This window comes from Lissotriton helveticus (genome assembly GCF_964261635.1).
Source record: "Lissotriton helveticus chromosome 1_1 unlocalized genomic scaffold, aLisHel1.1 SUPER_1_unloc_51, whole genome shotgun sequence".
Lineage (NCBI taxonomy): Eukaryota > Metazoa > Chordata > Amphibia > Caudata > Salamandridae > Lissotriton > Lissotriton helveticus.
Window position 1 is genome coordinate 20,233 of NW_027611694.1, and position 268,490 is coordinate 288,722.

The 268,490-nt window shown below is 50.7% G+C and overlaps 1 protein-coding gene across 1 annotated transcript; it reads left to right on the forward strand.

Annotated features, from left to right (window-relative positions):
* Positions 1-31,607: 31,607 nt before the first annotated feature.
* On the forward strand, positions 31,608-192,943 carry LOC144806177 (uncharacterized). The gene is made up of 3 exons (XM_078672599.1): positions 31,608-31,664; positions 40,415-41,836; positions 192,935-192,943. The coding sequence occupies exons 1-3, from the start codon at positions 31,608-31,610 to the stop codon at positions 192,941-192,943; spliced, it is 1,488 nt and encodes a 495-aa protein (XP_078528725.1).
* The last annotated feature ends 75,547 nt before the right edge of the window (positions 192,944-268,490 follow it).

A 268,490-nucleotide genomic window follows, 5' to 3' on the forward strand; every position in this document is an offset into this window, starting at 1 on the left:
CGACGTCTACTTAGTTGCAGTTCCCGCCGGAACTCGAGCGACTGAGATCGACGAGATCAAGCCTGCCCAGCTTCTAACAGCCCGATCCACAGTCCATGCAAAGCTGAGACCCGTGGAGGCGACCGGAAGCGTGGGGCACGCCATCTTGAAGTGACCACGAGACGCTGACCGTGCAGCCCACGAGTGACCCTCGAAGCTGTACACCGGGGTTTGAGAAGCCCCCACCCTGAGCTACTCCTGAGCCGAAGTTCAGCCCTCCACACTCGACGAGTGCTGCGTGGGGCCCTTTGGCACGATTTGGCTCAACGCGTTGGCCCGGTCACTTGCCAGCTGGCTTGTGGTCCCTGTGCCGACGAACTACAAAAGAAGACTCGTGATTCTGGTTGCTCCAGATCCACACCAGCTCCCCTGAAAGGGAGCCCCGACTCTGACCTTCCTGGTCCGAGTGAGACGCCATCTTCCAATCCCGCGTGGATTGCTCTTACCAAGGCTTGTTTGCTCCAAACCGGAAGCCGACTGCACCGACGGTGAGAGCCTGCGTGGGACAGATCGTGACCTGCTCCTGGACGTCGCAGATGCCCCAGAGCCCACGTGACAGCGAAGAGAAGCGCCTCGACGACCACCTGATTGCGCCCGACATTGCCTGGTTCCGTCCTGGTTCCACCCTGGTCACTGCTGAGTGACCCAGACTCTGTCCCCTCTGCTTTCAGGTACTCTACAACTTGAGTCCACCCTTGGACTCCACCGGACACTTCGTCTTCACCCTGCCTGCAGCCCTTTCAGCTTCAAGCACCAAGAGCCTGCGTGTCAAAACCCGACGCCACTTCGACCCTGTGCACCCACTTCCTGTGGGTGAGGTAACTTTGCTCCGCCGGTGTTCCCACACTGGTGCACACCTCTAGGGTCTGTGTGTTAAGTTTTGTTCCTCTAGGTTCAGCGGAAGTGTCCTTAAACTTTAACTATTCGACTTTTACGCACCATTGGTTAACATTGGTGCATGCGTGCGCTTTCCGCACATCTCCCGAATCCCGAGGGCCATTCCCGACTTCAGCATTGCTTGTCCTGACTGCTCCCAGCGATTCCCTAGGCCCTAGGCCTAACCACTGTTCGAGTGGCCTCTCTTATACCACTTGTTTAGTATATGGTTTGAGTGGCCCCCTGCCCTCATCCATAATTGTGCAACTTTGTATGTTTAAACAGTGCTTTTGATTTAACGCTTGTGCCCCTTTATTCATAAAGAATACTGGGGATTGTTTTTAGTAATAAACACATATATTTTTATAATATATACTTGTGTGGTGTCCTTTCATTTGGTATTACAGGATTGTATGTGGTAAAACAGCTCGCTTAACACGACCTCTTAAGTTAAGCCTTTAGGCTGCTTAGTCCATGCTACCCCTAGGATAGCTTGTCTAATAAGGTTGACTTACAACCAGACACCATAAGGGGATTGTTTGGTCAGGTAGTAGGTGGTTCCAGAATTGGAAACATCCCCTACCAGGCCAACTTCTCACAGTGTGGATCTGGAGCAACCAGATTCACGAGTCTTCTTTGTAGTTTCGTCGGCACAGGGACCACTAGCCAGCTGGCAAGTGACCGGGCCAACGTGTTGAGCCAAATAGAGCCAAAGGGCCCCACGCAGCACTCGTCGAGTGTGGAGGGCTGAACTTCGGCTCAGGAGCTGCTCAGGGTGGGGGCTTCTCAAACCCCGGTGCACAGCTTCGAGGGTCACTCGTGGGCTGCACGGTCAGCGTCTCGTGGTCAATTCAAGATGGCGTGCCACACGCTTCCGGTCGCCTCCACGGGTCTCAGCTCTGCAGGGACTGTGGATCGGGCTGTTGGAAGGCAGGCAAGCTTGATCTCGTCGATCTCAGTCGCTCGAGTTCCGGCAGGAACTGCAACTAAGTAGACGTCGAGGGCTGGATGGTGCCTGGTGCTGCAGGGTGGTCACTCCTTGACCACAAGGGAGATTCTTCGGGCTTCCACGTTGAGATGGAGGTCCAAGGGTCCAGAGTTTCGTTTCAAATGTTTCTTCCAGGAAATCTGATGTGCATTGGCACTGCTCCCACTCTTATTCCAATCTGGGGGGCGTGATTACCTGCTAGGTCCCCTCCTATGGGTGGGACCCAGGAAGGGGGTGGATACACCCCTTTCCTTTGATCCAGGCCGCCCTGGCACGAGGGCTGGAGTGCCCCAGAACCGGTTTGGCCGGATTATGCAAGGGGCAGCCTTGTGCGCCCCAGGCAGTGTCTGGTTTCTTTCAAACCTCCCTGCTACAATCCACTATCTCCTGTCTGGAGGGTGGTGACACCCTCCTGTGACAGGAAACCCTTTGTCCAGGCCCCATCTGCTGAGTTTCGGTCAACTGCAGGGGTCCAGACATTTGTCTGTGGCAGAGGCATCCATTTTGTGGATCTTAAGGTCTTTGGAGAAATTAACCGCATTTAGTAAAGGAACATGTCTTACCCCTCTAGAGGGGTGGAATGCTATCCCCGTCGCCAGAACTGGCGAGGGGATAGTATTCCAAATCGTATGACACCTTACACGACATGTTTTGATAAAGCCAAACCAAAGTTGCTATATAACCGCGAGGATTATAAGGCACTTAAGAGTATATGGTATGGCATTATCCTGAAACAGCTTAGGGAGTTGTTCCCGACAGCTGCAGACAGGCTCAGCTCATGCTAGAGCTCCATCTCACATGAAACCACGCACTCTGCCTCCAGGATTGATGAGGCCTTCCATAGGAGTGGCTCACAGGTTAATATGTGTCCAGATATAGGTTTAGATATAGGTATACTATATCTAAGCAAGGGGTGATTACACCACCTTACCCCAGCTGAGTGATCAGCCAGTTGTGTCAATTTAAGAACCAGCCAGGGGTGGCAAAAGATATGCTGCAGCCCCTGGTAGGCCTTGGTGGCCCCTATGCCCTGGGCACCTATAGTGCATTATACAGGGGCTGACAAGGAGTCCATTTCCAATTGTGGTATGTACCTAGGGTACATGGAATCCATTTTACAGAGAGAGCAGATGGCCTGGGACCCTGATTAGCAGGGAACCAGGTCAACTAAGTCAAAAAACCAGCTAAACACAGGCAAAAAATCTGGGGTAACCATAGTCAGGTAGCCACCTTCCTACATAACCCCCCCCCCCCCAAACGAAAGGAGATAAGGCTATCCTTGGCCAGGTAAGCCTATATTGCCTGAGTGGCCATATAAGGAAGTACCTGCACTAGCATGGGTACCCCCTGTCTCATGGTCCACTAAGCAGTCCCTCACCCTTTGGGTATTAGAGGGTCTCCACCATAGGGAATCACTACCTTGGGTGTGTTTATGCAAAGTTAAAGGCTGGTTTGGATATGGAGTTTTGAAGTGAGGCTCTACTAAGTTAGGGCTTGGCTTCCTCCAATTATCTTCCACCATGTGTGCCTTTCTCTCTTTAACTGAGTTGCACTGTGCTCTCAGGGTCAACCTCTGGCTACCTAAAGCTGGAGGCTGGGTCCCTCTGTTTGGCTTGCTGGAGGGACAGTTCAGGTTTGGGCCCTTTGGGTCCCAGGTTTGGCTGTGCCCAACAGAATCCATCTGTGGGAGGTCCCTAACTGTTTTTAAGGGGGCTCCCTCAGGAGTTTTTAAAGTTTTCACCTTACTAGGGCTACTAGTTTTGGTGCACCTAATCTTTTGATGGGGGTGCTTTATTTGACAGGGGGCCCTCTGGGTCTCACTGTCCTTCTTGTCCTCTGCAGCCCTGGGCTGGCTAAGGCAAGGGAGAGAGGGGCAGGTTACCTGCTCCAGACTGGGTTCCACCTGAGAAGGGTCCCCCGCCATCAGAGGCTCTGTCAGGCCAGGCCTAACAACCTCTGGGGCAGTTCCTTCATCAGGGGTAAGATCAGTTCCCTGAGGAGGCTGATCCTGTCCTAAAGTCTGGTGAGGGGGAGATTTCTCTTCCTCCTCCATGCTCTCAGTTTGTGTGGAGTTATCCATCATTTCAGGTTTCACAACACACATATCAGTTTGAGTTTGGGCTGTGGCCATCACAGCCCCACCAACCTTTTCAGGAGGAGACTCAGTTTGGGTTTCTGCTGTTACCATAACAGCTTTGCTATTCTGTTCAGGAAGAGCTTTTGCTAAAGATGGGGCAGGGAGTTTCTCAGCCCTACCAACCTTTTCAGGAAGGACATCTTGCATTGGGGCTGTAGCCATTACAGCCCCACTAACCTTTCCATTGGAATTTATCATTCTAGAATGGGTTTCCTGTTCAACCTCAGCCCAGGCTGAGATCTCCAAATCATTACCAAGTAGGCAGTCTACAGGCAAGTTTGGTGACACTGCCACTCTCTTTGGGCCAATGACACCTCCCCAGCTGAGACTTACTACTGCCATGGGATGATTTGTTTGGATTCCATCAATGTTTGTAACCCGGTATGTGGCACCAGGTAAAAGTTGCTTAGAGGGGACTATGCCATCAGCCACCATGGTGATGCTAGCCCCTGTGTCTCTAAAAGCTTCAACTTTCAAACCATTTGTAGGAGAGTAGGGTCTGCTATCCTATGGTCACCCCAAATTTGTGCTTTTTGCTTCACTGGTTTTCGACTACTGAGGCTGTGGGCCTGCTGATCAGACCCCCAGCCTGCTGTTCTCTCACTAAATTAATGACACATGTGCTATAGGCACATACTAATTGGAAATGGACTCCTTGTCAGCCCCTGTAGAATGCACTATAGGTGCACAGGGCACAGGAGCCACTAAGGCCTACCAGGGGCTGCAGCATATCTTTTGCCACCCCTGGCTGGTTCTTAAATTGACACAACTGGCTGATCACTCAGCTGGGGTAAGGTGGTGTACACACCCCTTGCTTAGATATAGTATACCTATGTCTAAACCTATATCTGGACACATGTAAACCTGTGAGCCACTCCTATAGTCAGGCCTCACCAATCCTGGAGGCTGGGTGCATGGTTTTATGTGAGATGAAGCTCTAGCATGAGCTGAGCCTGTCTGCAGCCGTCGGGAACAAATCCCTAAGCTGTTTCAGGATAATGCCATACCATATACTATTAAGTGCCTTATAATCCTCGCGGTTATTTAGCAACTTTGGTTTGGCTTTATCAAAACATGTCGTGTAAGGTGTCATACGCTTTGGAATACCATCCCCTCGCCAGTTCTGGCGACGGGGATGGCATTCCACCCCTCTAGAGGGGTAAGACATGTTACTTCACTTTAATGCGGTTGATTTCTCCAAAGGCCTTAAGATCCACAAAATGGATGCCTCTGCCACAGACAAATGTCTGGACACCTGGAGCTGACCGAAACTCAGTCAAGGGGGTCCTGGACAAAGGGTTTCCTGTCACAGGAGGGTGTCACCGCCCTCCAGACAGGAGATAGTGTATTGTAGCAGGGAGGTTTGAAAGAAACCAGACACTGCCTGGGGCGCACAAGGCTGCCCCTTGCATAATCCGGCCAAACCGGTTCTGGGGCACTCCAGCCCTCGTGCCAGGGCGGCCTGGATCAAAGGAAGGGGGTGTATCCACCCACTTCCTGGGTCCCACCCATAGGAGGGGACCTAGCAGGTAATCACGCCCACCAGATTCGAATAAGAGTGGGAGCAGTGCCAATGCACATCAGATTTCCTGGAAGAAACATTTGAAATGATATTCTGGACCCTTCGCCCTCCATTTCAACTTGGAAGCCCGAAGAATCTCCCTTGTGGTCAAGGAGTGACCACCCTGCAGCAGCAGGCACCATCCAGCCCTCGACGTCTACTTAGTTGCAGTTCCCGCCGGAACTCGAGCGACTGAGATCAACGAGATCAAGCCTGCCCAGCTTCTAACAGCCCGATCCACAGTCCCTGCAAAGCTGAGACCCGTGGAGGCGACCGGAAGCGTGGGGCACGCCATCTTGAAGTGACCACGAGATGCTGACCGTGCAGCCCACGAGTGACCCTCGAAGCTGTGCACCGGGGTTTGAGAAGCCCCCACCCTGAGCTACTCCTGAGCCGAAGTTCAGCCCTCCACACTCGACGAGTGCTGCGTGGGGCCCTTTGGCACGATTTGGCTCAACGCGTTGGCCCGGTCACTTGCCAGCTGGCTTGTGGTCCCTGTGCCGACGAACTACCTAAGAAGACTCGTGAATCTGGTTGCTCCAGATCCACACCAGCTCCCCTGAAAAGGAGCCCCGACTCTGACCTTCCTGGTCCGAGTGAGAAGCAATCTTCCGATCCTGCGTGGATTGCTCTTACCAAGGCTTGTTTGCTCCAAACTTGAAGCCGACTGCACCGACGGTGAGAGCCTGCGTGGGACAGATCGTGACCTGCTCCTGGACGTCGCAGATGCCCCAGAGCCCACGTGACAGCAGAGAGAAGCTCCTCGACGACCACCTGATTGCGCCCGACATTGCCTGGTTCCGTCCTGGTTCCACCCTGGTCACTGCTGAGTGACCCAGACTCTGTCCCCTCTGCTTTCAGGTACTCTACAACTTGAGTCCACCCTTGGACTCCACCGGACACTTCATCTTTAACCCGCCTGCAGCCCTTTCAGCTCCAAGCACCAAGAGCCTGCGTGTCAAAACCCGACGCCACTTCGACCCTGTGCACCCACTTCCTGTGGGTGAGGTAACTTTGCTCCGCCGGTGTTCCCACACTGGTGCACACCTCTAGGGTCTGTGTGTTAAGTTTTGTTCCTCTAGGTTCAGCGGAAGTGTCCTTAAACTTTAACTCTTTGACTTTTACGCACCATTGGTTAACATTGGTGCATGCGTGCGCTTTCCGCACATCTCCCGAATCCCGAGGGCCATTCCCGACTTCAGCATTGCTTGTCCTGACTGCTCCCAGCGATTCCCTAGGCCCTAGGCCTAACCACTGCTCGAGTGGCCTTTCTTATACCACTTGTTTAGTATATGGTTTGAGTGGCCACCCGCCCTCATCCATAATTGTGCAACTTGTATGTTTAAACAGTGCTTTTGATTTAACGCTTGTGCCCCTTTATTCATAAAGAATACTGGGGATTGTTTTTAGTAATAAACACATATATTTTTATAATATATACTTGTGTGGTGTCCTTTCATTTGGTATTACAGGATTGTATGTGGTAAAACAGCTCGCTTAACACGACCTCTTAAGTTAAGCCTTTAGGCTGCTTAGTCCATGCTATCTAGGATAGCTTGTCTAATAAGGTTGACTTACAACCAGACACCATAAGGGGATTGTTTGGTCAGGTAGTAGGTGGTTCCAGAATTGGAAACATCCCCTACCAGGCCAACTTCTCACATTGGTGAGCAGCGGTGCGGATTTGAGCTTGCTGTTGTTTTACCATTGCAATCTTTATATCAAATTGAAAGATCACATCAAGTACCTCTAGGTACATATAAAATCAAAAGCTTAGCATATTAAGTTCTACTGAACTTAGTAGTTGTAGGTGGAAGGGAGTAGCACACCCCTGACTACAACTCACTAGCAAGGTCCAGTAGGAAAACACTTAGTGTAGGTAAGTTCACCACTTACACCTCACTAGTAACCATGTCTGACACAGGAAAGGCCTCAGGGTCTAGTCCTGTGACAGTTGACCCTACCCAGGCAACTTTTGGATATGACAAACTAACCCGCAGAGACTTGATTGCCTTGTGCAAAGCAAGAGGGTTAAAAAGGGGCAGAAGCCCCACCTGCCTAATCCTGGTAGAAATCCTAGAACAGGATGACTTAGAGAAGGCAAAAGCAGCTTCCCTAGACACAGGAACTGGAGGGAACCCCCCTGCAGTTGATCCCCCTGAAGAGGAGGATGATGATGACTTGGATGAGGACTCAGAGGTTGAGGACTTAGAAGTACAGGATCAGGGTAGCCAGGTTCCAGTTGGTAGGCTTAGCCAGGCCAACTTGGACCTACTGGGGAATGGAGAGGGCCAGCACCTCCCCAGAACCCAACATATGATTCTCCCAGGCAACAGAAGAGTGAGATCTCCCTCAGGGGACTCTCATCTTTCTAGTGCCTCCAGGGAATCAGAGAGAGGCATGAGTGCTTCTCAAAAAGCTGAGCATAGGGCTAGAATGAGGGCTGTCAGACTCCAGATAGAGAGAGAGGAGGTAGCCCTGAGTCAAGCTAAGCTTACCTTAGCTCAAGCTAAACTTGCCTTGGCAAGAGAGCAGAAATTAAGTGGCTTAGATGTCACTGGTGGCAGCAATTTTCCAAGAGAAAAAGACAGGGCCTATGATAATAGAAACCTGACCAAAATTGTGCCCCCCTTTAAAGAAGGGGATGACATCCACAAATGGATGACTGCTCTTGAGAGAGCCTGCATGGTACAGCAGGTTCCTGAGAATCAGTGGGCTGCAATTTTGTGGTACTCCTTTTCTGAGAAAGGGAGGGACAGGCTCCTCACAGTTAGACCTGAGGATGCCAAAAACTACTCTGTTTTGAAGAGTGCTCTCATTGAAGGGTATGGCCTAACCACTGAGCAATACAGGTTGTTGTTCAGAGACACCCAGAAAGCACAGACTCAAGACTGGACTGATTTTGTGGAGTGTGCCACTAAGGCTTTGGAGGGTTGGTTGCAGGGAAGTAAAGTTTCAGACTATACAGGATTGTACAATCTTATGATGAGAGAACAGATCCTTAATAACTGTACAAACCAGCTGTTGCATCAATACCTTATTGACTCTGATCTGACCTCTCCCCAAGAATTGGGAAAGAAGGCAGACAAATGGGTCAGAACAAGGATTAAGCAGAAACCCCAGAACCAAGGTGGTGACCAGAAGAAAACAGACCAGAAGGGTGGTAATCAGAATCAGAAAGATAAAGAAAAAGACCAGAAGTCTTCAGGCCCCCAAACTAATAGTAAGGAGGGTGGTTCCCAAACTGGTAACAAGAAGAAGAAGAACAAAGGTCCGAAGACACCTTGGTGTAATACCTGCAAATCAGTTTCACACTGGGGCAGTGAGTGCACCAAGGCAAATCCAGTTCCCACCACTACAGCTCCTAAAGCAACTGCAACCCCAAGTACAGTAAGCAGTGGTGGAACACAGTCCAAGGGTGTAGCTGGGTTGACCCTGGGTATTGAAGTAGGATCTGGCCTAGTCAGAGTCCCTACACAGGCAGTTCTCCTGTATGATGTGGACATTGAGTTGCCCACTGCAGTAAGCCCCACTAACCTGGGCAAATACAGGCAGACTCCCTTAATAAATGAGAAACTGGCTCAAGCTTACAGGGACACATGTGCTAGTGTCACCATGGTGACCCCTGGCTTTGTGGACCCTGGACAGATTGTACTAGGAGAGAGCTACCTAGTAACCAATGCAAGCAACTCCACTACCTCCCATAGTGTGGCAGTTGTGAACTTCTCCTGGGGAGGGGTTGATGGCCTAAAGAAAGTTGTGGTGAGTGCAGACCTACCAGTAGACTGTCTGTTAGGCAATGACCTTGAAAGCTCAGCATGGTCAGAAGTGGAGTACAGGACTCATGCAGAAATGCTAGGGATTTCAGAGCATGTCCTTGCCATGACAAGGGCTCAGGCTAAGAAGTGCCTTCCTGAACCAGTGGTGGATCTTGAGACAATAGACCAGCCACAACCCAAGAGAAGGAGCAAGAGAGGAAAGGCCTCGCCTTCCACCTTGCCCCAGGTTGAGGATCAGGTTTCAGAGGAAACTGATTCTGCAGTCCAAGAGGAGACTGTCTCTGAGGAACTTGAACCTGACCAGGTTGAGTTTCTGGGGACAGGGGGACCCTCAAGGGCAGACCTGAGGCAGGCTCAATTAGATTGCCCTTCCCTTGAACCCCTCAGACAGCAGGCTGCTGCTGAGGCTGCTGGGGATGCCCAAGGTACCCATACTGTGTATTGGGATGAGGGACTCCTTTACTCAGAGGCTAGAGGCCCCAAGCCTGGCATGACCAGGAGGTTGGTGATACCTCTGCAGTTTAGGGGATTCCTCCTTACCTTGGCCCATGATATTCCCCTTGCTGGACACTTAGGCCAGAACAAGACGTGGGACAGGCTTGTTCCACACTTTCACTGGCCTCACATGTCAGAGGATGTCAAGGAGTTTTGTCGCTCCTGTGTCACTTGCCAAGCCAGTGGTAAGTCAGGTGGCACAACAAAGGCCCCCCTAATACCACTACCTGTGGTGGGGGTCCCCTTTGAGAGAGTTGGAATTGATATTGTGGGTCCAATGGACCCCCAAACAGCATCTGGGAACAGATTCATACTGGTGGTAGTGGATCATGCCACCAGGTACCCAGAGGCTATTCCCCTAAGGACCACCACAGCACCTGTGGTGGCAAAAGCCCTCATTGCAGTTTTCTCAAGAGTGGGCTTTCCTAAGGAGGTACTATCAGATAGAGGGACGAATTTTATGTCCAGCTATCTAAAAGCAATGTGGAAGGAATGTGGAGTAAACTATAAGTTTACCACCCCATATCATCCACAATGCAATGGGCTTGTGGAGAGATTTAACAAGACCCTTAAAGGCATGATAAAAGGATTACCAGAGAAGCTCAGGCGGAAATGGGACATTCTTTTACCCTGCCTGCTCTTTGCTTACAGAGAGGTCCCACAGAAGGGGGTTGGCTACAGCCCTTTTGAACTTTTGTTTGGCCACCCTGTGAGAGGTCCATTGTGTTTGGTGAAGGAAGGATGGGAGTTACCTCTCAAAAAGCCCAAACTAGACATAGTGGACTATGTACTTGGTCTCCGCTCCAGGATGGCTGAGTACATGGAAAGAGCATCCAAAAACCTGGAGGCCAGCCAAGAATTGCAGAAAGCTTGGCATGACCAAAAGGCTGTGCTGGTAGAGTTCCAACCAGGACAGAAGGTATGGGTACTGGAGCCAGTGGCTCCAGCAGCACTCCAAGACAAATGGAGTGGACCCTATCCTATTATTGAGAAGAAAGGGGAAGTCACCTACTTGGTAGACTTTGGAACACCCAGGAGCCCTCACAGGGTAATCCATGTGAATCGCTTGAAAGCATTTGTAGACAGGGAGGACATGAGCTTGCTCATGGCCACAGATGGGGAACAGGAGGAAGAGAGTGACCCTCTCCCAGACCTGCTTTCTCAGAACCCTGATGATGGTTCAGTTGATGGAGTAGCCTTGGCAGGCAGCCTCACTGACCAGCAACAGCGGGACTGCAGACAAGTTTTGCAGGCTCACAGGCAAATGTTTTCACTCACACCCAGCCAAACTGACTGGTGTACCCATGTTGTGGACACTGGTGACAGTCTGCCTGTCAAGAATAAGATCTACAGGCAACCTGATCATGTCAGGGATTGCATCAAGGCTGAGGTGCAAAAGATGTTGGAGCTTGGAGTGATTGAGCCATCAGAGAGCCCATGGGCCAGCCCAGTAGTCCTGGTGCCAAAACCTCATACCCAAGATGGTAAGAGAGAAATGAGGTTTTGCGTGGATTACAGGGGTCTCAATGCTGTCACTAGGACAGATGCTCACCCCATTCCAAGAGCAGATGAGCTCATTGACAGATTGGCTTCTGCCAAGTTTCTGAGCACATTTGATCTGACAGCTGGCTACTGGCAAATCAGACTAGCTGAGGAGTCAAAAGCCAAAACAGCATTCTCTACCCCTAGTGGACATTATCAGTTTGTGGTAATGCCCTTTGGTTTGAAGAATGCACCTGCCACTTTCCAAAGGTTGGTGAACCAAGTCCTTACTGGGTTGGATGACTTGTGTGCAGCTTATCTAGATGATATTGCTGTCTTTAGCTCCACCTGGGAGGATCACCTGATCCACCTGAAGAAAGTTTTGGAGGCCCTGCAAAAGGCAGGCCTAACTATCAAGGCCACAAAGTGCCAGATAGGGCAGAGTAAGGTTGTATACCTGGGCCACCTAGTAGGTGGAGGCCAGGTTCAGCCACTGGAAAGCAAAATCCAGGCCATACAGGACTGGGCTCCTCCAGTTACCCAGACACAAGTCAGAGCCTTCTTGGGCCTGACTGGGTATTACAGAAAGTTTGTGAAAAACTATGGGTCTATAGTGACACCATTAAATGACTTGACATCCAAGAAGATGCCAAAAAAGGTTCAGTGGACAGTTAGCTGTCAGAAGGCATTTGAAGACCTGAAGAAGGCCATGTGCTCTGCACCTATCCTAAAGAGTCCTGACTACTCCAAACAGTTCATTGTTCAGACAGATGCTTCTGAGTTGGGGGTGGGAGCTGTACTCTCACAACTTAATCAAGATGGTCAAGACCAGCCAATTGCTTTCATTAGCAGGAGGCTACCCCAAGAGAAAAACGTTGGTCAGCCATTGAGAGGGAGGCCTTTGCTGTGGTTTGGGCATTAAAGAAGTTGAGGTCCTACTTGTTTGGAACTCACTTCCTGGTGCAAACAGACCATAAGCCCCTCTTATGGCTTAATCAGATGAAGGGTGAAAATCCCAAACTGCTCAGGTGGTCCATTTCCCTACAGGGGATGGACTTTACAGTGGAGCACCGCCCAGGGACTGACCATGGTAATGCAGATGGTCTCTCCAGGTACTTCCACTTAGAACATGAAGACTTATCTGGTCAAGGTTAGTTTAATGTCCCTGCGTTTGGGGGGGGGTTGTGTAGGAGAGTAGGGTCTGCTATCCTATGGTCACCCCAAATTTTTGCTTTTTGCTTCACTGGTTTTCGACTACTGAGGCTGTGGGCCTGCTGATCAGACCTCCAGCCTGCTGTTCTCTCACTAAATTAATGACACATGTGCTATAGGCACATACTAATTGGAAATGGACTCCTTGTCAGCCCCTGTAGAATGCACTATAGGTGCACAGGGCACAGGAGCCACTAAGGCCTACCAGGGGCTGCAGCATATCTTTTGCCACCCCTGGCTGGTTCTTAAATTGACACAACTGGCTGATCACTCAGCTGGGGTAAGGTGGTGTACACACCCCTTGCTTAGATATAGTATACCTATGTCTAAACCTATATCTGGACACATGTAAACCTGTGAGCCACTCCTATAGTCAGGCCTCACCAATCCTGGAGGCTGGGTGCATGGTTTTATGTGAGATGAAGCTCTAGCATGAGCTGAGCCTGTCTGCAGCCGTCGGGAACAAATCCCTAAGCTGTTTCAGGATAATGCCATACCATATACTATTAAGTGCCTTATAATCCTCGCGGTTATTTAGCAACTTTGGTTTGGCTTTATCAAAACATGTCGTGTAAGGTGTCATACGCTTTGGAATACCATCCCCTCGCCAGTTCTGGCGACGGGGATGGCATTCCACCCCTCTAGAGGGGTAAGACATGTTACTTCACTTTAATGCGGTTGATTTCTCCAAAGGCCTTAAGATCCACAAAATGGATGCCTCTGCCACAGACAAATGTCTGGACCCCTGGAGCTGACCGAAACTCAGTCAAGGGGGTCCTGGACAAAGGGTTTCCTGTCACAGGAGGGTGTCACCGCCCTCCAGACAGGAGATAGTGTATTGTAGCAGGGAGGTTTGAAAGAAACCAGACACTGCCTGGGGCGCACAAGGCTGCCCCTTGCATAATCCGGCCAAACCGGTTCTGGGGCACTCCAGCCCTCGTGCCAGGGCGGCCTGGATCAAAGGAAGGGGGTGTATCCACCCACTTCCTGGGTCCCACCCATAGGAGGGGACCTAGCAGGTAATCACGCCCACCAGATTCGAATAAGAGTGGGAGCAGTGCCAATGCACATCAGATTTCCTGGAAGAAACATTTGAAACGATATTCTGGACCCTTCGCCCTCCATTTCAACTTGGAAGCCCGAAGAATCTCCCTTGTGGTCAAGGAGTGACCACCCTGCAGCAGCAGGCACCATCCAGCCCTCGACGTCTACTTAGTTGCAGATCCCGCCGGAACTCGAGCGACTGAGATCGACGAGATCAAGCCTGCCCAGCTTCTAATAGCCCGATCCACAGTCCCTGCAAAGCTGAGACCCGTGGAGGCGACCGGAAGCGTGGGGCACGCCATCTTGAAGTGACCACGAGACGCTGACCGTGCAGCCCACGAGTGACCCTCGAAGCTGTGCACTGGGGTTTGAGAAGCCCCCACCCTGAGCTACTCCTGAGCCGAAGTTCAGCCCTCCACACTCGACGAGTGCTGCGTGGGGCCCTTTGGCACGATTTGGCTCAACGCGTTGGCCCGGTCACTTGCCAGCTGGCTTGTGGTCCCTCTGCCGACGAACTACCTAGGAAGACTCGTGAATCTGGTTGCTCCACATCCACACCAGCTCCCCTGAAAAGGAGCCCCGACTCTGACCTTCCTGGTCCGAGTGAGAAGCAATCTTCCGATCCTGCGTGGATTGCTCTTACCAAGGCTTGTTTGCTCCAAACTTGAAGCCGACTGCACCGACGGTGAGAGCCTGCGTGGGACAGATCGTGATCTGCTCCTGGACGTCGCAGATGCCCCAGAGCCCACGTGACAGTGGAGAGAAGCTCCTCGACGACCACCTGATTGCGCCCGACATTGCCTGATTCCGTCCTGGTTCCACCCTGGTCACTGCTGAGTGACCCAGACTCTGTCCCCTCTGCTTTCAGGTACTCTACAACTTGAGTCCACCCTTGGACTCCACCGGACACTTCATCTTTAACCCGCCTGCAGCCCTTTCAGCTCCAAGCACCAAGAGCCTGCGTGTCAAAACCCGACGCCACTTCGACCCTGTGCACCCACTTCCTGTGGGTGAGGTAACTTTGCTCCGCCGGTGTTCCCACACTGGTGCACACCTCTAGGGTCTGTGTGTTAAGTTTTGTTCCTCTAGGTTCAGCGGAAGTGTCCTTAAACTTTAACTCTTTGACTTTTACGCACCATTGGTTAACATTGGTGCATGTGTGCGCTTTCCGCACATCTCCCGAATCCCGAGGGCCATTCCCGACTTCAGCATTGCTTGTCCTGACTGCTCCCAGCGATTCCCTAGGCCCTAGGCCTAACCACTGCTCGAGTGGCCTTTCTTATACCACTTGTTTAGTATATGGTTTGAGTGGCCACCCGCCCTCATCCATAATTGTGCAACTTGTATGTTTAAACAGTGCTTTTGATTTAACGCTTGTGCCCCTTTATTCATAAAGAATACTGGGGATTGTTTTTAGTAATAAACACATATATTTTTATAATATATACTTGTGTGGTGTCCTTTCATTTGGTATTACAGGATTGTATGTGGTAAAACAGCTCGCTTAACACGACCTCTTAAGTTAAGCCTTTAGGCTGCTTAGTCCATGCTACCCCTAGGATAGCTTGTCTAATAAGGTTGACTTACAACCAGACACCATAAGGGGATTGTTTGGTCAGGTAGTAGGTGGTTCCAGAATTGGAAACATCCCCTACCAGGCCAACTTCTCACACCATTGATGATGGGTTCTTGTCTATACTTGCTCAAAGTATTTGGGCAAGCAGAGAAGTTGGCAAACCCCATGCCAGTCTCATAAACAAGATCATTGGGTGATGGGGACCTGGATAGGCCAGGGTCCACCTGAGCTCCAACAGTAAACCCACCCAGATTCCTGGGTGTGCTTCCACTTCCTGGGGGATTACTGCTGACAGTAACAGGAGGTGTTGAAGCTGGCTTTGGAGGTATATTTTCTTTATTGTTATTCTTGGGACAACAGTTGTCTGTTTTGTAATGCCCCACCTGTTTACAGGCATAACAATAAGGCTTTTTCTCAGTTGAAGAAGTGTCTTGGGACCCACCCCCATCCTTGGAGTTTTGGGGCCCTGGGGAAGTCTTTTCTTTATTTTTATCCCCACCCTTATCTTGAGGCTTGGTAGACTCCTTCTTCTGGTTACTGTCCTGATTCTTAGGCCTAATCCTGGTTCTGACCCATTTGTCTGCCTTCTTTCCCAATTCTTGGGGAGAGGTCAGATCAGAGTCCACCAGGTGCTGGTGTAAGAGCTGGTTCTGACAATTACTTAGGATCTGCTCCCTCATAATCAAATTATACAATCCTGTAAAGTCATGTACTTTGCTGCCATGTAGCCAACCCTCCAGAGCCTTAGTTGCACAATCAACAAAATCAGTCCAGTCCTGAGTCTGTGTCTTCTGGGTGTCTCTGAACTTCAACCTGTACTGTTCAGTGGTTAAGCCAAACCCATCTATCAGAACACTCTTCAGGACTTTGTAATTGTTTGCATCCTCATGTCTGACAGTGAGGAGCTTATCTCTCCCTTTCTCTGAAAAGGAGTACCATAAGATTGCTGCCCACTGTTCCTCAGGAACCTGCTGTACCATGCAGGCTCTCTCAAGAGCAGTTATCCACTTGTGGATGTCATCCCCTTCCTTGTAGGGGGGCACAATCTTTGTCAGGTTTCTACTATCATAGGACCTGGGTTTCTCTTTAGGAATATTGCTGCCACCAGTGGCATCTAAGCCACACAATTTTTGCTCTCTTGCCAAGGCAAGTTTAGCTTGAGCCAAGGCTACCTCCTCCCTCTCTATCTGGAGTTTGACAGCCCTCATTCTGGCCCTATGCTCTAGCTTTTGAGAAGCACTCATGCCTCTCTGTGATTCTCTGGAGGCACTAGAAACATGAGAGTCCCCTGAGGGAGATCTCACTCTTCTGTTGCCTGGGAGAATAACACGTTGGGTTCTGGGGAGGTGCTGGCCCTCTCCATTCCCCAGTAGGTCCAAGTTGGCCTGGCTAAGCCTGGCAACTGGAACCTGGCTACCCTGATCCTGAACTTCTAAGTCCTCAACATCTGAGTCCTCATCTAAGTCATCATCATCCTCCTCCTCCTGAGGGGGATCAGTTTCAGGGGGGTTCCCTCCACTTCCTGTGTCTAGGGAAGCTGCCTTTGCCTTCTCTAAGTCATCCTGTTCTAGGATTTCTACCAGGATTAGGCAGGTGGGGCTTCTGCCCCTTTTTAACCCTCTTGCTTTGCACAAGGCAATCAAGTCTCTGCGGGTTAGTTTGTCATATCCAAAAGTTGCCTGGGTAGGGTCAACTGTCACAGGAGCAGACCCTGAGGCTTTTCCTGTGTCAGACATGGTTACTAGTGAGGTGTAAGTGGTGCACTTACCTACACTAAGTGTTTTCCTACTGTACCTTGCTAGTGAGTTGTAGTCAGGGTGTGCTAATCCCTTTAATCTACAACTACTAAGTTCAGTAGAACTTAATATGCTAAGCTTTTGATTTATATGTACCTAGAGGTACTTGATGTGATCTTTCAATTTGATACAAAGATTGCAATGGTAAAACAACAGCAAGCTCAAATCCCCACCGCTGCTCACCAATGTGAGAAGTTGGCCTGGTAGGGGATGTTTCCAATTCTGGAACCACCTACTACCTGACCAAACAATCCCTTATGGTGTCTGGTTGTAAGTCAACCTTATTAGACAAGCTATCCTAGGGGTAGCATGGACTAAGCAGCCTAAAGGCTTAACTTAAGAGGTCGTGTTAAGCGAGCTGTTTTACCACATACAATCCTGTAATACCAAATGAAAGGACACCACACAAGTATATATTATAAAAATATATGTGTTTATTACTAAAAACAATCCCCAGTATTCTTTATGAATAAAGGGGCACAAGCGTTAAATCAAAAGCACTGTTTAAACATACAAGTTGCACAATTATGGATGAGGGCGGGTGGCCACTCAAACCATATACTAAACAAGTGGTATAAGAAAGGCCACTCGAACAGTGGTTAGGCCTAGGGCCTAGGGAATCGCTGGGAGCAGTCAGTACAAGCAATGCTGAAGTCGGGAATGGCCCTCGGGATTCGGGAGATGTGCGGAAAGCGCACGCATGCACCAATGTTAACCAATGGTGCGTAAAAGTTGCAAAGTTAAAGTTTAAGGACACTTCCGCTGACCCTAGAGGAACAAAACTTAACACACAGACCCTAGAGGTGTGCACCAGTGTGGGAACACCGGCGGAGCAAAGTTACCTCACCCACAGGAAGTGGGTGCACAGGGTCGAAGAGGCGTCGGGTTTTGACACGCAGGTTCTTGGCGCTTGAAGCTGAAGACGCTGCAGGCGATGTGAAGGAGAAGTGTCCGGTGGATCCAAGGGTGGATATGAAGGGGTGAAGACCTGAAAGCAGAGGGGACAGTGTTCAAAGTCACTGGCCAGTGACCACCGTGGAACCAGATTGGAACCAGGCAAAGTCGGGTGCAAACAGGTGATGAGGGGTTGCTTCTCTCTGCAGCCACGTGGACACGAAGAGGTCAAGGACGTCCAGGAGTCGATCACGAGCTGTCCCTCAAAGGCTCTAGCTGATGGCGGTGTCGGCAACTCGATTGAAGCAAACAAGCCTTGGCTAATGCAAGCCACGGGGAAAGTGAAAAAGGCTTATTACTCGGACCAGCAAGGTCAGAGCGGGTACTCCTTTCTACAGGAGCGAGGGCAGGTCTGGAGCAACTAGACCCACAGTGTAAATCATAGGTTCTGTCACCAAGATGGCCGCTGACCACGTGACAAGCGGCCGGGATGGCGAGTCGAGTGGCACAAAGCAAAAGGGCCCCACGCAGATCATGGAGATGCTGGAGGGCTGATCTTTGGTGCAAATGCTGCTCGTTTGTGGGGATTCTTAAACCCCAAAGCACAGAGTCGAGGGTGACTCGGGTGCTGCACAGTCAGCGTCTCGGGGGTCTTTTAAGATGTCCGCTCCCACGTCTCTCGGTGCCTCCACGGGTCCCTTCTTTGCAGGGACTGTGGATCGGGCTGGGAGAAGTCTGGGAAGCTGGGTCTTGTCAGGCTCTGCACTCGGGCTCCGGCGGGAGGCGGCGGCAAAGCAGACGTCGAGGTGCTGGGTGGTGCCTGTGTTCACAGGGTGGCCCCTCCTAGGCCACAAGGGAGATTCTCTTCAGTCTTCTATCATCAGAATGTCGAAGTCTAGTCGTCTTCTTAGTTTAAAGGTGATTTCAGGATGATCTGATGTGCATTGGCACTGCTCCCACTCTTATTCCAATCTGGGGGGTGTGATTACCTGCTAGGTCCCTCCCTATGGGTGGGACCCAGGAAGGGGGTGGATACACCCCTTTCCTTTGATCCAGGCCGCCCTGGCACGAGGGCTGGAGTGCCCCAGAACCAGTTTGGCCGGATTATGCAAGGGGCAGCCTTGTGCGCCCCAGGCAGTGTCTGGTTTCTTTCAAACCTCCCTGCTACAATCCACTATCTCCTGTCTGGAGGGCGGTGACACCCTCCTGTGACAGGAAACCCTTTGTCCAGGACCCCTTTGGCTGAGTTTCGGTCAGCTGCAGGGGTCCAGACATTTGTCTGTGGCAGAGGCATCCATTTTGTGGATCTAAGGTCTTTGGAGAAATCAACCGCATTAAAGCAAAGTAACATGTCTTACTCCTCTAGAGGGGTGGAATGCTATCCCCGTCGCCAGAACTGGCGAGGGGATAGTATTCCAAATCGTATGACACCTTACACGACATGTTTTGATAAAGCCAAACCAAAGTTGCTATATAACCGCGAGGATTATAAGGCACTTAAGAGTATATGGTATGGCATTATCCTGAAACAGCTTAGGGAGTTGTTCCCGACAGCTGCAGACAGGCTCAGCTCATGCTAGAGCTCCATCTCACATTAAACCACGCACTCTGCCTCCAGGATTGATGAGGCCTTCCATAGGAGTGGCTCACAGGTTAATATGTGTCCAGATATAGGTTTAGATATAGGTATACTATATCTAAGCAAGGGGTGATTACACCACCTTACCCCAGCTGAGTGATCAGCCAGTTGTGTCAATTTAAGAACCAGCCAGGGGTGGCAAAAGATATGCTGCAGCCCCTGGTAGGCCTTGGTGGCCCCTATGCCCTGGGCACCTATAGTGCATTATACAGGGGCTGACAAGGGGTCCATTTCCAATTGGGGTATGTACCTAGGGTACATGGAATCCATTTTACAGAGAGAGCAGATGGCCTGGGGCCCTGATTAGCAGGGAACCAGGTCAACTAAGTCAAAAAACCAGCTAAACACAGGCGAAAAAATCCGGGGTAACCATAGTCAGGTAGCCACCTTCCTACAGTCATGTACTTTGCTGCCATGTAGCCAACCCTCCAGAGCCTTAGTAGCACAATCTACAAAATCAGTCCAGTCCTGTGTCTGTGTCTTCTGGGTGTCTCTGAACTTCAACCTGTACTGTTCAGTGGTTAAGCCAAACCCATCTATTAGGACACTCTTCAGGACTTTGTAATTGTTTGCATCCTCATGTCTGACAGTGAGGAGCTTATCTCTCCCTTTCTCTGAAAAGGAGTACCATAAGATTGCTGCCCACTGTTCCTCAGGAACCTGCTGTACCATGCAGGCTCTCTCAAGAGCAGTTATCCACTTGTGGATGTCATCCCCTTCCTTGTAGGGGGGCACAATCTTTGTCAGGTTTCTACTATCATAGGACCTGGGTTTCTCTTTAGGAATATTGCTGCCACCAGTGGCATCTAAGCCACACAATTTTTGCTCTCTTGCCAAGGTAAGTCTAGCTTGAGCCAAGGTAAGTTTAGCTTGAGCCAGGGCTACCTCCTCCCTCTCTATTTGGAGTTTGACAGCCCTCATTCTGGCCCTATGCTCAGTCTTCTGAGAGGCAGTCATACCTCTCTCAGATACTCTTGAGGCACTAGAAATATGAGAGTCCCCTGAGGGAGATCTCACTCTTCTGTTGCCTGTGAGAATGCTATAGGGTCTGGGGAGGTGCTGGCCCTCTCCATTCCCCAGTAGGTTTAAGTTGGCCTGGCTAAGCCTGGCAACTCCAACCTGGCTACCCTCCTGATCCTGGTCTTCTGTGTCCTCAACCTCTGAGTCCTCATCCCCCTCTTCTCCTTCTTCTCCTTCTTCCTCCTGAGGGGTACCAGTTACAGGTGGGTTCTCTCCATTTCCTGACCCTAGGGGAATTCCCTTCGCCCTTTCTAAGTCATCCTGTTCTAGAATGGCTATCAGGATTGGACAGGTGGGGCTTCTGCCCCTTTTTAACCCTCTTGATTTGCACAAGGCAATCAAGTCCTTTCGGGTTAGTTTGTCATAGCTGGAAGTTGCCTGGGTAAGGTCAACTGTCACAGGAGTAGACCCTGAGGCTTTTCCTGTGTCAGACATGACTCTAGTGTGGTGTAAGTGATGCACCTACCTACACTAAGTGTTTTCCTACTGTACCTTACTAGTGAGTTGTAGCCAGGGTGTGCTAATCCCTTTAATCTACAACTACTAAGTTCAGTAGAACTTAATATGCTAAGCTTTTTATTTATATGTACCTAGAGGTACTTGATGTGATCTTTCAATTTGATAAAAGATTGCAATGGTAAAACAACAGCAAGCTCAAATCCGCACCGCTGCCACCAATGTGAGAAGTTGGCCTGATAGGTGATGTTTCCAATTCTGGAACCACCTATTATCAGACCAAACAATCCCTTATGGTGTCTGGTTGTAAGTCAACCTTATTAGACAAGCTATCCTAGGGGTAGCATGGACTAAGCAGCCTAAAGGCTTAACTTAAGAGGTCGCCAGTGGCATCTAAGCCACACAATTTTTTCTCTCTTGCCAAGGCAAGTTTAGCTTGAGCTAAGGTAAGTCTAGCTTGACTCAGGGCTACCTCCTCTCTCTCTATTTGGAGTTTGACAGCCCTCATTCTAGCCCTATGCTCAGCTTTCTGAGAAGCAGTCATGCCTCTCTCTGATTCTCTGGAGGCACTAGAAATATGAGAGTCCCCTGAGGGAGATCTCACTCTTCTGTTGCCTTGGAGAATCCCATGGTGGGTTCTGGGGAGGTGCTGGCCCTCTCCATTCCCCAGTAGGTCCAAGTTGGCCTGGCTAAGCCTGGCAACTGGAACCTGGCTACCCCTCTGATCCTGATCTTCTAAGTCCTCAACTTCTGAGTCCTCCTCCTCCTCTTCTTCTTCCTCATCTTCCTCCTGAGGGGGGTCAGTTACAGGGGGGTTCCCTCCATTTCCTGTTTCTAGGGAAGCTTCCTTTGCCCTTTCTAAGTCATCCTGCTCTAGGATTTCTACCAGGATTTGGCAGGTGGGGCTTCTGCCCCTTTTTAACCCTCTTGCTTTGCACAAGGCAATCAAGTCTCTGCGGGTTAGTTTGTCATATCCAAAAGTTGCCTGGGTAAGGTCAACTGTCACAGGAGTAGACCCTGAGGCTTTTCCTGTGTCAGACATGGCTGCTAGTGAGGTGTAAGTGGTGCACTTACCTACACTAAGTGTTTTCCTACTGTACCTTGCTAGTGAGTTGTAGTCAGGGTGTGCTAATCCCTTTAATCTACAACTACTAAGTTCAGTAGAACTTAATATGCTAAGCTTTTGATTTATATGTACCTAAAGGTACTTGATGTGATCTTTCAATTTGATACAATGATTGCAATGGTAAAACAACAGCAAGCTCAAATCCGCACCGCTGCTCACCAATGTGAGAAGTTGGCCTGATAGGTGATGTTTCCAATTCTGGAACCACCTGTTATCAGACCAAACAATCCCTTATGGTGTCTGGTTGTAAGTCAACCTTATTAGACAAGCTATCCTAGGGGTAGCATGGACTAAGCAGCCTAAAGGCTTAACTTAAGAGGTCGTGTTAAGCGAGCTGTTTTACCACATACAGTCCTGTAGTACCAAATGAAAGGACATCACACAAGTATATATTATAAAAATATATGTATTTATTACTAAAAACAATCCCCAGCATTCTTTATGAATAAAGGGGCACAAGCGTTAAATCAAAAGCACTGTTTAAACATACAAAGTTGCACAATTATGGATGAGGGCGGGTGGCCACTCAAACCATATACTAAACAAGTGGTATAAGAGATGCCACTCGAGCAGTGGTTAGGCCTAGGGCCTAGAGAATCGCTGGGAGCAGTCTGGACAAGCAATGCTGAAGTCGGGAATGGCCCTCGGGATTCGGGAGATGTGCGGAAAGCGCACGCATGCACCAATGTTAACCAATGGTGCGTAAAAGTTGTAAAGTTAAAGTTAAAGGACACTTCCGCTGAACCTAGAGGAACAAAACTTAACACACAGACCCTAGAGGTGTGCACCAGTGTGGGAACACCGGCGGAGCAAAGTTACCTCACCCACAGGAAGTGGGTGCACAGGGTCGAAGTGGCGTCGGGTTCTGACACGCAGGCTCTTGGTGCTTGAAGCTGAAAGGGCTGCAGGCGGGTTAAAGATGAAGTGTCCGGTGGAGTCCAAGGGTGGACTCAAGTCGAAGGGTACCTGAAAGCAGAGGGGACAGAGTCTGGGTCACTCAGCAGTGACCAGGGTGGAACCAGGACGGAACCAGGCAATGTCGGGCGCAATCAGGTGGTCGTCGAGGAGCTTCTCTCCGCTGTCACGTGGGCTCTGGGGCATCTGCGACGTCCAGGAGCAGGTCACGATCTGTCCCACGCAGGCTCTCACCGTCGGTGCAGTCGGCTTCAAGTTTGGAGCAAACAAGCCTTGGCAAGAGCAATCCACGCGGGATCGGAAGATTGCTTCTCACTCGGACCAGGAAGGTCAGAGTCGGGGCTCCTTTTCAGGGGAGCTGGTGTGGATCTGGAGCAACCAGATTCACGAGACTTCTTAGTAGTTTCGTCGGCACAGGGACCACTAGCCAGCTGGCAAGTGACCGGGCCAACGCGTTGAGCCAAATAGAGCAGAAGGGCCCCACGCAGCACTCGTCGAGTGTGGAGGGCTGAACTTCGGCTCAGGAGTAGCGCAGGGTGGGGGCTTCTCAAACCCCGGTGCACAGCTTCGAGGGTCACTCGTGGGCTGCACGGTCAGCGTCTCTTGGTCAATTCAAGATGGCGTGCCCCACGCTTCCGGTCGCCTCCACGGGTCTCAGCTCTGCAGGGACTGTGGATCGGACTGTAAGAAGGCAGGCAGGCTTAATCTCGTCGATCTCAGTTGCTCGAGTTCCGGCGGGAACTGCAACTAAGTAGACGTCGAGGGCTGGATGGTGCCTGCTGCTGCAGGGTGGTCACTCCTTGACCACAAGGGAGATTCTTCGGGCTTCCACGTTGAGATGGAGGGCGAAGGGTCCAGAATTTCGTTTCAAATGTTTCTTCCAGGAAATCTGATGTGCATTGGCACTGCTCCCACTCTTATTCGAATCTGGGGGGCGTGATTACCTGCTAGGTCCCCCCCTATGGGTGGGACCCAGGAAGTGGGTGGATACACCCCCTTCCTTTGATCCAGGCCGCCCTGGCACGAGGGCTGGAGTGCCCCAGAACCGGTTTGGCCGGATTATGCAAGGGGCAGCCTTGTGCGCCCCCAGCAGTGTCTGGTTTCTTTCAAACCTCCCTGCTACAATCCACTATCTCCTGTCTGGAGGGCGGTGACACCCTCCTGTGACAGGAAACCCTTTGTCCAGGACCCATTTGGTTGAGTTTCGGTCAACTGCAGGGGTCCAGACATTTGTCTGTGGCAGAGGCATCCATTTTGTGGATCTAAGGTCTTTGGAGAAATTAACCGCATTTAGTTAAAGCAACATGTCTTACCCCTCTAGAGGGGTGGAATGCCATCCCCGTCGCCAGACCTGGCGAGGGGATGGTATTCCAAATCGTATGACACCTTACACGACATGTTTTGATAAAGCCAAACCAAAGTTGCTATTTAACCGCGAGGATTATAAGGCACTTAAGAGTATATGGTATGGCATTATCCTGAAACAGCTTAGGGAGTTGTTCCCGACAGCTGCAGACAGGCTCAGCTCATGCTAGAGCTCCATCTCACATAAAACCACGCACTCTGCCTCCAGGATTGATGAGGCCTTCCATAGGAGTGACTCACAGGTTTACATGTGTCCAGATATAGGTTTAGATATAGGTATACTATATCTAAGCAAGGGGTGTTTACACCACCTTACCCCAGCTGAGTGATCAGCCAGTTGTGTCAATTTAAGAACCAGCCAGGGGTGGCAAAAGATATGCTGCAGCCCCTGGTAGGCCTTGGTGGCCCCTATGCCCTGGGCACCTATGGTGCATTATACAGGGGCTGACAAGGAGTCCATTTCCAATTGTGGTATGTACCTAGGGTACATGGAATCCATTTTACAGAGAGAGCAGATGGCCTGGGGCCCTGATTAGCAGGGAACCAGGTCAACTAAGTCAAAAAACCAGCTAAACACAGGCAAAAAATCTGGGGTAACCATAGTCAGGTAGCCACCTTCCTACAGTCCCCCAGGCTGAGCTTGGACCCCCTGGTTGCTCTTGGTCCCCCAGGCTGTGCTTGGTCCCCCAGGCTGTGCTTGGTCCCCCTGGTTGTTCTTGGTCCCCCTGGCTGTGCTTGGTACCCCTGGCTGTGCTTGGTCCCCCTGGTTGCTGTTGGTCCCCCAGGCTGTGCTTGGTCCCCCAGGCTGTGCTTGGTCCTCCTGATTGCTCTTGGTCCCCCAGGCTGTGCTTGGTCCCCCAGGCTGTGCTTGGTCCCCCTGGTTGCTCTTGGTCCCCCAGGCTGTGCTTGGTCCCCCTGGTTGCTCTTGGTCCCCCAGGCTGTGCTTGGTCCCCCAGGCTGTGCTTGGTCCCCCAGCTGTGCTTGGTCCCCCTGGTTGCTCTTGGTCCCCCAGGCTGTGCTTGGTCCCCCAGGCTGTGCTTGGTCCCCCTGGTTGCTCTTGGTCCCCCAGGCTTGTGCTTGGTCCCCCAGGCTGTGCTTGGTCCCCCTGGTTGCTCTTGGTCCCCCAGGCTTGTGCTTTGTCCCCCAGGCTGTGCTTGGTCCCCCAGGCTGTGCTTGGTCCCCCTGGTTGCTCTTGGTCCCCCAGGCTTGTGCTTGGTCCCCCAGGCTGTGCTTGGTCCCCCAGGCTGTGCTTGGTCCCCCTGGTTGCTCTTGGTCCCCCAGGCTGTGCTTTGTCCCCCAGGCTGTGCTTGGTCCCCCAGGCTGTGCTTGGTCCCCCTGGCTGTGCTTGGTCCCCCTGGTTGCTCTTGGTCCCCCAGGCTGTGCTTGGTCCCCCAGGCTGTGCTTGGTCCCCCAGGCTGTGCTTGGCCCCCCTGGTTGCTCTTGATCCCCCAGGCTGTGCTTGGTCCCCCAGGCTGTGCTTGGTCCCCCTGGTTGCTCTTGGTCCCCCAGGCTGTGCTTGGTCCCCAGGCTGTGCTTGGTCCCCCTGGTTGCTCTTGGTCCCACTGGCTGTGCTTGGTACCCCTGGCTGTGCTTGGTCCCCCTGTGTGAGAAGTTGGCCTGATAGGTGATGTTTCCTGTGAGAAGTTGGCCTGGTAGGGGATGTTTCCAATTCTGGAACCACCTACTACCTGACCAAACAATCCCCTTATGGTGTCTGGTTGTAAGTCAACCTTATTAGACAAGCTATCCTAGGGGTAGCATGGACTAAGCAGCCTAAAGGCTTAACTTAAGAGGTCGTGTTAAGCGAGCTGTTTTACCACATACAATCCTGTAATACCAAATGAAAGGACACCACACAAGTATATATTATAAAAATATATGTGTTTATTACTAAAAACAATCCCCAGTATTCTTTATGAATAAAGGGGCACAAGCGTTAAATCAAAAGCACTGTTTAAACATACAAGTTGCACAATTATGGATGAGGGCGGGTGGCCACTCAAACCATATACTAAACAAGTGGTATAAGAGAGGCCACTCGAACAGTGGTTAGGCCTAGGGCCTAGGGAATCGCTGGGAGCAGTCGGGACAAGCAATGCTGAAGTCGGGAATGGCCCTCGGGATTCGGGAGATGTGCGGAAAGCGCACGCATGCACCAATGTTAACCAATGGTGCGTAAAAGTCAAAGAGTTAAAGTTTAAGGACACTTCCGCTGAACCTAGAGGAACAAAACTTAACACACAGACCCTAGAGGTGTGCACCAGTGTGGGAACACCGGCGGAGCAAAGTTACCTCACCCACAGGAAGTGGGTGCACAGGGTCGAAGTGGTGTCGGGTTTTGACACGCAGGCTCTTGGTGCTTGGAGCTGAAAGGGCTGCAGGCAGGGTGAAGACGAAGTGTCCGGTGGAGTCCAAGGGTGGACTCAAGTTGTAGAGTATCTGAAAGCAGAGGGGACAGAGTCTGGGTCACTCAGCAGTGACCAGGGTGGAACCAGGACGGAACCAGGCAATGTCGGGCACAATCAGGTGGTCGTCGAGGAGCTTCTCTCCGCTGTCACGTGGGCTCTGGGGCATCTGCGACGTCCAGGAGCAGGTCACAATCTGTCCCACGCAGGCTCTCACCGTCGGTGCAGTCGGCTTCAAGTTTGGAGCAAACAAGCCTTGGTAAGAGCAATCCACGCAGGATCGGAAGATTGCTTCTCACTCGGACCAGGAAGGTCAGAGTCGGGGCTCCTTTTCAGGGGAGCTGGTGTGGATCTGGAGCAACCAGATTCACGAGTCTTCTTAGGTAGTTCGTCGGCACAGGGACCACAAGCCAGCTGGCAAGTGACCGGGCCAACACGTTGAGCCAAATCGTGCCAAAGGGCCCCACGCAGCACTCGTCGAGTGTGGAGGGCTGAACTTCGGCTCAGGAGTAGCTCAGGGTGGGGGCTTCTCAAACCCCGGTGCACAGCTTCGAGGGTCACTCGTGGGCTGCACGGTCAGCGTCTCGTGGTCACTTCAAGATGGCGTGCCCCACGCTTCCGGTCGCCTCCACGGGTCTCAGCTTTGCAGGGACTGTGGATCGGGCCGTTAGAAGCTGGGCAGGCTTGATCTCGTCGATCTCAGTCGCTCGAGTTCCGGCGGGAACTGCAACTAAGTAGACGTCGAGGGCTGGATGGTGCCTGCAGCTGCAGGGTGGTCACTCCTTGACCACAAGGGAGATTCTTCGGGCTTCCACGTTGAGATGGAGGGCGAAGGGTCCAGAATATCGTTTCAAATGTTTCTTCCAGGAAATCTGATGTGCATTGATACTGCTCCCACTCTTATTCGAATCTGGTGGGCGTGATTACCTGCTAGGTCCCCTCCTATGGGTGGGACCCAGGAAGTGGGTGGATACACCCCCTTCCTTTGATCCAGGCCGCCCTGGCACGAGGGCTGGAGTGCCCCAGAACCGGTTTGGCCGGATTATGCAAGGGGCAGCCTTGTGCGCCCCAGGCAGTGTCTGGTTTCTTTCAAACCTCCCTGCTACAATACACTATCTCCTGTCTGGAGGGCGGTGACACCCTCCTGTGACAGGAAACCCTTTGTCCAGGCCCCATTTGGGCGAGTTTCGGTCAGCTGCAGGGGTCCAGACATCCATTTTGTGGATCTAAGGTCTTTGGAGAAATTAACCGCATTTAAGTAAAGCAACATGTCCTACCCCTCTAGAGGGGTGGAATGCTATCCCCGTCGCCAGAACTGGCGAGGGGATAGTATTCCAAATCGTATGACACCTTACACGACATGTTTTGATAAAGCCAAACCAGAGTTGCTATTTAACCGCGAGGATTATAAGGCACTTAAGAGTATATGGTATGGCATTATCCTGAAACAGCTTAGGGAGTTGTTCCCGACAGCTGCAGACAGGCTCAGCTCATGCTAGAGCTCCATCTCACATTAAACCACGCACTCTGCCTCCAGGATTGATGAGGCCTTCCATAGGAGTGGCTCACAGGTTTATATGTGTCCAGATATAGGTTTAGATATAGGTATACTATATCTAAGTAAGGGGTGATTACACCACCTTACCCCAGCTGAGTGATCAGCCAGTTGTGTCAATTTAAGAACCAGCCAGGGGTGGCAAAAGATATGCTGCAGCCCCTGGTAGGCCTTGGTGGCCCCTATGCCCTGGACACCTATAGTGCATTATACAGGGGCTGACAAGGAGTCCATTTCCAATTGTGGTATGTACCTAGTGTAGGAGAGTAGGGTCTGCTATCCTATGGTCACCCCAAATTTTTGCTTTTTGCTTCACTGGTTTTCGACTACTGAGGCTGTGGGCCTGCTGATCAGACCCCCAGCCTGCTGTTCTCTCACTAAATTAATGACACATGTGCTATAGGCACATACCAATTGGAAATGGACTCCTTGTCAGCCCCTGTAGAATGCACTATAGGTGCACAGGGCACAGGAGCCACTAAGGCCTACCAGGGGCTGCAGCATACCTTTTGCCACCCCTGGCTGGTTCTTAAATTGACACAACTGGCTGATCACTCAGCTGGGGTAAGGTGGTGTACACACCCCTTGCTTAGATATAGTATACCTATGTCTAAACCTATATCTGGACACATGTAAACCTGTGAGCCACTCCTATAGACAGGCCTCACCAATCCTGGAGGCTGGGTGCATGGTTTTTATGTGAGATGGAGCTCTAGCATGAGCTGAGCCTGTCTACAGCCGTCGGGAACAAATCCCTAAGCTGTTTCAGGATAATGCCATACCATATACTATTAAGTGCCTTATAATCCTCGCGGTTATTTAGCAACTCTGGTTTGGCTTTATCAAAACATGTCGTGTAAGGTGTCATACGCTTTGGAATACCATCCCCTCGCCAGTTCTGGCGACGGGGATGGCATTCCACCCCTCTAGAGGGGTAAGACATGTTACTTCACTTTAATGCGGTTGATTTCTCCAAAGGCCTTAAGATCCACAAAATGGATGCCTCTGCCACAGACAAATGTCTGGACCCCTGGAGCTGACCGAAACCCAGTCAAGGGGGTCCTGGACAAAGGGTTTCCTGTCACAGGAGGGTGTCACCGCCCTCCAGACAGGAGATAGTGTATTGTAGCAGGGAGGTTTGAAAGAAACCAGACACTGCCTGGGGCGCACAAGGCTGCCCCTTGCATAATCCGGCCAAACCGGTTCTGGGGCACTCCAGCCCTCGTGCCAGGGCGGCCTGGATCAAAGGAAGGGGGTGTATCCACCCACTTCCTGGGTCCCACCCATAGGAGGGGACCTAGCAGGTAATCACGCCCCCCAGATTGGAATAAGAGTGGGAGCAGTGCCAATGCACATCAGATTTCCTGGAAGAAACATTTGAAACGATATTCTGGACCCTTCGCCCTCCATCTCAACGTGGAAGCCCGAAGAATCTCCCTTGTGGTCAAGGAGTGACCACCCTGCAGCAGCAGGCACCATCCAGCCCTCGACGTCTACTTAGTTGCAGTTCCCGCCGGAACTCGAGCGACTGAGATCGACAAGATCAAGCCTGCCCAGCTTCTAACAGCCCGATCCACAGTCCATGCAAAGCTGAGACCCGTGGAGGCGACCGGAAGCGTGGGGCACGCCATCTTGAAGTGACCACGAGACGCTGACCGTGCAGCCCACGAGTGACCCTCGAAGCTGTACACCGGGGTTTGAGAAGCCCCCACCCTGAGCTACTCCTGAGCCGAAGTTCAGCCCTCCACACTCGACGAGTGCTGCGTGGGGCCCTTTGGCACGATTTGGCTCAACGCGTTGGCCCGGTCACTTGCCAGCTGGCTTGTGGTCCCTGTGCCGACGAACTACCAAAGAAGACTCGTGAATCTGGTTGCTCCGGATCCACACCAGCTCCCCTGAAAAGGAGCCCCGACTCTGACCTTCCTGGTCCGAGTGAGAAGCAATCTTCCGATCCTGCGTGGATTGCTCTTACCAAGGCTTGTTTGCTCCAAACCTGAAGCCGACTGCACCGACGGTGAGAGCCTGCGTGGGACAGATCGTGACCTGCTCCTGGACGTCGCAGATGCCCCAGAGCCCACGTGACAGCGGAGAGAAGCTCCTCGACGACCACCTGATTGCGCCCGACATTGCCTGGTTCCGTCCTGGTTCCACACTGGTCACTGCTGAGTGACCCAGACTCTGTCCCCTCTGCTTTCAGGTACTCTACACCTTGAGTCCACCCTTGGACTCCACCGGACACTTCGTCTTCACCCTGCCTGCAGCCCTTTCAGCTTCAAGCACCAAGAGCCTGCGTGTCAAAACCCGACGCCACTTCGACCCTGTGCACCCACTTCCTGTGGGTGAGGTAACTTTGCTCCGCCGGTGTTCCCACACTGGTGCACACCTCTAGGGTCTGTGTGTTAAGTTTTGTTCCTCTAGGTTCAGCGGAAGTGTCCTTAAACTTTAACTCTTTGACTTTTACGCACCATTGGTTAACATTGGTGCATGCGTGCGCTTTCCGCACACCTCCCGAATCCCGAGGGCCATTCCCGACTTCAGCATTGCTTGTCCTGACTGCTCCCAGCGATTCCCTAGGCCCTAGGCCTAACCACTGTTCGAGTGGCCTCTCTTATACCACTTGTTTAGTATATGGTTTGAGTGGCCCCCCGCCCTCATCCATAATTGTGCAACTTGTATGTTTAAACAGTGCTTTTTGATTTAACGCTTGTGCCCCTTTATTCATAAAGAATACTGGGGATTGTTTTTAGTAATAAACACATATATTTTTATAATATATACTTGTGTGGTGTCCTTTCATTTGGTATTACAGGATTGTATGTGGTAAAACAGCTCGCTTAACACGACCTCTTAAGTTAAGCCTTTAGGCTGCTTAGTCCATGCTACCCCTAGGATAGCTTGTCTAATAAGGTTGACTTACAACCAGACACCATAAGGGATTGTTTGGTCAGGTAGTAGGTGGTTCCAGAATTGGAAACATCCCCTACCAGGCCAACTTCTCACATTGGTGGCAGCGGTGGGATTTGAGCTTGCTGTTGTTTTACCATTGCAATCTTTATATCAAATTGAAAGATCACATCAAGTACCTCTAGGTACATATAAAATCAAAAGCTTAGCATATTAAGTTCTACTGAACTTAGTAGTTGTAGGTTGAAGGGAGTAGCACACCCCTGACTACAACTCACTAGCAAGGTCCAGTAGGAAAACACTTAGTGTAGGTAAGTGCACCACTTACACCTCACTAGTAACCATGTCTGACACAGGAAAGGCCTCAGGGTCTAGTCCTGTGACAGTTGACCCTACCCAGGTGTGAGAAGTTGGCCTGGTAGGGGATGTTTCCAATTCTGGAACCACCTACTACCTGACCAAACAATCCCCTTATGGTGTCTGGTTGTAAGTCAACCTTATTAGACAAGCTATCCTAGTGGTAGCATGGACTAAGCAGCCTAAAGGCTTAACTTAAGAGGTCGTGTTAAGCGAGCTGTTTTACCACATACAATCCTGTAATACCAAATGAAAGGACACCACACAAGTATATATTATAAAAATATATGTGTTTATTACTAAAAACAATCCCCAGTATTCTTTATGAATAAAGGGGCACAAGCGTTAAATCAAAAGCACTGTTTAAACATACAAAGTTGCACAATTATGGATGAGGGCAGGGGGCCACTCAAACCATATACTAAACAAGTGGTATAAGAGAGGCCACTCGAACAGTGGTTAGGCCTAGGGCCTAGGGAATCGCTGGGAGCAGTCAGGACAAGCAATGCTGAAGTCGGGAATGGCCCTCGGGATTCGGGAGATGTGCGGAAAGCGCACGCATGCACCAATGTTAACCAATGGTGCGTAAAAGTCAAATAGTTAAAGTTTAAGGACACTTCCGCTGAACCTAGAGGAACAAAACTTAACACACAGACCCTAGAGGTGTGCACCAGTGTGGGAACACCGGCGGAGCAAAGTTACCTCACCCACAGGAAGTGGGTGCACAGGGTCGAAGTGGCGTCGGGTTTTGACACGCAGGCTCTTGGTGCTTGAAGCTGAAAGGGCTGCAGGCAGGGTGAAGACGAAGTGTCCGGTGGAGTCCAAGGGTGGACTCAAGTTGTAGAGTACCTGAAAGCAGAGGGGACAGAGTCTGGGTCACTCAGCAGTGACCAGGGTGGAACCAGGACGGAACCAGGCAATGTCGGGCGCAATCAGGTGGTCGTCGAGGCGCTTCTCTTCGCTGTCACGTGGGCTCTGGGGCATCTGCGACGTCCAGGAGCAGGTCACGATCTGTCCCACGCAGGCTCTCACCGTCGGTGCAGTCGGCTTCCGGTTTGGAGCAAACAAGCCTTGGTAAGAGCAATCCACGCGGGATTGGAAGATGGCGTCTCACTCGGACCAGGAAGGTCAGAGTCGGGGCTCCCTTTCAGGGGAGCTGGTGTGGATCTGGAGCAACCAGAATCACGAGTCTTCTTTTGTAGTTCGTCGGCACAGGGACCACAAGCCAGCTGGCAAGTGACCGGGCCAACGCGTTGAGCCAAATCGTGCCAAAGGGCCCCACGCAGCACTCGTCGAGTGTGGAGGGCTGAACTTCGGCTCAGGAGTAGCTCAGGGTGGGGGCTTCTCAAACCCCGGTGTACAGCTTCGAGGGTCACTCGTGGGCTGCACGGTCAGCGTCTCGTGGTCACTTCAAGATGGCGTGCCCCACGCTTCCGGTCGCCTCCACGGGTCTCAGCTTTGCAGGGACTGTGGATCGGGCTGTTAGAAGCTGGGCAGGCTTGATCTCGTCGATCTCAGTCGCTCGAGTTCCGGCGGGAACTGCAACTAAGTAGACGTCGAGGGCTGGATGGTGCCTGCTGCTGCAGGGTGGTCACTCCTTGACCACAAGGGAGATTCTTCGGGCTTCCACGTTGAGATGGAGGGCGAAGGGTCCAGAATATCGTTTCAAATGTTTCTTCCAGGAAATCTGATGTGCATTGGCACTGCTCCCACTCTTATTCGAATCTGGTGGGCGTGATTACCTGCTAGGTCCCCTCCTATGGGTGGGACCCAGGAAGTGGGTGGATACACCCCCTTCCTTTGATCCAGGCCGCCCTGGCACGAGGGCTGGAGTGCCCCAGAACCGGTTTGGCCGGATTATGCAAGGGGCAGCCTTGTGCGCCCCAGGCAGTGTCTGGTTTCTTTCAAACCTCCCTGCTACAATACACTATCTCCTGTCTGGAGGGCGGTGACACCCTCCTGTGACAGGAAACCCTTTGTCCAGGACCCCCTTGACTGGGTTTCGGTCAGCTCCAGGGGTCCAGACATTTGTCTGTGGCAGAGGCATCCATTTTGTGGATCTTAAGGCCTTTGGAGAAATCAACCGCATTAAAGCGAAGTAACATGTCTTACCCCTCTAGAGGGGTGGAATGCCATCCCCGTCGCCAGAACTGGCGAGGGGATGGTATTCCAAAGCGTATGACACCTTACACGACATGTTTTGATAAAGCCAAACCAGAGTTGCTAAATAACCACGAGGATTATAAGGCACTTAATAGTATATGGTATGGCATTATCCTGAAACAGCTTAGGGATTTGTTCCCGACGGCTGCAGACAGGCTCAGCTCATGCTAGAGCTCCATCTCACATAAAAACCATGCACCCAGCCTCCAGGATTGGTGAGGCCTGTCTATAGGAGTGGCTCACAGGTTTACATGTGTCCAGATATAGGTTTAGACATAGGTATACTATATCTAAGCAAGGGGTGTGTACACCACCTTACCCCAGCTGAGTGATCAGCCAGTTGTGTCAATTTAAGAACCAGCCAGGGGTGGCAAAAGATATGCTGCAGCCCCTGGTAGGCCTTAGTGGCTCCTGTGCCCTGTGCACCTATAGTGCATTCTACAGGGGCTGACAAGGAGTCCATTTCCAATTGGTATGTACCTAGGGTACATGGAATCCATTTTACAGAGAGAGCAGATGGCCTGGGGCCCTGATTAGCAGGGAACCAGGTCAACTAAGTCAAAAAACCAGCTAAACACAGGCAAAAAATCTGGGGTAACTATAGTCAGGTAGCCACCTTCCTACATAACCCCCCCCCAAACGAAAGGAGATAAGGCTATCCTTGGCCAGGTAAGCCTATATTGCCTGAGTGGCCATATAAGGAAGTACCTGCACTAGCATGGGTACCCCCTGTCTCATGGTCCACTAAGCAGTCCCTCACCCTTTGGGTATTAGAGGGTCTCCACCATAGGGAATCACTACCTTGGGTGTGTTTATGCAAAGTTAAAGGCTGGTTTGGATATGGAGTATTGAAGTGAGGCTCTACTAATTTAGGGCTTAGCTTCCTCCAATTATCTTCCACCATGTGTGCCTTTCTTTCTTTAACTGAGTTGCACTGTGCTCTCAGGGTCAACCTCTGGCTACCTAAAGCTGGAGGCTGGGCCCCTCTGTTTGGCTTGCTGGAGGGACAGTTCAGGTTTGGGCCCTTTGGGTCCCAGGTTTGGCTGTGCCCAACAGAATCCATCTGGGGGAGGTCCCTAACTGTTTTTAAGGGGGCTCCCTCAGGAGTTTTTAAAGTTTTCACCTTACTAGGGCTACTAGTTTTGGTGCACCTAATCTTTTGATGGGGGTGCTTTATTTGACAGGGGGCCCTCTGGGTCTCACTGTCCTTCTTGTCCTCTGCAGCCCTGGGCTGGCTAAGGCAAGGGAGAGAGGGGCAGGTTACCTGCTCCAGACTGGGTCCCACCTGAGAAGGGTCCACTGACATCAGAGGTTCTGTCAGGCTAGGCCCAACCACCTCTGGGGCAGTTCCTTCATCAGGGGTAAGATCAGTTCCCTGAGGAGGCTGATCCTGTCCTAAAGTCTGGTGAGGGGGAGATTTCTCTTCCTCCTCCATGCTCTCAGTTTGTGTGGAGTTATCCATCATTTCAGGTTTCACAACACACGTGTCAGTTTGAGTTTGGGCTGTGGCCATCACAGCCCCACCAACCTTTTCAGGAGGAGACTCAGTTTGGGTTTCTGCTGTTATCATAACAGCTTTGCTATTCTGTTCAGGAAGAGCTTTTGCTAAAGATGGGGCAGGGAGTATCTCCGCCCTACCAACCTTTTCAGGAGGGACATCTTGAATTGGGGCTGTAGCCATTACAGCCCCACTAACCTTTCCATTGGAATTTACCATTCTAGAATGGATTTCCTGTTCAACCCCAGCCCAGGCTGAGATTTCTAAATCATTACCCAGTAGACAGTCTACAGGCAAGTTTGGGGACACTGCCACTCTCTTTGGGCCAGTGACACCTCCCCAGCTGAGACTTACTACTGCCATGGGATGATTTGTTTGGATGCCATCAATGTTTATTACCTGGTATGTGGCACCAGGTAAAAGTTGCTTAGAGGGGACTATGCCATCAGCCACCATGGTGATGCTAGCCCCTGTGTCTCTAAAAGCTTCAACTCTTAAACCATTGATGATGGGTTCTTGTCTATACTTGCTCAAAGTATTTGGGCAAGCAGAGAAGTTGGCAAACCCCATGCCAGCCTCATAAACAAGATCATTGGGTGATGGGGACCTGGATAGGCCAGGGTCCACCTGATTTCCAAAAGTAAACCCACCCAGATTCCTGGGTGTGCTTCCACTTCCTGGGGGATTACTGCTGACAGTAACAGGAGGTGTTGAAGCTGGCTTTGGAGGTATATTTTCTTTATTGTTATTCTTGGGACAACAGCTGTCTGTTTTGTAATGCCCCACCTGTTTACAGGGATAACAATAGGGTTTTTTCTCAGTTGAAGAAGTGTCTTGGGACCCACCCCCATCCTTGGAGTTTTGGGGCCCTGGGGAAGTCTTTTCTTTACTTTTATCCCCACCCTTATCTTGAGGCTTGGTAGACTCCTTCTTCTGGTTACTGTCCTGATTCTTAGGCCTAATCCTGGTTCTGACCCATTTGTCTGCCTTCTTTCCCAATTCTTGGGGAGAGGTCAGATCAGAGTCTACCAGGTGCTGGTGTAAGAGCTGGTTCTGACAATTACTTAGGATCTGCTCCCTCATAATCAAATTATACAATCCTGTAAAGTCATGTACTTTGCTGCCATGTAGCCAACCCTCCAGAGCCTTAGTAGCACAATCTACAAAATCAGTCCAGTCCTGAGTCTGTGTCTTCTGGGTGTCTCTGAACTTGAACCTGTACTGTTCAGTGGTTAAGCCAAACCCATCTATCAGAACACTCTTCAGGACTTTGTAATTGTTTGCATCCTCATGTCTGACAGTGAGGAGCTTGTCCCTCCCTTTCTCTGAAAAGGAGTACCATAAGATTGCTGCCCACTGTTCCTCAGGAACCTGCTGTACCATGCAGGCTCTCTCAAGAGCAGTCATCCATTTGTGGATGTCATCCCCTTCTTTGAAGGGGGGCACAATCTTTGTCAGGTTTCTACTATCATAGGACCTGGGTTTCTCTTTAGGAATATTGCTGCCACCAGTGGCATCTAAGCCACACAATTTCTGCTCTCTTGCCAAGGCAAGTTTAGCTTGAGCCAAGGCTACCTCCTCCCTCTCTATCTGGAGTTTGACAGCCCTCATTCTGGCCCTATGTTCTAGCTTTTGAGAAGCACCCATGCTTCTCTGTGATTCTCTGGAGGCACTAGAAAGATGAGAGTCTCCTGAGGGAGATCTCACTCTTCTGTTGCCTGGGGGAATCATATGTTGGGTTCTGGGGAGGTGCTGGCCCTCTCCATTCCCCAGTAGGTCCAAGTTGGCCTGGCTAAGCCTACCAACTGGAACCTGGCTACCCTGATCCTGTACTTCTAAGTCCCCAGCATCTGAGTCCTCATCCAAGTCATCATCATCCTCCTCTTCAGGGGGATCAACTGCAGGGGGGTTCCCTCCAGTTCCTGTATCTAGGGAAGCTGCTTTTGCCCTCTCTAAGTCATCCTGTTCTAGGAGTTCTATCAGGGTCAGGCAGGTGGGGCTTCTGCCCCTTTTTAACCCTCTTGCTTTGCACAAGACAATCAAGTCTCTGCGGGTTAGTTTGTCATATCCAGAAGTTGCCTGGGTAGGGTCAACTGTCACAGGACTAGACCCTGAGGCCTTTCCTGTGTCGGACATGGTTACTAGTGAGGTGTAAGTGGTGCACTTACCTACACTAAGTGTTTTCCTACTGGACCTTGCTAGTGAGTTGTAGTCAGGGGTGTGCTACTCCCTTCAACCTACAACTACTAAGTTCAGTAGAACTTAATATGCTAAGCTTTTGATTTTATATGTACCTAGAGGTACTTGATGTGATCTTTCAATTTGATATAAAGATTGCAATGGTAAAACAACAGCAAGCTCAAATCCGCACCGCTGCTCACCAATGTGAGAAGTTGGCCTGGTAGGGGATGTTTCCAATTCTGGAACCACCTACTACCTGACCAAACAATCCCCTTATGGTGTCTGGTTGTAAGTCAACCTTATTAGACAAGCTATCCTAGTGGTAGCATGGACTAAGCAGCCTAAAGGCTTAACTTAAGAGGTCGTGTTAAGCGAGCTGTTTTACCACATACAATCCTGTAATACCAAATGAAAGGACACCACACAAGTATATATTATAAAAATATATGTGTTTATTACTAAAAACAATCCCCAGTATTCTTTATGAATAAAGGGGCACAAGCGTTAAATCAAAAGCACTGTTTAAACATACAAAGTTGCACAATTATGGATGAGGGCAGGGGGCCACTCAAACCATATACTAAACAAGTGGTATAAGAGAGGCCACTCGAACAGTGGTTAGGCCTAGGGCCTAGGGAATCGCTGGGAGCAGTCAGGACAAGCAATGCTGAAGTCGGGAATGGCCCTCGGGATTCGGGAGATGTGCGGAAAGCGCACGCATGCACCAATGTTAACCAATGGTGCGTAAAAGTCAAATAGTTAAAGTTTAAGGACACTTCCGCTGAACCTAGAGGAACAAAACTTAACACACAGACCCTAGAGGTGTGCACCAGTGTGGGAACACCGGCGGAGCAAAGTTACCTCACCCACAGGAAGTGGGTGCACAGGGTCGAAGTGGCGTCGGGTTTTGACACGCAGGCTCTTGGTGCTTGAAGCTGAAAGGGCTGCAGGCAGGGTGAAGACGAAGTGTCCGGTGGAGTCCAAGGGTGGACTCAAGTTGTAGAGTACCTGAAAGCAGAGGGGACAGAGTCTGGGTCACTCAGCAGTGACCAGGGTGGAACCAGGACGGAACCAGGCAATGTCGGGCGCAATCAGGTGGTCATCGAGGCGCTTCTCTTCGCTGTCACGTGGGCTCTGGGGCATCTGCGACGTCCAGGAGCAGGTCACGATCTGTCCCACGCAGGCTCTCACCGTCGGTGCAGTCGGCTTCCGGTTTGGAGCAAACAAGCCTTGGTAAGAGCAATCCACGCGGGATTGGAAGATGGCGTCTCACTCGGACCAGGAAGGTCAGAGTCGGGGCTCCCTTTCAGGGGAGCTGGTGTGGATCTGGAGCAACCAGAATCACGAGTCTTCTTTTGTAGTTCGTCGGCACAGGGACCACAAGCCAGCTGGCAAGTGACCGGGCCAACGCGTTGAGCCAAATCGTGCCAAAGGGCCCCACGCAGCACTCGTCGAGTGTGGAGGGCTGAACTTCGGCTCAGGAGTAGCTCAGGGTGGGGGCTTCTCAAACCCCGGTGTACAGCTTCGAGGGTCACTCGTGGGCTGCACGGTCAGCGTCTCGTGGTCACTTCAAGATGGCGTGCCCCACGCTTCCGGTCGCCTCCACGGGTCTCAGCTTTGCAGGGACTGTGGATCGGGCTGTTAGAAGCTGGGCAGGCTTGATCTCGTCGATCTCAGTCGCTCGAGTTCCGGCGGGAACTGCAACTAAGTAGACGTCGAGGGCTGGATGGTGCCTGCTGCTGCAGGGTGGTCACTCCTTGACCACAAGGGAGATTCTTCGGGCTTCCACGTTGAGATGGAGGGCGAAGGGTCCAGAATATCGTTTCAAATGTTTCTTCCAGGAAATCTGATGTGCATTGGCACTGCTCCCACTCTTATTCGAATCTGGTGGGCGTGATTACCTGCTAGGTCCCCTCCTATGGGTGGGACCCAGGAAGTGGGTGGATACACCCCCTTCCTTTGATCCAGGCCGCCCTGGCACGAGGGCTGGAGTGCCCCAGAACCGGTTTGGCCGGATTATGCAAGGGGCAGCCTTGTGCGCCCCAGGCAGTGTCTGGTTTCTTTCAAACCTCCCTGCTACAATACACTATCTCCTGTCTGGAGGGCGGTGACACCCTCCTGTGACAGGAAACCCTTTGTCCAGGACCCCCTTGACTGGGTTTCGGTCAGCTCCAGGGGTCCAGACATTTGTCTGTGGCAGAGGCATCCATTTTGTGGATCTTAAGGCCTTTGGAGAAATCAACCGCATTAAAGCGAAGTAACATGTCTTACCCCTCTAGAGGGGTGGAATGCCATCCCCGTCGCCAGAACTGGCGAGGGGATGGTATTCCAAAGCGTATGACACCTTACACGACATGTTTTGATAAAGCCAAACCAGAGTTGCTAAATAACCACGAGGATTATAAGGCACTTAATAGTATATGGTATGGCATTATCCTGAAACAGCTTAGGGATTTGTTCCCGACGGCTGCAGACAGGCTCAGCTCATGCTAGAGCTCCATCTCACATAAAAACCATGCACCCAGCCTCCAGGATTGGTGAGGCCTGTCTATAGGAGTGGCTCACAGGTTTACATGTGTCCAGATATAGGTTTAGACATAGGTATACTATATCTAAGCAAGGGGTGTGTACACCACCTTACCCCAGCTGAGTGATCAGCCAGTTGTGTCAATTTAAGAACCAGCCAGGGGTGGCAAAAGATATGCTGCAGCCCCTGGTAGGCCTTAGTGGCTCCTGTGCCCTGTGCACCTATAGTGCATTCTACAGGGGCTGACAAGGAGTCCATTTCCAATTGGTATGTACCTAGGGTACATGGAATCCATTTTACAGAGAGAGCAGATGGCCTGGGGCCCTGATTAGCAGGGAACCAGGTCAACTAAGTCAAAAAACCAGCTAAACACAGGCAAAAAATCTGGGGTAACTATAGTCAGGTAGCCACCTTCCTACACCAGGCAACTTTTGGATATGACAAACTAACCCGCAGAGACTTGATTGCCTTGTGCAAAGCAAGAGGGTTAAAAAGGGGCAGAAGCCCCACCTGCCTAATCCTGGTAGAAATCCTAGAACAGGATGACTTAGAGAAGGCAAAAGCAGCTTCCCTAGATACAGGAACTGGAGGGAACCCCCCTGCAGTTGATCCCCTTGAAGAGGAGGATGATGATGACTTGGATGAGGACTCAGATGTTGAGGACTTAGGAGTACAGGATCAGGGTAGCCAGGTTCCAGTTGGTAGGCTTAGCCAGGCCAACTTGGACCTACTGGGGAATGGAGAGGGCCAGCACCTCCCCAGAACCCAACATATGATTCCCCCAGGCAACAGAAGAGTGAGATCTCCCTCAGGGGACTCTCATCTTTCTAGTGCCTCCAGAGAATCAGAGAGAGGCATGAGTGCTTCTCAGAAAGCTGAGCATAGGGCTAGAATGAGGGCTGTCAGACTCCAGATAGAGAGAGAGGAGGTAGCCCTGAGTCAAGCTAAGCTTACCTTAGCTCAAGCTAAACTTGCCTTGGCAAGAGAGCAGAAATTAAGTGGCTTAGATGTCACTGGTGGCAGCAATTTTCCAAGAGAAAAAGACAGGGCCTATGATAATAGAAACCTGACCAAAATTGTGCCCCCCTTTAAAGAAGGGGATGACATCCACAAATGGATGACTGCTCTTGAGAGAGCCTGCATGGTACAGCAGGTTCCTGAGAATCAGTGGGCTGCAATTTTGTGGTACTCCTTTTCTGAGAAAGGGAGGGACAGGCTCCTCACAGTTAGACCTGAGGATGCCAAAAACTACTCTGTTTTGAAGAGTGCTCTCATTGAAGGGTATGGCCTAACCACTGAGCAATACAGGTTGTTGTTCAGAGACACCCAGAAAGCACAGACTCAAGACTGGACTGATTTTGTGGAGTGTGCCACTAAGGCTTTGGAGGGTTGGTTACAGGGAAGTAAAGTTTCAGACTATACAGGATTGTACAATCTTATGATGAGAGAACAGATCCTTAATAACTGTACAAACCAGCTGTTGCATCAATACCTTATTGACTCTGATCTGACCTCTCCCCAAGAATTGGGAAAGAAGGCAGACAAATGGGTCAGAACAAGGATTAAGCAGAAACCCCAGAACCAAGGTGGTGACCAGAAGAAAACAGACCAGAAGGGTGGTAATCAGAATCAGAAAGATAAAGAAAAAGACCAGAAGTCTTCAGGCCCCCAAACTAATAGTAAGGAGGGTGGTTCCCAAACTGGTAACAAGAAGAAGAAGAACAAAGGTCCAAAGACACCTTGGTGCAATACCTGCAAATCAGTTTCACACTGGGGCAGTGAGTGCACCAAGGCAAATCCAGTTCCCACCACTACAGCTCCTAAAGCAACTGCAACCCCAAGTACAGTAAGCAGTGGTGGAACACAGTCCAAGGGTGTAGCTGGGTTGACCCTGGGTATTGAAGTAGGATCTGGCCTAGTCAGAGTCCCTACACAGGCAGTTCTCCTGTATGATGTGGACATTGAGTTGCCCACTGCAGTAAGCCCCACTAACCTGGGCAAATACAGGCAGACTCCCTTAATAAATGAGAAACTGGCTCAAGCTTACAGGGACACATGTGCTAGTGTCACCATGGTGACCCCTGGCTTTGTGGACCCTGGACAGATTGTACTAGGAGAGAGCTACCTAGTAACCAATGCAAGCAACTCCACTACCTCCCATAGTGTGGCAGTTGTGAACTTCTCCTGGGGAGGGGTTGATGGCCTAAAGAAAGTTGTGGTGAGTGCAGACCTACCAGTAGACTGTCTGTTAGGCAATGACCTTGAAAGCTCAGCATGGTCAGAAGTGGAGTACAGGACTCATGCAGAAATGCTAGGGATTTCAGAGCATGTCCTTGCCATGACAAGGGCTCAGGCTAAGAAGTGCCTTCCTGAACCAGTGGTGGATCTTGAGACAATAGACCAGCCACAACCCAAGAGAAGGAGCAAGAGAGGAAAGGCCTCGCCTTCCACCTTGCCCCAGGTTGAGGATCAGCTTTCAGAGGAAACTGATTCTGCAGCCCAAGAGGAGACTGTCTCTGAGGAGCTTGAACCTGACCAGGTTGAGTTTCTGGGGACAGGGGGACCCTCAAGGGCAGACCTGAGGCAGGCTCAATTAGATTGCCCTTCCCTTGAACCCCTCAGACAGCAGGCTGCTGCTGAGGCTGCTGGGGATGCCCAAGGTACCCATACTGTGTATTGGGATGAGGGACTCCTTTACTCAGAGGCTAGAACCCCCAAGCCTGGCATGACCAGGAGGTTGGTGATACCTCTGCAGTTTAGGGGATTCCTCCTTACCTTGGCCCATGATATTCCCCTTGCAGGACACTTAGGCCAGAACAAGACGTGGGACAGGCTTGTTCCACACTTTCACTGGCCTCACATGTCAGAGGATGTCAAGGAGTTTTGTCGCTCCTGTGTCACTTGCCAAGCCAGTGGTAAGTCAGGTGGCACAACAAAGGCCCCCCTAATACCACTACCTGTGGTGGGGGTCCCCTTTGAGAGAGTTGGAATTGATATTGTGGGTCCAATGGACCCCCAAACAGCATCTGGGAACAGATTCATACTGGTGGTAGTGGATCATGCCACCAGGTACCCAGAGGCTATTCCCCTAAGGACCACCACAGCACCTGTGGTGGCAAAAGCCCTCATTGCAGTTTTCTCCAGAGTGGGCTTTCCTAAGGAGGTACTATCAGATAGAGGGACAAATTTTATGTCCAGCTATCTAAAAGCAATGTGGAAGGAATGTGGAGTAAACTATAAGTTTACCACCTGTAGGAGAGTAGGGTCTGCTATCCTATGGTCACCCCAAATTTTTGCTTTTTGCTTCACTGGTTTTCGACTACTGAGGCTGTGGGCCTGCTGATCAGACCCCCAGCCTGCTGTTCTCTCACTAAATTAATGACACATGTGCTATAGGCACATACCAATTGGAAATGGACTCCTTGTCAGCCCCTGTAGAATGCACTATAGGTGCACAGGGCACAGGAGCCACTAAGGCCTACCAGGGGCTGCAGCATATCTTTTGCCACCCCTGGCTGGTTCTTAAATTGACACAACTGGCTGATCACTCAGCTGGGGTAAGGTGGTGTACACACCCCTTGCTTAGATATAGTATACCTATGTCTAAAACTATATCTGGACACATGTAAACCTGTGAGCCACTCCTATAGACAGGCCTCACCAATCCTGGAGGCTGGGTGCATGGTTTTTATGTGAGATGGAGCTCTAGCATGAGCTGAGCCTGTCTGCAGCCGTCGGGAACAAATCCCTAAGCTGTTTCAGGATAATGCCATACCATATACTATTAAGTGCCTTATAATCCTCGCGGTTATTTAGCAACTCTGGTTTGGCTTTATCAAAACATGTCGTGTAAGGTGTCATACGCTTTGGAATACCATCCCCTCGCCAGTTCTGGCGACGGGGATGGCATTCCACCCCTCTAGAGGGGTAAGACATGTTACTTCACTTTAATGCGGTTGATTTCTCCAAAGGCCTTAAGATCCACAAAATGGATGCCTCTGCCACAGACAAATGTCTGGACCCCTGGAGCTGACCGAAACCCAGTCAAGGGGGTCCTGGACAAAGGGTTTCCTGTCACAGGAGGGTGTCACCGCCCTCCAGACAGGAGATAGTGTATTGTAGCAGGGAGGTTTGAAAGAAACCAGACACTGCCTGGGGCGCACAAGGCTGCCCCTTGCATAATCCGGCCAAACCGGTTCTGGGGCACTCCAGCCCTCGTGCCAGGGCGGCCTGGATCAAAGGAAGGGGGTGTATCCACCCACTTCCTGGGTCCCACCCATAGGAGGGGACCTAGCAGGTAATCACGCCCACCAGATTCGAATAAGAGTGGGAGCAGTGCCAATGCACATCAGATTTCCTGGAAGAAACATTTGAAACGATATTCTGGACCCTTCGCCCTCCATCTCAACGTGGAAGCCCGAAGAATCTCCCTTGTGGTCAAGGAGTGACCACCCTGCAGCAGCAGGCACCATCCAGCCCTCGACGTCTACTTAGTTGCAGTTCCCGCCGGAACTCGAGCGACTGAGATCGACGAGATCAAGCCTGCCCAGCTTCTAACAGCCCGATCCACAGTCCCTGCAAAGCTGAGACCCGTGGAGGCGACCGGAAGCGTGGGGCACGCCATCTTGAAGTGACCACGAGACGCTGACCGTGCAGCCCACGAGTGACCCTCGAAGCTGTACACCGGGGTTTGAGAAGCCCCCACCCTGAGCTACTCCTGAGCCGAAGTTCAGCCCTCCACACTCGACGAGTGCTGCGTGGGGCCCTTTGGCACGATTTGGCTCAACGCGTTGGCCCGGTCACTTGCCAGCTGGCTTGTGGTCCCTGTGCCGACGAACTACAAAAGAAGACTCGTGATTCTGGTTGCTCCAGATCCACACCAGCTCCCCTGAAAGGGAGCCCCGACTCTGACCTTCCTGGTCCGAGTGAGACGCCATCTTCCAATCCCGCGTGGATTGCTCTTACCAAGGCTTGTTTGCTCCAAACCGGAAGCCGACTGCACCGACGGTGAGAGCCTGCGTGGGACAGATCGTGACCTGCTCCTGGACGTCGCAGATGCCCCAGAGCCCACGTGACAGCGAAGAGAAGCGCCTCGACGACCACCTGATTGCGCCCGACATTGCCTGGTTCCGTCCTGGTTCCACCCTGGTCACTGCTGAGTGACCCAGACTCTGTCCCCTCTGCTTTCAGGTACTCTACAACTTGAGTCCACCCTTGGACTCCACCGGACACTTCGTCTTCACCCTGCCTGCAGCCCTTTCAGCTTCAAGCACCAAGAGCCTGCGTGTCAAAACCCGACGCCACTTCGACCCTGTGCACCCACTTCCTGTGGGTGAGGTAACTTTGCTCCGCCGGTGTTCCCACACTGGTGCACACCTCTAGGGTCTGTGTGTTAAGTTTTGTTCCTCTAGGTTCAGCGGAAGTGTCCTTAAACTTTAACTATTCGACTTTTACGCACCATTGGTTAACATTGGTGCATGCGTGCGCTTTCCGCACATCTCCCGAATCCCGAGGGCCATTCCCGACTTCAGCATTGCTTGTCCTGACTGCTCCCAGCGATTCCCTAGGCCCTAGGCCTAACCACTGTTCGAGTGGCCTCTCTTATACCACTTGTTTAGTATATGGTTTGAGTGGCCCCCTGCCCTCATCCATAATTGTGCAACTTTGTATGTTTAAACAGTGCTTTTGATTTAACGCTTGTGCCCCTTTATTCATAAAGAATACTGGGGATTGTTTTTAGTAATAAACACATATATTTTTATAATATATACTTGTGTGGTGTCCTTTCATTTGGTATTACAGGATTGTATGTGGTAAAACAGCTCGCTTAACACGACCTCTTAAGTTAAGCCTTTAGGCTGCTTAGTCCATGCTACCCCTAGGATAGCTTGTCTAATAAGGTTGACTTACAACCAGACACCATAAGGGGATTGTTTGGTCAGGTAGTAGGTGGTTCCAGAATTGGAAACATCCCCTACCAGGCCAACTTCTCACATTGGTGAGCAGCGGTGCGGATTTGAGCTTGCTGTTGTTTTACCATTGCAATCTTTATATCAAATTGAAAGATCACATCAAGTACCTCTAGGTACATATAAAATCAAAAGCTTAGCATATTAAGTTCTACTGAACTTAGTAGTTGTAGGTTGAAGGGAGTAGCACACCCCTGACTACAACTCACTAACAAGGTCCAGTAGGAAAACACTTAGTGTAGGTAAGTGCACCACTTACACCTCACTAGTAACCATGTCTGACACAGGAAAGGCCTCAGGGTCTAGTCCTGTGACAGTTGACCCTACCCAGGCAACTTTTGGATATGACAAACTAACCCGCAGAGACTTGATTGCCTTGTGCAAAGCAAGAGGGTTAAAAAGGGGCAGAAGCCCCACCTGCCTAATCCTGGTAGAAATCCTAGAACAGGATGACTTAGAGAAGGCAAAAGCAGCTTCCCTAGATACAGGAACTGGAGGGAACCCCCCTGTAGTTGATCCCCCTGAAGTGGAGGATGATGATGACTTGGATGAGGACTCAGATGGTGGGGACTCACAAGTACAGGATCAGGGTAGCCAGGTTCCAGTTGGTAGGCTTAGCCAGGCCAACTTGGACCTACTGGGGAATGGAGAGGGCCAGCACCTCCCCAGAACCCAACATGTGATTCTCCCAGGCAACAGAAGAGTGAGATCTCCCTCAGGAGACTCTCATCTTTCTAGTGCCTCCAGAGAATCAGAGAGAGGCATGAGTGCTTCTCAGAAAGCTGAGCATAGGGCTAGAATGAGGGCTGTCAGACTCCAGATAGAGAGAGAGGAGGTAGCCCTGAGTCAAGCTAAGCTTACCTTAGCTCAGGCTAAACTTGCCTTGGCAAGAGAGCAGAAATTAAGTGGCTTAGATGTCACTGGTGGCAGCAATTTTCCAAGAGAAAAAGACAGGGCCTATGACAATAGAAACCTGACCAAGATTGTGCCCCCCTTTAAAGAAGGGGATGACATCCACAAATGGATGACTGCTCTTGAGAGAGCCTGCATGGTACAGCAGGTTCCTGAGAACCAGTGGGCTGCAATTTTGTGGTACTCCTTTTCTGAGAAAGGGAGAGACAGGCTCCTCACAGTTAGACCTGAGGATGCCAAAAACTACTCTGTTTTGAAGAGTGCTCTCATTGAAGGGTATGGCCTAACCACTGAGCAATACAGGTTGTTGTTCAGAGACACCCAGAAAGCACAGACTCAAGACTGGACTGATTTTGTGGAGTGTGCCACTAAGGCTTTGGAGGGTTGGTTACAGGGAAGTAAAGTTTCAGACTATACAGGATTGTACAATCTTATGATGAGAGAACAGATCCTTAATAACTGTACAAACCAGCTGTTGCATCAATACCTTATTGACTCTGATCTGACCTCTCCCCAAGAATTGGGAAAGAAGGCAGACAAATGGGTCAGAACAAGGATTAAGCAGAAACCCCAGAACCAAGGTGGTGACCAGAAGAAAACAGACCAGAAGGGTGGTAATCAGAATCAGAAAGATAAAGAAAAAGACCAGAAGTCTTCAGGCCCCCAAACTAATAGTAAGGAGGGTGGTTCCCAAAATGGTAACAAGAAGAAGAAGAACAAAGGTCCAAAGACACCTTGGTGTAATACCTGCAAATCAGTTTCACACTGGGGCAGTGAGTGCACCAAGGCAAATCCAGTTCCCACCACTACAGCTCCTAAAGCAACTGCAACCCCAAGTACAGTAAGCAGTGGTGGAACACAGTCCAAGGGTGTAGCTGGGTTGACCCTGGGTATTGAAGTAGGATCTGGCCTAGTCAGAGTCCCTACACAGGCAGTTCTCCTGTATGATGTGGACATTGAGTTGCCCACTGCAGTAAGCCCCACTAACCTGGGCAAATACAGGCAGACTCCCTTAATAAATGAGAAACTGGCTCAAGCTTACAGGGACACATGTGCTAGTGTCACCATGGTGACCCCTGGCTTTGTGGACCCTGGACAGATTGTACTAGGAGAGAGCTACCTAGTAACCAATGCAAGCAACTCCACTACCTCCCATAGTGTGGCAGTTGTGAACTTCTCCTGGGGAGGGGTTGATGGCCTAAAGAAAGTTGTGGTGAGTGCAGACCTACCAGTAGACTGTCTGTTAGGCAATGACCTTGAAAGCTCAGCATGGTCAGAAGTGGAGTACAGGACTCATGCAGAAATGCTACGGATTTCAGAGCATGTCCTTGCCATGACAAGGGCTCAGGCTAAGAAGTGCCTTCCTGAACCAGTGGTGGATCTTGAAACAATAGACCAGCCACAACCCAAGAGAAGGAGCAAGAGAGGAAAGGCCTCGCCTTCCACCTTGCCCCAGGTTGAGGATCAGGTTTCAGAGGAAACTGATTCTGCAGTCCAAGAGGAGACTGTCTCTGAGGAGCTTGAACCTGACCAGGTTGAGTTTCTGGGGACAGGGGGACCCTCAAGGGCAGACCTGAGGCAGGCTCAATTAGATTGCCCTTCCCTTGAACCCCTCAGACAGCAGGCTGCTGCTGAGGCTGCTGGGGATGCCCAAGGTACCCATACTGTGTATTGGGATGAGGGACTCCTTTACTCAGAGGCTAGAGCCCCCAAGCCTGGCATGACCAGGAGGTTGGTGATACCTCTGCAGTTTAGGGGATTCCTCCTTACCTTGGCCCATGATATTCCCCTTGCAGGACACTTAGGCCAGAACAAGACGTGGGACAGGCTTGTTCCACACTTTCACTGGCCTCACATGTCAGAGGATGTCAAGGAGTTTTGTCGCTCCTGTGTCACTTGCCAAGCCAGTGGTAAGTCAGGTGGCACAACAAAGGCCCCCCTAATACCACTACCTGTGGTGGGGGTCCCCTTTGAGAGAGTTGGAATTGATATTGTGGGTCCAATGGACCCCCAAACAGCATCTGGGAACAGATTCATACTGGTGGTAGTGGATCATGCCACCAGGTACCCAGAGGCTATTCCCCTAAGGACCACCACAGCACCTGTGGTGGCAAAAGCCCTCATTGCAGTTTTCTCAAGAGTGGGCTTTCCTAAGGAGGTACTATCAGATAGAGGGACAAATTTTATGTCCAGCTATCTAAAAGCAATGTGGAAGGAATGTGGAGTAAACTATAAGTTTACCACCCCATATCATCCACAATGCAATGGGCTTGTGGAGAGATTTAACAAGACCCTTAAAGGCATGATAAAAGGATTACCAGAGAAGCTCAGGCGGAAATGGGACATTCTTTTACCCTGCCTGCTCTTTGCTTACAGAGAGGTCCCACAGAAGGGGGTTGGCTACAGCCCTTTTGAACTTTTGTTTGGCCACCCTGTGAGAGGTCCATTGTGTTTGGTGAAGGAAGGATGGGAGTTACCTCTCAAAAAGCCCAAACTAGACATAGTGGACTATGTACTTGGTCTCCGCTCCAGGATGGCTGAGTACATGGAAAGAGCATCCAAAAACCTGGAGGCCAGCCAAGAATTGCAGAAAGCTTGGCATGACCAAAAGGCTGTACTGGTAGAGTTCCAACCAGGACAGAAGGTATGGGTACTGGAGCCAGTGGCTCCAGCAGCACTCCAAGACAAATGGAGTGGACCCTATCCTATTATTGAGAAGAAAGGGGAAGTCACCTACTTGGTAGACTTTGGAACACCCAGGAGCCCTCACAGGGTAATCCATGTGAATCGCTTGAAAGCATTTGTAGACAGGGAGGACATGAGCTTGCTCATGGCCACAGATGGGGAACAGGAGGAAGAGAGTGACCCTCTCCCAGACCTGCTTTCCCAGAACCCTGATGATGGTTCAGTTGATGGAGTAGCCTTGGCAGGCAGCCTCACTGACCAGCAACAGAGGGACTGCAGACAAGTTTTGCAGGCTCACAGGCAAATGTTTTCACTCACACCCAGCCAAACTGACTGGTGTACCCATGTTGTGGACACTGGTGACAGTCTGCCTGTCAAGAATAAGATCTACAGGCAACCTGATCATGTCAGGGATTGCATCAAGGCTGAGGTGCAAAAGATGTTGGAGCTTGGAGTGATTGAGCCATCAGAGAGCCCATGGGCCAGCCCAGTAGTCCTGGTGCCAAAACCTCATACCCAAGATGGTAAGAGAGAAATGAGGTTTTGCGTGGATTACAGGGGTCTCAATGCTGGCACTAGGACAGATGCTCACCCCATTCCAAGAGCAGATGAGCTCATTGACAGATTGGCTTCTGCCAAGTTTCTGAGCACATTTGATCTGACAGCTGGCTACTGGCAAATCAGACTAGCTGAGGAGTCAAAGGCCAAGACAGCATTCTCTACCCCTAGTGGGCATTATCAGTTTGTGGTAATGCCCTTTGGTTTGAAGAATGCACCTGCCACTTTTCAAAGGTTGGTGAACCAAGTCCTTACTGGGTTGGATGACTTTTGTGCAGCTTATCTGGATGATATTGCTGTCTTTAGCTCCACCTGGGAGGATCACCTGATCCACCTGAAGAAAGTTTTGGAGGCCCTGCAAAAGGCAGGCCTAACTATCAAGGCCACCAAGTGCCAGATAGGGCAGAGTAAGGTTGTATACCTGGGCCACCTAGTAGGTGGAGGCCAGGTTCAGCCACTGGAAAGCAAAATCCAGGCCATACAGGACTGGGCTCCTCCAGTTACCCAGACACAAGTCAGAGCCTTCTTGGGCCTGACTGGGTATTACAGAAAGTTTGTGAAAAACTATGGGTCTATAGTGACACCATTAAATGACTTGACATCCAAGAAGATGCCAAAAAAGGTTCAGTGGACAGTTAGCTGTCAGAAGGCATTTGAAGACCTGAAGAAGGCCATGTGCTCTGCACCTATCCTAAAGAGTCCTGACTACTCCAAACAGTTCATTGTTCAGACAGATGCTTCTGAGTTGGGGGTGGGAGCTGTACTCTCACAACTTAATCAAGATGGTCAAGACCAGCCAATTGCTTTCATTAGCAGGAGGCTAACCCCAAGAGAAAAACGTTGGTCAGCCATTGAGAGGGAGGCCTTTGCTGTGGTTTGGGCATTAAAGAAGTTGAGGTCCTACTTGTTTGGAACTCACTTCCTGGTGCAAACAGACCATAAGCCCCTCTTATGGCTTAATCAGATGAAGGGTGAAAATCCCAAACTGCTCAGGTGGTCCATTTCCCTACAGGGGATGGACTTTACAGTGGAGCACCGCCCAGGGACTGACCATGGTAATGCAGATGGTCTCTCCAGGTACTTCCACTTAGAACATGAAGACTTATCTGGTCAAGGTTAGTTTAATGTCCCTGCGTTTGGGGGGGGGTTGTGTAGGAGAGTAGGGTCTGCTATCCTATGGTCACCCCAAATTTTTGCTTTTTGCTTCACTGGTTTTCGACTACTGAGGCTGTGGGCCTGCTGATCAGACCCCCAGCCTGCTGTTCTCTCACTAAATTAATGACACATGTGCTATAGGCACATACCAATTGGAAATGGACTCCTTGTCAGCCCCTGTAGAATGCACTATAGGTGCACAGGGCACAGGAGCCACTAAGGCCTACCAGGGGCTGCAGCATATCTTTTGCCACCCCTGGCTGGTTCTTAAATTGACACAACTGGCTGATCACTCAGCTGGGGTAAGGTGGTGTACACACCCCTTGCTTAGATATAGTATACCTATGTCTAAAACTATATCTGGACACATGTAAACCTGTGAGCCACTCCTATAGACAGGCCTCACCAATCCTGGAGGCTGGGTGCATGGTTTTTATGTGAGATGGAGCTCTAGCATGAGCTGAGCCTGTCTGCAGCCGTCGGGAACAAATCCCTAAGCTGTTTCAGGATAATGCCATACCATATACTATTAAGTGCCTTATAATCCTCGCGGTTATTTAGCAACTCTGGTTTGGCTTTATCAAAACATGTCGTGTAAGGTGTCATACGCTTTGGAATACCATCCCCTCGCCAGTTCTGGCGACGGGGATGGCATTCCACCCCTCTAGAGGGGTAAGACATGTTACTTAACTTTAATGCGGTTGATTTCTCCAAAGGCCTTAAGATCCACAAAATGGATGCCTCTGCCACAGACAAATGTCTGGACCCCTGGAGCTGACCGAAACCCAGTCAAGGGGGTCCTGGACAAAGGGTTTCCTGTCACAGGAGGGTGTCACCGCCCTCCAGACAGGAGATAGTGTATTGTAGCAGGGAGGTTTGAAAGAAACCAGACACTGCCTGGGGCGCACAAGGCTGCCCCTTGCATAATCCGGCCAAACCGGTTCTGGGGCACTCCAGCCCTCGTGCCAGGGCGGCCTGGATCAAAGGAAGGGGGTGTATCCACCCACTTCCTGGGTCCCACCCATAGGAGGGGACCTAGCAGGTAATCACGCCCACCAGATTCGAATAAGAGTGGGAGCAGTGCCAATGCACATCAGATTTCCTGGAAGAAACATTTGAAACGATATTCTGGACCCTTCGCCCTCCATCTCAACGTGGAAGCCCGAAGAATCTCCCTTGTGGTCAAGGAGTGACCACCCTGCAGCAGCAGGCACCATCCAGCCCTCGACGTCTACTTAGTTGCAGTTCCCGCCGGAACTCGAGCGACTGAGATCGACGAGATCAAGCCTGCCCAGCTTCTAACAGCCCGATCCACAGTCCCTGCAAAGCTGAGACCCGTGGAGGCGACCGGAAGCGTGGGGCACGCCATCTTGAAGTGACCACGAGACGCTGACCGTGCAGCCCACGAGTGACCCTCGAAGCTGTACACCGGGGTTTGAGAAGCCCCCACCCTGAGCTACTCCTGAGCCGAAGTTCAGCCCTCCACACTCGACGAGTGCTGCGTGGGGCCCTTTGGCACGATTTGGCTCAACGCGTTGGCCCGGTCACTTGCCAGCTGGCTTGTGGTCCCTGTGCCGACGAACTACAAAAGAAGACTCGTGATTCTGGTTGCTCCAGATCCACACCAGCTCCCCTGAAAGGGAGCCCCGACTCTGACCTTCCTGGTCCGAGTGAGACGCCATCTTCCAATCCCGCGTGGATTGCTCTTACCAAGGCTTGTTTGCTCCAAACCGGAAGCCGACTGCACCGACGGTGAGAGCCTGCGTGGGACAGATCGTGACCTGCTCCTGGACGTCGCAGATGCCCCAGAGCCCACGTGACAGCGAAGAGAAGCGCCTCGACGACCACCTGATTGCGCCCGACATTGCCTGGTTCCGTCCTGGTTCCACCCTGGTCACTGCTGAGTGACCCAGACTCTGTCCCCTCTGCTTTCAGGTACTCTACAACTTGAGTCCACCCTTGGACTCCACCGGACACTTCGTCTTCACCCTGCCTGCAGCCCTTTCAGCTTCAAGCACCAAGAGCCTGCGTGTCAAAACCCGACGCCACTTCGACCCTGTGCACCCACTTCCTGTGGGTGAGGTAACTTTGCTCCGCCGGTGTTCCCACACTGGTGCACACCTCTAGGGTCTGTGTGTTAAGTTTTGTTCCTCTAGGTTCAGCGGAAGTGTCCTTAAACTTTAACTATTCGACTTTTACGCACCATTGGTTAACATTGGTGCATGCGTGCGCTTTCCGCACATCTCCCGAATCCCGAGGGCCATTCCCGACTTCAGCATTGCTTGTCCTGACTGCTCCCAGCGATTCCCTAGGCCCTAGGCCTAACCACTGTTCGAGTGGCCTCTCTTATACCACTTGTTTAGTATATGGTTTGAGTGGCCCCCTGCCCTCATCCATAATTGTGCAACTTTGTATGTTTAAACAGTGCTTTTGATTTAACGCTTGTGCCCCTTTATTCATAAAGAATACTGGGGATTGTTTTTAGTAATAAACACATATATTTTTATAATATATACTTGTGTGGTGTCCTTTCATTTGGTATTACAGGATTGTATGTGGTAAAACAGCTCGCTTAACACGACCTCTTAAGTTAAGCCTTTAGGCTGCTTAGTCCATGCTACCCCTAGGATAGCTTGTCTAATAAGGTTGACTTACAACCAGACACCATAAGGGGATTGTTTGGTCAGGTAGTAGGTGGTTCCAGAATTGGAAACATCCCCTACCAGGCCAACTTCTCACACCACCCCATATCATCCACAATGCAATGGGCTTGTGGAGAGATTTAACAAGACCCTTAAAGGCATGATAAAAGGATTACCAGAGAAGCTCAGGCGGAAATGGGACATTCTTTTACCCTGCCTGCTCTTTGCTTACAGAGAGGTCCCACAGAAGGGGGTTGGCTACAGCCCTTTTGAACTTTTGTTTGGCCACCCTGTGAGAGGTCCATTGTGTTTAGTGAAGGAAGGATGGGAGTTACCTCTCAAAAAGCCCAAACTAGACATAGTGGACTATGTACTTGGTCTCCGCTCCAGGATGGCTGAGTACATGGAAAGAGCATCCAAAAACCTGGAGGCCAGCCAAGAATTGCAGAAAGCTTGGCATGACCAAAAGGCTGTGCTGGTAGAGTTCCAACCAGGACAGAAGGTATGGGTACTGGAGCCAGTGGCTCCAGCAGCACTCCAAGACAAATGGAGTGGACCCTATCCTATTATTGAGAAGAAAGGGGAAGTCACCTACTTGGTAGACTTTGGAACACCCAGGAGCCCTCACAGGGTAATCCATGTGAATCGCTTGAAAGCATTTGTAGACAGGGAGGACATGAGCTTGCTCATGGCCACAGATGGGGAACAGGAGGAAGAGAGTGACCCTCTCCCAGACCTGCTTTCCCAGAACCCTGATGATGGTTCAGTTGATGGAGTAGCCTTGGCAGGCAGCCTCACTGACCAGCAACAGAGGGACTGCAGACAAGTTTTGCAGGCTCACAGGCAAATGTTTTCACTCACACCCAGCCAAACTGACTGGTGTACCCATGTTGTGGACACTGGTGACAGTCTGCCTGTCAAGAATAAGATCTACAGGCAACCTGATCATGTCAGGGATTGCATCAAGGCTGAGGTGCAAAAGATGTTGGAGCTTGGAGTGATTGAGCCATCAGAGAGCCCATGGGCCAGCCCAGTAGTCCTGGTGCCAAAACCTCATACCCAAGATGGTAAGAGAGAAATGAGGTTTTGCGTGGATTACAGGGGCCTCAATGCTGTCACTAGGACAGATGCTCACCCCATTCCAAGAGCAGATGAGCTCATTGACAGATTGGCTTCTGCCAAGTTTCTGAGCACATTTGATCTGACAGCTGGCTACTGGCAAATCAGACTAGCTGAGGAGTCAAAAGCCAAAACAGCATTCTCTACCCCTAGTGGACATTATCAGTTTGTGGTAATGCCCTTTGGTTTGAAGAATGCACCTGCCACTTTCCAAAGGTTGGTGAACCAAGTCCTTACTGGGTTGGATGACTTTTGTGCAGCTTATCTGGATGATATTGCTGTCTTTAGCTCCACCTGGGAGGATCACCTGATCCACCTGAAGAAAGTTTTGGAGGCCCTGCAAAAGGCAGGCCTAACTATCAAGGCCACAAAGTGCCAGATAGGGCAGAGTAAGGTTGTATACCTGGGCCACCTAGTAGGTGGAGGCCAGGTTCAGCCACTGGAAAGCAAAATCCAGGCCATACAGGACTGGGCTCCTCCAGTTACCCAGACACAAGTCAGAGCCTTCTTGGGCCTGACTGGGTATTACAGAAAGTTTGTGAAAAACTATGGGTCTATAGTGACACCATTAAATGACTTGACATCCAAGAAGATGCCAAAAAAGGTTCAGTGGACAGTTAGCTGTCAGAAGGCATTTGAAGACCTGAAGAAGGCCATGTGCTCTGCACCTATCCTAAAGAGTCCTGACTACTCCAAACAGTTCATTGTTCAGACAGATGCTTCTGAGTTGGGGGTGGGAGCTGTACTCTCACAACTTAATCAAGATGGTCAAGACCAGCCAATTGCTTTCATTAGCAGGAGGCTAACCCCAAGAGAAAAACGTTGGTCAGCCATTGAGAGGGAGGCCTTTGCTGTGGTTTGGGCATTAAAGAAGTTGAGGTCCTACTTGTTTGGAACTCACTTCCTGGTGCAAACAGACCATAAGCCCCTCTTATGGCTTAATCAGATGAAGGGTGAAAATCCCAAACTGCTCAGGTGGTCCATTTCCCTACAGGGGATGGACTTTACAGTGGAGCACCGCCCAGGGACTGACCATGGTAATGCAGATGGTCTCTCCAGGTACTTCCACTTAGAACATGAAGACTTATCTGGTCAAGGTTAGTTTAATGTCCCTGCGTTTGGGGGGGGGGGTTGTGTAGGAGAGTAGGGTCTGCTATCCTATGGTCACCCCAAATTTTTGCTTTTTGCTTCACTGGTTTTCGACTACTGAGGCTGTGGGCCTGCTGATCAGACCCCCAGCCTGCTGTTCTCTCACTAAATTAATGACACATGTGCTATAGGCACATACCAATTGGAAATGGACTCCTTGTCAGCCCCTGTAGAATGCACTATAGGTGCACAGGGCACAGGAGCCACTAAGGCCTACCAGGGGCTGCAGCATACCTTTTGCCACCCCTGGCTGGTTCTTAAATTGACACAACTGGCTGATCACTCAGCTGGGGTAAGGTGGTGTACACACCCCTTGCTTAGATATAGTATACCTATGTCTAAACCTATATCTGGACACATGTAAACCTGTGAGCCACTCCTATAGACAGGCCTCACCAATCCTGGAGGCTGGGTGCATGGTTTTTATGTGAGATGGAGCTCTAGCATGAGCTGAGCCTGTCTACAGCCGTCGGGAACAAATCCCTAAGCTGTTTCAGGATAATGCCATACCATATACTATTAAGTGCCTTATAATCCTCGCGGTTATTTAGCAACTCTGGTTTGGCTTTATCAAAACATGTCGTGTAAGGTGTCATACGCTTTGGAATACCATCCCCTCGCCAGTTCTGGCGACGGGGATGGCATTCCACCCCTCTAGAGGGGTAAGACATGTTACTTCACTTTAATGCGGTTGATTTCTCCAAAGGCCTTAAGATCCACAAAATGGATGCCTCTGCCACAGACAAATGTCTGGACCCCTGGAGCTGACCGAAACCCAGTCAAGGGGGTCCTGGACAAAGGGTTTCCTGTCACAGGAGGGTGTCACCGCCCTCCAGACAGGAGATAGTGTATTGTAGCAGGGAGGTTTGAAAGAAACCAGACACTGCCTGGGGCGCACAAGGCTGCCCCTTGCATAATCCGGCCAAACCGGTTCTGGGGCACTCCAGCCCTCGTGCCAGGGCGGCCTGGATCAAAGGAAGGGGGTGTATCCACCCACTTCCTGGGTCCCACCCATAGGAGGGGACCTAGCAGGTAATCACGCCCCCCAGATTGGAATAAGAGTGGGAGCAGTGCCAATGCACATCAGATTTCCTGGAAGAAACATTTGAAACGATATTCTGGACCCTTCGCCCTCCATCTCAACGTGGAAGCCCGAAGAATCTCCCTTGTGGTCAAGGAGTGACCACCCTGCAGCAGCAGGCACCATCCAGCCCTCGACGTCTACTTAGTTGCAGTTCCCGCTGGAACTCGAGCGACTGAGATCGACGAGATCAAGCCTGCCCAGCTTCTAACAGCCCGATCCACAGTCCATGCAAAGCTGAGACCCGTGGAGGTGACCGGAAGCGTGGGGCACGCCATCTTGAAGTGACCACGAGACGCTGACCGTGCAGCCCACGAGTGACCCTCGAAGCTGTACACCGGGGTTTGAGAAGCCCCCACCCTGAGCTACTCCTGAGCCGAAGTTCAGCCCTCCACACTCGACGAGTGCTGCGTGGGGCCCTTTGGCACGATTTGGCTCAACGCGTTGGCCCGGTCACTTGCCAGCTGGCTTGTGGTCCCTGTGCCGACGAACTACCGAAGAAGACTCGTGAATCTGGTTGCTCCAGATCCACACCAGCTCCCCTGAAAAGGAGCCCCGACTCTGACCTTCCTGGTCCGAGTGAGAAGCAATCTTCCGATCCTGCGTGGATTGCTCTTACCAAGGCTTGTTTGCTCCAAACCTGAAGCCGACTGCACCGACGGTGAGAGCCTGCGTGGGACAGATCGTGACCTGCTCCTGGACGTCGCAGATGCCCCAGAGCCCACGTGACAGCGGAGAGAAGCTCCTCGACGACCACCTGATTGCGCCCGACATTGCCTGGTTCCGTCCTGGTTCCACACTGGTCACTGCTGAGTGACCCAGACTCTGTCCCCTCTGCTTTCAGGTACTCTACACCTTGAGTCCACCCTTGGACTCCACCGGACACTTCGTCTTCACCCTGCCTGCAGCCCTTTCAGCTTCAAGCACCAAGAGCCTGCGTGTCAAAACCCGACGCCACTTCGACCCTGTGCACCCACTTCCTGTGGGTGAGGTAACTTTGCTCCGCCGGTGTTCCCACACTGGTGCACACCTCTAGGGTCTGTGTGTTAAGTTTTGTTCCTCTAGGTTCAGCGGAAGTGTCCTTAAACTTTAACTCTTTGACTTTTACGCACCATTGGTTAACATTGGTGCATGCGTGCGCTTTCCGCACACCTCCCGAATCCCGAGGGCCATTCCCGACTTCAGCATTGCTTGTCCTGACTGCTCCCAGCGATTCCCTAGGCCCTAGGCCTAACCACTGTTCGAGTGGCCTCTCTTATACCACTTGTTTAGTATATGGTTTGAGTGGCCCCCCGCCCTCATCCATAATTGTGCAACTTGTATGTTTAAACAGTGCTTTTTGATTTAACGCTTGTGCCCCTTTATTCATAAAGAATACTGGGGATTGTTTTTAGTAATAAACACATATATTTTTATAATATATACTTGTGTGGTGTCCTTTCATTTGGTATTACAGGATTGTATGTGGTAAAACAGCTCGCTTAACACGACCTCTTAAGTTAAGCCTTTAGGCTGCTTAGTCCATGCTACCCCTAGGATAGCTTGTCTAATAAGGTTGACTTACAACCAGACACCATAAGGGATTGTTTGGTCAGGTAGTAGGTGGTTCCAGAATTGGAAACATCCCCTACCAGGCCAACTTCTCACACCTAGGGTACATGGAATCCATTTTACAGAGAGAGCAGATGGCCTGGGGCCCTGATTAGCAGGGAACCAGGTCAACTAAGTCAAAAAACCAGCTAAACACAGGCAGAAAATCTGGGGTAACCATAGTCAGGTAGCCACCTTCCTACACCCTGGTTGCTCTTGGTCCCCCAGGCTGTGCTTGGTCCCCCAGGCTGTGCTTGGTCCCCCTGGTTGCTCTTGGTCCCCCAGGCTGTGCTTGGTACCCCAGGCTGTGCTTGGTCCCCCAGGCTGTGCTTGGTCCCCCAGGCTCTGCTTGGTCCCCCTGGTTGCTCTTGGTCCCCCAGGCTGTGCTTGGTCCCCCAGGCTGTGCTTGGTCCCCCAGGCTGTGCTTGGTCCCCTAGGCTGTGCTTGGTCCCCCTGGTTGCTCTTGGTCCCCCTGGCTGTGCGTGGTACCCCTGGCTGTGCTTGGTCCCCCTGGTTGCTCTTGGTCCCCCAGGCTGTGCTTGGTCCCCCAGGCTGTGCTTGGTCCCCCTGGTTGCTCTTGGTCCCCCAGGCTGTGCTTGGTCCCCCAGGCTGTGCGTGGTCCCCCTGGTTGCTCTTGGTCCCCCAGGCTGTGCTTGGTCCCCCTGGTTGCTCTTGGTCCCCCAGGCTGTGCTTGGTCCCCCTGGTTGCTCTTGGTCCCCTAGGCTGTGCTTGGTCCCCCAGGCTGTGCTTGGTCCCCCAGGCTGTGCTTGGTCCCCCTGGTTGCTCTTGGTCCCCCAGGCTGTGCTTGGTCCCCCAGGCTGTGCTTGGTCCCCCTGGTTGCTCCTGGTCCCCCAAGCTGTGCTTGGTCCCCCAGGGTGTGCTTGGTCCCCCTGGTTGCTCTTGGTCCCCCAGGCTGTGCTTGGTCCCCCAGGCTGTGCTTGGTCCCCCTGGTTGCTCTTGGTCCCCCAAGCTGTGCTTGGTCCCCCTGGTTGCTCTTGGTCCCCCAGGCTGTGCTTGGTCCCACAGGCTGTGCTTGGTCCCCCAGGTTGTGCTTGGTCCCCCTGGTTGCTCTTGGTCCCCCAGGCTGTGCTTGGTCCCCCAGGCTGTGCTTGGTCCCCCAGGCTGTGCTTGGTCCCCCTGGTTGCTCTTGGTCCCTCAGGCTGTGCTTGGTCCCCCTGGTTGCTCTTGATCCCCCAGGCTGTGCTTGGTCCCCCAGGCTGTGCTTGGTCCCCCTGGTTGCTCTTGGTCCCCCAGGCTGTGCTTGGTCCCCCAGGCTGTGCTTGGTCCCCCTGGTTGCTCTTGGTCCCCCAGGCTGTGCTTGGTCCCCCAGGCTGTGCTTGGTCCCCCTGGTTGCTCTTGGTCCCCCAGGCTGTGCTTGGTCCCCCAGGCTGTGCTTGGTCCCCCAGGCTGTGCTTGGTCCCCCTGGTTGCTCTTGGTCCCTCAGGCTGTGCTTGGTCCCCCAGTGTGAGAAGTTGGCCTGATAGGTGATGTTTCCAATTCTGGAACCACCTATTATCAGACCAAACAATCCCTTATGGTGTAGCATGGACTAAGCAGCCTAAAGGCTTAACTTAAGAGGTCGTGTTAAGCGAGCTGTTTTACCACATACAATCCTGTAATATCAAATGAAAGGACACCACACAAGTATATATTATAAAAATATATGTGTTTATTACTAAAAACAATCCCCAGTATTCTTTATGAATAAAGGGGCACAAGCGTTAAATCAAAAGCACTGTTTAAACATACAAGTTGCACAATTATGGATGAGGGCGGGTGGCCACTCAAACCATATACTAAACAAGTGGTATAAGAGATGCCACTCGAGCAGTGGTTAGGCCTAGGGCCTAGGGAATCGCTGGGAGCAGTCAGGACAAGCAATGCTGAAGTCGGAAATGGCCCTCGGGATTCGGGAGATGTGCGGAAAGCGCACGCAAGCACCAATGTTAACCAATGGTGCGTAAAAGTCATAAAGTTAAAGTTTAAGGACACTTCCGCTGGACCTAGAGGAACAAAACTTAACACACAGACCCTAGAGATGTGCACCAGTGTGGGAACACCGGCGGAGCAAAGTTACCTCACCCACAGGAAGTGGGTGCACAGGGTCGAAGTGGCGTCGGGTTTTGACACGCAGGCTCTTGGTGCTTGAAGCTGAAGGGGCTGCAGGCGGGTTGAAGATGAAGTGTCCGGTGGAGTCCAAGGGTGGACTCAAGTCGAAGGGTACCTGAAAGCAGAGGGGACAGAGTCTGGGTCACTCAGCAGTGACCAGGGTGGAACCAGGACGGAACCAGGCAATGTCGGGCGCAATCAGGTGGTCGTCGAGGAGCTTCTCTCCGCTGTCACGTGGGCTCTGGGGCATCTGCGACGTCCAGGAGCAGGTCACGATCTGTCCCACGCAGGCTCTCACCGTCGGTGCAGTCGGCTTCAAGTTTGGAGCAAACAACACTTGGCAAGAGCAATCCAGGCGGGATTGGAAGATTGCTTCTCACTCGGACCAGGAAGGTCAGAGTCGGGGCTCCTTTTCAGGGGAGCTGGTGTGGATCTGGAGCAACCAGATTCACGAGTCTTCTTTGTAGGTTCGTCGGCACAGGGACCACTAGCCAGCGGGCAAGTAACCGGGCCAACGCGTTGAGCCAAATGGAGCAGAAGGGCCCCACGCAGCACTCGTCGAGTGTGGAGGGCTGAACTTCGGCTCAGGAGTAGCTCACGGTGGGGGCTTCTCAAACCCCGGTGCACAGCTTCGAGGTTCACTCGTGGGCTGCACGGTCAGCGTCTCGTGGTCAATTCAAGATGGCGTGCCCCACGCTTCCGGTCGCCTCCACGGGTCTCAGCTCTGCAGGGACTGTGGATCGGGCGGTTGGAAGGCAGGCAAGCTTGATCTCGTCGATCTCAGTCGCTCGAGTTCCGGCGGGAACTGCAACTAATTAGATGTCGAGGGCTGGATGGTGCCTGCTGCTGCAGGGTGGTCACTCCTTGACCACAAATGGAGATTCTTCGGGCTTCCACGTTGAGATGGAGGTCCAAGGGTCCAGAGTTTCGTTTCTAATGTTTCTTCCAGGAAATCTGATGTGCATTGGCACTGCTCCCACTCTTATTCGAATCTGGGGGGCGTGATTACCTGCTAGGTCCCCCCCTATGGGTGGGACCCAGGAAGGGGGTGGATACACCCCTTTCCTTTGATCCAGGCCGCCCTGGCACGAGGGCTGGAGTGCCCCAGAACCGGTTTGGCCGGATTATGCAAGGGGCAGCCTTGTGCGCCCCAGGCAGTGTCTGGTTTCTTTCAGACCTCCCTGCTACAATCCACTATCTCCTGTCTGGAGGGTGGTGACACCCTCCTGTGACAGGAAACCCTTTGTCCAGGACCCCTTTGGCTGAGTTTCGGTCAGCTGCAGGGGTCCAGACATTTGTCTGTGGCAGAGGCATCCATTTTGTGGATCTAAGGTCTTTGGAGAAATTAACCGTGTGAGAAGTTGGCCTGGTAGGGGATGTTTCCAATTCTGGAACCACCTACTACCTGACCAAACAATCCCCTTATGGTGTCTGGTTGTAAGTCAACCTTATTAGACAAGCTATCCTAGTGGTAGCATGGACTAAGCAGCCTAAAGGCTTAACTTAAGAGGTCGTGTTAAGCGAGCTGTTTTACCACATACAATCCTGTAATACCAAATGAAAGGACACCACACAAGTATATATTATAAAAATATATGTGTTTATTACTAAAAACAATCCCCAGTATTCTTTATGAATAAAGGGGCACAAGCGTTAAATCAAAAGCACTGTTTAAACATACAAAGTTGCACAATTATGGATGAGGGCAGGGGGCCACTCAAACCATATACTAAACAAGTGGTATAAGAAAGGCCACTCGAGCAGTGGTTAGGCCTAGGGCCCAGGGAATCGCTGGGAGCAGTCAGGACAAGCAATGCTGAAGTCGGGAATGGCCCTCGGGATTCGGGAGATGTGCGGAAAGCGCACGCATGCACCAATGTTAACCAATGGTGCGTAAAAGTCAAATAGTTAAAGTTTAAGGACACTTCCGCTGAACCTAGAGGAACAAAACTTAACACACAGACCCTAGAGGTGTGCACCAGTGTGGGAACACCGGCGGAGCAAAGTTACCTCACCCACAGGAAGTGGGTGCACAGGGTCGAAGTGGCGTCGGGTTTTGACACGCAGGCTCTTGGTGCTTGAAGCTGAAAGGGCTGCAGGCAGGGTGAAGACGAAGTGTCCGGTGGAGTCCAAGGGTGGACTCAAGTTGTAGAGTACCTGAAAGCAGAGGGGACAGAGTCTGGGTCACTCAGCAGTGACCAGGGTGGAACCAGGACGGAACCAGGCAATGTCGGGCGCAATCAGGTGGTCGTCGAGGCGCTTCTCTTCGCTGTCACGTGGGCTCTGGGGCATCTGCGACGTCCAGGAGCAGGTCACGATCTGTCCCACGCAGGCTCTCACCGTCGGTGCAGTCGGCTTCCGGTTTGGAGCAAACAAGCCTTGGTAAGAGCAATCCACGCGGGATTGGAAGATGGCGTCTCACTCGGACCAGGAAGGTCAGAGTCGGGGCTCCCTTTCAGGGGAGCTGGTGTGGATCTGGAGCAACCAGAATCACGAGTCTTTCTTTGTAGTTCGTCGGCACAGGGACCACAAGCCAGCTGGCAAGTGACCGGGCCAACGCGTTGAGCCAAATCGTGCCAAAGGGCCCCACGCAGCACTCGTCGAGTGTGGAGGGCTGAACTTCGGCTCAGGAGTAGCTCAGGGTGGGGGCTTCTCAAACCCCGGTGTACAGCTTCGAGGGTCACTCGTGGGCTGCACGGTCAGCGTCTCGTGGTCACTTCAAGATGGCGTGCCCCACGCTTCCGGTCGCCTCCACGGGTCTCAGCTTTGCAGGGACTGTGGATCGGGCTGTTAGAAGCTGGGCAGGCTTGATCTCGTCGATCTCAGTCGCTCGAGTTCCGGCGGGAACTGCAACTAAGTAGACGTCGAGGGCTGGATGGTGCCTGCTGCTGCAGGGTGGTCACTCCTTGACCACAAGGGAGATTCTTCGGGCTTCCACGTTGAGATGGAGGGCGAAGGGTCCAGAATATCGTTTCAAAATGTTTCTTCCAGGAAATCTGATGTGCATTGGCACTGCTCCCACTCTTATTCGAATCTGGTGGGCGTGATTACCTGCTAGGTCCCCTCCTATGGGTGGGACCCAGGAAGTGGGTGGATACACCCCCTTCCTTTGATCCAGGCCGCCCTGGCACGAGGGCTGGAGTGCCCCAGAACCGGTTTGGCCGGATTATGCAAGGGGCAGCCTTGTGCGCCCCAGGCAGTGTCTGGTTTCTTTCAAACCTCCCTGCTACAATACACTATCTCCTGTCTGGAGGGCGGTGACACCCTCCTGTGACAGGAAACCCTTTGTCCAGGACCCCCTTGACTGGGTTTCGGTCAGCTCCAGGGGTCCAGACATTTGTCTGTGGCAGAGGCATCCATTTTGGGGATCTTAAGGCCTTTGGAGAAATCAACCGCATTAAAGTGAAGTAACATGTCTTACCCCTCTAGAGGGGTGGAATGCCATCCCCGTCGCCAGAACTGGCGAGGGGATGGTATTCCAAAGCGTATGACACCTTACACGACATGTTTTGATAAAGCCAAACCAGAGTTGCTAAATAACCGCGAGGATTATAAGGCACTTAATAGTATATGGTATGGCATTATCCTGAAACAGCTTAGGGATTTGTTCCCGACGGCTGCAGACAGGCTCAGCTCATGCTAGAGCTCCATCTCACATAAAAACCATGCACCCAGCCTCCAGGATTGGTGAGGCCTGTCTATAGGAGTGGCTCACAGGTTTACATGTGTCCAGATATAGGTTTAGACATAGGTATACTATATCTAAGCAAGGGGTGTGTACACCACCTTACCCCAGCTGAGTGATCAGCCAGTTGTGTCAATTTAAGAACCAGCCAGGGGTGGCAAAAGATATGCTGCAGCCCCTGGTAGGCCTTAGTGGCTCCTGTGCCCTGTGCACCTATAGTGCATTCTACAGGGGCTGACAAGGAGTCCATTTCCAATTGGTATGTGCCTATAGCACATGTGTCATTAATTTAGTGAGAGAACAGCAGGCTGGGGGTCTGATCAGCAGGCCCACAGCCTCAGTAGTCGAAAACCAGTGAAGCAAAAAGCAAAAATTTGGGGTGACCATAGGATAGCAGACCCTACTCTCCTACACAACCCCCCCCCAAACGCAGGGACATTAAACTAACCTTGACCAGATAAGTCTTCATGTTCTAAGTGGAAGTACCTGGAGAGACCATCTGCATTACCATGGTCAGTCCCTGGGCGGTGCTCCACTGTAAAGTCCATCCCCTGTAGGGAAATGGACCACCTGAGCAGTTTGGGATTTTCACCCTTCATCTGATTAAGCCATAAGAGGGGCTTATGGTCTGTTTGCACCAGGAAGTGAGTTCCAAACAAGTAGGACCTCAACTTCTTTAATGCCCAAACCACAGCAAAGGCCTCCCTCTCAATGGCTGACCAACGTTTTTCTCTTGGGGTTAGCCTCCTGCTAATGAAAGCAATTGGCTGGTCTTGACCATCTTGATTAAGTTGTGAGAGTACAGCTCCCACCCCCAACTCAGAAGCATCTGTCTGAACAATGAACTGTTTGGAGTAGTCAGGACTCTTTAGGATAGGTGCAGAGCACATGGCCTTCTTCAGGTCTTCAAATGCCTTCTGACAGCTAACTGTCCACTGAACCTTTTTTGGCATCTTCTTGGATGTCAAGTCATTTAATGGTGTCACTATAGACCCATAGTTTTTCACAAACTTTCTGTAATACCCAGTCAGGCCCAAGAAGGCTCTGACTTGTGTCTGGGTAACTGGAGGAGCCCAGTCCTGTATGGCCTGGATTTTGCTTTCCAGTGGCTGAACCTGGCCTCCACCTACTAGGTGGCCCAGGTATACAACCTTACTCTGCCCTATCTGGCACTTTGTGGCCTTGATAGTTAGGCCTGCCTTTTGCAGGGCCTCCAAAACTTTCTTCAGGTGGATCAGGTGATCCTCCCAGGTGGAGCTAAAGACAGCAATATCATCCAGATAAGCTGCACAAAAGTCATCCAACCCAGTAAGGACTTGGTTCACCAACCTTTGAAAAGTGGCAGGTGCATTCTTCAAACCAAAGGGCATTACCACAAACTGATAATGTCCACTAGGGGTAGAGAATGCTGTTTTGGCTTTTGACTCCTCAGCTAGTCTGATTTGCCAGTAGCCAGCTGTCAGATCAAATGTGCTCAGAAACTTGGCAGAAGCCAATCTGTCAATGAGCTCATCTGCTCTTGGAATGGGGTGAGCATCTGTCCTAGTGACAGCATTGAGACCCCTGTAATCCACGCAAAACCTCATTTCTCTCTTACCATCTTGGGTATGAGGTTTTGGCACCAGGACTACTGGGCTGGCCCATGGGCTCTCTGATGGCTCAATCACTCCAAGCTCCAACATCTTTTGCACCTCAGCCTTGATGCAATCCCTGACATGATCAGGTTGCCTGTAGATCTTATTCTTGACAGGCAGACTGTCACCAGTGTCCACAACATGGGTACACCAGTCAGTTTGGCTGGGTGTGAGTGAAAACATTTGCCTGTGAGCCTGCAAAACTTGTCTGCAGTCCCTCTGTTGCTGGTCAGTGAGGCTGCCTGCCAAGGCTACTCCATCAACTGAACCATCATCAGGGTTCTGGGAAAGCAGGTCTGGGAGAGGGTCACTCTCTTCCTCCTGTTCCCCATCTGTGGCCATGAGCAAGCTCATGTCCTCCCTGTCTACAAATGCTTTCAAGCGATTCACATGGATTACCCTGTGGGGGCTCCTGGGTGTTCCAAAGTCTACCAAGTAGGTGACTTCCCCTTTCTTCTCAATAATAGGATAGGGTCCACTCCATTTGTCTTGGAGTGCTGCTGGAGCCACTGGCTCCAGTACCCATACCTTCTGTCCTGGTTGGAACTCTACCAGCACAGCCTTTTGGTCATGCCAAGCTTTCTGCAATTCTTGGCTGGCCTCCAGGTTTTTGGATGCTCTTTCCATGTACTCAGCCATCCTGGAGCGGAGACCAAGTACATAGTCCACTATGTCTAGTTTGGGCTTTTTGAGAGGTAACTCCCATCCTTCCTTTACCAAACACAATGGACCTCTCACAGGGTGGCCAAACAAAAGTTCAAAAGGGCTGTAGCCAACCCCCTTCTGTGGGACCTCTCTGTAAGCAAAGAGCAGGCAGGGTAAAAGAATGTCCCATTTCCGCCTGAGCTTCTCTGGTAATCCTTTTATCATGCCTTTAAGGGTCTTGTTAAATCTCTCCACAAGCCCATTGCATTGTGGATGATATGGGGTGGTAAACTTGTAGTTTACTCCACATTCCTTCCACATTGCTTTTAGATAGCTGGACATAAAATTTGTCCCTCTATCTGATAGTACCTCCTTAGGAAAGCCCACTCTTGAGAAAACTGCAATGAGGGCTTTTGCCACCACAGGTGCTGTGGTGGTCCTTAGGGGAATAGCCTCTGGGTACCTGGTGGCATGATCCACTACCACCAGTATGAATCTGTTCCCAGATGCTGTTTGGGGGTCCATTGGACCCACAATATCAATTCCAACTCTCTCAAAGGGGACCCCCACCACAGGTAGTGGTATTAGGGGGGCCTTTGTTGTGCCACCTGACTTACCACTGGCTTGGCAAGTGACACAGGAGCGACAAAACTCCTTGACATCCTCTGACATGTGAGGCCAGTGAAAGTGTGGAACAAGCCTGTCCCACGTCTTGTTCTGGCCTAAGTGTCCTGCAAGGGGAATATCATGGGCCAAGGTAAGGAGGAATCCCCTAAACTGCAGAGGTATCACCAACCTCCTGGTCATGCCAGGCTTGGGGGCTCTAGCCTCTGAGTAAAGGAGTCCCTCATCCCAATACACAGTATGGGTACCTTGGGCATCCCCAGCAGCCTCAGCAGCAGCCTGCTGTCTGAGGGGTTCAAGGGAAGGGCAATCTAATTGAGCCTGCCTCAGGTCTGCCCTTGAGGGTCCCCCTGTCCCCAGAAACTCAACCTGGTCAGGTTCAAGCTCCTCAGAGACAGTCTCCTCTTGGACTGCAGAATCAGTTTCCTCTGAAACCTGATCCTCAACCTGGGGCAAGGTGGAAGGCGAGGCCTTTCCTCTCTTGCTCCTTCTCTTGGGTTGTGGCTGGTCTATTGTCTCAAGATCCACCACTGGTTCAGGAAGGCACTTCTTAGCCTGAGCCCTTGTCATGGCAAGGACATGCTCTGAAATCCCTAGCATTTCTGCATGAGTCCTGTACTCCACTTCTGACCATGCTGAGCTTTCAAGGTCATTGCCTAACAGACAGTCTACTGGTAGGTCTGCACTCACCACAACTTTCTTTAGGCCATCAACCCCTCCCCAGGAGAAGTTCACAACTGCCACACTATGGGAGGTAGTGGAGTTGCTTGCATTGGTTACTAGGTAGCTCTCTCCTAGTACAATCTGTCCAGGGTCCACAAAGCCAGGGGTCACCATGGTGACACTAGCACATGTGTCCCTGTAAGCTTGAGCCAGTTTCTCATTTATTAAGGGAGTCTGCCTGTATTTGCCCAGGTTAGTGGGGCTTACTGCAGTGGGCAACTCAATGTCCACGTCATACAGGAGAACTGCCTGTGTAGGGACTCTGACTAGGCCAGATCCTACTTCAATACCCAGGGTCAACCCAGCTACACCCTTGGACTGTGTTCCACCACTGCTTACTGTACTTGGGGTTGCAGTTGCTTTAGGAGCTGTAGTGGTGGGAACTGGATTTGCCTTGGTGCACTCACTGCCCCAGTGTGAAACTGATTTGCAGGTATTACACCAAGGTGTCTTTGGACCTTTGTTCTTCTTCTTCTTGTTACCATTTTGGGAACCACCCTCCTTACTATTAGTTTGGGGGCCTGAAGACTTCTGGTCTTTTTCTTTATCTTTCTGATTCTGATTACCACCCTTCTGGTCTGTTTTCTTCTGGTCACCACCTTGGTTCTGGGGTTTCTGCTTAATCCTTGTTCTGACCCATTTGTCTGCCTTCTTTCCCAATTCTTGGGGAGAGGTCAGATCAGAGTCAATAAGGTATTGATGCAACAGCTGGTTTGTACAGTTATTAAGGATCTGTTCTCTCATCATAAGATTGTACAATCCTGTATAGTCTGAAACTTTACTTCCCTGTAACCAACCCTCCAAAGCCTTAGTGGCACACTCCACAAAATCAGTCCAGTCTTGAGTCTGTGCTTTCTGGGTGTCTCTGAACAACAACCTGTATTGCTCAGTGGTTAGGCCATACCCTTCAATGAGAGCACTCTTCAAAACAGAGTAGTTTTTGGCATCCTCAGGTCTAACTGTGAGGAGCCTGTCTCTCCCTTTCTCAGAAAAGGAGTACCACAAAATTGCAGCCCACTGATTCTCAGGAACCTGCTGTACCATGCAGGCTCTCTCAAGAGCAGTCATCCATTTGTGGATGTCATCCCCTTCTTTAAAGGGGGGCACAATTTTGGTCAGGTTTCTATTATCATAGGCCCTGTCTTTTTCTCTTGGAAAATTGCTGCCACCAGTGACATCTAAGCCACTTAATTTCTGCTCTCTTGCCAAGGCAAGTTTAGCTTGAGCTAAGGTAAGCTTAGCTTGACTCAGGGCTACCTCCTCTCTCTCTATCTGGAGTCTGACAGCCCTCATTCTAGCCCTATGCTCAGCTTTCTGAGAAGCACTCATGCCTCTCTCTGATTCTCTGGAGGCACTAGAAAGATGAGAGTCCCCTGAGGGAGATCTCACTCTTCTGTTGCCTGGGAGAATCATTTGTTGGGATCTGGGGAGGTGCTGGCCCTCTCCATTTCCCAGTAGGTCCAAGTTGGCCTGGCTAAGCCTACCAACTGGAACCTGGCTACCCTGATCCTGTACTTCTAAGTCCCCAGCATCTGAGTCCTCATCCAAGTCATCATCATCCTCCTCTTCAGGGGGATCAACTGCAGGGGGGTTCCCTCCAGTTCCTGTATCTAGGGAAGCTGCTTTTGCCTTCTCTAAGTCATCCTGTTCTAGGAGTTCTACCAGAATTAGGCAGGTGGGGCTTCTGCCCCTTTTTAACCCTCTTGCTTTGCACAAGACAATCAAGTCTCTGCGGGTTAGTTTGTCATATCCAGAAGTTGCCTGGGTAGGGTCAACTGTCACAGGACTAGACCCTGAGGCCTTTCCTGTGTCGGACATGGTTACTAGTGAGGTGTAAGTGGTGCACTTACCTACACTAAGTGTTTTCCTACTGGACCTTGCTAGTGAGTTGTAGTCAGGGGTGTGCTACTCCCTTCAACCTACAACTACTAAGTTCAGTAGAACTTAATATGCTAAGCTTTTGATTTTATCAAGTACCTAGAGGTACTTGATGTGATCTTTCAATTTGATATAAAGATTGCAATGGTAAAACAACAGCAAGCTCAAATCCGCACCGCTGCTCACCAATGTGAGAAGTTGGCCTGGTAGGGGATGTTTCCAATTCTGGAACCACCTACTACCTGACCAAACAATCCCCTTATGGTGTCTGGTTGTAAGTCAACCTTATTAGACAAGCTATCCTAGTGGTAGCATGGACTAAGCAGCCTAAAGGCTTAACTTAAGAGGTCGTGTTAAGCGAGCTGTTTTACCACATACAATCCTGTAATACCAAATGAAAGGACACCACACAAGTATATATTATAAAAATATATGTGTTTATTACTAAAAACAATCCCCAGTATTCTTTATGAATAAAGGGGCACAAGCGTTAAATCAAAAGCACTGTTTAAACATACAAAGTTGCACAATTATGGATGAGGGCAGGGGGCCACTCAAACCATATACTAAACAAGTGGTATAAGAAAGGCCACTCGAGCAGTGGTTAGGCCTAGGGCCCAGGGAATCGCTGGGAGCAGTCAGGACAAGCAATGCTGAAGTCGGGAATGGCCCTCGGGATTCGGGAGATGTGCGGAAAGCGCACGCATGCACCAATGTTAACCAATGGTGCGTAAAAGTCAAATAGTTAAAGTTTAAGGACACTTCCGCTGAACCTAGAGGAACAAAACTTAACACACAGACCCTAGAGGTGTGCACCAGTGTGGGAACACCGGCGGAGCAAAGTTACCTCACCCACAGGAAGTGGGTGCACAGGGTCGAAGTGGCGTCGGGTTTTGACACGCAGGCTCTTGGTGCTTGAAGCTGAAAGGGCTGCAGGCAGGGTGAAGACGAAGTGTCCGGTGGAGTCCAAGGGTGGACTCAAGTTGTAGAGTACCTGAAAGCAGAGGGGACAGAGTCTGGGTCACTCAGCAGTGACCAGGGTGGAACCAGGACGGAACCAGGCAATGTCGGGCGCAATCAGGTGGTCGTCGAGGCGCTTCTCTTCGCTGTCACGTGGGCTCTGGGGCATCTGCGACGTCCAGGAGCAGGTCACGATCTGTCCCACGCAGGCTCTCACCGTCGGTGCAGTCGGCTTCCGGTTTGGAGCAAACAAGCCTTGGTAAGAGCAATCCACGCGGGATTGGAAGATGGCGTCTCACTCGGACCAGGAAGGTCAGAGTCGGGGCTCCCTTTCAGGGGAGCTGGTGTGGATCTGGAGCAACCAGAATCACGAGTCTTTCTTTGTAGTTCGTCGGCACAGGGACCACAAGCCAGCTGGCAAGTGACCGGGCCAACGCGTTGAGCCAAATCGTGCCAAAGGGCCCCACGCAGCACTCGTCGAGTGTGGAGGGCTGAACTTCGGCTCAGGAGTAGCTCAGGGTGGGGGCTTCTCAAACCCCGGTGTACAGCTTCGAGGGTCACTCGTGGGCTGCACGGTCAGCGTCTCGTGGTCACTTCAAGATGGCGTGCCCCACGCTTCCGGTCGCCTCCACGGGTCTCAGCTTTGCAGGGACTGTGGATCGGGCTGTTAGAAGCTGGGCAGGCTTGATCTCGTCGATCTCAGTCGCTCGAGTTCCGGCGGGAACTGCAACTAAGTAGACGTCGAGGGCTGGATGGTGCCTGCTGCTGCAGGGTGGTCACTCCTTGACCACAAGGGAGATTCTTCGGGCTTCCACGTTGAGATGGAGGGCGAAGGGTCCAGAATATCGTTTCAAAATGTTTCTTCCAGGAAATCTGATGTGCATTGGCACTGCTCCCACTCTTATTCGAATCTGGTGGGCGTGATTACCTGCTAGGTCCCCTCCTATGGGTGGGACCCAGGAAGTGGGTGGATACACCCCCTTCCTTTGATCCAGGCCGCCCTGGCACGAGGGCTGGAGTGCCCCAGAACCGGTTTGGCCGGATTATGCAAGGGGCAGCCTTGTGCGCCCCAGGCAGTGTCTGGTTTCTTTCAAACCTCCCTGCTACAATACACTATCTCCTGTCTGGAGGGCGGTGACACCCTCCTGTGACAGGAAACCCTTTGTCCAGGACCCCCTTGACTGGGTTTCGGTCAGCTCCAGGGGTCCAGACATTTGTCTGTGGCAGAGGCATCCATTTTGGGGATCTTAAGGCCTTTGGAGAAATCAACCGCATTAAAGTGAAGTAACATGTCTTACCCCTCTAGAGGGGTGGAATGCCATCCCCGTCGCCAGAACTGGCGAGGGGATGGTATTCCAAAGCGTATGACACCTTACACGACATGTTTTGATAAAGCCAAACCAGAGTTGCTAAATAACCGCGAGGATTATAAGGCACTTAATAGTATATGGTATGGCATTATCCTGAAACAGCTTAGGGATTTGTTCCCGACGGCTGCAGACAGGCTCAGCTCATGCTAGAGCTCCATCTCACATAAAAACCATGCACCCAGCCTCCAGGATTGGTGAGGCCTGTCTATAGGAGTGGCTCACAGGTTTACATGTGTCCAGATATAGGTTTAGACATAGGTATACTATATCTAAGCAAGGGGTGTGTACACCACCTTACCCCAGCTGAGTGATCAGCCAGTTGTGTCAATTTAAGAACCAGCCAGGGGTGGCAAAAGATATGCTGCAGCCCCTGGTAGGCCTTAGTGGCTCCTGTGCCCTGTGCACCTATAGTGCATTCTACAGGGGCTGACAAGGAGTCCATTTCCAATTGGTATGTGCCTATAGCACATGTGTCATTAATTTAGTGAGAGAACAGCAGGCTGGGGGTCTGATCAGCAGGCCCACAGCCTCAGTAGTCGAAAACCAGTGAAGCAAAAAGCAAAAATTTGGGGTGACCATAGGATAGCAGACCCTACTCTCCTACAAACCGCATTTAAGTAAAGCAACATGTCCTACCCCTCTAGAGGGGTGGAATGCTATCCCCGTCGCCAGAACTGGCGAGGGGATAGTATTCCAAATCGTATGACACCTTACACGACATGTTTTGATAAAGCCAAACCAGAGTTGCTATTTAACCGCGAGGATTATAAGGCACTTAAGAGTATATGGTATGGCATTATCCTGAAACAGCTTAGGGAGTTGTTCCCGACAGCTGCAGACAGGCTCAGCTCATGCTAGAGCTCCATCTCACATTAAACCACGCACTCTGCCTCCAGGATTGATGAGGCCTTCCATAGGAGTGGCTCACAGGTTTATATGTGTCCAGATATAGGTTTAGATATAGGTATACTATATCTAAGTAAGGGGTGATTACACCACCTTACCCCAGCTGAGTGATCAGCCAGTTGTGTCAATTTAAGAACCAGCCAGGGGTGGCAAAAGATATGCTGCAGCCCCTGGTAGGCCTTGGTGGCCCCTATGCCCTGGACACCTATAGTGCATTATACAGGGGCTGACAAGGAGTCCATTTCCAATTGTGGTATGTACCTAGGGTACATGGAATCCATTTTACAGAGAGAGCAGATGGCCTGGGGCCCTGATTAGCAGGGAACCAGGTCAACTAAGTCAAAAAACCAGCTAAACACAGGCAAAAAATCTGGGGTAACCATAGTCAGGTAGCCACCTTCCTACACCCTGGTTGCTCTTGGTCCCCCAGGCTGTGCTTGGTCCCCCAGGCTGTGCTTGGTCCCCCTGGTTGCTCTTGGTCCCCCAGGCTGTGCTTGGTACCCCAGGCTGTGCTTGGTCCCCCAGGCTGTGCTTGGTCCCCCAGGCTGTGCTTGGTCCCCCTGGTTGCTCTTGGTCCCCCAGGCTGTGCTTGGTCCCCCAGGCTGTGCTTGGTCCCCCAGGCTGTGCTTGGTCCCCTAGGCTGTGCTTGGTCCCCCTGGTTGCTCTTGGTCCCCCTGGCTGTGCGTGGTACCCCTGGCTGTGCTTGGTCCCCCTGGTTGCTCTTGGTCCCCCAGGCTGTGCTTGGTCCCCCAGGCTGTGCTTGGTCCCCCTGGTTGCTCTTGGTCCCCCAGGCTGTGCTTGGTCCCCCAGGCTGTGCGTGGTCCCCCTGGTTGCTCTTGGTCCCCCAGGCTGTGCTTGGTCCCCCTGGTTGCTCTTGGTCCCCCAGGCTGTGCTTGGTCCCCCTGGTTGCTCTTGGTCCCCTAGGCTGTGCTTGGTCCCCCAGGCTGTGCTTGGTCCCCCAGGCTGTGCTTGGTCCCCCTGGTTGCTCTTGGTCCCCCAGGCTGTGCTTGGTCCCCCAGGCTGTGCTTGGTCCCCCTGGTTGCTCCTGGTCCCCCAAGCTGTGCTTGGTCCCCCAGGCTGTGCTTGGTCCCCCTGGTTGCTCTTGGTCCCCCAGGCTGTGCTTGGTCCCCCAGGCTGTGCTTGGTCCCCCTGGTTGCTCTTGGTCCCCCTAGCTGTGCTTGGTCCCCCTGGTTGCTCTTGGTCCCCCAGGCTGTGCTTGGTCCCACAGGCTGTGCTTGGTCCCCCAGGTTGTGCTTGGTCCCCCTGGTTGCTCTTGGTCCCCCAGGCTGTGCTTGGTCCCCCAGGCTGTGCTTGGTCCCCCAGGCTGTGCTTGGTCCCCCTGGTTGCTCTTGGTCCCTCAGGCTGTGCTTGGTCCCCCTGGTTGCTCTTGATCCCCCAGGCTGTGCTTGGTCCCCCAGGCTGTGCTTGGTCCCCCTGGTTGCTCTTGGTCCCCCAGGCTGTGCTTGGTCCCCCAGGCTGTGCTTGGTCCCCCTGGTTGCTCTTGGTCCCCCAGGCTGTGCTTGGTCCCCCAGGCTGTGCTTGGTCCCCCTGGTTGCTCTTGGTCCCCCAGGCTGTGCTTGGTCCCCCAGGCTGTGCTTGGTCCCCCAGGCTGTGCTTGGTCCCCCTGGTTGCTCTTGGTCCCTCAGGCTGTGCTTGGTCCCCCAGTGTGAGAAGTTGGCCTGATAGGTGATGTTTCCAATTCTGGAACCACCTATTATCAGACCAAACAATCCCTTATGGTGTAGCATGGACTAAGCAGCCTAAAGGCTTAACTTAAGAGGTCGTGTTAAGCGAGCTGTTTTACCACATACAATCCTGTAATATCAAATGAAAGGACACCACACAAGTATATATTATAAAAATATATGTGTTTATTACTAAAAACAATCCCCAGTATTCTTTATGAATAAAGGGGCACAAGCGTTAAATCAAAAGCACTGTTTAAACATACAAGTTGCACAATTATGGATGAGGGCGGGTGGCCACTCAAACCATATACTAAACAAGTGGTATAAGAGATGCCACTCGAGCAGTGGTTAGGCCTAGGGCCTAGGGAATCGCTGGGAGCAGTCAGGACAAGCAATGCTGAAGTCGGAAATGGCCCTCGGGATTCGGGAGATGTGCGGAAAGCGCACGCAAGCACCAATGTTAACCAATGGTGCGTAAAAGTCATAAAGTTAAAGTTTAAGGACACTTCCGCTGGACCTAGAGGAACAAAACTTAACACACAGACCCTAGAGATGTGCACCAGTGTGGGAACACCGGCGGAGCAAAGTTACCTCACCCACAGGAAGTGGGTGCACAGGGTCCAAGTGGCGTCGGGTTTTGACACGCAGGCTCTTGGTGCTTGAAGCTGAAGGGGCTGCAGGCGGGTTGAAGATGAAGTGTCCGGTGGAGTCCAAGGGTGGACTCAAGTCGAAGGGTACCTGAAAGCAGAGGGGACAGAGTCTGGGTCACTCAGCAGTGACCAGGGTGGAACCAGGACGGAACCAGGCAATGTCGGGCGCAATCAGGTGGTCGCCGAGGAGCTTCTCTCCGCTGTCACGTGGGCTCTGGGGCATCTGCGACGTCCAGGAGCAGGTCACGATCTGTCCCACGCAGGCTCTCACCGTCGGTGCAGTCGGCTTCAAGTTTGGAGCAAACAACACTTGGCAAGAGCAATCCACGCGGGATCGGAAGATTGCTTCTCACTCGGACCAGGAAGGTCAGAGTCGGGGCTCCTTTTCAGGGGAGCTGGTGTGGATCTGGAGCAACCAGATTCACGAGTCTTCTTTGTAGGTTCGTCGGCACAGGGACCACTAGCCAGCGGGCAAGTAACCGGGCCAACGCGTTGAGCCAAATGGAGCAGAAGGGCCCCACGCAGCACTCGTCGAGTGTGGAGGGCTGAACTTCGGCTCAGGAGTAGCTCAGGGTGGGGGCTTCTCAAACCCCGGTGCACAGCTTCGAGGGTCACTCGTGGGCTGCACGGTCAGCGTCTCGTGGTCAATTCAAGATGGCGTGCCCCACACTTCCGGTCGCCTCCACGGGTCTCAGCTCTGCAGGGACTGTGGATCGGGCTGTTGGAAGGCAGGCAAGCTTGATCTCGTCGATCTCAGTCGCTCGAGTTCCGGCGGGAACTGCAACTAATTAGATGTCGAGGGCTGGATGGTGCCTGCTGCTGCAGGGTGGTCACTCCTTGACCACAAGGGAGATTCTTCGGGCTTCCACGTTGAGATGGAGGTCCAAGGGTCCAGAGTTTCGTTTCTAATGTTTCTTCCAGGAAATCTGATGTGCATTGGCACTGCTCCCACTCTTATTCGAATCTGGGGGGCGTGATTACCTGCTAGGTCCCCCCCTATGGGTGGGACCCAGGAAGGGGGTGGATACACCCCTTTCCTTTGATCCAGGCCGCCCTGGCACGAGGGCTGGAGTGCCCCAGAACCGGTTTGGCCGGATTATGCAAGGGGCAGCCTTGTGCGCCCCAGGCAGTGTCTGGTTTCTTTCAGACCTCCCTGCTACAATCCACTATCTCCTGTCTGGAGGGTGGTGACACCCTCCTGTGACAGGAAACCCTTTGTCCAGGACCCCTTTGGCTGAGTTTCGGTCAGCTGCAGGGGTCCAGACATTTGTCTGTGGCAGAGGCATCCATTTTGTGGATCTAAGGTCTTTGGAGAAATTAACCGCATTACAGTAAAGGAACATGTCTTACCCCTCTAGAGGGGTGGAATGCTATCCCCGTCGCCAGAACTGGCGAGGGGATAGTATTCCAAATCGTATGACACCTTACACGACATGTTTTGATAAAGCCAAACCAAAGTTGCTTTTTAACCGCGAGGATTATAAGGCACTTAAGAGTATATGGTATGGCATTATCCTGAAACAGCTTAGGGAGTTGTTCCCGACAGCTGCAGACAGGCTCAGCTCATGCTAGAGCTCCATCTCACATAAAACCACGCACCCTGCCTCCAGGATTGATGAGGCCTTCCATAGGAGTGGCTCACAGGTTTACATGTGTCCAGATATAGGTTTAGATATAGGTATACTATATCTAAGCAAGGGGTGATTACACCACCTTACCCCAGCTGAGTGATCAGCCAGTTGTGTCAATTTAAGAACCAGCCAGGGGTGGCAAAAGATATGCTGCAGCCCCTGGTAGGCCTTGGTGGCCCCTATGCCCTGGGCACCTATAGTGCATTATACAGGGGCTGACAAGGAGTCCATTTCCAATTGGTATGTGCCTATTGTGAGAAGTTGGCCTGGTAGGGGATGTTTCCAATTCTGGAACCACCTACTACCTGACCAAACAATCCCTTATGGTGTCTGGTTGTAAGTCAACCTTATTAGACAAGCTATCCTAGGGGTAGCATGGACTAAGCAGCCTAAAGGCTTAACTTAAGAGGTCGTGTTAAGCGAGCTGTTTTACCACATACAATCCTGTAATACCAAATGAAAGGACACCACACAAGTATATATAATAAAAATATATGTGTTTATTACTAAAAACAATCCCCAGTATTCTTTATGAATAAAGGGGCACAAGCGTTAAATCAAAAGCACTGTTTAAACATACAAAGTTGCACAATTATGGATGAGGGCAGGGGGCCACTCAAACCATATACTAAACAAGTGGTATAAGAGATGCCAATCGAACAGTGGTTAGGCCTAGGGCCTAGGGAATCGCTGGGAGCAGTCAGGACAAGCAGTGTTGAAGTCGGGAGAGACCCACGAGATTCGGGAGCAGTGCGGAAAGCGCACGCATGCACCAATGTTAACCAATGGTGCGTAAAAGTTACAAAGTTAAAGTTTAAGGACACTTCCGCTGAACCTAGAGGAACAAAACTTAAGACACAGACCCTAGAGATGTGTACCAGTGTGGGAACACCGGCGGAGCAAAGTTACCTCACCCACAGGAAGCGGGTGCACAGGGTCGAAGTGGCGTCGGGTTTTGACACGCAGGTTCTTGGCGCTTGAAGCTGAAGATGCTGCAGGCGATGTGAAGGAGCAGTGTCCGGTGGATCCAAGGGTGGATCTGAAGTGGTGAAGACCTGAAAGCAGAGGGGACAGTGTTCAAAGTCACTGGCCAGTGACCACCGTGGAACCAGATTGGAACCAGGCAAAGTCGGGTGCAAACAGGTGATGAGGTGTTGCTTCTCTCTGCAGCCACGTGGACACGAAGAGGTCAAGGACGTCCAGGAGTCGATCTCGAGCTATCCCTCGAAGGTTCTAGCTGATGGCGGTGTCGGCAACTCGATTGAAGCAAACAAGCCTTGGCTAATGCAAGCCACGGGGAAAGTGAAAAAGGCTTATTACTCGGACCAGCAAGATCAGAGCGGGTACTCCTTTCTACAGGAGCGAGGGCAGGTCTGGAGCAACCAGACCCACAGTGTAAATCGTAGGTTTCGTCGCCAAGATGGCCGCTGACCACGTGACAAGCGGCCGGGATGGCGAGTCGAGTGGCACAAAGCAAAAGGGCCCCACGCAGATCGTGGAGATGTTGGAGGGCTGATCTTTGGTGCAAATGCTGCTCGATTGTGGGGCTTCTCAAACCCAAAGCACAGAGTCGAGGGTGCCTCGGGTGCTGCGCAGTCAGCGTCTCGGGGGTCTTTCAAGATGTCCGCTCCCACGTCTCTCGGTGCCTCCATGGGTCCCTTCTTTGCAGGGACTGTGGATCGGGCTGGGAGAAGTCTGGGAAGCTGGGTCTTGTCAGGCTCTGCACTCGGGCTCCGGCGGGAGGCGGCGGCAAAGCAGACGTCGAGGTGCTGGGTGGTGCCTGTGTTCACAGGGTGGCCCCTCCTAGGCCACAAGGGAGATTCTCTTCAGTCTTCTATCATCAGAATGTCGAAGTCCAGTCGTCTTCTTAGTTTAAAGGTGATTTCAGGAGGATCTGATGTGCATTGGCACTGCTCCCACTCTTATTCCAATCTGGGGGGCGTGATTACCTGCTAGGTCCCTCCCTATGGGTGGGACCCAGGAAGGGGGTGGATACACCCCTTTCCTTTGATCCAGGCCGCCCTGGCACGAGGGCTGGAGTGCCCCAGAACCGGTTTGGCCGGATTATGCAAGGGGCAGCCTTGTGCGCCCCAGGCAGTGTCTGGTTTCTTTCAAACCTCCCTGCTACAATCCAATATCTCCTGTCTGGAGGGCGGTGACACCCTCCTGTGACAGGAAACCCTTTGTCCAGGACCCCTTTGGCTGAGTTTCGGTCAGCTGCAGGGGTCCAGACATTTGTCTGTGGCAGAGGCATCCATTTTGTGGATCTAAGGTCTTTGGAGAAATCAACCGCATTAAAGCAAAGTAACATGTCTTACCCCTCTAGAGGGGTGGAATGCTATCCCCGTCGCCAGAACTGGCGAGGGGATAGTATTCCAAATCGTATGACACCTTACACGACATGTTTTGATAAAGCCAAACCAAAGTTGCTATATAACCGCGAGGATTATAAGGCACTTAAGAGTATATGGTATGGCATTATCCTGAAACAGCTTAGGGAGTTGTTCCCGACAGCTGCAGACAGGCTCAGCTCATGCTAGAGCTCCATCTCACATGAAACCACGCACTCTGCCTCCAGGATTGATGAGGCCTTCCATAGGAGTGGCTCACAGGTTAATATGTGTCCAGATATAGGTTTAGATATAGGTATACTATATCTAAGCAAGGGGTGATTACACCACCTTACCCCAGCTGAGTGATCAGCCAGTTGTGTCAATTTAAGAACCAGCCAGGGGTGGCAAAATATATGCTGCAGCCCCTGGTAGGCCTTGGTGGCCCCTATTATTATTATTATTATTATTAAAATTTATAAAGCGCGTAGTCACCCTGAGGTATCCCAGCGCTGAAGAACCCTACACCAGTGGGGGCTGGGGGTGGAAAAGGGGGGGGAAGTAGTTTTAACAGAAGCAAAACGAATAGTTGATTAGGTCGGGGTGGTTAGAGTTTAAGGGAACAGGTGGGTTTTAAGTCGTTTTCTGAATCTTAGGTAGTTCGATTCTTTCCGCAGGTCTCGGGGAAGGGCATTCCATAGACGCGCTGTGTGGATCGAGAAACGTCTACCACCCGTGCGGGTTTTCTTGAATCTAGGGACGGCGATGAGGGACTCCATATCCGATCGAAGAGATCTAGGGGCTTTGTAGGGTTGTATGAATTTCCTCAAAATCGGCGGGCCCTGATTCTGCAGTAGCCTATGGGCCAAGCTTAGGGCTTTGAATGTTACTCGTTCCCTCACTGGGAGCCAGTGGAGGAGTTTCAGGGCAGGTTTGGCTGAGGTTCTGGCCGGAGTATGCGTAAGGATCCGGGCGGCCGCATTTTGGATTTTCTGCAGTTTGTTTAGGGTTGCTTCGGGAGCGCCCAGGTATATGGCATTGCTATAGTCAAGCCTGGACAATATGAGGCCTTGGATGAGAAGTCTTTGCGATGTAGGTGGAAGGAGGGGCAGGATCTTTCTCATCGATTTGAGTAGCCCGAAGCAGGTGCCTGCTACTTTTTTGGCCTGCGTGGTGAAGGAGAGGTCCGTTTCGATCCATACTCCCAGGCTTTTTACTTCCTGTTTAGGGACAGGGGGGGGTCCCAGACAGGGTGGCCAGATGTTCACAGGGAGGGTGAGTCCCTTCTGACCCAGAAGGAGAATGTCAGTTTTAGAGCCATTCAGCTTGAGGGCTGAGTTGTTCATCCACCCTTGGATCTGCGTCAAGCAGTTGAATAGGTCCGCTGGCTGCTGGCTAGGGTGGGAAAGGGAGACAACTAGTTGTGTGTCATCCGCGTAACTGACAATGCTCACTCCGAACGGGATGACGACCTCCTCCAATGGGGACATATAGATGTTAAACAATGTGGGGCTCAGGGAGGAGCCCTGAGGTACACCACATTGGAGGGGTGTGTCGGAGGAGCGAGTGTCGTTTTCCCAGATCTGGAAGGAGCGTTGGGCCAGAAAGGAGGTAAGCCAGGATAGGGCGGTGCCTTCTACTCCAACCTTCTTGAGCCGCTTGACCAGGAGTTGGTGGTTGACGGTGTCGAAGGCCGCGCTTAGATCGAGGAGGATCACTGCCACTGATCCTCCCTCGTCTAAGAGCGCTCTGGCCTCCTCCACTGCAGCCAGGAGGGCGATGTCGGTGCCCTGTCCTGGGCGGAATCCTGTCTGCGAGTTTTTTAGCAGATTATTGCATTCAAGAAACTGGGAGAGTTTCTTATTCACCAGTTTCTCAGCAACCTTACTGGTCCCAGGGAGGAGGGATATTGGTCGGTAGTTGGCTGGTTCGGCTGGGTCCAAGGAGGGTTTTTTTAGCAGCGCCTTAACGACTGCCGCTTTCCACCTGGGTGGGACGACTCCCTGTTGAAAAGAGGCGTTAATCAGCTTGGTGAGGGGAGGGATGATGGTGGGAGCGACTTCCTTAAGGGTTCGGAGCGGTGCGGGGTCCCTAGGAGATCCGCTTTTGATGGATGTGAGCGTGGTCTCTACTTCTTCGTGGGTGATTTGTCCCCACGAGGTTAGGCGGGGGGTGATCAAAGTGTCAGGGGGCTCTTCGGTCTCGCTCACATTGGTCGGGGGGATGGAGTCAAGGATTTTTTGGATTTTTTCTTGGAAAAAATTGGCTAGCTGACTACATTTTTCCTGGTCTGCCCTTGGGTCTGGGGGGTTTCTAGGGGAGGGGTCAGGGACCTTAAGCAGTTCTTTCAGGATGGTATAGGTTTCTTTGCTTGAACATGTAGCTTTTTCAATTCGTTCCTGAAAGAATCGACTTTTTGTCTTGTCGATTGCGGATTTATAAGCTGATAGGGAGGTAGAGTAGGCGTCCTTATTGGCGGTGGATTTCTCTTTCCTCCATAACCGCTCCGCTCTTTTGCAGTCCTGCCGTAGCGACTTGAGCTCTGGAGAATACCATGGGGCTGATGGTAGACGCTTATTGTGTCTGAGGGAGGAGGTTTTGGGGATAAGGATGTCTAGGGAGGATGTGATCCAGGAGCAGAACTGTTCATCGGCCGTTATGGCGTCGGAGGACAGTACAGGGGTAGTTTTAGAGAGAATGTCCGACCATTCTGATGGTATGAGTTTATGCCATCGTCTGTCGTTGACTTTGACTTTCACAGGCTGGGTGGACACTATAGGGGGCTCCCATGAGAAGGGGACTAGAAGATGATCAGACCAAGGCAGTGACAGAGGTGAACAGGTGGTGATATTGGCATTAGTAAGGATGGGATCTAGTAGGTGCCCTTTATCATGGGTGGGTTCGTTATTGACCAACCTGATATTAAGTGACAGTAAGTCCACTAGTAGGTCCGAAGCAGATCGGTCAGTGGGATCTGTGAAGTGAAGGTTTAAGTCGCCCACGATGAGGAAGTTGGAAACAGAGGCGGCTAGTTGGGAGGTAGTTTCGGTAACTGCATTGAGAAATTTCCCAAGAGTACCTGGGGGCCGATAGATCAAAAGCCCCGAGAGGGAATGCATTGGGGAAGATTGAAGGGAGAAGTGACAGCTTTCGCAGTTATCAATTTGGGCGTCGCTGGTTCTGCAGGTAAGCTGTTCCCGGTAAATTATGGCCAACCCACCTCCTCTTCCTTTTGGTCTATGGAGGGTTTGGATGAGGTAACCTCGGGGAAGGGCGGATACAACGTCCGCGTCGGTGTTGTCGGAAAGCCAGGTTTCTGTGAGAAATAATGCATCTAAGCCTTGATCTTCGATCAATGCATTGATTTCTAGTGCGTGCTTGGGGAGAGAACGACAGTTGAGAAGACCCAGTTGAAGACTGGGGTTGGCTATGGTTTGAGTGGTTGGATAGCACCGCGGGCAGCTTGTGAAAGGTTTACCTGTATCATGAATGTAGCGACAACCGTGGTTTTTTGTAGGTCTGAGATCCAAAAGCGTGTCTGCTGAGTATGTCAAACGACTGAGAGATGGATCTGGCAGAGTCCCTGGGCCTGGGTCCGGTCGGGCCCGGACGGGCACAGACGGGCTTGCCTTTGGCGCGCCTTCGGCGCGCAAACGGCGCTCCCGCTGCGCTCGTCCGCTGCGCTTCCTGTGCATGCACATGTTTAAAGAGAGGGGGCGTGGCCTAAGTAGGCGTGGCCAGCGCGCACGCCTGTGCTGATGGCGGCCGCTGGAGAAGGAAGAGCGCGAACAGCGTTTAAGATCGGCTGTGCGCTAAGGACTTTGAGCAGATGCGCGAAAGAACACAGAAAAGGGTGAGTGACACCACACAGTTTTAAAAGCAGATTATAAAATCAAAGTGCAATTTTGTGTTTTAAAAAAAGTACCTCCAGCTCCCGGCTATTTTGCCTCAGGACTGGGAAAGGGATCTGTCAGGCGCTAGAAGATGCAGCGTTTTTATAGTCCAGTCAGGGGGCGTGGCCTAAGTAGGCGTGGCCAGCGCGCACGCCTGTGCTGATGGCGGCCGCTGGAGAAGGAAGAGCGCGAACAGCGTTTAAGATCGGCTGTGCGCTAAGGACTTTGAGCAGATGCGCGAAAGAACACAGAAAAGGGTGAGTGACACCACACAGTTTTAAAAGCAGATTATAAAATCAAAGTGCAATTTTGTGTTTTAAAAAAAGTACCTCCAGCTCCCGGCTATTTTGCCTCAGGACTGGGAAAGGGATCTGTCAGGCGCTAGAAGATGCAGCGTTTTTATAGTCCAGTCAGGGGGCGTGGCCTAAGTAGGCGTGGCCAGCGCGCACGCCTGTGCTGATGGCGGCCGCTGGAGAAGGAAGAGCGCGAACAGCGTTTAAGATCGGCTGTGCGCTAAGGACTTTGAGCAGATGCGCGAAAGAACACAGAAAAGGGTGAGTGACACCACACAGTTTTAAAAGCAGATTATAAAATCAAAGTGCAATTTTGTGTTTTAAAAAAAGTACCTCCAGCTCCCGGCTATTTTGCCTCAGGACTGGGAAAGGGATCTGTCAGGCGCTAGAAGATGCAGCGTTTTTATAGTCCAGTCAGGGGGCGTGGCCTAAGTAGGCGTGGCCAGCGCGCACGCCTGTGCTGATGGCGGCCGCTGGAGAAGGAAGAGCGCGAACAGCGTTTAAGATCGGCTGTGCGCTAAGGACTTTGAGCAGATGCGCGAAAGAACACAGAAAAGGGTGAGTGACACCACACAGTTTTAAAAGCAGATTATAAAATCAAAGTGCAATTTTGTGTTTTAAAAAAAGTACCTCCAGCTCCCGGCTATTTTGCCTCAGGACTGGGAAAGGGATCTGGTGCCCTGGGCACCTATAGTGCATTATACAGGGGCTGACAAGGGGTCCATTTCCAATTGGGGTATGTACCTAGGGTACATGGAATCCATTTTACAGAGAGAGCAGATGGCCTGGGGCCCTGATTAGCAGGGAACCAGGTCAACTAAGTCAAAAAACCAGCTAAACACAGGCGAAAAAATCCGGGGTAACCATAGTCAGGTAGCCACCTTCCTACATAACCCCCCCCAAACGAAAGGAGATAAGGCTATCCTTGGCCAGGTAAGCCTATATTGCCTGAGTGGCCATATAAGGAAGTACCTGCACTAGCATGGGTACCCCCTGTCTCATGGTCCACTAAGCAGTCCCTCACCCTTTGGGTATTAGAGGGTCTCCACCATAGGGAATTACTACCTTGGGTGTGTTGATGCAAAGTTAAAGGCTGGTTTGGATATGGAGTATTGAAGTGAGGCTCTACTAAGTTAGGGCTTGGCTTCCTCCAATTATCTTCCACCATGTGTGCCTTTCTCTCTTTAACTGAGTTGCACTGTGCTCTCAGGGTCAACCTCTGGCTACCTAAAGCTGGAGGCTGGGTCCCTCTGTTTGGCTTGCTGGAGGGACAGTTCAGGTTTGGGCCCCTTGGGTCCCAGGTTTGGCTGTGCCCAACAGAATCCATCTGTGGGAGGTCCCTAACTGTTTTTAAGGGGGCTCCCTCAGGAGTTGTTAAAGTTTTCACCTTACTAGGGCTACTAGTTTTGGTGCACCTAATCTTTTGATGGGGTGCTTTATTTGACAGGGGGCCCTCTGGGTCTCACTGTCCTTCTTGTCCTCTGCAGCCCTGGGCTGGCTAAGGCAAGGTAGAGAGGGGCAGGTTACCTGCTCCAGACTGGGTCCCACCTGAGAAGGGTCCACCGCCATCAGAGGCTCTGTCAGGCCAGGCCTAACAACCTCTGGGGCAGTTCCTTCATCAGGGGTAAGATCAGTTCCCTGAGGAGGCTGATCCTGTCCTAAAGTCTGGTGAGGGGGAGATTTCTCTTCCTCCTCCATGCTCTCAGTTTGTGTGGAGTTATCCATCATTTCAGGCTTCACAACACACATATCAGTTTGAGTTTGGGCTGTGGCCATCACAGCCCCACCAACCTTTTCAGGAGGAGACTCAGTTTGGGTTTCTGCTGTTATCATAACAGCTTTGCTATTCTGTTCAGGAAGAGCTTTTGCTAAAGATGGGGCAGAGAGTTTCTCAGCCCTACCAACCTTTTCAGGAAGGACATCTTGAATTGGGGCTGTAGCCATTACAGCCCCACTAACCTTTCATTGGAATTCACCATTCTAGAATAGGTTTCCTGTTCAACCTCAGCCCAGGCTGAGATTTCCAAATCATTACCAAGTAGGCAGTCTACAGGCAAGTTTGGTGACACTGCCACTCTCTTTGGGCCAATGACACCTCCCCAGCTGAGACTTACTACTGCCATGGGATGATTTGTTTGGATTCCATCAATGTTTGTAACCTGGTATGTGGCACCAGGTAAAAGTTGCTTAGAGGGGACTATGCCATCAGCCACCATGGTGATGCTAGCCCCTGTGTCTCTAAAAGCTTCAACTTTCAAACCATTGATGATGGGTTCTTGTCTATACTTGCTCAAAGTATTTGGGCAAGCAGAGAAGTTGGCAAACCCCATGCCAGTCTCATAAACAAGGTCATTGGGTGATGGGGACCTGGATAGGCCAGGGTCCACCTGAGCTCCAACAGTAAACCCACCCAGATTCCTGGGTGTGCTTCCACTTCCTGGGGGAGTACTGCTGACAGTAACAGGAGGTGTTGAAGCTGGCTTTGGAGGTATATTTTCTTTATTGTTATTCCTGGGACAACAGTTGTCTGTTTTGTAATGCCCCACCTGTTTACAGGCATAACAATAAGGCTTTTTCTCAGTTGAAGAAGTGTCTTGGGACCCACCCCCATCCTTGGAGTTTTGGGGCCCTGGGGAAGTCTTTTCTTTATTTTTATCCCCACCCTTATCTTGAGGCTTGGTAGACTCCTTCTTCTGGTTACTGTCCTGATTCTTAGGCCTAATCCTGGTTCTGACCCATTTGTCTGCCTTCTTTCCCAATTCTTGGGGAGAGGTCAGATCAGAGTCCACCAGGTGCTGGTGTAAGATCTGGTTCTGACAATTACTTAGGATCTGCTCCCTCATAATCAAATTATACAATCCTGTAAAGTCATGTACTTTGCTGCCATGTAGCCAACCCTCCAGAGCCTTAGTTGCACAATCAACAAAATCAGTCCAGTCCTGAGTCTGTGTCTTCTGGGTGTCTCTGAACTTCAACCTGTACTGTTCAGTGGTTAAGCCAAACCCATCTATCAGAACACTCTTCAGGACTTTGTAATTGTTTGCATCCTCATGTCTGACAGTGAGGAGCTTATCTCTCCCTTTCTCTGAAAAGGAGTACCCTAAGATTGCTGCCCACTATTCCTCAGGAACCTGCTGTACCATGCAGGCTCTCTCTAGAGCAGTTATCCACTTGTGGATGTCATCCCCTTCCTTGTAGGGGGGCACAATCTTTGTCAGGTTTCTACTATCATAGGACCTGGGTTTCTCTTTAGGAATATTGCTGCCACCAGTGGCATCTAAGCCACACAATTTTTGCTCTCTTGCCAAGGCAAGTTTAGCTTGAGCCAAGGCTACCTCCTCCCTCTCTATCTGGAGTTTGACAGCCCTCATTCTGGCCCTATGCTCTAGCTTTTGAGAAGCACTCATGCCTCTCTGTGATTCTCTGGAGGCACTAGAAACATGAGAGTCCCCTGAGGGAGATCTCACTCTTCTGTTGCCTGGGAGAATAACATGTTGGGTTCTGGGGAGGTGCTGGCCCTCTCCATTCCCCAGTAGGTCCAAGTTGGCCTGGCTAAGCCTGGCAACTGGAACCTGGCTACCCTGATCCTGAACTTCTAAGTCCTCAACATCTGAGTCCTCATCTAAGTCATCATCATCCTCCTCCTCCTGAGGGGGATCAGTTTCAGGGGGGTTCCCTCCACTTCCTGTGTCTAGGGAAGCTGCCTTTGCCTTCTCTAAGTCATCCTGTTCTAGGATTTCTACCAGGATTAGGCAGGTGGGGCTTCTGCCCCTTTTTAACCCTCTTGCTTTGCACAAGGCAATCAAGTCTCTGCGGGTTAGTTTGTCATATCCAAAAGTTGCCTGGGTAGGGTCAACTGTCACAGGATTAGACCCTGAGGCTTTTCCTGTGTCAGACATGGTTACTAGTGAGGTGTAAGTGGTGCACTTACCTACACTAAGTGTTTTCCTACTGTACCTTGCTAGTTAGTTGTAGTCAGGGTGTGCTAATCCCTTCAACCTACAACTACTAAGTTCAGTAGAACTTAATATGCTAAGCTTTTGATTTATATGTACCTAGAGGTACTTGATGTGATCTTTCAATTTGATATAAAGATTGCAATGGTAAAACAACAGCAAGCTCAAATCCGCACCGCTGCTCACCAATGTGAGAAGTTGGCCTGGTAGGGGATGTTTCCAATTCTGGAACCACCTACTACCTGACCAAACAATCCCTTATGGTGTCTGGTTGTAAGTCAACCTTATTAGACAAGCTATCCTAGGGGTAGCATGGACTAAGCAGCCTAAAGGCTTAACTTAAGAGGTCGTGTTAAGCGAGCTGTTTTACCACATACAATCCTGTAATACCAAATGAAAGGACACCACACAAGTATATATTATAAAAATATATGTGTTTATTACTAAAAACAATCCCCAGTATTCTTTATGAATAAAGGGGCACAAGCGTTAAATCAAAAGCACTGTTTAAACATACAAAGTTGCACAATTATGGATGAGGGCAGGGGGCCACTCAAACCATATACTAAACAAGTGGTATAAGAGATGCCACTCGAGCAGTGGTTAGGCCTAGGGCCTAGGGAATCGCTGGGAGCAGTCAGGACAAGCAATGCTGAAGTCGGGAATGGCCCTCGGGATTCGGGAGATGTGCGGAAAGCGCACGCACGCACCAATGTTAACCAATGGTGCGTAAAAGTTGTAAAGTTAAAGTTAAAGGACACTTCCGCTGAACCTAGAGGAACAAAACTTAACACACAGACCCTAGAGATGTGTACCAGTGTGGGAACACCGGCGGAGCAAAGTTACCTCACCCACAGGAAGCGGGTGCACAGGGTCGAAGTGGCGTCGGGTTTTGACACGCAGGTTCTTGGCGCTTGAAGCTGAAGACGCTGCAGGCGATGTGAAGGAGAAGTGTCCGGTGGATCCAAGGGTGGATCTGAAGTGGTGAAGACCTGAAAGCAGAGGGGACAGTGTTCAAAGTCACTGGCCAGTGACCACCGTGGAACCAGATTGGAACCAGGCAAAGTCGGGTGCAAACAGGTGATGAGGGGTTGCTTCTCTCTGCAGCCACGTGGACACGAAGAGGTCAAGGACGTCCAGGAGTCGATCACGAGCTGTCCCTCAAAGTCTCTAGCTGATGGCGGTGTTGGCAACTCGATTGAAGCAAACAAGCCTTGGCTAATGCAAGCCACGGGGAAAGTGAAAAAGGCTTATTACTCGGACCAGCAAGGTCAAAGCGGGTACTCCTTTCTACAGGAGCGAGGGCAGGTCTGGAGCAACCAGACCCACAGTGTAAATTGTAGGTTTTGTTGCCAAGATGGCCGCTGACCACGTGACAAGCGGCCGGGATGGCGAGTCGAGTGGCACAAAGCAAAAGGGCCCCACGCAGATCGTGGAGATGCTGGAGGGCTGATCTTTGGTGCAAATGCTGCTCGATTGTGGGGCTTCTTAAACCCCAAAGCACAGAGTCAAGGGTGACTTGGGTGCTGCACAGTCAGCGTCTCGGGGGTCTTTCAAGATGTCCGCTCCCACGTCTCTCGGTGCCTCCACGGGTCCCTTCTTTGCAGGGACTGTGGATCGAGCTGGGAGAAGTCTGGGAAGCTGGGTCTTGTCAGGCTCTGCACTCGGGCTCCGGCGGGAGGCGGCGGCAAAGCAGACGTCGAGGTGCTGGGTGGTGCCTGTGTTCACAGGGTGGCCCCTCCTAGGCCACAAGGGAGATTCTCTTCAGTCTTCTATCATCAGAATGTCGAAGTCCAGTCGTCTTCTTAGTTTAAAGGTGTGAGAAGTTGGCCTGGTAGGGGATGTTTCCAATTCTGGAACCACCTACTACCTGACCAAACAATCCCCTTATGGTGTCTGGTTGTAAGTCAACCTTATTAGACAAGCTATCCTAGTGGTAGCATGGACTAAGCAGCCTAAAGGCTTAACTTAAGAGGTCGTGTTAAGCGAGCTGTTTTACCACATACAATCCTGTAATACCAAATGAAAGGACACCACACAAGTATATATTATAAAAATATATGTGTTTATTACTAAAAACAATCCCCAGTATTCTTTATGAATAAAGGGGCACAAGCGTTAAATCAAAAGCACTGTTTAAACATACAAGTTGCACAATTATGGATGAGGGCAGGGGGCCACTCAAACCATATACTAAACAAGTGGTATAAGAGAGGCCACTCGAACAGTGGTTAGGCCTAGGGCCTAGGGAATCGCTGGGAGCAGTCAGGACAAGCAATGCTGAAGTCGGGAATGGCCCTCGGGATTCGGGAGATGTGCGGAAAGCGCACGCATGCACCAATGTTAACCAATGGTGCGTAAAAGTCAAATAGTTAAAGTTTAAGGACACTTCCGCTGAACCTAGAGGAACAAAACTTAACACACAGACCCTAGAGGTGTGCACCAGTGTGGGAACACCGGCGGAGCAAAGTTACCTCACCCACAGGAAGTGGGTGCACAGGGTCGAAGTGGCGTCGGGTTTTGACACGCAGGCTCTTGGTGCTTGAAGCTGAAAGGGCTGCAGGCAGGGTGAAGACGAAGTGTCCGGTGGAGTCCAAGGGTGGACTCAAGTTGTAGAGTACCTGAAAGCAGAGGGGACAGAGTCTGGGTCACTCAGCAGTGACCAGGGTGGAACCAGGACGGAACCAGGCAATGTCGGGCGCAATCAGGTGGTCGTCGAGGCGCTTCTCTTCGCTGTCACGTGGGCTCTGGGGCATCTGCGACATCCAGGAGCAGGTCACGATCTGTCCCACGCAGGCTCTCACCGTCGGTGCAGTCGGCTTCCGGTTTGGAGCAAACAAGCCTTGGTAAGAGCAATCCACGCGGGATTGGAAGATGGCGTCTCACTCGGACCAGGAAGGTCAGAGTCGGGGCTCCCTTTCAGGGGAGCTGGTGTGGATCTGGAGCAACCAGAATCACGAGTCTTCTTTTGTAGTTCGTCGGCACAGGGACCACAAGCCAGCTGGCAAGTGACCGGGCCAACGCGTTGAGCCAAATCGTGCCAAAGGGCCCCACGCAGCACTCGTCGAGTGTGGAGGGCTGAACTTCGGCTCAGGAGTAGCTCAGGGTGGGGGCTTCTCAAACCCCGGTGTACAGCTTCGAGGGTCACTCGTGGGCTGCACGGTCAGCGTCTCGTGGTCACTTCAAGATGGCGTGCCCCACGCTTCCGGTCGCCTCCACGGGTCTCAGCTTTGCAGGGACTGTGGATCGGGCTGTTAGAAGCTGGGCAGGCTTGATCTCGTCGATCTCAGTCGCTCGAGTTCCGGCGGGAACTGCAACTAAGTAGACGTCGAGGGCTGGATGGTGCCTGCTGCTGCAGGGTGGTCACTCCTTGACCACAAGGGAGATTCTTCGGGCTTCCACGTTGAGATGGAGGGCGAAGGGTCCAGAATATCGTTTCAAATGTTTCTTCCAGGAAATCTGATGTGCATTGGCACTGCTCCCACTCTTATTCGAATCTGGTGGGCGTGATTACCTGCTAGGTCCCCTCCTATGGGTGGGACCCAGGAAGTGGGTGGATACACCCCCTTCCTTTGATCCAGGCCGCCCTGGCACGAGGGCTGGAGTGCCCCAGAACCGGTTTGGCCGGATTATGCAAGGGGCAGCCTTGTGCGCCCCAGGCAGTGTCTGGTTTCTTTCAAACCTCCCTGCTACAATACACTATCTCCTGTCTGGAGGGCGGTGACACCCTCCTGTGACAGGAAACCCTTTGTCCAGGACCCCCTTGACTGGGTTTCGGTCAGCTCCAGGGGTCCAGACATTTGTCTGTGGCAGAGGCATCCATTTTGTGGATCTTAAGGCCTTTGGAGAAATCAACCGCATTAAAGTGAAGTAACATGTCTTACCCCTCTAGAGGGGTGGAATGCCATCCCCGTCGCCAGAACTGGCGAGGGGATGGTATTCCAAAGCGTATGACACCTTACACGACATGTTTTGATAAAGCCAAACCAGAGTTGCTAAATAACCGCGAGGATTATAAGGCACTTAATAGTATATGGTATGGCATTATCCTGAAACAGCTTAGGGATTTGTTCCCGACGGCTGCAGACAGGCTCAGCTCATGCTAGAGCTCCATCTCACATAAAAACCATGCACCCAGCCTCCAGGATTGTTGAGGCCTGTCTATAGGAGTGGCTCACAGGTTTACATGTGTCCAGATATAGGTTTAGACATAGGTATACTATATCTAAGCAAGGGGTGTGTACACCACCTTACCCCAGCTGAGTGATCAGCCAGTTGTGTCAATTTAAGAACCAGCCAGGGGTGGCAAAAGATATGCTGCAGCCCCTGGTAGGCCTTAGTGGCTCCTGTGCCCTGTGCACCTATAGTGCATTCTACAGGGGCTGACAAGGAGTCCATTTCCAATTGGTATGTACCTAGGGTACATGGAATCCATTTTACAGAGAGAGCAGATGGCCTGGGGCCCTGATTAGCAGGGAACCAGGTCAACTAAGTCAAAAAACCAGCTAAACACAGGCAAAAAATCTGGGGTAACCATAGTCAGGTAGCCACCTTCCTACATAACCCCCCCCCAAACGAAAGGAGATAAGGCTATCCTTGGCCAGGTAAGCCTATATTGCCTGAGTGGCCATATAAGGAAGTACCTGCACTAGCATGGGTACCCCCTGTCTCATGGTCCACTAAGCAGTCCCTCACCCTTTGGGTATTAGAGGGTCTCCACCATAGGGAATCACTACCTTGGGTGTGTTTATGCAAAGTTAAAGGCTGGTTTGGATATGGAGTATTGAAGCGAGGCTCTACTACTTTAGGGCTTAGCTTCCTCCAATTATCTTCCACCATGTGTGCCTTTCTCTCTTTAACTGAGTTGCACTGTGCTCTCAGGGTCAGCCTCTGGCTACCTAAAGCTGGAGGCTGGGTCCCTCTGTTTGGCTTGCTGGAGGGACAGTTCAGGTTTGGGCCCCTTGGGTCCCAGGTTTGGCTGTGCCCAACAGAATCCATCTGTGGGAGGTCCCTAACTGTTTTTAAGGGGGCTCCCTCAGGAGTTTTTAAAGTTTTCACCTTACTAGGGCTACTAGTTTTGGTGCACCTAATCTTTTGATGGGGGTGCTTTATTTGACAGGGGGCCCTCTGGGTCTCACTGTCCTTCTTGTCCTCTGCAGCCCTGGGCTGGCTAAGGCAAGGTAGAGAGGGGCAGGTTACCTGCTCCAGACTGGGTCCCACCTGAGAAGGTTCCACTGACATCAGAGGTTCTGTCAGGCTAGGCCCAACCACCTCTGGGGCAGTTCCTTCATCAGGGGTAAGATCAGTTCCCTGAGGAGGCTGATCCTGTCCTAAAGTCTGGTGAGGGGGAGATTTCTCTTCCTCCTCCATGCTCTCAGTTTGTGTGGAGTTATCCATCATTTCAGGTTTCACAACACACGTGTCAGTTTGAGTTTGGGCTGTGGCCATCACAGCCCCACCAACCTTTTCAGGAGGAGACTCAGTTTGGGTTTCTGCTGTTATCATAACAGCTTTGCTATTCTGTTCAGGAAGAGCTTTTGCTAAAGATGGGGCAGAGAGTTTCTCAGCCCTACCAACCTTTTCAGGAAGGACATCTTGAATTGGGGCTGTAGCCATTACAGCCCCACTAACCTTTCCATTGGAATGCACCATTCTAGAATGGGTTTCCTGTTCAACCTCAGCCCAGGCTGAGATCTCCAAATCATTACCAAGTAGGCAGTCTACAGGCAAGTTTGGTGACACTGCCACTCTCTTTGGGCCAATGACACCTCCCCAGCTGAGACTTACTACTGCCATGGGATGATTTGTTTGGATTCCATCAATGTTTGTAACCTGGTATGTGGCACCAGGTAAAAGTTGCTTAGAGGGGACTAGGCCATCAGCCACCATGGTGATGCTAGCCCCTGTGTCTCTAAAAGCCTCAACTTTCAAACCATTGATGATGGGTTCTTGTCTATACTTGCTCAAAGTATTTGGGCAAGCAGAGAAGTTGGCAAACCCCATGCCAACCTCATAAACAAGATCATTGGGTGATGGGGACCTGGATAGGCCAGGGTCCACCTGATTTCCAAAAGTAAACCCACCCAGATTCCTGGGTGTGCTTCCACTTCCTGGGGGATTACTGCTGACAGTAACAGGAGGTGTTGAAGCTGGCTTTGGAGGTATATTTTCTTTATTGTTATTCTTGGGACAACAGTTGTCTGTTTTGTAATGCCCCACCTGTTTACAGGCATAACAATAAGGCTTTTTCTCTGTTGAAGAAGTGTCTTGGGACCCACCCCCATTCTTGGAGTTTTGGGGCCCTGGGGAAGTCTTTTCTTTATTTTTATCCCCACCCTTATCTTGAGGCTTGGTAGACTCCTTCTTCTGGTTACTGTCCTGATTCTTAGGCCTAATCCTGGTTCGGACCCATTTGTCTGCCTTCTTTCCCAATTCTTGGGGAGAGGTCAGATCAGAGTCTACCAGGTGCTGGTGTAAGAGCTGGTTCTGACAATTACTTAGGATCTGCTCCCTCATAATCAAATTATACAATCCTGTAAAGTCATGTACTTTGCTGCCATGTAGCCAACCCTCCAGAGCCTTAGTAGCACAATCTACAAAATCAGTCCAGTCCTGAGTCTGTGTCTTCTGGGTATCTCTGAACTTCAACCTGTACTGTTCAGTGGTTAAGCCAAACCCATCTATCAGAACACTCTTCAGGACTTTGTAATTGTTTGCATCCTCATGTCTAACAGTGAGGAGCTTGTCTCTCCCTTTCTCTGAAAAGGAGTACCATAAGATTGCTGCCCACTGTTCCTCAGGAACCTGCTGTACCATGCAGGCTCTCTCAAGAGCAGTTATCCATTTGTGGATATCATCCCCTTCCTTGTAGGGGGGCACAATCTTTGTCAGGTTTCTACTATCATAGGACCTGGGTTTCTCTTTAGGAATATTGCTGCCACCAGTGGCATCTAAGCCACACAATTTCTGCTCTCTTGCCAAGGCAAGTTTAGCTTGAGCTAAGGTAAGCTTAGCTTGACTCAGGGCTACCTCCTCTCTCTCTATCTGGAGTCTGACAGCCCTCATTCTAGCCCTATGCTCAGCTTTCTGAGAAGCACTCATGCCTCTCTCTGATTCTCTGGAGGCACTAGAAAGATGAGAGTCCCCTGAGGGAGATCTCACTCTTCTGTTGCCTGGGAGAATCACATGTTGGGTTCTGGGGAGGTGCTGGCCCTCTCCATTCCCCAGTAGGTCCAAGTTGGCCTGGCTAAGCCTACCAACTGGAACCTGGCTACCCTGATATTGTACTTGTGAGTCCCCACCATCTGAGTCCTCATCCAAGTCATCATCATCCTCCTCTTCAGGGGGATCAACTACAGGGGGGTTCCCTCCAGTTCCTGTATCTAGGGAAGCTGCTTTTGCCTTCTCTAAGTCATCCTGTTCTAGGATTTCTACCAGGATTAGGCAGGTGGGGCTTCTGCCCCTTTTTAACCCTCTTGCTTTGCACAAGGCAATCAAGTCTCTGCGGGTTAGTTTGTCATATCCAAAAGTTGCCTGGGTAGGGTCAACTGTCACAGGAGCAGACCCTGAGGCTTTTCCTGTGTCAGACATGGTTACTAGTGAGGTGTAAGTGGTGCACTTACCTACACTAAGTGTTTTCCTACTGGACCTTGCTAGTGAGTTGTAGTCAGGGGTGTGCTACTCCCTTCAACCTACAACTACTAAGTTCAGTAGAACTTAATATGCTAAGCTTTTGATTTTATATGTACCTAGAGGTACTTGATGTGATCTTTCAATTTGATATAAAGATTGCAATGGTAAAACAACAGCAAGCTCAAATCCGCACCGCTGCTCACCAATGTGAGAAGTTGGCCTGGTAGGGGATGTTTCCAATTCTGGAACCACCTACTACCTGACCAAACAATCCCCTTATGGTGTCTGGTTGTAAGTCAACCTTATTAGACAAGCTATCCTAGTGGTAGCATGGACTAAGCAGCCTAAAGGCTTAACTTAAGAGGTCGTGTTAAGCGAGCTGTTTTACCACATACAATCCTGTAATACCAAATGAAAGGACACCACACAAGTATATATTATAAAAATATATGTGTTTATTACTAAAAACAATCCCCAGTATTCTTTATGAATAAAGGGGCACAAGCGTTAAATCAAAAGCACTGTTTAAACATACAAGTTGCACAATTATGGATGAGGGCAGGGGGCCACTCAAACCATATACTAAACAAGTGGTATAAGAGAGGCCACTCGAACAGTGGTTAGGCCTAGGGCCTAGGGAATCGCTGGGAGCAGTCAGGACAAGCAATGCTGAAGTCGGGAATGGCCCTCGGGATTCGGGAGATGTGCGGAAAGCGCACGCATGCACCAATGTTAACCAATGGTGCGTAAAAGTCAAATAGTTAAAGTTTAAGGACACTTCCGCTGAACCTAGAGGAACAAAACTTAACACACAGACCCTAGAGGTGTGCACCAGTGTGGGAACACCGGCGGAGCAAAGTTACCTCACCCACAGGAAGTGGGTGCACAGGGTCGAAGTGGCGTCGGGTTTTGACACGCAGGCTCTTGGTGCTTGAAGCTGAAAGGGCTGCAGGCAGGGTGAAGACGAAGTGTCCGGTGGAGTCCAAGGGTGGACTCAAGTTGTAGAGTACCTGAAAGCAGAGGGGACAGAGTCTGGGTCACTCAGCAGTGACCAGGGTGGAACCAGGACGGAACCAGGCAATGTCGGGCGCAATCAGGTGGTCGTCGAGGCGCTTCTCTTCGCTGTCACGTGGGCTCTGGGGCATCTGCGACATCCAGGAGCAGGTCACGATCTGTCCCACGCAGGCTCTCACCGTCGGTGCAGTCGGCTTCCGGTTTGGAGCAAACAAGCCTTGGTAAGAGCAATCCACGCGGGATTGGAAGATGGCGTCTCACTCGGACCAGGAAGGTCAGAGTCGGGGCTCCCTTTCAGGGGAGCTGGTGTGGATCTGGAGCAACCAGAATCACGAGTCTTCTTTTGTAGTTCGTCGGCACAGGGACCACAAGCCAGCTGGCAAGTGACCGGGCCAACGCGTTGAGCCAAATCGTGCCAAAGGGCCCCACGCAGCACTCGTCGAGTGTGGAGGGCTGAACTTCGGCTCAGGAGTAGCTCAGGGTGGGGGCTTCTCAAACCCCGGTGTACAGCTTCGAGGGTCACTCGTGGGCTGCACGGTCAGCGTCTCGTGGTCACTTCAAGATGGCGTGCCCCACGCTTCCGGTCGCCTCCACGGGTCTCAGCTTTGCAGGGACTGTGGATCGAGCTGTTAGAAGCTGGGCAGGCTTGATCTCGTCGATCTCAGTCGCTCGAGTTCCGGCGGGAACTGCAACTAAGTAGACGTCGAGGGCTGGATGGTGCCTGCTGCTGCAGGGTGGTCACTCCTTGACCACAAGGGAGATTCTTCGGGCTTCCACGTTGAGATGGAGGGCGAAGGGTCCAGAATATCGTTTCAAATGTTTCTTCCAGGAAATCTGATGTGCATTGGCACTGCTCCCACTCTTATTCGAATCTGGTGGGCGTGATTACCTGCTAGGTCCCCTCCTATGGGTGGGACCCAGGAAGTGGGTGGATACACCCCCTTCCTTTGATCCAGGCCGCCCTGGCACGAGGGCTGGAGTGCCCCAGAACCGGTTTGGCCGGATTATGCAAGGGGCAGCCTTGTGCGCCCCAGGCAGTGTCTGGTTTCTTTCAAACCTCCCTGCTACAATACACTATCTCCTGTCTGGAGGGCGGTGACACCCTCCTGTGACAGGAAACCCTTTGTCCAGGACCCCCTTGACTGGGTTTCGGTCAGCTCCAGGGGTCCAGACATTTGTCTGTGGCAGAGGCATCCATTTTGTGGATCTTAAGGCCTTTGGAGAAATCAACCGCATTAAAGTGAAGTAACATGTCTTACCCCTCTAGAGGGGTGGAATGCCATCCCCGTCGCCAGAACTGGCGAGGGGATGGTATTCCAAAGCGTATGACACCTTACACGACATGTTTTGATAAAGCCAAACCAGAGTTGCTAAATAACCGCGAGGATTATAAGGCACTTAATAGTATATGGTATGGCATTATCCTGAAACAGCTTAGGGATTTGTTCCCGACGGCTGCAGACAGGCTCAGCTCATGCTAGAGCTCCATCTCACATAAAAACCATGCACCCAGCCTCCAGGATTGTTGAGGCCTGTCTATAGGAGTGGCTCACAGGTTTACATGTGTCCAGATATAGGTTTAGACATAGGTATACTATATCTAAGCAAGGGGTGTGTACACCACCTTACCCCAGCTGAGTGATCAGCCAGTTGTGTCAATTTAAGAACCAGCCAGGGGTGGCAAAAGATATGCTGCAGCCCCTGGTAGGCCTTAGTGGCTCCTGTGCCCTGTGCACCTATAGTGCATTCTACAGGGGCTGACAAGGAGTCCATTTCCAATTGGTATGTACCTAGGGTACATGGAATCCATTTTACAGAGAGAGCAGATGGCCTGGGGCCCTGATTAGCAGGGAACCAGGTCAACTAAGTCAAAAAACCAGCTAAACACAGGCAAAAAATCTGGGGTAACCATAGTCAGGTAGCCACCTTCCTACAAAAGGTGATTTCAGGATGATCTGATGTGCATTGGCACTGCTCCCACTCTTATTCCAATCTGGGGGGCGTGATTACCTGCTAGGTCCCTCCCTATGGGTGGGACCCAGGAAGGGGGTGGATACACCCCTTTCCTTTGATCCAGGCCGCCCTGGCACGAGGGCTGGAGTGCCCCAGAACCGGTTTGGCCGGATTATGCAAGGGGCAGCCTTGTGCGCCCCAGGCAGTGTCTGGTTTCTTTCAAACCTCCCTGCTACAATCCACTATCTCCTGTCTGGAGGGCGGTGACACCCTCCTGTGACAGGAAACACTTTGTCCAGGACCCCTTTGGCTGAGTTTCGGTCAGCTGCAGGGGTCCAGACATTTGTCTGTGGCAGAGGCATCCATTTTGTAGATCTAAGGTCTTTGGAGAAATCAACCGCATTAAAGCAAAGTAACATGTCTTACCCCTCTAGAGGGGTGGAATGCTATCCCCGTCGCCAGAACTGGCGAGGGGATAGTATTCCAAATCGTATGACACCTTACACGACATGTTTTGATAAAGCCAAACCAAAGTTGCTATATAACCGCGAGGATTATAAGGCACTTAAGAGTATATGGTATGGCATTATCCTGAAACAGCTTAGGGAGTTGTTCCCGACAGCTGCAGACAGGCTCAGCTCATGCTAGAGCTCCATCTCACATGAAACCACGCACTCTGCCTCCAGGATTGATGAGGCCTTCCATAGGAGTGGCTCACAGGTTAATATGTGTCCAGATATAGGTTTAGATATAGGTATACTATATCTAAGCAAGGGGTGATTACACCACCTTACCCCAGCTGAGTGATCAGCCAGTTGTGTCAATTTAAGAACCAGCCAGGGGTGGCAAAAGATATGCTGCAGCCCCTGGTAGGCCTTGGTGGCCCCTATGCCCTGGGCACCTATAGTGCATTATACAGGGGCTGACAAGGGGTCCATTTCCAATTGGGGTATGTACCTAGGGTACATGGAATCCATTTTACAGAGAGAGCAGATGGCCTGGGGCCCTGATTAGCAGGGAACCAGGTCAACTAAGTCAAAAAACCAGCTAAACACAGTCGAAAAAATCCGGGGTAACCATAGTCAGGTAGCCACCTTCCTACACCTATAGCACATGTGTCAGTAATTTAGTGAGAGAACAGCAGGCTGGGGGTCTGATCAGCAGGCCCACAGCCTCAGTAGTCGAAAACCAGTGAAGCAAAAAGCAAAAATTTGGGGTGACCATAGGATAGCAGACCCTACTCTCCTACACAACCCCCCCCAAACGCAGGGACATTAAACTAACCTTGACCAGATAAGTCTTCATGTTCTAAGTGGAAGTACCTGGAGAGACCATCTGCATTACCATGGTCAGTCCCTGGGTGGTGCTCCACTGTAAAATCCATCCCCTGTAGGGAAATGGACCACCTGAGCAGTTTGGGATTTTCACCCTTCATCTGATTAAGCCATAAGAGGGGCTTATGGTCTGTCTGCACCAGTAAGTGAGTTCCAAACAAGTAGGACCTCAACTTCTTTAATGCCCAAACCACAGCAAAGGCCTCCCTCTCAATGGCTGACCAACGTTTCTCTCTGGGAGTCAGCCTCCTGCTAATGAAAGCAATAGGCTGGTCTTGACCATTGTGAGAAGTTGGCCTGGTAGGGGATGTTTCCAATTCTGGAACCACCTACTACCTGACCAAACAATCCCTTATGGTGTCTGGTTGTAAGTCAACCTTATTAGACAAGCTATCCTAGGGGTAGCATGGACTAAGCAGCCTAAAGGCTTAACTTAAGAGGTCGTGTTAAGCGAGCTGTTTTACCACATACAATCCTGTAATACCAAATGAAAGGACACCACACAAGTATATATTATAAAAATATATGTGTTTATTACTAAAAACAATCCCCAGTATTCTTTATGAATAAAGGGGCACAAGCGTTAAATCAAAAGCACTGTTTAAACATACAAGTTGCACAATTATGGATGAGGGCGGGTGGCCACTCAAACCATATACTAAACAAGTGGTATAAGAAAGGCCACTCGAACAGTGGTTAGGCCTAGGGCCTAGGGAATCGCTGGGAGCAGTCAGGACAAGCAATGCTGAAGTCGGGAATGGCCCTCGGGATTCGGGAGATGTGCGGAAAGCGCACGCATGCACCAATGTTAACCAATGGTGCGTAAAAGTCATAGAGTTAAAGTTTAAGGACACTTCCGCTGAACCTAGAGGAACAAAACTTAACACACAGACCCTAGAGGTGTGCACCAGTGTGGGAACACCGGCGGAGCAAAGTTACCTCACCCACAGGAAGTGGGTGCACAGGGTCGAAGTGGCGTCGGGTTTTGACACGCAGGCTCTTGGTGCTTGAAGCTGAAAGGGCTGCAGGCTGGTTAAAGATGAAGTGTCCGGTGGAGTCCAAGGGTGGACTCAAGTTGTAGAGTACCTGAAAGCAGAGGGGACAGAGTCTGGGTCACTCAGCAGTGACCAGGGTGGAACCAGGACGGAACCAGGCAATGTCGGGCGCAATCAGGTGGTCGTCGAGGAGCTTCTCTCCGCTGTCACGTGGGCTCTGGGGCATCTGCGACGTCCAGGAGCAGGTCACGATCTGTCCCACGCAGGCTCTCACCGTCGGTGCAGTCGGCTTCAAGTTTGGAGCAAACAAGCCTTGGCAAGAGCAATCCACGCGGGATCGGAAGATTGCTTCTCACTCGGACCAGGAAGGTCAGAGTCGGGGCTCCTTTTCAGGGGAGCTGGTGTGGATCTGGAGCAACCAGATTCACGAGTCTTCTTAGGTAGTTCGTCGGCACAGGGACCACTAGCCAGCTGGCAAGTGACCGGGCCAACGCGTTGAGCCAAATAGAGCCAAAGGGCCCCACGCAGCACTCGTCGAGTGTGGAGGGCTGAACTTCGGCTCAGGAGCAGCTCAGGGTGGGGGCTTCTCAAACCCGGTGCACAGCTTCGAGGGTCACTCGTGGGCTGCACGGTCAGCGTCTCGTGGTCAATTCAAGATGGCGTGCCCCACGCTTCCGGTCGCCTCCACGGGTCTCAGCTCTGCAGGGACTGTGGATCGGGCTGTTGGAAGGCAGGCAAGCTTGATCTCGTCGATCTCAGTCGCTCGAGTTCCGGCGGGAACTGCAACTAAGTAGACGTCGAGGGCTGGATGGTGCCTGCTGCTGCAGGGTGGTCACTCCTTGACCACAAGGGAGATTCTTCGGGCTTCCACGTTGAGATGGAGGTCCAAGGGTCCAGAGTTTCGTTTCTAATGTTTCTTCCAGGAAATCTGATGTGCATTGGCACTGCTCCCACTCTTATTCCAATCTGGGGGGCGTGATTACCTGCTAGGTCCGCTCCTATGGGTGGGACCCAGGAAGTGGGTGGATACACCCCCTTCCTTTGATCCAGGCCGCCCTGGCACGAGGGCTGGAGTGCCCCAGAACCGGTTTAGCCGGATTATGCAAGGGGCAGCCTTGTGCGCCCCAGGCAGTGTCTGGTTTCTTTCAAACCTCCCTGCTACAATACACTATCTCCTGTCTGGAGGGCGGTGACACCCTCCTGTGACAGGAAACCCTTTGTCCAGGACCCATTTGGTCGAGTTTCGGTCAACTGCAGGGGTCCAGACATTTGTCTGTGGCAGAGGCATCCATTTTGTGGATCTTAAGGTCTTTGGAGAAATTAACCGCATTAAAGTAAAGTAACATGTCTTACCCCTCTAGAGGGGTGGAATGCCATCCCCGTCGCCAGAACTGGCGAGGGGATGGTATTCCAAATCGTATGACACCTTACACGACATGTTTTGATAAAGCCAAACCAAAGTTGCTATTTAACCGCGAGGATTATAAGGCACTTAAAAGTATATGGTATGGCATTATCCGGAAACAGCTTAGGGATTTGTTCCCGACAGCTGCAGACAGGCTCAGCTCGTGCTAGAGCTCCATCTCACATAAAACCACGCACTCAGCCTCCAGGATTGATGAGGCCTTCTATAGGAGTGGCTCACAGGTTTACATGTGTCCAGATACAGGTTTAGATACAGGTATACTATATCTAAGCAAGGGGTGTTTACACCACCTTACCCCAGCTGAGTGATCAGCCAGTTGTGTCAATTTAAGAACCAGCCAGGGGTGGCAAAAGATATGCTGCAGCCCCTGGTAGGCCTTGGTGGCCCCTATGCCCTGGGCACCTATAGTGCATTCTACAGGGGCTGACAAGGAGTCCATTTCCAATTGGTATGTGCCTATAGCACATGTATCATTAATTTAGTGAGAGAACAGCAGGCTGGGGGTCTGATCAGCAGGCCCACAGCCTCAGTAGTCGAAAACCAGTGAAGCAAAAAGCAAAAATTTGGGGTGACCATAGGATAGCAGACCCTACTCTCCTACAACCATCTTGATTAAGTTGTGAGAGCACAGCTCCCACCCCCAACTCAGAAGCATCTGTCTGTACAATGAACTGTTGGAGTAGTCAGGACTCTTCAGGATAGGTGCAGAGCACATGGCCTTCTTCAGGTCATCAAATGCCTTCTGACAGCTAACTGTCCACTGAACCTTTTTTGGCATCTTCTTGGATGTCAAGTCATTTAATGGTGTCACTATAGACCCATAGTTCTTCACAAACTTCCTGTAATACCCAGTCAGGCCCAAGAAGGCTCTGACTTGTGTCTGGGTAACTGGAGGAGCCCAGTCCTGTATGGCCTGGATTTTGCTCTCCAGTGGCTTAACCTGGCCTCCACCTACTAGGTGGCCCAGGTATACAACCTTACTCTGCCCTATCTGGCACTTAGTGGCCTTGATAGTTAGGCCTGCCTTTTGCAGGGCCTCCAAAACTCTCTTCGGGTGGATCAGGTGATCCTCCCAGGTGGAGCTGAAGACAGCAATATCATCTAGATATGCTGCACAAAAGTCATCCAACCCAGTAAGGACTTGGTTCACCAACCTTTGGAAAGTGGCAGGTGCATTCTTCAAACCAAAGGGCATTACCACAAACTGATAATGTCCACTAGGGGTAGAGAATGCTGTTTTGGCTTTTGACTCCTCAGCTAATCAGATTTGCCAGTAGCCAGCTGTCAGGTCAAATGTGCTCAGAAACTTGGCAGAAGCCAATCTGTCAATGAGCTCATCTGCTCTTGGAATGGGGTGAGCATCTGTCCTAGTGACAGCATTGAGACCCCTGTAGTCCACGCAAAACCTCATTTCTCTCTTTCCATCTTGGGTATGAGGTTTTGGTACCAGGACTACTGGGCTGTCCCATGGGCTCTCTGATGGCTCAATCACTCCAAGCTCCAACATCTTTTGCACCTCAGCCTTGATGCAATCCCTGACATGGTCAGGTTGCCTGTAGATCTTATTCTTCACAGGCAGACTGTCACCAGTGTCCACTACATGGGTACACCAGTCAGTCTGGCTGGGTGTGAGTGAAAACAAATGCCTGTGGGCCTGCAAAACTTGTCTGCAGTCCATCTGTTGCTGGTCAGTGAGGCTGCCTGCCAAGGCTACTCCATCAACTGAACCATCATCAGGGTTCTGGGAAAGCAGGTCTGGGAGAGGGTCACTCTCTTCCTCCTGATCCCCATCTGTGGCCATGAGCAAGCTCATGTCCTCCCTGTCCACAAATGCTTTCAAACGGTTCACATGGATTACCCTGTGAGGGCTCCTGGGTGTTCCAAAGTCAACCAAGTAAGTGACTTCCCCCTTCTTCTCAATGATAGGATAGGGTCCACTCCATTTGTCCTGGAGTGCTGCTGGAGCCACTGGCTCCAGTACCCACACCTTCTGTCCTGGTTGGAACTCTACCAGTACAGCCTTTTGGTCATGCCAAGCTTTCTGCAATTCTTGGCTGGCCTCCAGGTTTTTGGATGCTCTTTCCATGTATTCAGCCATCCTGGAGCGGAGACCAAGTACATAGTCCACTATGTCTAGTTTGGGCTTTTTGAGAGGTAACTCCCATCCTTCCTTCACCAAACACAATGGACCCCTCACAGGGTGGCCAAACAAAAGTTCAAAAGGGCTGTAGCCAACCCCCTTCTGTGGGACCTCTCTGTAAGCAAAGAGCAGGCAGGGTAAAAGAATGTCCCATTTCCGCCTGAGCTTCTCTGGTAATCCTTTTATCATGCCTTTAAGGGTCTTGTTAAATCTCTCCACAAGCCCATTGCATTGTGGATGATATGGGGTGGTAAACTTATAGTTTACTCCACATTCCTTCCACATTGCTTTCAGATAGCTAGACATAAAATTGGTGCCCCTATCTGATAACACCTCCTTTGGGAAGCCCACTCTTGAGAAAACTGCAATGAGGGCTTTTGCCACCACAGGTGCTGTGGTGGTCCTCAGGGGAATAGCCTCTGGATACCTGGTGGCATGATCCACTACCACCGGTATAAACCTGTTCCCAGATGCTGTTTGGGGGTCCATTGGACCCACAATATCAATTCCAACTCTTTCAAAGGGAACCCCCACCACAGGTAGTGGTATTAGGGGGGCCTTTGTTGTGCCACCTGACTTACCACTGGCTTGGCAAGTGACACAGGAGCGACAAAACTCCTTGACATCCTCTGACATGTGAGGCCAGTGAAAGTGTGAAACAAGCCTGTCCCACGTCTTGTTCTGGCCTAAGTGTCCTGCAAGGGGAATATCATGGGCCAAGGTAAGAAGAAACCCCCTAAACTGCAGAGGTATAACCAACCTCCTGGTCATGCCAGGCTTGGGGTTTCTAGCCTCTGAGTAAAGGAGTCAATCATCCCAATACACAGTATGGGTACCTTGGGCATCCCCAGCAGCCTCAGCAGCAGCCTGCTGTCTGAGGGGTTCAAGGGAAGGGCAATCTAATTGAGCCTGCCTCAGGTCTGCCCTGGAGGGTCCCCCTGTCCCCAGAAACTCAACCTGGTCAGGTTCAAGTTCCTCAGAGACAGTCTCCTCCTGGACTGCAGAATCAGTTTCCTCTGAAACTTGATCCTCAACCTGGGGCAAGGTGGAAGGCTCAGCCTTTCCTCTCTTGCTCCTTCTCTTGGGTTGTGGTTGGTCTATTGTTCCAAGATCCACCACTGGTTCAGGAAGGCACTTCTTAGCCTGAGCCCTTGTCATGGCAAGGACATGCTCTGAAATCCCTAGCATTTCTGCATGAGTCCTGTACTCCACTTCTGACCATGCTGAGCTTTCAAGGTCATTGCCTAACAGACAGTCTACTGGTAGGTCTGCACTCACCACAACCTTCTTTAGGCCATCAACCCCTCCCCAGGAGAAGTTCACAACTGCCACACTATGGGAAGTAGTGGAGTTGCTTGCATTGGTCACTAGGTAGCTCTCACCTAGTACAATCTGTCCAGGGTCCACAAAGTCAGGTGTCACCATTGTGACACTGGCACATGTGTCCCTGTAGGCTTGAGCCAGTTTCTCATTAATTAAGGGAGTCTGCCTGTATTTGCCCAGGTTACTGGGGCTTACTGCAGTGGGCAACTCAATGTCCACATCATACAGGAGAACTGCCTGTGTAGGGATTCTGACTAAGCCAGATCCTACTTCAATACCCAGGGTCAACCCAGCTACACCCTTGGACTGTGTTCCACCACTGCTTACTGTACTTGGGGTTGCAGTTGCTTTAGGAGCTGTAGTGGTGGGAACTGGATTTGCCTTGGTGCACTCACTTCCCCAGTGTGAAACTGATTTGCAGGTATTACACCAAGGTGTCTTTGGACCTTTGTTCTTCTTCTTCTTGTTTCCATTTTGGGAACCACCCTCCTTACTATTAGTTTGGGGGCCTGAAGACTTCTGGTTTTTTTCTTTATCTTTCTGATTCTGATTACCACCCTTCCGGTCTGTTTTCTTCTGGTCACCACCTTGGTTCTGGGGTTTCTGCTTAATCCTTGCTCTGACCCATTTGTCTGCCTTCTTTCCCAATTCTTGGGGAGAGGTCAGATCAGAGTCAATAAGGTATTGATGCAACAGCTGGTTTGTACAGTTATTAAGGATCTGTTCTCTCATCATAAGATTGTACAATCCTGTATAGTCTGAAACTTTACTTCCCTGCAACCAACCCTCCAAAGCCTTAGTGGCACACTCAACGAAATCAGTCCAGTCTTGAGTCTGTGCTTTTTGGGTGTCTCTGAACAACAACCTGTATTGCTCAGTGGTTAGGCCAAACCCTTCAATAAGAGCACTCTTCAAGACAGTGTAATTTTTGGCATCCTCAGGTCTAACTGTGAGGAGCCTGTCCCTCCCTTTCTCAGAAAAGGAGTACCATAAAATTGCAGCCCACTGATCCTCAGGAACCTGCTGTACCATGCAGGCTCTCTCAAGAGCAGTCATCCATTTGTGGATGTCATCCCCTTCTTTAAAGGGGGGCACCATTTTTGTCAGGTTTCTATTGTCATAGCCCCTGTCTTTTTCTCTTGGAAATTTGCTGCCACCAGTGGCATCTAAGCCACTTAATTTCTGCTCTCTTGCCAAGGCAAGTCTAGCTTGAGCCAAGGCTACCTCCTCCCTCTCTATCTGGAGTTTGACAGCCCTCATTCTGGCCCTATGCTCTAGCTTTTGAGAAGCAGTCATGCCTCTCTGTGATTCTCTGGAGGCACTAGAAATATGAGAATCCCCTGAGGGAGATCTCACTCTTCTGTTGCCTGGGAGAATAACATTGTGGGATCTGGGGAGGTGCTGGCCCTCTCCATTCCCCAGTAGGTCTAAGTTGGCCTGGCTAAGCCTGGCAACTGGGACCTGGCTACCCCTCTGATCCTGATCTTCTAAGTCCTCAACTTCTGAGTCCTCCTCCTCCTCCTCTTCTTCTTCATCATCTTCCTCCTGAGGGGGGTCAGTTACAGGGGGGTTCCCTCCATTTCCTGTTTCTAGGGAAGCTACCTTTGCCCTTTCTAAGTCATCCTGCTCTAAGATTTCGACCAGGATTTGGCAGGTGGGGCTTCTGCCCCTTTTTAACCCTCTTGCTTTGCACAAGGCAATCAAGTCTCTTCGGGTTAGTTTGTCATATCCAAAAGTTGCCTGGTGTAGGAAGGTGGCTACCTGACTATGGTTACCCCGGATTTTTTGCCTGTGTTTAGCTGGTTTTTTTACTTAGTTGACCTGGTTCCCTGCTAATCAGGGCCCCAGGCCATCTGGTCTCTCTGTAAAATGGATTCCATGTACCCTAGGTACATACCACAATTGGAAATGGACTCCTTGTCAGCCCCTGTATAATGCACTATAGGTGCACAGGGCATAGGGGCCACCAAGGCCTACCAGGGGCTGCAGCATATCTTTTGCCACCCCTGGCTGGTTCTTAAATTGACACAACTGGCTGATCACTCAGCTGGGGTAAGGTGGTGTAATCACCCCTTGCTTAGATATAGTATACCTATATCTAAACCTATATCTGGACACATATTAACCTGTGAGCCACTCCTATGGAAGGCCTCATCAATCCTGGAGGCAGAGTGCGTGGTTTCATGTGAGATGGAGCTCTAGCATGAGCTGAGCCTGTCTGCAGCCGTCGGGAACAAATCCCTAAGCTGTTTCAGGATAATGCCATACCATATACTATTAAGTGCCTTATAATCCTCGCGGTTATTTAGCAACTTTGGTTTGGCTTTATCAAAACATGTCGTGTAAGGTGTCATACGCTTTGGAATACCATCCCCTCGCCAGTTCTGGCGACGGGGATGGCATTCCACCCCTCTAGAGGGGTAAGACATGTTACTTCACTTTAATGCGGTTGATTTCTCCAAAGGCCTTAAGATCCACAAAATGGATGCCTCTGCCACAGACAAATGTCTGGACCCCTGGAGCTGACCGAAACTCAGTCAAGGGGGTCCTGGACAAAGGGTTTCCTGTCACAGGAGGGTGTCACCGCCCTCCAGACAGGAGATAGTGTATTGTAGCAGGGAGGTTTGAAAGAAACCAGACACTGCTTGGGGCGCACAAGGCTGCCCCTTGCATAATCCGGCCAAACCGGTTCTGGGGCACTCCAGCCCTCGTGCCAGGGCGGCCTGGATCAAAGGAAGGGGGTGTATCCACCCACTTCCTGGGTCCCACCCATAGGAGGGGACCTAGCAGGTAATCACGCCCACCAGATTCGAATAAGAGTGGGAGCAGTGCCAATGCACATCAGATTTCCTGGAAGAAACATTTGAAACGATATTCTGGACCCTTCGCCCTCCATCTCAACGTGGAAGCCCGAAGAATCTCCCTTGTGGTCAAGGAGTGACCACCCTGCAGCAGCAGGCACCATCCAGCCCTCGACGTCTACTTAGTTGCAGTTCCCGCCGGAACTCGAGCGACTGAGATCGACGAGATCAAGCTTGCCCAGCTTCTAACAGCCCGATCCACAGTCCCTGCAAAGCTGAGACCCGTGGAGGCGACCGGAAGCGTGGGGCACGCCATCTTGAATTGACCATGAGACGCTGACCGTGCAGCCCACGAGTGACCCTCGAAGCTGTGCACCGGGGTTTGAGAAGCCCCCACCCTGAGCTACTCCTGAGCCGAAGTTCAGCCCTCCACACTCGACGAGTGCTGCGTGGGGCCCTTTGGCACGATTTGGCTCAACGCGTTGGCCCGGTCACTTGCCAGCCGGCTAGTGGTCCCTGTGCCGACGAAACTACAAAGAAGACTTGTGAATCTGGTTGCTCCAGATCCACACCAGCTCCCCTGAAAAGGAGCCCCGACTCTGACCTTCCTGGTCCGAGTGAGAAGCAATCTTCCGATCCCGCGTGGATTGCTCTTGCCAAGGTTTGTTTGCTCCAAACTTGAAGCCGACTGCACCGACGGTGAGAGCCTGCGTGGGACAGATCGTGACCTGCTCCTGGACGTCGCAGATGCCCCAGAGCCCACGTGACAGCGGAGAGAAGCTCCTCGACGACCACCTGATTGCGCCCGACATTGCCTGGTTCCGTCCTGGTTCCACCCTGGTCACTGCTGAGTGACCCAGACTCTGTCCCCTCTGCTTTCAGGTACCCTTCGACTTGAGTCCACCCTTGGACTCCACCGGACACTTCATCTTTAACCCGCCTCCAGCCCTTTCAACTTCAAGCACCAAGAGCCTGCGTGTCAAAACCCGACGCCACTTCGACCCTGTGCACCCACTTCCTGTGGGTGAGGTAACTTTGCTCCGCCGGTGTTCCCACACTGGTGCACATCTCTAGGGTCTGTGTGTTAAGTTTTGTTCCTCTAGGTCCAGCGGAAGTGTCCTTAAACTTTAACTTTATGACTTTTACGCACCATTGGTTAACATTGGTGCATGCGTGCGCTTTCCGCACATCTCCCGAATCCCGAGGGCCATTCCCGACTTCAGCATTGCTTGTCCTGACTGCTCCCAGCGATTCCCTAGGCCCTAGGCCTAACCACTGCTCGAGTGGCATCTCTTATACCACTTGTTTAGTATATGGTTTGAGTGGCCACCCGCCCTCATCCATAATTGTGCAACTTGTATGTTTAAACAGTGCTTTTGATTTAACGCTTGTGCCCCTTTATTCATAAAGAATACTGGGGATTGTTTTTAGTAATAAACACATATATTTTTATAATATATACTTGTGTGGTGTCCTTTCATTTGATATTACAGGATTGTATGTGGTAAAACAGCTCGCTTAACACGACCTCTTAAGTTAAGCCTTTAGGCTGCTTAGTCCATGCTACCTCTAGGATAGCTTGTCTAATAAGGTTGACTTACAACCAGACACCATAAGGGATTGTTTGGTCTGATAATAGGTGGTTCCAGAATTGGAAACATCACCTATCAGGCCAACTTCTCACATTGGTGAGCAGCGGTGCGGATTTGAGCTTGCTGTTGTTTTACCATTGCAATCTTTGTATCAAATTGAAAGATCACATAAAGTACCTCTAGGTACATATAAATCAAAAGCTTAGCATATTAAGTTCTACTGAACTTAGTAGTTGTAGATAAAAGGGATTAGCACACCCTGACTACAACTCACTAGCAAGGTACAGTAGGAAAACACTTAGTGTAGGTAAGTGCACCACTTACACCTCACTAGCAGCCATGTCTGACACAGGAAAAGCCTCAGGGTCTACTCCTGTGACAGTTGACCTTACCCAGGCAACTTTTGGATATGACAAACTAACCCGAAGAGACTTGATTGCCTTGTGCAAAGCAAGAGGGTTAAAAAGGGGCAGAAGCCCCACCTGCCAAATCCTGGTAGAAATCCTAGAGCAGGATGACTTAGAAAGGGCAAAGGTAGCTTCCCTAGAAACAGGAAATGGAGGGAACCCCCCTGTAACTGATCCCCCTCAGGAGGAAGATGAGGAAGAAGAAGAAGAGGAGGAAGAGGACTCAGAAGTTGAGGACTTAGAAGATCAGGATCAGAGGGGTAGCCAGGTTCCAGTTGCCAGGCTTAGCCAGGCCAACTTGGACCTACTGGGGAATGGAGAGGGCCAGCACCTCCCCAGAACCCACAATGGGATTCTCCCAGGCAACAGAAGAGTGAGATCTCCCTCAGGGGACTCTCATATTTCTAGTGCCTCCAGAGAATCAGAGAGAGGCATGACTGCTTCTCAGAAAGTTGAGCATAGGGCTAGAATGAGGGCTGTCAAACTCCAAATAGAGAGAGAGGAGGTAGCCCTGAGTCAAGCTAGACTTACCTTAGCTCAAGCTAAACTTGCCTTGGCAAGAGAGCAAAAATTAAGTGGCTTAGATGCCACTGGTGGCAGCAAATTTCCAAGAGAAAAAGACAGGGGCTATGACAATAGAAACCTGACAAAAATTGTGCCCCCCTTTAAAGAAGGGGATGACATCCACAAATGGATGACTGCTCTTGAGAGAGCCTGCATGGTACAGCAGGTTCCTGAGGATCAGTGGGCTGCAATTTTATGGTACTCCTTTTCTGAGAAAGGGAGGGACAGGCTCCTCACAGTTAGACCTGAGGATGCCAAAAATTACACTGTCTTGAAGAGTGCTCTTATTGAAGGGTTTGGCCTAACCACTGAGCAATACAGGTTGTTGTTCAGAGACACCCAAAAAGCACAGACTCAAGACTGGACTGATTTCGTTGAGTGTGCCACTAAGGCTTTGGAGGGTTGGTTGCAGGGAAGTAAAGTTTCAGACTATACAGGATTGTACAATCTTATGATGAGAGAACAGATCCTTAATAACTGTACAAACCAGCTGTTGCATCAATACCTTATTGACTCTGATCTGACCTCTCCCCAAGAATTGGGAAAGAAGGCAGACAAATGGGTCAGAACAAGGATTAAGCAGAAACCCCAGAACCAAGGTGGTGACCAGAAGAAAACAGACCAGAAGGGTGGTAATCAGAATCAGAAAGATAAAGAAAAAGACCAGAAGTCTTCAGGCCCCCAAGCTAATAGTAAGGAGGGTGGTTCCCAAAATGGAAACAAGAAGAAGAAGAACAAAGGTCCAAAGACACCTTGGTGTAATACCTGCAAATCAGTTTCACACTGGGGCAGTGAGTGCACCAAGGCAAATCCAGTTCCCACCACTACAGCTCCTAAAGCAACTGCAACCCCAAGTACAGTAAGCAGTGGTGGAACACAGTCCAAGGGTGTAGCTGGGTTGACCCTGGGTATTGAAGTAGGATCTGGCCTAGTCAGAATCCCTACACAGGCAGTTCTCCTGTATGATGTGGACATTGAGTTGCCCACTGCAGTAAGCCCCAGTAACCTGGGCAAATACAGGCAGACTCCCTTAATTAATGAGAAACTGGCTCAAGCCTACAGGGACACATGTGCCAGTGTCACAATGGTGACACCTGGCTTTGTGGACCCTGGACAGATTGTACTAGGTGAGAGCTACCTAGTGACCAACGCCAGCAACTCCACTACCTCCCATAGTGTGGCAGTTGTGAACTTCTCCTGGGGAGGGGTTGATGGCCTAAAGAAAGTTGTGGTGAGTGCAGACCTACCAGTAGACTGTCTGTTAGGCAATGACCTTGAAAGCTCAGCATGGTCAGAAGTGGAGTACAGGACTCATGCAGAAATGCTAGGGATTTCAGAGCATGTCCTTGCCATGACAAGGGCTCAGGCTAAGAAGTGCCTTCCTGAACCAGTGGTGGATCTTGAAACAATAGACCAACCACAACCCAAGAGAAGGAGCAAGAGAGGAAAGGCTCAGCCTTCCACCTTGCCCCAGGTTGAGGATCAAGTTTCAGAGGAAACTGATTCTGCAGTCCAAGAGACGACTGTCTCTGAGGAGCTTGAACCTGACCAGGTTGAGTTTCTGGGGACAGGGGGACCCTCAAGGGCAGACCTGAGGCAGGCTCAATTAGATTGCCCTTCCCTTGAACCCCTCAGACAGCAGGCTGCTGCTGAGGCTGCTGGGGATGCCCAAGGTACCCATACTGTGTATTGGGATGATGGACTCCTTTACTCAGAGGCTAGAGACCCCAAGCCTGGCATGACCAGGAGGTTGGTCATACCTCTGCAGTTTAGGGGGTTCCTTCTTACCTTGGCCCATGATATTCCCCTTGCAGGACACTTAGGCCAGAACAAGACGTGGGACAGGCTTGTTTCACACTTTCACTGGCCTCACATGTCAGAGGATGTCAAGAAGTTTTGTCGCTCCTGTGTCACTTGCCAAGCCAGTGGTAAGTCAGGTGGCACAACAAAGGCCCCCCTAATACCACTACCTGTGGTGGGGGTCCCCTTTTAAAGAGTTGGAATTGATATTGTGGGTCCAATGGACCCCCAAACAGCATCTGGGAACAGGTTTATACTGGTGGTAGTAGATCATGCCACCAGGTATCCAGAGGCTATTCCCCTGAGGACCACCACAGCACCTGTGGTGGCAAAAGCCCTCATTGCAGTTTTCTCAAGAGTGGGCTTCCCAAAGGAGGTGTTATCAGATAGGGGCACCAATTTTATGTCCAGCTATCTGAAAGCAATGTGGAAGGAATGTGGAGTAAACTATAAGTTTACCACCCCATATCATCCACAATGCAATGGGCTTGTGGAGAGATTTAACAAGACCCTTAAAGGCATGATAAAAGGATTACCAGAGAAGCTCAGGCGGAAATGGGACATTCTTTTACCCTGCCTGCTCTTTGCTTACAGAGAGGTCCCACAGAAGGGGGTTGGCTACAGCCCTTTTGAACTTTTGTTTGGCCACCCTGTGAGAGGTCCATTGTGTTTGGTGAAGGAAGGATGGGAGTTACCTCTCAAAAAGCCCAAACTAGACATAGTGGACTATGTACTTGGTCTCCGCTCCAGGATGGCTGAATACATGGAAAGAGCATCCAAAAACCTGGAGGCCAGCCAAGAATTGCAGAAAGCTTGGCATGACCAAAAGGCTGTACTGGTAGAGTTCCAACCAGGACAGAAGCTGTGGGTACTGGAGCCAGTGGCTCCAGCAGCACTCCAGGACAAATGGAGTGGACCCTATCCTATCATTGAAAAGAAGGGAGAAGTCACCTACTTGGTGGACTTTGGAACACCCAGGAGCCCTCACAGGGTAATCCATGTGAATCGCTTGAAAGCATTTGTGGACAGGGAGGACATGAGCTTGCTCATGGCCACAGATGGGGATCAGGAGGAAGAGAGTGACCCTCTCCCAGACCTGCTTTCTCAGAACCCTGATGATGGTTCAGTTGATGGAGTAGCCTTGGCAGGCAGCCTCACTGACCAGCAACAGATGGACTGCAGACAAGTTTTGCAGGCCCACAGGCATTTGTTTTCACTCACACCCAGCCAGACTGACTAGTGTACCCATGTAGTGGACACTGGTGACAGTCTTCCTGTGAAGAATAAGATCTACAGGCAACCTGACCATGTCAGGGATTGCATCAAGGCTGAGGTGCAAAAGATGTTAGAGCTTGGAGTGATTGAGCCATCAGAGAGCCCATGGGCCAGCCCAGTAGTCCTTGTGCCAAAACCTCATACCCAAGATGGAAAGAGAGAAATGAGATTTTGCGTGGACTACAGGGGTCTCAATGCTGTCACTAGGACAGATGCTCACCCCATTCCAAGAGCAGATGAGCTCATTGACAGATTGGCTTCTGCCAAGTTTCTGAGCACATTTGATCTGACAGCTGGCTACTGGCAAATCAGATTAGCTGAGGAGTCAAAAGCCAAAACAGCATTCTCTACCCCTAGTGGACATTATCAATTTGTGGTAATGCCCTTTGGTTTGAAGAATGCGAATGTCTGACAAAATATCGAAATCAAAAATATCGAAATACAAAAATATCGGAACAAAAATATCGAAGTCAAAAATATAGGAATCCTATCCCTAACAAGGTAAGTACAAAAATATCGAAAAAATAATATTGTAGTACAAAAATATCGATATTAAAAATATCGTTTTTTTAAATGTATTAATAATAATGTAAAAATAATTATAAAATACATATAATGTTACAAATATTAAATAAAAATATTAAAACATAATTAAAAATTTAAAACTAATACATATACATTTAAAATAAATTAAAAACGTAATAATTTAATGTAATTTTATATTTTTTAATTTCATTTAATTGATTTAATTTAAATTTATTTTATTTTTACCCTGTACGACTGTACCCCAAAACCCCAAAACTGACCCTGAACCCTAAAAATACCCCTTTACCCAAAAACCCAAAACTGACCCTGAACCCTAAAAATACCCCTTCACCCATGAACTGAAAACTGACCCTGAACCCTAAAAATACCCCTTTACCCAAAAACTGAAAACTGACCCTGAACCCTAAAAATACCCCTTTACCCATGAACTGAAAACTGACCCATAACCCTAAAAATACCCCTTTACCCAAAAACTGAAAACTGACCCTGAACCCTAAAAATACCCCTTTACCCAAAAACTGAAAACTGACCCTAAACCCTAAAAATACACCTTTACCCAAAAACTGAAAACTGACCCTGAACCCTAAAAATACCCCTTTACCCATGAACTGAAAACTGACCCAGAACCCTAAAAATACCCCTTTACCCAAAAACTGAAAACTGACCCTGAACCCTAAAAATACCCCTTTACCCAAAAACTGAAAACTGACCCTGAACCCTAAAAATACCCCTTTACCCATGAACTGAAAACTGACCCTGAACCCTAAAAATACCCCTGTACCCATGAACTGAAAACTGACCCTGAACCCTAAAAATACCCCTGTACAAAAAATTAATTAATAATATTTAATTACCAATTAATTATTAATTAAAATATGTACAAACATATATCAATTAATTAATTATTATTAAATTACTTCCCACCCTATTCCCCTATAAACCCACAACCCGCTACAGTAGTAAAAGACAATATTTAATAAAATAATATTAAAAATAAATAATAAAACATAATAAATACAATATAATATACACTAAATTTATTTAAAAATTGATATTAGTAACATCAAAGTTATTAATTTCGATATTATTAACATCGATATTTACAACTTCGATATTACTGATATCATGCCAATATCGATATTTAGACTGTCGATATTACTTACCTTCGATATTTTTGTATATCGATATTTAAACTTCGATATTTTTGCATATCGATATTTAAAAATTGATATTTTGTCTGTGTACCGAAGAATGCACCTGCCACTTTCCAAAGGTTGGTGAACCAAGTCCTTACTGGGTTGGATGACTTTTGTGCAGCATATCTAGATGATATTGCTGTCTTTAGCTCCACCTGGGAGGATCACCTGATCCACCTGAAGAAAGTTTTGGAGGCCCTGCAAAAGGCAGGCCTAACTATCAAGGCCACTAAGTGCCAGATAGGGCAGAGTAAGGTTGCATACCTGGGCCACCTAGTAGGTGGAGGCCAGGTTCAGCCACTGGAAAGCAAAATCCAGGCCATACAGGACTGGGCTCCTCCAGTTACCCAGACACAAGTCAGAGCCTTCTTGGGCCTGACTGGGTATTACAGAAAGTTTGTGAAAAACTATGGGTCTATAGTGACACCATTAAATGACTTGACATCCAAGAAGATGCCAAAAAAGGTTCAGTGGACAGTTAGCTGTCAAAAGGCATTTGATGACCTGAAGAAGGCCATGTGCTCTGCACCTATCCTGAAGAGTCCTGACTACTCCAAACAGTTCATTGTTCAGACAGATGCTTCTGAGTTGGGGGTGGGAGCTGTGCTCTCACAACTTAATCAAGATGGTCAAGACCAGCCTATTGCTTTCATTAGCAGGAGGCTGACTCCCAGAGAGAAACGTTGGTCAGCCATTGAGAGGGAGGCCTTTGCTGTGGTTTGGGCATTAAAGAAGTTGAGGTCCTACTTGTTTGGAACTCACTTCCTGGTGCAGACAGACCATAAGCCCCTCTTATGGCTTAATCAGATGAAGGGTGAAAATCCCAAACTGCTCAGGTGGTCCATTTCCCTACAGGGGATGGACTTTACAGTGGAGCACGGCCCAGGGACTGACCATGGTAATGCAGATGGTCTCTCCAGGTACTTCCACTTAGAACATGAAGACTTATCTGGTCAAGGTTAGTTTAATGTCCCTGCATTTGGGGGGGGGGTTGTGTAGGAGAGTAGGGTCTGCTATCCTATGGTCACCCCAAATTTTTGCTTTTTGCTTCACTGGTTTTCGACTACTGAGGCTGTGGGCCTGCTGATCAGACCCCCAGCCTGCTGTTCTCTCACTAAATTACTGACACATGTGCTATAGGCACATACCAATTGGAAATGGACTCCTTGTCAGCCCCTGTATAATGCACTATAGGTGCCCAGGGCATAGGGGCCACCAAGGCCTACCAGGGGCTGCAGCATATCTTTTGCCACCCCTGGCTGGTTCTTAAATTGACACAACTGGCTGATCACTCAGCTGGGGTAAGGTGGTGTAAGCACCCCTTGCTTAGATATAGTATACCTATATCTAAACCTATATCTGGACACATGTAAACCTGTGAGCCACTCCTATGGAAGGCCTCATCAATCCTGGAGGCAGAGTGCGTGGTTTTATGTGAGATGGAGCTCTAGCATGAGCTGAGCCTGTCTGCAGCTGTCGGGAACAACTCCCTAAGCTGTTTCAGGATAATGCCATACCATATACTCTTAAGTGCCTTATAATCCTCGCGGTTAAATAGCAACTTTGGTTTGGCTTTATCAAAACATGTCGTGTAAGGTGTCATACGATTTGGAATACTATCCCCTCACCAGTTCTGGCGACGGGGATAGCATTCCACCCCTCTAGAGGGGTAAGACATGTTCCTTTACTGTAATGCGGTTAATTTCTCCAAAGACCTTAGATCCACAAAATGGATGCCTCTGCCACAGACAAATGTCTGGACCCCTGCAGCTGACCGAAACTCGGCCAAATGGGTCCTGGACAAAGGGTTTCCTGTCACAGGAGGGTGTCACCGCCCTCCAGACAGGAGATAGTGGATTGTAGCAGGGAGGTCTGAAAGAAACCAGACACTGCCTGGGGCGCACAAGGCTGCCCCTTGCATAATCCGGCCAAACCGGTTCTGGGGCACTCCAGCCCTCGTGCCAGGGTGGCCTGGATCAAAGGAAAGGGGTGTATCCACCCCCTTCCTGGGTCCCACCCATAGGGGGGGACCTAGCAGGTAATCACGCCCCCCAGATTGGAATAAGAGTGGGAGCAGTGCCAATGCACATCAGATTTTCCTGGAAGAAACATTAGAAACGAAACTCTGGACCCTTGGACCTCCATCTCAACGTGGAAGCCCGAAGAATCTCCCTTGTGGTCAAGGAGTGACCACCCTGCAGCAGCAGGCACCATCCAGCCCTCGACGTCTACTTAGTTGCAGTTCCCGCCGGAACTCGAGCGACTGAGATCAACGAGATCAAGCTTGCCTGCCTTCCAACAGCCCTATCCACAGTCCATGCAGAGCTGAGACCCATGGAGGCGACCGGAAGCGTGGGGCACGCCATCTTGAATTGACCACGAGACGCTGACCGTGCAGCCCACGAGTGACCCTCGAAGCTGTGCACCGGGGTTTGAGAAGCCCCCACCCTGAGCTACTCCTGAGCCGAAGTTCAGCCCTCCACACTCGACGAGTGCTGCGTGGGGCCCTTCTGCTCCATTTGGCTCAACGCATTGGCCCGGTCACTTGCCAGCCGGCTAGTGGTCCCTGTGCCGACGAAACTACAAAGAAGACTTGTGAATCTGGTTGCTCCAGATCCACACCAGCTCCCCTGAAAAGGAGCCCCGACTCTGACCTTCCTGGTCCGAGTGAGAAGCAATCTTCCGATCCCGCGTGGATTGCTCTTGCCAAGTGTTGTTTGCTCCAAACTTGAAGCCGACTGCACCGACGGTGAGAGCCTGCGTGGGACAGATCGTGACCTGCTCCTGGACGTCACAGATGCCCCAGAGCCCACGTGACAGCGGAGAGAAGCTCCTCGACGACCACCTGATTGCGCCCGACATTGCCTGGTTCCGTCCTGGTTCCACCCTGGTCACTGCTGAGTGACCCAGACTCTGTCCCCTCTGCTTTCAGGTACCCTTCGACTTGAGTCCACCCTTGGACTCCACCGGACACTTCATCTTTAACCCGCCTGCAGCCCTTTCAGCTTCAAGCACCAAGAGCCTGCGTGTCAAAACCCGACGCCACTTCGACCCTGTGCACCCACTTCCTGTGGGTGAGGTAACTTTGCTCCGCCGGTGTTCCCACACTGGTGCACATCTCTAGGGTCTGTGTGTTAAGTTTTGTTCCTCTAGGTCCAGCGGAAGTGTCCTTAAACTTTAACTTTATGACTTTTACGCACCATTGGTTAACATTGGTGCATGCGTGCGCTTTCCGCACATCTCCCGAATCCCGAGGGCCATTCCCGACTTCAGCATTGCTTGTCCTGACTGCTCCCAGCGATTCCCTAGGCCCTAGGCCTAACCACTGCTCGAGTGGCATCTCTTATACCACTTGTTTAGTATATGGTTTGAGTGGCCACCCGCCCTCATCCATAATTGTGCAACTTGTATGTTTAAACAGTGCTTTTGATTTAACGCTTGTGCCCCTTTATTCATAAAGAATACTGGGGATTGTTTTTAGTAATAAACACATATATTTTTATAATATATACTTGTGTGGTGTCCTTTCATTTGATATTACAGGATTGTATGTGGTAAAACAGCTCGCTTAACACGACCTCTTAAGTTAAGCCTTTAGGCTGCTTAGTCCATGCTACCCCTAGGATAGCTTGTCTAATAAGGTTGACTTACAACCAGACACCATAAGGGATTGTTTGGTCTGATAATAGGTGGTTCCAGAATTGGAAACATCACCTATCAGGCCAACTTCTCACATCATCCTTCTCCAAGAGACACATCTCCTGAGGGAGAGCAATCACCAAATGTCACACCCAAAATATCTGCTTTGTTACTGGGCACATGCCCCTACTGAAACGCTGGGAGTGGTGAGTGGACACACTGTGCAAGGGGGGATCCAGCTCCACAATCTTCAAGGGTGTCAAGGATAAGGAAGGACGCCTTTTAAAGTTGAGTATCTTAAGGGGCACACGCCCTCTCACCCTGCCTAACATTTACTCCCCCAATCAAATGTTCGACATTTACATTTGGAGCATCCTTTGGGATCAACAAGCAGATGTGGTGGGTGACGGTATAGTGGAAGGAGACTTATCTTGGTCTGTAGCTTGGTCTGTAGCATGGCTTCATATCATGGCACCGTCACAAAGTCTGCTAAGCTGAAGCGTGGCATAGCAGATCTGGTGTTAGTAGACGCTTGGCGTTATAGATATCCTGTCTTGCAAGATTACTCATTTTACTCTCATGTACATGCCCCCTACTCCCCTTTTGATTATGTCTTTCATACATACTCCTTACTCCGGGATCTCGATACCACAACCATCTCATACATCTCAATCTCAGATTATGGTCAAGTGGAGCTGGTATGGACTAGTGGCTCGAGCTCCCATAGGTGACCGTCATAATGGAGCTTCCCCCGCATCTACTTACTGACCCGGTAGACACATAAAAGATCCAAAAAGGATTATAAAGTCTTTTGATCTCAATGCCCTCCTGGACACACTGCATCAGATGCTTTGGAGCATGTACAAGGCTCCCATTAGGAGGGTTATTTCTTCCATTACCAAATGCAGAATGAGGGAGGCCGGACTGGTAGAAATGGACATATCAGCAGACGTTAAGGCCCTTGAGATGCTTGAGCAAATCACCCTCACCAGACACATCAAAGGACAACTTGCAATCCTGTGGGGACAGTTGAGAGTGCATAGGACCAACAAGGCTGAACGCTCTCCACTGGCCTTAAAACAGAAGTATTATTAGGGGAAGAGCAAGGTTTGCTCATTTCTAGCCCGCAAACTATACCATCAACAAGCCAAGACCCGTATTTCTAAAATCCAGACAGGGGATGCTCCCTGGGCAACCACTGAGAGAGCTAAGTGTTGGACTTGGCCTTTTCCCCCAAAATGTTTCGCTTTCCCCCCCTAATTTGAAATGTCTCCCCCATGGGATTAAACCTGTATAGGCCATGAGTGGTGTGAGACCCCTTGGTAAAAATGTAATGTCAAGGAATGGTGTGAGCACTTGTAAATGTTCCCATTTTAGAAATGCACCTGACTAAATGCACTGTATGTAAGATGGATGCCATGGCCATGGGTTGTTTTGCCACTGTACTGCCATAGGTCAGCGGTCTAGTTATTATTACCCAGCTACCCCTAGCTTTTGGAGGGAAAGCCTGGCACCCAGGGTGCTCACCCCCTCCCCTTGAGCCAGTTTAGGCCAGTTTTGCCAACATTCTAGAAGGTTCTGGCACTGTCTGGGAGGAGGGTATAAGTAAGGGGGATGTGCCACCAGAGAGTCAGTCAGAGCTGGGACAAGAAAGAGAGGGGACCTGCTGCGAGGTGCTAACGCCACATGGGCCTGTGAGCTGGGCCCTGTACCCCTAAAACACCCCTACTCTGCTGTCCCTTGGGCCCCTGAATTAGGAGGGCCCACCCAGGTCCCTGACACTGTGGGTACCGGGAATTACGCCAGCGCTGCGAGGAAGAAGCGCCCAGGAAGTGAGGAGTGGGACTGTCTACCCCCCTTAGTAAGTTGTGGTCCCTGTGGAAGCGCTGGACTGGGAGGAGCTGCCCGGGGAGAATTGTGCCCCAGAGGAACTGTGTCTTGCTGACCTGCCTCAGAAAATTGCCCCTGGACTGCCTACTAAGCGCTGGGGCTGGGTGGCCTGAAGGAACTGTGAAGGGAAAGAGCGCTGGAGGAGCCTACCCTCGTTGCGGCGCGCTTGCTGCATTATTAATAATTAATAAAAGGGAGCCTACCCCTTATTGTGGCCGTCCTCACCGCCGCAGCCCGAGGAGTTTTGGCGCTGCCTTGCGCCGGTGGGATATCGCCGAAAATCACTGCCGCGGGCTGGCGCTGTAAGGGAGGGACCCCCCCTGTGGTGAGCCTCGTTGCGGCGGCCCCCGGTGCCAGGAGAGGGCCACCGAGGTGAAGAGAGGGCCGCGCTAGGCCCTGAGGCCGTCAGGGCCCGCGTCACGTGACGGGGGCGACCGGCCACGTCATCGGCCCGCCCCCCCGCCAACGCCGCGCACTGATTGGCCCGCGCGGCCGTGCCCCCGGAAAGGGAGCGCAGGGATTGGCTGCCGGCCGGGCAGCCAGCGAAGGACAGGCCGACCCTAAGCCCCGGGTCCCCGTGAGGAAGGGGGGACCCGGGTGAAGCACCAGTGCGGGCCCCCGTGGTCGAGGGGGAGCCCCGCCGAGAGAACGACCGGAGTGGGAGCCGACCCCGCCGGTCTGTGCCCCAAGAGAAGCGCGGCTGGCCATCTGGAGGGAGCCCTCGGTTGTGAGGAGAGCTCCGTGTGGAGAGTGCTGCGCGGCGGGGTGGGCCTCGAGGCATATTGCTGGGGCCTCCCCCCGCCGCATTGAAGCCCCGGGTCCCCGTGAGGCAGAGGGGCCCGGGAGAAACAGGAAGAACCCGCTGGGAGGGGCGCGAGTGAAGCGCGGTGCAGCAGGGGCCTCGAGGCACATTGTCGGTGCCTGCCCCTACCGCCAAGGAGCCCCTGGACAGCCCGGTGAGTGCGGGCGACAATATACGGTGTGGAGGGTGGAGAGGGCCACGGGACACAGGGTCGGTGTCTGCCCCATCCCCTCTGTTGACAGAGTGGGGCCCAAGTGCCCAGAAACCGGGTAAAGGCTCCTAGCGACTGCTGCCTCAGAATCCCAGGATACCAGTAAGGCCTACTGAACTGCCTACAGAAGCCCCTGCTCATCCTAGAAGTCACAGGGGAACGGTTTGATATGCATAGCCAAGTGGGATGCTCATTGACATGCACATTTTTGCCTGCTGCCTGATTTTCCTGGAAGGACTTAGGCCTGACATCCCCGTTATATGTGTATGCCAGAGGAGGGTTTGCCCTAGGTTGAGGTTCTTAGGCCTGGAAGTTAATGCCCCTGTTAGTGGTGGGCATCCCCAGGCGCTATGCTGATGAGGCTGACTGCCCCCCTCTAAGGAAGTGTTGCTCGCCCGAGGAGATATTCAGGGGTGCTCATGGAAAATGTGATACAGGCCTGGTGCATATGTTATTGATGTCAATGTACTGCCTGATATTTGTGTTGCAGGTTGGGGGGCTAAGGAGTCATGTTCCCCAGGTTACCTTTGATGCCTAGCGTGCATATCTAAGGTTTTATTGAATACCAGGCCCGACCTGATGTTAATGCAGCGTTTGTTCTCCTAATGAGATGTTACAGGAATGCTAAAGGATTAGGATGGCACGAGGTTATCTGATTTTCACTAAAGTGTTTAGGCCTGCCTAAAGGAAGCTGCTGACTTACGGCCTACAGTTATATGAGGTTACTGATGCCAATGCATATTAATGCTTCCCGCCTGATGTTTGATATCCCCATGCTGATTTATTGCAGGTGTTCCTGTATGTTGGGATTTACTGTGATGCCCTGAAGTTTCCCTTACAGGGGTCGTGGTGGAGTGATAATGCAGGTTATGTGTACTCAAACTAATGGTATTTTGCATTACAGTCTATCACTAAGGATGAGAGCCTGACTTGGCCCCGCCATATTGGCCCCAGGTTCAATGTTAATTGATTCTTCTTTATTTCAGATGGACTTACAGACTCAGCCCCTACTTCCCATGTAAATAATCCCCCTTTTTAAAATAAAATCTTTTTATTGAATTCAAATAACAAGAAACATAGAAATAAAACAAAAGCAAGGCAGTACAATACAAATGTGTCACTTCGTTGCTGGGGGGGGGGTACATACACAAATCAAATGTCAGAAGTATACAATGAGATTGGGGGGGGGGAGGAGACCAGAAGCAAACAAAATATCTAAACACCTGCGGAGGAAACATCAGGTTGGGAGGATGACAGGTCAGTATTCAGGTCCGGAAGGGGGGGAGTACATATATTACCACGATATGTGTTCCATTGAGTCCAAGTTTTCCCCCATTTGCGGGGCGTGCCACGGGAAACATAAACAGTCTTTTCTCTAAACATGCACCAGTCCATGTTTTGTTGCCACACCAGAACTGTCGGAGGCCTCTGGGCGCCCCATAACTGGGCAATGTCTCTCTTGGCAATCATATTACCCAAGGTCACCCATCGAAGCTGCGCCTGGTCATAATCATTCGGCTCCCAGACATTCAACAGACACCTCCGCGCCTCAGGCATTGATTGCACACCCGTGACCTCACTCATAACTTCATGCACGCGAGTCCAATAGCGTAGCACAGCAGGACATTCCCAAATAATGTGGAGAAACGTGCCCACCATACCACAGCCACGCCTGCACAATCCATCCGCTGAGAATCCCATGCGTACCAGACGAGGACCAGTCACGTATACCCTATGAAGAATTTTGAGCTGGACAAACCGGAGGCGTGCCGGGATAGCCACCTCCTTCGGGGAAGAGATCGCAGCCTGCCAGTCTTCGTCATAGAGTTCCAGACCATCACTAGTCCATAACTCTCGAAGGTTATCCAATAGGTCAATTCTGGTATTAATTAACTTTTTATATATGAGCGAGATCGTGCTATCAGGGACGTGCCCATCCAGTATCTGATCTTCAAGCGGGGACGCCTCCGGAATATCCGAGCCCAGGGGAAAAACAGACAGAACCGCATGTCGGATTTGCGCATACCGAAAGGATTCTCTATCATTCAGGTCGTACTCAACTTTCAGCTCCTCAAATGTCTTGACTCTACCCTTGATCCATACATCATTAACCCTGCTGATACCGATCACGTCCCACCTATCAAAACCCTTCGACTTCCAGAGGGAGCCAAGTTTTTCCGACGCATAAAGCGGAGTAGCACGGGTCAGCTTGTCAGCCCATCCCATAGCCGCTGTAGCACGATACCACACCTGCACCACTGTCTTAGTGGGGCCCGTGAGAGATCTGCCGGCAGATTTCGCATATAGAGCCCTGTTGTAATCTCCACCGGGCAGTAGCCATTTATCCATCTCAAAGGCCGGGTTCGGCGGAGGAGCGTAAGTGCCGTGGTTGATAGCCCCCAGCTGAGAGGCCCAATAGTAGCGACGAATGTCCGGGAGGGCGATGCCCCCGTCGTACCAAGGGAGCGTCAGCTTCGAAAGGGCAATACGAGAACGGCCCCCCCATATCAATTGTCTCTGTAGACTTTCAATCTCCCGAAAGTAACTGGCTGGTATAATGTCAAGTGTGTTTTGAAGCGCATAAAGAAACCGTGGGAGCGACATCATCTTAAATAGCGCTGCTCTTCCCAGAGGCGAGAGAGGGAGCCTACCCCACGCAGTCACATCAGCACGGAGGTGCTGAAGAGGGGTCAGCAAATTGCGTTCATAACGAAGCACAGGGTCCAATGTGATAAAGATTCCCAGGTACTTGAATCCCTCCAGCTCCACCGAGATAGGACAGTCACGAGGCAGGAGAGGAGCCTCGCCGGAGAGGACATAGACGCAAGAGTTCAACCAGTTGATGACAAGACCGGAGTTTTTACGGAAAGAAGTTAAAACGTCGAAAAGGACGATCAAGGACTTCCGAGGCGACGTAAGGTACAAGAGCAGATCGTCTGCGTATAGGGATATACGATCTTCAAACTCCGGAGTCCATCTAATGCCCTTCAGAGATGGCTCCCATCTCAGCCAGGCCGCCAGCGGCTCCAAAGCAAGGGCAAACAAGAGAGGGGACAAAGGGCAACCCTGGCGCGTTCCCCTACCAAGAGCGAAGGAGGTCGAGACACGCCCGTAAATAATCCCCCTTGATACACTTGGCTCTGGTGCCAGTTGGCGCCGTGTTACGATGCCACTGTTATGCATTTTTGCTTTGCAGGTTGGAGATACTAAACTTCTTAATTTTCCAACTCAAGCTGGTGTCCTGCCTCTTTTGTGGTGTGCCTGGTGTGTTGACTGTGGGTACTGTGTGAGTGCTTCACATGTCCTTCGAAGTTTGGCCTGCCCGCTTGGTTCCATGCTACCCCCTTGGAGATTTGGGTAACCCCATTTCTTACATACTCTACGAGAAGAAACTCTGGACTTCGACGTTCTGCTCCACAGAAGACTGAAGAAAATCTCCCTTGTGGGCAAGGAGTGTCCACCCTGCAACTGCAGGCACCATCAAGCGTCCAGCGGCTTCACTTTGTCGTCTTCCCTCGAGGATCCAGACTTCAGAGCCCGACGAGACATGGATTCCCAGACCTCTCCGACCTCTACCTACATCTGCAGCACAGCTGAGACCCGTGGGTGCGACGAGACTCGTGGGACCGGCCATCTTGAACGAACCTGCACTTCGCTTCCAGCACGACTCCCGAGGTAAACTCGACCAAGTGCTTTGGGGACTGAGAAGCCCCAGCCCCGAGCAGCCCCTGCACCAAAGATCAGCCCTCCAGCATCCACGAGATCTGCGTGGGGCCCTTCTGCTTGTTTGCTGCTCGACACGTTGTCTGGACACTTGCCGGCTGGCTAGTGGCCTCCGAGATGACGAACCTTTGAATCTTTGCTGCTGGTCTGGTTGCTCCAGACTGGCCCTTGCTCCCTTCCAAAAGAGGGGCACCCCAGACTCTCCTAGTCCGCACCAGACGCCTTCTCCACTCAACATGTGCGTTGCATTTGCCAAGGCCTGTTGATGCCGATTCCGGATCCAACACCGCCGACAGCAAGAGCCTGCGTGGGACAGCTCGTGCCTCCATCCTGGTCATCGAAGACACCTCCTGGTCTACGTGGCTGCAGGGTCAAGCATCCACTCTTCACCTGATCGCGATGACGACATCTGGTTCCTTCCTGGTTCCACTCCAGTCACTGGCTAGTGACTGTGAACATTGTCCCCTCTGCTTTCAGGTCCTCTTCTTCACCGATTCACCCTTTGATCGCCCCGGACAACTTCCTCCTGGTCGCCTGCAGCATCTTTTCTTTCAGGCTCCATTGACTTCAACGCGAGAACCCGACACACTTTGGCACCTATGCACCCGCAGTCCGTGGGTGAGGTAACAAGAGCATTTTGGTGCTCAAGGGTAGTTTAACTGTCCTAGTGTCCAGTTACACAGTCGTTTTAGTCCTACCTAGTCAGGATTGTCCGTACTCACCTTTAACTTGAACTGTACTGTCCATAGACGTTGTTACGCATCTCGCGTGTGAGTTCACACTCTGCACACGCGTTCCGTGGGCCTCCTATTACTTACCTAGAGTTAGTGTAGCGTGGTCCCATCGATCCTACAGCCTCTGGACAGCTCTATTATTTCTATCGACTTTCACATTCCACTTACTTAGTATATGGTTTGTCGTGCCTCTAGGGCACCATTGTAATTTTGTGCAACTTGTCGTATTTTTCTTAAGAGATTGTCATGTGCTTAGCCCTCTGACCTCATAAAGAGTTCAGAGGTGGTGTTATTAATAAATATACTGTTTATTTTCATAACAACCTGTGTGGTGTCCTTTCATCTGGTATTCAAGGGGTTATATTGTGGTAAAACAGCTGGCTTCACATGCCAAAAGAGTTTAGCCTAAGACTGCTTTGTCCATGCTACCATTAGGATAGCTGGTCTATAAGGTTGATTTACAACCAATCACCATAAGGGTTGCTTGGACTGATACAAGGTGATCACTAGAACTAGTGAACATCATATATCAGGCCAACTTCTCACATTGGTGTGCAGCGGTTGGGATTTGAGCTTGCTGTTGTTTTTACCACATATAATCTTGAAATATCATTTGAAAGATCACATAAGGTACTCTAGGTACATATAACAAGCTTAGAAATAATATGAGTTCTAGCTGTTGTAGTAAAAAGGGCCTGGCACATCCTGACTACAACTCTTAGGAAGGGATCAGTAGGAAAACCCATAGTGTAGGTAGGTGCATCACTTACACCACACTAGAAGCATGTCCACCCATTGAGAGACTTCAGAGACTCCCCTAGTGGTTAGTGACCCTCCACAGGTCCTTTCCATTCCAGATATGCAGCTCTCAGTTTGCAGGAGATGAGACAATTGTGTACCTTCAGGAAATTGAAACAGGGTTCTAACCCTACCACTCCTTTTCTGTTAGGTCTTTTAGAGACATATGATGCCAGAAGGGCTGCTGATACAGACCCCTCTAATCCAGATAGGAGCATGCCAGCCTTAGAAGGTACTCGTGGTGATCCAGACCTCCCTGAAACAGAGAATGTAGATGAGGAGGAGGAGGATGAGGAACCCTCTGGGGATGAGGCATACAAAGGTCCTGTAGTAGTCAGCAGACCAACCAGGGCCAACTTAGACATGCATAGGGAAGGGACTGGTGACCCTAAGCAGGCCTAACTTTGGAGTTAGAAGAGATAGATCTCATTCTAGGGACTCCAACAGATATGTGCACTCTCATGCATCTGCTCAGAGGAGAATGACTTCCCCTCAGAGGAGAGAGCATGAAGCAAAGATGAGGGAGGCTAATCTGAGGATCCAAAGGGAAGAACTTGCCCTTGCCAAGGAGAAACTTGCCTTTGCTAGAGAGCAACAGTTGAGTGGGGTAGTCCCCACTGGTGGCAGCAATATCCCTAGGGATAGAGAAAGGGGTTTTACTAGAAACCTGAGTAAAATAGTGCCCTCCACTTGGGTCATTCATGTATTCTCCAGTCCGAGGCGCAGTGACCCTTGCGCACACGCAAGTCTGAGGGCTTGGGTCATTCATGTGTTCTACAGTCTTAGGCGCTGTGACCCTTGCTGCACACGCAAGTCTGAGGGCTTGGGTCATTCATGTATTCTCCTGTCCGAGGCGCTGTGACCCTTGCCCCACATGCAAGTCTGAGGGCTTGGGTCATTCATGTATTCTCCAGTCCAAGGCTCTGTGACCCTTGCCGCACACGCAAGTCTGAGGGCTTGGGTCATTCATGTATTCTCCAGTCCGAGGCGCTGAGACCCTTGCCGCACACGCAAGTCTGAGGGCTGGGTCATTCATGTGTTCTCCAGCCCGAGGCACTGGGACCCTTGCCGCACAAGCAAGTCTGAGGGCTGGGTCATTCATGTGTTCTCCAGTCTGAGGCGCTGGGGCCCTTGCCGCACACGCAAGTCTGAGGGCTGGGTCATTCTGTTGTTCTCCAGCCTGAGGCGCTGTGACCCTTGCCGCACACGCAAGTCTGAGGGCTGGGTTATTCATGTGTTCTCCAGTCTGAGGCGCTGTGACCCTTGCCGCACACGCAAGTCTGAGGGCTGGGTCATTCATGTATTCTCCAGTCTGAGGCTCTGTGACCCTTGCCGCACACGCAAGTCTGAGGGCTGGGTCATTCATGTATTCTCCAGTCTGAGGCGCTGTGACCCTTGCCGCTCACGCAAGTCTGAGTGCTGGGTCATTCATGTATTCTCCAGTCTGAGGCGCTGGGACCCTAGCCGCACACGCAAGTCTGAGGGCTGGGTCATTCATGTATTCTACAGTCTGAGGCGCTGGGACCCTTGCCGCAAACGCAAGTCTGAGGGTTGGGTCATTCATGTATTCTCCAGTCTGAGGCGCTGTGACCCTTGCCGCACATGCAAGTCTGAGGGCTGGGTCATTCATGTGTTCTCCAGTCCGAGGCGCTGAGACCCTTGCCGCACATGCAAGTCTGAGGGCTGGCTCATTCATGTGTTCTCCAGCCTGAGGCGCTGTGACCCTTGCCGCACACGCAAGTCTGAGGGCTGGGTCATTCATGTGTTCTCCAGGCTGAGGCGCTGTGACCCTTGCCGCACACGCAAGTCTGAGGGCTGGGTCATTCATGTGTTCTCCAGTCTGAGGCGCTGTGACCCTTGCCGCACACGCAAGTCTGAGGGCTGGGTCATTCATGTGTTCTCCAGTCTGAGGCGCTGTGACCCTTGCCGCACACGCAAGTCTGAGGGCTGGGTCATTCATGTATTCTCCAGTCTGAGGCGCTGTGACCCTTGCCGCACACGCAAGTCTGAGGGCTGGGTCATTCATGTATTCTCCAGTCTGAGGCGCTGGAACCCTTGACGCACAGGCAAGTCTGAGGGCTAGGTCATTCATGCATTCTCCAGTGTGAGGCGCTGGGACCCTTGCCGCACACGCAAGTCTGAGGGCTTGGGTCATTCATGTATTCTCCAGTCCGAGGCGCTGTGACCCTTGCCGCACACGCAAGTCTGAGGGCTTGGGTCATTCATGTATTCTCCTGTCCGAGGCGCTGTGACCCTTGCCCCACATGCAAGTCTGAGGGCTTGGGTCATTCCTGTATTCTACAGTCTGAGGCGCTGGGACCCTTGCCGCACACGCAAGTCTGAGGGCTGGGTCATTCATGTATTCTCCAGTCTGAGGCGCTGTGACCCTTGCCGCACACGCAAGTCTGAGGGCTGGGTCATTCATGTATTCTCCAGTCTGAGGCGCTGGGACGCTTGACGCACAGGCAAGTCTGAGGGCTGGGTCATTCATGTATTCTCCAGTGTGAGGCGCTGGGACCCTTGCCGTGAGGTTCCGTGACGATTTTACTCGTGTTTGTAACATTGTCGTAAATACATAATTTTGGTATCAGTGGACCGCAAATGATCCATTTAGTATATCCTGGTGTTTTCGCTATGCTACGAGCAAGAGCACTCCAGTTACAAACACATTTCTGTTCTACCCATGGCATCCATCTTAGAACACGGAAGCCATTTTGTATTCCTTGCCCTCACATAGTCAATGGACACACAAAGACCTCTTTTCATTTAAGGACACGTAGGCTTTAGCCGGCGATTCACCTTGCGAGTGACACGTGCACCATAGGCCAGCAACGCTGTAGCAGCATGACTCGGCAAGAACTGCCTCCCCAGCCTGAGGCCAGTCCTGCTATACTGGTTCTTGTGTTCGTTGGCCTGATCATGATTAGGCGGCCGAAGCTGGTAACCGTGCCTATTTACGACCCACAAACATCTCTTATCCTGTCTTTCTATCTTCTGCACCTGGCTCTGCTCCTTTCCTTCTGGGCCTTTATTAGGGGGAGGAAACGAAATTTACGATGAGGCGGTCCGGGTCTTGAATGAGAAATTGACATGGGATTATGATGGAATAGTGGGAACCCCTCATTCGTAATGTTTTGACATCAGATACTGTTGACGATTCCTGTGCAACGCCAAATATTTATTGTTTAAGACACGAATGTTTAGAACTGTGGTAACATGTAAAGAATTTGCCCCGAGCAGAATATTTAGTATATAAGGAACAACCCTCTTTGTACAAATTGAACAGGCTCTTAGACACTGCCCGTGTGCAGTTTCTGTGACTTCTGTGTCCCTGCAGTAATAAACCTTTGGTCTTTGACGCCACCATCGAGAAGCCCGTGTTTCTGTTTGTTTGTGCACCGAGACAGGTTGAACTCCGGGGTCTTCGGGTGTTGTCCCTGACACCTCTGGACGGAACCAAAAAGTCGAGAACTCCAATTGGCGCCCAACGTGGGGCGACGTCATTCGGTACCGGTCCAAAAGCCTGAAGAGTTCGAGGAGCTTCGTGTGAAGATTTCAGAGGGAGGCGCCCCACTTCATCGATCCTGGCATATCGCAAAAGTGGCCCCGACGTTCTCTTCCACGAGGGTTCCCGTTCAGACGGCTGCAGTGGTCCGTTGCCTTGACCGTCGCCCTGTCTTGGACCCGAGGTGCAGTCCTTAGTACGGCGAGACGTGACGGGTTTCTCCTTGGTGACGTCTTCAGTGCCTCAGTTAAGTATTCAGTGGTAGCTAGTTGGTTATTTTGTGAGGGTTGCTCCTGTTTGGATAAACCTTTTAGTTCTCAGTTCAGTTCAGTTCTGTAAGATTATCACTGGTTATTCTGGTTACGATAATCATTCTGTTCAGTTCAGGTATCGATACATTTGTCAGTTCTGGTAGGCCTAAGTTCTTGGTTCGAGTGCGCATCTTTTCTGTTTGTGTTTTGTTTGTTTTGTGTTCCGGATTATAAAATGGTAAGTCGGAAAAATTGTATGTTGTCTTGTTTTAAGTGCAACAGTGATTCCCAGTTGGAGGACTCGTGTTTGGTTCCTCCGATTGGAACTCCCCTTTATGATCTATATTGCAAATTTGGTGTGGGCCCTATCTCTTATAACGAGGTATGGATCCGCTTCACAGAGAAAGATGGTGTCCTTAGTTGGCCACTACATGGTAGTTTTGAACCTGAAGTTCTCGATAATCTAGAAAGAAGGTTGTTTAAGAAGAAAGCCCGGCCGGCAATGTTTGATTCTTTCCGTTATTGGCGAAAAGAATCTAAACAGAGAGAAATTAAAAAGTTGAAGAAAGAACAGAAAGAGCAAGAGTTGACTTTAGAACAGTCTGCTAGACAGCTGCAACTCAACGAGTCTGAGAAAGCGATGGAGGTGGCCGATAGAGAGCGTAATTTAGCGATAGACAAGTGCTATCCTGCTTTACCATCGAGTACGGCTAAGATAGTAGAGGACCCTGAAAAGGATCCCCTGTTGTCTTACTTGTTACGATCACCCCCACCGTATGCACAGGGTGCTACGGCTCCACCTATACCGAATGTTCAATTACCGGTTGCTGGACAACCTGGTGTCCCTGTTCCCGCTCCCCTGAATCAAGTTCTTGTACCTCCTGTGGTCAATATTAATGTTCCATCGACAACCCCTCTTCTAGGGTTGCCGACTTCTTTACCTATGCCTGTGTCGCTCACACCTGCTACTTCACAAGCTATTTTTCCTGCTACTCCTACTGTTCCTAATCTATCTGTTCCAACTGCTACTCTATTTACTGCTTCTGCTAATATTATGACTCCGCTTTCTGTTCGTCGGAGAATCACTGATTCTGTCTCCAATATTCTATCTCCCTTCTATAAAACTCTGATTAAGACTCCTACCTCTGACTCTGTGCAGAGGCGTAGTCAGCTTCCCAGTACTGAAGAAAGAGGAATATTAGATTCCACTGCTCTTAGATGGGTTTCGAAAGTTGGAAGATATAATGTACAAGATGTATTAGATACATTTATGCAATGGAATGAACCGACACAACGATATGTGTTCGATGAAATGTGTTTCCTTCTACGTGAGGAATTGGAAGAGGATGACCCTGAATCAAATCTAGAAGAATTAATTAATGTTCAGAAAGAGTTTGCTGCAGGTATGATAGTCGGTCAAAATATAAAAGAAGCGATGGAACTGGTTCTAAGTTATAGAACCGACTCATCCCTTCGTTCACCAAGAGAGTTAGGGAAACGCAGTACGAAACAAAATCGTCAATACCCAATGAGAGAGGTTCCACCAATTTGGCGTGAAGCTGTGCAAGCTAATGTAAACCTTGGTATTGCAGCCGCTCCGGCCCAATTCCAGAGAGTATGGATACATATTCCATGGAAGCGAGCTGAAGTGTTAGCAGTGAAACAGGCCTTGCCAGATCCGCGTAAAAATCCTGCAGGGTACTACAAAGAGTTGGCTCAAACGGTTGACGCTTGTGTATTGAATCTTGCTGACATAGATCTGCTATTTGGTAATGTAGTACCGCAACCAATTTGGGCTAAAATTCGTAAAGAGAATCATCCAGTTGCCCTAGGTGGTGACTGGGCAGCTATAATTGCAGCGGATGGTCAACAAATAGGTGGTTCCAAACCAGAACCCCTAATTGCTAATTTGCCTGGTAGAATAATCGATTTAATGAAAACCCTGATGCCAGCATTACGCGTTAACTGGGACAAATTGTCCGCGTGCAAACAGAAGAAAGACGAAAGCGTCTCAGACTTTTTCACAAGATTCGAGGAGACTTTCGTGGATCATAGTGGTCAGGATATGAGCACAGAAGGAGGCCAGAGATTATTTGTTGATAAATTTGTGCACAATCTGTTGCCAGAACTTAGTGGTAAATTAAAGAATTCTGAAAGTGCGTGGGCTGTCTCTACGACTGCGCAAATACTTGCGACTGCCCAGTACTATGAAAATAGGGATAAAGAGGAGAAGGAAAAATCAGATAAAAAGACGAAAGATTTAAAAACTAAAGTACTTTTACAGCAAGCTTATCCGCCTCGCACGAATCAGACTAATATGCAGCAAGGGTCATATCAAAGAACGGAATATAATTTTCAAAGACCACAATACCAATGGAATCAATGTGCTTATTGCAAAGTGGAAGGTCATTACAAAAATGAGTGTCCAGTTCGGGCACAAAATAATGCTGCGGCAGCTCAGAGAGGTCGTGGTAGTTCTATGCAAAACTCTAGAGGTCGAGGACGAGGGGCTATGCCTCCGCAGACGAGTGATCGCCCTTCTAATTATTTCGACCAGCGAAATGGACAATCTGCCCAACAGAATAGGTCTCCACAATATCATGTTGAAGACTATTATGAAGCTAGTGAGGAAAGTCAGCAAAGTGAGTACTAGGACAGCCATGGACAAAGAGAGGGAGTAGTATCAGTTCCAGTAGATCAGAGTGGGCCTTATGTCGCAGTAGCAACATCAGGTATAGTCGAACCGTTTCTGTTGGATACTGGTGCAGCAAAAAGTTCTATCATACATGCGAAACTCCCTAGCGCACCTTTGTCTGGCTCAACAAACGTTTCAGTAGGTTTTTCGGGCGCCCCTGTTCATAACCCTGTTTCTGGTCCTTTGTCGATTTCTGTTGGACCCTGTCAATTGAAAGCACCCCTGATTTTGACGACAGGTTGTAACGAAAATCTGCTTGGTTTAGACTTGTTAAAACGCCTGTACGCGACATTGTACTGTTCTCCAGAAGGAGTACAGCTTACGTTGGGTAAAAGAATAATCTCTCCGATGTACTTGTCGATGGATGCGCTCCCACCAGAGCTGCGTTCACTCCCTGATACTCTTTGGGCGACTGGTCCTAATGATGTAGGTCTATTGGAAATTCCACCCTATGTAGTAACTTTGAAAGCAAATGTCAAACTTCCACGAATTCCACAATACAGAATCTCTAGTGAAGGTGAGCGTGCGCTCCTACTGATAGTGCATGATCTGATTGAGAAAGACGTTATAGAAGAAACTAGAGGTAATGTCTGTAATAGTCCTGTACTGCCTATTTTGAAACGAACTGACCCTACAAAACCTCCAGTATATAGGTTTGTAATTGATCTCAGAGAGGTTAATAAAATTGTGATCCCACAGTTTCCTGTGGTTCCAGACATTACTGCATTGTTAACGTTGATTCCTGCTACAGCAGCATGGTTTTCGGTTGTCGACTTGAAAAATGCCTTTTTCAGCATTCCGATAGCCAAAGAAAGCAGAGATATCTTCGGTTTCTCTCTAGGAGGACGAAGCTTTAGGTTTAAACGCGCTCCACAAGGCTATTGTGAAAGCCCATCCATTTACAGTCAAGCATTAAAAAGCCAGTTAGATTCCTTCGTACTTCCTCTTGGTTCTGCTTTAGTACAATATGTCGATGATCTTCTGGTGGCTGCTGATGACAAGGAAACTTGCAAAACAGCTACGATTTCTTTATTGCATCACTTGTCAGATTTGAATCACAAGGTGTCACCTTCAAAAATGCAATACTGTTGCCAAGAAGTGACCTACCTAGGTCATCTCTTGTCAAAGGAGGGAAGGAAGTTGACCCCAGAGAGAATAAAAGCAATTACACAGATGAATGTTCCTAGCACGCAGAGAGAAGTACGTGCCTTTTTAGGTATTACCTCATATTGTAGGCAATGGATCCCAAATTTTTCTCTTTTAGCAAAACCATTGGTAGCTTTGACTGGGAAAAATGTTCCGAGTCCGGTACCATGGTCTGCAGAATGTCAGCAGAGTTTTTCTGAGTTACGAAATGCACTGTGTTCAGCACCTGTATTGGGTACACCCGACTACAGTAAGCCATTCACGCTCTATGTCCACGAGAGAGAAGGTTGTGCATTGAGTGTTTTGACGCAGAAATTTGGTGATAAACAACGCCCTTGTGCGTATTTTTCATCAACGTTAGATCCGGTAGCCAGAGCATTGCCTAGTTGCTTGAGAGCTACAGCCACAGCTGCAGCTTCCATTCGACAATCTGCTGGTTTAGTAATGAACAACATGCTAGTGGTTATGGTTCCTCATGCGGTGGATACACTTATGAACCGAACCAAGACGCAACACCTTACCAGTGCTAGATTATCAGGTTATGAACTGACACTGTTAGCTAGTCATATTCAGATCAAAAGATGCAATGTATTGAATCCAGCAACATTGTTGCCGACTAGCCAAGAGTCGAGTGATTCCGAACCACACGACTGTTATTTCAAAACTGAGGAAGAAACAAAAGGACGTATTGATCTAAAAAACACTCCGCTATCAGATCCAGATGGCACGCTGTATGTTGATGGGTCTTGCTTCAAATTGGAGAATGGTGATGTGACTGCTGCTTATGCAGTAACGACCTTGAGTACGATTGTGGAGACTGCGAGAGTGAGTCAGAATTCTGCCCAGGCTGCAGAATTGATTGCGCTAACAAGAGCGTGCGTTTTAGCTAAGGGAAAGAGAGTGAATGTGTTCACAGATAGTCAGTACGCGTTCGGCGTGGCCCATAGTTTTGGCCGTTTGTGGAAAGAGAGAGGTTTCATTACGTCCCATGGGACTAAGATTCAACATGGTCAGCTAGTTAATGACTTGTTGGAATCTCTAACCTTGCCGACTGAAGTTGCGATTGTGAAATGCAGTGCTCATAAAGCAATCACAGATGATGTTGGTCGTGGGAATGCTTTTGCCGATGAGACTGCAAAACAGACAGCTAGAAATATGATGAGTAGAATGTATGTTGCAACGTCTGCAAGATGGATTTCTGAATCTGGAATGTGTGAAGACTCAGTGGAAAGCGTGAAGGAAATTCAGAAAGAGGCGACTGAGGAGGAAAAACTTGCATGGAGAGAGAGCACGGGTAAATTAGACTCGAGTGGGTGTTGGATTGACTTGTCAGAACAACAGTGTTGGATGTTGCCTGATGCGTATGTGCTTGCCGTAGTGACGATGGCATATGGAACAGCGCACATCAGTTCAAAAGGGATTTGTAAGATGTTGGCTCCGGTCTGGAAGAATGATGGGATTAGTAAGTGTGCAGAGAGAGTGGTGAGAAATTGTATGGTATGCTTGATGCATAATCCTGGCAAGGGAATCCCCACACCTACAGGTCACTTCGCTCCTCCTTCCTGCCCCTTTGAAGTGATCCAGCTAGACTTCATTCACATGGATCGTTGTAATAACCTGAAATACGTCCTAGTGGTAGTTTGTGCTTTCTCCAGATGGATCGAAGCATACCCGCTAAAGGACAATACTGCCTTATCCACTGCCAAAATTCTTCTCAAAGAATACTTCCCCAGATACGGAATGCCACGGATTGTATGGTCAGATAACGGAAGTGAGTTCGTAGGGAAGGTTATGCAGAGTGTGTGTGCCGGCCTAGGGATTAGACAGAAGTTTCATAGTGCGAATCATCCCCAGTCCGCGGGTTTAGTCGAGGGTTACAATGGCACCCTTAAACTGAAACTTGCTAAGATACAAGCATCCACGGGTTTGTCCTGGCCAGACGCATTGCCGTTGGCTTTGCTATCAACAAGAGCAACCGTACATTCTAGAGTAGGGCTTAGTCCTTATGAAATAGTTTTTGGTCGTCCTGCAAATGTTTGGGGGGTACCTAGACCAAAAGAATTCAAGCAGCTGGAATACCCAATGTTAATTGATTACCTTTTCGACTTGACTGCTAAATTGAGTCTTATTCACCAACAGGTTTTCGATGCATTGCCAAAGCCACCGGAGAGTCCAGGCCATCAGCTGAAACCGGGTGATCAGGTGGTCATCAAAAATTTTGCAAGAACGAAAAATCTTCAGCCCAGATTCATTGGCCCTTTCCAAGTCCTACTAGCAACGAGAACTGCTATTCGTGTGGCCGGAAGGAAAAACTGGATCCATACGACACATGCCAAACGTGTGCCTCTGCCACTTCCTTACGACAACTGGGTAAAGAAAGGAATCGGTGCCTCTGAAACGGAACAAGTCCCCAGGTTCATACCTTTCAGCGATGCAGAACTGATCACGGATTCACCAAATTCTGACTCTCCTCCTGAAACTGCTCTTTTGAACCCCGAACATTTGCCATCTGCACCAAAAGAACATTTGCCATCTGCGAACGTGAACATTGCAACGTCAGCTGAAAATACATTGTTTCCAGATCAGACAGCTCCTGCAAAACTGAGATACAACTTACGTTCTCGCAATATGGACAAATAAAGCAGGAAACTGCCTATTTTCAGATTTGAATTTGCTATACATTGCCTCCAGCCAGGAAGTTTGCTAAATACTTTGTATTGTTTCTTTTTGTTTTAAAATTGCCTTGCCGTCTGGGTAGCCGTAGGGTCGTGGCTGTGTGCCTAGTTGAATCTGCGGGGGTCAGACACAAGGTCGATCTTTCTGTTAGTTCTGGGAACTCCCAGGGCTGATAGAGGCATTTTCATCTACGTACACATCATCAGTGGTCGCGAACGGTCGTAGAAGATGGAGCTTCCTGAGCTGCAACGAGAAAATGTAATTTATGTTCGCAGACATAGACTGTACCGAATACTTCACAGCAAATGCTTTCTAATGCAATGTGCAGTTACGTTTTTAATCGTTTTGATAACGTTGGTGGGTGGAATCATCTTTGGTGTACATTTGATTTTTATGCCAGTAACTACAGTACCTCCCCTTGATCCTACTACTTCTACGGTTTCTTCTATGCATTCTTTTCACTCATTTCCTGAACACGAACAAGCTTGACGCTCAGAATTTATTAACAATACATTTGTACAGCTCTTGCATCAACACCAACTGGTAGTTAATACTACAGACTGCTGGGTGTGTGGCTTGATACCTCACACTATGGATAAAGGCATTCCCTATCTAGTCTTGCCTTTTAGCTACAATGGATCATTTCAGGCCTTTCAGACCATTTTTTCATATGCCCTTGAGACCTATCCTCCGCGCCCACCACGGTCCACTAAATACAACTCAGCCAACAAAGCTTTAGTCCAGGGAATTATTGACATGATTAAAGACGTCAATAATACTCCATCTTACCCTAGAGATGAATTACGGGTGTATTTGAGTTGGAACTCTACCGAGTATCGCCTTAGTTTGGGAGAAAGCAAGCGTAAAAGCTCCACTTCAGTTTGGGTCGTGCCTCACCGAGGTCAAGTCTGTTTGCAAGGAAATGGGAGAAATCCGAGAGCTCAGCTAGGGAGGAGTGAGTGCGTTGAGACTTACGTATTTCCGTCTAACTCCTCCCCTGCCTTTCTGACTGCTAGGGGTACCTACTTCATCTGTCAGGACAGAGCTTATACATGGCTGCCTGCTGACTTCTCAGGTTCATGTTATATTGCTCGATTGTTACCTCCGACATACACTGCTTCTTCAGATTATCACAAGACCAGAGTAGCAAGAGGTGTCTTCAGCAAGGAAGATACCGCTGGTCAAGAAGCTGGAGACTTTTTCAAAGGTTTCCTTCCGTTTTGGGGGCCTATGGCAAATAGTAGAAATCTACGTCAACTAACACGGGTAGTTGAATCTACTATTACAGAAACTGCTGGTGCCCTTAGTAACTTAACAGCTGAGCTTCAGGCGGATCGTCTCATGACGTAGCAGAACCGTATGGTTCTAGACGTAATACTTGCAGATCGAGGTGGGGTATGCAGAATGATCCAATCGAGCTGCTGTGTCTTTATTCCAAATAATGCTCCAACAGTCTATGAAGCAATCTCTAAGCTACACAAGATTTCCGACTCTATACACATAGATAAGGGAAACTGGTCCTTCATGGAGTGGTTTTGGACTCTGGTATCAGCGTGGGGATGGAAGGTTCTGATGGTCATTGGTGTCATCCTAGTATTTCTGTTCTCGTGCTGTCTTATTATCCAATGTGGTCCCGCTCTGTGTAGTCTCTGTGCTGCAACCTGTTTCAGAAAACCACCTGCATTAGGAGAAAAGGCACGAGACAGGATGATGATACAACAACATGTCACTGACCTAATGAGCATAGAATTAGACTCTGACTCTGATATAGACTGAGTAATTGCCTATGTAAGGGCAAAAGGAGGGTCTGAGGTTCCGTGACGATTTTACTCGTGTTTGTAACATTGTCGTAAATACATAATTTTGGTATCAGTGGACCGCAAATGATCCATTTAGTATATCCTGGTGTTTTCGCTATGCTACAAGCAAGAGCACTCCAGTTACAAACACATTTCTGTTCTACCCATGGCATCCATCTTAGAACACGGAAGCCATTTTGTATTCCTTGCCCTCACATAGTCAATGGACACACAAAGACCTCTTTTCATTTAAGGACACGTAGGCTTTAGCCGGCGATTCACCTTGCGAGTGACACGTGCACCTTAGGCCAGCAACGCTGTAGCAGCATGACTCGGCAAGAACTGCCTCCCCAGCCTGAGGCCAGTCCTGCTATACTGGTTCTTGTGTTCGTTGGCCTGATCATGATTAGGCGGCCGAAGCTGACTTGCGTGTGCGGCAAGGGTCCCAGCGCCTCAGACTGGAGACTACGTGAATGACACAGCCCTCAGACTTGCATGTGCGGCAAGGGTCACAGTGCCTCAGACTGGAGAAGACATGAATGACCCAGCCCTCAGACTTGCATTTGCGGCAAGGGTCCCAGTGCCTCAGACGGGAGAATACGTGAATGACCCAGCCCTCAGACTTGGGTGTGCGGCAAGGGCCCCAGCGCCTCAGACTGGAGAACACATGAATGACCCAGCCCTCAGACTTGCGTATGCGGAAAGGGCCCCAGCGCCTCAGACTGGAGAATACATGAATGACCCAGCCCTCAGACTTGCGTGTGCGGCAAGGGTCCCAGCGCCTCAGACTGGAGAATACATGAATGACCCAGCCCTCAGACTTGCGTTTGCGGCAAGGGTCCCAGCGCCTCAGACTGGAGAATACATGAATGACCCAGCCCTCAGACTTGCGTGTGCGGCAAGGGTCCCAGCGCCTCAGACTGGAGAATACATGAATAACCCAGCCCTCAGACTTGCGTGTGTGGCAAGGGTCCCAGCGCCTCATGTGTTCTCCAGTCTGAGGCGCTGGGGCCCTTGCCGCACACCCAAGTCTGAGTGCTTGTGTCATTCAAGGGTTCTCCAGTCTGAGGCGCTGTGACCCTTGCCGCACATGCAAGTCTGAGGGCTTGGGTCATTCATGTATTCTCCAGTCTGAGGCGCTGTAACCCTTGCCGCACACGCTAGTCTGAGGGCTTGGTTCATTCATGTATTCTCCAGTCTGAGGGGCTGTGACCCTTGCCGCACACGCAAGTCTGAGGGCTGGGTCATTCATGTATTCTCCCGTCTGAGGCGCTGTTACCCTTGCCGCAAACGCAAGTCTGAGGGCTGGGTCATTCATGTATTCTCCAGTCTGAGGCGCTGTGACCCTTGCCGCACACACAAGTCTGAGGGCTGGGTCATTCATGTATTCTTCCTTCTGAGGCGCTGTGACCCTTGCAGCACACACAAGTCTGAGGGCTGGGTCATTCACGTATTCTCCAGTCTGAGGCACTGGGACCCTTGCCGCAAATGCAAGTCTGAGGGCTGGGTCATTCATGTCTTCTCCAGTCTGAGGCGCTGTGACCCTTGCCACACACGCAAGTCTGAGGGCTGTGTCATTCATGTAGTCTCCAGTCTGAGGCGCTGGGACCCTTGCCGCACACGCAAGTCTGAGGGCTGGGTCATTCATGTATTCTCTAGTCTGAGGCGCTGGGACCCTTGCCGCACACGCAAGTCTGAGGGCTGGGTCATTCATGTATTCTCCAGTCTGAGGCGCTGGGACCCTTGCAGCACACGCAAGTCTGAGGGCTAGGTCGTTCATGTGTTCTCCAGTCTGAGGCGCTGGGACCCTTGCCGCACACGCAAGTCTGAGGGCTGGGTTATTCATGTATTCTCCAGTCTGAGGCGCTGGGACCCTTGCCGCACACGCAAGTCTGAGGGCTGGGTCATTCATGTATTCTCCAGTCTGAGACGCTGGGACCCTTGCCGCACACGCAAGTCTGAGGGCTGGGTCATTCATGTGTTCTCCAGTCTGAGGCGCTGGGACCCTTGCCGCAAACGCAAGTCTGAGGGCTGGGTCATTCATGTATTCTCCAGTCTGAGGCGCTGGGACCCTTGCCGCACACGCAAGTCTGAGGGCTGGGTCATTCATGTATTCTCCAGTCTGAGGCGCTGGGGCCCTTTCCGCATACGCAAGTCTGAGGGCTGGGTCATTCATGTGTTCTCCAGTCTGAGGCGCTGGGGCCCTTGCCGCACACCCAAGTCTGAGGGCTTGTGTCATTCAAGAGTTCTCCAGTCTGAGGCGCTGGGGCCCTTGCCGCACACGCAAGTCTGAGGGCTTGGGTCATTCATGTGTTCTCCAGTCTGAGGCGCTGGGACTCTTGCCGCACACGCAAGTCTGAGGGCTTGTGTCATTCATGTGTTCTCCAGTCTGAGGCACTGTGACCCTTGCCACACACGCAAGTCTGAGGGCTTGGGTCATTCATGTATTCTCCAGTCTGAGGCTCTGTGACCATTGCCGCACACGCAAGTCTGAGGGCTTGGGTCATTCATGTATTCTCCAGTCTGAGGCGCTGTGACCCTTGCCGCACACGCAAGTCTAAGGGCTTGGGTCATTCATGTATTCTCCAGTCTGAGGCGCTGTAACCCTTGCCGCACACGCAAGTCTGAGGGCTTGGGTCATTCATGTATTATCCAGTCTGAGGGGCTGTGACCCTTGCCGCACACGCAAGTCTGAGGGCTGGGTCATTCATGTATTCTCCCGTCTGAGGCGCTGTGACCCTTGCCGCACACGCAAGTCTGAGGCTGGGTCATTCATGTATTCTCCAGTCTGAGGCGCTGGGACCCTTGCCGCACACGCAAGTCTGAGAGCTGGGTCATTCATGTATTCTCCAGTCTTAGGCGCTGGACCCTTGCCGCACACGAGGTCTGAGGGCTGAGTCATTCATGTATTCTCCAGTCTGAGGCGCTGGGACCCTTGCCGCACACGAGGTCTGAGGGCTGGGTCATTCATGTATTCTCCAGTCTAAGGCGCTGGGACCCTTGCTGCACACTCAAGTCTGAGGGCTGGTTCATTCATGTGTTCTCCAGTCTGAGGCGCTGGGGCCCTTGCCGCACACGCAAGTCTGAGGGCTTGGGTCATTCATGTGTTCTCCAGTCTGAGGCGCTGTGACTCTTGCCGCACACGCAAGTCTGAGGGCTTGGGTCATTCATGTGTTCTCCAGTCTGAGGCACTGTGACCCTTGCCGCACACGCAAGTCTGAGGGCTTGGGTCATTCATGTATTCTCCAGTCTGAGGCGCTGTGACCCTTGCCGCACACGCAAGTCTAAGGGCTTGGGTCATTCATGTATTCTCCAGTCTGAGGCGCTGTAACCCTTGCCGCACACGCAAGTCTGAGGGCTTGGGTCATTCATGTATTATCCAGTCTGATGGGCTGTGACCCTTGCCGCACACGCAAGTCTGAGGGCTGGGTCATTCATGTATTCTCCCGTCTGAGGTGCTGTGACCCTTGCCGCACACGCAAGTCTGAGGGCTGGGTCATTCATGTATTCTCCAGTCTGAGGCGCTGGGACCCTTGCCGCACACGCAAGTCTGAGAGCTGGGTCATTCATGTATTCTCCAGTCTTAGGCGCTGGACCCTTGCCGCACACGAGGTCTGAGGGCTGGGTCATTCATGTATTCTCCATTCTGAGGCGCTGGGACCCTTGCCGCACACGAGGTCTGAGGGCTGGGTCATTCATGTATTCTCCAGTCTAAGGCGCTGGGACCCTTGCCGCACACGCAAGTCTGAGGGCTGGTTCATTCATGTATTCTCCAGTCTGAGGCGCTGGGACCATTGCCGCACACGCAAGTCTGAGGGCTTGGGTCATTCATGTATTCTCCTGTCTGAGGCGCTAGGACCCTTGCCGCAAACGCAAGTCTGAGGGCTGGGTCATTCATGTATTCTCCAGTCTGAGGCGCTGGGACCCTTGCCGCACACGCAAGTCTGAGGGCTGGGTCATTCATGTATTCTCCAGTCTGAGGCGCTGGGGCCCTTTCCGCATAAGCAAGTCTGAGGGCTGGGTCATTCATGTGTTCTCCAGTCTGAGGCGCTGGGGCCCTTGCCGCACACCCAAGTCTGAGTGCTTGTGTCATTCAAGGGTTCTCCAGTCTGAGGCGCTGTGACCCTTGCCGCACATGCAAGTCCGAGGGCTTGGGTCATTCATGTATTCTCCAGTCTGAGGCGCTGTAACCCTTGCCGCACACGTAAGTCTGAGGGCTTGGGTCATTCATGTATTCTCCAGTCTGAGGGGCTGTGACCCTTGCCGCACACGCAAGTCTGAGGGCTGGGTCATTCATGTATTCTCCCGTCTGAGGCGCTGTTACCCTTGCCGCAAACGCAAGTCTGAGGGCTGGGTCATTCATGTATTCTCCACTCTGAGGCGCTGTGACCCTTGCCGCACACGCAAGTCTAAGGGCTGGGTCATTCATGTATTCTCCCTTCTGAGGCGCTGTGACCCTTGCCGCACACACAAGTCTGAGGGCTGGGTCATTCACGTATTCTCCCGTCTGAGGCACTGGGACCCTTGCCGCAAATGCAAGTCTGAAGGCTGGGTCATTCATGTCTTCTCCAGTCTGAGGCGCTGTGACCCTTGCCGCACACGCAAGTCTGAGGGCTGTGTCATTCATGTAGTCTCCAGTCTGAGGCGCTGGGACCCTTGCCGCACACGCAAGTCTGAGGGCTGGGTCATTCATGTATTCTCCAGTCTGAGGCGCTGGGACCCTTGCCGCACACGCAAGTCTGAGGGCTGGGTCATTCATGTATTCTCCAGTCTGAGGCGCTGGGACCCTTGCCGCACACGCAAGTCTGAGGGCTAGGTCGTTCATGTGTTCTCCAGTCTGAGGCGCTGGGACCCTTGCCACACACGCAAGTCTGAGGGCTGGGTTATTCATGTATTCTCCAGTCTGAGGCGCTGGGACCCTTGCCGCACACGCAAGTCTGAGGGCTGGGTCATTCATGTATTCTCCAGTCTGAGGCGCTGGGACCCTTGCCGCAAACGCAAGTCTGAGGGCTGGGTCATTCATGTATTCTCCAGTCTGAGGCGCTGGGACCCTTGCCGCACACGCAAGTCTGAGGGCTGGGTCATTCATGTATTCTCCAGTCTGAGGCGCTGGGGCCCTTTCCGCATACGCAAGTCTGAGGGCTGGGTCATTCATGTGTTCTCCAGTCTGAGGCGCTGGGGCCCTTGCCGCACACCCAAGTCTGAGGGCTTGTGTCATTCAAGGGTTCTCCAGTCTGAGGCGCTCGGGCCCTTGCCGCACATGCAAGTCTGAGGGCTTGGGTCATTCATGTGTTCTCCAGTCTGAGGCGCTGTGACTCTTGCCGCACACGCAAGTCTGAGGGCTTGGGTCATTCATGTGTTCTCCAGTCTGAGGCACTGTGACCCTTGCCGCACACGCAAGTCTGAGGGCTTGGGTCATTCATGTATTCTCCAGTCTGAGGCTCTGTGACCATTGCCGCACACGCAAGTCTGAGGGCTTGGGTCATTCATGTATTCTCCAGTCTGAGGCGCTGTGACCCTTGCCGCACACGCAAGTCTAAGGGCTTGGGTCATTCATGTATTCTCCAGTCTGAGGCGCTGTAACCCTTGCCGCACACGCTAGTCTGAGGGCTTGGGTCATTCATGTATTATCCAGTCTCAGGGGCTGTGACCCTTGCCGCACACGCAAGTCTGAGGGCTGGGTCATTCATGTATTCTCCCGTTTGAGGCGCTGTGACCCTTGCCGCACACGCAAGTCTGAGGGCTGGGTCATTCATGGATTCTCCAGTCTGAGGCACTGGGACCCTTGCCGCACACGCAAGTCTGAGAGCTGGGTCATTCATGTATTCTCCAGTCTTAGGCGCTGGACACTTGCCGCACACGAGGTCTGAGGGCTGGGTCATTGATGTATTCTCCAGTCTGAGGCGCTGGGACCCTTGCCGCACACGAGGTCTGAGGGCTGGGTCATTCATGTATTCTCCAGTCTGAGGCGCTGTGACCCTTGCCGCACACGCAAGTCTAAGGGCTTGGGTCATTCATGTATTCTCCAGTCTGAGGCGCTGTAACCCTTGCCGCACACGCAAGTCTGAGGGCTTGGGTCATTCATGTATTATCCAGTCTGAGGGGCTGTGACCCTTGCCGCACACGCAAGTCTGAGGGCTGGGTCATTCATGTATTCTCCCGTCTGAGGCGCTGTGACCCTTGCCGCACACGCAAGTCTGAGGGCTTTGGTCATTCATGTATTATCCAGTCTGAGGGGCTGTGACCCTTGCCGCACACGCAAGTCTGAGGGCTGGGTCATTCATGTATTCTCCCGTCTGAGGCGCTGTGACCCTTGCCGCACACGCAAGTCTGAGGGCTGGGTCATTCATGTATTCTCCAGTCTGAGGCGCTGGGACCCTTGCCGCACACGCAAGTCTGAGAGCTGGGTCATTCATGTATTCTCCAGTCTTAGGCGCTGGACCCTTGCCGCACACGAGGTCTGAGGGCTGGGTCATTCATGTATTCTCCAGTCTGAGGCGCTGGGACCCTTGCCGCACACGAGGTCTGAGGGCTGGGTCATTCATGTATTCTCCAGTCTAAGGCGCTGGGACCCTTGCCACACACGCAAGTCTGAGGGCTGGTTCATTCATGTATTCTCCAGTCTGAGGCGCTGGGACCCTTTCCGCACACGCAAGTCTGAGGTCTGGGTCATTCATGTATTCTCCAGTCTGAGGCGCTGGGACCCTTGCCACACACGCAAGTCTGAGGGCTTGGGTCATTCATGTGTTCTCCAGTTTGAGGCGCTGTGACCCTTGCCGCACACGCAGGTCTGAGGGCTGGGTCGTTCATGTATTCTCCCATCTGAGGCACTGTGAACCTTGCCGCACACGCAAGTCTGAGGGCTGGGTCATTCAAGTATTCTCCAGTCTGAGGCACTGGGGCCCTTTCCGCATAAGCAAGTCTGAGGGCTGGGTCATTCATGTGTTTTCCAGTCTGAGGCGCTGGGGCCCTTGCCGCACACCCAAGTCTGAGTGCTTGTGTCATTCAAGGGTTCTCCAGTCTGAGGCGCTGTGACCCTTCCCGCACATGCAAGTCTGAGGGCTTGGATCATTCATGTATTCTCCAGTCTGAGGGGCTGTGACCCTTGCCGCACACGCAAGTCTGAGGGCTGGGTCATTCATGTATTCTCCCGTCTGAGGCGCTGTTACCCTTGCCGCAAACGCAAGTCTGAGGGCTGGGTCATTCATGTATTCTCCAGTCTGAGGCGCTGTGACCCTTGCCGCACACGCAAGTCTGAGGGCTGGGTCATTCATGTATTCTCCCTTCTGAGGCGCTGTGACCCTTGCCGCACACACAAGTCTGAGGGCTGGGTCATTCACGTATTCTCCCGTCTGAGGCACTGGGACCCTTGCCGCAAATGCAAGTCTGAGGGCTGGGTCATTCATGTCTTCTCCAGTCTGAGGCACTGTGACCCTTGCCGCACATGCAAGTCTGAGGGCTGTGTCATTCACGTAGTCTCCAGTCTGAGGCGCTGGGACCCTTGCCGCACACGCAAGTCTGAGGGCTGGGTCATTCATGTATTCTCCAGTCTGAGGCGCTGGTACCCTTGCCGCACATGCAAGTCTGAGGCCTGGGTCATTCATGTATTCTCCAGTCTGAGGCGCTGGGACCCTTGCCGCACACGCAAGTCTGAGGGCTAGGTCGTTCATGTGTTCTCCAGTCTGAGGCGCTGGGACCCTTGCCGCACACGCAAGTTTGAGGGCTGGGTTATTCATGTATTCTCCAGTCTGAGGCGCTGGGACCCTTGCCCACACGCAAGTCTGAGGGCTGGGTCATTCATGTATTCTCCAGTCTGAGACGCTGGGACCCTTGCCGCACACGCAAGTCTGAGGGCTGGGTCATTCATGTGTTCTCCAGTCTGAGGCGCTGGGGCCCTTGCCGCACACGCAAGTCTGAGGGCTTGAGTCATTCATGTGTTCTCCAGTCTGAGGCGCTGTGACTCTTGCCGCACACGCAAGTCTGAGGGCTTGGGTCATTCATGTGTTCTCCAGTCTGAGGCACTGTGACCCTTGCCGCACACGCAAGTCTGAGGGCTTGGGTCATTCATGTATTCTCCAGTCTGAGGCGCTGTGACCCTTGCCGCACACGCAAGTCTAAGGGCTTGGGTCATTCATGTGTTCTCCAGTCTGAGGCGCTGGGACCCTTGCCGCACACGCAAGTCTGAGGGCTGGGTTATTCATGTATTCTCCAGTCTGAGGCCCTGGGACCCTTGCCGCACACGCAAGTCTGAGGGCTGGGTCATTCATGTATTCTCCAGTCTGAGACGCTGGGACCCTTGCCGCACACGCAAGTCTGAGGGCTGGGTCATTCATGTGTTCTCCAGTCTGAGGCGCTGGGACCCTTGCCGCAAACGCAAGTCTGAGGGCTGGGTCATTCATGTATTCTCCAGTCTGAGGCGCTGGGACCCTTGCCGCACACGCAAGTCTGAGGGCTGGGTCATTCATGTATTCTCCAGTCTGAGGCGCTGGGGCCCTTTCCGCATACGCAAGTCTGAGGGCTGGGTCATTCATGTGTTCTCCAGTCTGAGGCGCTGGGGCCCTTGCCGCACACCCAAGTCTGAGGGCTTGTGTCATTCAAGAGTTCTCCAGTCTGAGGCGCTGGGGCCCTTGCCGCACACGCAAGTCTGAGGGCTTGGGTCATTCATGTGTTCTCCAGTCTGAGGCGCTGTGACTCTTGCCGCACACGCAAGTCTGAGGGCTTGGGTCATTCATGTGTTCTCCAGTCTGAGGCACTGTGACCCTTGCCGCACACGCAAGTCTGAGAGCTGGGTCATTCATGTATTCTCCAGTCTTAGGCGCTGGACCCTTGCCGCACACGAGGTCTGAGGGCTGGGTCATTCATGTATTCTCCAGTCTAAGGCGCTGGGACCCTTGCCGCACACGCAAGTCTGAGGGCTGGTTCATTCATGTATTCTCCAGTCTGAGGCGCTGGGACCATTGCCGCACACGCAAGTCTGAGGGCTTGGGTCATTCATGTATTCTCCTGTCTGAGGCGCTAGGACCCTTGCCGCAAACGCAAGTCTGAGGGCTGGGTCATTCATGTATTCTCCAGTCTGAGGTGCTGGGACCCTTGCTGCACACGCAAGTCTGAGGGCTGGGTCATTCATGTATTCTCCAGTCTGAGGCGCTGGGGCCCTTTCCGCATAAGCAAGTCAGAGGGCTGGGTCATTCATGTGTTCTCCAGTCTGAGGCGCTGGGGCCCTTGCCGCACACCCAAGTCAGAGTGCTTGTGTCATTCAAGGGTTCTCCAGTCTGAGGCGCTGTGACCCTTGCCGCACATGCAAGTCCGAGGGCTTGGGTCATTCATGTATTCTCCAGTCTGAGGCGCTGTAACCCTTGCCGCACACGCTAGTCTGAGGGCTTGGTTCATTCATGTATTCTCCAGTCTGAGGGGCTGTGACCCTTGCCGCACACGCAAGTCTGAGGGCTGGGTCATTCATGTATTCTCCCGTCTGAGGCACTGTTACCCTTGCCGCAAACGCAAGTCTGAGGGCTGGGTCATTCATGTATTCTCCAGTCTGAGGCGCTGTGACCCTTGCCGCACACGCAAGTCTGAGGGCTGGGTCATTCATGTATTCTTCCTTCTGAGGCGCTGTGACCCTTGCCGCACACACAAGTCTGAGGGCTGGGTCATTCACGTATTCTCCAGTCTGAGGCACTGGGACCCTTGCCGCAAATGTAAGTCTGAGGGCTGGGTCATTCATGTCTTCTCCAGTCTGAGGCGCTGTGACCCTTGCCGCACACGCAAGTCTGAGGGCTGTGTCATTCATGTAGTCTCCAGTCTGAGGCGCTGGGACCCTTGCCGCACACGCAAGTCTGAGGGCTGGGTCATTCATGTATTCTCCAGTCTGAGGCGCTGGGACCCTTGCCGCACACGCAAGTCTGAGGGCTGGGTCATTCATGTATTCTCCAGTCTGAGGCGCTGGGACCCTTGCAGCACACGCAAGTCTGAGGGCTAGGTCGTTCATGTGTTCTCCAGTCTGAGGCGCTGGGACCCTTGCCGCACACGCAAGTCTGAGGGCTGGGTTATTCATGTATTCTCCAGTCTGAGGCGCTGGGACCCTTGCCGCACACGCAAGTCTGAGGGCTGGGTCATTCATGTATTCTCCAGTCTGAGACGCTGGGACCCTTGCCGCACACGCAAGTCTGAGGGCTGGGTCATTCATGTGTTCTCCAGTCTGAGGCGCTGGGACCCTTGCCGCAAACGCAAGTCTGAGGGCTGGGTCATTCATGTATTCTCCAGTCTGAGGCGCTGGGACCCTTGCCGCACACGCAAGTCTGAGGGCTGGGTCATTCATGTATTCTCCAGTCTGAGGCGCTGGGGCCCTTTCCGCATACGCAAGTCTGAGGGCTGGGTCATTCATGTGTTCTCCAGTCTGAGGCGCTGGGGCCCATGCCGCACACCCAAGTCTGAGGGCTTGTGTCATTCAAGAGTTCTCCAGTCTGAGGCACTGGGGCCCTTGCCGCACACGCAAGTCTGAGGGCTTGGGTCATTCATGTGTTCTCCAGTCTGAGGCGCTGTGACTCTTGCCGCACACGCAAGTCTGAGGGCTTGTGTCATTCATGTGTTCTCCAGTCTGAGGCACGGTGACCCTTGCCACACACGCAAGTCTGAGGGCTTGGGTCATTCATGTATTCTCCAGTCTGAGGCTCTGTGACCATTGCCGCACACGAAAGTCTGAGGGCTTGGGTCATTCATGTATTCTCCAGTCTGAGGCACTGTGACCCTTGCCGCACACGCAAGTCTAAAGGCTTGGGTCATTCATGTATTCTCCAGTCTGAGGCGCTGTAACCCTTGCCGCACACGCAAGTCTGAGGGCTTGGGTCATTCATGTATTATCCAGTCTGAGGGGCTGTGACCCTTGCCGCACACGCAAGTCTGAGGGCTGGGTCATTCATGTATTCTCCCGTCTGAGGCGCTGTGACCCTTGCCGCACACGCAAGTCTGAGGGCTGGGTCATTCATGTATTCTCCAGTCTGAGGCGCTGGGACCCTTGCCGCACACGCAAGTCTGAGAGCTGGGTCATTCATGTATTCTCCAGTCTTAGGCGCTGGACCCTTGCCGCACACGAGGTCTGAGGGCTGAGTCATTCATGTATTCTCCAGTCTGAGGCGCTGGGACCCTTGCCGCACACGAGGTCTGAGGGCTGGGTCATTCATGTATTCTCCAGTCTAAGGCGCTGGGACCCTTGCCGCACACGCAAGTCTGAGGGCTGGTTCATTCATGTATTCTCCAGTCTGAGGCGCTGGGAACCTTTCCGCACACGCAAGTCTGAGGTCTGGGTCATTCATGTATTCTCCAGTCTGAGGCGCTGGGATCCTTGCCGCACATGCAAGTCTGAGGGCTGGGTCATTCATGTATTCTCCAGTCTTAGGCGCTGGACCCTTGCCGCACACGAGGTCTGAGGGCTGGGTCATTCATGTGTTCTCCAGTCTGAGGCACTGTGACCCTTGCCGCACACGCAAGTCTGAGGGCTTGGGTCATTCATGTATTCTCCAGTCTGAGGCTCTGTGACCATTGCCGCACACGCAAGTCTGAGGGCTTGGGTCATTCATGTATTCTCCAGTCTGAGGCGCTGTGACCCTTGCCGCACACGCAAGTCTAAGGGCTTGGGTCATTCATGTATTCTCCAGTCTGAGGTGCTGTAACCCTTGCCGCACACGCAAGTCTGAGGGCTTTGGTCATTCATGTATTATCCAGTCTGAGGGGCTGTGACCCTTGCCGCACACGCAAGTCTGAGGGCTGGGTCATTCATGTATTCTCCAGTCTGAGGCGCTGGGACCCTTGCCGCACACGCAAGTCTGAGAGCTGGGTCATTCATGTATTCTCCAGTCTTAGGCGCTGGACCCTTGCCACACACGAGGTCTGAGGGCTGGGTCATTCTTGTATTCTCCAGTCTGAGGCGCTGGGACCCTTGCCGCACACGAGGTCTGAGGGCTGGGTCATTCATGTATTCTCCAGTCTAAGGCGCTGGGACCCTTGCCACACACGCAAGTCTGAGGGCTGGTTCATTCATGTATTCTCCAGTCTGAGGCGCTGGGACCCTTTCCGCACACGCAAGTCTGAGGTCTGGGTCATTCATGTATTCTCCAGTCTGAGGCGCTGGGACCCTTGCCACACACGCAAGTCTGAGGGCTTGGGTTATTCATGTGTTCTCCAGTTTGAGGCGCTGTGACCCTTGCCGCACACGCAGGTCTGAGGGCTGGGTCGTTCATGTATTCTCCCGTCTGAGGCACTGTGAACCTTGCCGCACACGCAAGTCTGAGGGCTGGGTCATTCAAGTATTCTCCAGTCTGAGGCGCTGGGGCCCTTTCCGCATAAGCAAGTCTGAGGGCTGGGTCATTCATGTGTTTTCCAGTCTGAGGCGCTGGGGCCCTTGCCGCACACCCAAGTCTGAGTGCTTGTGTCATTCAAGGGTTCTCCAGTCTGAGGCGCTGTGACCCTTGCCGCACATGCAAGTCTGAGGGCTTGGATCATTCATGTATTCTCCAGTCTGAGGGGCTGTGACCCTTGCCGCACACGCAAGTCTGAGGGCTGGGTCATTCATGTATTCTCCCGTCTGAGGCGCTGTTACCCTTGCCGCAAACGCAAGTCTGAGGGCTGGGTCATTCATGTATTCTCCAGTCTGAGGCGCTGTGACCCTTGCCGCACACGCAAGTCTGAGGGCTGTGTCATTCATGTATTCTCCCTTCTGAGGCGCTGTGACCCTTGCCGCACACACAAGTCTGAGGGCTGGGTCATTCACGTATTCTCCCGTCTGAGGCACTGGGACCCTTGCCGCAAATGCAAGTCTGAGGGCTGGGTCATTCATGTCTTCTCCAGTCTGAGGCACTGTGACCCTTGCCGCACATGCAAGTCTGAGGGCTGTGTCATTCATGTAGTCTCCAGTCTGAGGCGCTGGGACCCTTGCCGCACACGCAAGTCTGAGGGCTGGGTCATTCATGTATTCTCCAGTCTGAGGCGCTGGTACCCTTGCCGCACACGCAAGTCTGAGGGCTGGGTCATTCATGTATTCTCCAGTCTGAGGCGCTGGGACCCTTGCCGCACACGCAAGTCTGAGGGCTAGGTCGTTCATGTGTTCTCCAGTCTGAGGCGCTGGGACCCTTGCCGCACACGCAAGTCTGAGGGCTGGGTTATTCATGTATTCTCCAGTCTGAGGCGCTGGGACCCTTGCCCACACGCAAGTCTGAGGGCTGGGTCATTCATGTATTCTCCAGTCTGAGACGCTGGGACCCTTGCCGCACACGCAAGTCTGAGGGCTGGGTCATTCATGTGTTCTCCAGTCTGAGGCGCTGGGGCCCTTGCCGCACACGCAAGTCTGAGGGCTTGGGTCATTCATGTGTTCTCCAGTCTGAGGCGCTGTGACTCTTGCCGCACACGCAAGTCTGAGGGCTTGGGTCATTCATGTGTTCTCCAGTCTGAGGCACTGTGACCCTTGCCGCACACGCAAGTCTGAGGGCTTGGGTCATTCATGTATTCTCCAGTCTGAGGTGCTGTGACCCTTGCCGCACACGCAAGTCTAAGGGCTATGGTCATTCATGTATTCTCCAGTCTGAGGCGCTGTAACCCTTGCCGCACACGCAAGTCTGAGGGCTTGGGTCATTCATGTATTATCCAGTCTGATGGGCTGTGACCCTTGCCGCACACGCAAGTCTGAGGGCTGGGTCATTCATGTATTCTCCCGTCTGAGGTGCTGTGACCCTTGCCGCACACGCAAGTCTGAGGGCTGGGTCATTCATGTATTCTCCAGTCTGAGGCGCTGGGACCCTTGCCGCACACGCAAGTCTGAGAGCTGGGTCATTCATGTATTCTCCAGTCTTAGGCGCTGGACCCTTGCCGCACACGAGGTCTGAGGGCTGGGTCATTCATGTATTCTCCATTCTGAGGCGCTGGGACCCTTGCCGCACACGAGGTCTGAGGGCTGGGTCATTCATGTATTCTCCAGTCTAAGGCGCTGGGACCCTTGCCGCACACGCAAGTCTGAGGGCTGGTTCATTCATGTATTCTCCAGTCTGAGGCGCTGGGACCATTGCCGCACACGCAAGTCTGAGGGCTTGGGTCAATCATGCATTCTCCTGTCTGAGGCGCTAGGACCCTTGCCGCAAACGCAAGTCTGAGGGCTGGGTCATTCATGTATTCTCCAGTCTGAGGCGCTGGGACCCTTGCCGCACACGCAAGTCTGAGGGCTGGGTCATTCATGTATTCTCCAGTCTGAGGCGCTGGGGCCCTTTCCGCATAAGCAAGTCTGAGGGCTGGGTCATTCATGTGTTCTCCAGTCTGAGGCGCTGGGGCCCTTGCCGCACACCCAAGTCTGAGTGCTTGTGTCATTCAAGGGTTCTCCAGTCCGAGGCGCTGTGACCCTTGCCGCACATGCAAGTCCGAGGGCTTGGGTCATTCATGTATTCTCCAGTCTGAGGCACTGTGACCCTTGCCGCACACGCAAGTCTGAGGGCTTGGGTCATTCATGTATTCTCCAGTCTGAGGCGCTGTGACCCTTGCCGCACACGCAAGTCTAAGGGCTTGGGTCATTCATGTGTTCTCCAGTCTGAGGCGCTGGGACCCTTGCCGCACACGCAAGTCTGAGGGCTGGGTTATTCATGTATTCTCCAGTCTGAGGCCCTGGGACCCTTGCCGCACACGCAAGTCTGAGGGCTGGGTCATTCATGTATTCTCCAGTCTGAGACGCTGGGACCCTTGCCGCACACGCAAGTCTGAGGGCTGGGTCATTCATGTGTTCTCCAGTCTGAGGCGCTGGGACCCTTGCCGCAAACGCAAGTCTGAGGGCTGGGTCATTCATGTATTCTCCAGTCTGAGGCGCTGGGACCCTTGCCGCACACGCAAGTCTGAGGGCTGGGTCATTCATGTATTCTCCAGTCTGAGGCGCTGGGGCCCTTTCCGCATACGCAAGTCTGAGGGCTGGGTCATTCATGTGTTCTCCAGTCTGAGGCGCTGGGGCCCTTGCCGCACACCCAAGTCTGAGGGCTTGTGTCATTCAAGAGTTCTCCAGTCTGAGGCGCTGGGGCCCTTGCCGCACACGCAAGTCTGAGGGCTTGGGTCATTCATGTGTTCTCCAGTCTGAGGCGCTGTGACTCTTGCCGCACACGCAAGTCTGAGGGCTTGGGTCATTCATGTGTTCTCCAGTCTGAGGCACTGTGACCCTTGCCGCACACGCAAGTCTGAGAGCTGGGTCATTCATGTATTCTCCAGTCTTAGGCGCTGGACCCTTGCCGCACACGAGGTCTGAGGGCTGGGTCATTCATGTATTCTCCAGTCTAAGGCGCTGGGACCCTTGCCGCACACGCAAGTCTGAGGGCTGGTTCATTCATGTATTCTCCAGTCTGAGGCGCTGGGACCATTGCCGCACACGCAAGTCTGAGGGCTTGGGTCATTCATGTATTCTCCTGTCTGAGGCGCTAGGACCCTTGCCGCAAACGCAAGTCTGAGGGCTGGGTCATTCATGTATTCTCCAGTCTGAGGTGCTGGGACCCTTGCTGCACACGCAAGTCTGAGGGCTGGGTCATTCATGTATTCTCCAGTCTGAGGCGCTGGGGCCCTTTCCGCATAAGCAAGTCAGAGGGCTGGGTCATTCATGTGTTCTCCAGTCTGAGGCGCTGGGGCCCTTGCCGCACACCCAAGTCAGAGTGCTTGTGTCATTCAAGGGTTCTCCAGTCTGAGGCGCTGTGACCCTTGCCGCACATGCAAGTCCGAGGGCTTGGGTCATTCATGTATTCTCCAGTCTGAGGCGCTGTAACCCTTGCCGCACACGCTAGTCTGAGGGCTTGGTTCATTCATGTATTCTCCAGTCTGAGGGGCTGTGACCCTTGCCGCACACGCAAGTCTGAGGGCTGGGTCATTCATGTATTCTCCCGTCTGAGGCACTGTTACCCTTGCCGCAAACGCAAGTCTGAGGGCTGGGTCATTCATGTATTCTCCAGTCTGAGGCGCTGTGACCCTTGCCGCACACGCAAGTCTGAGGGCTGGGTCATTCATGTATTCTTCCTTCTGAGGCGCTGTGACCCTTGCCGCACACACAAGTCTGAGGGCTGGGTCATTCACGTATTCTCCAGTCTGAGGCACTGGGACCCTTGCCGCAAATGTAAGTCTGAGGGCTGGGTCATTCATGTCTTCTCCAGTCTGAGGCGCTGTGACCCTTGCCGCACACGCAAGTCTGAGGGCTGTGTCATTCATGTAGTCTCCAGTCTGAGGCGCTGGGACCCTTGCCGCACACGCAAGTCTGAGGGCTGGGTCATTCATGTATTCTCCAGTCTGAGGCGCTGGGACCCTTGCCGCACACGCAAGTCTGAGGGCTGGGTCATTCATGTATTCTCCAGTCTGAGGCGCTGGGACCCTTGCAGCACACGCAAGTCTGAGGGCTAGGTCGTTCATGTGTTCTCCAGTCTGAGGCGCTGGGACCCTTGCCGCACACGCAAGTCTGAGGGCTGGGTTATTCATGTATTCTCCAGTCTGAGGCGCTGGGACCCTTGCCGCACACGCAAGTCTGAGGGCTGGGTCATTCATGTATTCTCCAGTCTGAGACGCTGGGACCCTTGCCGCACACGCAAGTCTGAGGGCTGGGTCATTCATGTGTTCTCCAGTCTGAGGCGCTGGGACCCTTGCCGCAAACGCAAGTCTGAGGGCTGGGTCATTCATGTATTCTCCAGTCTGAGGCGCTGGGACCCTTGCCGCACACGCAAGTCTGAGGGCTGGGTCATTCATGTATTCTCCAGTCTGAGGCGCTGGGGCCCTTTCCGCATACGCAAGTCTGAGGGCTGGGTCATTCATGTGTTCTCCAGTCTGAGGCGCTGGGGCCCATGCCGCACACCCAAGTCTGAGGGCTTGTGTCATTCAAGAGTTCTCCAGTCTGAGGCACTGGGGCCCTTGCCGCACACGCAAGTCTGAGGGCTTGGGTCATTCATGTGTTCTCCAGTCTGAGGCGCTGTGACTCTTGCCGCACACGCAAGTCTGAGGGCTTGTGTCATTCATGTGTTCTCCAGTCTGAGGCACGGTGACCCTTGCCACACACGCAAGTCTGAGGGCTTGGGTCATTCATGTATTCTCCAGTCTGAGGCTCTGTGACCATTGCCGCACACGAAAGTCTGAGGGCTTGGGTCATTCATGTATTCTCCAGTCTGAGGCACTGTGACCCTTGCCGCACACGCAAGTCTAAAGGCTTGGGTCATTCATGTATTCTCCAGTCTGAGGCGCTGTAACCCTTGCCGCACACGCAAGTCTGAGGGCTTGGGTCATTCATGTATTATCCAGTCTGAGGGGCTGTGACCCTTGCCGCACACGCAAGTCTGAGGGCTGGGTCATTCATGTATTCTCCCGTCTGAGGCGCTGTGACCCTTGCCGCACACGCAAGTCTGAGGGCTGGGTCATTCATGTATTCTCCAGTCTGAGGCGCTGGGACCCTTGCCGCACACGCAAGTCTGAGAGCTGGGTCATTCATGTATTCTCCAGTCTTAGGCGCTGGACCCTTGCCGCACACGAGGTCTGAGGGCTGAGTCATTCATGTATTCTCCAGTCTGAGGCGCTGGGACCCTTGCCGCACACGAGGTCTGAGGGCTGGGTCATTCATGTATTCTCCAGTCTAAGGCGCTGGGACCCTTGCCGCACACGCAAGTCTGAGGGCTGGTTCATTCATGTATTCTCCAGTCTGAGGCGCTGGGAACCTTTCCGCACACGCAAGTCTGAGGTCTGGGTCATTCATGTATTCTCCAGTCTGAGGCGCTGGGATCCTTGCCGCACATGCAAGTCTGAGGGCTGGGTCATTCATGTATTCTCCAGTCTTAGGCGCTGGACCCTTGCCGCACACGAGGTCTGAGGGCTGGGTCATTCATGTGTTCTCCAGTCTGAGGCACTGTGACCCTTGCCGCACACGCAAGTCTGAGGGCTTGGGTCATTCATGTATTCTCCAGTCTGAGGCTCTGTGACCATTGCCGCACACGCAAGTCTGAGGGCTTGGGTCATTCATGTATTCTCCAGTCTGAGGCGCTGTGACCCTTGCCGCACACGCAAGTCTAAGGGCTTGGGTCATTCATGTATTCTCCAGTCTGAGGTGCTGTAACCCTTGCCGCACACGCAAGTCTGAGGGCTTTGGTCATTCATGTATTATCCAGTCTGAGGGGCTGTGACCCTTGCCGCACACGCAAGTCTGAGGGCTGGGTCATTCATGTATTCTCCAGTCTGAGGCGCTGGGACCCTTGCCGCACACGCAAGTCTGAGAGCTGGGTCATTCATGTATTCTCCAGTCTTAGGCGCTGGACCCTTGCCACACACGAGGTCTGAGGGCTGGGTCATTCTTGTATTCTCCAGTCTGAGGCGCTGGGACCCTTGCCGCACACGAGGTCTGAGGGCTGGGTCATTCATGTATTCTCCAGTCTAAGGCGCTAGGACCCTTGCCACACACGCAAGTCTGAGGGCTGGTTCATTCATGTATTCTCCAGTCTGAGGCGCTGGGACCCTTTCCGCACACGCAAGTCTGAGGTCTGGGTCATTCATGTATTCTCCAGTCTGAGGCGCTGGGACCCTTGCCACACACGCAAGTCTGAGGGCTTGGGTTATTCATGTGTTCTCCAGTTTGAGGCGCTGTGACCCTTGCCGCACACGCAGGTCTGAGGGCTGGGTCGTTCATGTATTCTCCCGTCTGAGGCACTGTGAACCTTGCCGCACACGCAAGTCTGAGGGCTGGGTCATTCAAGTATTCTCCAGTCTGAGGCGCTGGGGCCCTTTCCGCATAAGCAAGTCTGAGGGCTGGGTCATTCATGTGTTTTCCAGTCTGAGGCGCTGGGGCCCTTGCCGCACACCCAAGTCTGAGTGCTTGTGTCATTCAAGGGTTCTCCAGTCTGAGGCGCTGTGACCCTTGCCGCACATGCAAGTCTGAGGGCTTGGATCATTCATGTATTCTCCAGTCTGAGGGGCTGTGACCCTTGCCGCACACGCAAGTCTGAGGGCTGGGTCATTCATGTATTCTCCCGTCTGAGGCGCTGTTACCCTTGCCGCAAACGCAAGTCTGAGGGCTGGGTCATTCATGTATTCTCCAGTCTGAGGCGCTGTGACCCTTGCCGCACACGCAAGTCTGAGGGCTGTGTCATTCATGTATTCTCCCTTCTGAGGCGCTGTGACCCTTGCCGCACACACAAGTCTGAGGGCTGGGTCATTCACGTATTCTCCCGTCTGAGGCACTGGGACCCTTGCCGCAAATGCAAGTCTGAGGGCTGGGTCATTCATGTCTTCTCCAGTCTGAGGCACTGTGACCCTTGCCGCACATGCAAGTCTGAGGGCTGTGTCATTCATGTAGTCTCCAGTCTGAGGCGCTGGGACCCTTGCCGCACACGCAAGTCTGAGGGCTGGGTCATTCATGTATTCTCCAGTCTGAGGCGCTGGTACCCTTGCCGCACACGCAAGTCTGAGGGCTGGGTCATTCATGTATTCTCCAGTCTGAGGCGCTGGGACCCTTGCCGCACACGCAAGTCTGAGGGCTAGGTCGTTCATGTGTTCTCCAGTCTGAGGCGCTGGGACCCTTGCCGCACACGCAAGTCTGAGGGCTGGGTTATTCATGTATTCTCCAGTCTGAGGCGCTGGGACCCTTGCCCACACGCAAGTCTGAGGGCTGGGTCATTCATGTATTCTCCAGTCTGAGACGCTGGGACCCTTGCCGCACACGCAAGTCTGAGGGCTGGGTCATTCATGTGTTCTCCAGTCTGAGGCGCTGGGGCCCTTGCCGCACACGCAAGTCTGAGGGCTTGGGTCATTCATGTGTTCTCCAGTCTGAGGCGCTGTGACTCTTGCCGCACACGCAAGTCTGAGGGCTTGGGTCATTCATGTGTTCTCCAGTCTGAGGCACTGTGACCCTTGCCGCACACGCAAGTCTGAGGGCTTGGGTCATTCATGTATTCTCCAGTCTGAGGTGCTGTGACCCTTGCCGCACACGCAAGTCTAAGGGCTATGGTCATTCATGTATTCTCCAGTCTGAGGCGCTGTAACCCTTGCCGCACACGCAAGTCTGAGGGCTTGGGTCATTCATGTATTATCCAGTCTGATGGGCTGTGACCCTTGCCGCACACGCAAGTCTGAGGGCTGGGTCATTCATGTATTCTCCCGTCTGAGGTGCTGTGACCCTTGCCGCACACGCAAGTCTGAGGGCTGGGTCATTCATGTATTCTCCAGTCTGAGGCGCTGGGACCCTTGCCGCACACGCAAGTCTGAGAGCTGGGTCATTCATGTATTCTCCAGTCTTAGGCGCTGGACCCTTGCCGCACACGAGGTCTGAGGGCTGGGTCATTCATGTATTCTCCATTCTGAGGCGCTGGGACCCTTGCCGCACACGAGGTCTGAGGGCTGGGTCATTCATGTATTCTCCAGTCTAAGGCGCTGGGACCCTTGCCGCACACGCAAGTCTGAGGGCTGGTTCATTCATGTATTCTCCAGTCTGAGGCGCTGGGACCATTGCCGCACACGCAAGTCTGAGGGCTTGGGTCAATCATGCATTCTCCTGTCTGAGGCGCTAGGACCCTTGCCGCAAACGCAAGTCTGAGGGCTGGGTCATTCATGTATTCTCCAGTCTGAGGCGCTGGGACCCTTGCCGCACACGCAAGTCTGAGGGCTGGGTCATTCATGTATTCTCCAGTCTGAGGCGCTGGGGCCCTTTCCGCATAAGCAAGTCTGAGGGCTGGGTCATTCATGTGTTCTCCAGTCTGAGGCGCTGGGGCCCTTGCCGCACACCCAAGTCTGAGTGCTTGTGTCATTCAAGGGTTCTCCAGTCCGAGGCGCTGTGACCCTTGCCGCACATGCAAGTCCGAGGGCTTGGGTCATTCATGTATTCTCCAGTCTGAGGCGCTGTAACCCTTGCCGCACACGCAAGTCTGAGGGCTTGGGTCATTCATGTATTCTCCAGTCTGAGGGGCTGTGACCCTTGCCGCACACGCAAGTCTGAGGGCTGGGTCATTCATGTATTCTCCTGTCTGAGGCGCTGTTACCCTTGCCGCAAACGCAAGTCTGAGGGCTGGGTCATTCATGTATTCTCCACTCTGAGGCGCTGTGACCCTTGCCGCACACGCAAGTCTAAGGGCTGGGTCATTCATGTATTCTCCCTTCTGAGGCGCTGTGACCCTTGCCGCACACACAAGTCTGAGGGCTGGGTCATTCACGTATTCTCCCGTCTGAGGCACTGGGACCCTTGCCGCAAATGCAAGTCTGAAGGCTGGGTCATTCATGTCTTCTCCAGTCTGAGGCGCTGTGACCCTTGCCGCACACGCAAGTCTGAGGGCTGTGTCATTCATGTAGTCTCCAGTCTGAGGCGCTGGGACCCTTGCCGCACACGCAAGTCTGAGGGCTGGGTCATTCATGTATTCTCCAGTCTGAGGCGCTGGGACCCTTGCCGCACACGCAAGTCTGAGGGCTGGGTCATTCATGTATTCTCCAGTCTGAGGCGCTGGGACCCTTGCCGCACACGCAAGTCTGAGGGCTAGGTCGTTCATGTGTTCTCCAGTCTGAGGCGCTGGGACCCTTGCCACACACGCAAGTCTGAGGGCTGGGTTATTCATGTATTCTCCAGTCTGAGGCGCTGGGACCCTTGCCGCACACGCAAGTCTGAGGGCTGGGTCATTCATGTATTCTCCAGTCTGAGGCGCTGGGACCCTTGCCGCAAACGCAAGTCTGAGGGCTGGGTCATTCATGTATTCTCCAGTCTGAGGCGCTGGGACCCTTGCCGCACACGCAAGTCTGAGGGCTGGGTCATTCATGTATTCTCCAATCTGAGGCGCTGGGGCCCTTTCCGCATACGCAAGTCTGAGGGCTGGGTCATTCATGTGTTCTCCAGTCTGAGGCGCTGGGGCCCTTGCCGCACACCCAAGTCTGAGGGCTTGTGTCATTCAAGGGTTCTCCAGTCTGAGGCGCTCGGGCCCTTGCCGCACACGCAAGTCTGAGGGCTTGGGTCATTCATGTGTTCTCCAGTCTGAGGCGCTGTGACTCTTGCCGCACATGCAAGTCTGAGGGCTTGGGTCATTCATGTGTTCTCCAGTCTGAGGCACTGTGACCCTTGCCGCACACGCAAGTCTGAGGGCTTGGGTCATTCATGTATTCTCCAGTCTGAGGCTCTGTGACCATTGCCGCACACGCAAGTCTGAGGGCTTGGGTCATTCATGTATTCTCCAGTCTGAGGCGCTGTGACCCTTGCCGCACACGCAAGTCTAAGGGCTTGGGTCATTCATGTATTCTCCAGTCTGAGGCGCTGTAACCCTTGCCGCACACGCTAGTCTGAGGGCTTGGGTCATTCATGTATTATCCAGTCTGAGGGGCTGTGACCCTTGCCGCACACGCAAGTCTGAGGGCTGGGTCATTCATGTATTCTCCCGTCTGAGGCGCTGTGACCCTTGCCGCACACGCAAGTCTGAGGGCTGGGTCATTCATGGATTCTCCAGTCTGAGGCGCTGGGACCCTTGCCGCACACGCAAGTCTGAGAGCTGGGTCATTCATGTATTCTCCAGTCTTAGGCGCTGGACACTTGCCGCACACGAGGTCTGAGGGCTGGGTCATTGATGTATTCTCCAGTCTGAGGCGCTGGGACCCTTGCCGCACACGAGGTCTGAGGGCTGGGTCATTCATGTATTCTCCAGTCTGAGGCGCTGTGACCCTTGCCGCACACGCAAGTCTAAGGGATTGGGTCATTCATGTATTCTCCAGTCTGAGGCGCTGTAACCCTTGCCGCACACGCAAGTCTGAGGGCTTGGGTCATTCATGTATTATCCAGTCTGAGGGGCTGTGACCCTTGCCGCACACGCAAGTCTGAGGGCTGGGTCATTCATGTATTCTCCCGTCTGAGGCGCTGTGACCCTTGCCGCACACGCAAGTCTGAGGGCTGGGTCATTCATGTATTCTCCAGTCTGAGGCGCTGGGACCCTTGCCGCACACGCAAGTCTGAGAGCTGGGTCATTCATGTATTCTCCAGTCTTAGGCGCTGGACCCTTGCCGTACACGAGGTCTGAGGGCTGGGTCATTCATGTATTCTCCAGTCTGAGGCGCTGGGACCCTTGCCGCACACGAGGTCTGAGGGCTGGGTCATTCATGTATTCTCCAGTCTAAGGCGCTGGGACCCTTGCCGCACACGCAAGTCTGAGGGCTGGTTCATTCATGTATTCTCCAGTCTGAGGCGCTGGGAACCTTTCCGCACACGCAAGTCTGAGGTCTGGGTCATTCATGTATTCTCCAGTCTGAGGCGCTGGGATCCTTGCCGCACACGCAAGTCTGAGGGCTGGGTCATTCATGTATTCTCCAGTCTTAGGCGCTGGACCCTTGCCGCACACGAGGTCTGAGGGCTGGGTCATTCATGTGTTCTCCAGTCTGAGGCACTGTGACCCTTGCCGCACACGCAAGTCTGAGGGCTTGGGTCATTCATGTATTCTCCAGTCTGAGGCTCTGTGACCATTGCCGCACACGCAAGTCTGAGGGCTTGGGTCATTCATGTATTCTCCAGTCTGAGGCGCTGTGACCCTTGCCGCACACGCAAGTCTAAGGGCTTGGGTCATTCATGTATTCTCCAGTCTGAGGTGCTGTAACCCTTGCAGCACACGCAAGTCTGAGGGCTTTGGTCATTCATGTATTATCCAGTCTGAGGGGCTGTGACCCTTGCCGCACACGCAAGTCTGAGGGCTGGGTCATTCATGTATTCTCCCGTCTGAGGCGCTGTGACCCTTGCCGCACACGCAAGTCTGAGGGCTGGGTCATTCATGTATTCTCCAGTCTGAGGCGCTGGGACCCTTGCCGCACACGCAAGTCTGAGAGCTGGGTCATTCATGTATTCTCCAGTCTTAGGCGCTGGACCCTTGCCGCACACGAGGTCTGAGGGCTGGGTCATTCATGTATTCTCCAGTCTGAGGCGCTGGGACCCTTGCCGCACACGAGGTCTGAGGGCTGGGTCATTCATGTATTCTCCAGTCTAAGGCGCTGGGACCCTTGCCACACACGCAAGTCTGAGGGCTGGTTCATTCATGTATTCTCCAGTCTGAGGCGCTGGGACCCTTTCCGCACACGCAAGTCTGAGGTCTGGGTCATTCATGTATTCTCCAGTCTGAGGCGCTGGGACCCTTGCCACACACGCAAGTCTGAGGGCTTGGGTCATTCATGTGTTCTCCAGTTTGAGGCGCTGTGACCCTTGCCGCACACGCAGGTCTGAGGGCTGGGTCGTTCATGTATTCTCCCGTCTGAGGCACTGTGAACCTTGCCGCACACGCAAGTCTGAGGGCTGGGTCATTCAAGTATTCTCCAGTCTGAGGCGCTGGGGCCCTTTCCGCATAAGCAAGTCTGAGGGCTGGGTCATTCATGTGTTTTCCAGTCTGAGGCGCTGGGGCCCTTGCCGCACACCCAAGTCTGAGTGCTTGTGTCATTCAAGGGTTCTCCAGTCTGAGGCGCTGTAGGAGAGTAGGGTCTGCTATCCTATGGTCACCCCAAATTTTTGCTTTTTGCTTCACTGGTTTTCGACTACTGAGGCTGTGGGCCTGCTGATCAGACCCCCAGCCTGCTGTTCTCTCACTAAATTAATGACACATGTGCTATAGGCACATACCAATTGGAAATGGACTCCTTGTCAGCCCCTGTAGAATGCACTATAGGTGCACAGGGCACAGGAGCCACTAAGGCCTACCAGGGGCTGCAGCATATCTTTTGCCACCCCTGGCTGGTTCTTAAATTGACACAACTGGCTGATCACTCAGCTGGGGTAAGGTGGTGTACACACCCCTTGCTTAGATATAGTATACCTATGTCTAAACCTATATCTGGACACATGTAAACCTGTGAGCCACTCCTATAGACAGGCCTCACCAATCCTGGAGGCTGGGTGCATGGTTTTTATGTGAGATGGAGCTCTAGCATGAGCTGAGCCTGTCTGCAGCCGTCGGGAACAAATCCCTAAGCTGTTTCAGGATAATGCCATACCATATACTATTAAGTGCCTTATAATCCTCGCGGTTATTTAGCAACTCTGGTTTGGCTTTATCAAAACATGTCGTGTAAGGTGTCATACGCTTTGGAATACCATCCCCTCGCCAGTTCTGGCGACGGGGATGGCATTCCACCCCTCTAGAGGGGTAAGACATGTTACTTCACTTTAATGCGGTTGATTTCTCCAAAGGCCTTAAGATCCACAAAATGGATGCCTCTGCCACAGACAAATGTCTGGACCCCTGGAGCTGACCGAAACCCAGTCAAGGGGGTCCTGGACAAAGGGTTTCCTGTCACAGGAGGGTGTCACCGCCCTCCAGACAGGAGATAGTGTATTGTAGCAGGGAGGTTTGAAAGAAACCAGACACTGCCTGGGGCGCACAAGGCTGCCCCTTGCATAATCCGGCCAAACCGGTTCTGGGGCACTCCAGCCCTCGTGCCAGGGCGGCCTGGATCAAAGGAAGGGGGTGTATCCACCCACTTCCTGGGTCCCACCCATAGGAGGGGACCTAGCAGGTAATCACGCCCACCAGATTCGAATAAGAGTGGGAGCAGTGCCAATGCACATCAGATTTCCTGGAAGAAACATTTGAAACGATATTCTGGACCCTTCGCCCTCCATCTCAACGTGGAAGCCCGAAGAATCTCCCTTGTGGTCAAGGAGTGACCACCCTGCAGCAGCAGGCACCATCCAGCCCTCGACGTCTACTTAGTTGCAGTTCCCGCCGGAACTCGAGCGACTGAGATCGACGAGATCAAGCCTGCCCAGCTTCTAACAGCCCGATCCACAGTCCCTGCAAAGCTGAGACCCGTGGAGGCGACCGGAAGCGTGGGGCACGCCATCTTGAAGTGACCACGAGACGCTGACCGTGCAGCCCACGAGTGACCCTCGAAGCTGTACACCGGGGTTTGAGAAGCCCCCACCCTGAGCTACTCCTGAGCCGAAGTTCAGCCCTCCACACTCGACGAGTGCTGCGTGGGGCCCTTTGGCACGATTTGGCTCAACGCGTTGGCCCGGTCACTTGCCAGCTGGCTTGTGGTCCCTGTGCCGACGAACAACAAAAGAAGACTCGTGATTCTGGTTGCTCCAGATCCACACCAGCTCCCCTGAAAGGGAGCCCCGACTCTGACCTTCCTGGTCCGAGTAAGACGCCATCTTCCAATCCCGCGTGGATTGCTCTTACCAAGGCTTGTTTGCTCCAAACCGGAAGCCGACTGCACCGACGGTGAGAGCCTGCGTGGGACAGATCGTGACCTGCTCCTGGACGTCGCAGATGCCCCAGAGCCCACGTGACAGCGAAGAGAAGCGCCTCGACGACCACCTGATTGCGCCCGACATTGCCTGGTTCCGTCCTGGTTCCACCCTGGTCACTGCTGAGTGACCCAGACTCTGTCCCCTCTGCTTTCAGGTACTCTACAACTTGAGTCCACCCTTGGACTCCACCGGACACTTCGTCTTCACCCTGCCTGCAGCCCTTTCAGCTTCAAGCACCAAGAGCCTGCGTGTCAAAACCCGACGCCACTTCGACCCTGTGCACCCACTTCCTGTGGGTGAGGTAACTTTGCTCCGCCGGTGTTCCCACACTGGTGCACACCTCTAGGGTCTGTGTGTTAAGTTTTGTTCCTCTAGGTTCAGCGGAAGTGTCCTTAAACTTTAACTATTTGACTTTTACGCACCATTGGTTAACATTGGTGCATGCGTGCGCTTTCCGCACATCTCCCGAATCCCGAGGGCCATTCCCGACTTCAGCATTGCTTGTCCTGACTGCTCCCAGCGATTCCCTAGGCCCTAGGCCTAACCACTGTTCGAGTGGCCTCTCTTATACCACTTGTTTAGTATATGGTTTGAGTGGCCCCCCGCCCTCATCCATAATTGTGCAACTTGTATGTTTAAACAGTGCTTTTGATTTAACGCTTGTGCCCCTTTATTCATAAAGAATACTGGGGATTGTTTTTAGTAATAAACACATATATTTTTATAATATATACTTGTGTGGTGTCCTTTCATTTGGTATTACAGGATTGTATGTGGTAAAACAGCTCGCTTAACACGACCTCTTAAGTTAAGCCTTTAGGCTGCTTAGTCCATGCTACCACTAGGATAGCTTGTCTAATAAGGTTGACTTACAACCAGACACCATAAGGGGATTGTTTGGTCAGGTAGTAGGTGGTTCCAGAATTGGAAACATCCCCTACCAGGCCAACTTCTCACATTGGTGAGCAGCGGTGCGGATTTGAGCTTGCTGTTGTTTTACCATTGCAATCTTTATATCAAATTGAAAGATCACATCAAGTACCTCTAGGTACATATAAAATCAAAAGCTTAGCATATTAAGTTCTACTGAACTTAGTAGTTGTAGGTTGAAGGGAGTAGCACACCCCTGACTACAACTCACTAGCAAGGTCCAGTAGGAAAACACTTAGTGTAGGTAAGTGCACCACTTACACCTCACTAGTAACCATGTCCGACACAGGAAAGGCCTCAGGGTCTAGTCCTGTGACAGTTGACCCTACCCAGGCAACTTCTGGATATGACAAACTAACCCGCAGAGACTTGATTGTCTTGTGCAAAGCAAGAGGGTTAAAAAGGGGCAGAAGCCCCACCTGCCTAATCCTGATAGGACTCCTAGAACAGGATGACTTAGAGAGGGCAAAAGCAGCTTCCCTAGATACAGGAACTGAAGGGAACCCCCCTGCAGTTGATCCCCCTGAAGAGGAGGATGATGATGACTTGGATGAGGACTCAGAAGTTGAGGACTTAGAAGTACAGGATCAGGGTAGCCAGGTTCCAGTTGGTAGGCTTAGCCAGGCCAACTTGGACCTACTGGGGAATGGAGAGGGCCAGCACCTCCCCAGAACCCAACATATGATTCCCCCAGGCAACAGAAGAGTGAGATCTCCCTCAGGAGACTCTCATCTTTCTAGTGCCTCCAGGGAATCACAGAGAGGCATGAATGCTTCTCAAAAGTTAGAGCATAGGGCCAGAATGAGGGCTGTCAAACTCCAGATAGAGAGGGAGGAGGTAGCCTTGGCTCAAGCTAGACTTGCCTTGGCAAGAGAGCAGAAATTAAGTGGCTTAGATGTCACTGGTGGCAGCAATTTTCCAAGAGAAAAAGACAGGGCCTATGATAATAGAAACCTGACCAAAATTGTGCCCCCCTTTAAAGAAGGGGATGACATCCACAAATGGATGACTGCTCTTGAGAGAGCCTGCATGGTACAGCAGGTTCCTGAGAATCAGTGGGCTGCAATTTTGTGGTACTCCTTTTCTGAGAAAGGGAGGGACAGGCTCCTCACAGTTAGACCTGAGGATGCCAAAAACTACTCTGTTTTGAAGAGTGCTCTCATTGAAGGGTATGGCCTAACCACTGAGCAATACAGGTTGTTGTTCAGAGACACCCAGAAAGCACAGACTCAAGACTGGACTGATTTTGTGGAGTGTGCCACTAAGGCTTTGGAGGGTTGGTTACAGGGAAGTAAAGTTTCAGACTATACAGGATTGTACAATCTTATGATGAGAGAACAGATCCTTAATAACTGTACAAACCAGCTGTTGCATCAATACCTTATTGACTCTGATCTGACCTCTCCCCAAGAATTGGGAAAGAAGGCAGACAAATGGGTCAGAACAAGGATTAAGCAGAAACCCCAGAACCAAGGTGGTGACCAGAAGAAAACAGACCAGAAGGGTGGTAATCAGAATCAGAAAGATAAAGAAAAAGACCAGAAGTCTTCAGGCCCCCAAACTAATAGTAAGGAGGGTGGTTCCCAAAATGGTAACAAGAAGAAGAAGAACAAAGGTCCAAAGACACCTTGGTGTAATACCTGCAAATCAGTTTCACACTGGGGCAGTGAGTGCACCAAGGCAAATCCAGTTCCCACCACTACAGCTCCTAAAGCAACTGCAACCCCAAGTACAGTAAGCAGTGGTGGAACACAGTCCAAGGGTGTAGCTGGGTTGACCCTGGGTATTGAAGTAGGATCTGGCCTAGTCAGAGTCCCTACACAGGCAGTTCTCCTGTATGATGTGGACATTGAGTTGCCCACTGCAGTAAGCCCCACTAACCTGGGCAAATACAGGCAGACTCCCTTAATAAATGAGAAACTGGCTCAAGCTTACAGGGACACATGTGCTAGTGTCACCATGGTGACCCCTGGCTTTGTGGACCCTGGACAGATTGTACTAGGAGAGAGCTACCTAGTAACCAATGCAAGCAACTCCACTACCTCCCATAGTGTGGCAGTTGTGAACTTCTCCTGGGGAGGGGTTGATGGCCTAAAGAAAGTTGTGGTGAGTGCAGACCTACCAGTAGACTGTCTGTTAGGCAATGACCTTGAAAGCTCAGCATGGTCAGAAGTGGAGTACAGGACTCATGCAGAAATGCTAGGGATTTCAGAGCATGTCCTTGCCATGACAAGGGCTCAGGCTAAGAAGTGCCTTCCTGAACCAGTGGTGGATCTTGAGACAATAGACCAGCCACAACCCAAGAGAAGGAGCAAGAGAGGAAAGGCCTCGCCTTCCACCTTGCCCCAGGTTGAGGATCAGGTTTCAGAGGAAACTGATTCTGCAGTCCAAGAGGAGACTGTCTCTGAGGAGCTTGAACCTGACCAGGTTGAGTTTCTGGGGACAGGGGGACCCTCAAGGGCAGACCTGAGGCAGGCTTAATTAGATTGCCCTTCCCTTGAACCCCTCAGACAGCAGGCTGCTGCTGAGGCTGCTGGGGATGCCCAAGGTACCCATACTGTGTATTGGGATGAGGGACTCCTTTACTCAGAGGCTAGAACCCCCAAGCCTGGCATGACCAGGAGGTTGGTGATACCTCTGCAGTTTAGGGGATTCCTCCTTACCTTGGCCCATGATATTCCCCTTGCAGGACACTTAGGCCAGAACAAGACGTGGGACAGGCTTGTTCCACACTTTCACTGGCCTCACATGTCAGAGGATGTCAAGGAGTTTTGTCGCTCCTGTGTCACTTGCCAAGCCAGTGGTAAGTCAGGTGGCACAACAAAGGCCCCCCTAATACCACTACCTGTGGTGGGGGTCCCCTTTGAGAGAGTTGGAATTGATATTGTGGGTCCAATGGACCCCCAAACAGCATCTGGGAACAGATTCATACTGGTGGTAGTGGATCATGCCACCAGGTACCCAGAGGCTATTCCCCTAAGGACCACCACAGCACCTGTGGTGGCAAAAGCCCTCATTGCAGTTTTCTCAAGAGTGGGCTTTCCTAAGGAGGTACTATCAGATAGAGGGACAAATTTTATGTCCAGCTATCTAAAAGCAATGTGGAAGGAATGTGGAGTAAACTATAAGTTTACCACCCCATATCATCCACAATGCAATGGGCTTGTGGAGAGATTTAACAAGACCCTTAAAGGCATGATAAAAGGATTACCAGAGAAGCTCAGGCGGAAATGGGACATTCTTTTACCCTGCCTGCTCTTTGCTTACAGAGAGGTCCCACAGAAGGGGGTTGGCTACAGCCCTTTTGAACTTTTGTTTGGCCACCCTGTGAGAGGTCCATTGTGTTTGGTGAAGGAAGGATGGGAGTTACCTCTCAAAAAGCCCAAACTAGACATAGTGGACTATGTACTTGGTCTCCGCTCCAGGATGGCTGAGTACATGGAAAGAGCATCCAAAAACCTGGAGGCCAGCCAAGAATTGCAGAAAGCTTGGCATGACCAAAAGGCTGTACTGGTAGAGTTCCAACCAGGACAGAAGGTATGGGTACTGGAGCCAGTGGCTCCAGCAGCACTCCAAGACAAATGGAGTGGACCCTATCCTATTATTGAGAAGAAAGGGGAAGTCACCTACTTGGTAGACTTTGGAACACCCAGGAGCCCTCACAGGGTAATCCATGTGAATCGCTTGAAAGCATTTGTAGACAGGGAGGACATGAGCTTGCTCATGGCCACAGATGGGGAACAGGAGGAAGAGAGTGACCCTCTCCCAGACCTGCTTTCCCAGAACCCTGATGATGGTTCAGTTGATGGAGTAGCCTTGGCAGGCAGCCTCACTGACCAGCAACAGAGGGACTGCAGACAAGTTTTGCAGGCTCACAGGCAAATGTTTTCACTCACACCCAGCCAAACTGACTGGTGTACCCATGTTGTGGACACTGGTGACAGTCTGCCTGTCAAGAATAAGATCTACAGGCAACCTGATCATGTCAGGGATTGCATCAAGGCTGAGGTGCAAAAGATGTTGGAGCTTGGAGTGATTGAGCCATCAGAGAGCCCATGGGCCAGCCCAGTAGTCCTGGTGCCAAAACCTCATACCCAAGATGGTAAGAGAGAAATGAGGTTTTGCGTGGATTACAGGGGTCTCAATGCTGTCACTAGGACAGATGCTCACCCCATTCCAAGAGCAGATGAGCTCATTGACAGATTGGCTTCTGCCAAGTTTCTGAGCACATTTGATCTGACAGCTGGCTACTGGCAAATCAGACTAGCTGAGGAGTCAAAAGCCAAAACAGCATTCTCTACCCCTAGTGGACATTATCAGTTTGTGGTAATGCCCTTTGGTTTGAAGAATGCACCTGCCACTTTTCAAAGGTTGGTGAACCAAGTCCTTACTGGGTTGGATGACTTTTGTGCAGCTTATCTGGATGATATTGCTGTCTTTAGCTCCACCTGGGAGGATCACCTGATCCACCTGAAGAAAGTTTTGGAGGCCCTGCAAAAGGCAGGCCTAACTATCAAGGCCACAAAGTGCCAGATAGGGCAGAGTAAGGTTGTATACCTGGGCCACCTAGTAGGTGGAGGCCAGGTTCAGCCACTGGAAAGCAAAATCCAGGCCATACAGGACTGGGCTCCTCCAGTTACCCAGACACAAGTCAGAGCCTTCTTGGGCCTGACTGGGTATTACAGAAAGTTTGTGAAAAACTATGGGTCTATAGTGACACCATTAAATGACTTGACATCCAAGAAGATGCCAAAAAAGGTTCAGTGGACAGTTAGCTGTCAGAAGGCATTTGAAGACCTGAAGAAGGCCATGTGCTCTGCACCTATCCTAAAGAGTCCTGACTACTCCAAACAGTTCATTGTTCAGACAGATGCTTCTGAGTTGGGGGTGGGAGCTGTACTCTCACAACTTAATCAAGATGGTCAAGACCAGCCAATTGCTTTCATTAGCAGGAGGCTAACCCCAAGAGAAAAACGTTGGTCAGCCATTGAGAGGGAGGCCTTTGCTGTGGTTTGGGCATTAAAGAAGTTGAGGTCCTACTTGTTTGGAACTCACTTCCTAGTGCAAACAGACCATAAGCCCCTCTTATGGCTTAATCAGATGAAGGGTGAAAATCCCAAACTGCTCAGGTGGTCCATTTCCCTACAGGGGATGGACTTTACAGTGGAGCACCGCCCAGGGACTGACCATGGTAATGCAGATGGTCTCTCCAGGTACTTCCACTTAGAACATGAAGACTTATCTGGTCAAGGTTAGTTTAATGTCCCTGCGTTTGGGGGGGGGTTGTGTAGGAGAGTAGGGTCTGCTATCCTATGGTCACCCCAAATTTTTGCTTTTTGCTTCACTGGTTTTCGACTACTGAGGCTGTGGGCCTGCTGATCAGACCCCCAGCCTGCTGTTCTCTCACTAAATTAATGACACATGTGCTATAGGCACATACCAATTGGAAATGGACTCCTTGTCAGCCCCTGTAGAATGCACTATAGGTGCACAGGGCACAGGAGCCACTAAGGCCTACCAGGGGCTGCAGCATATCTTTTGCCACCCCTGGCTGGTTCTTAAATTGACACAACTGGCTGATCACTCAGCTGGGGTAAGGTGGTGTACACACCCCTTGCTTAGATATAGTATACCTATGTCTAAACCTATATCTGGACACATGTAAACCTGTGAGCCACTCCTATAGACAGGCCTCACCAATCCTGGAGGCTGGGTGCATGGTTTTTATGTGAGATGGAGCTCTAGCATGAGCTGAGCCTGTCTGCAGCCGTCGGGAACAAATCCCTAAGCTGTTTCAGGATAATGCCATACCATATACTATTAAGTGCCTTATAATCCTCGCGGTTATTTAGCAACTCTGGTTTGGCTTTATCAAAACATGTCGTGTAAGGTGTCATACGCTTTGGAATACCATCCCCTCGCCAGTTCTGGCGACGGGGATGGCATTCCACCCCTCTAGAGGGGTAAGACATGTTACTTCACTTTAATGCGGTTGATTTCTCCAAAGGCCTTAAGATCCACAAAATGGATGCCTCTGCCACAGACAAATGTCTGGACCCCTGGAGCTGACCGAAACCCAGTCAAGGGGGTCCTGGACAAAGGGTTTCCTGTCACAGGAGGGTGTCACCGCCCTCCAGACAGGAGATAGTGTATTGTAGCAGGGAGGTTTGAAAGAAACCAGACACTGCCTGGGGCGCACAAGGCTGCCCCTTGCATAATCCGGCCAAACCGGTTCTGGGGCACTCCAGCCCTCGTGCCAGGGCGGCCTGGATCAAAGGAAGGGGGTGTATCCACCCACTTCCTGGGTCCCACCCATAGGAGGGGACCTAGCAGGTAATCACGCCCACCAGATTCGAATAAGAGTGGGAGCAGTGCCAATGCACATCAGATTTCCTGGAAGAAACATTTGAAACGATATTCTGGACCCTTCGCCCTCCATCTCAACGTGGAAGCCCGAAGAATCTCCCTTGTGGTCAAGGAGTGACCACCCTGCAGCAGCAGGCACCATCCAGCCCTCGACGTCTACTTAGTTGCAGTTCCCGCCGGAACTCGAGCGACTGAGATCGACGAGATCAAGCCTGCCCAGCTTCTAACAGCCCGATCCACAGTCCCTGCAAAGCTGAGACCCGTGGAGGCGACCGGAAGCGTGGGGCACGCCATCTTGAAGTGACCACGAGACGCTGACCGTGCAGCCCACGAGTGACCCTCGAAGCTGTACACCGGGGTTTGAGAAGCCCCCACCCTGAGCTACTCCTGAGCCGAAGTTCAGCCCTCCACACTCGACGAGTGCTGCGTGGGGCCCTTTGGCACGATTTGGCTCAACGCGTTGGCCCGGTCACTTGCCAGCTGGCTTGTGGTCCCTGTGCCGACGAACAACAAAAGAAGACTCGTGATTCTGGTTGCTCCAGATCCACACCAGCTCCCCTGAAAGGGAGCCCCGACTCTGACCTTCCTGGTCCGAGTAAGACGCCATCTTCCAATCCCGCGTGGATTGCTCTTACCAAGGCTTGTTTGCTCCAAACCGGAAGCCGACTGCACCGACGGTGAGAGCCTGCGTGGGACAGATCGTGACCTGCTCCTGGACGTCGCAGATGCCCCAGAGCCCACGTGACAGCGAAGAGAAGCGCCTCGACGACCACCTGATTGCGCCCGACATTGCCTGGTTCCGTCCTGGTTCCACCCTGGTCACTGCTGAGTGACCCAGACTCTGTCCCCTCTGCTTTCAGGTACTCTACAACTTGAGTCCACCCTTGGACTCCACCGGACACTTCGTCTTCACCCTGCCTGCAGCCCTTTCAGCTTCAAGCACCAAGAGCCTGCGTGTCAAAACCCGACGCCACTTCGACCCTGTGCACCCACTTCCTGTGGGTGAGGTAACTTTGCTCCGCCGGTGTTCCCACACTGGTGCACACCTCTAGGGTCTGTGTGTTAAGTTTTGTTCCTCTAGGTTCAGCGGAAGTGTCCTTAAACTTTAACTATTTGACTTTTACGCACCATTGGTTAACATTGGTGCATGCGTGCGCTTTCCGCACATCTCCCGAATCCCGAGGGCCATTCCCGACTTCAGCATTGCTTGTCCTGACTGCTCCCAGCGATTCCCTAGGCCCTAGGCCTAACCACTGTTCGAGTGGCCTCTCTTATACCACTTGTTTAGTATATGGTTTGAGTGGCCCCCCGCCCTCATCCATAATTGTGCAACTTGTATGTTTAAACAGTGCTTTTGATTTAACGCTTGTGCCCCTTTATTCATAAAGAATACTGGGGATTGTTTTTAGTAATAAACACATATATTTTTATAATATATACTTGTGTGGTGTCCTTTCATTTGGTATTACAGGATTGTATGTGGTAAAACAGCTCGCTTAACACGACCTCTTAAGTTAAGCCTTTAGGCTGCTTAGTCCATGCTACCACTAGGATAGCTTGTCTAATAAGGTTGACTTACAACCAGACACCATAAGGGGATTGTTTGGTCAGGTAGTAGGTGGTTCCAGAATTGGAAACATCCCCTACCAGGCCAACTTCTCACAGGCGCTGTGACCCTTCCCGCACATGCAAGTCTGAGGGCTTGGATCATTCATGTATTCTCCAGTCTGAGGGGCTGTGACCCTTGCTGCACACGCAAGTCTGAGGGCTGGGTCATTCATGTATTCTCCCGTCTGAGGCGCTGTTACCCTTGCCGCAAACGCAAGTCTGAGGGCTGGGTCATTCATGTATTCTCCAGTCTGAGGCGCTGTGACCCTTGCCGCACACGCAAGTCTGAGGGCTGGGTCATTCATGTATTCTCCCTTCTGAGGCGCTGTGACCCTTGCCGCACACACAAGTCTGAGGGCTGGGTCATTCACGTATTCTCCCGTCTGAGGCACTGGGACCCTTGCCGCACACGCTAGTCTGAGGGCTTGGGTCATTCATGTATTATCCAGTCTGAGGGGCTGTGACCCTTGCCGCACACGCAAGTCTGAGGGCTGGGTCATTCATGTATTCTCCCGTCTGAGGCGCTGTGACCCTTGCCGCACACGCAAGTCTGAGGGCTGGGTCATTCATGTATTCTCCAGTCTGAGGCGCTGGTACCCTTGCCGCACACGCAAGTCTGAGGGCTGGGTCATTCATGTATTCTCCAGTCTGAGGCGCTGGGACCCTTGCCGCACACGCAAGTCTGAGGGCTAGGTCGTTCATGTGTTCTCCAGTCTGAGGCGCTGGGACCCTTGCCGCACACGCAAGTCTGAGGGCTGGGTTATTCATGTATTCTCCAGTCTGAGGCGCTGGGACCCTTGCCCACACGCAAGTCTGAGGGCTGGGTCATTCATGTATTCTCCAGTCTGAGATGCTGGGACCCTTGCCGCACACGCAAGTCTGAGGGCTGGGTCATTCATGTGTTCTCCAGTCTGAGGCGCTGGGGCCCTTGCCGCACACGCAAGTCTGAGGGCTTGGGTCATTCATGTGTTCTCCAGTCTGAGGCGCTGTGACTCTTGCCGCACACGCAAGTCTGAGGGCTTGGGTCATTCATGTGTTCTCCAGTCTGAGGCACTGTGACCCTTGCCGCACACGCAAGTCTGAGGGCTTGGGTCATTCATGTATTCTCCAGTCTGAGGCGCTGTGACCCTTGCCGCACACGCAAGTCTAAGGGCTTGGGTCATTCATGTATTCTCCAGTCTGAGGCGCTGTAACCCTTGCTGCACACGCAAGTATGAGGGCTTGGGTCATTCATGTATTATCCAGTCTGATGGGCTGTGACCCTTGCCGCACACGCAAGTCTGAGGGCTGGGTCATTCATGTATTCTCCCGTCTGAGGCGCTGTGACCCTTGCCGCACACGCAAGTCTGAGGGCTGGGTCATTCATGTATTCTCCAGTCTGAGGCGCTGGGACCCTTGCCGCACACGCAAGTCTGAGAGCTGGGTCATTCATGTATTCTCCAGTCTTAGGCGCTGGACCCTTGCCGCACACGAGGTCTGAGGGCTGGGTCATTCATGTATTCTCCAGTCTGAGGCGCTGGGACCCTTGCCGCACACGAGGTCTGAGGGCTGGGTCATTCATGTATTCTCCAGTCTAAGGCGCTGGGACCCTTGCCGCACACGCAAGTCTGAGGGCTGGTTCATTCATGTATTCTCCAGTCTGAGGCGCTGGGACCATTGCCGCACACGCAAGTCTGAGGGCTTGGGTCATTCATGTATTCTCCTGTCTGAGGCGCTAGGACCCTTGCCGCAAACGCAAGTCTGAGGGCTGGGTCATTCATGTATTCTCCAGTCTGAGGCGCTGGGACCCTTGCCGCACACGCAAGTCTGAGGGCTGGGTCATTCATGTATTCTCCAGTCTGAGGCGCTGGGGCCCTTTCCGCATAAGCAAGTCTGAGGGCTGGGTCATTCATGTGTTCTCCAGTCTGAGGCGCTGGGGCCCTTGCCGCACACCCAAGTCTGAGTGCTTGTGTCATTCAAGGGTTCTCCAGTCTGAGGCGCTGTGACCCTTGCCGCACATGCAAGTCCGAGGGCTTGGGTCATTCATGTATTCTCCAGTCTGAGGCGCTGTAACCCTTGCCGCACACGCAAGTCTGAGGGCTTGGGTCATTCATGTATTCTCCAGTCTGAGGGGCTGTGACCCTTGCCGCACACGCAAGTCTGAGGGCTGGGTCATTCATGTATTCTCCCGTCTGAGGCGCTGTTACCCTTGCCGCAAACGCAAGTCTGAGGGCTGGGTCATTCATGTATTCTCCACTCTGAGGCGCTGTGACCCTTGCCGCACACGCAAGTCTAAGGGCTGGGTCATTCATGTATTCTCCCTTCTGAGGCGCTGTGACCCTTGCCGCACACACAAGTCTGAGGGCTGGGTCATTCACGTATTCTCCTGTCTGAGGCACTGGGACCCTTGCCGCAAATGCAAGTCTGAAGGCTGGGTCATTCATGTCTTCTCCAGTCTGAGGCGCTGTGACCCTTGCCGCACACGCAAGTCTGAGGGCTGTGTCATTCATGTAGTCTCCAGTCTGAGGCGCTGGGACCCTTGCCGCACACGCAAGTCTGAGGGCTGGGTCATTCATGTATTCTCCAGTCTGAGGCGCTGGGACCCTTGCCGCACACGCAAGTCTGAGGGCTGGGTCATTCATGTATTCTTCAGTCTGAGGCGCTGGGACCCTTGCCGCACACGCAAGTCTGAGGGCTAGGTCGTTCATGTGTTCTCCAGTCTGAGGCGCTGGGACCCTTGCCACACACGCAAGTCTGAGGGCTGGGTTATTCATGTATTCTCCAGTCTGAGGCGCTGGGACCCTTGCCGCACACGCAAGTCTGAGGGCTGGGTCATTCATGTATTCTCCAGTCTGAGGCGCTGGGACCCTTGCCGCAAACGCAAGTCTGAGGGCTGGGTCATTCATGTATTCTCCAGTCTGAGGCGCTGGGACCCTTGCCGCACACGCAAGTCTGAGGGCTGAGTCATTCATGTATTCTCCAGTCTGAGGCGCTGGGGCCCTTTCCGCATACGCAAGTCTGAGGGCTGGGTCATTCATGTGTTCTCCAGTCTGAGGCGCTGGGGCCCTTGCCGCACACCCAAGTCTGAGGGCTTGTGTCATTCCAGGGTTCTCCAGTCTGAGGCGCTCGGGCCCTTGCCGCACACGCAAGTCTGAGGGCTTGGGTCATTCATGTGTTCTCCAGTCTGAGGCGCTGTGACTCTTGCCGCACACGCAAGTCTGAGGGCTTGGGTCATTCATGTGTTCTCCAGTCTGAGGCACTGTGACCCTTGCCGCACACGCAAGTCTGAGGGCTTGGGTCATTCATGTATTCTCCAGTCTGAGGCTCTGTGACCATTGCCGCACACGCAAGTCTGAGGGCTTGGGTCATTCATGTATTCTCCAGTCTGAGGCGCTGTGACCCTTGCCGCACACGCAAGTCTAAGGGCTTGGGTCATTCATGTATTCTCCAGTCTGAGGCACTGGGACCCTTGCCGCAAATGCAAGTCTGAGGGCTGGGTCATTCATGTCTTCTCCAGTCTGAGGCACTGTGACCCTTGCCGCACATGCAAGTCTGGGGGCTGTGTCATTCATGTAGTCTCCAGTCTGAGGCGCTGTGACCCTTGCCGCACACGCAAGTCTGAGGGCTGGGTCATTCATGTATTCTCCAGTCTGAGGCGCTGTGACCCTTGCCGCACACGCAAGTCTGAGGGCTGGGTCATTCATGTATTCTCCAGTCTGAGGCGCTGTAACCCTTGCCGCACACGCTAGTCTGAGGGCTTGGGTCATTCATGTATTATCCAGTCTGAGGGGCTGTGACCCTTGCCGCACACGCAAGTCTGAGGGCTGGGTCATTCATGTATTCTCCCGTCTGAGGCGCTGTGACCCTTGCCGCACACGCAAGTCTGAGGGCTGGGTCATTCATGGATTCTCCAGTCTGAGGCGCTGGGACCCTTGCCGCACACGCAAGTCTGAGAGCTGGGTCATTCATGTATTCTCCAGTCTTAGGCGCTGGACACTTGCCGCACATGAGGTCTGAGGGCTGGGTCATTGATGTATTCTCCAGTCTGAGGCGCTGGGACCCTTGCCGCACACGAGGTCTGAGGGCTGGGTCATTCATGTATTCTCCAGTCTGAGGCGCTGTGACCCTTGCCGCACACGCAAGTCTAAGGGATTGGGTCATTCATGTATTCTCCAGTCTGAGGCGCTGTAACCCTTGCCGCACACGCAAGTCTGAGGGCTTGGGTCATTCATGTATTATCCAGTCTGAGGGGCTGTGACCCTTGCCGCACACGCAAGTCTGAGGGCTGGGTCATTCATGTATTCTCCCGTCTGAGGCGCTGTGACCCTTGCCGCACACGCAAGTCTGAGGGCTGGGTCATTCATGTATTCTCCAGTCTGAGGCGCTGGGACCCTTGCCGCACACGCAAGTCTGAGAGCTGGGTCATTCATGTATTCTCCAGTCTTAGGCGCTGGACCCTTGCCGTACACGAGGTCTGAGGGCTGGGTCATTCATGTATTCTCCAGTCTGAGGCGCTGGGACCCTTGCCGCACACGAGGTCTGAGGGCTGGGTCATTCATGTATTCTCCAGTCTAAGGCGCTGGGACCCTTGCCGCACACGCAAGTCTGAGGGCTGGTTCATTCATGTATTCTCCAGTCTGAGGCGCTGGGAACCTTTCCGCACACGCAAGTCTGAGGTCTGGGTCATTCATGTATTCTCCAGTCTGAGGCGCTGGGATCCTTGCCGCACACGCAAGTCTGAGGGCTGGGTCATTCATGTATTCTCCAGTCTTAGGCGCTGGACCCTTGCCGCACACGAGGTCTGAGGGCTGGGTCATTCATGTGTTCTCCAGTCTGAGGCACTGTGACCCTTGCCGCACACGCAAGTCTGAGGGCTTGGGTCATTCATGTATTCTCCAGTCTGAGGCTCTGTGACCATTGCCGCACACGCAAGTCTGAGGGCTTGGGTCATTCATGTATTCTCCAGTCTGAGGCGCTGTGACCCTTGCCGCACACGCAAGTCTAAGGGCTTGGGTCATTCATGTATTCTCCAGTCTGAGGTGCTGTAACCCTTGCAGCACACGCAAGTCTGAGGGCTTTGGTCATTCATGTATTATCCAGTCTGAGGGGCTGTGACCCTTGCCGCACACGCAAGTCTGAGGGCTGGGTCATTCATGTATTCTCCCGTCTGAGGCGCTGTGACCCTTGCCGCACACGCAAGTCTGAGGGCTGGGTCATTCATGTATTCTCCAGTCTGAGGCGCTGGGACCCTTGCCGCACACGCAAGTCTGAGAGCTGGGTCATTCATGTATTCTCCAGTCTTAGGCGCTGGACCCTTGCCGCACACGAGGTCTGAGGGCTGGGTCATTCATGTATTCTCCAGTCTGAGGCGCTGGGACCCTTGCCGCACACGAGGTCTGAGGGCTGGGTCATTCATGTATTCTCCAGTCTAAGGCGCTGGGACCCTTGCCACACACGCAAGTCTGAGGGCTGGTTCATTCATGTATTCTCCAGTCTGAGGCGCTGGGACCCTTTCCGCACACGCAAGTCTGAGGTCTGGGTCATTCATGTATTCTCCAGTCTGAGGCGCTGGGACCCTTGCCACACACGCAAGTCTGAGGGCTTGGGTCATTCATGTGTTCTCCAGTTTGAGGCGCTGTGACCCTTGCCGCACACGCAGGTCTGAGGGCTGGGTCGTTCATGTATTCTCCCGTCTGAGGCACTGTGAACCTTGCCGCACACGCAAGTCTGAGGGCTGGGTCATTCAAGTATTCTCCAGTCTGAGGCGCTGGGGCCCTTTCCGCATAAGCAAGTCTGAGGGCTGGGTCATTCATGTGTTTTCCAGTCTGAGGCGCTGGGGCCCTTGCCGCACACCCAAGTCTGAGTGCTTGTGTCATTCAAGGGTTCTCCAGTCTGAGGCACTGTGACCCTTCCCGCACATGCAAGTCTGAGGGCTTGGATCATTCATGTATTCTCCAGTCTGAGGGGCTGTGACCCTTGCTGCACACGCAAGTCTGAGGGCTGGGTCATTCATGTATTCTCCCGTCTGAGGCGCTGTTACCCTTGCCGCAAACGCAAGTCTGAGGGCTGGGTCATTCATGTATTCTCCAGTCTGAGGCGCTGTGACCCTTGCCGCACACGCAAGTCTGAGGGCTGGGTCATTCATGTATTCTCCCTTCTGAGGCGCTGTGACCCTTGCCGCACACACAAGTCTGAGGGCTGGGTCATTCACGTATTCTCCCGTCTGAGGCACTGGGACCCTTGCCGCAAATGCAAGTCTGAGGGCTGGGTCATTCATGTCTTCTCCAGTCTGAGGCACTGTGACCCTTGCCGCACATGCAAGTCTGAGGGCTGTGTCATTCATGTAGTCTCCAGTCTGAGGCACTGGGACCCTTGCCGCACACGCAAGTCTGAGGGCTGGGTCATTCATGTATTCTCCAGTCTGAGGCGCTGGTACCCTTGCCGCACACGCAAGTCTGAGGGCTGGGTCATTCATGTATTCTCCAGTCTGAGGCGCTGGGACCCTTGCCGCACACGCAAGTCTGAGGGCTAGGTCGTTCATGTGTTCTCCAGTCTGAGGCGCTGGGACCCTTGCCGCACACGCAAGTCTGAGGGCTGGGTTATTCATGTATTCTCCAGTCTGAGGCGCTGGGACCCTTGCCCACACGCAAGTCTGAGGGCTGGGTCATTCATGTATTCTCCAGTCTGAGATGCTGGGACCCTTGCCGCACACGCAAGTCTGAGGGCTGGGTCATTCATGTGTTCTCCAGTCTGAGGCGCTGGGGCCCTTGCCGCACACGCAAGTCTGAGGGCTTGGGTCATTCATGTGTTCTCCAGTCTGAGGCGCTGTGACTCTTGCCGCACACGCAAGTCTGAGGGCTTGGGTCATTCATGTGTTCTCCAGTCTGAGGCACTGTGACCCTTGCCGCACACGCAAGTCTGAGGGCTTGGGTCATTCATGTATTCTCCAGTCTGAGGCGCTGTGACCCTTGCCGCACACGCAAGTCTAAGGGCTTGGGTCATTCATGTATTCTCCAGTCTGAGGCGCTGTAACCCTTGCCGCACACGCAAGTCTGAGGGCTTGGGTCATTCATGTATTATCCAGTCTGATGGGCTGTGACCCTTGCCGCACACGCAAGTCTGAGGGCTGGGTCATTCATGTATTCTCCCGTCTGAGGCGCTGTGACCCTTGCCGCACACGCAAGTCTGAGGGCTGGGTCATTCATGTATTCTCCAGTCTGAGGCGCTGGGACCCTTGCCGCACACGCAAGTCTGAGAGCTGGGTCATTCATGTATTCTCCAGTCTTAGGCGCTGGACCCTTGCCGCACACGAGGTCTGAGGGCTGGGTCATTCATGTATTCTCCAGTCTGAGGCGCTGGGACCCTTGCCGCACACGAGGTCTGAGGGCTGGGTCATTCATGTATTCTCCAGTCTAAGGCGCTGGGACCCTTGCTGCACACGCAAGTCTGAGGGCTGGTTCATTCATGTATTCTCCAGTCTGAGGCGCTGGGACCATTGCCGCACACGCAAGTCTGAGGGCTTGGGTCATTCATGTATTCTCCTGTCTGAGGCGCTAGGACCCTTGCCGCAAACGCAAGTCTGAGGGCTGGGTCATTCATGTATTCTCCAGTCTGAGGCGCTGGGACCCTTGCCGCACACGCAAGCTCGAGGGCTGGGTCATTCATGTATTCTCCAGTCTGAGGCGCTGGGGCCCTTTCCGCATAAGCAAGTCTGAGGGCTGGGTCATTCATGTGTTCTCCAGTCTGAGGCGCTGGGGCCCTTGCCGCACACCCAAGTCTGAGTGCTTGTGTCATTCAAGGGTTCTCCAGTCTGAGGCGCTGTGACCCTTGCCGCACATGCAAGTCCGAGGGCTTGGGTCATTCATGTATTCTCCAGTCTGAGGCGCTGTAACCCTTGCCGCACACGCAAGTCTGAGGGCTTGGGTCATTCATGTATTCTCCAGTCTGAGGGGCTGTGACCCTTGCCGCACACGCAAGTCTGAGGGCTGGGTCATTCATGTATTCTCCCGTCTGAGGCGCTGTTACCCTTGCCGCAAACGCAAGTCTGAGGGCTGGGTCATTCATGTATTCTCCACTCTGAGGCGCTGTGACCCTTGCCGCACACGCAAGTCTAAGGGCTGGGTCATTCATGTATTCTCCCTTCTGAGGCGCTGTGACCCTTGCCGCACACACAAGTCTGAGGGCTGGGTCATTCACGTATTCTCCTGTCTGAGGCACTGGGACCCTTGCCGCAAATGCAAGTCTGAAGGCTGGGTCATTCATGTCTTCTCCAGTCTGAGGCGCTGTGACCCTTGCCGCACACGCAAGTCTGAGGGCTGTGTCATTCATGTAGTCTCCAGTCTGAGGCGCTGGGACCCTTGCCGCACACGCAAGTCTGAGGGCTGGGTCATTCATGTATTCTCCAGTCTGAGGCGCTGGGACCCTTGCCGCACACGCAAGTCTGAGGGCTGGGTCATTCATGTATTCTCCAGTCTGAGGCGCTGGGACCCTTGCCGCACACGCAAGTCTGAGGGCTAGGTCGTTCATGTGTTCTCCAGTCTGAGGCGCTGGGACCCTTGCCACACACGCAAGTCTGAGGGCTGGGTTATTCATGTATTCTCCAGTCTGAGGCGCTGGGACCCTTGCCGCACACGCAAGTCTGAGGGCTGGGTCATTCATGTATTCTCCAGTCTGAGGCGCTGGGACCCTTGCCGCAAACGCAAGTCTGAGGGCTGGGTCATTCATGTATTCTCCAGTCTGAGGCGCTGGGACCCTTGCCGCACACGCAAGTCTGAGGGCTGAGTCATTCATGTATTCTCCAGTCTGAGGCGCTGGGGCCCTTTCCGCATACGCAAGTCTGAGGGCTGGGTCATTCATGTGTTCTCCAGTCTGAGGCGCTGGGGCCCTTGCCGCACACCCAAGTCTGAGGGCTTGTGTCATTCAAGGGTTCTCCAGTCTGAGGCGCTCGGGCCCTTGCCGCACACGCAAGTCTGAGGGCTTGGGTCATTCATGTGTTCTCCAGTCTGAGGCGCTGTGACTCTTGCCGCACACGCAAGTCTGAGGGCTTGGGTCATTCATGTGTTCTCCAGTCTGAGGCACTGTGACCCTTGCCGCACACGCAAGTCTGAGGGCTTGGGTCATTCATGTATTCTCCAGTCTGAGGCTCTGTGACCATTGCCGCACACGCAAGTCTGAGGGCTTGGGTCATTCATGTATTCTCCAGTCTGAGGCGCTGTGACCCTTGCCGCACACGCAAGTCTAAGGGCTTGGGTCATTCATGTATTCTCCAGTCTGAGGCGCTGTAACCCTTGCCGCACACGCTAGTCTGAGGGCTTGGGTCATTCATGTATTATCCAGTCTGAGGGGCTGTGACCCTTGCCGCACACGCAAGTCTGAGGGCTGGGTCATTCATGTATTCTCCCGTCTGAGGCGCTGTGACCCTTGCCGCACACGCAAGTCTGAGGGCTGGGTCATTCATGTATTCTCCAGTCTGAGGCGCTGGGACCCTTGCCGCACACGCAAGTCTGAGAGCTGGGTCATTCATGTATTCTCCAGTCTTAGGCGCTGGACACTTGCCGCACACGAGGTCTGAGGGCTGGGTCATTCATGTATTCTCCAGTCTGAGGCGCTGGGACCCTTGCCGCACACGAGGTCTGAGGGCTGGGTCATTCATGTATTCTCCAGTCTAAGGCGCTGGGACCCTTGCCGCACACGCAAGTCTGAGGGCTGGTTCATTCATGTATTCTCCAGTCTGAGGCGCTGGGACCCTTTCCGCACACGCAAGTCTGAGGTCTGGGTCATTCATGTATTCTCCAGTCTGAGGCGCTGGGACCCTTGCCACACACGCAAGTCTGAGGGCTTGGGTCATTCATGTGTTCTCCAGTTTGAGGCGCTGTGACCCTTGCTGCACACGCAGGTCTGAGGGCTCGGGTCATTCATGTATTCTCCAGTCTGAGGCGCTGGGACCCTTGCCGCACCCGCAAGTCTGAGGGCTGGGTCGTTCATGTATTCTCCCGTCTGAGGCACTGTGAACCTTGCCGCACACGCAAGTCTGAGGGCTGGGTCATTCATGTATTCTCCAGTCTGAGGCGCTGGGGCCCTTTCCGCATAAGCAAGTCTGAGGGCTGGGTCATTCATGTGTTCTCCAGTCTGAGGTGCTGGGGCCCTTGCCGCACACCCAAGTCTGAGTGCTTGTGTCATTCAAGGGTTCTCCAGTCTGAGGCGCTGTGACCCTTGCCGCACATGCAAGTCCGATGGCTTGGGTCATTCATGTATTCTCCAGTCTGAGGCGCTGTAACCCTTGCCGCACACGCAAGTCTGAGGGCTTGGGTCATTCATGTATTCTCCAGTCTGAGGGGCTGTGACCCTTGCCGCACACGCAAGTCTGAGGGCTGGGTCATTCATGTATTCTCCCGTCTGAGGCGCTGTTACCCTTGCCGCAAACGCAAGTCTGAGGGCTGGGTCATTCATGTATTCTCCAGTCTGAGGCGCTGTGACCCTTGCCGCACACGCAAGTCTGAGGGCTGGGTCATTCATGTATTCTCCCTTCTGAGGCGCTGTGACCCTTGCCGCACACACAAGTCTGAGGGCTGGGTCATTCACGTATTCTCCCGTCTGAGGCACTGGGACCCTTGCCGCAAATGCAAGTCTGAGGGCTGGGTCATTCCTGTCTTCTCTAGTCTGAGGCGCTGTGACCCTTGCCGCACATGCAAGTCTGAGGGCTGTGTCATTCATGTAGTCTCCAGTCTGAGGCGCTGGCACCCTTGCCGCACACGCAAGTCTGAGGGCTGGGTCATTCATGTATTCTCCAGTCTGAGGCGCTGGGACCCTTGCCGCACACGCAAGTCTGAGGGCTGGGTCATTCATGTATTCTCCAGTCTGAGGCGCTGGGACCCTTGCCGCACACGCAAGTCTGAGGGCTAGGTCGTTCATGTGTTCTCCAGTCTGAGGCGCTGGGACCCTTGCCGCACACGCAAGTCTGAGGGCTGGGTTATTCATGTATTCTCCAGTCTGAGGCGCTGGGACCCTTGCCGCACACGCAAGTCTGAGGGCTGGGTCATTCATGTATTCTCCAGTCTGAGACGCTGGGACCCTTGCCGCACACGCAAGTCTGAGGGCTGGGTCATTCATGTGTTCTCCAGTCTGAGGCGCTGGGACCCTTGCCGCAAACGCAAGTCTGAGGGCTGGGTCATTCATGTATTCTCCAGTCTGAGGCGCTGGGACCCTTGCCGCACATGCAAGTCTGAGGGCTGGGTCATTCATGTATTCTCCAGTCTGAGGCGCTGGGGCCCTTTCTGCATACGCAAGCCTGAGGGCTGGGTCATTCATGTTTTCTCCAGTCTGAGGCGCTGGGGCTCTTGACGCACACGCAAGTCTGAGGGCTTGGGTCATTCATGTGTTCTCCAGTCTGAGGCACTGTGACCCTTGCCGCACACGCAAGTCTGAGGGCTTGGGTCATTCATGTGTTCTCCAGTCTGAGGCACTGTGAACCTTGCCGCACACGCAAGTCTGAGGGCTGGGTCATTCATGTATTCTCCAGTCTGAGGCGCTGGGGCCCTTTCCGCATAAGCAAGTCTGAGGGCTGGGTCATTCCTGTGTTCTCCAGTCTGAGGTGCTGGGGCCCTTGCCGCACACCCAAGTCTGAGTGCTTGTGTCATTCAAGGGTTCTCCAGTCTGAGGCGCTGTGACCCTTGCCGCACATGCAAGTCCGAGGGCTTGGGTCATTCATGTATTCTCCAGTCTGAGGCGCTGTAACCCTTGCCGCACACGCAAGTCTGAGGGCTTGGGTCATTCATGTATTCTCCAGTCTGAGGGGCTGTGACCCTTGCCGCACACGCAAGTCTGAGGGCTGGGTCATTCATGTATTCTCCCGTCTGAGGCGCTGTTACCCTTGCCGCAAACGCACGTCTGAGGGCTGGGTCATTCATGTATTCTCCTGTCTGAGGCGCTGTGACCCTTGCCGCACACGCAAGTCTGAGGGCTGGGTCATTCATGTATTCTCCCTTCTGAGGCGCTGTGACCCTTGCCGCACACACAAGTCTGAGGGCTGGGTCATTCACGTATTCTCCCGTCTGAGGCACTGGGACCCTTGCCGCAAATGCAAGTCTGAGGGCTGGGTCATTCCTGTCTTCTCTAGTCTGAGGCGCTGTGACCCTTGCCGCACATGCAAGTCTGAGGGCTGTGTCATTCATGTAGTCTCCAGTCTGAGGCGCTGGGACCCTTGCCGCACACGCAAGTCTGAGGGCTGGGTCATTCATGTATTCTCCAGTCTGAGGCGCTGGGACCCTTGCCGCACACGCAAGTCTGAGGGCTGGGTCATTCATGTATTCTCCAGTCTGAGGCGCTGGGACCCTTGCCGCACACGCAAGTCTGAGGGCTAGGTCGTTCATGTGTTCTCCAGTCTGAGGCGCTGGGACCCTTGCCGCACACGCAAGTCTGAGGGCTGGGTTATTCATGTATTCTCCAGTCTGAGGCGCTTGGACCCTTGCCGCACACGCAAGTCTGAGGGCTGGGTCATTCATGTATTCTCCAGTCTGAGGCGCTGGGACCCTTGCCGCACACGCAAGTCTGAGGGCTGGGTCATTCATGTATTCTCCAGTCTGAGGCGCTGGGGCCCTTTCCGCATACGCAAGCCTGAGGGCTGGGTCATTCATGTTTTCTCCAGTCTGAGGCGCTGGGGCTCTTGCCGCACACGCAAGTCTGAGGGCTTGGGTCATTCATGTGTTCTCCAGTCTGAGGCACTGTGACCCTTGCCGCACACGCAAGTCTGAGGGCATGGGTCATTCATGTATTCTCCAGTCTGAGGCTCTGTGACCATTGCCGCACACGCAAGTCTGAGGGCTTGGGTCATTCATGTATTCTTCAGTCTGAGGCGCTGTGACCCTTGCCGCACACGCAAGTCTGAGGGCTGGGTCATTCATGTGTTCTCCAGTCTGAGGTGCTGGGGCCCTTGCCGCACACCCAAGTCTGAGTGCTTGTGTCATTCAAGGGTTCTCCAGTCTGAGGCGCTGTGACCCTTGCCGCACATGCAAGTCCGAGGGCTTGGGTCATTCATGTATTCTCCAGTCTGAGGCGCTGTAACCCTTGCCGCACACGCAAGTCTGAGGGCTTGGGTCATTCATGTATTCTCCAGTCTGAGGGGCTGTGACCCTTGCCGCACACGCAAGTCTGAGGGCTGGGTCATTCATGTATTCTCCCGTCTGAGGCGCTGTTACCCTTGCCGCAAACGCAAGTCTGAGGGCTGGGTCATTCATGTATTCTCCAGTCTGAGGCGCTGTGACCCTTGCCGCACACGCAAGTCTGAGGGCTGGGTCATTCATGTATTCTCCCTTCTGAGGCGCTGTGACCCTTGCCGCACACACAAGTCTGAGGGCTGGGTCATTCACGTATTCTCCCGTCTGAGGCACTGGGACCTTTGCCGCAAATGCAAGTCTGAGGGCTGGGTCATTCCTGTCTTCTCTAGTCTGAGGCGCTGTGACCCTTGCCGCACATGCAAGTCTGAGGGCTGTGTCATTCATGTAGTCTCCAGTCTGAGGCGCTGGGACCCTTGCCGCACACGCAAGTCTGAGGGCTGGGTCATTCATGTATTCTCCAGTCTGAGGCGCTGGGACCCTTGCCGCACACGCAAGTCTGAGGGCTGGGTCATTCATGTATTCTCCAGTCTGAGGCGCTGGGACCCTTGCCGCACACGCAAGTCTGAGGGCTAGGTCGTTCATGTGTTCTCCAGTCTGAGGCGCTGGGACCCTTGCCGCACACGCAAGTCTGAGGGCTGGGTTATTCATGTATTCTCCAGTCTGAGGCGCTGGGACCCTTGCCGCACACGCAAGTCTGAGGGCTGGGTCATTCATGTATTCTCCAGTCTGAGACGCTGGGACCCTTGCCGCACACGCAAGTCTGAGGGCTGGGTCATTCATGTGTTCTCCAGTCTGAGGCGCTGGGACCCTTGCCGCAAACGCAAGTCTGAGGGCTGGGTCATTCATGTATTCTCCAGTCTGAGGCGCTGGGACCCTTGCCGCACACGAGGTCTGAGGGCTGGGTCATTCATGTATTCTCCAGTCTAAGGCGCTGGGACCCTTGCCGCACACGCAAGTCTGAGGGCTGGTTCATTCATGTATTCTCCAGTCTGAGGCGCTGGGACCCTTTCCGCACACGCAAGTCTGAGGTCTGGGTCATTCATGTATTCTCCAGTCTGAGGCACTGGGACCCTTGCCACACACGCAAGTCTGAGGGCTTGGGTCATTCATGTGTTCTCCAGTTTGAGGCGCTGTGACCCTTGCCGCACACGCAGGTCTGAGGGCTCGGGTCATTCATGTATTCTCCAGTCTGAGGCGCTGGGACCCTTGCCGCACCCGCAAGTCTGAGGGCTGGGTCGTTCATGTATTCTCCCGTCTGAGGCACTGTGAACCTTGCCGCACACGCAAGTCTGAGGGCTGGGTCATTCATGTATTCTCCAGTCTGAGGCACTGGGACCCTTGCCGCACACGCAAGTCTGAGGGCTGGGTCATTCATGTATTCTCCAGTCTGAGGCAATGGGACCCTTGCAGCACACGCAAGTCTGAGGGCTGGGTCATTCATGTGTTCTCCAGTCTGAGGCGCTGGGGCCCTTGCCGCACACCCAAGTCTGAGTGCTTGTGTCATTCAAGGGTTCTCCAGTCTGAGGCGCTGGGGCCCTTGCCGCACACGCAAGTCTGAGAGCTTGGGTCATTCATGTATTCTCCAGTCTGAGGCGCTGTGACCCTTGCCGCACACGCAAGTCTGAGGGCTTGGGTCATTCATGTATTCTCCAGTCTGAGTCGCTGTGACCCTTGCCACACATGCAAGTCTGAGGGCTTGGGTCATTCATGTATTCTCCAGTCTGAGGCGCTGTGACCCTTGACGCACATGCAAGTCTGAGGGCTTGGGTCATTCATGTATTCTCCCGTCTGAGGCGCTGTGACCCTTGCCGCACACACAAGTCTGAGGGCTGGGTCATTAATGTATTCTCCCGTCTGAGGCGCTGTGAACCTTGCCGCACACGCAAGCCTGAGGGCTGGGTCATTCATGCATTCTCCAGTCTGAGGCGCTGTGACCCTTGCTGCACACGCTAGTCTGAGGGCTTGGGTCATTAATGTATTCTCCAGTCTGAGGCGCTGTGACCCTTGCCACACACGCACGTCTGAGGGCTTGGGTCATTCATGTATTCTAAAGTCTGAGGCACTGTGACCCTTGCCGCACACGCAAGTCTGAGGGCTGGGTCATTCATGTATTATCCAGTCTGAGGGGCTGTGACCCTTGCCGCACACGCAAGTCTGAGGGCTGGGTCATTCATGTATTCTCCCGTCTGAGGCGCTGTGACCCTTGCCGCACACGCAAGTCTGAGGGCTGGGTCATTCATGTATTCTCCAGTCTGAGGCGCTGGGACCCTTGCCGCACACGCAAGTCTGAGAGCTGGGTCATTCATGTATTCTCCAGTCTTAGGCGCTGGACCCTTGCCGCACACGAGGTCTGAGGGCTGGGTCATTCATGTATTCTCCAGTCTGAGGCGCTGGGACCCTTGCCGCACATGAGGTCTGAGGGCTGGGTCATTCATGTATTCTCCAGTCTAAGGCGCTGGGACCCTTGCCGCACACGCAAGTCTGAGGGCTGGTTCATTCATGTATTCTCCAGTCTGAGGCGCTGGGACCCTTTCCGCACACGCAAGTCTGAGGTCTGGGTCATTCATGTATTCTCCAGTCTGAGGCACTGGGACCCTTGCCACACACGCAAGTCTGAGGGCTTGGGTCATTCATGTGTTCTCCAGTTTGAGGCGCTGTGACCCTTGCCGCACACGCAGGTCTGAGGGCTCGGGTCATTCATGTATTCTCCAGTCTGAGGCGCTGGGACCCTTGCCGCACCCGCAAGTCTGAGGGCTGGGTCGTTCATGTATTCTCCCGTCTGAGGCACTGTGAACCTTGCCGCACACGCAAGTCTGAGGGCTGGGTCATTCATGTATTCTCCAGTCTGAGGCACTGGGACCCTTGCCGCACACGCAAGTCTGAGGGCTGGGTCATTCATGTATTCTCCAGTCTGAGGCAATGGGACCCTTGCCGCACACGCAAGTCTGAGGGCTGGGTCATTCATGTGTTCTCCAGTCTGAGGCGCTGGGGCCCTTGCCGCACACCCAAGTCTGAGTGCTTGTGTCATTCAAGGGTTCTCCAGTCTGAGGCGCTGGGGCCCTTGCCGCACACGCAAGTCTGAGAGCTTGGGTCATTCATGTATTCTCCAGTCTGAGGCGCTGTGACCCTTGCCGCACACGCAAGTCTGAGGGCTTGGGTCATTCATGTATTCTCCAGTCTGAGTCGCTGTGACCCTTGCCACACATGCAAGTCTGAGGGCTTGGGTCATTCATGTATTCTCCAGTCTGAGGCGCTGTGACCCTTGACGCACATGCAAGTCTGAGGGCTTGGGTCATTCATGTATTCTCCCGTCTGAGGCGCTGTGACCCTTGCCGCACACACAAGTCTGAGGGCTGGGTCATTAATGTATTCTCCCGTCTGAGGCGCTGTGAACCTTGCCGCACACGCAAGCCTGAGGGCTGGGTCATTCATGCATTCTCCAGTCTGAGGCGCTGTGACCCTTGCTGCACACGCTAGTCTGAGGGCTTGGGTCATTCATGTATTCTCCAGTCTGAGGCGCTGTGACCCTTGCCGCACACGCACGTCTGAGGGCTTGGGTCATTCATGTATTCTAAAGTCTGAGGCACTGTGACCCTTGCCGCACACGCAAGTCTGAGGGCTGGGTCATTCATGTATTCTCCAGTCTGAGGCGCTGGGACCCTTACCGCACATGCAAGTCTGAGGGCTTGGGTCATTCATGTATTCTCCAGTCTGAGGCGCTGGGACCCTTGCCGCACATGCAAGTCTGAGGGCTTGGGTCATTCATGTATTCTCCAGTCTGAGGCGCTGTGGCCCTTGCCACACACGGAAGTCTGAGAGCTGGGTCATTCATGTATTATCCAGTCTGAGGCGCTGTGACCCTTGCCGCACACACAAGTCTGAGGGCTTGGGTCATTCATGTATTATCCAGTCTGAGGCGCTGTGACCATTGCCGCACACGCAAGTCTGAGGGCTTGGGTCATTTATGGATGTTTCAGAGACTACTGTTAGTAAATATATGAAAATGCACATTATTCCTGCTTTTGAAAGCACTTTACATGCTTTAAAATCGCCAACATGTTGTTTCGTCTGTTAATGTTTGTCATATAATGATCTCAGTCTTATTTTTGGACATATTAGTGGAGAGGTGTGGCTCACTGGTTAGAGGCTGCAGACCTGTAAGCAGAGAACGGCCCCGGACCAGGGTTCAATTCCCGACGCGGCAGGGGCTTGGACCAGGTTCAACGGACTCGATAATTCTCGCCTCAGCGCCTACTCTAACCAGGGAACACACTCGGTAACTCTGGGCATTAAGCTTGCCTCATCTCTACAACGGCCCCCCACAGACGCCGGGGATGCCTGGTTTCACCCTGGAGATACCCAGCAAGGGACCATCTCACAGGGAAAACCAGGACGGGTTCCCCAGCGGTCTACAGCGCAAGGACACTCGGGTAGAGCAACAGTGCGCTTTACAAGTATCCCACATTTACATATGTTCAACACCTCAAAATTTATTTTCTGACTTTTATGCACAGTAGTGATGCATATTCTGTTAATAGTTGCCATATGATTTCATGCGTATAAACCCTGAAGGTCACAGTCCTTGACCTTTGACCCTAAATGGAGTGGTGTGGCTCACTGGTTCCCCAGCGGTCAATAGCGCAGAGATACTCCTTCGGGAGTCGATTCTAGCGCGTTAGAAACTCACAATTATTTAGAAACCCACAATTAATTCATGATAGCTCCTGGAAGTGTGCAAAGGATATGTCTTTGTAACATTGAAATTGTTTTTGCAAAGTGAGGTATCTTTGGAAAGGTCATTATGTGATCTCACAGGTCAACTAGTCAAATTTTATAAGAGGTGAAAAAAATGTGACCTTTGACCCCTAAATACACATTTTTTGTAACCTTTTTTTATTCTGTTACCCATGGATCAATTTCAACAAGTGTGACATTATTGGACTCGACGTGCAAAGTACTATTTTTTTCCTTGTTCAAATTATTGTAGAGAACTTAATATTTGACCTTTGACCTCTATTTGCCCTCATTGTAGGTGTTTTAAAGTGTTTATTCCTTTTTTTGTGCCTATTTTAAAAGAGTAAAATTCAAGGTCTTACTGGGCGCTTTCAAAATCTGGACCGCGATTAGGAAAAAACTCAAGCTGAATAGGATTCATAGATATACACCCTTGTCAAACAATCCACTTTTACCGGAAATTTTTAACGATGGCTATATGGAACTCGGGAGGGAGAAAGGAATTAGATATATTGGGGACTTAATACGGGATAACACAGTTCTATCATTTGATGTCATAAAGGGGAAATTTGGAGTGGGAAACAATCACTTCTTTAAATTTTTACAAATTAGGGATAAAAAAAAAAAGAAGATTCAAGGCTTTAACACCCCCCTTATGGAGGCGGCTTTGGGGACCCAAGGAATATCCATCTCTAAGTGCTATACACTGCTCTGTGATACCATGGAGGATGACCTCGCTAAACATATGGACCGATGGCAGGATAAAGTTCAGGCGGAAACAGGGGTGTGTGAGGACTCCCTGCTACTAAGTTCAACAGCAGCCATTTCCGCCAACATACAAGTTCAATGCTTCAAAACATGGCTAAACTTATATATTACTCCCTCTCGGATTTTTAAGTGGGGAGGCTCTACAGGTATTTACTGCCCACGATGCGGAGAGCTTGCCGCCGATAGTGTCCACTTGTTTGCCACTTGCCCTCGTCTTACTGAACTGATTGGCAAAATGGCGTTCTACGTCAAACAAATTCTGGACCATGATATAATGCTGTCTCCACAAGTTATATTATTAGGGGTGAGTAACCAGGCTCTGGCGGCGCCCAGGAAGACTTTACTCTTTATTATGATGGCTATATTTAGGCTTTCCATAGCAACTGGATGGTTAGACAAAGATCCTCCCTCAGTGCACTATTGGCTGGAGAAACTATTAGCTACATATCGTTGGGAGAAAGAGATATAAAAATGCAGAGGCTTGAGAGCAAGGAAAAGAGGGAGGGATATTTGGTCTCCAATCAGTATTTGGATTAACAAACCTATATTTTAAACCTCAATTAAAGAGTATGACCATATGTGTCTGAAACAATGCGGATCTGGCGGAAATCGGGGGGGATACAGATTAATTAGTGGTCTGACAAAAGACTTAGATGTGTTAATCGGGGAATGTAGCTGCAGTTGAAGGGCAGTCTTCCCTGCAAATATCTGCTTACCTTTCTTTTTTGCTGTGCTTTTCTGTTTTGTAATATGTTCCAAGTTTAGCCTCCCATGGTCCTGGGAAAAGGGAGGGGGGTTGGGTGGGGGGGGGGCGGGTTGGACAAAAAAAACAAAAATGGGTACATATTTTCTGGTTCTGCTTGTACAACATGTATTATGTATAATTTGTCCTTCCCTTATGTATTTGTAACAAGCATATGATATGGTTGACCAAATAAAGGTTTAAAAAAAAAAAAAAAAAAAGGTGTTTATTCCATTATAGTGAGACCATTGTTTACAAGTGTTGCAGTGTTTGAATTGTACTTACATTTGTGTTCATTAAATTGGTGGGAGGGGTCATGTGGTTTGACCTTTGACCTCTATTTACACTTTTCTAAGTGTTTCATGGTCATTAATCCATTACTGTTAGATCATGTGTTACAAGTGAGGCATTATTGTAATTGTAATTATGAGTACCTACATCCTCCTTAGTTACTGTGTTGGAGGAGGTTATGCTTTTTGATCTTTGACCTCTAATTATACTTGTTTAGGTATCTCAAGGTCGTTATTGCATGTCCCTTGGATCATTTGTTACTAGTGTTGCATTATTGTAATTGTCTTGATAAATACCTGCGTTTCCATTGGTTTAATTGGTGTTGGGGAGATCATGTCTGTAATGTTTCCTCTAGAAGCACTATGCCAAAAGTGCCTAGTGGCTTACCAGTTCATGACGACAAGGAGACAATGTCTTACCCTCACGAGCAGTTGTCAGTCCGAGTTCTGGTTCTGCTCAGCACGTTTCTGGTCTCTTGATGCAATTTCTTTAGAAAGTATTGTGCGGCTTTCGGGGTAAGAGGGATCGTGGAGTGGCCATCATGAGTCACCTTCAGCCGAGCTGGGTAGAGCATAGCGTACTCCACACCCAGCTCTCGCAGTTTCTTTTAGCCGGATTGAACTCCTTACACGCTAGTTGAACTGACATAGTGAAGTCCGGGTAAAACTCCAGTGCGTTACCCTGATATCTTATTTGCTGCTTCTCGCGGGCCATCCTCAAGATCACATCGCAGTCTCTATAATTAAGAAGGCGGGCGAAGATTGGTCGCGGAGGTGCGCCTGGTTTTGGTCTCGGGGCCAGGGATTTGTGGGCGCGCTCCACCAGCAACACTGAGGAAAGATGCTCTGTACCAAAGTTGTTGCAGATTAGTTCCTCCTCGTAGGTTTCCGTCTTCCCCGTGTTTGTTGATTCTGGAACACCCATGATCCTGATGTTATTCCGGCGTGACCTCGCCTCAAAATCCTCCGCTTTGTTTTTAATCACATCCAAGAGTTTTTCCATTTCCGCGCACTTCTTAGTGGTAGTATGGGACTCCTCTTCCACCGTAGATATCCGGGTTTCTGCTTCAACGAGTCTTTCACCATGCTTATCTAATTTCGCCACCATGTTGTCGACTCTTTGAGTAATAGTGTCTAATTTTCCGTTGATATCCTGCAAGCTCTGTTGAATGGCTCTTAGCAGTGTCTCCATGCCATTAGGAGCCTCTGTTTTGCCATCAGGTTCAGTATCAGACTGTGCAGTAGCTCCCTTAGTGTGCTTTTTTGCTTTTTGCTGGGTAGTCCCGCCCACTTCCTCTAGCTAAAAGGAGGTGCGCCGACGGGACACACAGCTGAACATTTTAAAAAATCCACCAGGTCAGACAGAGCGATTGTCTGCAACGCAATAGCGCTTTTAAACCTCACTTTAAAAAATTGTATCTTGCGCCGCTTACCTGCCTTGTACGTGCTTCCCCTGGTCCGATGCGGCTTGTGCCGTTGTGCGGAGGGGATCGACATGACCATCTTTGCTCCCTTGCCTCCCCGGAAGCTAGGTCAGCCATCCATGCGCTGGTGTAGTCCCGCCCACTTCCTCTAGCTGAAAGGAGTTGTGCCGAGCGGACGCGCACAGCAGCGCGCTAGCGGCGCGCCAAAGGCAAGCCCATCTGCACCCGTCCGCCCCAGACCAACGCCAAACTCCAGACACCCTGCCCTTTTTCATCCACAACTCCCTCCTAATCCCCACGTACCATTAGCAATGACTCAGATTCAATATACCAGCAAGGAGCTTCTCTCACTTAACAAAGCCTACCCTTTGGTAGCGGGTCCCTTTCCCTCTTATATAACAAGGGCACCCTCTACTCAAAAACATCCTCCTACCAAAGGACAAGCCAAACAAATAAAAAACAAAACTAAACCTCCGCTACTCAGTCCAGAACAACCAGAACATAAACAACTAATTGGTCTAAACTGTAACGCACGCTCTCTGGCTAAACACGCACTTGAGATCTGGTCTCTTCTAGACACAGAAAAACCTGATCTCCTCTTTATTACCGAGACATGGCTCCACAAACTCTCGCAACCCGACCTCTCAGTGGCTCTCCCACATGACTACCAAATAATTAGACTGGACAGAAAAAACAAGAAAGGTGGCGGCATAGCTATTGCCTTCAGAACTAATACCAAAATTCATATGGTAGAGGCCGTGCAGGCCACTTGGGATGAAATCTGCATTTTCTCAATGGAGAATGCAAAAAGTGGAACCTGGAAAGGTGCCCTTCTCTATAGGTCACCCGAAAATAAAATCCATTTCCCCAGTAACCTTACCGAGCCGATAGCACCACATGTTCTAGCTGCCGATAACTTCCTGCTACTAGGCGATTTCAGTTTTCATGCTGAGCTTAATGCTGACCCCCATACCCAAGACCTTATCAACAGTCTTGAAACCCTAGGTCTAAAACAGATGATGACCGCCCCCACACACGTCACAGGCCACACCCTAGACTTATTATTTACCAACTCCCTGAATGTAAATATAGATCAACCTACCCCATCCTATGGTCCGACCCCCATGTAATAAAGTTCCATTTGAATGGGTTATTAACACAACCTCGTCCTACGAAAGAATATAAACTAAGCAGATCCTGGAATAAAATAAGCCTAGATTCCTTCGCTGCCAATCACATTCCGCCTGCTCTCTCCGAAACAGCGAATGTCAACCAGGCTGCAAAAATCTTTGACTCAGCAATCACTGGACATTATTGCCCCCAAGAAAATAACTAAATGTCCGAAGAAACTATCCCCATGGTTCCCCCTGATCTAAAAAGTGAAAAACTTATCGTAAGGAAGGCAGAATGCAAATGAGACATACGAAAAACATCACGGATAGGCAGCACTATAAAACTTTACACCACCATTACATGGAAAGCATTGCGATAACCAAAAGAGTATATCTAGGCAATTGAATGAACCAAGCTGCAAACTCTCATAAGGAACTATATAAGGTTGTGAAGGAATTCACCAACCCCGCCTTCCAGTCTACTATCTCAAACCGACCGCCTCCCAGGAATGGGTTGACTCCCTCTCAGATTTTTTAATTACCAAAATAAATTATATCCATAAAGCATTCCCTCTAACAAACAATACTCCACCACAGCAAAAATCCGCAGTAACACTCCCCAGCCCTGTCAACTACCTGAAAAATTTCAATGCAATAACAGAGGAAAGCACCTCTGTAACACTTAGGAAGATGCAATCCGGTTCGCCTGCGGATCCAGCATCCCCACAAATGTTAGCTAAAATTGAACAAATTCTCATCCCCAAATTAACCAAAATCCTCAACTTACCACTAGCACAGTCAACAGTTCGTTCTCAATTGAAGGAAGCCGTGGTGAGGCCAATCATGAAAAAAACATCTGCCGACCTCAAACAACTATCGAACTACAGGCCTATCTCACTGCCCCCCCTTTTTTGGAAAGTAATGGAGTCAATGATCAATAAGCAATTATCAAATCATATAGAAAACAATAAAATCCTTGACACGTCACAGTCAGGCTTCCGATCCCATCACAGCTCGGAAACGGCTCTGGTCGAGATTGCCGACAACATCAGGCTCTCTCTGGATGCCAGGAAGTCCGCCATCCTAATCCTGCTCGATTTGTCGGCTGCCTTAGACACCATATCTAAAATGGCACCCAATGTAAAATGGCAATAAATAAATGTTAAAAACAAATTCTTGGCAGAGCCAGGAGACACAAGACAATAGCGAGGTTTCCTTGAACCAACTGTACAACGTGGTTCTGTGGCTCTGCTGTCTGCAAACGCACCTCAGTGAGGGCATTAGCTCAAGGCAAGCTGCGAAGTATGTACCTACAAGCTGTCCCTAGGCGTAACCTGTGTAGTTGACAGTATTTGAAGTTCTGGTCCACCTAGAAGGGGAAAAAGGGAGTGTGCCTACCACCTGTTACTGTACTGTACATTCATGGCAGAGCAAGGAGATACAAAACGAGAGGCAGGTTACCTTGAACCAACTGTACAAAGTGGTGCTGTGGCTCTGCTGGCCGCAAACCCACCTCAGTGAGGGCATTAGCTCAAGGTAAGCTGCAAAGCATGTACCTACAAACTTTCCCTAGTCTAATGATATGTCGTAGATGGTTGTACAAGTGCCTGCTCCACCTAGAAGGGGAAAAAGAGAGTGTGCCTACAACCTGTCCCTGTTCTAAACATACTTGGCAGAGCCAAGAGACACACAAAATGAGAGGCAGGTTGCCTTGAACCAACTGTACAAAGTGGTGCTGTGGCTCTGCCGGCAGCAAAAACTCCTCAGTGAGGGCATTAGCTCAAGGCAAGCTGCAAAGCATGTACCTACAAACTTTCCCTAGTCTAATGATATGTCGTTGATGGTTGTACAAGTGCCTGGTCCACCTAGAAGGGGAAAAAGAGAGTGTGCCTACAACCTGTCCCTGTTCTAAACATACTTGGCAGAGCCAAGAGACACACAAAACGAGAGGCAGGTTGCCTTGAACCAACTGTACAAAGTGGTGCTGTGGCTCTGCCGGCAGCAAAAACTCCTCAGTGAGGGCATTAGCTCAAGGCAAGCTGCAAAGCATGTACCTACAAGCTGTCCCTAGTCTAAACATGTGTTGTTGATTGTTGTCGAAGTGCTGGTCTACCTAGAAGGGGAAAAAGAGAGAGAGTGTGCCTACCACCTGTCCCTGTACTGTACATTCATAGCAGAGCAAGCAGATACAAAACGAGAGGCAGGTTGCCTTGAACGAACTGTACAAAGTGGTGCTGTGGCTCTGCCGGCAGCAAAAACACCTCAGTTATGACATTAGCTCAAGACAAGCTGCCATAAACCTACAAGCTGTCCCAAAGCTAAACGTGTAGTTGACTATTGTTGAAGTTCCAGGTCCACCTTGGAGGGAAAAAAGAGTATGTCTATAACCTGACCCTATGCTCCTCTTGTTGAAGGAGTAAAAACTAGATCCGGATTCCTAGAGCGTATACCAAGATGCTTCCCAGGAGGTCCACAGATTTGGTATACCTTCTAGTCACCGACTTACCTGAATGATGTTTCTTTCCAACGTGACGTGATTGTTCATCTTCTTCACCTTCATCACAGACACCATAAAAGTGTTCTCATGAGTACGGTTTACACCTTGTGTGCAAAAAACATATTTTAATGATTAAATACTACTAGTCACACATCCCCAAATCGCACTCATCCATTTATTTGATACTCGCCCCCTTACTATGCAGAGTTGGATTGTAAGTAGCATTTTCAGAGGCAGAGCATCCCTCCAGAAACTCTCATGCAAAACACAGTTGGTGTTAGTGAAACCATGTAGTGCTAAACCAAGGGCAATAAAATCACTTCCAAAAAGACATTGGTCACCATCTCTCACCCCCACATCAAACGTGACTGACTTTCCACTGGTTAATATCCACCCACTTGTCAGTCAACACAGTATGCTTCTCCGTATCCTTTTCTGATAAGTTATTTATTAAGCAGAGTAGAGCAGTTCCATTTACTCTGCACTGTCCGCAAAGTCATGCAAGGCTAAGCTCGTTGTTTATCCAAGCTGAGATCAAAAGATAGTCACAAAACAGGACCCTTCCTGCTGGACTAACACCCCTCTGACAATCTCCCTTACAGCAAGATACCAAGAGACCAATGCTTGCGTCAGGTTCACTAAACAAGTCATGTAGCAAGAGGCACAAAGTCAGATGCCTATGCAGGATATCAGAAATCCATGTTATGTGATGTTATTCCGGAAGGTATCCCGGTGCTGAAGCAGGAAATTTTTTGGCCAGAGTTGGGGCTCGGTGAAGAGTCAGGTTTTCAGTTTCTTATGGAATTCAAGAACTCAAGAGGTGGCTGTGATGTGCAGCGCCAGATCATTCCAGGCTTTAGAAGGGAGTTAGAAGGCATGACTGCCAGATCTGCTTATGTATATGCAGGTGTGCGTGCGAGTAGGAGTGTGGCTGGGTGGAACTTTCTGATAAGTGTGTGGGAGGTTATGTGGTTGTTGAGGTATGTGGGGCTGTACCTTTATTAGGCACCTTCGATTGTAAGAACTAACTGAAATAAAAGAAGACATATGGTGCATTACTTTGGGACACTATCAAAAGATAGCGTGTGGAGGAATCAAAAGATGTGGGGTGGGGCGTTCCTTGGTAATGATGCCTGGCACTGCGCCAGATGTAACGGCCCTCCATTGAATGTCTAATGCTATGGAACCGGTAACTAGTTGGTGCATGCAAAGGCTATACACTTTCACTCAAGTAGCAAGGAAGAACAGTACAATATTTGCCTTGTAGTACAGGAGGCAGGGTGTGCGTGTGACCCGAGCAAAATCCATGATTTGCCGAGGTCACATGAAGCACTGTCTCTGGGGCTTACACCACTGTAAGGAGGACTTCAGCAACCAATAGCTGTATAAAGCTAAAGAGCCTATACTTCCCCATCCCCAACCAGTGCACAGGCACTGTGCTGCTGCCTATGAATGTAAGCTGCCAACAGTTTGAAAAGGCTGAGATGGGCAGGAACATACATGTTTGTGACAGAGCACCCTATCCATGAAACTGTAAATCATACCTGCAGTTTATAAATGGCTAACAGACAAACCAGGGAACAGCACCGTCCCAATGAACAAATGCCAAATGGTCAAATGACAAAACAAAACACTGGGAAACAAGAGGCTATAACAATCTAGAGGGCAAAGGGAACCCAAATCTGATTGTCCAGACAGTCCAGCTAGACACTTTCCTATCAGAACAACTGGCCCTACCCTGTGGTGTCCCTCAAGGCTCATCCCTCAGTCCAACCCTATTTAATATCTGTGTCACTGATTTGGCAAGGCTATTTAAAGATTGGGGGATGACCCTAACATCTTATGCTGATGACACCCAGTTAGTTCTTACCATCAAGGAGAATGGAGAGAAAATAGCAGCCAACTTTCAGCCAGGTATGATGGCCATCAGTAATTGGATGTTGGAAAACTGCCTCAAATTAAACTCCAATAAAACTGAGGTCATGACCTTTGGCAAGCTCACTCCCACTTGGTCTGATACATGGTGGCCCAGGAACCAAGTCCCCCCCCCCCTCCCATCTAACAAGGTTCAAAATCTAGGAGTTCTCTTAGACAACAAACTCACTTTTTCATCCCACGTTAATTCCATTGCTTCCTCATCATTTTTTAAACTGAAAGCAATTAAAAAGATCCTTCCTTTCCTCCCTCCCAATTCTGGTAAAACACTGGTCCGCAAATACCGTCGAGACACCATCGATTATAAACTTGGCGAAGTTTATAATTGGGCAGAAGTATACGCAAGAAGAAAACAAAATCGCCAATACACACAACAAACGGACACATCATCCTCGGATACAGATGCCACATTAGAAACATCTAGGAGGACACCTATGTCACAAAAACCGTCCACAAGTTCAGATAAAGCACCTCAACCTTTTTTAGAGGTAGGCCCAAACGCAGGGGACGACCCAGGAGGTCAAGAAGGAAGCCACGCACAAGAGAAGGAGAAGGACCCCCCACAAACTCGGAATGCAGCCACGAGGAAGGACAGAAAGAAGAATCGTTAGATAATTTGGTCATCAATATCTCTAACATCAAACTCACCAAACTACAAACCAAAATCCTTCAAAAAGGGACATTGTTTGTGCCCACAGCACACACTAACAATTTGGAATTAAACATTAGCCTTTTCAAACTCATGAGGAAATTGAGACTACGCCATTTTTTCACTAATGTTGTAGCGGAACACCAAGATCGAAAAGAAGATTCTCTCAAAGGTCTCACTACTACTAGCACATACATTGCTCCCATCAGCCATAAAACATTAGATCTATTCGAACAAATGGTAAAACAGGATTTAAACAAAATCAACTACCGGAGAAGAACAAAAATCAAAAATCTCACACAAAAAGAATATGCCATTCTTCAAGCTATAGCTAATAACCAAAGCATCATTTGTCAAAAAGTGGATAAAGGTGGAGCTCTTGTTGTTATGAACTAAGATTACTACAACTCAAAAGCCTTATTGCACCTCGAGGATGAAAATACCTACATGGAACTAAATTCTAATCCCACTAAAGAAATTCAAATGACACTCCAAACCATCATACAAGATGCTATGTCAAGAGGATGCATAGATGACAAAATAAAGAAATATCTAATAACAGACCATCCTAAGGTACCAGTGTTTTACCTTACCCCAAAAATTCACAAAGACCCTTTCAAACCTCCATGCCGTCCGATCGTTTCCACTTGTGGGAGTATTCACGAACCGGTGGGAACACTCATCGATAAATATCTTCAACCTTATGTTGTCACAATGGATTCCTATGTTAAAGATACCACAGATTTCTTGACTAAATTGAAGAAAGCAAACCTTGACACAGATGAAGAAATTATCATGTGCACTATAGATGTCCAAGCACTCTATACTTCAATACCGCATAACATGGGAATAGAAGCTACAGAAGAAGCATTGCTTCACATGTATTATGAAGAACCCATGAAAGTGTTTTTATTGGAGCTACTAAACTTTACACTGATGCACAGTTATTTCAGATGGGAAAATCAATGGTATCTCCAAAAATCAGGTACATCGATGGGGAATCCAGCAGCGCCTTCATATGCAAATATTTTCATGCATAAATATGAAAACACCCACATTCTACAGAAAGACCAATGGAAACAAAATCTACGCTTAGACCTGAGATTTATCGACGACATTTTTATACTATGGAGCGGTACAAAGGAAAACTTAATCTTCAACATTCAACAACTAAATGAAGTAGACCAACGAATACAATTCACCTATGAGACTCATGACAGCAGAATTAACTATTTGGATGTAACAGTCATCAAAAGAACAGGTAACAAAATAGAGACTACACTCTATACAAAATCAACAGATCGGAACAATTTGTTAACATACTAGAGCTTCCATCCATCTCCACTTAAACAACACTTGCCATACTCACAACTCTTGCATGTAAAGCGAATCGTCTCAGACCCAGAGGAAGCATTGACGCAATCACAAATCATGCTACAAAAATTTTAAAAAAGAGGATATCCAGATACGGTGTTAAACTCAGCCCCGGAGAGAGCTCAACTGAAAGACAGAGAGACTTTACTTTCAACATCCACAACAAAAAATAAAAATAAAATAACATGTGTCAGCAAATTCTCCACAGCGAGTCCAATATTCAAAAAAACTATCAAAAAACATTGGCGAATATTACAGACAGAACCAGACTTCAATAACATTTTTGCTGATGAACCACTATTCGCATACACTAGAGCAAAAAATCTAGGAGAAATTATCAAACATACCACAGTGTACAAACCGAATATCAAATACAAAGGCACTATTCCATGTAAAAATTGCAGCAACTGCCATAATATAATGGAAGGCAATACCATAACGCATCCGATGAGAGGAAACAAAATCAAATTACACGTTACTGCAACCTGTGACACCAAAAACATTATATATATGATGAAGTGCCCTTGCGGGAAAGCATACATCGGACAGACAGAACGGAAATTCAAGATAAGGCTCACAGAGCATAAAAGTAACATTAGAATGAAAGTTTTGAAATCAGCAGTAGCAACCCATTTTATTGAACACAATCATCAAATCAATCAAATCAAGGCATGCATCCTAGAAGTTGTGGAAAGAAGTGAAGAAAGAGACAATAAAAAAACTCTCCTGAAACGTGAGAACCACTGGATATATTATTTACAAACATTAAGTCCTAATGGGATTAATGAACGGACAGAATTCAGCTTCTACTTATGACCACATGCTACTTTACATCATATATAATACCTGATATTGTGCTGTGAGACCATTGTATATGCACGATTTTAAATGTATCTGTATTCAGTTATGATTTATCCATTATTAATTAGGTTGTTTTTGCAATTGACATGTATTTTGCTTGCCATCATTCACCGTATACTCATTGTTGTTCACACTCGTATGTTTATAAAGCTTTATTCACAACTCGATTGTGAACATTTACATTCTGAGCATTCGGCTCCTTTAAGAGATCACGCGCGTAGCTAACGTTTTAAAACACACCCCCCATACGTCAGACGCGAACTTCTTTCGAACCAAAGGAGAAACACACCTCAGCGCCATAAGACGTTACGAAAATAATATTCGGTAAGCAGCCAAAGCGGAGCGCAGCAACCTTTTGAAACCAGCGCGTAACTTTTCGTATGGTTTAGATAATTCTTGTATCTTTAATACCATAACTATAGATACCAGATAAGGTTGGACGTATGACACATTATGGCATACAAAGTGAAGGATAGTATTAGGAGTTGGAAAAACAATGTTGGTGATTGCACAAGTGATTTTTTATTTAACTTGTTTTTATTTAACTTGTTGATGTTCATTTAACGCACCGATGTTATACCGCATAGAGTTGATAATTGTAACACGTTAATCATTTAATGTTGCACGAAATAGTGATGGTTACATCATTTGTTTCACAGACTTCCCCGATGAAGGCCAGTCGGCCGAAATGCATTGGAAGACATAATTGTGTTGGATATATGAAAATTCAATCAGTCGAATAGTTTTGATACTCGATGGATAACTATAAAATACAATTGAGTAATTGCATTGAACTGATGCCATAAGTATGAATAAAATACTTGCAAAATCGAGAAGCGTATTGACAACCTTTGTTTGAAAACTTTATTCTACAAGAATCAGCTGGTGTTTCCAGCAATTACCCACCAGTGCCATAGGAGACACTGACACAGTTTGTGTCAGTGCGGTCTAGAGTTATTGTCATATACTCCAGAGCAGGGAGTATTCCTCATGATCACGGTATACGCCTTAAAAATCATCAACAAAACAACGCAGTGCACGGACAGTATCCATAGAAAACACTGGTCACCTCATTCATCATGTCCTCAGTGGACTACTGTAACGGACTCTTGGTCAATGCCCAAGAAAAGGTCATAAAAAAACTGCAGTATATACAGAACGCCGCGGCCAGACTGCTTTCGAACACCCCTAAATTCAAACCTATTGCTGACACAATAAAAAAATACCATTGGCTCTCAGTCAAAAATAGGATAAAGTTTAAGGCGCTCTGTATCACCTACAAAGCCACGCACAAACAAGGCCCACGTTTTCTCATCGATCACTTCAAATTCCATGCTCCTAATCGATCACTCCGATCAATGAACAATCTCACCATGACGGTTCCCCGCACCAGAACAGTGGCCTGGGGTGATCGCAGCTTTTACGTTTCGACGGCAAAACTCTGGAACTTCCTTGATTCAGACATTAGGTCTGCTCCCACTCTGACTGTTTTCAGGAAAAAAATAAAAACATGGCTTTTTAACCAGTAACTTATATTCCCTTTCATTCTGCCCTCCTTCACAGCGCCGAGACGCCCTTGGGCAATTGTTCGCGCTCAACAAATCACATAAATAAATAAATTGAATTTATGCTGAAATCTGACCCACTCACTAATCATTTTTCTGAAAGCAAAAATATTAACCGGCATGAAACAAACCAGGGGTTACAAGATGGTACATCTTAAAACCAAAACGGGTTTGGAGCAAAGTGTCTCTCTCCAAAAGTTGAACGCACAGCTCAGTCCTTCATAAATCAACCACAATTTATTCTATTTAAGCCAATTTTATTCCAACTTATTCCATATAATGATATACTCCTTAATCAATGTGCATAGACATCTGCGGGTGGGCGGGGTACTTACATGAGTTGTTTGAATAGGTTTTTGTAATATCATGCAAGTCAGTGTCATTGTAAAACATAGGCGCTAAATGCAACCAGAGCTTCCGAGGCAGCAAAAGCGGTGTGTTATGGAATTCGTAGGAACGAGGGAGTGGAGGTTCACATAATTGATTCATCAGGTGAGGCGTGGCTACGCCACACGAACTGATAAGCGGGAAGTCAGTTAAAAGTGAGGCTTTGCGGAATGGGGGACGAAGTTAAGAAGGCGCTTGCACAATCGGATAATTAAGGTATGGAAAAAATCGATGGGGTCCTGCTTAATGGTTACTATTAACTGTCAACAGCGTGGAGAACTAACTGATGGGTAACAGTCATCATGCCTTTTTTAAATAATAAGTGAAGAGGCAGAACAAGGGCGGGTTGTGCTACTTAGTGTAAGCTTATTCGGGCAACTGTTTTGAAATGCATATGTAAACATCAGTGCAGTTTAGAGGGAAAACGTTGACTAAAAGGTGTTTTTAAGAATATTGCATGCACTGTTTAAAGCAATAATTGATAGTATCTATGTACGGAGGTGTGAAGACAAAGTCTAACATTGATGATTTTAAATTTGTAGTGAAACCCCTGACGAAGGGCTTAAAAAAGCCCGAAATGCATTGGGTGTAAAAGACTAATTACTGAAGATTATGAATGTACGTCTCGTGCAACAGAAAAAGGCCCGGATGGGCATATCTGCTGCATCAGAAACTTTGAAGTACAGAAGTGCCTCTCGTGTGAGAAGATGAAAAAGAACTGTTTAAATTATATGGAATAAGTTGGAATAAAATTGGCTTAAATGGAATAAATTGTGGTTGATTTCTGAAGGACTGAACTGTGCGTTCGACTTTTGGAGAGAGACACTTTGCTCCAAACCCGTTTTGCATTCCTATACATGTGGAAATTGGGCGGACCACGGAGCCGGGCTGCACGCTAAATGTTTAAAGAAAGAATAAAACTTCATGAGGAACAGAATTGGACTAACCCGGTGTGCACAGTCACCCTTTCTTGTATACATTTTAATACCAACCAGCAGACGAATATTAATGCAAAATGTTTTAGTGCTGAATACTAATGCAAAATGTTTTAGGACTACAAACACTGCAAACAGAACAGTCACAAAAAATCAGACTACTTCCAAAGCATCACTCAAAAAATAAAGCACAAACACAGAAACATTCTTATATGTTTCCAAATTGTTTTCTGGAACCTCACTAATGTGATTAAAAGAAAAGGAAAAGTGTCCGATACCCAAGAGGAAAACATGACCAACAAACTCTTCAAACAAAACGTTTTACAATTGCAGTTGCCCGCCAAAGAAAACCTAGGACCTCCAGACGTAAAACAGGGCGGACTAGCATCCAGTCATACAAGGGCAAGTGAAAACCAGATGTGGAAAGAAAACCACGGCCTTGTTATGGTCTGTGGCTGGTATGCCAAAAAAAGACTATGTAGATTTCATTTCTTGCACTTTGTCAATGCGCTTACCTCTCTGAAAACTTACCCAACACAACCAAACGTCGACAAAACATTGCCAAACATTCAATCTGCGCCAGCTCACAACATTCAAGATACCATTACAAATCCCCACAAACACCTACAATCACCCCCACCAGCCAGGTAAAAACATTGACACCGCACACCCTAAACAGCTAAATAGCACCCCAATGGCTCTGAAGACACTATGATACACCCAGAGACACCTGTATACACCCAAGGGAACAAAGACCAAGATCTCAGACATTACCAACATCATATACGTCCACATGCATATTCACAGAGAGCAACACCCAGTCTAACATGTCACAAACCAGTACATATGAAGCAACACTTATGAATATTCAAATACTCTCACAATGTATATACCGTGCTATTTGTAATGGAAATCACCTTCAACATAAGGGTAGGAAGAGGTTGATGAGGCGAGGCACAAGATCACAAAAACTCACCTGAGTGATAAAACCACCTACCTTTTCACCAGACTCTCCTCACACAACACAGCCTTGTGAATACATAGCTCCTTCCAACCCAACAAGGTCTGCAACTTTTAGTCGGTGAGCATGTTTCATTTTTGAAAAAAGGCTGGACTCCCACAATAATACATGTTCGAAACCTGGGGAAAGTGCAGCTCCAGTCTGACATTTTTCCTTAAATAAAAACATAATACTGCAAAGTGTACCTTGAAAATATGCAGCACAAGAATCCGGCTGCCCATTTGCTTCATGCAAATTTTAAATATGAATTCAATCAATCAATCAATCAATCAGGGGTTTGTTAAAGCGCAACTACTCACCCGCAAGGGTCTCAAGGCGCTGGGGGTGGGAGGGTGCAGGTTCCAGGCCAACAAGGAGGGGGACCGTCGAAGAGCCAAGTTTGAGGTTTCTTATGAAGATGGGGAGTGATGTTGTCTGTCTGAGGTGGAGCGGAAGGGCGTTCCAGGCTCTGGCCGCGCAGAAGGAGAGGGAGCGACCTTCTGATCTGTTTTTTCTGGTGCGTGGGACCACGGCGTAGGAGAGCTGGGCTGATCTGGGGTCCTTTGGGGTGCGTGGAATTTGAGTCGGCTGTTTAGGTATGCTGGTCCAGTGTCGTGGACGGCCTTGTGTGCATGAGCATCTTGAAGGTGACGCTTGCCTCGATGGGGGAGACAGTGGAGTGTGCGCAGGTGCCGGGCGATGTGGCAGTGTCTTGGCAGGTTGAGGACCAGCCTGTGGCTGCGTTCTGGATGTTCTGTAACTTGCGAGTGAGGTTTTTGTTTGTTCCAGCGTTGAGTGCGTTGCCGTAGTCGAGTCTGCAGGTGATCAGGACATGAGTGAGGGTCTTTCTGTGTCCGAAGGGTATCCATTTGAAGGTCTTATGTAGGAGGTGGAGGGTATGGAAGCAGGAAGATGAGAGAGAGTTGATCTGGCGGTCCATTTTGAGCTCGGAGTCCAGGATGATTCCCAGGTTGTGTGCGTGGTCCGTGGGGGTGGGCCGGTTTCCGAGGGTGGGGGGCAACCAGGTGTCATTCCAAGCATTGGCGTTTGGGCCCAGGATGAGTACTTCTGTGTTGTCGGTGTTTAGTTGTAGGCAGCTGTGTTTCATCCATTTTGCGACGGCTTCCATGCCTTCTCGAAAGTGGTGTCTGGCAGGGTGAACAACCTTTACTACTAAACTTTTACAACGCACTACCATTACAACGCGGTCATTACAATGCAAACTATTACAACGCATTGCTCTGGGGGGCGCTCTAGGATAGGGAATAGGTTAATTTACTATCCAATAACCTTCCCTAGTGTCCACGGGGACTGGAGTTGGAATAGTAAATTAAACTATTCACTATCCAGCACCCCAAAGCGCTATGCGTTGTAATGGACTGCGATGTAAAAACCGCGTTGTAAAGGCAGGCGTTGTAATAGCCTGCGTTGTAACGTCATACATCCGTCTGGCAGTGTTGGGTTTGTTGAATAGGGAGAGGATGAGTTGGGTATCGTCTGCATATGACACTATGTTGAGTCCGTAGGTTCTGACGATGGGGGCGGGCGGGGCCATGTAGACGTTGAAGAGTATAGGGCTGAGGGAGGACTACTGAGGGACTCTGCAGGTGGTTGGTGTAGGGTCCGAGAGGAAAGGGGGGAGTCTGACCTGCTGCGTTCTATCGGAGAGGAAGGAGCTGACCCAGTTGAGGACCTTGTTCTGGATCCCTGCGTCGTGAAGTCTGCGTATTAGGGTGTGGTGGGAGACTGTGACCAATGCCGCTGAGAGGTTGAGGAAGATGAGGCCTACTGTTTATCCTTTGTCCAGTAGGATGCTGATTTAATCTGTTGAGGCAAGAATGGCAGTTTCTGTGCCGTGGTTTTTCCTGAAGCCAGATTTGGAGGAGTTGAGGATGTTGTGCTCATCGATAAATGTGGCGAGTTGGCAGTTGATGGCTTTCTCAATAACTTTCACAGGGAATGGGAGCAGGGAGATGGGTCTGTAGTTTTAGAGGTCGGCGATGTCTGCCGAGGGTTTCTTCAAGAGGGGGTTTACTTCAGCGTGTTTCCAGATGTCGGGGAACGTGGCGGTTGCCAGGGAGCAGTTGATGGTGTGGCGGAGCATGGGTGCGATGGTGTCAGCGACTCTGTTGAAGATGTGGTGAGGGCAGGAGTCTGTGGGTGCCCCGGAGTGAATTGGGTTCATCGTCTTAAGTGTGTCTTCAGTGGTGAGGGCTGTCAATCGTTGGCTTCAGGGTGTCGGGTGGTTGGTAGGGGTTGCGTGTGATGTTTGTCTTTGTTGACGTTGTTGTAGATGTTCTTGACTTTGTGGTGAAAGAAGGTGCTGAGTTTGTCGCAGAGGCCTTGTGACGGAGGGATGTCAGTCGACTTGCTGGTAGGTTAGGCAAACTCCTTAATGATGTTGAAGAGTTCTTTGCTGTTGTGTGCGTGTGTGGAGATTTTGTCTTCAATCGCTTTTTTCCTCGTTTTTCTGATGAGTTAGTGGTGGGCGTTGTTAGTGGATCTGAAGTTGTTGTGAGAATCTGTGGATTTGGTGTTCCTCCAGGACTTTTCAAGGCGGCAGCAGGTGCACCTGGACTCTCGAAGTTCGGTGGTGAACCATCTGGCTTTCTTGGCATGGGTGATGTTGTTTTTCTTGAGGAGGGCTACGGTGTTGGCGCTGTAGGAGATCCACCTGTATAGGGTTCGGGCTGCTGTGTTGGGGTCGTTGTTTTCTGCGATGGTTGGAGTGGAGTTACTGAGTGAGGTGGTGAGCTGGTCGCCTGTGCTGATGTCTGTGGATGGTGGGTGTTCTGAAGGTGAAGTGGACGCATAGGTGGTCAGCCCATGTGCGTTCGGTGGTGTGGCTGAAGGTGATGGAATTTTCTGTTGTGAAGAGGGGGTCGAGGGTGTGTTCTGCAGAGTGCATGGGTTTGGTCAAGATTTGGAGGAGTCCAATGTTGTGGAGGTTGTCCAGGAGGGACGTGGTGTTGGGTTCCAGTTGGTTGTCGTTGTGGAAGTTGAGGTCTCCCAGCAGGGTGTAGTTGGTGGATGCGATGACATAATGTCCGTGATGGAGTTGGTGAACGGTCCACGGGGTCTGGGAAGTCAGTAGATGAGGGTTCCTTGGTTGGTGGTGGTAGGGCTGGTCTGTATTTTGAATTGTAGATGTTCCATCAAGTCTTTGGGCTCGTCGGGGAGTATGCTCAGGCAGAGGGTGGATTTGTGAATGATAAAGATTCCTCTTCCTGGGCGGGCGGGCGGTCCTTTCTGGAGATCTTGTATCCTTGGGGAATGGCGATGTTGATATCCACTTCCGAGGTGGTGTTGGTCCAGGTTTCGGTGAAGAACGCTATGTACGGGGTGGTGCTGTTGAGGAGGTCCCAGATTTCAGTGGCATGTTTGTGGAGGAATCGGACATTGAGGAGGATACATTGCATGGTCTTCGGTTTGGGTGTGTTCGTACGGTCGGGTTGTGCTGGGTTCATGTTCCTGGTGGTGCTGTAGGTTTGTTGGCAGAGGTGACAGCTGAAGGGTCCATGGGTGTTGGATGGTGAAGCTTGCTTGCAGTTGTTGTTGCGGCATGGGTTGAGTTTGTGGAGTGCTGCTGGTCGTATTATTGTCGGGCGGAGGTCCAGGGTCCCTGGCACTGTCGGGTCGCGGACGAGTGCAGACGGGCTTGCCTTTGGCGCGGCCGCATAGCGACCACCATTAAGTAGGGGTCGGGGAGGGCTGGACAGCTGGGAGATGGAAATGGGGAGGGGGATTGGTCGCACTGGTCGTGCTGGGGGGAGGTCCACGGTGGCAGCAGCAGCAGGGGAAAACAGACGAGAAAGGAGGAGAGTGGGAGAAAGGTGAAAAAGAGAAGACAAGCAGAGCACAGGAGAGTGCAGAAAACAGAAACGAAGCAGGAATATAGATTAGGCAAAGATGGTGAACAGCAAGTGAAAAAAAGAGTAAAACAAGTGGAAAAATGGAGCGGAAAGAGGGAGAAAGGTGAAAAAGAGAAGACCGGCAAAGCACAGGAAAGTGCAGAAAACAGAAAGGAAGCAGGAATATAGATTTGGCAAAGATGATGAAAAACTAGTGACCAACGAGTAAAACGAGTGGAAAACGGAGCCAGGGGTCCACTGGACCACCAGGGATGAAGTGCAGGTGAACCTGCAGGTGAAGGAGGGCCTCGAACACTCACACTGTAGAGTGCAGGGGCTGGGGGAGGCCTCACTCAATGGTGGAGCTGCGAGGGTGGGAGAGCAATTTCCTTGACAAGAGTCAGTGATCTTGCTCGCCTGTCCCCGCAGCGGCTGCCATAAAGTAGGGGATTGGTCGCGCTGGTCGTGCTGGGGGGAGGGATCGCGGGGGTAGCAGAAGTGGGGAAAACGAACAAGAAAGGAGGAGAGTGGGAGAAAGGTGAAAAAGAGAAGACGAGCAGAGCACAAGAGAGTGCAGGAAACAGAAAAGAAGCAGTAATATTGACTAAGCAAAGTGCATTAAAATGTTGCATGTATCTATTTTTGAAGATGGGTAGGAAACCAAGCTTCTCAAGAGTAAACAGAGGCCGGTTGCTTTCGTGGTCTGCAGTTGTGCCTTGGATTGTAAATACTAGTGTGTCTTTGAATGCATTAGGTGTCTAGTCAGCAAAAAAATAAGTTGTATGATTGTGATATCAAACCATAACATCAAACACATTAAAAAAAACACACACACACACACCTATGACCATATTCATTTGATAGGTAGTAGGTGATAGGAGCCAGGTGTCTGTAGCCACACTGGTCTCTGGTTATGTTTTGTACGAGCAGATTCCTTGGAGCTGTTAATTGATAACAGCTTGTGACATCAGGTGCTATATCAAAAACTGGCTGAGCATTCTGTGCCTTTTTCGTCCCTCAACTGGTATGACTGGGTACAAGACTCTGACAGTCTGGTGCATATTTCATTGCTCCTGGTAATTACTCAGCCCACCTCCCTCACCCAAACCATGTCCATCTTGTCACTGTGCCTGCTCCTTACATACCACCTGAATTTACCACAAAAGTGCAGGCCTTTCCTACAAAAGTAGTCTGAATCCTATCAACAAACATGGCCACAGAATTGGAAACACCTGCATTCATCCTCCCATCCATCCTACATGAAATAATTAACCTAGTTGCCTCCGCATGTGTTCAAGTTGCGTACAGTTGAAGGTTGTAAAAACATATCCATGGCACAACTTGGAAAAGTGTGAAACCGCAGCTTTCAACCCAGAGCCTTTAGTCTGTAAAGCTGCTTGATAGGAAATACCCGTGAGGAAGCCGCACATTGTATTTTCATTTCATGAGAGAGATCTTTACTCACATAATTGCACAACCACTAAAATTAAACCATAGCCAAGTATATCTTCAGTTTGAAGAGGTCAGATTGCAAAAGCACGTTTTACTGAAATTAAAAATGACTTGTGTCACATGCATTCGTCGCGTCATCTTTTTAGCTGCTATTGCTACATCCCTTCATATTTTATAATATATTCACTGCACACGTTGATGCTCGGATTTTATCACAAATATTTTTTAAATACCAGCCTGCATGATTCAAAGTAAGGAAAGTATGATGTGCTCTGCTCCATTCATGTTGCAACACCTGATTACTCTATTTTGTGATGCCCCATGAGCACATTGCTACCTCCACCCCTGCTGCAAATGTATTACACTTCAATACAACTCTGGCACTTAGCAGCTCATGCTATTTTCATTGGGGCCATGCTTACAAGGCCTGCTCCCACTGCTGAGAGACGAGAGAATGTAATGCTATGAGTGACTCTTTCACACCAGAACACGAAGCCATTTAGACGAGGTAAACATATAAATATCAAAAAGTACATCCATTTGAGCATTGAGAAGCTAAGATGTCACAGAAATAAAGTGGGCCTACGACAGGCAGCTAAAAATGGAGCTGAGCAGAGTCATACTGCATGTCTTCATAGTCGCATTCCAAAGTGTGTGTTTTTTTATCACAGCAGGTATTATCGAACGTTTATAAATGTGCGTGCCAACTTTTCAATGAGGATGAAGTGACATCTGTAAATGGACGCCCTTGGCAGCGCCCGACAAGTAGGTAGATAGACATTAATGCATAGTTTACATGAGTACTCACACACGTTTTACATATTTCAATGCTTGACTGCACAGTTCTTAGAGCTATAGGCAGCTCAGAACAATTGAAGCATTCATGTAATATATTTAGAGCCGTCATAGCCAGTCTTCACCCACACTGCCCCGTGGATCCTGCTTGCCGCCAGCATTCAGTCCAGTCCAAGGCTCTGAGGCCCTAACATGAAGCACACGGACCTCAGCTGTCGCCTGTGCTCGAGTCTTGCTGCCTGGACTTACAGTGCAGGCGTCTCTTGCAATGGTGGCCGGCACAGAGTCACTAACATGGGTTCAGTCCACTGCTCCATCTCTGCAGGTGCCTGTTTCCCAATTGTTTCAAACATCGAGCAGCAGCTTTCAGTGCTGCGTGTTCTCTTAAATTAACACTCATAATTCAAATGGAAACCATAGAGCCTTTTTCTGTGTATGTGAGGTTGGACTCAATTCAGCAGGGTGACGGAGGTATTCATGCTGAAACTGACTGCAAGCTTCGTCAGCCGGCCTGTGCCTTCTGAAAGAAGCGTAAAACACACAAGATGGACGGAATGTTGCACAATGGCAAACCATCCACCCCCAGTCACAGATCTGGGTTTAATCCATCGTTATTTTGCTCACCAAGCCAACTGTTGTTTTTGCATTTGTCACCCCGAGTGGGATGGGTATGCTCAGACGTGAGTCCCATGCTCTCCACACCACTGGAGTCAAGCTATCCTGGCTGAAGACGGCTGATAGGCAGAAACCGGTCCTAGGATGCTTGATTCTGGTCCAGGAAAGACATGGCTTGGCAGTTCGGGCTGGACTGTTCCCATGAGGCACAGGGTCAAGGATGATTTGCATACGGCCATGTCTGAACTGGGGTGGTGTGGTGTACAAAAAAACGATGGATTTAGGCCCAGATCTCTTAACTGGGGTGAATGTATGACATTGTTCTGCATTCTGTCCATCAACTGTTGTTTTTGCATTGGGTTACCTTATGAGCCCCTGTACAGTGTACTATAGGTTCCCAGGGCATAGGTGCATCCAAGGCGTACCAGGGGCTGCAGCATGTATTATGCCACCCCCGGCTGGCCACTCAAACTGACACAACTGGCTGATCACTCAGTTCGGGCAAGGTCGTGTAATCACCCCTTGCTTAGGTATAGTATTCCTATATCTACCCTTATATATAGACACACAGTAACCTATAAGTCACTCCTATGGCAGGCCTTAACAATCCTGGAGGCAGAGTGCTTGGTTATGTGTGAGATGGTGCTCTAGCATGAGCTGAGCCTGTCTGCAGCTTGCGGAACCAAGTCCTTATAGCTGTTCTATGATATCGCCATATCATATACTCTCAAGTGCATTACAATCCTCGCGGTTGAATGCTAACTTTGGTTTGGCTTTATCTAAACATGTCGTGTAAGGTGTCATATACTTTGGAATACTACCCCCTCGCCAATTCTGGCAACGGGGTAGCATTCCACCATTCTAGAGGGAGAAGGCATGTTAGTGCTGACTATCCCGGTTAAAGTTAACCAGAGCCCCAGCGTCACAAAATGGACGCTGCTGCCACAGACACAAGTCTGACCTCCTGCTGCTGGGAGTCCTTCCAGTCACGGAGGTTTGGACAATAGGTTTCCTGCCTGGAGAGGTGCGAGCACCACCCCAGACAGGACTTTGTGTATTGGGACAGGGAGGGCTGAATAGAATGAGACACTGCCTGGGGCACAATAGGTGCTCCATGCATAGTCCAGTTCAAACCGGTGCTGGGGCATTCCAGCCCCAGCTCTGGCGCGAAACTGGACAAAGGAAAGAGGGTGTAACACCCCCCTTCCTGGTCCCACCCATAGGAGGGACCTAGACAGTAATCCACCCCCCTTTAGTTGTATAAAGGTAGGAGCTGACCCCCAGGACTTTAGATTAATCCTGGAATCGACTTGAAACGAACCTCTGGACCCTTCGACATTCACCTGAGCTGAAGACTGAAGAATCTCCCTTGTGGCCAAGGAGTGATCACCCTGGGCAACCAGGCACCATCCAGCAACTCGACGGCTTGCTTTGTCCCCATTCCCGCCGGAACCCGAGCACAGAGCCTGACAAGACCTCGACTCCCAGACCTCTCTGACCCAACTGCACGACTCCAGCACAGCTGAGCCCCGTGGAAGGCGTCGTAACCCGTGGAACCAGGCAACTTGGAAAGTCTTCAACTTGCTAACAGCGCAGCTCCTGAGGCATCCTCGAAGCAGTGCCCTGGGGACCGAGACACCCCGACACTGAGCTCCACCTGCACCGAAGACCAGCCCTCCACGCTCCGCGAGATCTGCGTGGGGCCCTTCTGCTTGTGTTCTGCTTGACGCGTTGTCCCGGTTGCTGGCCAGTTGGCTAGTAGCCCTGTGACGACCATCCTTTTGAAAATCCATCACTGGTCTGGTTGCTCCAGACTGGCACTTGCTTCCCTGAAAAGGTGAAGTACCTCGGACCCTCCTGGTCTGCACCAGAAAGCTTGTGTATCCTGCGTGGGCTGCCTTTGCTTAGGCTTGTTGGCTCCGATCTTGAAGTCGAACCCTCCATCTGCGAGAACCTTCGTGGGACAGCTCCTCTCCAGCACCTGGTCGTCCTCTATGCCTCCTGGTCCGCGTGGCTGCAAAGACAAGCTTCACGACAGCACCTGATTGCTCCTCGACGACGTCTGGTTCCTTCCTGGTTCCACCCGGTCACTGGCTAGTGACCTAGACTCTGTCCCCTCTGCTTTCAGGTCTTCTTCAACTCCGATCCACCCTTGGATCCACCCGGACATCTTCCTCCTGGTCGCCTGCAGCATCTTCTTCCAAGGCTCTATAGGAATCAACGAGAAAACCCGACACACTTTGACACCTATGCACCCGCAGCCAGTGAGTGAGGTAACGCGACTACTTCGGTGCTCCTGTAGGGATTGACTATCCTAGTGTCTGGTGTTGTTAGTTGTATCTTCCTAGTTAGACCGGAAGTGTCCTAAAACTCCATTTACTTACCTTTTAAGTTCCTATTGACTTTCTATTGACTCTCGTGTGAGTGTACTGACACTGCACGCGTCGCCTGTGGGCCTCCTACTCCTAACCTAAGGGTAAGATAGTGTAGCCCCAGTGATTCCCTAGGCCGTAGGCCTTCTCCTTTCACAAAGTTGTGGTTCTTATACCACTTGCTTAGTATATGGTTTTACCCGCCCCTAAGGCCTAACTGTAAATTGTGCTATTTAAAGTATTTCTAAGAGTAACTTGTTATGTGCTTTTGCCTCTGACCTCATAAAGAGTTCAGAGGAGTGTGTTAGTGAATAAATACATATATATTTTATATATATCCTGTGTGGTGTCCTTTCATTTGGTATTCATGGGGTTACATATGGTAAAACAGCTGGCTTTACGCGCCCTCAAGAGTCTTTTAGCCTAAGACTGTTCTGTCCACGCTACCACGCGGATAGCTGGTCTATAAGGTTGATTTACAACCATCACCATAAGGGTTGTTTGGACTGGTGCAAGGTGTTCACTAGAATAGTGATCATCATATACCAGGCCAACTTCTCCCAGATGGGTATGCTCAGACGTGAGTCCCATGCTCTCCACACCACTGGAGTCAAGCTATCCTGGCTGATGACGGCTGATAGCCAGAAACCCTTCCTTGGATGCTTGATTCCGGTCCAGGAAAGACAAGGCTTGGCAGTTCGAGCCGGACTGTTCCCATGAGGCACAGGGTCAAGGCTGATTTGCATATGGCCATGTCTGAACTGGGGTGGTGTGGAGTGCAAAAAAAGGATGGATTTAGGCCCAGATCTCTGTACTGGGGTGAATGTATGACATTGTTCTGCATTCTGTCCATCAACTGTTGTTTTTGCTTCTGAAAGAACCGTGGCGCAGTGCTACTGGCATATGAAGTCAGCAGGTCAGTCGGAAAAACTTTGCAAAGTTGATTGTAACAGCCCATTCACAGAAAAAGGCTCTATGGTTTTCATTTTATTTACGTAGCTGGAAGGCGGAAACAATTGGGAAACAGGCAGCTGCAGCCCACATGGAGCAGCAGACTGACCCATAATAGTAACGGAAATGGGAATAAAGGTGGGAGTATTTGGAGGATGGGGCAAAGGAGAGAAATGGAAAAAAAGGAGAATAAACGTGTCACACACGATTCAAAAGTAAAATCAATGTATTGTTTGGGAAATAAAAGACCCTACCTGCGCTGGTTTCTGTATGTCTGCAGTTCAAACCCAACTCTGAAGTGACGATTCAGTCAAGTCATGTGCCCACACTGGCTGCACTGTCTCTGGGGCTGACGCAAGTCTGAGGGCTCGGTCATGTTACCAGTCGGATCGCTGTGACCCTTGCCGCACACGCAAGTCAGAGGGCTCGGTCATTCATGTAACCAGTCTGAGTGCTCTCTGTGACCTATGCCGCACACGCAAGTCTGAGGGCTCTGTCATGTTTCCAGTCTGAGCGCTGTCTGTGACCCTTGCCACACACGCAAGTCTGAGGGCTCGGTCATGTATACCCCCTCCTGACAGTCCCGGACAGTTTGTGCCAGGCCTCACCTCTGGGCGCTGTGTGGTGTACCCTCCTCCCCTGTGCCAGGCCTCGCCTCTGGATGCTGTTTGATGTACCCCCTCCCCTGTGCCAGGCCTCACCTCTGGGCGCTGTGTGATGTACCCCCCTCCCCTGTGCCACGCCTTGCCTCTGGGCGCTGTGTGATGTACCCCCCCTTTGCCAGGCCTCGCCTCTGGGCGCTGTGTGATGTACCCTCCTCCTCCCATGAGCCAGGCCTCGACTCTGGGCACTGTGTGATGTACCCTCCTCCTTCCCTGTGCCAGGCCTCGCCTATGGGCGCTGTGTGATGTACCCCCCTCCCCTGTGCCAGCCCTCACCTCTGGCGCTGTGTGATGTACCCTCCTCCCCTGTGCCAGGCCTCGCCTCTGGGCGCTGTGTGATGTACCCCCCTCCCCTGTGCCAGGCCTCGCCTCTGGGCACTGTGTGATGTACCCTCCTCCCCTGTGCAGGCCTCGCCTCTGGGCGCTGTGTGATGTACCCCCCCTCCTCCCCTGTGCCAGGCCTCGCCACTGGGCGCTGTGTGGTGTACCCCCTCCCCTGTGCCAGGCCTTGCCTCTGGGCGCTGTGTGATGTACCCTCCTCCCCTGTGCAGGCCTCGCCTCTGGGCGCTGTGTGATGTACCCCCCCTCCTCCCCTGTGCCAGGCCTCGCCACTGGGCGCTGTATGATGTACCCCCTCCCCTGTGCCAGGCCTTGCCTCTGGGCGCTGTGTGATGTACCCTACTCCCCTGTGCCAGGCCTCGCCTCTGGGCGCTGTGTGATGTACCCTCCTCCCCTGTGCCAGGCCTCGCCTCTGGGCGCTTTGTGATGTACCCCCCTCCTCCCCTGTTCCTGGCCTCGCCTCTGGGCGCTGTGCCAGGCATCACCTCTGGGCGCTGTGCCAGGCCTCGCCTCTGGGCGCTGTGTGATGTACCCTCCTCCCCTGTGCCAGGCCTCGCCTCTAGGCGCTGTGCCAGGCCTCCCCTCTGGGCGCTGTGTAATGTACCCTCCTCCCCTGTGCCAGGCCTCGCCTCTGGGTGCTGTTTAATGTACCCCCCTCCTCCCCTGTGCCAGGCCTCGCCTCTGGGTGCTGTGTGGTGTACCCTCCTCCCCTGTGCCAGGCCTCGCCTCTTGGTGCTGTGTGATGTACCCCCCTGTTCCTGGACTCGCCTCTGGGCGCTGTGTGATGTACCCTCCTCCTCCCCTGAGCCAGGCCTCGGCTCTGGGCGCTGTGTGATGTATCCCCCCTCCCCTATGCCAGGCCTCGCCTCTGGGCGCTGTGTGATGTACCCGCCTCCCCCCCTGTGCCAGGCCTCGCCTCTGGGCGATGTGTGGTGTACCCTCCTCCCCTATGCCTGGCCTCGCCTCTGGGCGCTGTGTGATATACCCCCTCCCCTGTGCCAGGCCTCACCTCTGGGCGCTGTGTGATGTACCCCCTCCCCTGTGCCAGGCCTCGCCTCTGGGCGCTGTGTAATGTACCCTCCTCCCCTGTGCCAGGCCTCGCCTCTGGGCGCTGTGTGATGGACCCCCCTCCTCCCCTGTGCCAGGCCTCGCCTCTGTGCGCTGTGTGATATACCCCCCTCTCGTGTGCCAGGACTCGCCTCTGGGCGCTGTGTGATGTACCCTCCTCCTCCCCTGTGCCAGGTCTCGCCTATGGGTGCTGTGTGATGTACCCTCCTCCTCCCCTGTGCCAGGCCTTGCCTCTGGGCGCTGTGTGATGTACCCCCCTCCCCCCTGTGCCAGGCCTTGCCTCTGGGCGCTGTGTGATGTACCCCCCTCCCCTGTGCCAGGCCTTGCCTCTGGGCGCTGTGTGATGTACACCCCTCCCCCCTGTGCCAGGCCTCGCCTCTGGGCGCTGTGTGATGTACCCCCCCTCCCCTGTGCCAGGCCTCGCCTCTGGGCACTGTGTGATGTACCCCCCACCTCCCCTATGCCAAGCCTCGCCTCTGGGCGCTGTGTGATGTACCCCCTCCCCTGTGCCAGGCCTCGCCTCTGGGCGCTGTGTGATGTACCCCCCTCCCATGTGCCAGGCCTCGCCTCTGGGCACTGTGTGATGTATATACCAAAAATGGATGAAAAGGTCTAGAGCGTGTGGTAACACAAGAAGACTACAAAAGAGTGGATACTAGAGTGGTAGTTGGCCGAGATATTCCCATCAAACCACCCTAATTTGGCGGAGTTTCATCATATGGGATATTTGTAGTAACACCCGACTCTACCGCTCAAACCATCAGCTGATGGTGCGGGAGTGGATGTAGATCTTACACTCGTGCCAAACTTACACTCATAGAGTGGTGATGAAAGTGTCTGTGCAGTGCTGTGGTGAAAAAATATATTAAAATTAGCGACTCAGACTCCCCTGTGCCAGGCCTTGCCTCTGGGCGCTGTGTGATGTACCCCCTCCTCTGGGCCAGGCCTCGCCTCTGGGCGCTGTGTGATGTACCCCCCCTCCTCCTCTGTGCCAGGCCTCGCCTCTGGGCACTGTGTGATGTACCCTCCTCCTCCCATGTGCCAGGCCTCGCCTCTGGGCGCTGTGTGATGTACCCTCCTCCCCTGTGCCAGGCCTTGCCTCTGGGCGCTGTGTGATGTACCTCCTCCCATGTGCCAGGCCTCGCCTCTGGGCGCTGTGTGATGTACCCTCCTCCCCTGTGCCAGGCCTTGCCTCTGGGCGCTGTGTGATGTACCCCCCTCCCCTTTTCCTGGCCTCGCCTCTGGGCGCTGTGCAAGGCCTTGCCTCTGGGTGCTGTGTGATGTACCCTCCTCCTCCTCTGTGCTAGGCTTCGCCTCTGGGCGCTGTGTGATGTACCCCCTCCCCTGTGCCAGGCCTCGCCTCTGGGTGCTGTGTGATGTACCCCGCTCCCCTGTTCCTGGCCTCGCCTCTGGGCGCTGTGCCAGGCCTCGCCTCTGGGCGCTGTGTGATGTACCCTCCTCCTCTCCTGTGCCAGGCCTCGCCTCTGGGCATTGTGTGATGTACCCACCCCGCTCCTCCTCTGTGCAGGGCCTCGCCTCTGGGCGCTGTGTGATGTACCCCCCTCCCCTGTGTCAGACCTCGCCTCTGGGCACTGTGTGATGTACCCCCCTCCCCTTTGCCAGGCCTCGTCTGGGGGCGCTGTGTGATGTACCCTCCTCCCCTGTGCCAGGCCTCGCCTCTGGGCGCTGTGTGATGAACCCTCCTCCTCTCCTGTGCCAGGCCTCGCCACTGGGCGCTGTGTGATGTACCCTCCTCCCCTGTGCCAGGCCTCGCCTCTGGGCGCTGTGTGATCTACCCCCCTCCCCTGTGTCAGACCTCGCCTCTGGGCACTGTGTGATGTACCCCCCTCCCCTGTGCCAGGCCCGTCTGGGGGCGCTGTGTGATGTACCCTCCTCCCCTGTGCCAGGCCTCGCCTCTGGGCGCTGTGTGATGAACCCTCCTCCTCTCCTGTGCCAGGCCTCGCCTCGGGGCGCTGTGGGATGTACCCTCCTCCCCTGTGCCAGGCCTCGCCTCTGGGCGCTGTGTGATGTACCCTCCTCCTCCCCTGTGCCAGGTCTCGCCTCTGGGCACTGTGTGATGTACCCTCCTCCCCTGTGCCAGGCCTCGCCTCGGGGCGCTGTGTGATGTACCCCCTCCCCTGTGCCAGGCCTCTTCTCTGGGCGATGTGTGATGTACCCCCCTCCCCTGTGCCAGGCCTCGCCTCTGGGCGCTGTGTGATGTACCCTCCTCCCCTGTGCAGGCCTCGCCTCTGGGTGCTGTGTGATGTACCCCCCCTCCTCCCCTGTGCCAGGCCTCGCCTCTAGGCGTTGTGTGATGTACCCACCCCCTCCTCCTCTGTGCCAGGCCTCGCCTCTGGGTGCTGTGTGATGTACCCCCCTCCCCTGTGTCAGGCCTCGCCTCTGGGCACTGTGTGATGTACCCCCTCCCCTGTGCCAGGCCTCGCCTCGGGGCGCTGTGTGATGTACCCTCCTCCCCTGTGCCAGGCCTCGCCTCTGGGCGCTGTGTGATGTACCCTCCTCCTCCCCTGTGCCAGGCCTCGCCTCTGGGCGCTGTGTGATGTACCCCCTCCCCTGTGCCAGGCCTCGCCTCTGGGCGCTGTGTGGTTACACCCCTCCCCTGTGCCAGGCCTCGCCTCGGGGCGCTGTGTGATGTACCCTCCTCCCCTGTGCTAGGCCTCGCCTCTGGGCGATGTGTGATGTACCCCCCTCCCCTGTGCCAGGCCTCGCCTCTGGGCGCTGTGTGATGTACCCTCCTCCCCTGTGCAGGCCTCGCCTCTGGGTGCTGTGTGATGTACCCCCCTCCTCCCCTGTGCCAGGCCTCGCCTCTGGGCGTTGTGTGATGTACCCACCCCCCTCCTCCTCCGTGCCAGGCCTCGTCTCTGGGCGCTGTGTGATGTACCCCCCTCCCCTGTGTCAGGCCTCGCCTCGGGGCGCTGTGTGATGTACCCTCCTCCCATGTGCCAGGCCTCGCCTCTGGGCGCTGTGTGATGTACCCTCCTCCTCCCCTGTGCCAGGCCTCGCCTCTGGGCGCTGTGTGATGTACCCCCCTCCCCTGTGTCAGGCCTCGCCTCTGGGCACTGTGTGATGTACCCTTTCCCCTGTGCCAGGCCTCGCCTCGGGGCGCTGTGTGATGCACCCCCTCCCCTGTGCCAGGCCTCGCCTCTGGGCGCTGTGTGACGTACCCCCCTCCCCTGTGTCAGGCCTCGCCTCTGGGCGCTGTGTGATGTACCCTCCTCCTCCCCTGTGTCAGGCCTCGCCTTTGTGCGCTGTGTGATATACCCCCCTCTCGTGTGCCAGGCCTCGCCTCTGGGTGCTGTGTGATGTACCCTCCTCCTCCCCTGTGCCAGGACTCGCCTCTGGGCGCTTTGTGATGTACCCCCCTCCCCTGTGCCAGGCCTCGCCTCGGGCGCTGTGTGATGTACCCTCCTCCCCTGTGCCAGGCCTCGCCTCGGGGCGCTGTGTGATGTACCCTCCTCCCCTGTGCCAGGCCTCGCGTCTGGGCGCTGTGTGATGTACCCTCCTCCCCTGTGCCAGGCCTCGCCTCTGGGCGCTGTGTGATGTACCCCCTCCACTTTTCCTGGCCTCGCCTCTGGGCGCTGTGTGATGTACCCCCTCCCATGTGCCAGGCCTCGCCTCTGGGCGCTGTGTAATGTACCCCCTCCCCTGTGCCTGGCCTCGCCTCTGGGCGCTGTGTAATGTACCCCCTCCCCTGTGCCAGGCCTCGCCTCTGGGCGCTGTGTGGTTACACCCCTCCCCTGTTTCTGGCCTCACCTCTGGGCGCTGTGCCAGGCGTCGCCTCTGGGCGCTGTGCCATGAGACAGAAGTCCCCATTCCCCATGTACCCTGTGGCACAGCTGGTTCTCTGCTTTCTCCGAGAGCTGTTTCCAGGCACAGAGGGCACATCCCGTCCCCGCCCTGGCGCTGCCTGTTCTTTCTGCCCTCCATGTCCACGGCTGCGCCCTGAGCTCCTCTCAGGCTCTCTGGGCGCTGTGCCTGGTGCCACCGACGCGGCGTGTGATCCTGTGCAGGTCAGTGCACGTCATAGACACTGCACGTCATACGTCATAAACCCTTCCCCAGGGGGGGGCATCAGAAGATGTAACTCGGGCAACAACTGCCAGGAAAACAAAGACTTTAAGAATAAACACCTTCACGTGTTAGTGTCTAAATGAAGTGAACGATTCTACCTCCGAAAGGAGCGACATTTCTCGAAGGTCAGAGGTTAAACCATGAAACGTCCACCAATCCCTGGCGGCGCTGCCTCGAGGCACCAGAAGCCTCATGTTCCTCCTTTAAAGAACCTAGATTAGGATTGAATGTGAAACCATGTTATTTCATACATCAGCTTGTTGTTCCCAAGGACTTCGAGGCGCTCTCAAACTGCTTGTTTAAGGAAAAAGATGCACGAAGGCCTCCGATGTGCGGAGGATCACACGGTGCTCAAGGGGGAGCCGGGATTGGAAGTCGAGCAGTGCATGCTGGTCCGTGCAGAGACTGTAGGGTTACAGCGCTTTGAGGGCTTTGTGTTCACTTGGTGTTAGTATACAGAGTTCAGTTGTAGCACCTGGAATCAGACTGACACATGCACACATGCAGGGGCGGCTGGTGACATTTGAAAGTGGTGAGGCGTAAAAGTTTGAGTTCCTATGGCGAGCACGTGGAAAGGTCTTTCCCATTACACTGTTCGGAGACTCGAAGTCACTGCATTGACATATAGGTGCTTATTAAACTAATGTGGAAGTAAATCAAAAACATTTCGTAACACTAAATGAAATCATGCTATTTTTTTTTTTTACAGTTTTATATAGCGCTAATTCGGCCCGAAGAAAGCATTGAAGCACTTTACATGATCACCTTACCTGGCATTATGTAAAAATACCTAGCTGAAGGTCACATAACAACACATAGCAGCGTGTAGCGCTCTGTGAACAAACATGCTTGCGGTAGTCATTTGGAGTTGAAAACCCATGATGTATAAAAGCCCTGTACATCAGTCGCGGGTGGAGGGGAATGGGGGGTTTGATGTCGCGCGGGGGGGATTAAATATATAATAAAACTTACATCACCGCCGGTCCGGGTCCGCACCTCCTCTGCTCCTCAACTCCTTGGCGCCTTCACGTCCTCGAATGCCACTGGCAGCCCCTTGCAGCCAACCCTGGCACTGGAGGGGCACAGGTCCTCTGCGTCCGCAGCACGCCCATTAGGAGACCGAAGGGCTCCTAATGGGCATGCGCAAAAAAGCAGAAACACAAGTGCGCATGCGTGGGCACGGGTAAAAAATTCACCCTCCGTCCCCACTCATGCGCACTTGTGTTGCTGCCTCCCTTTTGCCCTGGTGTCTGGTGATAATCATGTCAATCAACATGACGCCGACCGCCCACCCCCTTCAGTCTCTGAAGGGGGTGGGCGGTCCGAATTCATGCTGACTGGCATGCATTGTCAGTTCTCCCTCGGCGTCTCCTGCAGGCGGCTGCGGGTGGGGGAGCTACGCCCCCACGCCCCTATGGACGCTCCGCGCCTGCACACATGTATGTACATGTTTGCTGCCCTAAGATTTCACGGTCTGCTTTTCTGTTTGAAATGTTTCTACGAACCCTGAAGAAAGATCAGTGATAGGACACGCCTGTCTGAAATCAAGAACAAACTCTGGAAGGGGGGGGGGGCTGTTTATTGCTAATTATTTGATATTTTGAAGGAGTATTTCTAAAGCGCGGCGGTCGCTCTGGAGGGAGCATCATGGCGCTGAAAATCCTTAAAACCAGAATGAGGGGTGGGGAGGAAGGGGCTAGATAGCTGCTTTGGTCCAGTCGTCAGAGAGGTTAAAAATCCATGTTTTGAGAAGTTTTCGAAAGGGTTTCTCTAGGGTCTGCTGTCTTAAGTGAATGGGCATGCTGTTCCAGGCTTTGATTGCAAGGTGGCTTAGGGTTTTCCCCCCTTTTGACTTCAGGTTAAACCTGGTGCTGGCCATGAGATTTTTTTGTGCGGAGCGCAGCGCACGGTTCGGGGAGTAGTGTGGGAATCGCCTGATTAAATATTTGGGGCCCGTTTTGTTATAGGCCCGGAAGGCAACAGTGAGTATTTTAAAGAGTATTCTTTTGTGCAGGGGTAGCCAATGAAGAATTTTAAGGGCTGCCGAGATTGAGGATTTGCGGGGTAGTTTTAGGACGAGGCGTGCTGCGGTATGTAGGATACTTTGGAGTTTAGAGAGAGTGTACTTCTTGGTCCCAGCCAGGAGGCCGTTACAGTAGTCGATACGCGAAATAATGAGGGCCACTGTTACCGTTTTTCTGGCCTCAAGGGGGAGAAAGTCGAAAAACTTTCTTAGTGATTTGATTATACCGAAGCATCTACCGGCCACTGTCATGACATGCTGGTCAAATGAAAGGTCAGAATCAAAAAGTACACCAAGATTTCTAGCAGTGGTGACGGTCTGGGGGGGGGGGGCGACAGAGACATTGGAATGTGGAGCCCTCCATTGAAGGCCATGAGAGGCGCAGGGCTTCTAATGGCTGTTAGAAGCCCGGAGCTCACACATGACAGGGTTTGTCTTTCACAGCAACAGCTCTGAACCAAGGCCTCACGGAGCCCGAGGGGATTCCCAATAGCCTGTTAGAATTGGGGGTCTCTGGTTGGCGCAGATATGCACTTGCGACAAGCAGGGACCCTCTCCTCTAACTCAGGGCAAAGGATTACTCTCAGGAAATAACCTCTGCTCACCCTTTAGGTAGTGTGGCGCAAGCAGTCAAGGCTGATCTCTGGAGTATATACGGTTAAGCATTTGAGGCATCCCCCACAATGACCATCAACCCATCACACAGGGACACAAGACTGTAGATTTGTAAAAATATATATATCCTTTATATATAACTTTCAAGCAGGCTTCAAAAATACACTCAATAGGCTTTAGGATGTGTCTCAGTACCGTTTAAAATAGACCACAGTTCTTTATAGGCAAAATTCAGTTCTTTTAGACAAGTTCCTGTAAGGTACGGTGCTTACTAGCGCGTCTGGGCGCTTCGTTCTGTGCGAGTTGAAAGGCCCTACCGATGCTCACGCATCTCGCGGTACCGAGCGTACTGTACTCCGGGTACGGCCCTCTTCAAAGCAAGGGTGAGCTGCGTATCGGGCTGGGGTCAAATGCGAGGTGCACAGTCTCAATGCCAAAGGCGAGGCGTACAGGCCTTAGCAATGCAGCCATACGCCGCGCACAGTCTATCTTGGACACGAAGCGCACAATAAATTTTCCTTGATGTGCGGGTGCGATGCGTACGATGCTAGGCTGACGTCCCACATTGCGGTGCCGTCAGAAGAGTGTTGCGGCGCGGGGACCACGGAATCACTTTTCCTTTGGTTGGCGGTGCTCGGGGGGACACAGGCTCATAAGCAGAGTCCGCGACCTGAAGAGGGGGCAGTGGCTGGAGATACTCCGAGCGGCGATACGCTGTGAACAGGGCCTCTTCCTCGGAGGGACGAGTCCGGAGGCCATCAGTCTTTACTGTGCGTTTCTGCAGCTCGGGGGCCACGGGTTCAAGTTGCTTGGACCAGGTGGGGCCACAGGCTCTCAGAGTGCGGGACAAGCGTCAGTACGGTCCCCAAGTGCGGGACGTACCCAGCCGCAGTGCGGGTCGGAACTGTGCACTTCACAGCGGCGGACACTTCAGGCAGGACGTTGATCATCGGGAGGTGATGCAGGGCGGAGGTCCGTCTTTGCTTTGTGATCTACGGCGCGGGGCTCAGTAGATCTCGATGCTTGGACCGGACGGGTCCTCCTTCACTTTGTGAGCTAGGGCTCGGTGCGGTTGCAGTCACGGTGCTCGGGCCAGCGGAGGGCTGGTCTCTACTTTGTTTTTGCAGCACGCTCAGGCCAAAGTCACGGTGCTCGGGGGACACGGGTACACTGAATCACGGAGAGCGCGGCGAGGGTGCACAACGCTCTCAGTCTCCTCGATCAGCGCTGCAGGGACAAGCAGCACACACAGCAGTTACTTCTTCATGGGGGGAGCACCCAATGTTCCTGGGGCGCAGTTCAGGGGGCAAGTTCACAAGCAAGCCCTTGGAGATCTTTGTAGAAGAATACACCAGTTGAATAAAATAAAGCCTTTCTCAGTCTTTGTCGCCTCTCCTTCTTGCAGCAAGGCACCCACCACAGGCCAAACAAGGAAGGAGAACCTGCCCTATAGGATCTAACAAATGGCCTCAAAAGAGGTCCAAAGTATTGGATGACGTACCCAGAACCCACGAAGGACACTTCAGAAGTACATTAGCTCTGATTTATCAAAATTATTTTTTATTTTCAAGTTCATTTTTCTTATAAATAAATGGAAACAATCAAGTGAATACATATCTACACACATGTACAAAAGAGCAGCAACACGAAATAATCAATGGTTCTTACTCCACACAAACATACCAACTACACACATACTTAGACATTCATACATCACACAACACAATGCAGGGATGGTCTTTGATGCAGTGGAGACCGGTGGTTGAGTATCCTGGTTGGTTCTGAAAGTTCCAGCGAAGGAACAGACGCCACCCCGCGTTTCAGTGTATGGTTCCGTCACAGGACTACACCTTCATCAGGGCAGAGTGAGTTGGAGCAAGTAGAACCACAGAGCAGAAGAATGATCTATATAGAACAATATATATACAAAACATTTTTTAGAAACATCCTTACCAGGGTTCGGGGCACAAAAACATGAAATAATTAACAATAACAAGAGATAATGACATCCTGATTACCCAACAGTGATGACTAGGCCAACCTACAAACATTACACTAAAGAGACCACATACAAAAATCTATACTTTTCAGGAGCACACAAATGAAAAACAAACAATCAGAGGGGTGCAAGACATGAGAGCACATCCTACAATAGAAAGGTAAATGCAACTTCAAAGTCCTGTAAGTTACCTGAGAGTATAGACCTAAACTAGCGTAAAGTGATGGAGTCTTCTCATTCCGGGTAATTAGTTTCTGTAGGATCCACGTCTATAGGGGCGTCAAGGTCTAGAGATATTTAAAAGGATAGGATGATGGAAATATTTAAACATACCTGAGACTATAAAACTAAACTAGCGTAAAGTTATGGGGTCTTCTCATTCCGGGTAATTAGTTTCTGTAGGATCCACGTCTATAGGGGCGTCAAGGACTAGAGATATTTAAAAGGATAGGATGATGGAAATATTTAAACATACCTGAGACTATAAAACTAAACTAGCGTAAAGTGATGGGGTCTTCTCATTCCGGGTAATTAGTTTCTGTAGGATCCACGTCTATAGGGGCGTCAAGGTCTAGAGATATTTAAAAGGATAGGATGATGGAAATATTTAAACATACCTGAGACTATAAAACTAAACTAGCGTAAAGTGATGGGGTCTTCTCATTCCGGGTAATTAGTTTCTGTAAGATCCAAGTCTGTAGGGGCGTCAAGGTCTAGAGACATCTAAAAGGATAGGATGATGGAAATATTAAAACATGATAAGTACTGCTTTCTACGGATCCTTTTATATATGGAGCATAAGGGAAGAGGGAAGATCTTTGTTATTACCGATCACAACATACCTGAGGTAAAATTCATATATATTGCCTCGAATAGGTGAAGGGACTGGATCAATAGTGGTCTCCAATACGCCGAAAAAAATGGTTCCCTAAAGAGGAAGGAGATGGAAATAAACGGTCTTAGGCTAACAAAATGTGAGATTCAAAAACATAGGTGGACGGTCCCATCGTAAAAAGAGGGTAATATGCACCTGAACGAACCAGAAAAGGCTCCGTGGATTGGATTCCATTTTTCGTAGGAGATTAAGCGTGCTAGTGTGAACGCACGACGCCGACCGGTGGTCTTCTGGCAAAGGTCCTGAAGGAAAGAGTTCGAATTATATTAGTTACCTGTGGGAAAAATAATTTCTAAACATATCCACAGGTAAGAGAATCCCTGGTATAAGAGAGTCGGGTTCTGGGTGCAAGCATGTATCCTTACCAATAGGGGGACCTTTTTCCTCTTTTAAGGGAAACCACGGACGTACGGCTATCTAGTGATGGGAGAATTCTTTTGATGATGGATGGGAACTCATTGCTCGTGGTCTGTGAATAATTACAAATTAGCGGAAGTTAGATGGATACAAATAGATTCATCTACGTCCTGCAGGGATTACAGGGGAGCGTAAAAAAATAATAAACACCGGAATCCTTACCTGGACGATGTTGGTTCCCTTTAAACAAAATAGAAGGACAAATTGCTGTTTAGAAACGCCAGGACTCTTTTCAGGATTGAAAGGAGGCTAGGGGAACGAGATCTATGGGCAAGGATAAGAAGGCAGAGAAATAGTTTACGCTCAGTTCAACTACGCTCGAAAGGAAAAAAAAGGGGCTACGGGAGAGAGGGGTACGAAAGAGATCGTCATACCTGGGGAGAAGGCATCTGTAATTCATCCGGTCGGCGGCGATCGCACTGTCAAAGGCATAGAATCAGCAGACGACTCGGAGGAATAGCGACTTTTTATAAGGAAACGTAGTCTTAATTCGAATCAGCTGGGAGAATGCGAGATGGCTAATGCATAAAAAACATAGATAACGGACCCAAGTGGCCGCGTCTCCCCGTAGGTAATGAAGCGGCCATATTGGTAAAGGAGTTTATAACCCTTAATTCACAGAAGAAGCTTCTCAGGGCAGTGACCTATGTTGCACGAAAAGATTATTACTTGAGAGAAAATGTGTATATGGCAACGACGTGCCAACACATATAGATAATAGTTACACACTAAGGCGACGGATGGAAAAAATAATAATAAATAAAAAATAAAGAATAAAAAATAAAGATAGTAAATAAAAAGTAAGAAAAAAGTCGGGTTTTATCCTCCAGGCACACAGAAGAGCAGACAGAATAGATACAGAGGACCCTTGTTGTGGGAAGGCATCCCACGATCAAGTTAGAGAGGGCTTTCAATTAGAATATGAAAGCAAGATTGTCCAATGGTATCAGACGTGTCAATCAGTAAGGGGGAATAGGGTCAAGAGGAAAGCAGAGGCACGGAGTTACAGTAGGGCATTGGCCCATGGGCAGTCCTCATTTAGGCCCTTCTCCACACTGTTGAGGTAGAAAATCCAAAAGACCTCACGTTTTTTTCTTTGGGAGACCACAGGCCAGTCTCTCAGGATTAGAGACAGTAGTCCTCCATGCAGCTTTCCCAGGTCCTTCTCTTCAGGCAGAGTTTCTTCTTAGCGCAAACAGGATCTGATTTCTTAGGAGCAGGGCTCCTACTTTTATATGACATTTAATTTGTTCTTGCAGGCCAGGGGGGCCTTTGCCTAATCCAGTCAGTCTCTGAGCACTTGGTTTTGCAGGCTCTGGTTTCTCCTTTCAGTGTGAGGAGTAGGGACAACAGACGCTCCGCAGGAGGTGGAGCCAGCATTGTGATGACAAGTACAGCCAGGAGCACTCTGTTGACAGTCTTCCCTCTTCCTGGGCCAGGTGCAGGGCAGAGTCATCAGTCGCTCCTTAGGGGGCGGAGCCAGCATTGTGGTGGCAGAGCACAGCCCTATTCAGAGTCAAGGGGCACTCCCCCCACCCATTCTGGTGTAATCCCTCCATTCACCACCTGTCATCCCTAGCCCGGTCACTCACAGAACCCAGACAGCAGATACACATAAGAGCAGAGGCGGGCTGAAATGGTTAGGCAAGAAAATGCTAACTTTCTAAAAGTAGAATTTGCAAACACAGAATATTAAAATAAACCTTACTAAAAGAAGTATTTTATTATCCTGAGTTCAGGCATACTAAACTTGACCTTCTACCATGTTTCCTGAGCCTGCTGGGATTATAGAGTGTAATAATTCCAGCAGCCCATTCTGGCCTATGAGAGCAGGTAGCCTTACAATAGTGAAAAACGAAATTGGCTGTAATTCACTATTAGGACATGCCACACACATCAGGGCATTTCCTACCTTATGCTTACAATGCACCCTGCCCTATGGCCTACTATAGGGGTGACTAATATGAAGTTAAGGGAAGGTTTAGGGACTGGCAAGTAGGTGTACTTGTGCAGTTAGCATGACAGTACCAGACTGCACGCAGGTGTTGCAATGGCAGACCTTAGGCACATTTTACCAGGTCGCTTCTGTGGGTGGCACAACCAGTGCTGCAAGCCCACCAGCAGCATTTGTATTTACAAGCCCTGGCACTCCTGGTGCACTTTACTGGGGACTGACAGTTAACCGAATAAGTCAATCATGGAAACCAATCACATGTAGCAATTTACAGTAGGGAGAGCATATGCACTTTAGCACTGGTAAGCAGTAGTAAAGTGCCCAGAGTCATTAAACCAACAAAAACAGGTCAGAGAGAATATTGGAGAAGGCAAAAAGTTCAGGGATGACCCTGCCAAGAGGGCCAAGTCCAACATAGCCTTACAACCTGCTGTAGCAGGGCTATACCAGCCATTAAAGACCTGCTCCCTTTTTAAAGGCCCTTACCTTCGGCTTGGGCCTTTAACACTGGAGTGGGCCTTTAAAAGGGCGGAGTAAAGCAATAAGGCTATGATTAAACATTGGAATGTTCAGCGCTCCATTAAATAAAATGGAGTACTCTGTCTGGTAAACAACATTTAGGGCCAGATGTAGGTAATCTCGATTTACCTACTCTTAAATACCGAATCATACCGATTCGGTATTTAGGAGTAGGTAAATGGGATGTAGGTAATTTCTCTTTTTAAATTACCAAATTGGTAAGATTCGGTAATTACCATTCGGAGGCCCATAGGAATGAATGTCAATTACCGAATCGGTAAATACCGATTCAGTAATTGGGGGAAACATTGAAGAGTGGCAGTGTGTCACTTTGACACCCTGTTGCACCCCTCAATCGTTTATGGGTGCACATGTTGCAGACATTCATGCCTAAGGTAGATCCCACACTCCTGAGGCACAGCCGGGAGCTCTGTTCGTGAATTTTGCATTTTTAAAAACTGTTATTTGTGTGAACTGCTTTTAAAACTTACCAGTCTCCCCTTGCTTATACTCTGGTGGGACACTTATCTTCACCTTGTGACACCCGCGCAGCCGACATTAACGCTGCTGCGGGCTTGTAATTTCCATTGCCGCCATCAGCGAGCGAGCCTGTCTTCAGGACACGCCCACTTTTCACGAGGCCACGCCCCCGCCTACATAATCGAGCTGATCACTAGCTCAAAGTAGATCCGACACTTCTGAGGCACAGCCGGGTGCTATGTTCGTGAATTTTGCATTTTTAAAAACTGTTATTTGTGTGAACTGCTTTTAAAACTTTCCAGTCTCCCCTTGGTTATACTCTGGTGGGACACTTATCTTCACCTTGTGACACCCGCGCAGCCGACATTAACGCTGCTGCGGGCTTGTAATTTCCATTGCCGCCATCAGCGAGCGAGCCTGTCTTCAGGACACGCCCACTTTTCACGAGGCCACGCCCCCCGCCTACATAATCGAGCTGATCACTAGCTCAAAGTAGATCCTACACTCCTGAGGCACAGCCGGGAGCTCTGTTCGTGAATTTTGCATTTTTAAAAACTGTTATTTGTGTGAACTGCTTTTAAAACTTACCAGTCTCCCCTTGCTTATACTCTGGTGGGACACTTATTTTCACCTTGTGACACCCGCGCAGCCGGCATTAACGCTGCTGCGGGCTTGTAATTTCCATTGCCGCCATCAGCGAGCGAGCCTGTCTTCAGAACACGCCCACTTTTCACGAGGCCACGCCCCCGCCTACATAATCGAGCTGATCACTAGCTCAAAATAGATCCCACCCTCCTGAGGCACAGCCGGGAGCTCTGTTCGTGAATTTTGCATTGTTAAAAACTGTTATTTGTGTGAACTGCTTTTAAAACTTACCAGTCTCCCCTTGCTTATACTCTGGTGGGACACTTATCTTCACCTTGTGACACCCGCGCAGCCGACATTAACGCTGCTGCGCGCTTGTAATTTCCATTGCCGCCATCAGCGAGCGAGCCTGTCTTCAGGACACGCCCACTTTTCACGAGGCCACGCCACCCACATTCCCCATATAAACATGTGCACCTCACGTACGTGCAGCGGACGGGCGCAGCGGGCGCGCTGTTTGCGCGCCGAAGGCGCGCCTAAGGCAAGCCCATCTGGGCCCATCCGGGCCTAGCCGGACCCAGGCCCAGTTACTCTGCCCAAATCTCCCGATGGCCGACTTATCTATACTAGAGATAGGCTCCAAGCACTCAACCCGCCAAAAAATCCTGAGTGCAACTACATCCATTCGGGAGGAAAACCTTTCATCAACTGTGGTCTTTGTAATCCGGCCTCCACCATCTTAGGAGATCACGGCATACAGCTTGGCCTTCTCAACTGCCGGTTCCTTCCTAAACACTCCCATGAAATCAACCTTCTGATACGGGACCATGGCTTTGACGTCCTGTTCCCCACGGAAACTTGGCTTACTTCCTGGTCGGAGTCTGATATCATTGACGCCTTACCCCCGGGCTACCAAATTCAATCCCAAAACAGACCCCTCGGCAGAGGAGGTGGCCTTGCCATACTCTACAGAGAACATTTCTCATGCAGGTCTATCGACGCCAACATCGACGACTGCGAAAGCTGCCATTTTACGTTGCAAGTATCCCCAGTGCACTCCTTATCGGGGCTGCTGATATACCGCCCGCCGGGAACCCCAGGAAAATTTCCAAGTGCTCTTGTCGATACTGTCACCCAGATAGCGACTACTTCTCCCAACTTTCTTATCGTGGGAGACCTCAACCTCCATCTCTTAGACTCCAGGGACCCTATCACGTCCGAACTTCTTCTTGACCTCACGTCGTTTGACATCCGATTAGTTAACTCTGAACCCACCCATGACAAAGGACACCTCCTGGACAACGTATTCACCAACATAGCAAACCTCACCTCCTGCACCCCTCTTCCCCTTCCTTGGACAGACCACTTTTTAATATCTATCTTTTGGCACCTTTCCATCCCACCCACCCAACAGGCTAAAACTCGAGTCATGGACAGACGATGGCACAAACTTTCGCCAGATGAATCGGCCTCCATTCTCAGGGCCTCTTCCCCCTCCCCGATCTCTGACCCAGCCACCGCCGACAACCAGTTCAATTCTTGGCTCACCACATCACTGGACAAACTCCTCCCCAAAACCACCACCCTTAGGCGAATTAAAAGAGTGAGCCCTGCTCCCTGGTACACTCCCGAGCTTAACCTCCTTCGGAAGGAGTGCAAAAGAACGAAGCGCTCCTGGAGGAAAGATAAATCAACAGCCAACAAGGACGCATTCCGTACCTGCTTAAAAAACTATAAGATCGCTCTTCGCAATACCAAAAGTACATTCTTTCAGGAAAGGATAGAAAATTCCTCCTGTTCCGCTAAAGAAACTTTCATCATTTTAAAAGAATTACTTAAAGTCCCAGACTCGGTAGCAAAAAACCCGTCTGACCCCAAGGCAGATGAAGAGAAATGCCTCAAACAGGCCAAATTCTTCGAGGAGAAGATTCAGAAAATCCTTGCTTCTCTTCCGCCCGTCGACTTCAGCATCACTGAGGAAGACGGCACTAACTCAAACCATACCGCTCCCCACTTAAGCTCTCTCGGTCCAGTCACCATCGAAGAGGTCTTAGCCACGCTAGACTCTATTAAAAGCGGATCCCCCAGGGACCCAGTCCCTTTACGCATACTTAAGAAAGTGGCCCCCACCATCGCCCCTCCACTCACTCACCTTATCAATGCCTCACTGCTCCAGGGTAAAGTTCCTCCCGGCTGGAAGGCGGCGGTTGTCAAGGCGCTACTGAAAAAACCTTCTCTGGACCCCTCGGAGTTGGCCAATTACAGGCCAATGTCTCTCCTCCCCGGAACCAGCAAAATCGCGGAAAAACTATTTAACAAAAAGCTTTCGCAATATCTGGAGACCAACAACCTGCTCAGATGTTCACAAACTGGATTCCGCCCAGGGCAGGGCACTGACATCGCTCTACTCGCAGCAGTGGAGGAGGCCAGAGCCCTGTTAGATGCAGGAGGATCAGTGGCAGTGATCCTCCTGGACCTCAGCGCGGCCTTTGACACCGTTAACCATCGGGTCCTAATCCAGCGACTCAAGAACATTGGTGTTGAGGGCACGGCTCTGACCTGGTTCAAATCATTCCTTGGCCACCGCTTCTTTCAAGTCTGGGAGAATGACACCCGTTCCCCCGAAACCCTCCTCCAATGTGGTGTGCCCCAGGGCTCATCGTTAAGCCTGACATTATTCAATGTCTACATGTCCCCATTGGAGGAGGTTGTCACCCCGTTCGGAGTGAAAATCATCAGCTATGCTGATGATACACAACTAGTGGTGTCTTTATCTCACCCAAACCAAGAACCATCGGACCTCTACAACTGTCTTGCAGAAATTCAAGGATGGATGAATGGATCGTCTCTGAAACTTAACGGTTCAAAGACGGATATTCTCCTCCTCGGCCAGAAGGGGCTTTCCCTCTCGCAGAGCATCTGGCCCCCCTGCTTGGGTGAACCCCCAGCCCCCAAGTCTGAGATTAAGATCTTGGGAATTTGGCTTGAAAAAGACCTGTCCTTTAAGACTCAAGCCAAAAAAATCGCTGGGACCTGCTTCGGGCTCCTCAAAGCTATTAGGAAGATTCTGCTTTTACTTCCTCTTATCTCCCAGAAATTACTAATCCAAGGCCTCATTCTATCAAGGCTAGAATATAGCAATACCATCTATCTGGGCGCTCCCGAGGCAACCCTTAATAAACTGCAAAGAATCCAGAATGCCGCGGCCCGGATTCTCACTAATACCCCGGCCAGATCCTCGGCCAAACCAGCCCTGAAACAGCTCCATTGGCTCCCTGTGAGAGAGCGAGTGGAGTTCAAGGCTCTCTGTCTGTCACATAAACTCTTACAGGACAAAGGACCCCCTATCCTAAAAAAATTCATCAGGCCCTACAAAGCCCCAAGATCCCTCCGATCCGACCATGAATACCTTATCACTATCCCCAGAGTGAAGAAGGTGCGCACGGGTGGACGGCGTTTCTCTGTTAACACAGCCCGTCTTTGGAACTCCCTCCCCCGTGAACTCAGAACGGAACCAGACTATCTCCGATTTAGGAAGCGGCTGAAAACTCACCTGTTCCCCTGAGCTCCTTCTTCCCCCTCCTTCCCCCGGTCTATCCTTTGGCTTGTTTGGATCTTAGCGCTGGGATACTTATGGGTGACTACGCGCTTTACAAAAACCTAATAATAACAAAAACCTAATAATGTATGTCTGCAACATGGCAGCGTTTGAAAAGCAAGAAAAATGCTTTTTCAAGGCTTTTCATTATTTACCACCAACTTCCAGTTGGTGGTAAATAACGAATTCTTAAAGCTCTGTAGCACTAATTACAGTGCTACCTACATCTCATGATACAGATTCGGTAATTTTACAGAATTGGTAATTTTACTGAATCTGTAAAATTACCGAATCTGTATTTTAGGTGGCCCTACATCTCATTTTCCAAATACCGGTCGGTAACGGACGAAATTACCGAATTTCGACCGTTACCGACCGGTATTTGCCTATCTACATCTGGCCCTTTGTACGCAGCTCCTAGTGCGCATATCATTACTTCGCAAACGTTACTTCACTTGCGATGTTACAACACGTACCATAAGTACGCAAGTTGTTACATTGCAAGCGTTGTTACAATGCATGCGTTGTCATGGTATGTGCTATCCACATCGTTGTTTGGAAGGCGCTTCTGTTCGCAAACAACGAAGTACAGATCTGATGTCACTGGAAGCCGGAGAAGAGAGGAACCATGGAGGAGAGAGAGAGATAAGTGTAGTTTTTTTGGGTCATGCAGGGGTGGTTTTTTAGGTTATTGGGTTGTGTTTGAATAGTATAGAGTAGTGTATTTGAGTTTAGGGTAGTGTCGGGGGATAGTGATGTGGTGTTTGTGTAGGGTAGTGTTTTAGGGATTAGGGTAGTGTTGGGGTGTCGTGCAGGGTAGTGTAGTGTAGGGAGCAGACTGGGGTAAAGGTAAGGGTCATGCAAGGAGTAGTGTTTTAGGGTTTAGGGTAGTGGTGTGGGGTGTCATGAAGTGTAGTGTTCGAGTGTAAGGTCCAGGAAGGGTGAAGGTCATGAAGGGGGTAGTGTATTAGGGATTAGGGTAGTGGTGTGGTGTTTGTGTAGTGTAGGGTAGTGTTTTAGGGTTCAGGGTAGTGTTGGGGTGTCGTGCAGGGTAGTGTTGCAGTGTAGGGAGTGAACTGGGGGAAGGGTGAGGGTCGTGCAGGGCAGTAGTGTGTTGGACCCGGCCTCGTGGCGTGGTCCTTCTCTGCCCACATGGTGGGCACTGGACAGCAGCGACCCCTGACCTCCGCGACGAAACTGCCTCGCCAACCCTCAACAAGAGCCACCACACCTGGCGACCCCCGGCTCTCCCCCTCAAGAACACGGTGACCCCTGCTCGCCCCACACGGCTGGTCCAATACCTACCTCGGGCCGCCATCGCCGGGCCAGACTCCATCTTGGACCCTCCACGTCCTGACCACGTGGCCTCGGCCCGTCCCTGGCCACAACCCCAGTGAAGCCCCGACATCGAGGCACCAAGATCCGACCAGGTGGTAAAGCGGCCACTTGACGGATCAAGGAGGAGGGGAGTTTCGATGGCCCTCCAGCCGTTCCCAGACGCCTGGTTTCGATCGCCCTCCGGACTCCCTGGGTGCTGGCTCCACCCCCCTGCTGGGTGTCTGGTCGCTCTCATCCCGGCCCCTCCGATCCCCAGGCATGAGGGTCCGGACATCAAAGGACTCCAGACCTATATCTGGGGCAGCTCTGGAATGGAACGACAGTTGTATCCTGGAGTCGAGAGCCCTGCTGACGCTGTTGCGGCTGACCCGAGAAGAACTCACTACCTTGAACCTTGAAACCATCTTCGGAGCCTGCTGGCGCAACGCGGTCCATCTTCGCTGAAACCACCTTTGGAGCCCTGCTGGCGCTGCCGCGGCCCAACCTCGCTGAAACCATCTTTGGAGCCTGCTGGCGCTGCCGCGGCCCAACCTTGCTGAAACCACCTTTGGACCCCTGCTGGCGCTGCCGCGGCCCAATCTCGCTGAAACCATCTTTGGAGTCCTGCTGGCGCTGCCGCGGCCCAACCTCGCTGAAACCATCTTTGGAGTCCTGCTGGCGCTGCCGCGGCTCGACCTTTCGGAACGACCCAGCTTGAGGATTGAGAGCTGTGCGCAGGGTATCCCTATCTCCTACCAGTACTGAGACTGTCCCACTACCCCCTGTTTCCCTGTTACCGAGACTTTACGGATCCCTCGATCCGATTGTACATATTGCCGAGATCACCAACCTTTATTACTGATAAAGCCTAAGAAACTATCCTCTTGTGTGGTGTCCATTTGTAGTGGTGTGATTGTTCGACTGTTACGATTATAGGAGAGGAACCTCACCCAGGAGGCCTCTCGACAGCGCTCGGCCACTTCCAGAAGGAGGGGTGGACCTAGGGGTGGTAAGTCAGACATCTTCTGTCTCCCCCGGGATAGCCTTTCTAACATTGGTGGCAGGCGGTGCGATCCGAGCCAACGCAAATCGTACAGAGAGTAACCCACCCACTACTGACAGAAACACACCGCGACCATGACTACCCAAGAAACCAGACCGACCGCAGAGTTCCAGAAAGAACAGTTGGAAGATTATAGTCATAAAGAATTGAAACAATTCTGCAAAGACCTAGGCATCGCTATCACTGGTCTAAGCACCAAAGAAGATTTCAAGTCGGCCCTACAAACATGGGTGGAGGCAGGAGCGACGCCACCCCAGAGCGAAGATAACACGGTCCCAAACGTACGCCCGGAGACCGACGCAACCCCAGCGGGGGAAAGACCTGCAAACATAGACACAGGCCTCTCCCACGAAGACGTCCGAGAGCGAGAAAGGAACCGGCTCCACGAATTGGAGCTCGCCCGACTCCGTCTGGACGGAGAACTGCAGCTAGCTGAAAGAAAGATAGCCCTTGAGAAACTACGGCTGGAGGGAGACCTCGAGGAGAAACGGAGGCAGAGAGACTTAGAGGAGAAGAAGCTCACGTTCGAGCACGAACGTGGCCTGAAAGAACTGGAGATCAAGGCCAAAACGAGTGAGGCCAGCGCCTCCGGGAACAGGAACCCGCCTCCACCTGTGGACACAAAAGTTCACATCCCCAAGGATGTCGTCAAGGAGTACTATAAAAACGACGACATCCAACAGTGGTTCAAAGCTTACGAAGTAGCCATGACCGCCCATCGAGTACCCCTCAAGGACTGGGGTGCTGGCTTGTGGGGGAAGTTCGTCAATGAAGGGAGAGACGCCCTGCTAGAGCTCCCAGACGCCGAGATGACCTCTTACGAACACATGAAAGCCGCCCTCCTCACTCGCTACGGACTCACCCCCGAAATGTACCGGCAGCGATTCCGAGACTGTAAAAAACTCCCCGGTACAACATGGGTGGAGTATGTAAACTTTTATAGTAGAGCCCTGGAGGGATGGATCAAAGGCAGCCAGGTCAGACTCACCACCTACGAGGAGCTGTTCAACCTCATTGTATGGGAGCCTCTCCAACAACTGTTTCATCGAACTCCGGCAGCATCTCCTCGACAGCAAACTGACCGAGCCACGGAAACTCGCCGTCGAAGCCGATCGATGGGTGAGCACCCGGGTCCCCTGGAGCCCGATGGGGGACTACGGCCGAGGATCCCCGGGGAGCCACCGGCCGCGCGGGGGAGGCCAGAACAGGGGCCGAGACTCCCCCATGGGGCCGCCCCCGACCTCCACTTCACCATCCCTGGCCCGAAGGGGGGCCCCCCCAAAACGACCGGGGCCTTGCCTGAACGTTACCTGCCACAGATGCCAACGGCCCGGTCACTATGCTAATGAGCCCCTCTGCCCGATGAACACACGGCCCGGCCCCACCGGTCCGCCCAACCGCCAGATCGCGGCCGCCGCACTGGGCAAAGAAAGAGGCGAAGAAGAAGACGACGACCCCGACCAGGCCGAGTGGGAGCCCGCCGCTATGTCTCTGGTGTGCCTAGGTGAAAGAGACATGATCCCCCGGGCCCCGATCCCGGGCAACACGCAAAAGTACCGCCAATGGGTCACCATTAATGGACACCGGGCCGAAGCCCTCCCTGACACTGGAGCCAGCGTGACAGCTGTCCCCTGCCATTTGGTGGCCCCCGACCAGATCTTGCCCAATGTGCTGTGCCCAGTACGGTCGGCGGACAACTCCGAGAGCCTGTGCCAGATGGCCCGTATTCCCTTCGAGTGGGGAGGGGTGTCGGGCATGCTGAAAGTAACTGTCCGGGACGATGCCCCCGTGGACTGCCTCCTCGGGAACGACCTGGAAAGTTCCCCCTGGGCCCACATCAAGCGGAGAGAGCATCTGGGGATGCTAGGCCTTCCCGAGTTGGTCTGTGCGACCACCCGATCCATGGCCGCACGGGCCACCGCCCCGACCGAAGTCGCCCCGACTGAAGAACCAGAGTGGCCCGCACCTCCGCCGCCCGCCGTCCCCGAAGACGCCGACCCGGAGCCCGGCCCTCGGGGGCCCAGCCATGAGGACATCGCCGAGCTCGGCCACCTCCCCGAACTAGCACAATGGCGCCAAGAAGGTGGCCCCACACGAGAACAGTTCCGGCAAGAACAGAAAACCTGTCCCTCCCTCGAGGGAATCCGACAGCAAGCCGCCACTCAAGCCGCCAGAGACCCATCGGGGTCCCATTGGGTCTATTGGGACCACGATCCCCTCTGCAGTGAACAGAAGATTGCCAGCCGGGTACTGGTGGTCCCCCTCCGATTCAGAGACTTCCTCCTGAACTTGGCACATGATGTGCCTCTCGCTGGGCACCTGGGGCAGGACAAGACATACAGCCGCCTGGTGACCCATTTCTATTGGTCAAAAATGAGGAGCGATGTGAACAATCACTGCCGGACTTGCCCCACCTGCCAGGCCAGCGGGAAGAGTGGAGGGAAGCACAAGGACCCCCTCCAGCCCTTCCCAGTCATCACCACCCCCTTCCAGCAGGTAGGAATCGATATTGTGGGGCCTCTGGAGCCCCGAACCTCTCAAGGTCACTGATTCATTCTCGTCCTAGTGGACCATGCCACCCGCTATCCCAAAGCCATCCCTCTCCGGACCGTGACGGACCCCGTGGTGGGCCGGGCACTGATGGGGATCTTCTCCCGGGTGGGCTTCCCTCGAGAAGTCGTTAGTGACCGGGGTACGAACTTCATCTCCCGGTACATGAAGTCCCTGTGGCAACAGTGCGGGGTCACGTACAAATTTACGACCCCTTACCACCCCCAAGGGAATGGCTTGGTGGAACGCTTCAACCGCACCCTCAAGGGGATGATCATGGGCCTAGAGGAGCCCCTGCGACGCCAATGGGACGTGCTGCTACCCTGCCTCCTCTTCGCCTATCGAGAAGTCCCCCAGAAGTCCCTGGGGTTTAGCCCTTTCGAATTATTATATGGTCACCCCGTCCGGGGTCCCCTCAGCCTGGTCAAAGAGGACTGGGAGGTCGCCGTCCGCGATGCTCCCCCCGACGTCTACCGGTACATCCTGACCCTTCAAAATCAGACTCGGAAGTTCCGGGAACTAGCAGAAGCCAACCTCGAGGCCAGCCAGGAGGAGATGAAACGCTGGTATGATCAAAACGCCTCGTCCATCGAGTTCGAGCTGGGCCAACAGGTCTGGGTCATGTCCCCGGTTGAACCCTGTGCCCTCCAGGACAAATGGACGGGGCCCTTTAAGGTGGTGGAGCGCAAGAGCCCTGTCACCTTTCTGGTGGACATGGAGTCCCCCAGGAACCCCCTCCGGGTCCTCCACACCAACCGGCTCAAGCCCCACTTTATCCGAACAGAGCTTAGCCTGCTGATGGCTACCAATAGCGGGGCCGAAGATGACTCCGAGCCCCTACCGGACCTCCTGAGCACTTCCGAGAAAGACGGCTCCGCCGAGGGGGTCACCCTCTCCTCCACCCTGAGCCCAGAACAGCGCCAAGACTGCCGCACCTTGTTGGGACAATTTGCAGACTTGTTTTCCCTCACCCCCGGAGTCACCCAGTGGTGCGTCCACGACGTCGACACCGGGGACAGCGCGCCTGTGCGACACCGGGCCTACAGAGTTCCCGACGGAGTTTGGACCTGCATCTAGGCGGAGGTATCCAAGATGCTGGCCATGGGGGTAGTCGAGCCCTCTGTCAGTCCGTGGGCTAGCCCTGTCGTACTGGTCCCAAAAGCCGCCGCCCCGGGTGCCACTCCCGAACTGCGGTTCTGTGTCGACTACCGGGGGTTAAACGCAGTCACCCGAACCGACGCACACCCCATCCCCCGGGCTGATGAACTGATCGACCGCCTAGGGGCAGCCCGCTACCTGAGCACATTCGACCTAACCTCCGGCTACTGGCAGATCGGGCTCACCCCGGGCGCCCAAGAGCGCTCCGTGTTCTCAACCCCTGATGGCCACTACCACTTCAGAGTGATGCCCTTCGGGATGAAGAACGCCCCTGCAACGTTCCAGAGACTGGTGAATAAGGTGCTGTCAGGGCTAGAAGAGTTCAGCGCTGCATACCTGGACAATATTGCGGTATACAGCCTCCACTGGGCCGAGCACCTCAAGCACCTCTGGGAGGTCCTGACGGCCCTCCAACGGGCCGGACTGACAATAAAAGCCAGCAAGTGCCAGATAGGCCAAAGTTCCGCGACCTATCTGGGACACCAAGTGGGGAGCAGCCATGTGGCTCCCCTGCAACCCAAGATCGACGCCATCATGGCCTGGGAGCCCCCAGTCACCCAGACCGCAGTCAGAGCCTTCCTGGGGCTCACTGGATATTACCGGCGCTTCGTAAAAGACTATGGGAGCATTGTTGGCCCCCTCACCGAACTCACTTCCAAGAGACAGCCCCAGAAGGTGTACTGGACATCCGAGTGTCAGGCCGGCTTCGAGACCCTCAAGACAGCGATGTGTACCGCCCCAGTGCTCCAAGCCCCCGACTACAGCCGGGAATTCATAGTTCAGACAGATGCCTCGAAGCACGGGGTCGGGCGGTTCTCTCCCAAGTCAACCCGGAAGGAATCGATCAACCAGTGGCCTTCATCAGCAGACGGCTGCTAGCTCGAGAACAACGCTGGAGCACCATCGAACGAGAGGCCTTCGCCGTGGTGTGGGCCCTCAAGAAACTCCGACCCTATCTCTTCGGCACCCACTTCCGGGTGCAAACTGACCACCGGCCCTTGCGGTGGTTAATGCAGATGCAAGGAGAGAACCCCAAGTTGCTGCCATGGTCCATCTCCCTCCAAGGGATGGACTTCACTGTGGAACATTGCCCCGGCAACGACCACGCCAACGCCGACGGCCTGTCCTGCTTCTTCCGCCTCGACGAGGAGAACCCCCAAGAAGATGGGTGACTCTCTCCGCCTTCAGCTGGGGGGGACGTGTGTTGGACCCGGCTTTGTGGCGTGGTCCATCTCCGCCCACATGGTGGGCACTGGACAGCAGCGACCCCTGACCTCCCCGACGAAACTGCCTTGCCAACCGTCAACGAGAGCCACCACACCTGGCGACCCCCGGCTCTCCCCCTCAAGAACACGGCGACCCCTGCTCGCCCCACACAGCTGGTCCAATACCTACCTCAGGCCGCCATCTTGGACCCTCCACGTCCTGACCACGTGGCCTCGGCCCGTCCCCAGCCACAACCCCAGCGAAGCCCCGACATCGAGGCACCAAGATCCGACCAGGTGGTAAAGCGGCCACTTGACGGATCAAGGAGGAGGGGAGTTTCGATGGCCCTCCAGCCGTCCCCGGACGCCTGGTTTTGATCGCCCTCCGGACTCCCTGGGCACAGGCTCCACCCCCCTGCTGGGTGTCTGGACGCTCTCATCCCGGCCCCTCTGACCACCAGGCGCGAGGGTCCGGACATCAAAGGACTCCAGACCTATATCTGGGGTAGCTCTGGAATGGAACAACAGTTGTATCCTGGAGTCGAGAGCCCTGCTGACGCTGTTGCGGCTGACCCGAGAAGAACTCACTACCTTGAACCTTGAAACCATCTTCGGAGCCTGCTGGCGCTGCGCGGTCCATCTTCGCTGAAACCACCTTTGGAGCCCTGCTGGCGCTGCCGCGGCCCAACCTCGCTGAAACCATCTTTGGAGCCTGCTGGCGCTGCCGCGGCCCAACCTCGCTGAAACCACCATTGGAGCCCTGCTGGCGCTGCCGCGGCCCAACCTCGCTGCAACCATCTTTGGAGTCCTGCTGGCGTGCCGCGGCCCAACCTCGCTGAAACCATCTTTGGAGTCCTGCTGGCGCTGCCGCGGCTCGACCTTTCGGAACCGCCAAGCTCGAGGATTGAGAGCTGTGCGCAGGGTATCCCTATCTCAGATCTGTACTGAGACTGTCCCGCTACCCCCTGTTTCCCTGTTACCGAGACTTTACGGATCCCTCGATCCGCTTGTACATATTGCCGAGATCACCAACCTTTATTACTGATAAAGCCTAAGAAACTATCCTCTTGTGTGGTGTCCATTTGTAGTGGTGTGATTGCTCGACTGTTACGATTATAGGAGAGGACCCTCACCCAGGAGGCCTCTCGACAGCGCTCGGCCACTTCCAGAAGGAGGGGTGGACATAGGGGTGGTCAGTCAGACATCTTCTGCCTCCCCCGGGATCGCCTTTCTAACATAGTGTCTTAGGGTTTAGAGTAGTGGTGTGGTGGTTGTGTAGTGTAGGGTAGTGTTTTAGGGTTCAGGGTAGTGTCGGGGGGGTCATGAAGTGTAGTGTTCGAGTGTAAGGTCCAGACATGGGGAAGGGTGTGTTAAATCGCAGTTTACAAATATGAACATCACCGGCGCCATCTTGCCTAACAAGAGCCATTGTCCGCAAGTAAACGGCATCCATTTTAGGTGCCGGGCCATCTCGCACTTTGTAAGTCACCCACGATTCACCCTGACCTCGCAACCATCCCCAGTGCCCTGATTCAGCATGACCAAATGCACTAAGGTCATAAAACCTTATTTATTTATTTATTTGCGTGTTTGTAAAGCGCTTGAATAAACTCCCAGAGGAGTATCTCCGCGCTGAGAGACAACAGAAGCAAAACCGGGACAGTATAATCGTACAGGGCCAAGACTCGCAAAGTAGTAGATCATTAAGTTCTTATTAACCTAGCTAGTTAGACCTGAAACAAAAAAGTTTTCAATAGTTTTCTGAAAACAAAATGATCAGAACACTGTCTTAATTGGAGAGGGAGGCTGTTCCACAAAGTAGGACCAACTACTGACAGGGCCTTGCCACCCATTCTAGTCCTGCCAACCCTAAGTATCCTTAGCAATAACTGCTCGCTTGACCTAAGGGAGCGAGTGGGAACATATGGGACAAATTTATTAGCTAAATAGGTAGGGCCTAGATCATGTAGTCCTTTCTGTACAATACAGCAAGTCTTGAATTTCACTCTTTGGCGGATGGATAACCAGTGAAGTTTCTGCAGTAGAGGTTTAGAGGAGGATCTGGGGGGGAGCATTTAGGACTAGCCTGGCTGCAGTATTTTGTACCACTTGCAGTCGGTCCAACACCTCTTCCTTTGCAGACACCAGAAGACCATTACAGTAATCAAGTTGGCTGATCACTAGAGCCTGAACCAGAGTCTTTCTAATGGAGTCCGGAAGGAGCGGGAATATCCTATGGAGGAGTCCTATCACATGGAAACAGGACCCCACCGTATTATTTCCATGTTGTTCCATAGTCAGCTCCCGCTCCAGACGTACCCCAAGGTTCTTGATTACTAGTATTGGTTCTGGGACTGGTCCTAGATCTAAAGGCCACCAGTCAGGGGACCATAATATCTTGGCCTCACCGAAAAGCATCACCTCAGTCTTACCAACGTTACACTGAAGGAAGTTGGAAGACATCCACTGGGATATTGCTTTCATCCCCTCGGAGAAAGATTGTATAACCTCCGGGGTCAGTGATTTATAAGGAAAAAGCAGCTGAGTATCATCAGCATAAGACACTGGACAGAAACCAAAGGTTCTAGTTATATCTGCCAGGGGTGCCACATAGGTGTTAAAAAGAGTTGGGCTCAAACATGAGCCCTGGGGCACCCCTTTGGTGATCTTAACCTCATCCGACCGAAATTCACCCATGGTGACACTTTGGGTGCGGTCGGAGAGAAAGCTCTTTATCCAGTCCAGTGCCTTGCCCCCCAGTCCCTTCACAGTCAGGCGTTCGATCAAGATCTTATGAGAGATAGTATCGAATACTGCCGATAAATCTAGCAGCACCAGGACAACCGAAATACCTCTGTCCTGGTACATACGAAGATCGTCAGTTATCGACAGTAGGGCCGTTTCGGTACTAAATTTCGGCCTAAAACTAGACTGTGAAAAATCAAGGCTTCCCGATAGTTCCAGGAAGTTGGACAAATGCTTGTTAGTATGCTTTTCAATGATTTTACCCAGAAATGGTAGCAGGGAGATGGGTCTGAGATTGGACAGATTAGTCCAAGGGATGGCGGTGTTCTTCCGGATAGGTCTAACTAGAGCCTTTTTCCACTCACGTGGGACAAGTCCTGTTTCCAACTAGAGGTTCACCAGGCTCTGAATATCTGGACCAAGCACTTTCCCCACCTCTCCCATTGATCTTGCTGGTAATAGATCAGAAGGGCTCCCACTTTTGATGTTATTGATCAATATCTCAACCTCTGGCAGAGTGATATTCGGAAAGTTAAGAAACAAATCAGAGTCGGCCGCAACTGCTTGACCCGATGTATTAATGTTAAGATTATTATTTCTAGATGGAATGGATGCCTCAATTTTTTCATAGATAGCATCGATCTTATCGGTGAAAAAACTTGAGAAGTCGTCACATAGCTGTTGGGACGACATATCCGCACTTTCACATGCTACTGGTTTTAGAAAGGTGTTTATGATTTGATATAACACTTTCGGACCGTTACCTGCTGCCTCCAGTTGTGAGGTAACATGGCTCTTCCGTGTAGCTCGGATTGGCTTTATGGTAAGTTCTTATTGCCATCTGATAATTAGTTTTATCCATCTCTAAGTGCGACTTTCTCCAGACTTTCTCGAATTTCCTGGCAGTACGCTTAAGGCACCGCAGCTCTTCTGAAAACCAGACTTCCTGTTTTCTTGCAGGACGACTTTTAAATATTTTGAGTGGGGCGATCTGCTCTACTGCAGAACGGGTGGCTAAATCATATTTAAGTAGGGCAGTATCAATGTCTTCAGTAAGTAGAATTTTCGGAGCAACATACACCTTTTTAAAGGTTACATCAGATATTTTATGCCATTGCCTTCGGCGCGTCGGGATTTGTACAGGACGATTAGGGGGGATATCAGTTTTAGGCATTGAAAACTTTAAAATAGAATGATCTGTCCAGAACATTTGTTTCTGCGCCTAACATTTTATGCCCGAGAAGTTTGAGAGAATCAGATCTAAAGTATGCCCCGCCAAATGTGTAGGCCCGCTGTTACACTGTTTCAATCCCAGCGAAGAGATATCCAATAAAAAAGATTGTACCTCCCTATTGTCTTTCATCTCGCTATGGATGTTGAAGTCTCCAAGCAGTATAAAATCTTTGTCTGTGTCAACATACGGTGCAAGCGCTTCCACCAGCATATTAGAGACTTTATTAGTAGGACCTGGAGGACGATAGACTAATGATCCTTTTCTACTATGTTTGGCTGACGTGCCAATTATTTTGAAGACCATCATTTCAAAAGCAGAATTACACCACTGATCTAAGACTGAGACAGAAATGCTGCTTTTATGCACGATCGCTATACCCCCACCTACTTTCTTCGGTCGATCTAATCTGACCATTTTATACCCTTCTGGGATCCCAAGGGTGATGGCTGGGATAGAGTGGGGTTTAAGCTATGTCTCTGTAAGGAAGCACAGATCAGGTTCATGTGTAGAAATAAGATCCCAGACCTCGATGTAATGTTTGGGAAGAGACCTTATATTACACAACAAGTTCTTCCCGCCCTGATTGATTTCAGTGGTCCTGTGTGTAATATGATGTTGAGATTGGTCAATCGTTCTAAAACATGGGACACATACCGCCTGAAACTGGCACTGTCTGCATGAAAACGGTCCTTCGGGGGGGGGGGATACACTTTTATCTCACAGTCCGACTGAAGATAGGTTTTTAAACACATCAGGGCCTGAGAGGTATAGCTCACCCTAGAATCATTTGGGTCACTTACCCCAGAAGATGTTAATGCCATGGCCCCTGGTCCCGTCCAGTCACGGACGGGCACAGACGGGCTTCTCTCTGGCTTGATGGGTCTTTAACCCAAGTCCCACCAGTGTCTTTAAATGTAGAGGCTCCAGAAGTTATAACTGGAGAGGGGCCATTGGCTCAGGAGCTACTAGAAACATCATTCTTCATGCCACCGCAGGATCTACTTATTGTACCCCCTGAGGTCATAGCTAAGATGGAGGACTATAATGCTCTGTCCTGGAATATCGCGGGGTTGGCAGAGAAGATTATAGATCCATTATAGATGCAGTTTGTCAGGCGCTTTTCTATAATGTCTCCAGGAGACATGGATGGTTAATTGTAATTGTTTCTTGGAGTGGTATAAAAAAAATTTCGTCCCTGCAACTCCAGCAGTTAGTGGAAGAGCAAGGGGTGGCCTGGTTATCTTTATTTCCTTGGCTGTAAAATGTAGGATTAAGGATATCTCGTGTGCTTATAGTGATTTTCAAGCATTCTCCTTAAGGCAAGGAAACCTCAGCCTGTGTCTGATTAACTTTTATAATGCTGTGCACAGGCAAGGGGTATGTAAGATAACCCAGCTGGGTAATTTTGTTAAGCAACATTGTGGCCCCTTAAGAAATAGTCTTATGATAGTAGGAGACTTTAATGTCCATCCGTGTGGGGATCCTGGTAATACTAACATGGGTGATCTAGGATGTCCACGGATCCGGGGTCTCCATTTTGAGCATTCTATACAGGGAGATGTTCTTAATGACTTGCTCAACGATTATGATTTGTTCTCAGCTATGAGCCTTCTAGCTCCGTCAAGTAAACAAAAAGTTCCGTCTTTTAAAGGTTGTCTTGGTGGATCCTTTATAGATCACATTTTGATCTTTACAAGCATCCAGTTTATTTTATCTGGGTATACTATACTGGAGAGTGCTTTTAGTGACCATAATCCTGTGTGTGTGTACTTGGGGGGTAGTATACAGGAAAGGGTGATAGCTCCAGCTGCGCTAAAACTTACTGATGGCGGGTGACGCCTTAAATGGGCCCAAGTAACCCCCTCTCATTTCTATGAAAAGTTTTACGATTCTTGCGTTTCAGAACTTTCTCACTGTGCGAACCCTCACTCTACTGCTAAGGGCATTCTTAACGCTTTTAATGGGATTGTCTATAAGGTGGGGACATTGTTATCGGTACCCGCCCAAAAAAGGATTAGCGGTGACCCCAAGTGGTTCAATCCCTTATGCTCCAAAGCCATTAGAGAATTAAAGGCGTCATTGAAAGCGAATCCCAGGGACCAATCCCATATTCGCATTCTTCGCACCAAATACAAAAGAATGTTGGCCAACCGTAAAATGGAATTGAAGGAGGCCACTTGGCGGGAACTTTTAGATCCTTCAACTCTATCTAGTAGTTCTAAATTTTGGAGCCTTATCAACAGACCACTGTTCGAAAGGGACAGAGCCGAGGATTTGGGCACTAACATAACGGAAGAGGAGTGGGTGTCCCACTTTAGTAGTATTTTAAGAGTGCCTCAACCTTAGCTAGGTCGCAAGTGAGGAGTCAGAATAAGGACGTAGTTGTATTTAGCCAAAGAGAAGTGGAGGAAGGTATCGCCATTCTCTCATGTAATAAGGCACCAGGTCGGGACAGTATTCCCCCGGACCTTTTTAAATCAAACCCCACCCTCTGGGCTTCAATCCTGGTGGCAGTGCTCACCGCCACTGCTAAGGAAGGGTGTCCTGAGTCTTGGGGTGTCTCCACAATCGTTCCTGTGTTCAAAAAGGGAGACCGTAACAGCACCCTGAACTATGGACGATCTCCCTCATCAACTCAGCGGTTAAGGTTGTAGGCGGAGTCGTATTAAATAGATTAACATCCTGGGCGGAAGAAAACAAGATTATCTCCGACATTCAGTATGGATACCGTCCAGGTCACTCTACCATGGCACAATGCCTTAATCTCTATCTGATCCTCAGAAAGTACACTGTTGCACGCCAGGGGACAATCTACATGGCCTTCATGGATCTCTCCTCCGCTTTTGACTGTGTCAAACGGGGAAAGTTGTGGCAGTCCATGAGGGCCATGGGGGTGGAGGCAACTTTGGTGGACTTTCTGATGGACCTACATAGACATAATAGGGCAAACATCAGATACGCTGAGGATCTGAGGGTTACTAGGGACCTCAGCAGTGAAAGGGGTGTGCGGTAGGGCTGTATTTTAGCCCCGTTTCTTTTTAACCTTTATAACAATGATTTAGACAAAGCTTGTTAGAAACTGGGGCTGACTTAGGGGCCTGCCCCTCTTGCTTTATGCAGACGACGCAGTTCTCCTGGCTCGCACCCCTAAAAGCCTACAGCTTTTGCTAGACACCTTTAGTAGGTTTATGGCAGATCGTGATCTGGCCATAAATAATTTGAAATCCTTTGCAATGCAGGTTGGGTTGCACCCTAAGAAACAGTACACCTTCAAGGTAAATGGTGAAATAGTGCCCATAACCCTTCTCCTACTGGACGACCGTCTGAATTGGGGTCCCTTACTCAAGAAAAAAAGGGGGGAGGTGTCCAGGTCAATCGCAGCAATTTTTAATTTTGCCTCTAAGATGGGCAAGCGCCCAATAGACGCGATGATAAAGATTTATCAAGCTAAGAGTATATCAATTGCTAGCTATGGTAGCGAATTGTGGGGGTATACAGGTTTGGAGGGAATACAAGTGGCAGAAAACTATTTTTTGAAACAGTTGTTGGGGGTCCCTAAAGGGACCTCAAACTTAGTAGTTCATGAAGAGATTGGTCTTACGTTTATCTCTGACATTCTGGCCTTGCGCCCATTGCTATTTTGCCTCAAATGTTGGCTGAGTGAAGATCTGGGCCTTACCCAAGTACTATTGAAAGAGACTCTAAGCCTGGACCATATGTTTGAAATACCATGGTTAAAGTATTTAAAGGGATGTTTTAAAGAGCTGGGACACTCTGACCTTTTTTTTAAATACCTAATCGTATTACTAGAGCTGATGTGGCTTCTGTGAAACAATCTTTTATTTTACGAAAGAGACTAAAAAGAGAGGAGACGGAATTGTCAAAAAATAGCGTCCGTAAGCATATGATGCTTAAATTTACACTAGATATGGAGCCATATCTCTCGAGGCCTTTGTCGACTCACGAGCGCTTCCTACTGATCAGGTTCAGATTGGATTATTTCCATGTTTTATTAGCCGTACCGAAGGGAAGTTATAAAGGACAAGTGTTAGCACCTTGTGGCTGCGACAGTAAGTCTCCACAAGATCTGCTGCACTTTGTGTTCTTCTGTAGTTTTTACAATGCCCCTCGGAGGCTCTTTTTTAAAACTGCTTTTAAAAAAGCTGGACTTCTCTCAGGTTCGCCCGCTCTCTATTTATTACAATTATTAAATCCAGAATGTATTCCATTTGTGGTTGCCTTTCTGAAATGTTCTCTAATGTATAGAAAAAGTCTGGAACGCTAAAAGTTGGATGCAATACTTTTATGAATTATTTAAAAAAAAATTATAATGTGGAGTCCTTTTTATCCTATGAAACTTCTTTGTATATAAACCGGTATATAGGTACTGTATGTCCAGATATGTATTTATATGCTGTGTATATATATATATATTTTTTAAAAGATGTCTTGTAACTTTTATGGTTTTCTACATTTGCAAACCGAATAAAGTTTATTAAAGTAAAGTGCTCAATCTTACAATGAATACTTCCAAAACTGGATTCAAAACGGTTACAAAGATGCAAAGGGTGGCACAATTAAGCATAAGTTGCTTTGGGAACAAGTAGTTCAGTTACGACAAGAACCACAAAATACTCACTTGATACATAGGCTGAGTCATCAACGTGATGGGGTTCACGTTGCAGGGAATTTATTGGCTGATGAAGCCGCGAAGGCAGCTGTGCTAATGGCTTGCGTAGCTGCAATTACTCGTTCAAAAACAAAAATAAACAGCAAAATAATGTTGGCTGTCAATGCTTCAAGCAAAGACAGTGGTAAAACATTACCAAAAGGGTTTCCACCCAAATACTCATACATAACTGATACGAACAGTGTTTATTTATTTATTTTAGTAATTTATAAAGCGCACAGCTACCTCCGACGGAGGTGTCTCGGCGCTGAAGACAGTATCTCGAAAGTTTCAGAGGGATGCAGAAGAAAGTGGATTGATTAGATTGAGGAAAAGAGCCAGGTCTTGAGTTTCTTTCGAAACAGAGGCTCTGAAGTCAGGAATCTCAGTTCTGTAGGTAGGTGATTCCACAGTCTGGAGGTGGCTACTGCAACGGCCCTTCCTCCCGTTCGTACGAGGTGAAAACGGGGGCAGATCATAAGATGGAGATGGTTATGTTTGCTCGAATCCCTGGAGTGGGGGATAGAGTAATTTCAAACATGAAACATAGATTAGGACTAATCTTCAGCAGCTCATGAAGGGCTCGCCTCTGCACATGCAGGTGTTTCCGCCACAGTGTCTTCATTAAAGCAGAGATACTGGTGGCCACACATGAGGAAACAAACCAGAAACTATGTTTTGGAATGTGAAATATGCCAAAAGATGAAAGTCTCTACTGTGAAACGTCCTGCGCAGATGCCCCTGTTGAATTCAGATAAACCATTAGCTTGCATTTACCTGGACCACTGCGGTCCCATACAGAGTGATGGCAACTATAAATATATCATGATCGCAGTGGATTCGTGTTCAAGATTCATTTGGATGTGGCCGCAGCGCTCGGCTGACGCTCGAACTGTTATAAAAGATTTGCGAGTCTTTATCGGCACATACGTAGTCGGCACGCTATATTCTGACCACGGTCCTGCGTTTAGCTCTCGAGCTTACAAGGAGGCCATGGCCAATCTGGGCGTTGCATTGCGGTACTCTAGTCCATTCCATCTTGAGGGAGTGGAGAGAAAAAACCGGGACATAAAGCAATCTATAACAGCTAGGGTATTAGGTTCAGGTGACGGGTGGGTCAAACATCTAATAAGTGTCCAACGTAGTCTTAACAATCTGCCAAGAAGTTCTCTAGGGGGTATCACTCCATATGAAGTCCTATTTGGGACCAGAATGTTAGTAGCGGACCTCGAATGTCAGACTTCAATGGTAGACCAAAAACTCTTTGATATCAAAGATCGTTTGGCTATCTTACAGGACTTAAATGAAATATGAACGAAACAAAGTAACGTGTTCCTGAAGCCAACCAAGACTGAAGAGAAACCGACCGTCCCAGCAAGGCCTGTCTGGATCCCAAAGCTTGGTGATCTGGTTACAGAAAAGATCACGGACAAGAAGGAATTTGGGCCTTCTTACTGACAACCAGTACCTATCCTAGCAATCCACGGATCAAGAACAGTATTACTGCCGCCCTTTGCTGGAAAAAAGGAGAACAGGTTCGTGTCTATCAACCTGGTCAAACCACATCATGTGGCCGATCATAAGCAGTAGGCCAAGTGGACTCCGCCGATTTAGCAGACGCCCAGCTCTGGCTACTATCCAAGAGAGTCAAACTGAGAGATTCATCACCTTTGAAAAATCTGCAGTGCGAAATGAAGGACTAAGCAACAAAGCTATGGAACTTGTACCTCTTGAAACCCAAATAACAGTTTGTCAAGAAACGCCTGTCTACAATGAAGTAGCATCTGACTACACAAATGTTACAAGTAATCCTGAGGTTCCAGCGATTTCAACGAATCCAGAGGCAATCCCAACAATTGACAGAACTGCCTCTGGCTATTTCATTAACTTTGATACGTTTTCTGAGGATCCAAGCGAACCTGAAACTGCGCCAGTAAAAAGAACTTTGAAAGAACAAGCAACAGACCTTTTTCATCACCTGGAAAAGACTTATCTGGTTTCACAACGGATTGAACTTTGGATTGTATTGGGTGTGCTTTTTCTTCTACTTTGGTTGACTCTGGTAATAACTTTGGGAATGCTGATAAATGGAAGATCTGTCAAAATGGACACAGAAAGTAAGAATATCAAGTTACTTCGCAAGCCACACAAATCATCCCATTGTGAACAAAGAGACTTGTCATCAGTGAACATCACAGCCGTTCCTATACCAGGGAGTATAGCTTGGGACAGAACTAATTATGACATTTTTGGCCCGTCAGAGCTGTTGAAGATTCTACACCAGTTCAGGATTTCCTTGAATAACTTTGTTTCATCTAATACCTTTTCTGATGATTGGGACATTGAGACTGTTAATAACATGATGTCAGACTTTACAAATCATGAATACTTAGAAGGTTCATCAGATTATGAACAAATGTATTGTGATAATCACTATGGTCATCATTTCTTGCACAAATCTGCAAATCCTAGAAATGTATTAATGCATAACCAATGGGAACATTGTCCTACGCCACCAAAGGGTAGTTCAAAAACATTTTTTAGAAAATTTCCGTACTTTTTAGGGTTCAATTTATCCATTGCGGAATCATTTTACTTAAAAAATGTAAACAAAAACAGGAATGAAAAGTGTGTTAACAAATACCAAGCAAATGTATTCTACAGCCTTTTATGCTCAACTGTCTTCACTAGGTTTCAAATCTTGGAAAGAAAACATTGAGACAAAAAACTGTCTAGGGCACAAAAGATTGGTAAGTGCAGGGGATAGAAGCTTTATTTAGCAAATTATAGTTTTGAATGACACTGTCCAACAGACGTCTTGTCTTGGGTTAGCCAAGATAAAAGACTTGAACAATCCGTCTATACCTACACCTACACCTGTTAGTGATAACACTTCAGAGAGAGGAGTCGACGTACATACTATTTTGCATCACAACAGAACAGATCCAGATTGGAATAAATGGTTGATCTGGCCCACAGACACAAACAACTGTCAAGATAGATTCCTGAATAAAACAAAGGGGTTCACATTCATTCATTAGGCCAGAACTAAGATATGTTCAAAGACAGCATCCAGGAATAGTAACAACATACAGTGTAGGGAAACTTTGCCTTGAATGGCTACATAGATCTACACTTAAGCATGTAAAGCAACACTTATCTTTACTTAAAGATGGCGCTGATCTTAGGGAATTGTTGCTAGGACCAAGAACACCGCGTCATAAACGTTTTATATATGCCGTATCTTTGCTGCTTATAATGAAGCATGGAAAATTACGCAAGCAGAGACTGCAGAACGAATACGAGAAATTGATCGTATTAATTTAGAGAAATCTCTCTCTGTGGTTGACAATGGGTTAGCGACTCTGTGGTTAAGGATATATTCATTAGACAGCATAGTGTCTTCTGACAGACATCATGGAAAAGGACTTGGTCATTTTGCAACCTGGTCAGTCACAATTACGTTCTATCATGCTATTAGGCTGGACGTTGCAAAACCTTCAATCAGGCTATGTGCCTTGACGTTTAATCAATACTACGTCACTGTTTTCAGAATTCAATCTAACTGATAAACAGATCAAATTGGCACAAAGGGGAGCAGACAATACGGTGCTGAGCATTGAAAAACTGGAAAGATTGCCATTTACTTTCGCTGAAAAGCCAGTTACGGAAGGTTCACCAGCCGAAGTGATTGATCCAATTTTTGGACAACTCTCGAATGGGAGTTACCGTATGTTGAATGATCGCAGCTGCTGTGGCATGTTGCCAGGAATGAACACTAATACTTTTCAGGGAAGCACACCTTCTAGCGTGCAACAGTGGGTTACGTGCTATCTATGCACGTCTAACTCAAACACTCTATTTCAAGTTTTAATAAACTTGACCATTGTGCACAGTTGCTCAAGCTTTTGCAATCACATTTCTCTTTCATAACAACAATGAACTTTTTCGCAAACAATATTTACATTGCATTATACTAATTTATTAATACAAAAATACTCCATGAGCAAACATATATTAATCAGATAACTTAATTTCCAATTTCAACTTCAAATCCAATCTTCTTCCGTAGTGAATTATTCTACATGTATTTCTTGCATGCCAATGCATTTCGGGCGATGAACCCTTCATCGGGGGCTTTGATCTGAAAATATAACATAATCATTCCAAAACACTATATCATACATCAGAAGTATCCAGAACCATTTTACTAAATCATTATATAACAATCCATTGTGTTTAACTTCACGCTTTAACAATACCACGCATTGACCATTTATTTATGGTGTCAGAATCTCAAATAAAACAAATCAAAGCTAAAATAAAACAAAAGTGAAAACCATAAAACTCACTAACGTAAATCACCCAACTGTTTCCTCCAACGTATACAAAAAATGATGGTAAACACTTCTCAAATACTGCATAATAGTGAAAATGTTTAAAACGATATTCCTTTCACTGATATCCAGCTTCACAAAAGTTGTCTCCAACTGGCTCTGAAAAAGTTTCGAGGTACATCTATAATTAACCTACAATCATCTCAACTGGCTTCAATGCCAGCCACTTATATCTCTAAAATGACTGCTTACCTCCTAAATATTCCTCTGCACGAACAGACGCCTCATTACACTATGTCTTTCATCTATATTGTCACGCTGTCAAAAAACAAAACATTTCTGTTATTATTGCCCTCACATACACGAATGCTAAAAGAGTGACTCCCTGCCTCACATTTCACTCCCGTTTCTGTTCTGTTGAAAAACACGGAAACGGGAGGTGTGTAAAATGTGAGGCAGGGAGTCGCTCTTTTAGCGTTCGTGTATGTGAGGGCAATAATAACAGGAACGTTGGTTTTTGACAGCATGACGATATAGATGAAAGACATAGTGTAATAAGGCGTGTGTTCGTGCAGAGGAATATTTAGGAGGTAAGCAGTCATTTTAGATATATAAGTGGTTGGCATTAAAGCCAGCTGAGATGATTGTAGGTTAATTATAGGTGTACCTCGAAACTTTTTTAGAGCCAGTTGGAGACAACTTTTGTGAAGCTGGATATCAGTGAAAGGAATATCGGGGTATATTATCAACAACTAGCGATAATTTTTGTCTCTAATTTGTTTAGAGACAAAAATTATCGCCGCACATCGGCGATTTTTATCGCAGATAAACCTTGCTATTAGCAAGGTTTATCGCAAATGCGATAAAAAACGCCCGCAATGCATGAATATCGCTGAAAAGTCAGCGATATTCATGCATTATCGAGCAAATGCTCTTAGCCATGTTATCCACCTCCCATTGGATAACATGGCTAAGAACTGCTCAGGGCAGGTGTTAGCTTTTGGAGATATTCGCCCTTAGCGCAAATATCTCCAAAAGTTGGTAATAGGAGATAGCGATGTTAGCGACTGTTTCCAGTCGCTAACATCTTGGCACGCCCACTTTGCATATCATTAGTGATAAATATCACTGACATGCAAAGTGGGGCCCATGATGGTCGCTATCTCCTATTAGCTGTCGCTAACTGGTGTTAACGACAGCTTGGTAATAGGGAGATAATTTTATCTCCGCTTTCTTGGCTTTTAAAGCCAAAAAAGCGGAGATAAAACCCCTTGATAATATACCCCATCGTTTTAAGCATTTTCACTATTATGCAGTATTTGAGAAGTGAGAACCATCATTTTTTGTATACATTGGAGGAAATAGTTGGGTGATTTAAGTTAGTGAGTTTTATGGTTTTCACTTTTGTTTTATTTTTGATTTGTTTTATTTGAGATTCTGACACCATAAATAAATGGTCAATGCGTGGTATTGTTAAAGCGTGAAGTTAAACACAATGGATTGTTATATAATGATATAGTAAATGGTTCTGGATTCTTCTGATGTATGATATAGTGTTTTGGCACAACTTTAAGAAGGATTATGTTATATTTTCAGATCAAAGCCCCCGATGAAGGGCTCATCGCCCGAAATGCATTGGGCATGCAAGAAATACATGTAGAATAATTAAATACGGAAGAAGATTGGATTTTAAATTAAAATAGGAAATTAAGTTATCGGATTAATATATGTTTGCTCAAGGAGTATTTTTGTAATAATAAATTAGTTTAATGCAATGGAAATATTGATTGCGAAAAAGTTCATTGTTGTTATAAAAGAGAAATGTGATTGCAAAAGCTTGAGCAACTGTGCACAATGGTCAAGTTTATTAAAACTTGAAATAGAATGTTGCCAGGAATACCATATCTAGTAACTGTGTCAGCCAGGGTCACTTGCTGTATGCAAGTATTGTTTTCTAAAACCAAGACAGCTGGGAGTCGCCACTTTGGCCTTCACTGAACATCTCTTCTATACGAATTGATACTTTAAGCAGAATGAGAGCCATTCTTTTGCAAAAAACTGTGCCACTGACCTCGGCCAAAGAAACCTATGATCTGCAAGTCACAAGGACTCCGGCCGAGTTACATGCCCTCTTAACTACAAACTGCCCTATACATTTCTCAGAAATATTAAGTTATATCTTAACCATGTCTGATACGAGTGGTATTGTACATGTATTTAACACAGTATTTTCGGGACTGTTAGCACCTTTTGAAGCAGTCTTAGTAATATTTCCAAACTTTGTGCACTCTGTGTTTGGCGGATTGCCTCTCATTTTGAGACTAGCTGCAGGAATACTATTTTTGCTCCTATTGCTGCGATATAGCAAGTCATTTCACAAACGAATCCTAGTTCTCCATGGAGACAACTCTACTGGCGATGAAGTGTCGTGAGCGCATCGTCCAAATTTTGGGACTACCTCGTCTAAGAGAATTAAATGCCACATGGTTTCTGTCATTCAGACCAATTTGGCAAGATTGCATCCTACCTGTTCTACGCTGCCTGCTATGTGGAGAATGCGTGTTAGACACATGTCTCACACTCCCATCAGTCATGCCAACGGATGTTGATACTTTGCTTGAACCAGTAACAGCCCATGCAGTGTGTTGTCCCTAGCGGCTACCGATTCTGATGACGGCATTCATTGAGATCTCACAGACGCAAAATGCTACTGCTGTAATTCATGAATTTTTATCTTGTGTTCTGATTAACTTGGACATATTATATTTGTCAATCTGTAACTTGGAAGATGTTTTTCTTTTATAAAACCGAATAAAGTTTGTTGATAATAATCACTAGGGGATTCATTTACAGGTAGCATGGTATTCCTCACAATACCTCCAGGAGTCACAGTCCACACAATGTACATGCTTTGTTCCCCTTACTTCCAACCTTACATGTACCCCCAGTCACCTGCCCAAACATCTCCCTGCTGATGCCAATGTGGTCCTCCGTCATCCCACAGACCATATTTTTGGCCCCTTTGAAACTGTCCATACAATAAAAATGCTGCAGTTGTAAATACACATCAACTACCATTTGTTGTGTTTGAAACATTTTATTGAATAATAAAACCTAATAAATATGAGCTGATTATTAAAGCAAAATAAAACATCAGTTGCCATACACATAAGAGACAAAAGTAGTACATAAAAATCAACAGACTGTAACACAGCCAAGTAATGTAGAGCACAATTCCTAATTTCGGGCAATCTTTAAAGTTCAACAATAGAAACGTCCATAAAGAACAGGAAAGGAAACAAAGAAGGTAGGATACAGTGCTTTCATTAATGTAATGCTTCCTACGTATATAATAACAAATACGAATTATTTTCCTTAAGCAATAAAGTCCTTACATTAAAATACTACTAGAGAAATATATTGAACAATGAACATTTCATATGTAATTAGAATTCAATTTGAATATTTTAACCTCCTCAGCATTATTTGACTCATGATTACAACCTGAATGCTTTCTGGAAAGGAACCACCTCATGGGGTTCAAAATAACATATTTTCGAACAATAGGATTTAAATGATAAACTTGAATTTCAATTCAATTTAGTGATTCAGGCCATTTTGGAGATGAACAATTTGCAATAAATGCAAAATCCATACACTTTTGTAAAATTGTCTCCTAAACTTGAATTCCATCCACCTTTTGATTTAACACTTCCCATTCCAGCAAACATCCCAAGACCACTTGTTGTTATCTTCCCAATTAGTGATAATGTTTCGGCTGGCAACAACAATAAATATGTTTAGAATTTTACCTCATAAAGCAAAAACATGCCATTTCTGAATCATGGTGCACAATAAAATGTAGGAACAGAAGGGCATCTTTTGGTGTAGCATTCATTAAGGTTTGACCAGGCTTGAAACTAGAATTCCTGATTTTTGGACGTTTAAATGTCCTATTTTAAAAGGGTTCTAACAGACCCAGCACGAGCTCCGCGAAAAATAGAAGATGACTGAATTGTACTTAGAGAAAATGTGCTGATAAATAATCTATTGATGTAAAATACAGTGGTCAGGCAATGCTTGTGGATCTAATCGATTCAGATTTTAACTCCATAGTTTGTTCAATAAATTGACTGAGCATAATACTTGAAGGTCCATCTCTCAGATCAGTTCTATTACAGTTTCCGTTGCGATAACACTAATAGAGATCATTGATAAATAGATTTTAAAAGCCATGGGTGGAATTGATCCTTGGTCTAAATCTAGATTGTTGTCTGCAATAGAAACCAGTACAAACAGATCAAATCTCAAAGCATTGAATATGTTTATTATAGTGGTTTAGAGTAAACCCAGAAGACACACATTGTTCCTGAAACTCAGAAAATGTATCTAAAGATTATGATTACATCCTATTTTATGTCCAGAAACTGCTTTAGCTGCTTTCCTGTACAAGTGACAACATTTGCAAATATATCTAACAAAACATTAACGCTGGATGTCATTAATTCTGTCTAAGTATTGTGTAAGAGTTATGTGTGATGGTTTTTATTTGATCTGAAGCAACACTAACACTAAATAGGTACATGCACCGGTTATTATTCAACTAACATTATTAGCAAACTTAATTTGGATGGAATTGAGAAAAATGGCCTCATGTTTTATTGTTAAAAAAATCCACTGGTTCAGTAATTCACAGAGTTTGCAAATGCTAAACCCCTTTTTGAAATGTACTAAGCCCATTTAACAATTCCGAATTTGGAAGGGGAATGTTAATAGTTTCCCTTCTGAATATTGAATACATTGTAAAGGTATGTATTGAGCTTTGAAACCATATGTGGACTGAAAAACAGTAACAGGAGGTAGTAACCCAAGAGGACATTTGTGAATCTGAAAGTAAAATGGGGTGCATTAAAAATGCCTTTATTTAAAAGCTATCACAGACAAAGTAGTGTGCTGACTCCACAAGCGACCAGTTTTCACCAAATGGATTATTAGTACATGAACCTCAGTATTTCCTATATTGCTGAAATTTAGTATTTTTGTAATGTTGTTTAAATATTTATTCCTGTTAGTTCCCATTTCAATATTGTCATGAAATGTACCTATTCTTTTTGTCAAACATTGAAATATATTTATCAAAATTTTCTGGGCATTCTAAAAAGTGTTTTCACTGTATAACTTTAAGCTTCCTAAGAAAAATACTGACGCCAGTTCCTGGTTTCTCCTCGATCATTTAGCGTTCTCACTAAAACAAGCACAATATTGATTTGAGAGAGGTGGTTATTGTAGTCATACGCACTGGGGTTAGCTTAGAAAAGACCAATTCCTTAATCTTTAGAAATAATACTTGGAAAAGTTTATGTTCAATAATTTCAGATAATTTATTGATAAAGATAATTTCTTATACCTTGTGGTATCAAAAATATGCTAGAATTAACAGACTTCTCTTCTTGATAAATCCAGGTATGAGAAGTTATTAAATGCGATTATCAACTTTCTGTTATTTTAACACATTTTGTCAGTGCACAGAGTATTTTTCCTACATAGATCACAACATTTCATGCAATGGTCTGTGCTTGAACGTACAATGAAGGGGTAAAAATGCATTTCTATCACATTCAAGAAACCCTTGGTTCTCTGAGGATTACTGTTGCAAATGAAGACCTAGCTAAGATGAAATATCGCTTTAAAAGGACGATTTCCCTCACCCACCATAGTTGGCATGCTTCCTTATTGGGAATCTCCTTGCACCGTGATACAACCCCTTCACTGAGAGGGAGGAGTTCAGGCATATTTTGTTATAGAGAAAGGTATACTAAATACCACAATAATGAACTCAGGGTAGTGGGGGCAGCAGAGTGAAAGTTAAAACTTGCTAAAGGGCATGTGGTTTCCATTATTTGTACGCCCTTGTGCAAGGATTAAAAACAGGACACTGTGGGAGAAATATATATCCACTGTTAGAGTCAATAAGAGGTCAACATGTTTCAGCCATTTAACCCTCCAAAGAGGTGTTTGCGGCATTCTTCAGGACTTAATCAAAAGTTCTGCCGCTCAATGAACTCAATCAATAACAAGCATTGTCATAGCCAATAGGTCTCGCCTTTGGGACCTTATAAGCGTTTAGCCATGCATATTCAGTAAAAATGTGAAATAATTACTATTAAAAAAAAAGAAGACTATAAACTAACTAAGCTAGATGTGACTTTATAACTGGTTAATCAAACGTTTCTGGAGGTTTAGTATATATAAACAACTCCTGTTTTCTATGGTGTGTCATATAAAATTGATGCTATAAATTTTGGTAAGAGTACACAACGTCAAACAATTCAATACTGCTTTTATATCAATTTACCTTTCAAAGCTTGAAGTGAAAGACAATTCTAAATGGCATTTGGTTATGAGTAGGCGCTAATGACTATTTTTGGATGACAATGTAATTAGCTTTTTTTTGTATAAGATGTGTTAAAAGTATGGGTAGGGAAAATGGCTATTTTGGCCAAATGCTGCCCTTTCTATATGCATGCGAGTTTTAATTTGTAAACAGAATCACAATTTGTTATGTGGTACACTGTAATGTTAGATTAATCTGTTTTACCCTTCTGATAAGCAAGGAATGACGATGAACTGTTTTTTCGTCCCTGGTTTTAAATGGATTCAGGTTGGAACAGATGAGGTGTTGGTTGACTTTACCTCAGAAAATGGTTGTTTCCCGCATGCTGTTTTCATGCGACTTAAATCCCTTCAGTGGAAGAGGCGGTTGCATGCCTGCATATATGGCCAGATCAGTACTTGGTTATTTTGGTTCTCCAGTGGGGGCTAGAATAGAAGCTGTTAAGGGCAGGGGCTTAGCTTCCCATTGGTGCAGCAGGTGCAGTGGCACCAGGTCCCAGATGCCCTAAAGGCCCACTGAACCATGATAATTGCTGTATGTCACAGTTCAAACAGAGGCCTGATGGGCCCACAGAACAATGATTATTGCTGTTTTCCACAGCCCAAATAAAGGGCAGAGGTCACATTTCCTTTCTTGCCTTTGGGCCCAGGGCACACTGGCTAGGCCACTGGTTAAGGATGCAGTGGGGAAGAGGTGGCAAGACAGTTGGATTATCTAAACAGCTCGACGATGACTTCATGCCTGGGTATTAAAGTGTTCATTACAATTAAAGACTGAAGCAGGAATAGATATCATAATATAGGAAGGCCTATGTACAAATGCAGCTCGATTAGCAACTGCCGTCAACTTCTCTCTTATCACCTATCCTAATTTACAGTTTTATATTAGATGCAGACATAAATCGTGATTTATGAATATGTTTATCTATCTTTAGGTTCAAATGACCCATCTTTTCCATATGCAAGTATCAGACAGGTCAGGAACGCCTAATGGCTTTGAACTTGATAAAGCCACATTAATCACTGGTCTTGAAATGCAAATGGCAGCATTAGGCACGCAGAGGTGTATTCTACGTAATCTAATTATGTTCAGGGTACGGGAGAGTGTTTAGAGCATAAAGCACTTTGACAAAAACATTTCTGCCACCATAGAAATTCAATCTTTCTGGTCTTACTCTAGTATACAAGTAGTACCACATTTTTTGTATACCTGAATTAAAACACAAAATAATACCGTATTTAAAGGCCCAGTTCAGAATTACATGGAAGGTGCACTGTCCCAGACCACACAACGGTGCAGTTTTCAGTGGGTGCTATAATCCCACACAGGGGGAATACACCAGATTATGCTGGAAAAAACATGTGGTGCTCCAACGTAGGCGCAGTTGTAAACGACCAGTCTACTTACATAGTAAAGCGTCTGGCAGCTATTAAATGAGGTGGCACGTTTCCCCTGCAGGTGGTTGGGGTCTGTCACCATCCTGTCAGGTGGGGGTATACAATCAGTGCACCTCCTGACTGCTTGTTTGTCTTTTCGCCCGTGTCAATAATACAGTGCAGTCCTTGGAGGAGGAGTCAATTTGTATTCATGAAAGACACTTGTGTTTCTCGGATATGTAATCCCCAGATGATGCCTAAACTGTTCCCCAGTGGGCTATTTGTATATCGTATTGAATTGTTTGTTCTTATGAGGACTGTTAATAATAATAAAAAAGATTTAGTGAGTGTTTTTTGCCCTCTATGTCACTCTACTTCTAAGCACCTAATACAGCTTGTACAGTGCTTACTGTCATCTGCTCACTTACTTGCTTATTATGCTTAATATAAATAGTGCACAATTTAGGCGTTTGTGTCTGCCTACAACGTGGACCTGATACAAATAGTAGTACCTACAAGGTGGATGGTACAATTCAACAAGAGTCTAAGATACTCCAGCACAGATGACTTTGCATCAACATTACGGGGCATCAGTCTTGATGGCAAGCCAACTTAAAACGTATCAGTATTGTATACATTATTATCAGAGACTATACTTGCCTCTTGGATACAACTTTACAACGGAATTTTATTAATTTGTGTACAGTTGTGTGTATACAATAAAACAACCTCCCCACCATAATTGATCTGTCTATTCATCTTGTTGGGATCTGGAGTAGCATGCTACTCGCCGAAAAGCACTTCAACACTTCATCAGGGGTAGCAAGCGCTATATTAATGCAAAACCTTCCCTCTTCTATCCGTCCACTATCTTTTTTAACCCAACTAACAGACCAACATGTCCAGCTCTCATATACATTTTATATTTCCCTATACTAATTCACCACTAATCATTTTTGGATCCTGGAGTAGTGTGCTACTCGTCGAAAAAGCTCTTCAAAGTTCGTATGGGGTAGTAAGTTTTATGTAAATCTAAATACATTACAATTACTGTTTACATCGGGCTGCACTAACACGAGGATAGAAGTAGAGTGCGGATTAGAGTTTATCTGCCCAGAACAAAGCATACTACAGAAAGTGTGTGAACAGTCTATATGTTGTGCACCTGGCAGAGAAAAACACACCAGAGGTGGGAAGAAGGTAGGTAATCTGATGGTCAGACCTATGTGGAAAGAGGCTATCACTTTGGGCAGAAAAGAGGGCTTACACTTTGTTTGGATGGACAGCAAGAAAGGGAGGTCTGGAAGATAAGCCTGAAGCTCACTCATCCTGCAAGCAGAGGTGATGGCAAGCAAAAAACTAGTCTTCTAAGGAGGCGAAGAGGACAATTATGTAGGCGCTCAAAGGGAGCACACATAAGATAAGTGAGGTCAACTCCCACTAGGGTATTACGAAAGGAGAAGGAGGAAAGAGATGAGTAATGCACTTCAGAAATCTGTTAACAATAGGATCGAAGGCCATGCTCAAGAGCTCGGGGTACCAGACTTGGGACTGATCGCGTTTGATCTTCTTCAGCAATCTTGGCAGAAGTGGTACAGGAGGCCGCAACTCCACTCGCAACGAAAAGGGTCGCCGAGCGAGAGCCGCTTTGGAAACTCTAACACGCAGAACTGCTGACATTGAGCGTTCTCTTCAGTGGCGAATAGATCTAACCAAGGCTCTCCCCACTACTGAAAGAGACCTAGCACGACCTTCGAGTGAAGATGCCATTTTGATCCATTATACACTGGCGGCTGAGTTTGTCCGTCCTTGCGTTCAGTGAACCTGTTAAGTGTTGAACTAACAGAGATATGCCCTGATGTTCCAGCCATGTCCAAAGGCGAAGAGCCTCTTGACATACGGTCCACGACCCCACCCTGCCCTGTTTGTTGCAGTACCACATGGCGGTGGTGTTGTCCGTGAACACCTGCACCACTCTTCCTTTGACAGAAAGAAGGAATGCCTTCAGTTGAAGATGAATCGCCCGGAGCTCCAGAGGGTTGATGTGGTGCCTGGACTCCGCCAGAGACCAGAGGTCTTTGATCGCCACCATTCCCATATGGCTGCCCCAACCCAGGAGTGACGCATTCGTCACTACTGTGAACTCAGGTTGGGGAAGGTAGAGGGATCTGCTGTTGACCCAATCCTGGTTCGTGAACCACCACTGCAACTGACTTGCAGTCACCTCCGAAATCTGAACGTCATCGGAAAGATTCCCCTGGTGCTGCACCCACTGAAACTTCAGGTCCCACTGCAGAGCACGTATATGCCATCTGGCATGATGCACCAGCAGGATGCAGGAGGCACGAACACCGGGATGGAGGCTGAAACATCGGTATCATAGCCCCAATATCCTGGACTTGCTGCTAGGGAGGATAGACCCAAAACTGTGCTGTGTCCAGAACCGATCCGATGAAAAGGAGCTTATCGGATGGAATCAGGTGCGACTTCAGCACGTTAACTGAGAACCCCAGCAAATGCAGGAAGCCCGTCGTAGTCTGGAGGTGGGGGCCTTCAACAGCCAGTCGTCAAGATAGGGGAAGACTGGAACCCCCTGATCTGCGCAGATGAGCTGCGACCACCGCCATCACTTTCGTGAACACCCGGGGGAGGGGGGGCTGGTAAGGTCAAAGGGGAGCGTGGTAAACTGAAAATGCATGTGGCCTACCGTGAACCGTAGGTAATGCCGGTGGGCAGGCAAGACGGGGATGTGAAAGTAAGTGTCCTGCAAGTCCAACGCTACCATCAAATCTCCGGGTTCAAAGGCAGACAAGACCTGAGCCAAGGTTAACAACTTGAACTTCTCCTTTCGGAGAAAGCGGTTGATGTCCCTGAGGACTAAGCTAGGATGCAGGCCTTTGTCCTTCTTGGGTACCAAGAAGTAGTGGGAGTAGCAACCCCGACCTACTTCTGGCACAAGGACGCGTTTGACAAAGAGATCCATAGCTT

Excerpts from the sequence above, each read along its gene's own strand:
- LOC144806177 (XM_078672599.1), top strand. The coding sequence starts at position 31,608 with ATGTCTGACACAGGAAAGGCCTCAGGGTCTAGTCCTGTGACAGTTGAC. Across the intron at positions 31,665-40,414 it reads TGACAGTTGACCCTACCCAG|GCAACTTTTGGATATGACAA; the intron begins GTGTGAGAAGTT and ends TTCCTACACCAG.